Source organism: Aquila chrysaetos, chromosome 5 (assembly GCF_900496995.4).
Source record: "Aquila chrysaetos chrysaetos chromosome 5, bAquChr1.4, whole genome shotgun sequence".
NCBI lineage: Eukaryota > Metazoa > Chordata > Aves > Accipitriformes > Accipitridae > Aquila > Aquila chrysaetos.
Window position 1 is genome coordinate 50,637,941 of NC_044008.1, and position 278,682 is coordinate 50,916,622.

A 278,682-nucleotide genomic window follows, 5' to 3' on the forward strand; every position below is an offset into this window, starting at 1 on the left:
GCTGCTACATCAATTGCAGGAATCACAAGAGGGTTTTTGGTCCTGAGCATTCCCCAAACAGGGTGGCAAAAAGCCTTCTCCTAGTGACAGGCCTGGCTCAGCATGCAGTAAGTCCAAACTTTCACACCAAAATATTTCTAGATACTAGTTTTCCAGTTCAGTTATGTATGTACCCGCCCCAATCCTGCACTCCCCTCCGGATGTACTAACAGTATAAAGTGAAGCAAGACAAACATTTCAAAGCTCCACCTCCTGAAAAAGAGTTGTTAAGATTATCTAATCTAAGGCACTATACCACAGGTATAGATCAAAACCATGTTCTTCTTATCAAAGGACAGCATTACCTTGAGTTCAGATTCGCAGCCACAAGGATGCTCATTTTCCAAAGTCAATGAAGACAGAGAGACAAGAGATTTTACTTAAACTATATATTTTTACATAAAACAACTTTATGTTACAATAAAATCAGATAAAAATCACAAAGTTATATAATAAGTTCATAAAGAAAAAAATCAAATTTTCCTTTTAGATATATAAAACCCAGCATTTACTGCTACTAGGAGTCTAAATGTTAACATTGACTGTCTATGGTCAATTTGAAAAAAAAAAAAAAGAAAAGAAAAGGAGGAAAGTACTTTTTCACAGCAGACAAAATGACGAGGTAAGATGTTTTTACAACGATCCAACTGTAGTAAACACTTCAGTTTTCATTAAACCGTATACTAAATATAATAAACCCAAATAAAAATATACATTTAGAGCACTGCAGTGTTTTCCCACAGTTGTATATCAACAAATTGTCATTCATTCACTAAACTTTACTTGAAACAGTAAAAACAGGGTGTATGTTTATCTTCAGTACTAAAATCCCATAATAATCTAAATATTTTGGTATAGCAGACCACACTAAAACACTCTCAGAACTTTCAACTACAAGGGATATATTCATGTTAAAAATGATGTGCTTTGTTTGTCATTCATGATGAGTTTTATAGACTATTATGTTCATGATCACTATTAGGCAATTAAATGAAAACATCTAAATGCTGCAAAATACTCTTTTATTGAGCATAGCTCCCTCTTCACGTACCCAAGTTGATCAGTGTACTGCAAACTTAGAAGCTTACTTCACAAATCTTACATTATCAGTCTTTTTAGCTAGTATATGGCTAAAATAATTATTGCTGACCAGTGTTAAAAAAAAACCCAAAACCAACCCAAACAAAAATACAACAGCAGACAGATTTTTCTCAAGTGCCTTTCTTGTATGTACCATTATTATTATTAGGTAACTAAATGACCAGAAAGAAAAAAGAAATCTATTTCAAAACGTGCATATAAAATTTTTGGAGGTATAGGCACCTTCATCTGAAGACTGTTATGTTTAGAATATCTGTTTAAAAAAAAAAAAAAAAAAAAGAAGAGCTAAGACAAAACACAGTAGAAAGTCAAACAGGTTAGACATCCAACATCCGCCAGGGATTCAAGCAAAGCCCTCCTGGCCAGGACCAGCTCTGCCTGCAGCCTGCAGGAGAGCCCTCATTTGGGAAGCACCTTCGTCACATTTACCTTTCACCTCCTGACTCTGTATTTCACTTCAGGTACCTTATCGTTTACCACAGAGAATGGTATTTAAGACATGCAAACTTCACGTAACTCTCAAGTTTATATTCTAATACTGAGCCTAAAGCACTGCCGAGCTCCCGGGGGCGAGGGCTCCGGGGGCGGCATCCCCAGCCAGGCTGTGTCAGCCAGCCGGGGCTCTCCGTCTGGAGGTGTGTCTGGATTAAATGTCTTGTGGCTACGTATTGCTTTGCTTGACACACAGGTGCTTGTTCAACATGATCCATGGTAAGAAAAATTACCTTAGGGTAGCTCTGTGTCTTACTGTTGCTAAATCATGCCCACAACCAGACCCCGCCAGCCCAGCCTGGGAGTCCTCGCTGCCTTGCAGCCCCCCAAAAGCCGAACGTGCCCTTCTGCAAGGTCTCTGGTACTGCTGAGCCCACGCAGGATGGCAACAGCTTTTCCTACCTCTGACTGAAAGTGTCTGACCATAAACCAGCACCGTTGCTGCAATGCTCTCGTGCTGCTCAGCTGCGTGTGTGTGGACATTCGCCTTCCAACCCTCACATTGCCACCTTTGTGATATGCCGAGGACTTTTTGATATTTACAGGCTTGACAAGCCCAGAACTGCCCGGACAAAGGCGGGTGAGCTGACGGATCAGTGCAGCCATCCTAGACCTCTGGCACATCCACAGCTTGTGGGCAGAGCACATATTTCACCAAAGCTTCTGCTGAAACAATCGTCAAAATTAGCTGCTGATGATTCCCCCTTACACCCCTTCCCTTCGGATTTAACATCAGTCACACACTAAGCCGAGCGGGGCATTTAATCCTGATAGCAGTTTTATCTTTGTTAATCCATAGGCTCAGGAAGACAGCACTATATGCCTTACAAGCCACTGACGCTTTGAAGGGTTTTGCAGAGATAACTATTCAGAAGAGCCTAATGAAGAGCCCAGTCTTGTAGCTGAGAAACTCCCACCACTATGAGGCGATGGCAGTAATAGGGAATTTTTCTTCAGTCATTTATGAAGTGCCAAAGGTGGCAAGAAATTAGTAAGGGAGAAAATGAACGCTTGGGGGAAAAAAAAAATTAAACAGTGTAAAGAAGAGTGCAGAAGCCTATGGGCAACTTGTGCCCTGCTGAGAGGAGGACATGGTCTCCCCGTGCCTGACGAGCCACCGAGCAAACCCAGGATGAGTACAGGGCGAGCACTCGCCTTAACACCACAAATGCCTTTGCTGATGCTCTTTGAAAGTGATGGCAGCGGTAGGGACAGCAGGAGGAACAGCAGAAACCCTTCCCGCTCTCCTTTATTCATTGAGCAGCTTTAAAAAAGTGTTCACCCTAAATCACTCACATAAAAGTAAAACAAAGTGTTTGTCTCAAAAAAAGGCATTGTCTAAAGAACATTTGTTTTCCGGGCACAGATGTACCCAGTGCAAAAATATTTTTAAAAAGCACATCTTTTGAATGCTAGGATATAGAAAGTGAGAGGTGGCACTGAATTTCTTACAGAAAAAACAGTTTTCTTCCAGTCAGCTCACTTACTTAGTAAATGAGACATCAATTAGATGTAGACAGAAGAACACTGGCAAGTACTAATTTTGCTGAAAATGCACTTTTAGGCCAAACAAAACTACTTGTGAAGTTGAGTCAAAATCAGCAAATAAAGATTCAGTCAAATATAGGAAAAAAGCAAAGGGTTAACCTATTTTATTTTTGGGTGTGAAACAATGTTTCAGTTTTTCATTTTGAAATAATTTATTCCAAAGTTGAGGCTAAGGTCATTTTCCAAAATGTGAAATAACACATCCAATGGAACATTCTTTCCCCTTGAAAATAATTATCTCCGTGTATTTTTATGTCACTGAATATTTTTAGGTTTTGTGCTAATACGAAGTAGACCTGTTTTTTTCTCATTTTGGCTACCCAAAAAAACACCCCACCCCCATTATTCAGCAGCTCTAACACCAGCTCAAAGGAGCATCTCACTAGAAAGCCCAGAAGGCAGTAAGACACTCTCTAACCTGGCGTCACAAGAGGCCAGCACAGATTTTTCCTCCCAGAGCCACCAGCTTGTCAATGTCACCAGGGCCAACGGGCAGGACGGGCAGCGTGGTGGGATCCGCGGCGGTGCGGCTGGCAGGTATCAGCACCCGAAGTGCCAAGCACAAGACCTTCATTAACGAAAGACCATGTAACTGAGGTAGGATAGATCCTGCCGTCAACCACTTAGAGGGAGAAACCTGTGCCCAGAAAGGGAACCCACGGTTGCCCAAGGTGAGGTATACAACCTCATATAAAACACGGCCGCTCAGGCTCGATGGAAATGGAGCGACGACCTACTTCACTGCTGATTGCATGGGGAAACCAGGGTTTGCCCAGGACTGTATTTTAATAACAAATAAAACCAAGCTCTGTAGACCCTCTCTTGGGCAGGGATGAGCATTTTTTGGTCCTGGCAGTGTTTGGGGCCATCCCTAAGCAGGTGGCTGCCAGCTGAGTGCTGCCTCGGGGTGCCCGCAGCAAAGGGCTACATCCCTAACGCACACAAAAGGAGGAACACATCCATCCGTAGGATGGTGTGGGCATTTTGGTGGGGAAGGCTGGCCGCCCTGGTGCTCCTGCCAGGAGGGAGGAGGCATTTCGACGCCAGGACGAGTCCCTGAGGAGCAGCGTGGGGCTCACAGTTTGGCACGCAGGGGTTATTGCTGGGCCACCACAGAGAGTCAAGGAATAAGCAGTGTGTGACACTGACGGTCCCCGCTCAGCAGGCGCGTGGGGATCCAGTCCTGCGGCAGCGATGGGGCCGGGCCGGAGAGGGGAGCTGCAGCTGGTGTCCAAACACTCCTGAGAGCATGCGCCGCCTCTTCTAGCGTGCTTTTGGCTTTTGAAAAGGAAAAATGCAATGAGAGGGAAAGGTTAAAAGAGGTGGAGTTTGTAGGAGGTTTTTAAGTGATTATACATAGAAGCTCTCGACTTACTGTGTCGGGAAGGAAAAAGAGAGAAAGAAAGTAATTATAGCAAGACCTTGGATGCTTGAAGGATGGAGTTTCCCACAGCGTATAGCTGTGTACAGGCATCCCTAACAGCTCAACATCAGAGCAATAGCAGATAAGGAAAGCATACATTTTGGGAAAGACTAGAAGAGACAGGGCAGGGATTTCTCTAAGTACATCCCCATCGTTCCTCTGGTGGGCATGAAGCATGCAGAAATAACCGCTTGTGTCAGAGCTATGCACTGGTTTAATGCGCCAGCATTAAACTCCATCTGTTAAATCGATGCAATCCCATAGAAACACTTTTCTTGCAGTTTAAGAGTGGCTTAGTACATTCGTAATGAACTGGATCTGAGATAGACCTGACTAAAGTGGAAAAAAAGATCTGGATTAGCCCCAATAAAATAACTTGTTCACAGAGTCTTGTGCATCCCTCTACCCAGAATCATGTTAAAAATCATATCTTATATTAAAACCAAGAAGGAAGCCCTGAGACTGCTCTACAGGAAAAAGGAACCAGAAGATGGAGCAGGGTCCTCGGTGTGAAAGCCATAAACCACTGTGATGAGGAGGGCCCTGACTACCTGTATTGCTTGCAGCTCTTAGCTGTTATCTCCTGGTTCCCAGCTGAAGCAGGGACTGGCTGCAATTCGGGAACTCTCAAGCAGCATGGGAGGAGAGGAGAAGGAGGATGAGCTGCCTGTTAAATGATGGTGTCTATCTGACTTGCTATCAAATAGAAAGACTAAAAATGGAGATTACTTGTGCACAACCACACACAGTTTCTGACGTCATTTTCAATTTTGAGAAGTCTGATCTAACCCCACATTATGCAACTGTTGAATCTTCCACGCTGGCAAAGTCTAATTTTCACACGCCTACATGCTATGTACCTGATTTTTATTTTTATTTTTAAATATCAACAGCCTACAGCAATTTTTCTTGAAGAGACTTAAATGGTCGTAATGGTTATGAAAGGTCCCAGCTTCACATCCATTGCTTAAAAGGAGTAAAGCAAAAATACACAAAGTCCAGTCTAAAAAATAGGCAGTGAAGATAACGCAACAGTAACAGATTAAATGAAAATTCAAGGGACAATTGCAGACAGAACCTCTCTCCAGCATGGGGATTATATATCCATGTGCAAAAAGTATTCAATCCATGTTTCATCTATAACCCACCTTTCTTTCAAAGGTCACTTTTATAACTGAGATGTGCCGAGAAAAGAAAAAAGCCCCTAAGTAAAAAAAAAAGCACTACCGTTTTATATCAGTCACTGCTGGAATGCACTAACGTGGTGCTTAACCAAGCTTTCGCCTGAATTAAGCAAATAATAATGTCACATAAACGGAAGTTCTTTCCTGAATTAATTCAGATCCCATGCAAACAGACTCTCAAACCAGGTTATGGAGAAAGAAGAGGAAAGAAGCTGAAAGCAGTCCTGGGGGCAAGAGCAAAACTTGGGCTGAATTCTCCTCTCTGGCCCTTTTTACATCCCTGTCTGTGATGAAGTGAACTTCCTTCTCGCTGGAGCCCAGTGTATGGCCTTGCATTTCTCAAAACATATTTAGAGCTGCTGAATAATCAGTTCAAGAATACAACAGCATTTCTGCCTTTTGGGTTGGGGTTTTTTTTTGGACAGTCTAACTTGGTGACTAATTCCTACCCTACTGTCAAAGATACACGAGGTGAGAATGCAGAAATCATAGGAAAGGATTTTGATTTCATGTGGTCATGACCCTGCCAGTCTCCTGGGCAGAAACTTGCTTCTGAGCAACATCTTCAAGTAACCTTATATTGCTTTTCAGACCAACATCTTCTTCACTACTGCAGAAGTTAATCAACAGCGATCAATCTGCACAGAGGTGCAGGCACCCTGTGTACAAACCAGCAACATATCGCTTTTTAAAATAAATATCTGGTCCCAAGACTCTGGTGGGCATTTTTCAGAGATGCATATAATGACGGAACTATACGGGTTCAAAATTGAAGGTCAAAGAGAGATGATCTTGCCAAGCAAGAGAAGCTGTCCTCACCTACTGGGTAAGATGCATGACTTGAAGAGCTGAAATTCATTTCTACAGCGTTGACTTTGTGCTGTATGGGTCCAGGCAAGCACATGCAACCTGTATTGGAGGTTATCTAAAATCCACCGGATTTTTTTTCAGTGAATCAGGCCTGATTGATTGACATGGTCCCTAAAGATACTGGTATCTGTGTGAACTGATTCACTTGACTGCAGCTCATTACAGGCACATTTTACAAACCGCAGGAACTCCAGCTAATCTTCTCACTGCTCCACCAAGGAATAAAACTGGATGTTGCTAGGAGTGCTGATATAGTCCGGACAAGAAAAAGACTTGTTTTCTGTTTCTATGGTTGCAACAGCCCTTAAGAAAGATATAAATTTCCCTGCAACAACTAACTGCATATTCATTTTAAGGTAGATCTAGTTCCAGATTCCTGAGACAGAGCCCTCTACCTATTCCCAACCGCACGAAGCTGGAGCAGCAATATAGAAAGTTTCTAATCTCAACAGAATTCAGTGAGCAGCACGATTGGTTTGGAAAATAAACAAACAAACAAAAAAACCCGAAAAAAACCCCACAGCAAATTTTCAGCCTCTATGTACAAAAACAATGCAAACAAGTGGAACATTCTAGTATATTTTGTAAAACACATGTTTGGGATCAACAAAACATCAAACATCCAGACCCTAGATTACAAAAAAATCTATTGCCATCTAATTGTCAACCCCAAGTTTAGACAGTCCTTGTCGGAAATCATGTAATTCATCTATTTTCCCATCTAGTACATCTAAAAAATTCTTTAATTCAGTTTTAAGGTTGGTCTGCCTGTGTTTGCTCTCTTCAACTTCTGTCCTTAGTGTTCTGACTTTCTCTTCAAGATCGTTGTTCTTTTTCTCAGCAGCCTTAAAGACAAAAGAGACAATAAGATGAATCATAGAGAAGAAGGATGAACAGCATTTAACAGGGTAAAGCAACAAGTGACAGCTGGGCTGTAAAAGTTTGCTTCAACTTCTGCAAACTGATTAACACAAGCATCTCTGTGAGCAAGCGCCATGTGCTAGTCAGATTAAAAGGAAAGAAAGCCCACGCAGGAAAGGACACAGATTAACTGGAAAAGATGCTTTGCATCAGATTTTGTCATTTGGTTGATATCTTAAAATTCAGCTGGATTTAAATCATGCACTGTGCATATATTTCTGTCATTGCTACAGTTGCAGAATTAGACACTGTGCCACCAATTACATACAGAATTATCTATGGTGGTTTAACCTTGAAAAACAAGCTTAGAAAATACTGCCTGAGGAATAATATTTCTTTATTCAGCAGTTTTGGATTTTTTTTTTTTTTTAAAGTTCCACTTTGTGTGAGCGCTCAGGCAAGGAATGGGGCAACCACGTCACACTACCTTTGCTGCAGTTCATTCTATTATTTTCCCCTCTCGATAGCTCTTCTGCCTATTGTTCTCCATTTCATGTGTGTAAGCACATGCTTATTCTCACCAAAAGCCATAGATGACATACTTTACCATACTGAATGAAAGAAAATTCATATTTTCGCCATTTTCAGCATCTGCACTCCTCAGCAGCCTTCTAAATGATTTTAGATTGTTTAGATTATCAGAGCGATGGCTTATTTGATGGACTGGATTTTATTTCATTGAGGACACTGCTTATATTTGTTCTCCTTTCATGTACTAATTTATTGCATTTACACAAGCCTGGACTTTAACAAGTGATGCCCAAAGCCCAGCTGCTGCCTGGGGCAGGGCTCCATTCTGAGTGAGCACCTCCCAGCAGAGGAGCCACATGTGCAAAACCAAGCCACGGCGAGCCGTGCGTTGCTGGAAAGGAATGATGCAGCATGTCAATGCATCCTCAGGTGAACTTTTTTCCCTGGTGGTGTGCAGCTACACTCGTCTGTAACTTTCCAAAAAGCCTCCTCTGGTGCCACTGCGGCAATTAGCTGCACGTCTTGGAGTGCTGCTTGACACACATGGCTGCGGTGCGGCCCCACAAGCTCAGAGCAGCAGAAACACGGGATACAGGATAGCCTGGAATCTGCAGAAGATAGATGCAACACAATCCCAGGCAAACCAATTTCGGCAAACAGGAAGGCAAAGAACCGGAGCTATTTAAATACTCCTGTGCTGGGAAGAGCATGGTGTATTTTGCATGTAATTAGCATTTTTTGTTTTGACAAACTGGAGCTCTTTTGCATTCAAACACTGAATTTTGAACAGAGGAAGGCATATAGTTATGAGAAAGAAAGTAAATATATCAAATTTTTAAAAATTAAATTCATTGCTAAACTGTACCTGTAATTGTTGAGATACAGATTCACATTCTGACATTAGCTGTGGTATAATTTCACCCTGCTTTCGGAGCTCTTCCAGTTCCTTTGAAAACACAAAAGAAAAAAAAAAAATTAGTGCAAGCTTCAACTTAAAACGTAATTAAAATTTGAGAATATGAAATGGCTTTGCATATTTTATTGTATTCTGCACAGTATTTGGATGTAAAATAATCAAAACAGCATGTCTGTATTCCAAAACACATGCTAATTTTCTACTAGAATACATTTTTTCACTACATTTTTTACTTTGTATTTCTAAACAGACAATGTAATCCAGTCTCTAGCATGAATGCCATTGATTACATTAATGAAATATTAACCTAAAATACATACCTATGCAAAGATATATTCAATAAGAGAGAAATCTGAAGGGCTGTAATGCCACAAGCAATTTATAGATGGTAGCAAAGAGCAAATTAGACATGAATTTTCAGTGATATATGGCAGCAAAAAAAGGCCAATGGCATTATGAGCTGCATATATGGAGGCATCATTACAAAGCACAGCTGTAATGGGCTCTCCTCCACTGTACAGCTCTGAGAACCGCCCCCCCCCCCTCCCCAAAATTTGTATTTGGTTCTGGCATCACTATTCAAATTGAGAGGACTAGCTGAAAGGAGTTCATGAAAACAGCAATGTGACTTGATAGGAGTCCACGTCTCTGATGGAAATTGAGACAACTTGAATATGTTAACACCACAAACGAACACCACCGATGTGGGTAGTAGGGAAAGACTCAAAGAAAGCCTGTACATTTTGCAGAAGGATTGTCAGAGCATCTGAAAAGCACATTTCCAGATCCAAGAGAAACTCTGTGACTTGAAGAGAGTGCAAGATCCTCCTCCAGAAACTGCCCATGTAGGTGACAGTCTCAAGAATAAGCAGGGGTATATCCTCTCTGAGCTGCACTGACACAGGACAGCAAAACCAGTCCTATCTGAAAGGCAGATTTCTTGGCTACGAAAGGTCATTTCTTCCCTAACAGATGAACTTACAGCATAATACAAGTGTAACAGTATCCATGAGTCAAGCTTTTCCACAGAACCAGACAATAATGTTTTTCCTCAAGTCTCCCTGATTCCCTTGTTCTAGGTAAATCAATACTCAGTGCTTCCAGTCTCACCCAAATTTCACAAGAATCCAGTGTATCCTGGAGAGCATGTTCCTGTCTTCCAAGGTTTGCCAAAAGCACTGTTACGTCCATAAATTCTTTTTTTTTTTTTTTTTTTTTTTTTTTTTGAGAAATTCTGTAGTTCCAGGGCAACTCTAACTGCTTTTATCATTTCCTTCCATTTTCAGCATTAGTTTACATTAATATAAGAAGACAAATCATATAATACTACAGATTTTTTGTGAACTGCACTGAAGAATTTAACTAATGTAAGAGTAACTATATCTAGGCAATTTCTCAGCTGCTGATATAGGGAAAAGAAATGGTAACTTACCCTTTGTTTTGAGATATGAGCTCCCATGCATATATATCTGTATATATACAAATAATGCCTGGAAGCTCACATCTCAAAATATAAATATACTATATATACTTACTATATATATAACAACTATACTGTATACTTACTATATATAGTATAATAGAGTGTGTGTATATATAAATACAATATATATAGTACATATCATATGGCATATGATATATATAAATATATATAAATATCTCCCTAGATGATAGCTCTGTCCTGATTTCCGTGTCTTTACATTTCTCTCTCCTCATTTCCTACATGAAGAGGATATCAGCAGCTCCTCTTACACGGCAATGTCCATGAGCAGGCTTCATGCTGGTTTGAATTGCAGACCATGAAAAGGTTACTTATGGGTGGTTTAGACCTAATCAAGAACCTGCTAATGTAAGTATGCAGTTTGAAAACCAGTTAGTGCCAATCAATTTTCTGGCTCATATGGTACCATAAAAATGTGAATCTTGAAGAAAACACTAGCAGAGAATAAGGGTTATTGTATATGCTATTACCATAGAAAAGTTGGGAAGAAAGCATGACATTTTCCTTTGAAATATGGGGCTGAAAAACATATTATATTTATAACAGTGCATCAAAATCCATCTCCCTAAATTATTTCCTTGTGCCATCTTAAAACCCCTTAACAGCACTGCTTTTAAGAGTACCAGCAGAGATGCTGTAATGGCACATGGCAAACTTTACTGCATCTGCTGACAGCTTTTTCTCTTCAGCTAGCACAGAGCATTTGGTCACTGCAATGAAGGAAAAAACCAAGGATCCCATTATTTTCCCCACTGTTCAGGGGCTCCAAGCTGTCAACATCTATCTCCTTAGAAAAATGAACATCCTGTATGTCAAAAATGACAAACTGGGGCACTCTAAATGAATGTGAATTTCTCACTCTTGGCATTAGTCCTGAGATCAGAGGGAGACCGTAAAATGGCAAAACTGAAGACTACAAGCCACCCAGAAAAAGAAACAGGACTTATTACACAAATGCCAAGTTATTTTGTAAATGATGTCTTTTGAATAATGGTCCTGATGTCTATGGAAATTCAGGGCATGGGGACTGGCAAACGAAACTGTTCTCAGCATACATCTGCCTGGCTTTGGGCAACACGTTTCACCACTCCAGCTCTTCTATTAGGAGTAAAGTGTTGTATACAGAAAAGTATCATGTTTGTTAACCACTGCCAAATTAAAGTGTGCTGTCACAGCGCATAACACATCATGAAACTGAGACTGAAGAAATCTATCAAACTGTTGCTAAGGAGCTGTACATGGAAAATCTAGAAACAGGCAACACCCCGAGACATTGGGATGCTTCTTGTTGTAGGTGAGCCAGTCCATAAATCTACACCCCAAGTGAGGAGCAGACAGACCCACTCAAACTCTAAAGCATGTCATTTCTGTGGCCAGGGCACTTACCAGCTCTTTGTCCTGAAGTTCTGTTTCCAGTTCCTGGAGACGTCTACTCAGTTGCGCATTTCTTTCCTTCTCTTTATTTATTTCATTGCACTGTTCCTCCAGTTCTTCAATCTTTAAGAAATGTCAGACATTAGGTGAAATTTTTCAGATTTCTGAAAAGCTGGGGCAGAACACAGCTGATGTAAACGGGCATTGCTCCACTGAGCAGAGGGAAGCACAGACAACTTTAATTTGTCACGGATCTGTTTCCTAGATCATAGCACTTGATTCACTGCAACCAAATTATCACTTCTTTCCTTAAAAAGAGCCAATTTACACATCCACTAGGAAGCCCTGGGACCATATTTATTCTCTCTCACAGAGTATCTCATATAAGTACTCAGGAATACACAAAACACTGAACTGCTAAAATAAGTGGAGCTGGGGATAAAATCTGCACCTCAATTCTGTGAAACCAACACAAGACTACAAGGCATGGGTTTTCTTAGCGCAGCAAGGGGAAGAAATCTCTCCAGCACTCCCAGCTTTGCCTCCTCAGGGGTTGCTATTATTCTAGCTAGAGTACAAAACATCAAAACTTTGGGGGGAGAACCAGTTCAGAGCAACATATGCCGCTTTGTTCTCTCACCCAGGGACGTGCTTTGCTCTCTCCATACCTCCTCCTGCCAGCTCTGGACTCAGCTCCCAGGAGATGTACTTCCCACTGGCCGACGGGCCAGCTCATTGAAGTATGTACTTTAATTCTCAGCTTTGTGTTGCTTTGGGATTATAACTTCCCTCATTTGAAGGTAGAGCAACATGCAAAAAATTCTGACCCAATTAATAAAGGAGAAGGAACTTCCCAGGGCACTGCAGTGGTGCAGCATGAGCGCCGAGCAAGGAACCTACCTGGGGGAAAAGCTCAGAAAACCTCTCTGTATAGAAAAAGGCAGCACATTATAGAGACAGTGTTGCTGCACAGTCTGGCTAGTCACCAGTATGATGACTTTGCAGCTGTAGTAAGGCAGTGTTTTGATAATCTCTTCATATCGAGGCTCAGCTGCTGAGATATTGCATGTTTCATCAGTTAATGAGAACAACTTTTCTCTGCAACAGTACAGAAAAGTAAAAAACTACACTGCAAATTATGATATTTTCTTATAACATACTGTTCCAGTCTCTCACTTCTCCCCTATCCAACAGAGACTGGATATAGGAACCCAAATCATGTAACAACTAATACCAATTTGTTAATGTAACATCAGTTAATACAGCTCTGGTTTGATCTCTGAATTATCATTGTGCACACCTAAAATATATGCGAATAGATAGACAGTATTTGCCTTGGGAAAAAGCTTGCTCCATGTAGATTTTCAGTGCTGACAGACAAGCCAGGCCACCTCCAATGCTGAAATACTATTTGCAGCCTACTGGCATACAAAAAGATACAAAATTCTTTCCCTCTTGAAAGCAAACACTAAACCAAAAAAAAATCCTCACGAGACTGATACAATCTGATCTCTACTCCAAATGTCCCAGTATTCCATCTAAGTGAGCAGGAAAAGGATCCAGCTTTTCCAAAGACATTTAAAATGAATAGAGTGAAATTATCCCTGCAAGCAGTGCTCATGGAAACCAGGCTCCCCGTGCCCAAGTTGGTGCCAACCCCATGTAGGGCTGTTACAGACAGCACAGTATTACTTGAGGGACAGTACGAATGACTACTCTAACCTGAGGCTTTAAAAATTTAAACTTCTGAATTGTTCTCCACCGTAGCCACTGCTCACCCTCAGTCTTGCACTACTGAGAAACGCTGTGCTCAGTAACAGAGGGGAAAAGGCTTTTGACAATGCCTCTTGGCAGGTTTCTGGACGAGATGCACCCGCCGACAGCACCAGAGGACCCCCCACCTCACAGCCCGCAGTGCTGAGGGCATAACTCATGTCCTCATTCCCCTGCCCACCTTTGGGATTTGCTTCTAATACTGAGTGGTTCCCAGCTTGGTTTCCTGTGGATAACCAGGCCATAACTACGCCTTCTGCTCAGTCATCATTTGGCAGTGTTTAAGTGAGCTTTGAAAGAGATATGCAATAGTAATCCCGCTTTTAAAACCTTTCCATTTTATCACTGCAGCCAGCAACCCCTGCTGACACCAAGTCTCCCAAATCAAGAGGCAGGGAGCTTCACGTGATGTGGCAGCACCAGTCCTCCCGCTGATCCGCGGCCCTTTGAACTTCCCTGCCCGCTGTGTGCAGAGGGAAGCAGCTGCCTTAACCCGCTCTCCCCGTCCACCTCCCTTTCAAAGATACAATCTGTCTCCTAACACACACAAAGATAAAGCAGCAGAAATCCAAGAGAAAGAGCAATGGCAGGAGGAGCAGACTGGAAGAGACGGCTCTCCTGTGGGTATGCTCTGCTACCTTGCTCCTGAGCTGGTCGTTTTCCTCCTTGCAGGCTGAGAACTGCTTCTTCCAGTGCTCGATGCTGGCTGCGGACTCCTGCAGCGCCGTGGTCAGCCGGGCGTTGCTCTCTCGCAGCGTCTGCAGCTCCGTCTCCCACTTCTTCACATTGGATGAACTGAGAAAAACAGGGCACCATTAGGTGGCTTCCTCTTATAATCCTGCAGCTCATTATTCTTTCCCTGACTGCAAACTCATGGTGTGTGTTTACCAATCATTTGTTGTTATAAGATCTAGAATACTCAGAGGTATGTAATTGCCTTCAGCTATTGCCTGCCCAAGGAGAACGTAAGCCTTAATTTGACTGTCTCTGCCGAAAAAAAGGGATCTATCAACTCCAGCAATGGTGACCTGTGTGTCTGGAACAAAAGTCCTGCCGTCAAAGCAGGCCGTAGGGTTAAGCTGACAGGTCGGATCCCCACCATCTGCAAACAGGGGTTTTACTCCGGCACTGTGCACGGTGTGCGCTCACCTCCAGAGCTGCGGGGCTGTGCCTCGCTGAGCACCCGCTGCAGTGCAGGCCTGCGGACGTGGGACCCGTGCAGCAAAGCGACTCTACACATTTGCAGATGGTACAATAATTCAGAACAGAAGATGTCAGGGGGTTGACACCATCTATATTCGATTTTTTTTAATGCTCAGCCTTAAATATAGAAGTGTTACATAATGCTGAAGAATGAAACTACTCATTCCCCAAAGCTTCAAGCGGCAGCGTAGAGCACAAGATTAGAGAGTGAATGGAAGGAAGGCTTTGAAAGTCCCTACATGCTAGTTGCTACTTGCCTGTGGAGGTGTCTTCAGCAGGTGGAATGAGCAAACGTTATGATTTGAAATAGGTTACGCTATCGAAATGTCAATAAAGAGAGATGATGTACTTCAAATATAATATATGCAACCTTAGAATTGCTCACTGGGTAATACTGCTTATGGTGCTGCTGCCTTATTTTTTAAATAGCTTTTTAAGAGTAGCTTGATGCTGTTAGATTTTCTTTCCATTCACAGATACATTCACATGCAAGAGGCAGACAAGGCAAGATCCCAGTAGAGAATTATTCTATTTTAATGTTGTAACTTTGCATATTCCAGTGCCTGTATTTTCACTAAGGCTGCAAATTACTCTTCTCAGCATTTTCAAATAATTTATCATAGCAAAAAATGTGACTTCAAGGGGCATTGTCCACAGCTTTAGAAACATCCCCCTAAGACTTCTAAGCAGCCCAGTGAAATTATATTTCTCACTTCAACTTTTCATGGTCGAGTTCATTCCCTTTTATAATTTTAAATATCCATATCTATTTTCATCAAAGTAAATGTAGCAAACTCAAAGAGGAAGAGAGATTGGTTTCACATATTATCAGTAGCAATTGCTCCCCCATGGCTTTAATGTTATTTCTGTAGCTCTAAAACTTCACAAACGAAGGTGGTTATAAGAGTTGGCATCAGCAGAATAAAAGAGATCTTATTTCATCATGAACTACACCAGGAAAAAAACTACATGGTAAATATCTCTCAACTGGATACCAGGAGGTACTTGCTAAAATCTGCTCATTCATCCATTCTGCTGCATCATTTTAAATTAATGCAATTACATTTGAATAATTTCATTAGCCATCAGATAATTACAGCATGCTATTCCAGTGCATTTTAGGTATTAAAGGAACTTCACCTTTGGGCTAGAGCAATTTTTAATTTATCATTCTCAGACTTGAGATGTGCCTCAGCAGGACCACTGTGTGATGCCTTCTCATCATCTGTCCCATTCACACTAGATGCTCGAGTGGAAGATGGTGTTTCACGTCCAGATTCCTGCAGCACAACACAGAAATGAACACTGGATATCTCCTGCAACACCACAACACCAATTTCTTTGTAATCTTGATCCCACACCACCCTGCTGAGACCTAGTCTACGTATGCTGTCCTGGCAGAAGAGTGGTAACAAACACATACTCTTTACATCTTGTCTGCAAAGCTGGTCTGTTTAAAAAGAATGAAAAAATTATAATCATACACAAAATGGAAGTTTAAAGTATCCAAAAAAATTTTTTAAAGTGTTTTAACTGACAAGGCTCTTGTTTTCTAAAGGTTGTTTCTTTTTTTTAAGATAATGAAACAATACAGCGCACCTGGAAGCACACAAAGTCCGAACCAAAAATAAAAAAAAGAAGATACTGCTCCTCCAGAGAGATGCCATTCATACACTGCTTGGTGCTGATCACCAACAAAGTGAACCATAAAGGCCATGACGAAAGTCTTTAAAAAATGAGTATCCGAAGTCAGCCTCTCAGATCGATATTTGTGAACCCCACAAAGGGGGTTAGTTGCAAGACTAAGAGCATTCAGCAGCTTTTTTCTGATCATGCATCTGAATTCCTCTCTGATCAAAATTCATCTAACTGTCCTCCGAACATTAGCCCAGGCCAAGAACACCCACTGAACAGGGTTCATTCTTACCTAATGCAATGCATATGAAATTACAGTCAAACATACAGAGAGATTGGGACAACACTCAATTTCTTCAGTTTGTAAGAAACCCAGATCTCCCTGGACAGAGAGGCACTTGGCTATATCAGGGTGTGCTGTCTAGAAAAGCGTACTGTACAAATATGCAAAACAAGCTTCTTCCAACGACTCACTAAAGCACTGTCTCAGTTCCCACACCACAGCTGTGCATAGTCACACCTAGGCAATGAAACACTACGGCCACAAAGTCACTCTCTCCATTGGCAAACCAAACTCCTACAAAAGTATTTTAGGCAGATGACAAAAAGAAGTACCCTGATGAATCTCATTTACTGTCTGCTGAAGCACTACACCAACTTACTTTCCAGTGACCCAAACAGTAGAAATCAAGGGATGTATAGCTTTCCCTGTTATTATATAACAGCTCAAGAACTGCTGAAAAAAATTAGATTTAAATGAAGGCAAAGAGCATGGATGGATGAAAAATATTCCTCTGACAGTGCTAATGTCCAGCAGCTGACAATTACCTTTGGCAATCTTCATTTTATATAGTTTAAGCTTGCTGCCAGAAGCTGGTACAGTCCATTAGAGAATTTAACTTTAAATTATTTATCCTGTATATGTACAGGTATTAAAGCTAAATTACAAACCTGGGAATGATTGCTTGAGGTCTCAATTTTCTCTTGAGATCTGTCTCTCGCTAGTTTGGCAGCTTCTTTTACTTCTTGGAATTTCTCTGCAAACTGGAAAAAGCATGAAAGATATTTATTAAAATGATTTATCATCTATTAAACTGTTCAGATTACTGTCTTTATATGGTTCATAGGTCTCCAAAACTGAACAACTGATTTTGATAATTTAAAAATTTTGGCAAGAAAAAACATTTACATTCTTTGGCAGGGAGGTTCTTTCAAAAGGAATGGGGGTGTTTCTAAAAGAGGGACATCCCTGTAGTTCTGGCCAATCACAGTAAAAACCCATGGAGAAAAAGGAGCTATTAGTGTCTCCTGGTTTGATTTGGTTTTGTTTATTTCCTCCCCCTCCTCTGTCTCACTTGGTGTTGACAGTCTATTAAAGTTGAAAGCATAAAAGACATATGTTTGGATAAAAAAATTATCAATGGCTTCTATTCCTAAGAGCCAGTCAATTAAATTAAAGAATGCAAATGAGCTCATCTGCAGAATGCAAGCAAGGGATTATCAAGACATAGAAAAAATGAGAAGAAGGTAGCTTGGAATGTACGATGGGGCCATATGAAAAAAGAGCTTTTCTGGTCTAATTTTCTTATTACTGGCAAAAATAAATGTAGAAGACTTCAGGGAAAAGCTGGAATGCTTCCTGTAAGAGGGTGATATCAAACTGAGGGAGGCAGGGGAAAGGAAAGATAAAGATGAAAAGTAATGATCCCAATCTATACAAGTTGCTGTAGGACAGCTGCTCCGAAGCTAGTCTGGCACTTTTGAAATACAAGTATTATCACAGCCAGTCAGGGTTGCAGGGCTTTAAACACTTTAAACAGTGTTTCAAGTTTTAAAAGAAGGATTGCGAAGATGGAAGAAAAGGCATAAAACATAATTTATTTTTTTAATTAAGATGTATCCACTATAAAAATGGGTAACTCTGTCTTTCTGCTAAAGCTCTTGCTTGCCTGCATTTTGAGAAACTTGAAATGCTAGAAAGGAAAGACATATTAAAAGTAAAAATATAAACAGATGTATTTTATTGCACAGTTTGTGAATGAAAGGATTGCCATTATATCCTTGGATAATTCAGAACACTTATGACAAAATTGTAAATAAAACCATGAAAAACCCATCACATTTTATAGTCAAGGAATGGGAAGAATCATTATCCACTTATTAATCTTCTAATTTTTAGATTTACAGCAGGTATTTAGCATGCCCTCTCTCAGTAAAATACTGGGACTGTAAAGACTGATAAATCTTCTCCAACTGGTGTAAGAGAAATCTGGATTTATATGTGGAGGCACCTGTGTTTTGTACAACACACACAAATGGAAATTTCCACCAAACACACATACATAATTCTTAAATCCCATGGATGAGCACATTCTCAAAGCCGAGTGAAATTTCAGGTGTAGACTACGATTTGTGACGATGCTTATGAATGAAGATTGAGCTCTTGAATCCAGCTGTTGTCTATACAACAGCTGAAATTGCGTATGCAAAGTACGTGCTCTCGGATGGCAGTAGTTGCTATCTGATGACATGTGCAGTCACTACACACACAAATTACTTGATTACCTTTGTAGCACTATAAAGATCATTAGGAACAACTACATTACATTTTCGCCTTAAGTGATTTAACTCCAACTTTACACAAAATGTATCTCCTGCTGTGACAAAACAGCTATAAGAAACTGATTATTTCTAAATTATTGTACCAACAGTAAGTTCTACACTTGGGTTTCTTGCAGATAGTAAAGGGCTGTTTTGAGTCTCTCTTTTACAATAAATCTTTATGGGCAAGTATGAAAAATTTATGAGGGTTCTTCATGGACTATATGAAATATGAAAAGACAAAAAGAATTGGAAGTGATCTATCAATTTTTTTTTTTTGCAGCTATCTTCATAAACCACACAGGAGACTGCTGTGAAAAATTGTGAGCTGAGAAGAAAAGGACATTTTTCCACATTTCCATAATAAAAAATTGTATACGACTGAGCAAAGCTAATCTTCTTTATAAAACCAATAATGATCTCATTGCACAATAGATTTCAGTCATGTCTCTAGTTCACCAACATATGTATTTAACACATTTGCTTTTAGAAACAAACACAAATAACTGAATTTTTCACCATCTCAGTGACAGATCTTCTGTTTTAAGAGTCAAAATATTACCCTTCATTCTTGTCGTTGTTACAAACGTTAAGACAGCTGTAATGGTGTAATGGTGGTGAAAGACTGTCTCTGGTTTTTGTTTACGCCATACACTTGGAAACAGTCAGTCCGTAGTGTTCTGCTGCCACTTCTTTTTCATTCTTAGCTAATTAATACCTGCTAGATTTTATTAACAGTCTATTTTTGAAAGCTATGGAGGATCACTTGTCTTGTTATGAAGTTAAAGCCTTTCACTTGATTACTTTTCTGAGTGCAGCAACATGGTGGTGACAGCCCAAACTTGTGTAGCATTACCAACGCTAATTGCTACAGCAGCAGACCAGGCGTTTCTGAAGCTACCCAGCTCCCGAGGCCATTTCTGAGAGCGATGGCATGGCCGCAGTGTCTAATCACTGGCAGAAATTAGAGAGATGCTTTCTCTCCAGTACTTGATTTCTTCTGTCCCAAACATAAATAACTCACAAATAATTGATACTACAAAATCATATGCCGCTTCCAGGATCTAAGTTGACTTGGAGATATCAAAACATTTCAACAATAGGGAGTGCTTTTAAAATGTGAAACTCCTAGTTAAAAGGTGAAATAATCTTCTGTTTAGTAAATGAAAACTTGGTAAATGTGGTCTCGAGGGGCAATGCATGTATAAATACCCAAAACAAACCAAAAAAATCATCATGCTCCTCCTTCCATCTTCACTCCCTTCATCTTCCCTTTCCTCCACCCTCGTCCTCAGGCAGGCAAAGTTCCCCAAAATTAGCAAAAAAAAGACCGGAGTAGGAGAAACGCCAACTAAACACCACTTCAATAGCCCATCACGGTTTATATGACGTGTCTTCCCATGCCCCAGGAAGCTGTGAGACTAGGCTGCAATATGGAAAAGATTTGCTGCTACCAACACTTGTGAAGCCTTTTAGTCTAAGGCTGCTGCAGCCCACGAGCACTGTTTGATTACGAGTCTTGGCCAGTGAAATTTAATGGGGACTCAAGGATGCTACTGTGCATTGCACAAATTATTTAAAGGCTGTTCAAATCTGCAGCCAGCTTGTCACCTGGAGAAATATATATACATTTAAATAGACCTTCTTAACATTTTATACATTAAAAAGCATTATTTTCTATGTGTAAATTTTAAGCTCCTGATCTGACATTATAGTTTACATCTCCTACTGACAAATTGTACCACTGTCAGATGAAACAGCTGCTCCCACCCAAAGCAGTCTCATAAATATTTCATCACCCTCTTGGTTCGCAGAAGGCTGGGTGATGCAACGTTCCCGCTGGGGAGCACCGCCGTGCCGTGACCCACGACGCACATGTTGTTTTGCCCGTGGTTTTCTATGGATAAGCCCTTAGTACTGGGCAGATCAGCAGCAAACAAGACTGTTTACTCCAGAAAGTGGCCGGTAATTTGCTCTAGTACCGCCAGTGCGCTGCCAGCACCGATGCGATGCCGGTTGGACCGGGGGGGCTGCGCTGCGTGCTGGGGGCAGGGGCAGGCTCTGCTTCGAGCTTTCTCCCCTGCAACACAGCACCTGGCAAATATCGCACACATAATGTGCACGCATGCATAGAAATAAAGTCCAGTGCTTCCCAGATGCTGGATGCAGTTGCTTTATGATGTGCAAAGTCTGGGTTTACTGGGTTTCTCACCTGTATAAATCGTTGTCCCTATGCCCTTGACTACCTACAGCTCCTCAGACAGCATGTCTGTGTGGAAGCATCCTGAATGATAGCAGACATTTTATTTAACTGCTTCGTGTGCAAAATACATCACTATCTTTACAGCACCAGCCCTGCCTCTTCATCACACCCAGGCACACCATTAATTCTCCTTTGATTCCTGTTTCGATTTGGCTGTAGCAATGTTTGAATAATGTCTTGAGACCTTTTTGAGGCACAGGGTAGGAAGGGGGGGAAGGAGGGTCATGAGTCCTGCAAGAGGGAAGAAGGACCCTGAGTAGGACATCAACTTTAAGCCCTGGGATTCTCCCAATCAATATGAATGGTAATTAGGTTACTAGGTCACTGAATGCAGTTTTCATTAATGGCTCATGTTTAATTTGAACTGTTTTTCCCTATAGGTATGGATTAATGCTTAAGTATCTCAAGAGAAGCAGGGCATTAGAAGGAGGCAATATCTTTTATTAGGCCAACCGATACACTTAAAAATGCAATGTTTTTAGTCGTGCTAACCTCTTCTCCTGTCTCATTATTATTCATTGTTTTCAGCAGATATTTTTCAGCTTTATTTATTTATTTTAAGTCAGGGCAATTGATCTCTGCTTTAGTGGGTTTTAGTGTGTTCTTCGAATTCCTGACTAAAAGCTTCAATTATTTCCAATAAGACTGGCAAGCTTTAATTTATATCTTTTATAAGAGTATAATGATATCAACATAAAATGAAACTTGATTTTACTGTCCCCAATACACTTACACATCTGTAATTTCTGCACCACCTCTGATCTTTCTTACTAATGGTTCAATAATTAAACTGAGGAGCATGGATGACAAGGGATATCTTCATCCCATTGCTTTGCACCGTGGTAATAAAAGGTTTTCTTACATTTTCCAGCTAGATAACTGTCAGTTGTTTTTTTTTAAGTAGATCATCTCGAACCATTTTCAGAAGTGCTCCCCTTAAGCTCCCCTTCAATATTCTGTCCAGAAAAAAGTCTGCTGATTTGGAAAGCTCTTCCTGCAAGTAGAAGGCTGTATTATCAGCAGTGGGCTCTTCAGCAGATCTTGCAGTGCAAACAGATGTGCAAACTGATCTGGAGAGAAACACAGCTGATGCCGAGGCCCCTGTGCCCACACAATATGTTTTTCACATTGGCTCTAGTCTGGCCACATGAACATTAAAGAGCTGCTTTCTGATACCAGCATTAAATTTATTCAAAGTACGTGTTTGGACAGTTTTGGAGAATATGGTAAAATCTCTCTGATGAGGGTGCAAGGACCTCCAAATGTACCTTGTGCCTTGTTATACCTCTCGTCTCCTGAGCCAGCCTCAGCACCACCTGCTCCACGCGGTGCGTGGCGCATGTTTAACCCCAGTCAGCACTGACGTACCGTGTGGTCACCTGTCATGTTGCAGTGGTGTGACCTCAGTAATCCGGGATTAAAAATTGCTATCCAATGGTGCTAATTATTTTATTTGGTGTCCAAAGGTTGCATTGTATCATGCTTATCTGTTACTCAAAACAAACTATTGCCCTAGGTCCACCTTAATCCTCCCATATTCCCATACTACTTGCTAGCTACTGACCTCTGCCACGGGAGTGGAGAATATGCATAAGTGAAATGAGCAGTCCTCTACACTTGAGTAAGCATCATAAAACATAACCATCACCAGCACCTCATTTTTAAAAAACAGTTTTACATGTGATTGATTGGGTGGCCTTAGCATCCCAGAAGAGCAGATTATTGCCATGGCACCTTTATGGACATCCTAAATCCAAAAATAATTTAACATGAAAAGTAAAATACGCTTTACCTTTAAGAAATACTTGCAAAAAATGCAGTTCTCCTCTGGAAATTGGAAAAACTCGGTAAGGCAAACTTAGTAAAATAAATTCCTGTAACAACCCAGTTGATGGAAAAGTCCTCCTTCTATTGCAATGGTCTGCCATTGCTATTTTAGACACAAGAAACATCTTGTTCTCCTGACTCTTTTCTTATCAAAGCACACAAGAGGACAGCAACACGAGAGACTCTGTGCCATGCCCAAGGACACAATTTTAACTGACAAAACCCAGTGCCAAGTAGCCATGCTTCAGGTGTCAACTATGTGTTAGATAAGTAGGGTTTTTTTACTACATGAACAAACAAACATCTCAGCTGCTTGATGGGCACTTGACAAGACCACTAATCTAATGACAGAGGATGTATTTTAAACTGCTGGTTATTCATTACAAGAGGCAGCTCTAGACTTTACAAGCCTGCTGTTGCAGTCAGTCCCTGGTCCAGGGAAGTGTTGCATTAATACCAAACCCATGGACAAGTTTGCTCTCTGAGAGAGGCAGCTCTGCCAGCAAACGCGGCATCAGACCTCCCTGGCTACTCATCCCCCGTCCCTGCCACCGCTCACTGCCACCTCCTCAGGTCTGTGATAAAGAAGCTTTAGGTCAGCTCTGCAAATCACACCACTGAGCTGAAATGCCAAAAATGCAATATTATCTTAACCCAGATCAGTTTACCGAGCCCCCTGAGAGCACGGCCCCACCAGCAGTGGTATCTGCAAAAAACGAGGGCACCAGCAAGCCCCGGGGGGCTGGCAACTCCTTTACCTTGGTTAGCTACCAGTGGCAGCAAGTCATCAAAACGCACATTTCTGAGGCTGGGACAGCAACTCTCTTCCTTCAGACACATTAGGCAGCCCTAATGCCAACAGTCCTGGCATATCAGTGGTTCCCTTTGCTGTTGGTGCCACTGTCAGCTGAAATGAGCACATAGGCCAGGGAGATGCCAAAAAATACTGCAGAGTTCAGGTTGTTTCTGTAAATATCTGAAAACACAAATGCTTTCAGCCACATTGGGCACGATACCATCGAGATCACCGCACTAGTACCGTCGTCAGCTCTCAGATTTAAGTTGCAGTTTTGACTACCGTTTGCAATACTGCCTGCTTCTGTATATACAGACGTTGGGTAATTACAGGAGATGGGCAGCTTGCATAGGTGAAGAGGACTTGCAGAAGCATGCAGCTCAGAAGTGGTTGGATGGGTATATGCAATTCTAAATCAACAAGAAACAGGACACCCTTTGCAGAAATTCAGTGAGCCCTGTTACCTTTGTCAGCTGCTGCTCGGAGGGAAAGCCCAAACCAAACACAGTATTTGCTCTGCTGTCCGCCCACTGGCCAAACTTCTGCGATGTTTTAGTGAAGGTCATATTAGGTGTGATTGTGCTGTTTATGATCACCTGTTTAAAAACAGATCAAAAAATAATTAAAAAGTAGAAGCCACATTGGAAATGCATATCCTAGCAACAATATCATCCAAAGCAATGAGCAGTCTATTGGGAAATTGCTGTATTCAGAAGATTTTTCCCAATACAAACCAGTTTCTATCTTGTCTTACTTCATGCAGGAATTTTGACGTTTTGTCTTCTTTTTCCAAAGAACTATCATGGTCCTGCATTTAAACACGGCTGCAGGAACATCACTGAACTCAAAGCAACAGCAGGGACAGGAGCTATAAAATTATCCTGGCAGAAATGCAGATGCAAAATCCTTTTTTCAGCATTACAAAGGCACACGGCTACTCCCACCATCCCGCCAGGCACCCGGGATGGCCCGAGGCCGCCACGCAGGGTGTCCACCAGCAACACCTGCCCTCAGACTGGAAGAGCAAAGAGATAGTTCTGCATTTCTCCATTTGGCCTCGGGCCTCCACAAGTAAGATGCCAGAGTCATGTCAGAAATTTAAAAAAACCCCAAACAACACAAAACAAGACAAGGAGAAACTAATAGCTTAATAGTGAGTTTAACTTGGAAGGGTGGTGAAGTGCGTCACCACCACCACCACAAGTGCAGTATCAAATGTGGACCTCAAGACAAATATTCTGCCACTTTACACAAGTTAACTAATACCTGTTTCACCACCAGCAACCTTGAAAGCAACAGTTGTTCTTGTAATTAAAGAAATAGCCAACAAGAGGAAGGCTGTTGTGATGAGGTCTCTAAGGAACTTAGTGGAACAAGCATAAAATGTAATCTTACAAAAGGGAATGAGATATATGTCAACTCGTTATCAAAAATCTTAACTTTATTTTCAAGATACATCATTATATGAGTCTAGAGACTCCTTCCCCTGGAAATTAATTCAAGTACAATGTTCTTTCTGCTAACAGAATAGCTTTCTTTAGTAAGGCGTACCATCATTTCCAATATGCAAATTACGCAGTAATTAAGCCAAATCTGTGGGACAGTTTAATTAACATGATCAGGAATTATCCTGGCAACATCATTTACTATGTATTCCAAGCAGTGTTTTTCCTAAGCTATCGTCTACATCTAGCAAAAAGTATGAATTAAATTTACCAGAGAAAGATCTTTACTTGCCTCTGTCCCCTCCCTAACTTCTGACCTCTCTGCTGATGCTTTTATTTGCTTTCTTAGAAATTGCTCAGCTTCAGTGGTTCCCTCTTTTTGCATCATCACTTTCAAATAGACATACGATTTTCCGCCATTTCCTCCCACTGAAAGTTTCACCAAAAGGATCAAACCAGAGGTAGGCCAGGTGGCTGGTACCCCCAAAATTGTTTTTTGCATGGGAATAAACAGGGCAAGAAAGGGGGAGAGGTGACTCTGCAGCCAGTGCTGGCCAGCACACACCATACAGACATCAGCTTTCAGGGTCAAAACATGTCTTTGAATGGCTGGTTGACAGGCAGAGGTATAAGCAAAGCTGCCCAGGCGTGCCTTCCTCCGGCTAAGTCACACAACAGAAACACAGCCAATATAAAATCTAAGTGTGATTTCAGAGATTTAAATTAAAAGAAAAGCAGAGATTTTATGTAGGGTTTTGACAATGCAAAGGGTCTATGATGATACGAGGATTGCATGACACAAAGAATCACAAGAACAGGAGGAAAAGCTACCACCAACCCAGAAAATCAGGATGCTTTCCAAAAACTTTAAGGAAAGTGCTATATGTATATTTCTTCTTTAAAAATCTTACATCAGACAGATGAACTACTTACAAATGTTTAGCTTCTCAAGTTACAGAATTTATTTTAGAAGCTATGAAATACCCAGAAATTTTGAGTGATAAAAAGTATTATTTCAGTCCTACTGTTCCTATCAAATTATACATCTATGGGGAACAGCTAATAAAATGACCCACTCTATTGAAAGGCAAAAGCTTCACTCACTGGAAACAGACTCTGAGAAGGATAAAATTCTTGCATACCTCCTACAGTAATCATTGAGGAAATACAAATATGTAAAAACCCCCCACCAAACATATCTTTTAGACCACAGTCCAATATTATCAAAGATGTGCAAAAGGAATAATGAAGCCTGCAAACTGTAAACCAAGGAACACCTTATTGAGCGATGAAATGCACTATGTTAGCTTAGCACCTTAGAGGTTAATTTTTTCTACAGCCAGCGCAGAATCTAAGAAAAGGTTGTGGTGATCACACACCTTCAAGAAACTGACAGTTTATCTGTTAAATTTATAATAAGCTGCAATTAGTGAAACTGCCTGGAAGCTGGCTCTGCCTTTTTTTTTTCCTTAAATCCTCCCCTGTCAGTCAGGCACTTCAGAAATGCTGCGTTCCCACAGAGAAGTGAAAACCTAAGTAGAAGCTTAGGAGATTAAATCAGAGCTCATGGAAACAGTTCAGAGGAGCTGGATGCTGCAGGTACATTTCACGTATCCACCCGGTCTTCCTCCCCATCCTCACCCCATCACCTCATCACTCTTGCAGGAAGACGCTGTAACACTAAACTTTGGGAACATCAGCCTGTACATTCTCTTCCCAAGTAAATCTGGTCATCATTTCAGAGCAGAGACAATACATTGGCCAGGGAACAGTCATGTTGGTTGTGTTTAGAAGAAAGAAAGGGTGTTATGATTTCAAAGAACAATGAAAAGTGAGGCTTGCAAGCACCCCTGCCAGGTAACCCAGCCTATCCCGCCTCCCAAAGCTGGCTCACCCGCAGTTATGTGAGACCAGAAGGAAAGTACTCCCCACCACTCCTCCATCTCCCGGGCAGAAGGTCTCTAGCTGGGGCAGAAGACAGGGGAAGCATTTGTGGCCACCACAACAGGAAAGTTTGACCAAACTGGGAAAAATGTCTTCTTTTCATGAAGGGATGAAGCAGAATTTTCAAGTTTCAAAGGAAGAAGGAGCTGAGAGGAAGGGCGCAGAAGGGAAACGGCACTATTTGAAAGCTGCTGCAGGCAGGATGAGCCCACAGGCTCTTTTCTACCCCTACCTGCAATCCAGTATTATAATTCTATAAGAAAAGGCCACTCATCAATTCAGATGGGCTCTTATGAAATAACGTTGCATCCGATCAACATTCATATGATACACACATGGCACAATTTCGGCTGCATCAGAAAACGGAATAAACTTGCAGACTTTCATCCAGGATAATGGATTCAAAAGACAAACTACTCTCTAATCAAATGCAATCAGTCCCTGAAGTGGTTAAAGACTTCTCCCTAAAGACAAAGGCAAAGAGGAGCATAATATAATAAGCACCTTACAGAATAATAAACTCATTCATCATACTGACTGAGTTGTCTACATGCAGTTAAAAAAAAAAAAATCTGCCTGTGCTCTCATCTACATGCAAACGTATCAGATGGTGAACGTTCCTGATACATCCACATAAGCCAAACAAAATCTCATACTAATTTCACTTCCTTTGGGAGAAAAACAATCCTGACAGATCTAAATTTTTATTTGAACATGACACAGAAGAATGTTCACAGTACAAGGTAGCGCTACATCAACCAGAAACAACTCCAGACATTTAGAAACACACCAGGTATATTCATCAGATAAAAGTGAATGCAAATAAGCTGGCGTAGAGCAGAACATTCATAGGCTGTAACACACCCATCCCGTTGCCTTCCCACGGAGAGAAACTGCCAAATAAATCAAGCAGGGAGAGGTCACAAGACAACCTGAGTGCGTAGAAGGAAAAAAAAAAGTATTGGCAGCTCCTGCTGCTCGTAACATATGAGCAGTGCCCATATATACAGCTGCCATTTCTTTTAGGCGATGCTTCGAGTATTTAAAGGGTTCCCCTCCCACACTCCCTGTACCACAACTGCGCACTAAAGGGGAAAAGCCAACGTGGCTCCTGAAAACACATTTTCCCAAGTCACCGTTTCATTAACGTAAGGTGAACACGCATGTCAGCTGGCTGGAGTACAGAGGGAGCGGAGCTGGAACAGCACACGGGGCTTTGTCGGCTCAGCTCACAGCAGACGCCCTGGTCGCATTGGCCCCGGCTTGCCAGATTCGCAAGAGGGAAAAGCAGAGATGAGAGCAAGCTCAGCTCCAAGGGGAGGAGAGCAACGATCACGGTGGGCATCTGGCAGAGCCACCGGCACAGCCCCAAGGAGGAGGGCCAACGCGCCGGCAGGAATCGGCCAGGACACTTCCTCTGATGAGACACCCACCAAGGGGATGATAAGCCAGTTCAGCCAGCCCTGTCATAAGCTTCTCTACGTGGGAAAAGACAAAATAACAGCTATGAAATAGCTAATGAATATATTAGCCAATATATTTTGGAACTGCATTAAATTAAATCAGAAAAGGGCCCCTTATCCTGGGACAAGAGTGCCAGATTAGGAATTACTCTGGAATATCCCCTTTTAATTCATATCACCTGTTACTCTGAAGTAACCTCACCTCCAGAAAAGCCCCAGGGCTGGAAGCCATAGGATCTACTCATTAAGAAGATACTACATTAAAACCTCCCCATTTCATTTTCACACCTCTGAATATGTGCTTTCCAGTTTGCAGCCCTTGTGAAATTTAATTTCCCCAATGCACCAGGCTGCTAATCTTCAGTAAAGATGTATCCCAGTCTAAAAACAGAATTGAAGAGGGAAAGAAGCTGCTAATCCTCTGGCCACAGCTATCACAGGCTCAGCAGGTTCTTCCAGCTCATCAAGTCGACATGAATCACAAGGGCTTGTGACACTGGATGTGAAGATCAGGAGGCAGGGTTGGATTTGTAGAGAAATTCTCCTTCTATCCCAAATGTTCAGCAACTCCCTTGTGGCATTAACCCACCTATGTTTCCATGATTTGCACTATCCTTTGCTACCTACCATCCTTCCTACCTCTGCTGAGAACTTCTAGACTTAGATGTAACAACTTTTCACCAATATGTCGGTGGTGATAAACTGATCATTTCATTTCTAGTCCTACAAAGCCAGCACACATACACACACACGTTGTTAATCAAGACAGTGCTACCAAAGGGGAAAAAAAAAAGAGTCCCCTGCTGAGGCCACCTAACAGAGTAAAGCAGGAGCAGCACAAAGACATGCTCACAGCAGCGTAAGAACTTGGGCATGAAAGAAAGAACAGCCTTTGGCCAAAACAGTGAACCTGTAATGCAGGAGGATTTATTATAGTTGTTTTACAAATCAGGGCCAGCAGATGTGATCAAATCTTTCTCCCCACCCTTCCTGCTAAGTCTTTGCAGAAGGTCTTTAAAAATAAAAAAGCCTGGGAAAACTGAAAGTAGCAACGGCACTTGTTCTAGCTTTGCTTTATCTGCTGCGCCTGACACGTACACGGTGCTTCACCTGGGACAGGCTGAGGGTATGGATTAATCAGACTGGGAGCACTGTAACCCTATGTTAAGAAGAGCATTGGATTTCTCCATTTTGCTGTTCCTCCTGCTCTGCTTCATCGTTTGTGCATGACGGGGCGGGCAGAGCACAGGGTAGGCAACAGTTGGCAGGACCTCTACTACCACACTCTGGCTCTGGTTACCCATGATTTTATCCCTACAGTGCTAGTAAGCCGGGCCAGCCACTGCTTTTCAAGAGTTTCTGTTCTACACAGTTAACCAGGACAGTAGCTATTTCACCCATCAATGGACTCCAAAAGCTTCCATAGCTACCTCATGTATTTCTGTGGGAGGCGGGAGTGGAAGGGGAACTGCAGTGATTCATCCGCACTCTGCAAAGAGGAAGATGCCAGGACACCTTGCAAGCTGCAGAGGACTTGCTGCAGTCCAAAGCATTTACTTCCCAACCTGAGCTCCCTCTGCAGAGAGGAGACTCACCTCTTATGGATAAAGTGCTGCTGCTGCTTGCTTTATGGGGAAAAGGGCCATTTCTACAGTTGCACATAGCTTTTTTTTTAAATCTTGCATCACCTTACGTTCCCACGGTAATTCAATGAATGATGAGGTTCATTTTTAACCCCAAAAGCCAACAAATCAACAAAACCCATACAGTTCTTATCCTCCTTCATGAAAAGAGATGTAAAAATAGCCCCCACTCTCCAATAAAAAGACTAATAACTGGTTTTCCTCTGGTAAAGTATTTCTGTTGTAAAGCCCTCACTGAGAACATGTCTAAATGCAAGGAAAGTGGGTTCATGATTATGTGAATTCTATTAAGTAAATCTCCTGCTACACCTACTCCATTGCACTCTTTCTCTTCCCAAGGTAATTAACATCTCTGCAGAGTTGGCTGCCCACCTCCTCCACCCAGTCTAAATCTCTAAAATCTCCTATTTTTGCTTTGACATCTGACTAGATCTTTTTTTTTCCTTTTAGGCACAGCACACACATCCACCCACCCACACGATTCAAAGCACCAGCAGCTGTTTCATGAAGAAAACCTACAGCAAGGATTTTCAAACCCTCTATGCTGGAACAAATTGTTACCCAGGAATTTCATGCAACATTTTACAAAATATATAAACCAAGATGCTTGTGTGTTGTTTTCACGTGAGAAATAAGATTTCTAACTTATCAGAGACAGGGAGAAGAATACAGTGGAGACTATTTTTTCCTAGTGACTAAATCTGGGGTGAGGGAAAAGGTTGTGTTATCTACAACTAGATACAATGAAAAAAAACCCCCATAGTTATATCACACTCACTCTTTGGAGGATTTAGTAAAAGCATATAATCTTTGTGTACAGTATAAGCAGATCACTATATGAATCATTTAAGCACTGATCATTTTCTGCATCCTTCAAGCTGTATGACAACAGCTTCACTTAAGCCTGAAGGTCCCTTTGCAGAGGTCAGAAATGGCATGGCCATGGGTCATCGTTAACGACTCCTCTACTCTTTAACAACCTACACACCCCAGGGAGCGGTCAGCAATAGGATAGCTTACTGCTTCCTCTCTGAAATCTGGAAAAACTGTTCCTTGGCATGAGGAATGGCCAAGAAGGGCAGGTACATTATTTTTAGGAGATGACAGGATCTATTTGGCATCTTCTAAAGCACCTCGAAGTGGTCACTGTTAGATAACAATCAAAGGCAATCAGGTCTAGCAACACTTAGGAGGAATACACTGACATAACGGAAGATACAAGGTATCTATGAAATAATATAAAATACCAATCCTTCTGCATCCTCAGAAATGCCTCATCCCTTATTTTGCTGTTAGAAAATAAAGCTAGATGGAGGTTAGCTGGGGCTCATGTGATCATCCTGTTCACTCCTCAGGGACAAGTAGCTTTGGGCTTCAGCTAGTATTTAATCGTTGACAGTCATTTGTACTATTCCTCATTTTCCATCTAGCAACCACTGTGCCATTGGATGTGACTTCACAATCCAGAATCAAGAAAGAAGTGATGGTTAGGTTTTCTGGTTTTTGTTTTTTTTGTTTTGTTTTTTTGTTGTTTTTTTTTTTAAACTAGGAAAATATTGCCTTGAATTATGCTTGATGCTCAAATTTTAAGAATACACAATGCAGTGTAGTTTATTTATAAACTCCATCTGGCATGACTTGATTAGCATGTCTGATACATTAACTCTCCAAATAGGGATTTCCAAGTATTAGATACCTCTGGCACTACAGCAGGGGGAGAGAAGGGAACAAATAATTTACATAGCTGTTTCAGTGGACAAGCAATCCTTAGAGTTTCATAAAGCACAGCTTATAGGAATTACTCTTTATTTGTTTCAGTACCTGAACTTCAAAAAAGAGGGAGTAAAAGTGTCAGATTAGGAAACCAACAGCTAACCAATACTGCATTTATTGCAATTCTTGATGGAAGTCCCTAATACCCTGGGAGGAGGCTGTGGAAATCTCGGGGGGATGAAGCATGTGCTCAGCTCACCTTTGGGCACAAGGTTCCTCAGCCCCCTTATAATTTCTTTTGGAAGAAAACGGCAGCACAATGCAAAACCCACAAGCAAGCTGAGCGCCACTGCACTCCCTGGAGTCTGGTGAGCAGGTATGGAAGTTTTTACCATCTATAAATTTGCCTATTTCAGTCTCGTCCTACAGGTTTTGCTTTGACCAGCTAATGAAACCAAAAAGATGAGGGAAAACATCTGTAAACTCTACCATGTTGTGCCTGTGTTGATGATGCTACTAAAAACTTTTAATTTTTTCTTAGTTTTCATCTAACTACAGGCATGGGTTATTTTCACCAAAAATTTGTTCAAGATTCTTCAAAAGCTTTGCTAAGTTCCAGAACCATAACCTAAACCAGCTATCCTTTGCTTGATTCCAGGTTTCTTTACAATAACATTACATGGTTTAATTAACCTCTCTGGCACATTCAGATGCCACATTCATACTCGAGTGTGGTGATCAGAAGCAACTCTGCGTGAGGCAGTTATGTGCTGAAACACTTTCTTTAACAGAGCTTTTCCGAGAAATTTTACGGAGAGGTTTTAAAAAGGAACAATCTACCCAGACCAAAGTTTCCCTACTGGCTGCTGAGCAGTGCAGCAAGAAATCCTCTAGCATGGTTTTTTTTTCTTTTCCTTTTTTCCCCTTCTTTTTAAAGAGTAACAAATTGCGTTTCTGGAAAGGGTTCTGCAATTTCCTGGATTCAGTTGTGTGTGGTCTTTCCAGAGCCAGTGACACACGCACGCACTGTACATACAAGCAGAAAAATGAGCCAGATAGGATCAAACAGTGGCAGATGTGCTTCTGTGCTTCTGTCAAGGATACAGCTGTTGCCAGCACTTTGTTATCTTTTCTCCTAAGCTTACTAACCAGCTTTGGAAGGATTTACTTCCAGAAATAATCCAGACAATGAACAGAGGATTTTTCACATTTCAAAGTTAATAACTTGGAAAGAGATTAATATAGAAATATTTAAGTGATATAAGTTCTACAGCTCTAGACTTCTATTATTTTTTTTAAACCAAAACACATCCTGAGCAGATTGTCATGATTTCTGGTTGATGCAGTCTCAAGGGAACCACCAAATTTCCTGGCATTTACTTTGCTCCATTTCTCAGCTTTCCACAAGCTCTCTTTCACCTGAAGCCCCAGGTCCTGTTTGTGCAAACATTTTTAGTTTTTCCTTCCATTCCCAGCTCATCTCCGCCAGTATTAGCAATTCTGAAATTACCATTGCAGTTAAGTCCTAACAGTACTTTTATCTTATCCTCTGAACACTCAGGGACCTGCCCACACAAGCACACCCAATGTTAGTAGCTCTACCTATCTAAACCAGTCTTGGCAACTGTTGAAAATTCTCCTGCAGACCCAACTCCAGGCAATGTACTATCCTACCAATTATTAAATCCTGCACCTCCCCTCAGCCTGAATTTCTGAATACTTGATATCACCTTAAGCAAATAAAGGATGATGCAAGTGGGTAGTCTCATCCTTGGCTGACAGCTCTGCTACTCCTTTATGCTGCATTTCTTCATCACCAAATTCCAGAGAAAATGTTCTCAAGTTATTTTAACATCTAGAGAGAAACAAAAACTCAAGTAACTTTAGTCAAGCCAAGTACACCACAAACATAGACAACACAAATATTTTAAGATCATCAGGGACTGTTATTTTCCTTAATTTCATTCACTCTTATTTCAAAGATGCCTTTGAGAGGAATGTGAAGTTCTGGTCTATGTAGCAGAAGGATCCGGTGCACACCTCAGTCCGCTCAGCCCACATAGATACCAATCCTCATTTTAAAATGTGCATTTCATTTTCTATTTGCATCTGTCCTGCTTTAACTCCCATTAACACCAACATTCACACTTCCCTTTGATAATCCCCAGGCTGAATGATGTATGACTCCATGGGACCTCTTTGGCGCGTAACACTTTGGGCACACGCTGCACCTTTGAGGTGCCCGACCTGCCAGCCCATGCAGACACCCTCCTGCCACTACACCCACACCCTGCCTGCAGGGCAGCTGCTGTCCTGGCGCCCGCACCCCAGCCTTCACTGGAGCAGCGACCTCTGCCTCAGCATCACCCACTGATGGAAAGTTTTCCTTAAACTGAGAGTTCCCCCCGAATCATTCAAAGTGGTGCTAAAAAACCCCGAAGTTGCATCACCACAACTCTAACGCCTTTAAATGAAATCAGGAAATAGCTATTAAAAATATTGATTATTTACTGCAAGTTGTTTCACTGTCTGAGTGAGAGAGGGGTTCCAGCTTAGGTTAGGCTGGCGTGCTGTGACTCAGGGCAGGACAAATGTTCTCCTGCTCTTAATCTACTCATCATACAAAATGAAAGACAACTTCTCTACGAAAGGAGCAGCTGCCTCTCAGAGAGCAGCCCGATCCAGCTTCATTATTTACAGCAATGACAAGCCCAAAAGGGACTGCAAAAAGCAGCTAGAGACTCTTCAGGCATCTTTTACAAAGTACTTTGTTTAGCACAATTGGTACTAGAACATGTCTGCGGCAGATGAGCATCATTCTCCAGCAGGGACTGGGAAATCTGAACTGGGAAAAGTCCACACTGCAGCCGCCTTACGAAGCAAACTTAGCTGACGAGAGTGACTAAATGGCATCAAATTACTTTAAAGGCTCTAGTATGGATTCACAGTATATACACGCTGATGATATTATAGTTGCTCTGCCTCAACAGTAAAGTACTTGTCTATTATACGATGCATATATATAAAGATCATAAAACCACAACTGATGTTTTTACTTAATAGTCATCTCGCTAGCATAAAGGCAATGAGATGTTTATTACAACATACACACAAACTATGCACACTGGAAGATAGGATTATGCATTAAAATTTTATTTTATACCATGGTTTTGTATTTCAAAAGATATTCTTCCTTTTATGTGGGGGGGGGCTAATTAGTTCAATTTGTTGGAATTACTCTTTTATGGCTCCAGCATCATCTCCAGTGCTAATAATCATGTTGAAATTAGCTCCAATAGTTCATGAAATACTTAACATACTATGGTAAAGAGAAGAAGACGACCATCAAATATGCTCAAATTTCTGTATTACAGTAATCAGTCAAACCAGTATTGGAAATCTTTTCTTACGGCATATGAAGGTGTCTTTTGTGGACAGGTATGGACAAGAATGCAGGAATACTGGATCAGCCAACTCAGACCTCCAGAGGTCAAAACCTGGTCACCTTTCCAGCAGCTTACCCTAATGAGGCATCACCCTTAAGCTGGGATATGTCTTTTGGGGTCTTCAAGCAGTAACAAGTGTCATACACTGCCTTTTTGAGGAAAGGTCCTTTTTGCATTGGTTCTCAGTGTCAGAAGTATAAGTAATATTGAGCTCATGCTCCCCCAACAGCCCTGTTTTATGGTTGGCACTCTTTCTGGGATGACCAGGAAAGACGAGATTTCCCACTCAACCTGGAAGAAAGGGCGTGAAGGGCAAAAAACAGCATGGCAGAAAAAGTTTTGAAAAAAGAAATATCCATCTCAGTTAACCATTGGTGAAAAAAGCTTTGAGAAGCTGGAATAAAAAATATTTTCTGTTAATATAATCAGATTTTACCAGCAGGGGCTCTCTGGAAATCACAGTCCTGCCAGTGCTGCAGTCAGCAAAATAATCTTCAGGGCGAGGAGTCGGCCTCTCAGCATTTCAGCAGGCACAGGGCAGCCAGCTTGGACCCCAGCAGCCCGGTGCTCCTCCGGGACGCACACAGCACTCCCGACAAGCAGTGGCCATAAATAAAACTAGGGCAGGTAAAACTGGAAATAAAAGAATGTCCGTCCTTTTGACAAAACACATATATATGCTCACCCACACCTTTCAAAATCATAGCATTTAAGTCAGGATTTCTCTATACACATTAAAAGAAAAGGCAACACACCACTTCGTAAGGCCACTTTACGTGTACTTTTACATCCCTTTATCTTTGGCTACCCAAGGCTGTAAAACATCCCCTGATCATTTCACTACAAAACTATTAAACCCGAAAAATCTAGGGAGTTAAAAAACGTAGGTATTTAAAAAGATTTTGGTATTTAAAAAATATAAAACACGGTACATCACTCCACCTCATTCATTGAGCACAGCGTCAGGCGAACACACACTGATACTCTGAATGCCAAGAGGGAAGGCGATGCTGTGATCATTTCTGCTACACATTACCACAAATCAGATCCATGAGGTCTTAGACGCACAGTTAAATGCTGCCACACCAACGCAGGCCCCTGGCAAGGTATGTACGCATCACCAGAAGCCTTTTTTAATTCAGTGCCAAAAATTTTGTAATGTCTGAATTACTTGGTAGGTTTTCCGTGAGAAAGAGTTGCTATCGGTTCAATGGCTGAATTTACATCAATGAAAGAAAAAAAAAAGAACATAAAGAACTAGCCAGATGAAGGAATTTCATCCATGTTACCATACCCTGCAATTTTTTTCCTCTGAAAGGAAAGCTTCTTGAATCTAAGAGTCACCTTTTGGCAAAATACTCTACGATATTTTTAACAACTCTGTCCTAAAATAATTCCATTTCCATGGGCAAAGAAAATGATTTGTTTTGAGCCTCTGAACACAGCACTGGAAGAACTCCGAATTTCCTCTCCATGTGCTGAGGACGCCTGGTTCCAGTCGTGAGAACAAAAAAAGCATGGTCATAAAAAGGTGGGCAGCTATTAAATTAGGTAGCAATTAGGACTGGTATAGGAACTGAGATAGCCAGAAATAAATCAAATATTAGCAGATTTACATATCACCCCTTCTTACCTCCCTAAATATCTGCTACCACATGCTGCTGGGGCTCTGTCCCTGCCAGCTGCATTCAGCTCTGGAAATCATACTATCTGTTCTTGCTGTGACACTCACTGATAGATCGCATTATAAGCGCATATATGCTACTTAATCAAACAGCTTCATCATACTATATAACGTACTGTATTCACTTTGGGGAACATTATGTGAATACTGATTGGCAAAATTTGGCCCATATTCTTATTCTTACTAATTACAATTTACTTCAGAAATAGACCCACTGATTTTGCTTTCCCAGCACAGCAATTTTTCTGGTTCTCCCTTCAATACTTTCACACACTTATGCCCAACTTAGCTGCTGACCTTCAATATTCAAGGTAATTGTTAGTTAATAAACTCTTTTAAATGATCTAGCAACTGGGAATGAGTGCCAGCCGACAATTTTTTTTCTCTGAAACACAAAGTCTTTGTATCACGTATTTACCAAAATTACTCTTGCAATCTATTCATCTTTTTAACCTTGATTTTAATTTTTTCTAGTCATCCGTTTAAGCATCTCACAGAGACAACTTAGGACTGGCACCTGAGATGACTCCTGCTGTGTCACTTTTCTTTGCCATCTCAGAATGTCTCACTATACACATTATTGCTGGCTATTAATTTTTAAGATAGCTTTATATTCCTTACTAACAACTTATTTGTCAAAAGATAAAAAAGATGCTGCTGCAATCACAGGTTCTGTGGAAATATAACATCTGAACATTTGAAAATGAGGACAGAAGATTGTTTCTGAGGGATTATATTTCCTTCTCAAATTCTACACAGAAACAAGTTTCTCATCCTTTCCCCATTGTTTATATTGTTTGGATAACACATATTTCTAATTTATAAAAAATAAACAAGCCCAACAACCAGGGCACTACCACGCATTATTCCAGAGGATGACGGAAGATATCGGCCTGAGTAATTTTCATGCTTTCAAACTTTCTTTTCACCTCTAAAAGGCAGAATAATGTAGGTCACTTTTAATGAGGAGCCCTGTGTGTGGCTTTCCCCACACACTACACAGCAACCAGGCATTTACAAGTTCATGTTCTCCCTGCATCATCACCATATTTTGTCATTTTTCTACAGGGTTGACTTTTGCCCATAATGCTGGGCACTTTCATATGGCGAAGTCTCTTGGCTGCCTCATTAACTCTAAATCAGTGTGTGCCCTTGCATTTTACTGTATCATTTCCTCCAGCATTCATTATGCTGCAGTTTAAACAGCCTCTGGCTAGAAACTTCTTAAAACATCATGATGAAATTACTTTCTCGACAACATACAAGTCAATTATAATGTAATTAAAAGATATACTAATCTATTCCCTTGTCTGCTAATGGTATCTTGGTTAAGATCATCCAGTGCATACTTGTATGGTATCCATGAAATCTTTTGCTATAAATTGTAAGCTACTGTCCACAGCACCTGTTTTTCTGTGCAAGACGCAGGAATTATGATACCTGTTCTCTTCTAGCTTTGCAAACATGAGGAATTAAAGCGGTGCAAGCTGGTTTGAATCTAGGGTCTCCACTTTTCAGTGCTTGACTCCCCAGGCATTTCATGAGGGTTTTCTGTCACTGGCTGGAAGGATCTGGAAGAAACCTGGCACCTGGAAGGCGTACGCTCTTGCCTGGCTGCCCTCCACCATATCGGACTCCTGGTTTTCAGCAGAAGCCTCCCTCTGAAAGGGAAGAGCTAGGCTCCCTTGACCTCACTCTGCTCCCTGCCTTTACCCTATTCCCTTTCCATCCCATTTTCCTCTTCGCTGCAATGTCCATCTTCACCACCTCCGCGTGTACCAGCCGGGCCCTTCTGTCCTTGCCCACCACTTGGCAAACAGGTAAGGACCCAAAGGCAGCGTCCTACTGTGCCAGGTAGCAGAGCCAGGCAACTCCCCTGCCCCCCTGCCAGCCGTGCTCACAAAATGAGTTCCCAATATTTATGCATTTAAACACATGGGCTCAGCGGTTCCCTTCACCGCCTCCTTCAGCCCGCTCCTAAATCCTCCCGCTCCCCTCTGCCCTGCGCACCCCTCCCCACCCTCCTGCGCCCCGGGGGTTTGGGGACGAGGGACAGGATCAGGGAAGGAGAAGGGGACAGGCTACGCCTCCTGGGAGAAGAGGGCATGGGGCTGAAGGACAGGGGACTGCAGAGGGTCCGGACCTTCGGGGACAGCAGTAGCAGCCTGAGGAAGCCACTCCTGTGAGAATCACAGCCCATCGGGTTGGTGGTGCATCAGGAGGAAAATAAATACTCATCAGGTTGACATTACGCAGCCCGCCCCATGTTCATTAGCAGCGCTAATGGGTTTCAGCAGCCCTATGCTAGTCTGCATACTTGCAATTCAACACGCTGCCCAGAGCCATACATTGAATGCTAAAAGTAAAATAAAGCTTATGCAACCGAGTAATGAAGAACGGTTAAGTGAAGTGCCCTGTATTCCTGATCACTTTAAAATATTTTTATTGTTACTATGCAATGTCAACATAAGGTTAAAAAAAACCCAGAAGTAATCCAACAGCTGCACAGAGGTTGGATTTAAGTGAGATTTCTCTGCAAGCCAATGTGCATTGTATATGTTTGTCTAAAATAAACTGTTAGAACAGTCCCTTTGCAGCTCAGACAAGGATGGAGAGTTGTGAGATACACATCCTTCGTCACCACTTTCCTTCTAGGGCCAAGTCCCTTAATTTACTTGAGCTTCAGCTTTTTTGTCTTTAAAACAGAGATAACTTCTGCCTGCAGTGATGCCGTGATGCTAATCCATTTGGTATTTGCCAACACACGGAAGACCTTATTCTAATAAGTGAGATGTACAGAAAGCAGGACAACACGAACCAGTGCTGTCTATATTCTTCCTCACAGTCCTGCCCACTTTCATTTTTGGCTATATTCTTCCTCACAGTCCTACCCAGTTTCATTTTTGGCTAGAAAAGTAGGTCAAAACACTAAGCAATAGCTGTTTGAGGGAGAAAAGCAACTTTTAATTTATTTGGGTATAAACACCCTCCTTTTTCCAAATCAGAACTCTGAAAGCAGACAGGCAGGGTAACTGGGGACTCTCCAGAGGTGAGCATGAAGGCAGCACCTCCTCTCAACCTGTTCCTTAATCAGCAAAGGTTCAATACAAGAGGAATAATTCATGTGGCCAGCAATTGATTCTTGCTTGGGAAGCCCCGGGGGAGAATTTTAATCATGGAAAGCTCACCTTCTTCTGGGACATGCTAAACCAGGAGGGTCGTTCCTTCTGAATGTCTTTTGGGCAGATTACAATGCAAAGCTTGGATGCCCATCTTGTTCTCAGCACACACTTTGCAGTTCTGGGCAGGACCTCTGGCTGTGGGCATACGCTGCCCCTGCAGCTTCCCCCTGCCACATACAGTAATTACTTTCTTTTCATTAATTGGTCTTAATGCATGCATGCACATCCACAAATGAAGCGACCCACTGCTGAGAGTACAGCAGTTTTGGCTTGGAAGTCACGCTTGCCTGGATTTGTAAAGCCGACAGCCCACTACCACCAGCACCAGCTTCGCCCGAGGAGGAGCAGGAGTATCCGTGGGGTGTAAGCAAATTTTGGGGGGCTCAGCTTTCCCCAGCAAGTTGCAAGGGTTGTGAGCACCGACTGCAAACCGAGGCAGCCGGGGCAGTTAGCTGGCGTTTCTGGAAATGAACACACCAGCACAAACAGGATAATGATGGTGATATATTAATGCGGTACCAATGTCAATGACACATTACCATCAATTTCAGCAGGCAGTATGGCTGATTTATAAGCCAGTATATAACCAAATATAGAACAGGAGATGTTTGGAAAAACACATATGTGAAATAGGCATGACAAATAGAAAAGCTTTATTAAGGGATGATTTCTGCGATCTCTCTCTCTCAGGACAGTGATATTTTAACATCCTCATCCAAACAGGAACACAGATAAACAGGCTGTAAACTTGTCTCGTTACTCTGTGGTTTGTGGTTTGGCAGAAATGACTGATGATTTTTGTACATGAGTAAAATGTTTTAACTTATACCTCTGACTGGGGTCTGCTAGGGGAAAGTGGTCACCTTACAAGTTACTTTGGAGGGACTAATCAGAGGGATAAATCTAGTATGTAATAAAACCCATTGTCTGAGCAACCCATTCAATCCAACCGATTGGGATTCTTACAGGAAATACTTCAGCACACTATCTGGTAATGCAAAAAAATGCAAAACAAAGTAAGAAAAAAAGAGGGGGGGGGGGAGAAGTCTTCATGCCTAATTTGTCACCTAAGGCTGATGAACTCCAGTGTGAAAGCTGAAGAAAATTAAGTGCTAACCTGTAAATAGTTCAACCAGGCAAAAGTGAATATGCAGTTGGCATTTACATTAAAAGCTCTAGTCTGCACGTATCTGTCTCCTCATTCCCTTTAAAAAGAACATTTTCTTACCAAAAAGGCCTCAGCCTTATCTACCTAATACAGGTGGTGGTTTTAGATACTGTGCTACAGACTCAATTTGGACACTTAAAGCTCTTGGCTCATTAAGATCATGAAGTCAAACTAGTCAGAGATAAAATCAATTAAGTTTGGCAAAATCACTTTTAAGGTGCCCTGTGTTTTTCCAATTATCACTACAAGTGTCCATTATGGATTATATAAAACAAGTGAGTATTTATGACCTTAAGTGCTTAATGTGGCCCATCTATGTCTATCTTCAGCCCAGGCTGACAGTCACGATCCTCTCCGCACAGTAAACACACCAGGGTACCATCAGCCTCCTACCTTAGCTCCATCCACACTGATAATCCGATAGCTGTTTCTCGTGCTGTCATAGAAGTAGGAAACAGTTACAGCCTGCTTGCTTGCGGGAACCCAGTTCTTCTTCGTGCTGGGGTCAATTTGGAAGACATGGGCTCTGGTGGTGAAGATGGGCTGTTCTCTGGAATAGGGAGGGACAGGAGAAATGGATGCATGAGTCTGCGGAAGATGAAATGTCCCAGAAGCCCAGCCTTGACCAGGCATGTTGAAAGCACACGACAGAGAGTGCCTGGCAATCCCCCAAGTGAAAAGGCATAGCAGTGACACTGCCGAGCCACAATCCAGCCTTGGGTACCTCTCCTTGGCATCGCTAAGTGACATTCAGCACCCTAAAGTTACTGCCATAGCCCAGGAAGCATTGGCTTATTTCTCCCCATATACTAACTCGGTACCCACCTTTCCTCAAAATATTTATTTCCAGGAAAGGACACTCACATGCATTCTTCCTTTCCCCATCCACATATTTTGCCAAAAGGAACAACAAGCCCCCCACGGCTGGATTTTCTCCTGCTGCGCATTCCTGTGAACCGCTACCTACAACCAGGGTTCCTCTGCGGATGCACCAAGGACTCCAGCGACCTACAGGCACAGCATAATTACTGAAATATTAATCTCTGTCCTTAGAATCCCACTGTTCTGTGGATGTGTATGAAAATTTCATCAGATGCAAACCCAGTCAATCATCCTGGGGAGTGAGGGGGAAAAGAAGCACAATGAAAACCCTGTGTTGATACATACTGCCTTTCAGTTCAGCTCTCAGCGGATGACGTACTGCCCCTGACACCCCGTTCCTAAACACCAGCCCCCCTCAGATGTTTTTTCTCATCAAGAAAATTGTGCACACAGTGGAGGGGTTTTGTTTAATATTCAACACGTGACAGTGCAAATCACATGTAAAAGCAGAGAAGATGCAGGACCAAAAGAACAAAACATGATACACACAAAGTCATCTAGGTTGAAGATCATAATTAAGACTTTCTTAAAAGCCATAAAACTAAATTCACTTCCAACTATACCTTTAATCCAAATTTAGAAATAGAAGTGAACTGTAAATCAAGCTCTACTGTCCTTTTATATACGTTTTTATGCTTTTAGTTCTTAAATGCTACAGTATGTAACGGTCTATATTTAAGTATACCACTCAATATATTCTTATCACATACAAAATATTATATCATGAATAGTTACACTTGGCAGAATTATGACAGGATTCAAAAGCAATTGTACTACAATAGAGTTACCACCCAAAAATGTTTACCACATGGAAACTGAAAAGACTGCCAGGCTGAATTTTGCACAAAGCAAGTGAAAAGAGGTAGGTGAAAGGCCAAAGAGATCTCTTGCTGTCATATGCTATTCTTTCCTATTCGTATAAATAATTCTATTATTCTCAGTCCCATAGTTTTGGAACTATGTTTTTATTAAGATTTCTATAATCTTCAGCTCCTTGTATATCCACCAGTGCATTTTTAGAACAGAACAACTTCAGGTACTGTATATAGGAACTGTATCAAACATCACACATGATCTTGACTGTTGCAGCTAAATTAAAATCGAGGGAGTAAATTTACAAATATCAAACAGATGAAGTGATTTAAGTGTAGAATTAGCTCAGGAAAGATGGAGTGAGCTTGCAAAGCCCAGCAAGGCCTCAGGAGGGAGAAAATGAAACAATGGTTTTCTCCTTGCAAGACATATGCAAAGTTTTACAGTTTTCCAGGGGCTGCCATGCAGGTTGCTGGATGGACAGCTGCACTGAACCCTGTAAAATACTTATATGAGATAAATTGAAATTACAATGGGACTGTCGTGTTACAGCTGTGAAAGAGTAACATTTGCTTCAGCTCTTCCTTACCAGTAGGTCATGGAACCTGACTCTCATTTCACACGCTAAAATCGATACCATCCTCAGCTGGGAGGAAAGAAGGGGCAGGTCTCTGTAACATTTTTTAAATATTTCCATCATCCATTACGCAGGATTACCAGCATAACACCCACAAAGGTCATGGAGTTTGTTTGCAATAAGGAATGCAGGGAAGGGAAGTTTCCCCCAAGCTGCTTACTCTTTTACTCTAAAAATATATACTTTCCCTGAGTGAAGAATAATTTTGAATCTATTTCACATTTTACTTAGCTCTATATTTTTAGTGGATTCTACTAATAACTGTTCTTGCTAATGGTAATATGACCTATATATTGCAGTCTAAACTTTCAGAAGTTTCCTTCATGCAAACCCATTCCACAAACAACTTTAACTCTGTTAACTCATCTTAACAATACCAGAAAACACTGTTAAAACTATACCTGGCCTCTCTGCAGCAGGAGCAGTAAGCATATAAAGTAAATCTGGAGATAATAAAAGTAGAATGATGGGAAAAACCTATCTATCTCCATTTTTTCAGGAGTCTTGTAGCAGCTACTGTTGTCAACAGGAGCTGTATACATGCAGCCAAGTGGATAAATTAATGGATAATGAAGCTCAGGGCTTGAGATAGCCATCTATCCATTCATGTGGGGCTTTTATTAAAAAGTAAAGACTATGTTTCTAATCCTTATGATTAGTAAACCCCCCAAAAGTGCATTTTCTCTTCCTGGATGCAAAGAGCAGCCCTATCGCTCACAGGGATAGTGTCCTAGTTGATAAATTATTAAAAAAAAAAGGAAATGCAACGTGTAAATTTAAGCATTTTAACTCATCCAAGGTAAGTGAGCTGTTGGAACTTCCACTGAGACTCCAATTTGGAAGGGCCAGTTGGTTGCTCTCCACCTTTGACCTTTCTGCTGTAGGTGCCTCTACAAGGCAGCAAAGCCCCAGGACTGATTTTTGACCACCTGGAGCCGACGAAGCCCTCCAGGACACAACCTCTCACAGGGCCCATGAACCAGCACCGCTGGCACTGGGAGCTGGTGCCACCACGATTTCCCTCACACCACGGCGGGTCGACAAAGCCAACGGCGTTGACAAACTCCAGTGGTGCAGCTTTATAATGGGGGGGGAAATACCCTCCTTCATTGCATCCCAAACTCCTTTGACCAGTGAAGCGCACACAGGCAACTATAAAACTGTGGCACTCACTTTTCAAATGAAAAGCTCAATTAGACACTTTTAAAACACTTACCACGGCCTTACAGACCTCCAAATTGAGAAGGATTATTCTGCATTACTTACTTGCAACTTTTGACTTTCAAGAAAGCACTTTACTGATAGAGGAATGACTTAGTTTTCCACGTTTTGTTTCCTTTTCATTTTATCAGAGATTTATCAAGTTTTATGCTTAAAACAACCGCAATGCTAACTTGGAATTCCCGCAGCGCATCCTGCATCGTTTGAGCCACTGTAAGCTGGTGGTTACATGAAACTGCCAGTTTGCCCGGGGAGGCAGGGAGCAGTGGTGCTGCCAGCCAGGCTGTGGACTCATAAATCAGAAGACAAAGAGAATTTATGAATGTTTAAAATCTCATGAATTTTAACCAAAGTTATTAATGATTGATTAAATACTCTTTAAAAAAAAAAAATCTGTTTAAAAATCAATTTGACAGTAACATCCACTGTTTAGAGTAAAGCTGCTCGAAAAGCAGCAAATGAAGACCTAAATTATACCTAAGTTCTTTGTTTAATAATGCAGATTAAGACAGAAAATGCACTTTGATAAGTTTTTTTTATTATTAAATATGGCCAGCATGTATTATAAATATGATTGCAATTTTCAAGTCATGGTTTTGTGCATTTTAGTTGACTTTTAATTTCCTTCCTTGTGTCATATGAGACAAATGTCAAGTAAAAAACAATCATTCTCCATTAATGTAGAAATATGTCATAAACCTTTTCTGAAGAATTTAAAAAGCAAAAACCAAGACTCTGGAGCTAACTAACTGCACCCACAGCTGTGTGAGATACAGTATCACTTTCTGGTTAATATACAACAATGCTAAATTTTACAAGTGTGTAACTAGCTGCAAGCCCCTGACCCTGGACCCCAACCACGTGCAGGGCCACGTGGAGCCAGCTCTGGCTCCCAACAAGGCACTGATGAGATGAACACTTCTGTATTGGAGCAATCTTTTTGGTAGTAAATACACCACCACAGTGACTCACGTGGGTGCCTGCGGGATCAGCACCCAAGTTTTTGTAAATGTGCAATGTGTCCAGTGCACATCAGGTGGATGCACTGACCGAGCAGTAAATAGAACAAAGCAGCTCCTTTACTTGTTGTAGGATCTGGAACATCAAACCTATTTGTGACAGGAGCTCTGGTACTCCACCAGAGGCAAAACCGCTATTTGCATGTTTTGCTAAAACTTCCATTAACAGATCACATAAAATTTCTGGGATAAGGATTCCTAGTTTACAGGACAGGATTATTTGTTCTTTCCCCACACTAATACTAGACAGCTTTGCATTGAATGCCTAATTTACCAACTGGAAAAAATACATTTTTTAAAAGAGCATGTCCTTATATAGCTGCCATTTGGTGGAGGATGCACATGCCTGCAGACAGCGTGTCAGCATAGAGTTTTTGGCATGTGGTGCTTCCTGCTATAGGCCAGCGTCATGCACACGCTGAGGTTTATACTGCCTGACAGTGCCAGCAGATCTACAGTGATTTGCTATAACAAGTATTAGATAATGAGGATCTTTCAAGAAGGAAGAAGAGTAGGCATGAACACAAAATCCTACATTGTGACATACCCCCCCATCACTGGTCATGATACAAAAAATCTTATTTGCTAAATGCAACATGATAAACTTGGTGTCAATAGTTGTTTGGATTGAGTGTCGCTACTACTGCCTGACAGTGCAACAAAAAGAACTAATCTTTTATGTATATCTTCACATATAATGTAGTTTGGAGTGCCGTTTGTACTTATTTATGATAATTCAAAAATAAGCAACGTTGCTAAAAAGAGGAGTGCTGTTCCCACCCACGCCCCCCCTCCCCAGGCGTGGCCAGCTGTGCACGCACGGCTCTCCCAGCGGGCCACCTGACAGCTGCCTTCACCTCCTGTGCAAAAGCAGGATGGCAACGATGCCAGCTCCCGAAGCCACCAAGCACTACCTGTGTGTGCCTCTGACTTCTCAAAAATGCAAGCGCAGCTCCAAAGGCTAAGAGCACGTTAGCGAGGCAAACTCACGCCTTTGGTCCCAAACAAAACTGAATAAATATATCCTGCCCCTTGAAAGCAGCAAGCTCTCCAGTCACTCCTCCAAGACCCCAGAAGTCACCAAATGTCCCCCTTCAGCTGGCAGCAGTGCCGGCACCGGGGGTCCCATGCCTCGGGGTCTGCAGCTGCCCTGCCAGGCTGCTGCTGCCTTGCCTTTCTAGATTCTACTGTTGCATGATGGCCCCCGAGTTCATGAATGGAGATTTTTCTCCTATTTGAAATACTCATCTCAATGAAAGTCCTGGCAAGTAATGATGCCTAAAAATTACCTGTGAAAATACTGTTTCATTTACCCATAACTCTACTCACTTGTTCACACATGCACATCTCAAACTTTAAAAAAAAACCAAGCCCTCTCCCCGAAACACCAAAATCCAAGTAAAGGCAGACCTCTGATGAAGGACGTAACTGCTGTGGGAAGAAGTTACAGTTCCTCCTGTCGCACATGGTAGTTAGCATACCGGTTGCAGTTCATACACAAAATTAATCTTTGCTCAAAGCAAAAGAGAGGGTCTGCTATCCTCCAGCCTGTTACCTCTACATGTTGAAGGCTTGTACCATCTTGGATCAAATCTTTGGGGGAAGTAGAAAACCACATGAATTAGCTTCTCAGTGATGACCAAGAATGAAGTTGGAGGACCCCTCCTCACCTCACCGCATGCACTCCAGTCAAGACAAGTGCATCCCCCTTACATTTGCCACAAACAAAGCAAATTTGGCTGCCTCAGCCCAGTTCCCTGAGATACTGTAACCTCAATGTCCATCACTGCCCAGTTCACAGCTGGGGTCAGGGAGCAGGATGGCAGGCTGGGCCCAGTTGGCATGGGCAATATGCAGAGCTGGGGAGAGGCGAAAGCTAAACCTGCGCATTTTACAGATGTGGTAGCAGCAAACCGGTGTTACGAAAGCAGGCAGCTTGCTCCCTTCCCAAACTGGCATATGCTAATTAATCCAGATCATTCAGATCTCATCAGCTGCAACAGGCAGGTTCTGGTGTCGGCTGCCAGTGTACACAACCAGCAAAAGTGAAGAGCCTGTTTCAACTTGCAAGGGTGCAAAACTCATAGCGTGAAGCAAGCAGGTGGGTAATGGCTCCATTTTACACCTGAGGAAACAGCCATTGAGGGTGAGATGGCATCGCAGGATAACAGAGCCAGTAGCAAGCCCGGAAATAAAATTAAATCGCCTCATTTCCTCTCTGTAGCTTTGCTATCGCTATCATTGCAGGGCAGTTTTATACCAGATCCTCTACCCAGGGAAGTTTTTGACTGCATGAATTTAAAAGGCTAAATCAACAGCTGAATACTCACCACGCAACAAAAGAGACTACTGTAAAAATTAACAGTCTTTACACACCACAGAGAAGCTATCGGTGGTTTTAACAACTGCTCCTACACAATGTGGAAGAAGGTGGGACAGGATGCCAGCCCTGCAAACCACCCGCCTGTAGCCAAGCACTGGTGGCTAGATGCGGGTCTACCCAGAGCTGCTTGGCTCCACAGGTGTGGGCTGCTCCCCTTTGTGCTGCAGTGCAAACAGTCCTCCTCACGCAGGTACTTCCACAGCAAAAATTACTTGGAAGGATCAAGAAGCAACCCTGAGCAATACAGGGCAGGAAGGGTGAGTGCAGAGAGAAGAGGAAAGCCTTACTATCTGTTGCACACGAGGGATAGGAGAACTGGCCCAGAGCGATAGGCTGGGCTAGCAGGGGACAACTGCAGTCGGTTTTTGCTCTTCTTTTTTCTCTCTGTAAAAAAAATAAATATGCAGGCACCCCTTACACTGCATTTGTCGGTACTCTGCTAGCCAAGCCCTGCACTCCCAGGTGGTGTTCCCTGCTGCAGGGTGGAACTGTGGGCACATAGAAGGGTACAGTGAACAACTTCCGAAAAACCCAGACTAGCAGGACAGAAATTACACCACCCCTAAAAAAAAGAGAAAACAAGAAACAGCTATTTTTTAAATATAATTTACTCAAAGCCCTTCTTTTCAGTCTTTCAGCTGCTGAAACTCCTATTTGGTAGGCAGACCAATCTCCTTGCAATGAGGTTGAAAAGAAGTGCTGAATTTGGCAGCAGTGCTAATCGAGGGCAAGGTCGTGCAACTCGTTCATATAACCACAGTCATGATTCTCTGGTGGCCACTTTATACTAGATTTGATATCAACTCACCTGCAGAAATATATGAAATTCATGCAAAAAATCCACTTTTTAGCTCTCTTCTTTTACAGGCATTATTATTTCAACAGACAGAATATAATTAGCAACAGTACTTCTCGCATGTGTAGGAAACATAATGGTTCCAGTTACTTAGACAGAAAAAATTAAGAAAAAAACCTAGCTAGCTAAAGAGGAATTTTCTGTTAAAAGCACAGACATTAATTAAATTCATTTTTGATTTGCAGCTGAATAAGTCCAAAAGAATAAATCTTGAGGACAAAAGCTCTCAGTATGAAAATCACTGTAACATCTGTGAGGTCTCACAATACCATTATGCCTTTATGAAGTCAATATACAAATTAAAAGGCTTATAACTTGGGCAGTGAAAAACCTCACACTTTATTTTTGGGCTATCTCCAGACGGCTAATAAGCTTTCAAGACACTGTGAACAAACACTCATACGCAAGTGACAGGAACTGAGAGGACCCTGAACTAATCCTCCACAGGTAAGGTTATTTATCAGAAAAAAACAAGTCGAGGCACGTGTGTGTAAAACTGGTTGTGTTACTCTGATAATTTCAGAGATATTTCCTGAGAAGACAGCGAAAGAGGATCCATAAATTTGCACCCTCGGTAATGTTTACAAGGCCTCTCATTTGCATAGGCATAAATTCAAACCCGATTAAACTGAAAAAAATACTTGTACTCTGTTTACCCCCAGCACCTCTCCTACCCTCGTCGACAAATGAGGCCGCATCAGCACATAAACAGACCCCCAAAGCCTTCCTATTTCTTTGAATCGGTTAAAAATTACATCCTCCGGGTTCGCCCCAGCTCCAGTAGAGTTAATGCTTTTAGCGCAGCCTCCTCTGTGGCACAATATTTGCATTGTAATATTTCAGTGAGAGATTGCCCTTGTAAATTGAAAGCATTAAGTCTTGAAGCAGAGAGCACCAGCCTGCCGGAGAGGAGAGCGGCCTCCCTCCGCGCCTCGCCGGCGGCCCGGCGGACGCGGGCCCAGGAAACGCCGCGTTTCTTACAGCTCCCGGGGCTCTGCCCCACGAGCACCAAAACGTACCCCGTGCCGTCAGGAAGGACGAGGCGCCAGCACGCACTACCCTTGCATTTCACACGTCGGGGGCTGCTCTGGAAAGCTCTCGGCAAGACCCTCTGCCGCAGCACAGGGAGGCCTGGGCAGGAGGGACCCCGGAGGAGCTCGTTACGGTGGGCTGTGCAGCTCGTTACGGTGGGCTGTGCGGGGCCGAGCCCGCCCAGGGAAGGCTCAGCTCACCCCCACAGAGCACACACGGGCCTCCGCTGCTGTCAGAGCGGCCCGACCGAACCCAAACGAAACCGCGGCTCTGCAGCTCTGTGCCACCGTGAATTTTCTCACGCGCAGGTAAAACACCACGGGGGCTGGTTGGTTTGTTTTCCAAAGGAGAAATAAGGAGCCAGTATACAGACCTGAACGGCGTCGAGCTCCTCGAGCACCATCCAAAACCAAGAGGCCGTGCTCCTCAGAGCCCTCATCACCCCACAAGCGCTGCCCTTGCTGGGGGAGATGCAGTGCCAGCAGCCCCGGTCTCTCCTGGGCCTCCTCACCCTACCTCAGACACCACAAGCATCTAGAGTTAGCACTGGTAAGAAGCGATCAAAGAAGAGAAAATAACGTAGACAATTTTGGAGGAAGAGAGTAATTTATTTCGCATTTATAAACCAGCAGGAGAATCCTTTAGCATGCTAGTGGAGTCTTTATCTTACTATTAATCCTCATCTTCTGTGTGGCAGAAGGCTGGGGATACTTTGAGGTTGCGTGTGCTATTCGGTGTTTATTTTAAAAATGAAGAGATTAAATGTCAGAGGATATATGATCAAAATACATTGTACCTACAAACAGAAGATGGAAGTGAAAGACCATGTGTGTGTTTGTGCATGTAAAACCCACTGATACCACCAGGGCAGCATCTTTATGTTTAGGACTTTTTCTCCTCCCATGCTATAAGAATTTGCATGGCAGATGGGGTCATCTCTGCACAAAGAAATCTGAAAAGTTGATTTTAATCAGTAGCATAATCAAAGCCTCACTATTGCAAAATAATATGATTAAACACTCCATTATTTCAAATGCCACAGAACTAAGTGGATCCTTGGAGTGGAGTACTTTTGTGCACTAATCCATGCATGTAATTATCGATATGCTTTCCCATGCCCTATTCAAATGCTCTCCCCTGAGGCTTTTCTTCCACTTACACTAGGGGAAAAAAAAGCCAATGAGTTCAATTTAAAGAACAAGTTGTATAACTCTTTTTGATCTACTGCCTAAAGGATCAAATAAGGAATTCTACCAACCATAATGTCAGAAGCAAACGATAGGGCTTTGCTTGTCCCGGTGGCCCCCACCACCTGCAGGCAACACAGGCAGGGCACGGTGCACGCCCTGTGCTGGTACACGCTGTGACCGGAGACGCTGCCAGAGCACCTGGGCTAATAAAACACTCAGGTCTGAGTGCTTTAATAGACTGCAAGGAAAAGGGTGCCAACAGATAGTTTAATACAAGGATGCATGCCTTTAATGAAACTTAAGCATGTAAAAATTAAAAGCAATTAAAGAATAAGCAATTTACTCTGTAAGAGATTAGAAAGATGCAAACCAGTGCCCGCACTGGGGTTTTGGTACATGTATCAACTTGCCCGTGCTGAGAGCAGCACTGGGCTGGCAACAGCACTGCCATGTTTAAATAGATTTGTTGCTACCAGCCTCCTTCTAGAGCAAACCACCTAGAAGACAAGGAAAAAAAAAAAAAAAAAAAAAAAAAAATCACCAAATGTAGTCAAGAGCATCAAAGACAGTGTGTTAAAAACAGCAAAGAGAGGTTCCCACACAAGCACATCCCCCGTGCTCGCAGCCAGGAACCCCACAGCTGCAGCTGGGAAAGGGCAAGGCGTTGGGCACAACTGAGCATGGCTAAAGCCAGTGTCACTCCCCAGTCAACGCAGTTTAAATTAGACTATCTGGAAAAAAGCAGATTTCCATTTTCTGGCTATTTTAATAGACTAATAGAATCAACAGAGTATTCTGGTTGCTGCTAGCACACACGCAGCACCTCTCTAAGGAACTGGGGGACATGGTTCTTGAAACTAATGTATTTACTAGCAGCCAATAAGATCATGGAATGACACATTTCTTCTGCTTCAAGTTAAAAATACAAAGGAAATTTCAAACATTTAGCAGTTAACATTATTCACTTTAATCTTTAAAAATGTAACACCATCTGTTGCCATCAGATTTACAGTACAGATCTCAGATATGTACATTTATTTGTTGGTATAAAAAGCTGTCAGCAACCCCAGTGCAAAAGTGAAGATCCTCTGGTAATCTCCTGAGCTTCAAGAGAGGAAAAACTACTAAATCTGAAAAACTTAAGCAACAGGTTATTCATGAGAAACACAGTATCTACAAAACAAAAAAACCACTACTCCCCTTGCCACAAAAAAACCCATACCAGCAAAAACACAGAACTAAAGCCCTACAACTTGCTAATACCGCAAACTGTGCATATTTGCAGGTAATATTGGGAGAAACTTATCCCAGAAATTCCCGAACCTCAACAGTCACCTATTTCTGATCCCCACAGTTCTGCTCCCTTGGCACGTCTGATTTCTGCACGCCAATGCCTCCAACTTTGTGGGTTATGCGAGGTACAGGTTATACGAGTTGTGGGCTATGGGAAGATTAAATTTCAAGTATCAGCATTTTTCATGCAATGCAGGGTCCATAACTACAGGCTATAATGCAAATATGCAAAAAAAATGACACTCATGTCAGCGTCTGACACTCATGTCAGACTCAGAGTCTTAAAAATTAGTGTGGACTGGCTGTAGAATAAACAAAACAGCACACATTCTTATTATAAACTTATTATGCAAGATGAGTCCAGGTAATATGTAAAACCAAATAAAAAGTTGAAGTTTTTTTCTGGATATGCATTAGCCATTACAAATCTAACCCAAATTTTAAGGCAGTAACGGTCGTGAGCAGTCAGGCTAGGACACCCGCTAGCCAGGGCTAGCTTTGCAGGAGCGGTCAAAAGTCAGACCCCTTACAGTGTCAGAACATTAGTAATTTTAAAATAAAAAGGCCTTGACCTTTTTTCAAAAAAATATTCACTCTGCTGAAAAGCCACCTTATCACTTCTGAAGTCAAACAAGAAACCTTAGAAAAATAAAATCTTACCTGTATGATGCTAATGATCACATTTCTCATGTTTCTAACATTTAGCTTTTTGTGCCTTGGAAGTTAATACAACAGGAAAGGATTTAATAATAATTTTTTTCCCTGTGACATACTCTGTCCTGCTGGTATTTCTTGATCGAAAGACTGCAAGTAAATCTGGCTTTGCCTTATGAAATTAAGGTCTACTAGACATAAAAATCCAATTAGTGCTACAAAAATTAAGGCATAACATTTCCTCAGTCTCATTTACACCAATATAGACTTTTTTTTTTCTTTCTGTCAAGGGTGAAGGACACAGCTGAATGACGGGATTTTTTCCATCTCATTTATATATTGACTGTAATAAGGCCAGACAGGTAGGCCTATACAAGTGCTGATTCTGTCAGCAGCCAAAGTTGCCAGGACTGTGAATATTGTCACTTATAGATTGATAAATGGACTACATGGACTAATCGTATTTCAGCATTTCTGGACAGATGGCAAATCTTACAGCCATATGGTGATTATTTCCACTGCGCTGAAAGTATATTAACACTTAACAAAATGTTTAAAGCGATGAGATGATCTAAAATAATTTTTCCATGAACTGGGATAAAAACGATGGGCTCGGATGGGCCAGCACGCTGGGGCTGGGCTCTCTCCCAGGATTCCCATTTGGTGCAGGCTCGAGGGCCTGCGGGTATCGCACAGTTATTGATAAAACCGGCTGTGTAGTGGGTCCTCAGCTGGAGTACAGCACTGTTGTGGTAGCCAGGGGATAACATGCCTTGTGTTAGCTATTCTACGTTGCCCTTATTTAGTTGCCACTATTTGCTGCTTGATATGCCGGCTACCCTATGAGTTGGCAGCACTGATAGAATCATGGAATGGGTTGGGTTGGAAAGGGCTTTAAAGATCACCTAGTTCCAACCCCCCTGCCACGGGCAGGGACACCTTCCACTAGACCACGTTGCTCAAAGCCCCATCCAACCTGGCCTTGAATGCTTCCAGGGATGGGGCATCCACAACCTCTCTGGGCAACCTGTTCCAGTGCCTCACCACCCCCACAGTGAAGAGCTGCTTCCTTACATCTAATCTAAATCTACACTCTTTCAGTTTAAAGCCATTACCCCTCGTCCTATCACTGCCTGCCCTTGTAAAAAGTCCCTCTCTGGCTTTCCTGCAGGCCCCCTTTAGGTACTGGAAGGCTGCTATAAGGTCTCCCCGGAGCCTTCTCTTCTCCAGGCTGAACAGCCTCAACTCTCTCAGCCTGTCTTCATAGCAGAGGTGCTCCAGCCCTCTGATTATCTTCGTGGCCCTCCTCTGGACTCGCTCCAACAGGTCCATGTCCTTCTTATGTTGGGGGCCCCAGAGCTGAACGCAGTACTCCAGGTGGGGTCTCACAAGAACGGAGTAGAGGGGGAGAATCACCTCCCTCGACCTGCTGGTTATGCTTTTTTTTGATGCAGCCCAGGATACGGTTGGCTTTCTGGGCTGCAAGCACACATTGCTGGGTCATGTTGACCTTTCTTGTCAACCAACACCCCCAAGTCCCTCTCTGCAGGGCTGCTTTCAATCCACTCATCGCCCAGCCTGTATTCGTGCTTGGGATTGCCCTGACCCGTGTGCAGGACCTTGCACTTGGCCTTGTTGAACTTCATGAGGTTCGCACAGGCCCACCTCTCCAGCCTGTCAAGGTCCCTCTGGATGGCATCCCTTCCCTCCAGCGTGTCGACCGCACCACACAGCTTGGTGTTGTCGGCAAACTTGCTGAGGGTGCACTCAATCCTGCTGTCCCTGCTGCCAACAAAGATGTTAAACAGCACTGGTCCCTATACCAACCCCTGAGGAACACCACTCGTCACTGGTCTCTACATACATACACTTTCTTTTTCTGGTATTTTTTTCTAAATCCTTCTCTGCTCTCTGGTTGCAAACACACTGAAGTTATTGTCCTATTTTTAAAGGTAGCCACATACCCAGACCTGGCCCATGCAAATACAGTGGAGGACTGCCCAAACTATGGACAGTAGGGTCTGGAGTAGGACTATACATACACTATATGCATTTAGCTGTCCCTATGTCTGCTCTTGAAAGAGGAATCAACTGAGAGAGGACAGAACTATGCTCCAGCAATCCTGTGAAACAAAACAAACTGGCTGGATGGTGATCAGAGGCTCATCCTGCTCACTGCCGACTGGATAAGTTCTGCAGTGCTACTTCAGCACAAAGCTGGTAGCTCATTGTATTTACCAAACGCAAACAAAGCACTTGATGGATAATATGTCAGGCTGATACACATCCCAGATGACACAACCTGCTTATGGCTGCGTCCTTTACTAATACTTTTGCTGTGGGCTTCGAACCTTTTATGAAATTTATGCAGCAGTGAATTCACCCTTCAAAACAATGGAAGAGCATATGCAGGTGACCTGATCCTCTTCTGCTCTAAGTTACCGCTTATTTATACCAAACAAATGTGAGCAAAATCAGCTTGTACGTTCTATCAGTTTTTTATGCTAGAATAACTTCTATTACACAGTTTAAATGATTTTTTTGATTCATTTTCAGAACAAAATTCTCAAGATTTATTTGTTTTAAAATAGGATTAAAAATCATGCCTTGTATTCCGCAGTAATTTGTTTTGAGTGCACTCTCATTGTAGCAGATTCTTTGCTAGTGGAAGCAGACACCTCCCTTCCTGGGGCAGAAAAAAGTTTGTGCACAGTTTCCCCTATTTGCCATAAGTAAATTATAGCAAGTCCAGAGCTAGAAACTGCACTCTTCCTAGTCCCTGTGATCTAAAATTAGTGCCTGGTGTTAGTATGCAGAATGGATCAAGTACTCAGCCACTGAGGATAAGGTGCCAACTGGTGAGAAATTCTTACTATGCTTTTTGCACATTCACACTTTAGCACCCTAAGAATTAAATCAATTTGACTTGTAAGGCCTCTATTACAGATCTATCTAAACACAGTTTTCTTTTAGGAAGCTTCACTACCCCTGAAAGGCAGCAAAAGAGCATTTCAGTTGCCCATGTCTCCCCAGATAACCCAGACTAGCCCCGTGTTTTTCCATGTGCCTCCCCAGCCAACGCTTTGACCCAGGCTGGGAGCTGCTGCCGCCCCGGGCACCGGCCAGGCTCCCCTCCCCGCAGGGAGCCGCAGCAGCTCCAACGACACCACAAGGGAAGGAGGAGTGCCAAAAGGAGACAGAAAAAGAAAAGAAAGGGAGGAAAAGTAACATAGATCCAAGGTGCAAGGTTTGGAGCACCCTGTTTAACTCATGGAAATCAGCTGTTCTTTTAAGGAATAACAGGCAGCACGGAACCATCCCAAATCGTTCCCAGCGGTCGTGTGTCTATTTTCTCTTCTGGCCAATAATTCAGAGGTCATCCTGTAAAGCAGTTGACAAGCATAAGCTCTTTCCAGTACAACCTCATGTCACTCATGCTAATTTAACAGTTATTGGAAAGTGTGTTGCAAATCAATACAATGTTACTTTGATATTTCACAGGAGAAGCCTCACAGAGTTGCACAATATTGCTCTACCTCCTAAGGACAAGGATGCCAATTCATAAGGCAGGGAGGAAAGACCAAGCAGGGAATGCAAAGTGGATTAGATATTTTGATTCTGTTCCAAACTCTACGCTTAAAATATAAAGACTTTGGCAACTTCTCCCCCATAGAATTTGAAATGCTAATTTCTAACTCAATGGAGAAAAGTTCTTGCAAAGACCTGAACAATACGTATGCAGGATTACTGCTCCAAGACTGAAAAATTCACAACAGGCCCTCCCTGTAGAGGGAAAAGCAGGTAACCACAACCACAGGCGAGCTGTTTACCCTAGGCTTCACAAGGAGCTCGGTCCAGCTGAAGAAGGAAGCCCTCCCTACAGCGCTCTGCAAAACCACAGGCTTTGCAGAGAATTCTGGGGAGGCAAAGCAGGGAGAGAGAGAGATTACTGGGAGCATCAGGCTGCATACGACTAAGTCCTTGAAAGCTGATGCATCTTCCATAATATGCAATTTTGAAGGTCTCAAAAAACAGATGCTCAGAACTTTCTGTCCAGGGAACGTCTTTGAGGATCACACAGAAACTTTAAAGACATTATTTGTCCTTCAGATCTCTCAAAAGATATAGTGGAATTTCACATTATGCACAAACACCCATTCCCCTGCTCCAAAGCACAGAGGAAGGTGGAAGAGGCACAGAGGGGAAAGGAAACTTCCCCAAGGAAGCATGGACTCATGCACACTTCTGGATCTGCCTGGGAGGTGGTGAGCAGCCTCCCCCAAATACCTCCCAAACCAACAGCTCCCTTTCTGGAACATGGGATCCGACCCTGGCTCCGCAGCTATTGTGTTTCATTGTAACTGAGATTAGAGACTCAAGCTTTTAATTGAATTTCATTGAATTTGGGTGGGCGTAGAGAAGTGCCAAATCCCTGTTCTCAGTCAAGCCAGTTTCCGTTCCTCTTGAAAAGGACCATAAACCAAATTAGACTCCTTTTTACGTATTAGCATTTTTAGAAGATACCTTAAATACAAGTTTATAAAGACCACCTCTATAAACAACAGGCAACAGAAAATTAGCTATCTCCTGTAACGGACTAAGTGACAAACAGCTGTCAAACACAAAATAAAATAATCATGAAAAGAGAGATATCTCATTCACCTGTGTGCTATAATGTGTTAGGCAACTAGATCTCCTTTATTGTTTCATGGAAGAAAAAAATTCTACCTATCCCAGCTGGAGGAGAGGGGATTATTATGGCAATCATTGGATTATACATGCACATAAATAGAGTCCAAAGACGCTTTTATGTCCTCCTTGTATACTCAAGGGCAACGGTTGTGCCCTTGGGTGTATGTCATGCCCGTGAGCACCTCGGGGCTGCCCTGTCTGGGCAGAAACCTCCTGGCAGGTCAGGGAAGAGTATTTCGGCTTTGGGGCTACCAGGGGTTTGGACTACGTGAAGGTGTAAGAGGTGGGGGCTCTACCTGGTGGGCCCGTACATAGGTACATCCTGGTTAGAGATGGGGCCATGTCAAGGCAGAGACAGGGGGACAACTACGCTGTTGCCATCTTTGCACCGGCGTCTGAGCTACCTACCAGAAGAGAGCTCCTGCCTTGTCTTTAGACATCACCATCTCTGAAATAAACAATAATAAAAGTGTCAGACTCTCCCCACGTTTCCCACGCATCCTCCAAGCAGCCCGAAGCCCCAGTACAGCCCTGAGTGCTGGTTGGGGACATTTTGCACGTCTCATCTCAGAGAATTTCTCCAGTTTTTTTCAAAGCTCTCATTGACAATTTTCAGTCTCACAAAAAAGATCACATGTTCCCACTTAAACAACTGCAGGGAGACATTTTAGATGTGTGCAACAGATTTATAGCGGGAAGCCGGAATACAAAAGCTTGATAAAACTAGGGAATGAAACAAAGGTAACAACAAAGTGTTGCTGTTACAGATTACAGAGCAACTCACCAAAAGCAAAGAACTTGAGTCAGTCACTGCAACGCAATTAATATGAAGGAGAGACAGTGTGCATCTTGAAGGAAAAGCCTGCTGAATACTCCCAGCTCTGGCTACACTACCTGTCCTTCTTCCGGGGATGAAACAGTAAATAATGAATACTGAAAATAAGATGCTTACACCTCCACATAATAAAATTAACATTTCCCTTCAGAGCTGTGCAAGATTTAATTTTCCCCCCCCCCCGCAAAAAATACAGTGTACCATATCTGAGGAGAATCTACTGCAAAGTGTTAAGCAGAGGCAAACAACAAGTATTTATACAGTAAGTACTCATACACACCATTTCACAGTCCACAAGGAAGGATCCTCAGTACAACTAGAAGCAGCTCTAGGAAAAAATATTGTACAAGCTGGCTACATATTTTTAAACATATTCCATAGAGGCCTTTGCTGTCTTGCTGCATTGATGTACTAAACCTCACCTGATAAGAATGCAGTTGCAGGACTTCTATTACTGTAATGCAAATGCTAACAGGGAACAACACCTAGCAGCTCCAGAGGGCTCTCTGAGGCCCCTTGATGCGTAGGCAGAAAAGTGCAACTTCTACAGAAAATTTCTTTTTGAATTGCAGCAGGGTTTGCATTTCTAAATCCTGTAGGCTGCAGTGAAACTTCCAGACAGAAAGAAAACACGTTGTCACTTCAGAAATTCTTACAATCTTGCATTTTGATAAGCCACGTCAAATAAATAAAATCAGACTAGTGTGTGGGGGAGGCAGGAAAGGAGGATGCGTTGCCACTGAAGTGAACAAGCTTTGCACAGTAACCAGCAGTCACTTCTGCTCACACCTCCATTGCCAGGCCCTCTTTCCCCTGTGTCAAATCTGCTCACTCTTATCCATGATAAAGCCACAGTTGTTGTGCAGCTAAAGCTCCCAGTTTTGCCAGCCTTCAACATGAAGCCCACAAATCCTGAAACACCTACACAGCAGAGCCTCCTGCTCCCCTATGAGTCATTAAGCAGGCTGTCCCGCTTGGTGATGTCATCCAGCAATATCCTTTTTTTTTTTTTTTAAAAAAACAAATCCTAAAATGCCTTGAGCATCAATTATTTAAAATATTATCTTCATTTTAATCCTGACCCCAGTGGCAAAATTACCATTACAAAGCATTTCCAAGTGATGCAAGAGGGTCCAATAGCCTCTAATAGTAGATGCGTCAATGAGGAGTAAGCAGCCAGCTACTCATGTCACACATGAGCTAAGCACAGAACATCCAAGCCAGCAGCAGCGGGCAGATTTCTCTTACAAACAGGCAGAGAGCAGCTAGGATGTGTCATCAAAAATACAATCAAAGATCAACTGCATCATCCAGTCTCATCTTGTACATTTTGCATGAGTATGTATTACACAACCCCTACTCACACCATCTCTAACCTGTGCTGGATGATGTGTGGCTATGGCACAGCAGTAACCTTCCCTGATACTAATGGTCTATTCCCTACCTAATTGCTCTTGCCAATAAAAGTGCTTCTTTAATGCACAAGCTTAAATGCTTTCTGTCTTCGTTTGAAGGCAGTGCCCTTGTCACATTCTCAGATTTAATAACAGGATTTTCAGCTATTTACAGTTTATAGCTTAATTATCAGAGAAACACAGTTGAAATATGTTCCCCTAAGCACATTTACACCCTAAAGAGCCACAACCAAAACACAGTATAAACAAGTCACATGCTGTATTTGCAGTGCACAAAGTGCACAGACATGATGGGCAGCATTCAAGGTGAAAGCAGGCAGAGATTTGACCGTGTAGCAGCCTTCAAGACTGAGGACCTTCCCACTCTGCACATGCCCTATCACAAAGTCAACAGGAAAACCAACAGCTGATTCAAAATGCTTACCCGTCCTTGAATATATGTTCATGGGTGAGGCTATTTATTGTAGGCACTGGATTAATAGAGCCAAATGAATACACAGCACTGCAGAAAATCTAGATGCAAAACCAGGCTGATGCCCTTGCTCTTGAGTTCTCAGCAAACTCAATGCTCCTCTCTGCCTGTTTCAGTCATGCTGGGAATATCCTTGAACAGTTTAAGACACTTTGTCAGATCTTGAACCAGTTAAAACTACTGTCAGTTTAAAGGAACTGAACATCAAATAATTCATTTTAACATTTCAAATGATGCCTTTGTTATCAGGAGACCTACTCACCATCCTCTTTTCAAAAAGGAAGAAGGGCTTGAGGGACGTCCCAACTTTGTGGAGGATATTTTATTTATAAGTTTTTTCTCAAGTGATAGTCAAATTAACAGTGGTAATTAATTAGGTTAGTAGCTGAGAGCAACTAGACTATGATCACTCTCTTAGCATTAAGTTTCCTTTCTGTTCACTCTTTCTACAGCATTGTCTACGTGAGCAAATTTTGGTGAAATTTGCACCAGGGCACTCAAACTAGTTGTGGTATTGGCAGATTTTTCCTATTGTAATTTGCTGAATTTATCTCTAGCAGACCCTCCGATTGTTTTCATAACCCACTGTGTCTTTCATGCCAATCACTCATTTCTTTCTGCTACTCTTTTATTAGCTTGTTTTGTAATTTCTCCCAGTCCCAGGTTTTCCTTGGAGCTTATTCACACAGGATATTTTTGCCCAAATTCAGTTACGTGCATCTATCTGCACTGTTATGATCTCCTCGCATAATTGGGTGAGAGGCAACAAGGTCTCTCACCTGATGACAGACTTGGATGAAACACTCCAACATTACAGGTTTGTTCACTCACTTGAATGCAACCACACCAAAATCCTAAGCATACACAAATCCTTACAACGATCTAGCTATTTGCTTTTTTTTTTTTTTTCCTTCCTCCCACCCCACCAAGCTCCCTGCCTCTCTAACCTTACTTAAATTGTGTTAAATATAAGAAAGGAATTACATATAACAAGTTTTATACATACTGTTGAGGTCAACAGAGTTTTCCCATCCATTTCAGTGAACCCAACATACTACTCCAGAACTCAAAGTTCTCTGGACCTGACTTTTCCACTGGGTTTTGTACAGACACCTGTATCTATCTGTACACAGAGATACCGAATTCTCCAAATCAGAACAGCAGCCGTTTATATCCACTCTGCAAAATGGGAATACCTACATAAGGAACCAAGGCTGTGAAGAATCAAGCATCCCCAGCCAGCTGCTTCAAAAAATCATGAGATTAACAGCCTCAGCATCTATCAAATCTCAGTCCCTTTCTTTGAACACCAACACCAACACCAGTTGGATGATGCCTGATATACTCTGCCCCCCGCCAAGCTGTGCTAGGAACTGAACTGAAGCTGCTAACCTTAAAACCTCAAGAAAGAGTCCCTGAGCTCACAGTACCAACTCAGCTGCGTTTGGGCTTACATTCATCCCAGCCCTGCTTTGAGGGGCAGCGGCTTTGCAGCGAAAGCCGGGTGCTATTATCTGCTCACCACTCCTGGCGTCCCAGGATGTCCCCTTCCCTCATGGACAGATGGCTCGGCCAAACTTTGGAGGGAGCCGGCGCGAGACTCCCATGGATTTCAGCAGGAGCTGGACGACAGCCAAGGTGAATTTCGTCCTCAACACGCAATTCCCCGCTACAGAGCTTCTTAGGCAAAGCTTATCACCATGGTATCTAAAGTACTGCTGGTACTGGGAAAGGCCAGCTTGAACACCATCCAAAATTAATGTCTTCCTATAACACTAGCTTCATCACATCATCAGCTTTCTTCACCTTCTTCTTTCCTCGTGCTCCCATTTGTTTGCCTTCTACTCCCCAAATAAAGCCATATGTTGGCCGATGGATGTTACTATTGCTAACAGCAGAAGGCAAGAGTGCAAGACAGACATTCCTGATTCTCTTAAATGTCACTGCATAATAAAAACATTACGTATGACTGCTCTTAGAAATATAGGCCCTCAACTGCACCTTTTCGTGAAAATATTACAGGAGGGGCAGAGTTTTGTTCATGAGTCCAGTCTCCTTAAGATGATGTTACTTCATTGCTTGATCCAGGCTTGAAAACTCACCTTTTCCCACCTTCCTGGAGGAAGGCGTGGGCCCAGAGCCCACCTGGGGGAGGTATGGATGGATCCCAGCCAGACGGGACTAATATACCACATTAGCCCCTGTGGAAGCAGCACAGAGAAGCCACCTCATATCAGCCAAAAGAAGTGTGTGCTATGAGCTAGTTCATCATTAACCTGTATAGCACACACTTCTACATTGTTGTACAGCTTTCTGCAATAATTTCTAACACTCAGAGGCCTGATTTGCATTTTGATATGATTTATAAAACAGATTTTAAATTCAATTTTATTGCTAGAGGGTATTTAAATTAGTTGAGTTTTAATCCAACAGATAATATAAATAACAGCTTCAGCAGCAGTGAAGTGATTTACAGGTCTAATCCAAACTGGATACTTGTCACATGCCTCATAACAAGAAATATTTTGTAACAGAGATAAGGCAATACTAAAGAAATGAAAATAGTAAAAGAATTTAAGCACAGATGAAGCAGCTATCCAATACCTCCTTAAATCATCCAATAACTTAACCTGAAGCTTCTTTATAACTGGAAAGTTAGCTTAGACTGCTTAAATTGAGGTCAAATTGAATCAGACCACAGCTATTAGATGAGCAGGTACAGCTCACTAAAATCAGAGCCACATACAAGCGAGCCACTTTCTTGGTTGTGCTAGCCCTTGGCTTGCAACACCAAGAGACAAATCAGGTGGTATTTTCAGACTTCTACAGCTGGAAATGTGTTACATTGTGGTTTTCAAATAGCTAAAGTTCAAGCTCTGAGACTATTGAGATAACAACAGTTATCAGATATGCTGGGTGGACGAAAGTGGTGATTTAGGAAAAGATTTGTTCCCTTTAAAGTAAACATTTGTCCAGCAAGATCCTTAACAGCGCGTTGACCCAAAGACAACGGTTTTCAGCCAGCAGGAACCTTCACATTGACTTTAACGGGCACTGAAGCAGATTTTTTTTTTTGCTTGGACACTTTTTTTTTTTACGGCATTGTTTTCACATCCCTTGAATTACAGGCATTAATTTTTATTAAACATGTAAGCTACTTTTGTAAAACTTGACACTACCTTGCTGCCTAGTAAGCTGAACTAAAACAACAGTTTAAATAGCTCAGCTCACAGCTAATAAGCAATTTAAATAGCTTTGCTGAGCTCAAGTAGCTATATCAGGTTTCATAGCACCATCAGTCACTGCCAAATCCATAGGCGGCATTTAAATCAATCATTAGCAATGGTCACCCCCAGGAAAAAAAAAAAAAAAAAAAAGGAAAAAAATATTTTAAGACCTAAGCATCAAGTTATTGTCACAATTTCTGTGAGAAAGTGCCCCATACGTGACACAAAAACGTGCCCAGGAAGCAAATCCCACTGGAAGGCCTGGGACAAAATATATTATTTCAAGGAAGAAAGACTGAGCTCTGTACTCTGACCACAACATGCTTCACAAAGACAGATGAGTATAGAGGTGCCCATTTCACAGAAGGAAAAGCTGGAGCATGCAGAAGTGAAGGATTTGCCAGCAGAGATGGAACAGGGAGGAACCCGGGGGCGTTGCTCCTGTGTCACACGTGCTAAGCCACAGCTGCAACAACATTGTCACAAACATACTTCCAAGTTCTCTGTCAGAAAGGTGAATGGGAAGCGAGACACTGGCAAAACGTATATCCAAAAAACCTTGTCTGCACTCTGTACAGAGTGTACGAGTGTGTACAACCCACGCCGAAACCCTGGGAATGAATGATGCTGGGAGTTTGATCTCACGTGCACTGGCGTAAGACTGAAATAACTTAACTTGAAGTGAAACACATTAAATCAGGATATTGAATGAGACTGGTGAACGTGCCTCATACCCGTACAAGTCTGCATGACCCAACACAGCATACGTAGCAGCACAGACGCGAGCACAACCAGAGCACTCAAAAGCCTTCAAGTGCTTCACAGCTTGAACAGCTCTGGAGGCAGAGCAGGACCACATCAAGCCCAGAGCTACGACTGACTTACAGAAGGGGATGGGGGACCACTGTGACCTTTCTCTCAATTCTCTTCAAGCCACAGCTAAGCTTTTCAGCTAAACTGATCTACCAGTATGGAAACGGTTAAAAATATCACCAAAAATATTTGCCTTTAGAGAAGCCCAGGTAAAATGACAGAGGCAACTTTCCCTTGGATGGATGTTTCTGACCATCCTGGACTCAGCGGGGCAGCGCTGCTCCAGCCAGGTTTTGATGCTTCTTTCTCCAACCCCAAGGACAGTTTCTGTTTTATTTTCCAGTGGAACTTCACATAATTAAGAAGCAGACGAGCCCCTTGTAATCCCGAAGTGAAACACGGGGAGATACTTAGATCTTATTCCTCCCTCTGCCCCTGTACTTCTATTTAGTACTCCTGGGTATCAAATTCGGACACACGCGTGGCATTTTAATTCATTATTTATCCATGTTGCCTCAAATTATGTAACTTCAACAATAATAAACAAATCTATAGTGTGAGTTTGCATAGTTGGAAGCAGCATGAGGAAGCTCAGAAACTGGAGAATGATTCCTTGCCACAGGGGGCTGAGGAGAAGCAAGGAAGAGAAAAGGTGTAAGAGAACATAATAGGATAAAAATAAAGCAAATTAAATGTGTGGGTTTGGAATCCCCCAAGACATTCTGGTCGAGAGGATCTCAAACCTATATATAGTTCAAGACAAAAGCACAACGTTAACCTCTGTTTCCTGATATTTAGTTCACAAACTGCTCTAATGCCAGCATTTGGCTTTTGTCCCTTCATTAAAGTTAGAGGATAGGAAAAATGCAGGACTGATTTTTGGAAAGATCAAGATGAATTCCCCAAGAGGCCATCACATGTTATCAGAGACTTCTGGCATGTTAAAAAAAAACCACCACGGCGGGGGGGGGGGGGGGGGGCGGCGGGGGAAATATTTACACAAATTAGCGAACAACTGGCACAGTTCAGGCAAGTTTATTGTGTGCCTCCAGCAGCCGAGAGCTCTCGCTGAACCAGAGCATGGAACATCTGACAATGAACTCGCGGCTCAGACCGGCGCGCACATCCCGCCGCTTCCCGGCGAGGGACCGGACCCCCCGGCCCCGCATCAGCCTCCCCCGGGCCGCGACGCCCCCAGCTCCTCCCCGCTTATTCCAGCGGGGATTTTGCCACCGATAAGGTGCCCGGGGTGTCTTGCCTCCTCTGCGTGGCCGCTCCGCCGGTGGCTCGGGCGGGAGCCTCCCCGCCGCCGCGCCGAGCGGGCGGTAAATGATTAATTACGTTATAAAACGCCGGGTTTGGGGAGCGCTCGGAGGGCGGCCGGGCTCTCCCAGCGCAGCGCTTCGCGGCGGCCGGGCGCACCTGCGGCGGGGCCGGGGCCGGGGCGGGAGGCGGCAGGCGGCGCCCACGCGTGGGTCGGGGCGCGGGGCCGGGGCGGAGGCGGTGCCCACGCGGGGCCGGGGCGGGACGCGGCGCCCACGCGGGGGTCGGCGCCCACACGTGGCCGGGGCCCGGCGGACTCACCCCATGTCTCGGCACCTTTCGGCGGCGGCGGCACCCCCGGGCGGCTCCCCGCGCTCGGCGGCCAGCGGCGGCCGCGTCCCCACTTCGCACATGCGGCCGCCCCGGCACCGGCCCCGGCCCCGGCCCCGGCTGGCTGCGGCTGCACGGCGGCGGCGGCGAGGCGTCCTGGTCCTGCTCCTCCTCCTCCCGCCGCCTCCCTCCCCCCTTACATAACCTCCCTCCCGGGCGGCGGCGGCACCGAGCAGCCTCCCGCGGCACCCGCCGCCCTGCCAGGCGGCAGCGCGGGGGCGGCGGGGCGGGGCGGGGCGGGGCGCGCCCCCGGGGCCCCTCCGCTCCCCGCCCCGGGCCCCGGCAAGAGGCGGCGGCGAAAGTCGCCCCGCGGCCGTTTGTGCCCCGGGTGGGGAGCGAGAAGCCCCGGCGGAAGGCTTCAGCATCGCGGGGCGGGGCGGGGGGGTCGGCGAGAAAACTTCGGGTGAAGTTGTGGGGGTGCCCCCCGAGCGGCCCCGCCCGCGGCCGTGAAGCCCCGACGGCGCGGCGCGGGGGCGGGGGGCGCAGCCCAGGCCGGTGGCCCCGGACATGCTCCTCCCGAGACCGGATTCCCCGGGAGACCGGGCTGCTTCGCGACCGGCTCTCCCGGGACCGGCTGTCCCCAGCCGGGCTCGTCCCGCAGCGGGAGCGCGCCCCGCCGACAGCCCCGTCTCCGCGGCGCGGGCACGGCTGCGGTCCGAGAGCGGATCCCGGGGACGCCCTTCCGACCCCGAGGCGATGTCACCGCCGAGGGCTGTCTGGTGGAACACAAGCAGGCGACGCTCTCCCGCCGTCAAGCCCTCCCCACCTCTCTCCGCGCTTTGAACCCGTTTTCCCAGGGAAATGAAGACCGTTTGTGGGCGCCCCCCCCCCCCCCCCCCCCACATCCCAAGGAGCTTTAGACGCGCTGGGCAATTTCAGCCCCATTTGGGCAACGGAGCCTGGCAGACTCAGCCCCACAGCCCCCATCTGGGTCTCGCATCCAGCCACCACCCGCCCTGCCGCTCAACCCAGAAGTGCAAATTGCATCAGGAGGACTGACTCTCAGCGCCCCCCCCCCCCCCCCCAGTCTGTGCCAGACGTGGTCCCAAAGCTGGCATTTCCCTATAGGTTTCATGAAAATAAAGAGGGATGATTCCTTTCCATGGAAGGAAAAGTTGCACCCGTGTGGACGAGCTCTATTATGGCTGCCCAACCACGAGGGTGACACTGACCTCTGACAGGCAATCACAGGACACAAATCCATAGAAAAGCCATGGACCTGCTCGTTTGGGTATTCGTAGGACTGTGCTACACAGACACAGTTATTCTTTTGTGGGGAAAAGACGCCTAGTTCACACATAAGAGAGGATTTTAACTTCTCCCACACAAAGTTATAATTAATACCCAGCCATCAAGAGTGATTATTTTAATCTTTTTTTTAATCTCACGTTGATTTATCCTTTCTTTCAAAGAAAGTTTAGAAGTTGTGGGAAAGGCTTTATGTTAGCTTGCTTTACCTTTGTGTGTAATAACTGGAGTTGTCCCCAGTATTACCTGGGGACCTCATGGAAACCCTCAAAGAAAAACTTAACCAGCAACCTAACACCTTCCTGCTATGGACAACGAAAGTGTCTACCACTCTGACAGACAACTATTTCCTGATGTCTGGAACACCAAAAAGGAATTTCAATCCTATACACTCAAATAAAGTCTATGCCATGGAGAAAAAAAAGCAGGGTGAATTACATAGACATTTCAAAAGGCTGTGGGATGACACCACTCCAATGTATCTGCTCTCTTCACCGTGGTCAGATGGTTGCTGTGGTTGTTGAAGGAGACTTAACTCCTTACCTAATCACTGATGTCTACGGAATTCCCATGTCCTGTTCTGCTAGCTGAAGGAGAGGTTCTCTTTCCTCCGGGATAGTCATGGCAAAAGTGACCATCCTTTCCTGTTCACGATGGGCTGCAGCCTTGAATATTGCTTTGATATGACCATTCGTCTCTTCTTGGGGAAACAGCGAGGGGTAGCATTCTCTGAGAGGAAAAAATAGCAGCCTAGCCTATCTTGTGGAAAAAACTCCCACCATAAATCGGATGATTTTATCTCACTGGTTTTACACCATTTACTTCATTTAGTTAAATTACATACTGCATTCATCACAGAGGAGTTGTCTTACTCCTCTCTGATTAATTAGCTCATTTCGGTGAGTATCCGAAAGCTGTGTTTTATGAACCAGTGCTGTATGTGACTTACAAATATCTAATGGAATCGGATCAAAATGGGGTAGTGCACTTACTACATGTGTCATGATAAGATGAAAATTGGAAATTGGAACTGCAGTTGCCTTAGCATTTTCTAATGTTTTAATCTTTTTCAATCTTGCATTCAAGAGTGTATTTTTATCCCCAATTATAAAAAAAGCTTAAGCTTATGGAAGCATAATTGTCTGTGAAATTCGCATGATAAAAAATTCTGTATATTGCTTTTGTTCGTAAGGTCTTCCCATTTGATTTATGCTCTTTTCAGAACTGTCTTCTAGGAGAGACAGAGTTGTGGTCCCATTTCTCAAGGACCCTGAGACATTTGGTCTGGCAGACAGCTAGTTAACCCAGTTTTCTGCTCATATTTGGGTTTCTGTAAGAGTGCTCCCTCTGTCTGAAATTCCCTCTATTCTTCCAAATGGATGTGATATTCCTCTTTCTGAAGTGTGGCACACTGTTGTTGTTCTCTTATCTCTGCAAAAAAGAGGATGAAGTCCTGTCCTCAATCTAAGTCAATGGTAGAAGTCCCATGGATTTGAATGAGGCCCAGATCTCACGGAAACCGTTTAACATTATCAATATTGAATGAAGAGATTGCCCTACAGACAGTTCCATGTTGAACTCCTCCACCACCACAAAGAGTCCTAATTCGTGTATAATTCCCATTGATTTACATTATTTTAGTAAAATTTAGTATTCCATTTTCCTAAAGTATTTTGAGTTCTCTGTAAATGAGAACTATAAATATGCTATCAAAATTAATAGTTCTTAAGCTTTCATACGTGACATGATATTTCACTTCCGATTTGGCTCCGGTGCAGGATGTGTGCATGATGGTAATTCAGTCCTCATTTAGTATTCACAAGTGTGCTCTTATTACTGTGGCACGGTTAGGAAGGCTCAAAATACTGAAGGCACAGGTTCCCTCGGCATGATTCAAGCTGAGCAATCAAAATATCCACATTCTGTAAATGGATGTAACTTCTTTAGATGAGAATTTTCTCCTATTCCCACGGGCCTCCTAAAGATATAATTTTTTGATACCTAGATACAGGGTGAATATCCTTTTCAGAAAACTGATCTAGCAATCAGGAGTATGTACCCAGTCTGCATTCTGAAAAGCAAAGAGCTCACCGGTCTCTTTCTCTCCCTCTGTGTTTCTGTTCTCTCCTTTTGTTTGGCTTTCACTATTGTCATCTTTTGCCACTTTATTTTATTTTAGCTATAATTTTGTTTCAGAAAACCTGCTGTTTAGTCTTTTTCAACTATTATACTTCAAGACAGTCTTCTCCCTATTTCCCATGGCAGATAGTATTAAATAAAATACTCAATACCGTGATTTTCTTTTTTCCAACTAGACTGATGAAATTTGCATTATTTTACTCCAACTGAACTGTGCCATTTCCCTTCTTTTTTTTTTTTTTTCTTTGATAAATAACCAACCTTTTTCAAGCTTTAAATGTTATCCAGGAGTTTAACAAAAAAAACTTTGGGGAATTCTTGATTTTTAAATTTGAAACAGAGAATTAGTTTTCAAAATCCCCTGACAAATGGAGAATTAATGTAATTATAATATCACTGGATATAAAATTTTAAAGATGAGCAACTGAGAAAAGAATAGATTTTAAGTCAGACTGTTGAAAGTGCTGTGATTTACTACTTTCATTGTTAAAACCTACTTAATCCAATGTCTAATAAACAATTTGGACAAAGGATCTATTTGTTTAAAAAAATCAACACTCTTGTCCTTTCAATTAAAATGTCAGAGCTCACAATAAACATCTGAGCCCTTCAACAAGTCCTCCAGCAAGACATGTGATTTCTAAGGTAAAAGCAGTTTCCCCCTCCACTCTCCTCCAGAAATAAACCAAAATAATCCCAGAACAATCATGTAGGACTACTTTCTGTGTCTTTAAAAGTAAAAAAGGAGAAGACCATTTAAAAGCATTTTGTCAATCATCTTTAAAAGAGCAGGTTGAACATTCTTTTACTGTTCTTTGCAGTTTATTCTTACATGTATAATTACTTAGTGCCAGGAAGCTCCTGTCTAAGTGGAGTAATAGAAGGTACACAAGCGGTTTCTACCTCACTTTCAAAAAGTTGTCCTGTGAAATATGCAAATGTCAGTTCAAATCAGATTTTTATGTAAATGCAAAGAGGTGTCGTCATCACACTGTGGTATACGCTGCCTTCTCAATGAAGACAAATACACAGCTAACAAAAAATAATATTAAATAAGATTTTAGAGAGAAAAGACTTAGACATATAAAGGAGGCCAGCAAAACCAGAACAATGCCCTACCAGCCACCACAGGTCTCCTAGCCCTGAATATGCATAGCCAGCACAGTGTTGAAGGCTGCAAAATTGTAAGAGGCTGATGGATTTCTAATAATTCTGACAGAGAGCATCTGTCAGCATTAATAAACAATTTGGGACAGATCCTCTAGGCATCCTCCCTACTTTGGTCTACTAGAAATCCATCCAGCCTGGGACACATCCAGGAGTGCACACTGAACCTGAACATTTGTAAAGGTGGTCCCATACTTGGAGCAAACCTTGTTCCCTTAACAGACCTATTTCTTTGTACTTACAAGGTAAGACAGAGAAAAACAGATACTCCCAGACACTTTGATTATGTCCACTCCACTGTAAAGTAAATAAGGCTGGTCACTCTTCACATGACAGCTTTTTTCTGCACCTAGTGGGTCTTGCTGCTCTTCTCTGAAATCATGCTGGTTTGCACTGGTTTTGCAATGGAAAGACTGGGACTCTGCAGAGCAGATGAGGAGCACTGCATGTAAAAGTCTTACAGCTTGTATTTGAGTCTATGTACTTGTTTCATATACATCCTAATACTGCTTTATTTTGAGCACATATGCATGAGTGGAGATCTTCATAAAGCTACTGACAGCAATGCACAGGTCTCGCAGCTGATGAACTGAATCCTGAATTGCTCCTCAAAACCGTACCAAATGTGTTCAGCTTTTCCCTTCCAATATGCAGCGCTTTGCATTTCATATGTCACTTTAGAAGTTACCAGCTTTTTCATTCAAAGTTTATTTTGGTCATTTTCTTTTTAAATCCCCCAAAGAAGAAGAAAAAATTCCATTTCATCTGCAAGTACAGATGATGACTCTGGTTTCCTTCCAGGTTTACATCACAAAATTCCATTTATTTGTGATTTATAAAATGGAAGTTAGAGCAACCAGGCACCGGTTATGCAGATGGGGTAGATTACTTTTCTTTTAAACTAATCCACATCAAAATTTTTGGTCCTGGCAGGCCAAATTGTACAAGAGATAGGAGAAGGAAAGAACTATATGCCTTGTCTGTTAGAAACAGGACCCTCATATTGCGACTTGGCTGTGATGATGATGGTGACAGCCAAGGCTACTAGTAGAGAAGCAGATAATACAGAAGGGAAAAGATACTCACTTTTTTTGGTGAAAGAAGCTTAATTTTCAAACATGCAGAATGGCACAACCATTCATTTCAGCAAATCATTTTGCTCACATGTAAATTTTCTTGTAGCTCAGGAGTTTTTAATTCTCAGGTCCTTTCTACCATCTGTAACTCAATCTCTATTTTTTAAAGAAATTGCAGACATCTGTTTAAATACCCATCTCTTCCGTCACATGGAATTTTGGATTCAAAAATCTAAGCTCGAAAATAATACCGAAGTTGGATTACATTTCCAAACAACCACGGACTGGCATTTTAAATGCTGCCTTTCTAATTAGCCCATTCCACTATACTGGCTGTGCCGGGCTCTACGGTGCATGAACGATGTCTGGTGTGGGTGTGGGTCGGTGAGCCGGGTGAGGGGGTCATGCTGCCGCAGGGGTGGGGGGATAGGGAAGAGGGGAGGTGGGGAAGACCCCCCCAGGCTCACTGCAGCCGGCTCTCCTGCAGCAGGAAGGGTGTCTGGCCTCCAAGGGGGCCGCGGGACCGTTGCTGAGCCTGGGACTCTGCTGTGGTCCTGCATCACGTGTAAAACTAATCCTGCCCATGAAACCAGAACCAGCTCAAGCGGCATAAGCGAAACTGAATTTTGCTGCCCCACACCTGACTTTCTGCAGCAGGGGGTACATTTTCAGTGTGTGATCAGGGACATGTGGGGACGGGGGACGGGGACGGCAGAAGGAAAGGGAGGGCAGAGCAGTGGGAGCCAGGGGAGGGGATGAGAAGGCAATGTGGGATGTTCCTAGGGGCTGTAGCGAGAAACGTGTTTTCCTCTTTTTGCAGCCTGTCCTGCTCCAAGGCACCCTGCCTCCCCTTTGCCCTTCTCCCAGGGCCCTGGACGTGCCAGCAGGCAGGTCTCCATCCACCAGCTCCCTCCCTGAAGGGTCACTCCCCACTGCATCCCCACCCTTACTCTCCCAGAAAAACACTATTCCCATATAAAATAGGACAGAGGAAGAGAGGCTGCGGCCAGACCTTGCAGAGCATTTTAGTTCTCCAGAACTGCTTGCCTTGGCTGCTCGTAGGAATTCGTACTTCAGACTGGTGCAAAATACCTCATTCTTTGTGTTCCTTTAGCACTTACTCATGGGTGGACTTTGTGCCTTAATCAGGTCCTTGCTTGCCTTACTGGAAAAGGAAGATATTTCCCTGGGTACACCGGAGGTCTGATTCATTTACAGGAATGCCCAATGGCTTGATAAAGGCTTATCTGTTTCCTTGAGGGCAGAGGTATGTGGATCCCTCCCCTGGATGAATTTCTCAAAGGACTGAGCAGTACAGACAGAGTGCCAGGTGGGAATGAAGCCACATGGGATTTCAAGCCTATTTACAAAAACTGATGGTTGAGGTATAGTGGTGAGCACCCCAAAGCTCTCACTAAAGCTCATGAGGGCACGAGTGGCACCACAGCACAAGATTTCTCTCCTCCAGTTGTGGAAAATATCTCGAGTTCAGGAAAGCCAGACCTGGCTCAGAGATATGAAGTCGGAAGTGCCCAGCTATGGGTGTCTTTCACAGACAGGGATAACTTTCATTTGTGACAGAAATTATTTGTCACCACAAAAGCTATATTTTGCACCATTCTCTGAAAAAAGTGATGAGATTTTTACCCTGCAGAATGTCCTATGGAAAGCAATTAAGATGCATGTAAGAAGTGGACTAATATTTTTATGCTTCCAAAATGCATTAGAGAAAAACAAAACCAAAAACCCCTCCTGGACTTAATTTATACCATTTTCAAATAAAGTTAAAGACCTTGACTAATACCAGTCCTTATGTCTAGGTCCTGTTAAACTACAATAATTAATCAATAATAAAACGGAAGCCAGAAAGCCACAAATCATGCAGAAGTTGTTCTCTTTTTACTACACTAATAATTAAAATCTGGAAAAGTAAAAAATAGTTATTTGACAAAAGAACAACAAGAATACAGCTCCCACAAACAAAGATGCCAGGAATGTTTTGATGAGGAAATGTATTTTAAAAGAATATACTGGGTGGCAATTTGGGCCGCATGTCTTCCCTAGACGAAACCAGCTCAAGAGGAGCTTCTGCATTCCTGATTTTACCTAATATAACTTTCTTCCACAACAGTCCTTGGATGACAAAATACATAAACACTACCAATCAGTTAAACAAACACAATCAGATTTTTTCAGCTCCATATTTTGCTTCTCAGAAAGTATTTACTGTCAACACTCTTAAATCCAATCTTGTGTAATTCTAGTTAACAGAAGTTATAAAAGTGCTCATATCTAATGGTAAACACAGATTCCGCTTTTCTGGGGAAGTGTCATTGTCCTTGAGGGGTCTACAAAATCCATATTTTTTTAAAAATCAGAGCAAAATTTTTAATCATTTGCAAATATCAAAAAAAACCCAAAACATTTTAGGGACATGTTTGCAGCTCAAGCACCTGGAGGAGCACTCTCTAGATCCAGAGTGCTTACCCGGGTTTTGACGAAGTACCGAAAGGATGGCAGGCAGCCGCAGCCATGCGTTAATATGATATGAAGTTTTTCAGCCATAGTTCAGTTAGGGCTTTGGAGCCAGGGGAAGGATCACAGTGCACTACCATGGGAGATTACACCAAGCACTCAGTTACAGAATTCAGTTTAACTCCATGGAACTTGGTGGAAGACAGAGCAGAACACTTATTTCCAGAAAAGCTTTGAGCTATGTTTTGCTTTAAATTTATCTTTAACTAATAGAGAAATATTAATATACACACATCAAAACCTTTTCTACATACTTGAGAAAATGAAGTCAACACTATAAAGTATGGATGACATATATCCTCTATTTTTCATTTACTGTTCATTTGCAGAAGAGCACATGATTTATGTTGTTAATGTACCAACATTTTTCTAAGTTTAATTTGATACTTTTCCTGCAGGAATAGGTTAATCTTAATCCATACCTGCCTTTAATAATATTTATTACTGTTCTTCTGCTCCTCAGTGGCTGACTGAATATTCTCTCTCTGTCCATCTGGTGAGTATGCTTTTCCCAAAATAGTCCATGACCACTCTTTACTATATTTGCACGAGAGGTGTACTATTATTATATTTGCATGGAAGAAGTTAGGCAATCCTGCAAAAATGTTTTTCAGTGATATCACTTGTCCAACTTGTAAATTGATTTACAGTTTGAAATGCGACATCGTAAGTGGCATGTGACAGAAGATCTAAGCAGGAAATATTTTGCAGTCTCTTAGAAATCTAGCCAGAGTTGCTCTTTTTTTAGATCCTCTGTTTGTTTGCCCAGAAGAATTAACATTTGGTCAATGAGAATAACCTGCAGCTATTGTCACTCAGTATTCAACTTTCTTCCAATATTTAAAGCTGAATAATTGATGGTTTTAAGAACATGGCTTCTGAGATACAATTCCACACCATCCGCTGCAGTGGGAAAAGAGCAGGAACCAGCCCTGAAAGTGTAACAAAGCATGTTTTGGATGCATAGGACATGCAAAGCCACAAATGCCAGCCGACCAACACCACATGCTTAAAGCCACATTCAACGAACCGGGATTTCCTCATGCACAGTAATGCCTGTTGTGACAAGTAACTAGACTCTTGAGGAAACAGCCTTTAAAATGCATTTTCCTTTTCAGCTAAAGGAATTCTCACTACACAGACACCTTCAACAAGGTAATGCTTTGCATTTTCATTTGTTTTTACGTGCAGGTATCTCAAAACAATAATATCCACACAGAAGCCCACCCTGGCCCCCATGATGCCAATGGAAAAAACCCTTCTTTCGGCTTCAGTGGGATCATGAGTCGGTCATAATTGATTAATCTTCATTCCATTCCTGTGAGACAAGTGAGGGATATATAGAGATCACTTCACACACCACTGCAGCATGGTTGTTTCTGGAAAATATCAGCTGTTCCAAAACAGAGAGGAGCCCAGCACGCAGTTTGGAACAGCATGCAATGGCCAACACTATCTCCATCTGGAACAATACAGGAAACGCTGATAGCCAGAGTGGTATCACTGAAAATAGATTTTGGCCAGCACACTGGGATTAAGAGCCTTACTTTTCAAAAGGTGCGCTGGGACTTTTAATAACCATAAATAGTCAGGACTTTGTGCCACACTGGAAAGATGGCAGCACACGCAGTGTGGTGTTTCCTCATAGCATTCTGACACATCGCTTCATTACTGGATCATCTGCAGCTTTCAACAGGACCGACGTGACTTCCGAGTCAAACGGAGAGCCATAGCGAAGTCCTGACCCCGCTGGAGGCAAAATCACAACAGTACTTGGAACCAGTGGAACAAGGATTTCTCTCCCTGGAAATAGTCTGTGAGATCTGGCAGCAACACTTCCCATCAGATAGCAACCATGAGATCTTTGATATCTTATGTAACTGCCATCCTTAAATAAAACGTATATCTAGTTCATAATTTTTCCCCCCTGATTTAATTAGAATCTTGCTTAGTTTTGCAGGTTGGCGAAGTCTTATCTTGCAATATGCTGCAGATGCTACTGCTTGGAGATTAACGTCTGCTTTTTAATTAAAGTTTTTACTCAGGAAGTTTGTGATACCCCCACACCAGCATTTAAGACCAAGAAAATAACTGTATTATTCTTACAATGAGCAGCCATAGCATAATATGAAACATTGATGTTCAATGTACCACCAAAAATTATTGTGTGGTTTTCATTTACGTGTGAGATTTTCTGAGCTTGTTTTTAATGAGACTCCATCAGAACTTTGCATTTTCCAAGATAACATCTCTCAATTTTTTTAAGTTTAGGCTGTTAAGTAATCAGCATGTTCTTCTGTACTGGTTCCCAACCAACGTCGGAAAGCAGTGTTCAGCTGAGCACTAGCACACTAAGCAGCTGGTTGCCACCACAGCACGGCTTCTGCAGGCTGTGCAGGAATGGGAAAGAAACAGCCACAACTCAAGAAAGCAGTGAAGAGAGACCTGAAACTGGGAGGGTGACCAGGGCCATGGGAACAGCGGTACTGTAGAAATGTGCCGGGAAGGGAAACTGCCACAGGAGTCCTGGGCAAAGATGGAGAAGGAGTTACAGTAGCGCCAGGGCAGGCAAGGACGCTGTGCCTTGACACCCAAGGCAGAGGTCTCGGGGAGGGCAGGAGGGGACACAGAGGGGTGGTAGCCACAGCATAATCTCCTGAAAGGTTAGGAACCCTTGTCTGCTGGAAGAAAAGATCACCAGTCCTAATTTAGTAACAGGAGGGGGAGTTATTACTGCTAGGAGTAGTGGTGACCTAGACCACCAGACAAGGACCAGCCCCAGCACAGCACAAACATAAAAATGAAAAGATAGTCTCTGCCCAGAGAGTTTCCAGATTTTTCACAGGGCAAGGGGCAAGGGTGCACAGGGGAGTGCACACCAGTAGCGAGGCAATGTCAGAGCAAGGAGCAGACTTGTCAGTCCAGCTTTGCAAAATCCTGCAGGCTTCTCTGCAGCTCAGCTAATTCACTTATACCTTACTTCACTTTAGCACTGTGTGGTCTCAGTACAGATTGGTATCTCTGGAAAATTCTGGTTTACAATTTTTAAAAAATTACTTTAGATTAAGATGACACTCCAAACTTGAAGTAGAACAAAGTGGGCCTATACTTCAGCCCTTGCTTTCTCTAATGGCCCTTAAACTTAAGAGGAACAACAGAGAACATTCAAGAACTCTCTTTACCTTCAAAGAGAAGAGAAAGAAGGGAGACAGATTCCTGTGCTAACTAACAGCTTCTTGGTAAAGCCATCTGGGGAGAGCCATGTTTAGTATCTAATGGAGGGAGCGTTACTTAGACCAGTTCCACTGACCTGAGTCTTGAGAAAGGGAACAAAACACTGAAATGCTGTTGTATTTCATTGCCTTTAGAAGAACGTGAGCATGTGCTTACACATCTGCAGTGGCTTTGACACCCAGAAGCAGGAGGACGGGCATGAGCAGGGCTTCTTTGCACATCTATCTGCAGGGCTGGCGGCAAGGGCAGATTTCAAACCTGGGCCTCAGAGAGGACACGGGACTCCCACACAAGGAGCCTCAGGGCGATGCTCCAGTGCCTGGGGAATGTCAGCATCCAGAGAAGAGAGACTCTGGCAGTAAAATGGGAGACCTAGGTATCCTCTTTAGAGGTTGAATATTTGACTTTGTATCCGAGGCAACTGATTGGCGTGCAACATGCAAACTGCATAAACTATCCAGCCCAGGAGAAACTCTAGATGTTTGCTAAAAAGGCATAACCACTTCCTTCTGCTAGATCCTAGGTTTTGCAAGGATCTGAGTTTCTGATTTAAACATAACAGAAATTGTTACCAGATGTGCACGTCAGGGCCCTGAATGCACTGACAGGCCTTAATTGCCAGGACCGGCCCCCCTGGGGCCTCCACCCCACCCCTGCCCCGGGGCACGGGGGCTCATGTAAGCTCAGCCCTGGGCCCTTGGTCCCTGCCCAGTGCTGCTGCGCCTGTGCCGGGCTCCAGATCCAGCTGTGCTGCGGCTGTGCCGTGCCTGGCCATGGACCCTGTCGATCTGGGCAGTGACCCACAGGCTGAAATTCTGACTTGCCTTGGACTTGTCTCGTCCCCACGAACTTGTTTGGCCCTCTGAGCTCTCAGCTGCCGTCCCCGGCCAGCCCCGCTCGGGGGCTGTGGGATGGGCCCCCTACCCCACCGGCCGTGCTGTCGGCTCCCCGTTCCTCCCTGCTCCCTGACAGCAGAGAGGAAATTCTCTAAATTCCCCTTCTAAACTCAGCTGGGTGCTACTAATTTGTATCTAACTTACGAGTTGGTGTTTCCATACTGCAGCCGGTTTGAATGTTTTAGACGGTATGGACACAAGACTAAACTAAAATTAAATATCCAACTATAAAAGAAAATTGAGTATGAATAAAATCTTGTCCTAGAAACTTCTGCAAGTACCTCCTTTATATTTTGCAACTATCTTAACAATAGGCAATCCATGGTAGCACTGATTCATACATCCCCACTTGCAGGATTACTTGACATCTAAAAAGCGTCTGAGTTGGAGTTTAGACAGCCTGATGATTATGATGAGTTTGATATCTTAGCATTTGGCTACTCCATTTTCTGACTTTTAAGCAGTTCCACAGAAGTATACTTTAACTATCTGAATATTCTTCCCACTTTTTTTTCTTCTTTTTTTTCCATTTGTACAGTACCTACGTCTGGGAAAGAACGTAACCTGTGCACCAGATGTGCTCTGTAGAAACTTCTGCCCGCCCTTCAGCCCCAGCATGTGTGCCTCCACGGGGTCCAACCCACCTCCACCCCAAATGAGAAACATATGGAGCACCGTGAATGGCAGAAACAAGACTTTGCTTTGAACTACATTCCTCCTGTCAAAGGGCCCTCTGTCTTGCCTTCTTCTTCTCCGTTCCTCTGGGTAATCACAAGGAAAGAACTGAACATTTGGAAAAGCCTCCTGGGGACAAATTCATTTCTAGTGTAACTCTGCTGAAGTTAATGGTGTTGCACCATGGATTAAAATGGCACCATAATATTAAAAAACAGAGACAGCATACTACTCTGTAATTACTGTCTAAGAGAGCAAAAATAATAAAAATGATTCATTCTTATAGACCCCAAAGGGCACAGCTGGCTTAGTCAGTTTAAAAGGTGAAAATAAAAGAAGGCAGCTAGAATGTAGTGATTTTTAATTTGTATATATGTATATAGATATTTATAAATGACAGCCAGATAACACCACCTCTGCACTAATTTTAAGAACAATACGCTAGAAATATAATTTAATATGACTGTGAGTTTTACAAGACTGATAACAGAAATAGCTCTGAGGAAAATTAAATGCCTTCTTTCATACTGGCATAAATTAGGAATAAATTCCTTGTAATCAAGTGTTACACTGTTGTAAGCTTAATGCAAAGGAATTGGGCCCCACAGCACCAAAACTGTTATTCTGTAACACAATCAAGCACCAGGAATTGCATTTTCCCCTTTTTAAAAAAGGACAATGTTATTTTTTTAGGCAGTTAACATTTAAAGGTCATTGTTACGGGAAGGAAACATTTCTTGTATTAAGTTTAGTGAAGTTGGTAGAAACAGTGCAGTCTGTTCCTTTATGGACTTCACTTTACAATACCATATGGAGGTGTGTGAAAGACACTCTGAAGCTTGGCAATATTGTACAATATAACGGCAAAGGCAAGGCAGAGATCTGACAGAATAACTGCACGGGCTTCAGAGGCATTTGTCAGTAACAGCTGTTACATCTCCGTCTTTCTTGTTATTTAAGTGAGCTTCATCTAGGCAATAATCCTTTCCAGCCAAAGCAATAATAAATACCCTGTGATGAGAGCTGATCTTTGGAGCACAGGAGGTCCTAGAGGAAGAGCACGACTCCCAGTATTTCTGCAGATTGGCTAAAGAGTACCTCTGCTTACCTATCTCTTGGTCCAATGAATGATCTAGCAAATACTTTGCAGTAATTAGTTACTCAGATGCCCCTGGTGGTCTTACAGCTTCTTGTGCCCACAGAAACACAGCTTTCCTTTAGCCTGTAATCAATAACAAGGCTTCCATGCTCACCCTTTGTACCTGCCGTTAGCCAGAACACAAAGTCTTGTTCCTCTAGCAGTGCCAGACATCACCATTTCCTTGAATAAATTATCTGGGGAAATCGGTTTCATTGTACAAACAAACTAGGCTTTCAGTTACACTGTAACTGAGACACTGAAAAAAGAATGAGGGGAGAGGGAAATTGGCTGACAGGAAATCACTGAGCAGGTTCAGCAAGCTAAGAAAAAAAATCAGAGTTTTGAAGATAAATACATTTTCACTAAAATATTATCTGATACATTATTTTGGTATTAAAAAAACCCAGCAGGAGCCATAACAATCTATGGAGGTTTCTCTGCTTATTCGTTTATAGATTAATATTCCCTTGATCAGATAGGCCCCAATTACAAGGGTTGTTAGTTCCTTAGTTGATTTCTCAAGTTAGATATTAACACTGAAGTAAAAGGATCCCTCCTGTTTAAAGGTATAGAAATGCACAAAATATGTAGTTCTCCCTTTCTCCTGCTACCGAGATACATGCTGACTTTTCATTAAAAATGCCACAGCTGTCAACCTCTACTGAGATAAAGCAAAGAAACTAGTCATAAAGAAATGGGAAATTGAAAAAAAAATACAAGATTTTAAACAAATAAAACTTGAACAATGTTTTCCTTTTGCTTCTTGGTACAGGCTGGTTATCATGTACAGTAGACTTACTTCTTTTCCCAAGAAGTGACCATAATAACAAGGGCTAGAAATTCATTTTCAAATGAAAGTTGAGTATAATGAAAACACATGAGTCCAGAAGCTGCAGATTCATGTAAAACATCAAATACAAAGTCTTGTGACAGAACAGTAAGAGTTATGAAGACTAAATAATTATAAAAAGAACCATCATTTTCCATTGTTTCAAGGCAAACAAGATTTTGCTAGTTTTAGTGTATATTCCTTTGTTCAGTCAGGAAGATCCCTCTACAAAAGCTCCATTAATTTCTGATAGGCTAAAAGGAACAACTCTTAGTTTAAAACTTAGAAGATAAGACTTCATCTAACAGTACATTATTTAACATAATGAAATCCCCAGAAAAAAAAAGCAAACCCTTTGAGGCTTTATCACACTACAGTAGACTTCAGAGATGCTGATTACGAGATTGTGTTTGTACAAAACCAACACATTAATTACCCAGAGAGCCTTGAAGTGAGCAGAAAGATTGCAAGAGTGGATTATCAAGTTCTCAGCCTTGACAACACTTGGAGCTAGACCTTTTAAGTACTTGGGCACCTACTATGTAGCTATGTGAGGCATTTAGTGGGTGTTGAAAGTCCTACTCGGTGACAATATTAATTTCTGAGTGCCTTTATTCCTTTAAAAATCACCTGTCACTTTGGTTTTTTTACATGCAGTTTGAACTTCAGTATAACATCTATGAGAAATCTTAAGGTATTGCCACCTGGATCATGATCTCCTTCATGATGTTATAACCCATAGCAGGCATAAAGACATGTCATGAAAAAAGATCCAACGCACAAGCATCACATATAAATATATATGATATATATATAATTATGTACCACTCTGATTTAGCCATTCCCTGCAAGTGTTTTTCTATGCGGAATATGCTGATGAGAGCACCTTAGCAAAACTGTAATTTGTGAAGTACGTGGCTCACAGCATTTACAAGGGGCCCATGCCTTCAACAGAACTGATATATATGCTTAGATTATGTATATGCTTAAATGTATGGATGACTTGAGTCTATAATTAAAAGTTTAATACTAAATTAAGTTCTGTCTTTTAATGAAAAATGTCACCCATGAAACAGCAGACTAGAGCCTCAAAAAACCCAAGTATCTCCCTTTTATTAAGAATCATCTCATTAGTTTTATACATGAAATCCTCTGTAGACACACCTGAAACTGCAATATCCTGTGGTCAAAATGAAACATGCCTGGGGAAGAAATAAAATCCTACTTACTTCTGCCCATTTTAAAAGGGCAGTCAGTAGAACAGGGATTATATGGGGAAAACTTAAGCTAAAATATATTATTTTTCAGCCTCAATGACAATTTGTTTGGCTTAGAACTAGCTATCCAGGCTAAGGTATTTGCATTAGACTGTTTGGATTGAGGTCATAATTTCTATTCTGCAGGTGACAACACACTCCTGCTATAGGTCATGCAGGACAGCAGACTGTAATTATTGCTGTTTATATCAAACAAAGGGCACTTATTCTAGACTAATATTTTTGGAGAAATGGATGCCGCTGTCGCTGGGGTGTTTTGTTTCAAGTGAGGTACTCAATTATCAGTCTCTATGCTTTGCTAGTGCCTGTAAGCAATAGAGTCTCTAGTAGGGCTTATAAAAAAACATTGCTTTCTGAAGGGGTCCTACAAAATTCCGTTTATTATAGACAGCACGAGAGACCATCTAAAAATCATTGGCTTAGGAGCTGTGGAAGATAGTCAGCAACGCAAAGACGTCAGCGGCGTGGAAACAAGGCAAACAGGGAAACAGGGACACCAACACCGTTTCTGCTACAGGGAAGTCTTAATGCCACCAGCCGTTCAGAGGAGAGAGGCAACACCACATCCCCATACTGCAAATCCTTTGGGCAGCGAGCTGTTAATAACTGCTGTGGCACTTCATAAATTCCTAATAACACCCAGGGTCACAGAATTACAGGAGGGGAGGTGCAGTTCCCTGCCTCTAGCTATTGGAAGTGCACAGGACCTCGTTCAGGAAGCTTTGACACTCACACACAACTTCACGTGTTTTAAAGGTGACAGGACTAACCACTATCTACAGCACCAGGTGGGAGCATAAATATGTTGCTGAAGCAGACGCCAAAACAGAATTATTTTGGTTTACGCAGAATTATTTCGCTGCCAAAAAGGCTTCATGTCATCTTACTTTCCTCACGCGGTGGTCAACACATCTCTAAGCTTTTTTTACACCTGAAATACACCGAAATCGCATTATCAACAGCCACAGGGCTACTGCTGTAGGCGCCACGTTGGCTTTGCACTTTTCAGTTGCACCTTCCTGTTAAAATCCAAATATTTCAGGTATCACCTCCTTAGAACCTTCGTAGGAGCCAAGGAAAGCGCCCCGCAAATCTCAATCCTATTTATGTCAACGTGCTTTGTATCAAATCCTCACTCGTGGGAATCAATCCTTCCACCCCGCCGCCCGGGCGGCGCGGCCTCAGGCCGGCGACCCCTCTGGGGGCCCCGGGGCTCGCTATGAGGACGCCGGCCGCAGGCGGCACCGCCCCGGCGGCGGGGGGAAGCGGCGGGGCCCGGCCCGGAAGAGGAGGGCTCTCTGCGGCGGTTCGGCGGCGGCTGGCGGCGCAGGGTGAGGGGGGCGGCGGCGGGCGGCTGTGAGGGAGGAGGGTGGCGGGAAGCCGAGACCCTCAGCTCCCCTCAGCTCTTCCCGCGGCGGGCTCCGGCCAGAGCCGGCAGAGCGGCAGGGGGGGCCCGCCCGCTGTGAGGGGACAGGGCCCCGGCCCGGCCCGGCCCGCCGTGAGGGGAAGAGGGCTCCGGCGCGAGCCCTCCCGAGGCGAGCGAGCCCCGCCCGTTGCCCAGGGCAGTGTTTGGCCTTAGGCGGAAGAAGGTGACGGGTCTTCCCTGTTGCCGGCCCCCGCGGGATGAATACTAATATGAAAATTATGAATCGTGAGGAGAGCTGCTCCCACTGCTCTCTGGAGAAGACTGTGGCGGTATGCGGTGGGTCCCCAGGGCAGTGTTATCCACCCCCTCCCCGACTGAGCGAAGTTCCTTGGAGATAGCTCACAGTAAAAACTAACGAGGTTAGCTCATTGCAAAAAAGGAGGATGAAGTCACTGGACGTCCTGCGGGAATAACTCCTACACCTGCTTCAGAAAGATTTACGCTGTGTCATTAGGTGGAAGGGGGAAGGCTGCAGAAGGGCTCTGGAGATCACCAGACACGGAACTTTCTGAAGCTGGCGAGGGCTCAGTCTACAGAAAGAGTACAGTGCTGTATTCTCCATAAACATCCTACTTACCCTAATCTCAAGCTGCTCATGGGTACAGCGGGGAGAAGAATTGGGCTTGGTCATTGAGGGTATATATTTTAGCTCTCAGGGTGCAGAAGAAACCGGTTTCCTCCTTCCTTCCCTCCAGTTTGCAAGGTGAATATTGGTCCTGCCTGCAAATCTTCAGGAGACGGCAGAAGAGCTTTATCTGGAAGTCTAGAGGCAAAGACCTTTAATGCTCTAAATTACCCAGGGCTTGATAAAACAGTAGGTGTAGAGCCTTTCTCGGCATCTGCTATTAGGGCCAGACTTTTACTGATGGACAGTACTAGATAGCACCAACGTCTGAAGGGCAAATGCATATATAGCCAGGTAAATAAGGAAACTAAGGCCTTAAACACAAATCTCATCAGAGAGGTATATTATGAGGTAATTTAACATCCTCTTAGGTTGCTGTCCTTTCCCTGAATCAAGTTATTAACACATAAATTATTGTGAATAAATGATTATTTTGCTTTGCCGTAGGCTTTGCATGATATTCTACCTTAGCAAACTTTTCAAGTGGATTGTAGTAATGTTTTTCCTGTCAAAAATGGATTAGAAATAGATTGGGATTACATTCTGAAGAAATACTTCGTTCTATTACTAACTCTCAGAAATGTCCCCTATCTTTCTACCACAGCTCATGTAATCTAGGTCTATCAAAATTGATTCAAAGATGCTGCTGTGTAATGGGGGACTATATCAGGTATTAATCGGAGTTGAATTTCTCCTGTGTGGATGGCGTCCCTTAAAACCATTTCCAGTGTTTAGACAGATTTGTGCCTGCATAGCCAGTATAGATGTCCAAAGACTGCACATGGAATCCATCAGGGATAACCTATTCAGGAGAGTTATTTACAGTTTTAGACCGTCAAGACTTACAAGTCAGTCATCCATGCTGTCTGCCTGCCCAAAACTTAACTGCCATGTTAATCTGAGTGTAACTTTTCATTGTCTTTCATTTGCCCTAAGTGGATTTTGGTAGCTATTACAATAAGAGTCTTCATATGTTGCTAAAGCCACTTCTTTTATTGTGTTCATGTTTAAAGTTTTCAGAATGACTTCCTTGGTTGACATGCCCTTGAATTATGAAAAGATGTTTGCTCATCGATTCACATCAGATGATGAAGAATACCAAGAATACCTGAAACGCCCTGCAGATCCCCCTCCTATAGTTGAAGAATGGAGAAACAGATCTGGTGGCAACCAGAGAAACAGAGATCGGTACCCATTTCTTTTTCTTTTTTAATCTTGGTAGTTTCACAAATATATAGTTAAATGATCATTTATTTCAGAAGAAAGATGGAATTTGTTTTGTTAACAGAAGTATCTTCTTGTTACTTCATAGGTAACTGTTTAAGAGAAATAGTCTTCTCTGAAAAGTAATGAGGTTTTATGTTTTCTTTGTATTGGTAGTCAAAGTTTTTGCATTGTATGTAAAAGTACTACGTAATTTGCTTTTTAGTAAGGAGTGAGCTGGAACCACCGAACCCATTGCCCTGGGGTTTGTTACAGCTCAGCCAGGAATGTTTTTCCAGAGGGGAAAGATGAGAGTTCTGCAAAACTAAGCAGCCTATCTTCTCTTGGATAATAACTGGCAGGAAAATGTGCAAAGGAACAGGCTAATAGTGTGATTATCTGTTGCTAGCCGTCCAGAAAAACGTTTCATTTGTAACCTAAATATTTGCTGTACTTTGTTAATTAGCCTGTATTTCTTTTATCTAGTAGAAATGACTGTAAAATCCATCATCCAATCTGTCTAGCAAGAGCAATGTTATCTGCCTACTGCAAAATATTTTGAATTATTTCTTTAGGATGTAATTGCAGCTTTTTACTGAATTCTGGACAGTAACATCTGATTTTTGTGTGACTGAAAAACAATGATTACAGCATGTAGTATGTTTGGTAATACTAACATCAGCCTTTAATATAAAGTTGTTAAACTCCAGTCCAACTAACAGTTGGGGAGACTCCTTAGCTAAATACCTAAGTAGGATTTGTGCCTTATCTGAAGAAAAGGACAACATTCTAACTTTTTCTCACCCTAGAAGCTTGTCACGAAGTTAAACACAGATTCAGTTTCTACAGATTAAAAGAAAAGGTGATCGTTTAAGGAGATATTCTTACAAAACTTGGTGGTTCTTTGAACTAATGATTTCTTCTATCTACAGTCTGGTCACCAAGTGAACCTCATGTAAATGTTGTTTGTCTACACCACACCACTGAGATATCCAAAGAAAATGACTGTGAGGCAGCTCAAATGTTGATAGGAATAGAGATACAGCTGAAAAGCCAAAATTTAGATGGAACAATGGCTAAATAGCACTGATAAGATACACTCTCTTGAGCGTGGGAATCTACAAAAGACCATGAAGCAGTGGTAGTATGTATTTTAGGGAATATGCAAATTCCAGGACTCTATGCTGTTAGGTAGCTAAATTGTACTTAAGCCTGCTTTGCCACAGCTTTCAACCATGAAGCTACTAGATTGAACCTGGCTTCGATACAGCTATAGATGTATCTTCTGGTTGTTTTTCAGATATATGGTCTGTTTGAGTATCTATTCAAAGTTCCAGGAGTTCACCTAATGCCTGTGAATACTTTGTTAGGAAACAGACTATCCTTCCATCGCTTAGCAAATAGAGTGTTGGGTAGTAGTAAGAAATTAATGAATGATCTCAGATGACTGTAGATATGTTTGTTGTCATCAGTTTGTCATAAAAACAGATAAGTAATTGAGTGTATAAACAGTTATATGACAGTTTTAATGAAAACTGTAAAATTCAAGAGTTCATTACCATTCATCTTTTTAAACACTCACAATTTGTGTGAATCTTTGACATTTCTTTTCATTGCAGGTTTCAAGATGGTAGATATTTTAGAGGAGACAGATACAACTGGCAAGGTGACTATAGATCTAATCAGAGGCCAGAAAGAAGTTGGGGTAATAGCTACCAGCAGCACAGACAAGGACAATCGTACTCCTCCCACTACGGACAATATGGCTACAACTCCTACAACCCAGGGCCTCGTTACCATCCCTACTGATGATATTTGTGGTTTGAAAGCCCAGTGATTCTATGTAACAAATTCAGTTAGATTTCAGTTTTCTTATTTTTCCAGTTTTATAGATAACTGAAGAATCAGTATTACAGTCCATTGCTGTTTATCTGTAGTGCGAATTGAAAAAGGGAATACCTTTTATGAATAATAAAAGTGTATTATATGGAGTTTGTTTAGTCTGTAGATCTTAGATTAAATTTCTATCTCATTCTTTTGTCTGAATACATACTAGTAGACTTCTTCCATCACTGAAATTTCTCTGTTACATTTTTGAAAACACAACGGGTCAGGGGGAAAGAGCTGTGGTTTGTGTGCAGCCTGTAGCAGTGGCACATTGCCTTAAGATAGTTCTTTTTGAAAGTGACATATTGTGTCTTTCTCTGGAGAGAATTTCTTAGTTTGGCTTTTGATAGTGAGAAAAGCTCAGTTTGGTTTGAATTTCGAATGCCTTAAAACTGAGACAAGAAATGCTATTACAGAAGTATTTTATGGGGTCGGCATAGTGTCTGTTGACTCAATGACTTCAATTTATTTGCAGTATTCCTCTTAAAACATGGTCTAAAAGTTGGAATAAAAATGAAGTAGTTCAAATATGTATCTTCTTATTGTAGTAGTTCAGTGATATACAAGTTTTACCTTGAGAAGTGATATCAGACTTAGATGAATTTGTATCATCTTAAAATAAATTTGGTACGTGCATAACAAATTTTGGAATTCCCATTTCAGTAAAGCTGTAAAATTTTGATGATAATTATGATTAGTTTGTATGAAATACTTTGTGCATGTTATAGAAGAAAGGAACCATAATCAGTACTGTTCTGTACTTTTTTTGCATGAGAAAGTAGCATAAGCAGTGCAGAGTGTTATTCAGTTCTTAGAATTTAAGTTCTGTGGGGTTTTGAAGTATGCACACAATAAAAGTATAGTTCTCATGTAAGGTTGTTTCTGAATATTTGAACTTTTGAAACAATTGCAACACTGTCACCTAGGCTGACAGCTGCACAAGAAGCAGTACTAACAGATAACTGTTAATACTGGACAGCTGTTGGTTTAAGTTAGAAGAATTGCCTACTTAGCTACAATCAAGAGGATGAGACACATTGTGATTAATTAGAAGTCTGGAGCGTTAATCCACTATCTTACATTCTCCTATAATAGGGTCAAAGTCCTCTATTTCACCATTTACGTGATAAGCTAATTTGTATCAGGAGAGCAGTGCATTTCTTTGTACTTGACATTTTCTTCAGCTGTTGTACAGAAACACAGAACCATCCATGCTGACTGTTGTAAAAGTCATGACATTACATGATAAGGAGCGCAAATTAGTGCATCTTGATTTAAAAACAAAGAATAAATATAGAAGTCAAAAGCACAGTCTCCCAGCTCATAAGATGCTTTTAAGAGCTAAAGGTTATGTTTACTGTTGATCTTAGAAACACAGACTATATGTAGCTTTTACATAGTCTGTGATAGAAAAGCCATGACCCAAGTGTCTCCACCTACCTGCTAAGCATTTCTGTTTTCTGCTTTTTATATAATATTGTTAACTCTGATTGATAGAGTTTCTAATATCCTGCTCCCTGAAGTATTTGCCTTGAATTCAGTTATTTAACTTTAGAAGTCTTTCAGCGAGAGGTTTGTTTTTCCTTAAGGAGTTCTACTGGATGAAACGCACCCTTTTAACCCTCATTAATATGGCAGAGCTGTTACACTGGAGGATATAAGATCATGCAAAGTTCTGATCTGTGCACTATGGAGAGCCTGCAAGTTGGTATGGTGGAATTCCCTTTTAATGCAGAATCACATGCAAAGTACCAGGTATCCCAGACTCCTACCTCCAAGAAGGGAGTGCATCTTTTTCTGCAAAGAGCCTGATACTGCCAGCTATGCCACGGAAGTCAGGCTGTGCCAGGATGTTCTTCTTCCTTACCATCTGGAGTAGCGTTTGAGGCTGAAATAAAACCTGGCAAAAGGAACGGATTCTGTCTCATCTGTTGCTTTTCCTCAAGCCCAATTACTATTTTATTTTTAGTGTCTTTCAGCTAGTGAATAAAGAATCTACAACACTGTGACCAGATAGATTAGGATGGCTTAAGTGGAAGTTGTGACTTAGAATCACACATTTCATGATCTCAGCTCTCTTATTCTGAGTTTCTCGACTGTGAGACCAGGAGAGACGCAGGCCAGTGCAGCTTCCCACTTTCTGTCTTTACATTCTTGACTCCATCTTCCTCACCATTAGAGCTCTCAATTCAACTTTAAGGACCTGTATGATTTACAAAACTTTTCCTTGGACTAATTATGGCAAGAATCTGATTTTTTTGGGGGGGAATACATTTCTAAATAAATGCATGCCTTGCACTGGACAGAAAGGTAAATAGAATTCAAAATATATTGCCTCCAGCAGCTTCCACTTAGATGAATTAGTATCTATGATAAAGTCCAGTTTACTGTTTCCATCAAGCTAAATAAAACCAGTAAGTATTGCCTGCAATTACGGTTTGTGCATTACAGTGTGTTACAGATGATGAAACTGAAGCTCAGTAACTTTAACATTTGCAACTTCAAACACTACAGAAAGTGTTTGCTTTAACTATGCTGGAGATTGCAGGGTGAACATTAAAATTCAGTGTCTCGAATCTGACTAAGAGATCTCTTCCATCTGACATTTGCTCAGACAGCATTATTATCACCATGAATAAAACAAAAGAAAGATAAGTGTTATGTATTAAAAAATGACGCCACATTACCAAGAATTTGAACACTCCAGAAGTTCTGAATACGGCTCTTGTAGCAGTTCTAAATCCGTTCCTGAACACATACAGCAATTTTGTATGGACCGTTAATTGCTACTGAAGAATTATCATGCTAAATTACAGGTGCTGTGGCAAACAACTAAGAAAACTCAGTAGCTTTTATACAATTTCTTAACTAGCATTTTAAAAAATGCTAAAGGCTTTCAAATCACAGCTAAGCCATTAGATACTTGAAGGCAAAAGAAAGTGCACAGTAAAAAAAAAAAAAAATCTTAGTGTGATTTGTGAGATACAATTTTACAAGTGGTCACTGCTATTGAACCTCTATTTTATCCTAGCTTTGCAGCTGGGAATAGAAACATACAGATGGGCTTTGAAAGTTTAGTTAGTTAGAAGCTGAACTACTTTCAAGAGGCTCTAGTAGAGATTTCAGACAGGGAAGACAAGTGTCATTTCTGATACACATATAATCAATGTTTAACTTTTAGAACAAAAAAGATATTTAATCTACTGTTTAAATACATTTTAATATATTGCAGCAGTTATATATTTGAATATATTTAAACTCGTACTATTAATTTGCTAATAAATATTCTGCTTAACCAAGAAACATGTTCACATTTGCTTCTTATACTGAGATGTTGGAAGGAAAATTCTTTTTTGTATCAATTTTAAGCTAAGGTTTTGCCTGCCACCACCCCTATTCCTTAGAAAAAAAAAAATATCTCTGAATTACACAACTCTGGGTGAATTTTGCTAGCTGATCCAACTTGGGCAGTCACACCTCCTCTAACTCTGACAAACAAGAGGGGGTAGGAACATGGAGCAAGAAGGAAGGAAAAACAGGACTGCTCCTTACAGCAGCTACTGACCGCCTTAGGAGCAATTTAATGAAACAGTACCTCCCTTGCCTTTCATTTGCCGATCAGGAAAAATTACTATAGTTTGTCCCCTTGCCCCTGTATGTTAGAAGAGAGCTATATAACCCTGCTTAAATTATGCACAGCGCTGATACTCTAATGACCAGAAGCTAAGCAAGATTATAGGGCAGATCAGGTTTCCCTGAAATTACCTAGGAAATATGCAGCCTGATTTGAGACACACGGAGGTAAATCCTAGAGATCAAAACAAGAGCCCAGCAGCTCCAGCACTGCCAGGAGAGTAGACGGCAACTGTACTGTCATGGTGCACAATGATCTTGCCTCTCAAGAGGATTATTTTTTCATTAGGCCCCACGGGCTGGAATTTATTTTTGTTTACCATGGCCTATATTTTTCTTCAGTAAAGCACAGCTGCACTTAGTGGTTGTCCGTCCTCATTTGCTTATGCGAAACAGTGGTGTCAAAAGTGTTATTTCTATGCAGCTCACCCCCTGACTTTTTAACTACTCTGTCCTGTCAAAATGCAAATTTATTACTAGAGATGGTGAAAGTTGGTAATAACTATGTTTTACTCTAAGTCTAATAAACACACAACAGGATAAATCAAATCATCATCCCCAATGGTTACCTTTTGTGTTATTTGTGACTAGCAGGAATACAAACGAATGTTGTCTTTTTCCTAACACAGAGATGCTTTTTTTTTTTTTTTTTTTTTCCAAATAATACTTCAGCAGCTCAGTAACTTTTTTCCACAAGTATGGGCTGCCTTTTTTTTTTTTTTTTTTTTGCATATTGTGTAATTCAAACTTTGCTTCACTAATAAAAGATATATCAATAACAAGTATCAAAGCTGCTTCTGCTCACTGTTTGAAGAAAAAACTTATCTATTCAAAAGATGAGTTCAAGTTAAGAAAACAACTTAGTTATTTGTTATAGAACTACAAAAATAACCAATGCCCAACCTTATCCATGAAAGAAAGAATCTTCAAGGACTCAAGCAGAATCTTCAAACTGAAACATGTGACGTTAAAAGAATGATTAAGACACTAAGCTTTTTCAAAGCTCTTGTTCAGTGTGAGGAAAGACAATTTGGTATTTATATTCCCACATAAATTAAATACTTAAGATTATAATTAGTACTGTTCAGATAAAAGTTAAAAAACCAAGCATACCATAAGAAGTTTCACATAGCTTTTGGCCACCATGTTCCAAGTTTAGCATGATCAGAGCTGATCAGAAACCAGGTGCTCTTTGTCCAAAGTCATGTCTGAAGTCTGTTTCTGAAGAAATGCTTGAAATGATACATTTTGTATTGAAAATGTGCTCAAGAAAAATAAAGTAACTGTAAGAATTGCCAAGGGCAGCCAGCCCCAAATGATTACATATTCTTTTTACAAAATAAAATTATTTTTTCCAAAGCAAAGGCCTGGTTTTTAAGTTTTACCCTTCTGTAATCATCAAGATTTATGAATGCCACTGAGACCTAAAACAAAGTATGTTTAAGAATACTGCTTCAGTGCTTTTAATGGTATGAACATTTAAATACAGCATACAAAACCTCTGGAGTTTACATCAGTTTAGTGCAAGAGCTCTGTTGGACACATGTTCTTCTCAGATCAAGTTCATGTTACTCATTTAGAAGCCACACGCTTGAAACACCCACTCTGAAGTGAGCTGATGGAACATCAAGCTTGGGGTACAGCTACCCTCCTCTAAACACCAGCTACAGCTAAACTGGTAGAAGAATGTAAAGGAGCTTTACCTTAAATTGCCAACATGGGTAAATCCTATTTCTCCAACCCCGCAGCTCAGAGGATACTTCCATCACCAGAATTAAATTTTTTTGTTGTTCTAAGGTAAGAAGGGAGTGGAAGGGTATATTGTACAGCCCGGGCAAGGACGGGAAGGAGAATGGCTCAGGTAAAGGAACAATTGTTTCGTGGCCATTTCCTTGTGTATCCTGAATCCTGTAGGGGAAAATAAGTTTTGAGATTTGATTATTGGTTATCAGGTGACTTTACTGCCACACCACAGTCTGGGGAGGTGAGGAGCGGGGGCAGAAGAGAAAGTCCTTCCTCCTCCACAGACTCCAGAGACCTCCCCAGCATAAAACAAGCCAGCAGAATATGGACCAAGCAATCTGGAAACAGTTAAGCAGCTGGCTCATTATACTGGCAGAGTTTAAGTCTTAAGTAAGGTGGAGAGATCTAAGGGATGATAAACAAATAGCTATCGATCACATATCCTGCAGTCTGGGTAAATCCAACTGAAGAACCTCTTTACACCTCACCGGCAGGATTTTAGTTTTTAGAGACAAAATGGATTTAGTGCTCGGTAATAAGAGATCAGCCTAATCTTACTTCCCTCCATACCTGCATTAGACATGTTCTTACTACTGGCCTAAAAATGTTTTTTTAAATCCAATACTGTTTTTACTATCTCCTTTCTATCCCCACTCAGGCACCAGGCTATTTATTTCAGATATATCCATTTTCCTAGTTCCTCATATTGTTGAGCACTCCTGAAGACAAAACCATTTAAAGCTACTTCAAAATTCTAAAAGACAACTTTGCCACAATGCCAGTCATTCTACCTGAACTAAAAAGAAAGTTAAAAGGAAAGGATGTTTTCAAAGATAGAACCAGGCACATGTTAATTCCCAGCTTAGCTACAAGCCACTGTTAATGCTATTGTGTCTCAGCTTCCACCCATAAAACTGTGGTTAAGTCTGCCCTGTTTCCCTCTTCCATGCTCTGTATTTTGGCTACAAATCCTCCCAGGCAGGGGCTACTCCATTTAAAGCATAGGTATGGTGTATAACAACCTCAGCTGGGGTCCGTATGTCCCAACACAATGCATTAGAAACATTCTGGTGAGTGAATTAATTTGTTTGCTGATTTTTAAATATTTATTTTTTAAACTAAAACCAAACACATTAGAGATACTATGAAGGCAGTGACTTGATTTAAACACTACCCTTATGTCACTCTATAGTTATACAGCATAGTATTTAGAGGCATATAGCTGGGATTCTGTGGCCTAGCAAGCTCTCAAAGCTAGCCCTGCACTACACAATAAGTGACTTTAATCCTATAGGTGTAGTAGAAAAGCCCTTCAAAAACATAAGTAGCATAAAGACAGCCTCACATAGCTAAGAGGTATAGGTAGTCCAATTTGATAGTTAACATGGAATTAAAGAGAGGTGCATTAAAAATGAGGGGGTAATCTAGGCAAACTAGATTCCACATCAATAAAACTTGTGACGGTTACTGTATTGAAGGTGCTATCAATTTATATTTAATTGATTTTAAAAACATTCATGCACACACTATACAATCATGGCAAGAGTGAGTAAAATTCCAGCCTTATGGAAGTATTACAGTGCTTGCCTTTTTTTAAATCAAGTAGATGCAAAAATTTTAATGCAAACTACTAGAATTACATAGTTAAACATCTGAGTTTCAAAAACGCTAAAGGTAAAGTTGTTCTTTGCACCTACAGCAAAAGACGATGAAAGAAAATACAGTGGTAAGGAGAAGAGCGTATGAGTCAGCTGTGATGAAAGAGGGAAGGTACTGGTGCAGGAAAAGGAAAGAGAAGAGTGACAGAGCAGCCGTTGCAACAAACGTGTCATCAGAAATAAAGTGTTCTTCTAGAAGTCTATTGAAAGGTCAGAGTGTCCTTAGTAGCTAAGAAGACGAAATCATCTGACTGAAGGTAAAATACAAATCTATTTAAAAGCCATTTGTGATTGATAAGAACTGGAAGACAAAGATGGCATCACAGTCCCTTGGCAAGAAAATTCCTCCAGATGGTATCTTTTTCGCATTAATGCTCCGGGGGAGGATCCTAGACATCCCAGCAGGTCCCATCGTGACTTTGGATTCAAAGCTGTCCACAAACTCAGCTGCTCTTTGGCTCAACTCCACTTTTGCTGCACATGCATATGGCACGCAGCAGTGCTACAGGACATTGGCTGACGAATGACTTTTAACTGTTAATTGCTGTCTCTTTAGATCACACCTCCTATACTATGTTTTAAAAGGCAGAAACCTGTCTGTAACCATGCCACCCAAGACATGGCTCTGAAAACCTCTGGCTCTTCATGTTTTCTGCTGCTAGTATAGAAACTTTAAGGATTGCTAGAAATCACTAAGAATTGTAACTCAGAATTAAGAAAGGAAATCTTAACAAGTGAACATCAGCTCATTTTGGTTATTCACACCTCCCAAAGTGAGCATCAAGATGACCAAAACGTCAACCCTGAGTTAAGCCCATATGAAATACCTTGGTTTCATTTGGAAAAATCAGAGCAGGGCTTTAGAATAGTCTCTAAATGGAAAAATCTTTACTCCCTGTCCATCACCAGCCTCTTTCACTCTACCTGTTGTGATGCCACCATGCCATCACCCCATCCCTCCATACATAGCACATTTATAGTGGGGTTTGGGGTTTTTTTTGTCCAGTCTAATTTTAGATTAATTGAGGGACAGATTTTCCACACTTTCCTCTGGAAGCTATTCTCTGAACCTCCTGGAGCTCATGGCCAATTCCTTCTTTCTTAACAATGGCTTAAGTATGGGACCTCTACCTCCTGTACACTGTTTATCATCAACTATTGATTTGTTACTTTGGGACAGCTTCATTGCTGAATAGCGTGTGGCAGTGACCTTATAGTATTTTTGCCTGCACCACTTGGGATAAAAGCAGCCTATTTGGAGATCCCAGCTGAGTTCAGGAGAGCCCAGGATCCTTACAGCACCTACTAAAATCTCTGCGGAGCTCCCCTACTATTGCTTGCAAGAGGGAGGAGTAGAGTTGAATATGGCAATCTCATAGTTAACTACACAAGAGTGCCTCAGTTTCAACAGCTGAGAGGGGGTTATTTAACAAAAGAAAATGACTGTACGTAACAAAAAGTCATTGACACCTCACTAGGATTTGTCTGGGTTAACGCAGACAGGGGTGGAGAACACCACAGACCTGAAAACAAGCACAGAGTCCAAAGAGTAGAATTTATTTGAATTCCTATGGATTAAGCTGCTAAATAAACCACATTCTTTCCTGTGAGCATAACAGATATAAATATATAGGAGCAGTCAGTCCACTGCAGCATGCTGAGAACCTGAGCAAATGTTATAACGCATGAAGGATCTTGTGCATGTAACATCTGCATCGCAACTGGGGTGGGGAAGTGCCACGCTGGGTCTGCGCTGTTTCCGAGGCTGACAATGCCCTGCTTGTCCCTGTGACATTGCCGGCCTGCAGGCAAAACTGGAAAGCGCACAATTTGGTAACAGGGCTAATTATCTGCCGGCAGATGATAAACTGCAGATTCCCATGCAGTAACAGCAAGGCCTTCTATTTTAACTAGCAAAACACTACAGCAGAAACACTGATCTGTAGTTACGATTTTATTTAATTCAATAAATTGTTTACTTTGTGTACACATCTTTCTCCATTTCCAAGTCAAATTAACACATCACTTCAGGTTAAGATAAGCAATACATCCTGAATTCTGATACAGGCCAGCATGTGATTATACTAAGATCAGTTTATAAATCCTCTTCATTGGCCCTTTGTCAGGAAACTTCACTATACACAAGAGGAAGTAAAGGAATAAACGAAAATCAAACATAGTATGCTTAAGGAACAATTAAAATGGGTATTTTAATTCACCTTTGTAACCTTCTAAGAGCTTTCAAATTTAGATGGCTTTAAATTACAACGATTTTGACAAAAAACATTTTTTCCTCTATGAAAGCTATTAGCAGGAAATTGAAAAGCTGAAGGAAAATGAAATTGCATTTTTCACATTTGTTATGAAGCCTATTCTAACTGTGCAGCAGGAGAGGTATTTATCATGCATAGCCTGTCCTTCTCTTTGGATGCGCTCTTCCAATTTGGACTGGAAGCACTATGTGTTAAAGCATCATTAACCAAAGTCACATACATCATCCCTCCCTCACAAATAAACACTGTAAACACTGCAACAACCACAGACAGACACTATAATCAGGGCCCAATGTAGACCTTGCGGCTCACACAAGACAAAGTAGACAGACTAAACTACCCAAAAGAAATCTTTTTTTCCCCTAACACATATCCATCTCAACAAAAGGGCAAGGCAATAGCCTTGCAACTGCTGAAAGGCTCCTTGGAGCTGGTGTATTGGGTTTGTGTGGCAAGGGTTTGGTAGCGGGGGGGGGGGGTTACAGGGGTGGCTTCAGTGAGAAGCTGCTGGAAGCTTCCCCTGTGTCCAACAGAGCCAATACCAGCCGGCTCTAAGATGGACCCACCGCCGGCCAAGGCCGAGCCCATCAGCAATAGCGGTAGCACCTCTGTGATAACATATTTAAGAAGGAAAAAAAAGTTGTGGGATAGGCAGAAATGGCAGCCAGAGAGAGGAGTGAGAACATGTAAGAGAAACAACCCTGCAGACCCCTAGGTCAGTGAAGAAGGAGGGGGAGGAGGTGCTCCAGGCACCAGCGCAGAGATTCTCCTGCAGCCCGTGGAGAAGACCATGGTGAGGCAGGCTGTCCCGCTGCAGCCCGTGGAGGACCCCACACCGGAGCAGGTGGATGCCCAAAGGAGGCTGTGACCCCGCGGGAAGCCCGCGCTGGAGCAGGCTCCTGGCAGGACCTGAGGATCTGTGGAGAGAGGAGCCCACGGAGCAGGTTTTCTGGCAGGACTTGTGGCCCCGTGGGGGACCCACGCTGGAGCAGTTTGTGAAGAACTGCAGCCCGTGGGAAGGACCCACATTGGAGAAGTTCATGGAGGACTGTCTCCTGTGGGAGGGACCCCACGCTGGAGCAGGGGAAGAGTGTGAGGGGTCCTGCCCCTGAGGAGGATGAAGCAGCAGAAATAACGTGTGATGAACTGACCGTAAACCCCATTCCCCATCCCCCTGCGCCGCTGCGGGGGGCAGGTAGAGAATCCGGGAGTGAAGCTGTGTCCAGGAAGAAGGGAGGGGTGGAGGGAAGGTGTTCTGAGATTTGGGTTTATTTCTCATTACCCTACTCTGGTTGGTTGGGAATAAATTGAGTTAATTTTCCCCAAGTTGAGTCTGTTTTGCCCGTGATGGTAATTGGTGAGTGATCTCTTCTGTCCTTATCTCGACCCACAAGCCCTTTGTTATAATTTCTCTCCCCTGTCCAGCTGAGGAGGGGGGGAGCGATAGAACAGCTTTGGTGGGCACCTGGCATCCAGCCAGGGTCAACTCACCACAGCTGGTCTATCTCATGTGCAAAGTACAGAACCTACACACACCCCTCTGGCCCTTGGGACCTTGCCACCTTAAGTCTTAGCACAACCAATTTTATTACCTGGCTTCTAGATGGATAGCGTTCTTATCCCTTGTATTTACACAAAGTTTCAAGCACGTAACAGGAGCTTTACACTGTGAACACATTATGAAAGAAGATGGGAGACAAATACCACCTTACACTGGCATATACAAAACGTAACGTTGGGACTGAGTGTTGTTTCATGAAACAGAGGGCTGGGTCATAGGGCCATATCATATAATATTTTCACAGCAGCATACTCCAAAAAAAATTTGAAATAGAGTCATAACACCGGCTGCATAGATTTATAAAGCAATCAGATCCCATGGTGAGAGGTATATGGAAGGATTGCTTTCTTCATAGTTATATTCCTGTCTCCTGGCACTAAATGCAGTATCTCTGACTACTAAATGCAGTCAGATGCAAAGCACTTCCAAAATTACAGAAAACTAATTTTTGAAACTGAATTCATTCCTGTTTAGTTTCTCCCCCTCCAAACCTGTCTTTTATACAGCACTCTTGGCCCCTAGCCCAGAGGGGTTGATCTATGCTCCAGCATTTTGGAAATCATTTTAGGTTGCTCTTTTTGCCATAAAAGAGAGGAAAGCAATGCCTGGGGTAGTGAAGAAAACGGAGCAAGATTTTCATCTCCTTCCAGGAGTCTCATGATCTACTTTTAAATCTTTTTCCATTACTATTTAATGGTATTATAATTACTGTAAGTCTCTAGCGTTCAGAATAACCACAAAACAAATACAACCCTGATTATGCTCTTATTACTATTTGTATTACAGTGGCAACAAGAGACTTTGTGCTTTACCAAAGGAACAGAGGAGTGTGCATCTCCAAGAACCCACGTCTAATCTAGAATGAGAATTTGTAGGTTATTACAAACATAAAAGACTGGGGAAAGGGGACAAACCACAGAGGTTGCTATACCTAGTTTATATGCTCTTATTTTCTTACTTTAGAAGTCTGACATTCTTCTTTGGAAAAGATTCTGTCCTTCATGAAACTGGACACAAAGATAATCAGCAGTCCTAGTCTCTAGAATTGGCTCAAACCTTATTGTTTAGGACAAGTTCTTCTCTAAAGTCCTTAAATACAGCTATCTCCCCTGCTGCCAATCCAACATTCACAACAGTCTTGATAGCTCTCTGCTGCCAAACCTGCCTCCAGTCACACTTTTTTGTTGCAACTAAGAAGTCACAGATTTATTTATCCTCTAAAACTGTGGGCTGTATTTATCCTCTGGAACTGAACAGGCATGTAGCAGTAGACCAAAAGCTCCTTTGCGGAGAAAGCCCATCATTTTGGAAGAAACAAAGACGGGTGTCTCTTCTGCTCAGTGCTGTTCACAGACAGTAAAGCAAAAGAAAACAAGTGTTTGATTTACCCTGTCACGTACTACGCTATTGAATGAGTCAGTTAATCAGAAGACCTAATTTTACCATTCCCAAGTGATTTCACTTAAACCTTGAAGCGTCATCCCCTTTTTTTTCAACAGTGGAAATACTACAGCAGAGGGGCTAGGTCTAAAATTCAGAGATGAAAGAAAGGTGGCAATGATGGGTATGAATTTCTCCGAGTTCAAATTTCTCTTCTAATTAGAGTCTTAATGCTTTCTTTTCCGACACAGAAATAGAAGAGAGTGTCTCATATTTTGAAAGCATTTTTAACAGTCCACAGTTACCTTCCCCTGCAGAGCAAACTCTCACTGTATCCACTAACCTGAATGAGCATTTCTGGCAGCAGCTCCTCCCATTGCAAAAGGCTGGAGGCTGGGCTCCCAGGGCTGCCAATTTAGCGTAATGGAAACCTGTGGGAGACTTCACAATACTTTGGGCAAAGCTCTGCAGATAAGACAAGACCCTGGGAGTTCCAGTTGGCTGACTCCGGTGTCGAGGGGATGTGCCAGCCTCTCACAGCAATTACAAAGTGTTAGTCCTGACTTGCTGTGAAGGATAATAGTTCGGTCACTAAAATGAAAAAATACTGGCAAACTGTAGCTGCCTTTGTAGAATCAATTTACTTGAAAGAGTTGGGAAGGCAGAATAGATGAACTAGTTATGAGCAGCTCACCAACTTTTCCATCTGAATTGTATTTTAACCCACACAACTCTAAATAACAAAAGCATCAGTAGATGCTCTTTCTATACTACACATCAATGGCCCTTACATGAATCTATCATTTCAGAAGATGAATCTTTCCTTCCTGAAAACTTTCAGATTGGCATTTAAAGGCTCAGGGTTTACATTAAGAGGCGATAGGTAATATCCTTTTCCCACCTAGATTCATAGATTGCAAGTAAAAAATAACTCTGAAAGTTATATTGTAAATTATTAGATTCACAGTCTTTGAAGACCTGACAGGTTTTTTTTCCCCATTCTGACTTGAGTGCTAAACAGCAGAGCAAGTGCTATCAAACATTTAGAGTCTATCACACCTGCTATTCTGTGCATGTTCCTCCCCAGCAGAGCTTAGAAGGACATGCAGCAAATACTTCCAACAAACAAAGCAAAATTGCTCCTAGCCCAATAAGTGACCTTTGAGTACTGTAAATTATTCCTTCCCCCACGCGCCCCCCCCCCCACGCGCCCCCTATTTTATTTTCTTTATTTTTGGATTGGAGAAGTTCACCTAGCATGCAAACCCAGGAATCAAACAAACAAGTTCTCTTTCTTCAGAGAGTCTAATCAAGGTACCTCCCACTGGATAACTGCAGGACAAAGCCTAAAACCCAGCCTGGAAATAATCTAAGATCTGAAAATGAACTAACAGAAATTGCTTATTTAAGTTCATAAGCCCAAGCGTGTAAAACTTGGAGCACTTCACTAAATTCTTCCCTGGGTAAAAGAACCTGAAGTGAGCAGGAATCATATGCAGCTGAGAAACCAAAGCTTTTTTTTAGAAAAGGTTGTTAAACACAATTTGCCATAAAACATGCTTCAGTGGAACTTTTCTTCACAGCCCTGTGACGTGAACAGTGATGCAGAAAATTTTCTGTTTCTTGTGGAGGTCTATCTTACAGCAAGATCAGAGAAAAAAAATATTTTCAAATTCAGATTTGCAATGGCAAGCCCATAAAGCTGGCAGAAAGGCTTATGGCAAGCTCTGGTATTACATGTTCTTTTTGTCTTTGTTTCTTTAAGTGTGTAACACATGTATACCAACACCTCCACTGACAGGCTCACTTTACTTATTTTTGCAGATTTAGGATTTATATACTTTTTGGACTACTGAAAATTGTGTTTAATTAGATCTTACACCTTCTTTACTTCTACACACACAGTCATTTGGCTACTGAAAGACCGGCCTTGCCACGCATCCACAATTTAATGACAGCTATTGTCAAATTAGTGTTTTCAGATGCTCTAATTTCACATTTATCTTTTGCCAGAATTATTGCCTGGCACTGTACTAAATGAAGAAAAAAATTTATTCCAGCTGATATGTGACAGCCATCACAGCAAACAGAAGTCATACAGTTTGAGAACATCATTATAAGCTGATCATCTTTTAAAAATATTTAACAAAAAGCTCCTGGGTCTGCTTTAGTAGCTGAACCTGAACTGAGTGAGGAAGTGACTGAGCAGAATCAGACATTCTCATTAAGTAAAATTAGCCAAGTGCAATTTGCCTGGCTGGTCCCCTCTATGTATTAGCATTTATATTCAGCCAGTGATGAGCTTAATCAGGTTTTTCAAACAAAAAGAAAAAATGCCCCCTGAAAACATAAACCTATCAGGTTTATTAGTAACAGATTGCACTTCCATTATAAAAAGGCAGCTAAGAAACTGAAGAAAATTGTCTGTTCAGAAGTGCATCCTAGTAGCTAATAGCAATCTTTCCTCATAGCAGGAACATGACCTCACATACTTGATAGCTGATTGCTGTCAGATTTACTGAAGACAAAAGGAGACATTTTATTAAAGGGCAAATGCCAGGAGGCTTCCCACAGCTGCTACAGGGCCTCACTGGAAGGGACAGGTTTGCCCTCTGATTGCCAAGATTATATCACAAGGTCTTTTTTCCCCCCTTCCACAATGAATGCATCTCAAAGAGCTGTCGGGCTCAAGAAACAGAAAAAGAAACGCAGCAGCATCTAAGGAGGTAAGCATCAGCAACAATGCCGATGTGACAAATAAAGAGCAGAAACAACCCCAGAGAGCCTGGTCCTGCTGGAGGGCACTTACCTAAAACAGCAGCAGCAAAACTGAGCGTGAGGGGCAGCAAGAGGGCATACGAACCCAGGGCCCAGAGATGGCAGAAAGATGTCTGCTTGAGCTGAGCACGTGTGATGATATCACTATCAAATTTAACCCCGCAGACCTTCCGAACATGAGAAAAGCAGCAGAAAACTTTGTAGATTTTAAGACAAGCTATTGAAAGTACCACCAGTAAAAAAAAGGTTCCACAGAAATAGCTTGTTCTGTAAAATTCAACTTGCTAACGGCCCTTTCAGACAGATGGGCACCAAGTACGTCCAAACACGTACTGAGAGCTTTGAAATTTTTTATAAATTATGCCTCAATGCATCCTGGTTTACAAAACACTATAGCAATGAAAGCTGGCCAAAAGAACAATATGCTGCAGCCCTTCCCATGTGCATTGCACACATACTAGGTAATAGAAAAAAGGCAATTTAATGATAATCACCCCAGAATTACACTTTGTAACCCCAGTTATTCTCTTAAGGCAGACAACTGCTTTATCTGAGCAGCACAAAATGAGCCTTTGACCCTCTGTTGTTCATTCCAACACTCTTCTCTCCTTAAGTCCATGGTTAACTGTTCTCTTTACAGCACGTTTCTATAGTGACCAACTGCTAAATAGATATTCAATATCTTTCCCTTTCCACCTGCCTTACTTCAGACTTGGGAACTTAAAATGTTATTTAAACAACATTCCAAAAACTGAGCCTCAAGCTGTAGTAAGATGGTATGGTAGACTACTTCATTGCTCTAACCTCCCCAGCTCTTGCAACAATGCAAAACCAAATAAATGCAGCATTTACAGACAAAAGCAAAATTCTTCATGGCTCATTAACAATTACTTGAAAAGCTAATATATAAAGAACCAGGAAGAAATGAATTCCCAGTACCTTAGAGAAGTATCAGACTCCTCCTTTCAGGCAAGTATTTAATTTCTTCAGCAGCTTTTTGACTGTTTATTGTGCCTTGGTTACATTAACAGCACGTTGCCCCAAGTGCAGCAGCATTCCTAGAGAATAATAACCAAGATACACTTTACATGTGAGTAAAGCACTGTGTTCCCAGAAGAAGAGAGGGAAGCACATTTTTAAAATAGCTAATATGGCAATGAATCATCCTCCTGACTTAAAGACTAAAAACATTAAGAGGGGAATATAGTAGGTTGAAGTAAAAAATTTTAAAAAGGGACTCAGCTGGTTCAAGTTTTACACATGCAAATAAACAGTATGAGAGAGGAAACACAGAGTGAGACACTTGAAGTAATGAGTGGAATGATCAGGTGTATCTATCTTCCTGGAGACTGAAAGAAGGAAGATATTAAACTGTACTTTCTGGTAAATTGTCACTGCCAGTTATTGACAAAGTTGTCAATTATAAAGGATTATTCAGAATGACGATACCTGAAGAAATGGGTATTTAGAAACACTTGGGACTAAAAGGAGAGAGAGGAATGTGCTGCAGGTGATAAATGGAGTGGATTGAAAGTAAAAGAGCAAAGAGGCCAGCTTCAGTGGGTATAATTAAGTATCCCTAATTAGCATATTAGAGTACTGCAATGAAACCATATACCTACTTTCAAAGCTGGATTTTAGAAAATAAATGTAACCAAGTGGATGAAAGACCAAGAATGTTCTATGCCATAGGACTGCCTGGCATAGAATTTATTCAGGTAACTTCTATTTTGCTAATGTTTAAATAACTTAGTTATATAAAAAATGCACTGACTGCCCAGGTCTGTAAGCAGTAAGATATTAAATCACCATTAGGCAGATTTTACTGAAACTGGTCAGACAACGCATTAGGAAAAGAGGACAGCGCTTAAGTCAATAGTAGGATTTCAAGTAGTTGAGTAATCATGTAGCTTAATGCACATGGATAAAGCAGGGACCAACAAGTAAATGGAGGGTAGCAACTGGCACCACAATGTTTTCAAACTGGTCTAGGAGTAAGAGCTAAGTTTTATTTTGAGACAGGGATGTGAAAAGCATTTTGAAATTCTTGGAAGAAGCCTCCTACAATATCACAAAGCTCTGTTCTATTAAAAACATACTCTGCTGAAGAGTTAGGGATATTTGCTAGCACAATTTTCTCAATAGAATGAAAGGTATTTCACTGTGTTCATGAAAAGATAGTTGATGGGTTAGGATTTTGATGCAATATTTGAAAGAGCTAGGCCTAAATCAGTTTTAGCATTGACTTGTCTGGTCACACAAGCTGTTTAACTCTTCTGTACCTCAATTTTGACACACAATGGTCCAGCAATTCCTACCTCCCGGGCATTTCACTAGGATACATGTACAGAAAACCAAGATATTATGGATATAATTGGAAGACTGCATGAAAAACATTGATACAAGAGGCTCTCAGATATTAGATATGACAACATGCCAGTGTTATACTACCCTTCTAAAATAATTTTGGTTACTCATATTAAATGTATATTCTCTGTTCCCAGCACATAAAGGCTTTATTTGCCACACTACAAGCTAGTGTGCTGTTTCAGCCTCAAGTGAGATGGGGCACTACGACCTGGAGAACTTACTTTCCATCCCTCTGCTTTGATTGCTACTGGGGCTTCCATCTGCCATGGCTTTTTCACACATTCACCAAGGCCTCAACCAAGTAATGCCTTGAGCAGAGAAGCTAGGGCTTTGATACATGCCACCAATAATATTTCTGCTTCCTAAGAAGCAATGCTATAAACCAGCCAACTGCAACAAGCTTTGAAAAAATACCATATGATGACTGAACTGGACAGATTGAAGTGAGTCTTAAATGCCATATTACAATCCAGATGAAAGAAAAAGGACTTGGCTTGGCCAAGCACAAAAATCAGTATTATATAAATGGCTCCCTCTCTCCCCACACACGTACTTGTAAATGCAATAGAAAACAGAAATGCAATAGGGAGGAGGGCACAGTGGTTGTTTTCCCAAGGATTACTAAACTTCCTAGCTGAACAGTACTTGTCTTCTGATTGACAAGTTATGACTATGACAATATGCCTGACTCACATTACATAAAAATGACAGCATAATAACATGAAGGCACCCTATTTGTCTTCAAGTTACTTTCACCGATTAGGAAGAAAAGATGCAGAATGCCAGCTGAAGGTGTTTAGGAAAGGTGAAACCTCCGAAGCAGAAGCTAGCAAAGACGAGGCAGAACATGTTGACAAGACAGAGAGGAAACTAAAAGATTAAATTGGCTACTGTTGTATATAATCATCATTCAAGACCAATGTACTTCAGAGACTGTACCTGCCTATCCAGCTCCTGCCTCAATCTGGGTCTGAAGTCATGGGAAAGTATAATACATTATTTCAATATAGTATATAATACATATAGTGTAACACATGGTATTAGCTTCCAAAGAAATCTTTATAATGGCTGTTGCAGCATCCTGTAAACAGCATCCTGTTGCAGGATTCCTCAATCTTTGGATTGCTGTCTTCAACTCAAGATAAAAAGAAGTTTAGGAAATAATTTAGAAAACCAACCCATGAACACTTAGTTTTGGCTTGCTTTGCCTTAATTTTTCTGTAAGACACGGTACCCCTCTGCTGGGCAAGAAGAGATGAAACAGCAAGGAGCTGTGAACCAAAACTGACTGAACAGTAGAACAAAATCAGCCTGTACAGACTGAAAATGACAAGTAAGGAAAAGCAACTGCGGCAATGTATGGCTGACCAAAAGCCTGGGGAAATAAGGAGCCCAGATACAAACCATTAAGCAAACAGCATTCACTATTTAGACTTAGTTCTCCAAACAAGAAAGTAACATTTTTCATAACATCTTTAAAATGAGTCACCTTGAAGGAACTGTCATCTTGACAAGCACCAGTTCTCTAACTCTAAAAGCAATTGTTGCAATATTTAGGATAACAGGAAGCAGAAAGAATTTCCTAAAGCAAAAGATTTTTGTTCATGAAAGACTAAATTATGAGCTATTAAGTCTGCACTGCATGAAGCTAGTAGAGAAATTTAGCTGTAACTTATGCATTCATAACATTGTTTTCCAGGAGAGGGTACGGCAAACCTTAAGCAAACCTTCAGAGCAGTTTTTTTACTTTAGGCATTACATTTATATGTATTTTTTTTTTAAATATGACAACCATAGTAAATATAGGACAATTTCAGCCATCAGCAGTGATGCAGATGAAAAAACAAACTCCTACCAGAGACATGTGTGATATCACATACATTTTTGGGAAATACTAGTTAAATTTTACTCTGACCTCTGAAGCACGGTAAAGAGAGAGGTTAAGTCTTCTTTTCATTAGCCCTGAGAGTGGAGTGTAGTTGCCTATTTTGTTTCAGACTTCTTGCTCCGTTCTACAAATGACTCTGCTTGGTTCTCTATGGGTTGGAATATTACTCATTTTTAAACCAAGGAAAGATTGCAAAAAAGTTTAAAAATAACATTCTAATAAGTGACTTCTAGGAAACAATTTTTTTGTTAAAAACATAAACACAAAACAAAGTTTGATAATACTTTTTGCCTTTTTTATTAAAAACAGTCATTACACTTGACATACATTTGGCAGAGATACATGACTGTATCTCTACTCTTCAGGAAACTAATTACAGACTATTACGAAGTGACACCGTGTATGCAATTACCAGGTTCTGGGTCAGTTTTTCATACTGCAAACTTCTGGTTTTCTTTCAGTTGTTCAGGTGATTGTGCTTTTAGCTTGCCTGTGTGATCAACAACAGTATATTGGCTTCAAATAAATTTATTTTAGATGTACATATGTGCACATAGTGCAAAACTGCATCCAGTAACTGCCACTAGATATTGAAGAGAACATTATTCTAGGGTCTTTACCATCCTGACAGACTCATCCTTTTGTACCACTTTTCACATTGAAGCCTGTCACTCCAAGCCTTTCACTTTGTTAACCAAAGTTTGTTTCACTAAGAAACAAGTTTTCTAAACCATTTGTTTAGGGACCAGCAAAGAGGACAAATTCACCAACATGAAACTCTCCAGAGGGGGAAAAAAAGTCTGTAGTGACAGAAGCAGGCACAGAGCCTCTGTAAAGACGAGTTTTTCTAACCAAACCTACACAAAAAACTTCAACTATACAGCAGCTATATTAACAAGGAGGGGCAGGGGGAAGAAGTATCTTTCCCTAGTCATTACCCACATTCTCAACAGGACTAGATTTACACAAGAAAGAATATCAGTCCATTTACCAAGATGCATTGTCCCATCTCCCGCTCTTGTTTTACGTCAACTGGAAGCTTCTTTTTTCAGTTTTTCTAAAATCTCATCTGGTGTCATCGATACCAAAATCTTCACCACTTTTTCACGTGATTTACCACCCTGGTTTAGACACACACAAAAAAACATCTTTCAGAGAATCATCACCAAATACACATTCCAAAATAATCTCACTGTAATGCCAACATATCAGATACTTTAAAAATAATTCTTAAAGTGTGGGTATGAAGAATTAACAGCAGTAAGAGATAGCTCATCAATGTCCTTTCCAGTTATTTGAAAGGTGGAAAACAACGTCTTATCTACTCTCGTTTTAAAATTGGATACAGCTCCCAGAGCATGCCCTGAATTTATATTCTTTTTATAGGCTAGAACAAAAAGCAAGGAGTGATAAGTTTCCATAATTGACTTGTGTCATCCAGAAGCAAGACGCCAACTAATTTGCATTTTTGTTTTTAAAAAGTGGGTGTGTATATATGTATGTATATTTGATAACTGTTTACTTTCTGATCTTTCTTCAGAGTTGCCTCCCACAGAGTATTAGTTACTCTTAAGCTGAGTTCTCAGGTTGATAACATCAACTAAATGAAAAGAAATCACATCGTATATAACCTATAAGACATTCAGATTCATACAGCAGTTACTTGAAATATTGACCTGTTTTTGCATTACTGAAAAAAAGCCTATTTTACATAGCAACTGACAAACATGCAACTTCATTTCGTATTGCCTGAAGACACAACTTTGCTAGTAGTCAGTAAACCATGAGAAACAAGTTACTTGTTAATCTGCAGCCTGGCAAAAAGTTTGAAAAGCCCACAAGGGACATCCTCAAGGAGGAAAAAGTCCTTAGCTCTACTACACAGAAATATAGCATGAAATTTAAAATTAAAAACAGATTTTTGAAGCAGTCTAGCCAGCTGATGATGAAAATCAAGGCCCTTGCATAGAAATCTGGTAACATCGGTTTTATACTGGATCATTTCCCACCGATTTCCCAACTTGAATTGGTTTTGTTAATGTTAGCACTTATCATAAAGCAAGTAGCACGTCAGAGAGCAACCAGTACCAAAAAATCACTTGCTGTTCACACCTAGCAGATCAGGATGGAAAAGTCTAAGCCACAGGTAAAATACAGACTTTACCACAATGCTTGACTGAGAACAAACAGTGGCTTATGAAAAACAAACACTAGCATGTAATTATGTGGACACCGTAGCTCAGAACAACTGAGTCAAGGTCAGACAACACTGGCCCCTTTGATGTTCAACTCTGCTTAGCACTTATGAGAATAATATAGTTAAACCTGAACATCCCTTCAAGGTAGGAAAACAGTGTTATCTGTAAAATGTTGATAAACAAATGAAGCAGTTTGCCCATGATTCAGGAAAAACAAAACTCAAACCTTCACATCTCTACCTTTTGGCAACACAGTGCTCAATTCATTGATCATGTTGCCATTTACCACTATCCTTTAACAGACTTCTACAACTACTACTTTAAACCAACAGACAAAAATAAATAGCACAATTTTTCATTAGGCTCTTATGTTCATAAACTATAAATGAACACTGCTGGAAAGACTGACTGTAAGTACAATGAATTAATAAAACAAATTATTTATTCAGCGCAATGAATAAAACAAAGAGTTTCCACTCACCAAAGTCAAGACATGTAAATTCCAATACAAAGAAACTCTTGAGGCCCAGCTATAATCCGAGTGCTTATATATGCTCTTACTTATATGTAACAGTTAATTGTCAGAAAATTTTCACTCAAATACAGAAGTTACTTCAAAAAAATGAATAAAAAGTTATTAATAAAATGCACATTCTCTGCAAAGCACAGATTTTGTGAACTGCATTTGGCATGAAAACAAGAGAATCTTTGAAGAACGCAGAAAACACGAACCACGCAAATTTGGAAAATGCATCATGATGAGAACTATTCTGATTAAAGAGCTCAAGGTCAGCTATGGTTCTTCCTACACTAGGTTTGTTCTCAATGAACCATTCCACTAACTCAGCTAAACACCTTTAAAGTGTCTTTTGGACTGAACTTGGAGAGCAGCTCCCTGTACTCAATGAGTGAGTTTAAAAATCTTGAATTTAAACTGTAGTAGGGCAAGACTGAAAGGAAAAAAAAAAAAAAAAAAGAAGTAGTACCTTCTCTAAAATAACTTCACTCTTCTTCACTTCTAGCACCTTAGAGAGGTAGCGACACAGCTCTGCATTTGCCTCCCCTTCTGATGGAGGTGCAGCAATAGCTACACCTACTGCCTCAGCTGTCACATCTATAACAAATATTTAAGGATTTTATGCTCAAAATATTCAAAACATCTAGTTATTGTCTCCTAAAAATGAATGCTTATGCTTTCAAAAGCATTTTAATTTAAAACCAAGGAAACTTATAGGTTAGCAGGTAACGGCATTTTTACACTTCACTAACTCCCTTAAGTTAAAGCTGTTAGCCACTACAAACAAAGATAACCTTCTGATACAAAGAAGAGCGAAGCCTTCAGACCCGTGTCAGAGGGCAGCTGTGAACGACGGGTTTTCACACAACCAGGGCACTGTTCTAAGCTCCTCTCACTCTGATGCAGGCGTAGCCCAGCTTGGCGTCACGCAGCATTATGCAAATCAGGTGACCCCACCAAAAAAAAGCATGATAAATAAGGCTGCCCAGAGAGCTACGCCATCATCAAAAATTTCATCGCTTTGCCAACTGAGCCTGGATACTCTACCACGGTCCACCACGTTAGTCCCATACACGTATCTGTCGAAAAAACAGTTCTAATTTGTACCTAAGCAAGTCCCGGTCTGTAGAGGGAGAACACGTTTTATTAGCTCGAACTTTCACAGTTCAAATAAACCCGCACAACCTCTCGGGATACAAACGGCGTGCACAAAATGACACGCGTCAAACCGAAGCGCTGAGCGAGCGTGCTCGCCGCAACCCCTTTCAAAAAAAGCGGTTCGGAAGAAGTTACATCGTGCTCACCGCTCCACCTAGCGTTACCTGCAGGGGAACGTCAGAGAAATGCTCCCGGCTGAAGAAAAGCGTGAAACGACTACTCTCGCTAGTTTCCTGGTGCTCTGGGCTTGGGGCTTTTTTAATTATTATTATTTTCTGGTTTTTATTTTACAGCTCAGAGGGCAGAGGTAAGCCGTGGAACTCCCGAGGAAGCCCAGTCAGACACAGCAGCTCTCCCGCCCCGCTCCCCAGAGGCGGCGGCCGCAGCACGCGCGCCCAGCCAGCCCAACGCGCCGCCCTCCCGCCCCGCCCCGCGTCCTCGGCCCGCCACACCGCCGGGCAGCCCCTCCCGAGATCCCGCCTCCCGGCCGGCAGCACCGCGTCCCGGGCGCGGGGAGGGCAGGCCCGCCCGCCCGCCGCGCCGGCGGCCCCACCTGTGACGGCGCTGCACCGGGAGCCGGGCTTGGCGCGAACCGCCACCCTCACGCAGCCCTCACCCGCCGCCACCACCGGTCCCGCGGCGGCGCCCGGTTCCGCGGGCCCCTTCCCGGCCGCTTTTCCCTGAAACAGAGGAAGAGGCGCGGTCACCGCGGGCGCCACCTGCCCGCCATCCCCGCCGCGGACCTCCCCGCCCTGCACCTTTCGGGGCATGGCCCCGCCGCCGCTCCGCGCCGCCGCCGCCAGCGGCCGACGGAAGCCGGCGAGGGCCAGCATAGCGCAGGGCGGCGCGCCGCGGCCCTTCCGGCAACACCGGCTAGCCCCGCCCCCGAGGCGCCAGGCTCCGCCCCGGCCGCGCCTGCGCGCTCCGCCACCGCCGCCCCGGCGGAGCGGCGCGGGGAGGGCGGGGCCCGCCGCGGCGCGGGGAGAGGCGGGGCGGGGCGAGCGGGTCCGCGCCGCCAGGGCGGCGGCCCCCCCCGGGGCACCCTGCGGCCGGGGCTGCTCCTGCCCCGCCTCCGCGGGCTTCTCCGGGCGGAGACCGCGGCGGGACCGGAGCAGCCCCCGCCAGCGCCGCGCGCTCCAATGCCCCCCTCCGCCGCGTCAGAGCAACGCTTTGCGTGTCTCGACCGAATGAAAAACCTCCGCCCGGGGGCGGCGGGGAGAAGAGGGTGCGGGTCAAGACTCCTACGGAGCAGGGGGTTTGAAATACAGGGCTTGGTCTAAAGGCTCTGGTTTGAGACGCAAGACGCGCACGGCCTGCACCGGAGCGGGCATTTAAAGAGAAAAGAGGTTTAGTTTGTTTTTTCCCTCCTGTGTTCTCAAATTATTACTTAGGTACAATTTGGGGGAAGGGTACAGGATTTTGTACATGAAGACATTCTACTACTACTACACAGTACATATTGCAAGACGCTGAATACTATATACATACATCGATTGCATCAAATTAGTGTATGCAAGCTGTAAAAGTAGTTGCACACAAATAATCCTTAGTTCATACTAATTTTGTCCAATGATAAAATAACATCATTACAAGTCTCGTATTCTCATTTTCACATTATACATTTTCTTACAGGCACAGCTGTATATACAGTGGTTATTTCCATAACCAGCTCTATGTTCCAAAACAGCCCTTCTGAATTGAAAGAGATTCTGGAAAAGATCTGCATGTTGCTGAATTTGACTTAGTATTTCTTCGGTGCAGCTGCAGATGCTGTCTGCAGTGCCAAGTCCATTAATTCTCCACAGCTCATCCAAAAAGTCAAGATGATAGCAACATGAATCCAGCTTTGCCAATGTATTTCAAAAAAACATACAGTAGCAACTCATGTCCATAGGGTCATTCCAAGGTCAGTTTGGGAAGAAGTGTAAGCTGGGACCACAGCAGCAGCTTTACTGTCTTTTTAGGACAAGTTGGGGAAAACGTACACAGTAAGTTCATAATGAGTAAGGATTTTCCAGTTCAAAAAATGAATTTTACTACATGAGAAATGAAGGGGTGAAAATACAAAGCAATTAATCACAAGATACTATTTAAAACAATCTTCAGTATAGAGAGTACTTATTCCACTTGACACTTCCTTAAGAGGAAAAGCCAAATTACATTCTGCCAATAACAATGCAGAGAAAATAGCTTTTCTGGTACCTCTCAAACAAGTTACTCCTCACACATTCATGTCATTTCACAGAATTTTTTAACTGCCGCCAATAGTGAGCTGAAGTCCACTGATACACTGACACATTCAAAATGGTCATGTGAAATTATGTATAAAATATTATTTCTGGTATCTGTCCATCTTCTATTGATGTACCATTGTTGTTACCTGGTGAACTATAAAAGACAAAGCATGTTTTGCTAGCAGTAGGAGATTCGTGGATCACTTTCTTCAAACCTTTTGTTCCATAATGGGAATCAGGACCCTGAAAAACGTCGGAAGAGATTAGCAACTGAATGGAAGTGGGCAGCAAGACCCATAAAATGTTGAAGTTCAAACACTACTGACACGTTATTTTAGTAGTACAAAATTTCTGTACCCACATCATAGAAGTTATATACAAAATCACGGACAACAGAAGTGCCCTATGTCTAAACAACATAGAAAAAGTTTCTGACAGCAGACTTAAACCACTTGATTTTATCCAACTAGTAATGAATAAATGTTTTCTAGTACTTCTCCTTCTCCTACCGGTTGTCTATATTTTCACTTAGTTCCCTGCCTCAGCTTCTTTTAACGTGCAACATTTTTTTCCAACCCACTCAACTCTGATTTCTGTGTAGGGGATTGTATTTAAAAGAATATTAAAATATTTTTGAGAAAACATTGAATAAATAAATTCTTCCATAACATTAAGGGGAGACTTTCCCAGAACAAATAATTCTTTCCTGTATTTCAGCACTAGTATATAAAAAGTGATTAAAAAAAAAAAAGCTTTCTGTTTTCTTGGCTCTAGTCAGTGGTTAGAATACCCTTGATAAAAGAAATCAAACTTAAATTTTGATAGAGAGCTGCCAGATTAGATATTCTAGATAGTGCTTTTGCCCACACAGAACCAGTGACTTCCATGAAGACTCATTCTAACTCTTACATCAAGCCAGAAAGTGGGAAGGCACAAAGGATCCAGTTTTGAATTCCGTGCTGTGGCACAGAAGAGAGGTAGCAGTCTTACAAGTTACTGTGCAGTTTAACTACATCCTTCTTTAGTGCTAAACTTAAAACAAATTCAAGATCTAGGAGACACTGTCCCATCAGAAGACAGATAAAAGAACAACACTTGCATCAAAATAACATTTTCTTTTGTACAGTTAGGCATTCTTACTTTCAACGTTGCACAAGCTGTGTAGCAAACTGTTGGCAAAATCTCTATAGGTTCTTTGAACATAACTCTGAATGTACTGGCTGTTCCATCACAACTAAATCCAGTATCATTTTGTCCTAGTGTTTGATTCTTCTCATAATCAATTATCTGTACAAAAACATGAAAACAGTATTTTTAGGTTTACAAGCTTGAGAAAGATTCTTATTGTATGCACGTTAGAAGATTACAAGCAAACACTTGCCTACTCCACCCAGTTTAATTGCAAGGATAGTGCAATCTCAGAACTGGAAAGTAGGTGTAATTTCCTGATACCATTAGGGTTGACCCAGCAGCATGCCGAACGATGGCTTGGGAGTTTCACACAGGCTGTCCAATCTGTGAGCTAGATTCAACACTGCTCCAACCAGGTTATAGTCTTTGCTTGGGAGATGAAGAACAGCTCTTAGACCGTTAGCTTCTGACTTTCATATACTACATATAATCCTGTACTTAGATTTGCTGATCTTCGGACACCTACACAGCCCACGAGGGAAGCACGTTTGCTGGCCATGACTAACTCAGAAAACAAGTTTTTACAGATAATGTAAGCAGTCAATGACACATTCTTAAAAGAAAACAAGAACTTGAGCTGCAATGTTTTATACAATTTATTTCTATTCTAGATTCAGTATAAAAATTACACTCAGACTACATATTATTTCTTTTGCCTTCAATTTTAATGATGAATAGGAATCACTAGCTAAGATGTAGTAATAGCAGATACCTCACTTCTCATTTTGGATAGCAATCCTGATCCATGCTGCCAAACACCTCTTGCAGAAGTTGGATATCAGAGCTTTAGAGTAACATGAACACTTCTCATTATTACTGCGCTAACAAGAATCCTATCAATTTTAATATTTTATTATTAAACTGCCATATAATTTTTAACACTGCATATATGAGATGAAGCCCTATTCTAGGCAAAATGTGCTCCAATTGTTTTTCCCCAGCCACAATCAATAGGAATATTAACAATTATAATGCTGAAGTCCTAAGCCCCTTTCACATAAAAGATGTATTTGCAATATACATTAGTACTATTTTAAGACAAGCATTAAATGTTTTACTCTCTGAAGCTCTGCTAGTACTGATGCAGGTCCAAGAACAATGGTAGAAACACAGGACTTAAATACCTGTCTGGAAACATTGTGACAAGAAAGTTTCAGATTCATGAGGAATTGGGGATAGTTCCAGAATAAAGAGAACCTGTATAAGATGGATGGCCTTCATCTGAACCATAAAGGTACATTAGCCTTTCAGTTTGGATCAGAAGTATGTTTTTCAAGTGAATCTCTTGATCATTCCCATTTAATATGCTTTGGTTTGCCTTGCATGAACTAAACTCTTTTCACATAAAATAAATCCAGCAAACATGCTGAGGGAGCACACTAAACGCTCTCATCTGCTAACAGGAAGATCTCAGCTAACAGCTGAGAGGATCAAACAACAGCTAGTGCAAAGTAAAAATCCCCAAATATGTATAGTATAGCTGCTAGGTCCTCCGTACCAACTCTTTTGTTCTAAAGATCCAGTCTAGTGCACTATGCTACTCATTTACACAGATGTATAGTTTGAGAAAACCAAACTGATGGCACTTCAAATAGAGAAATTTGCAAGAGAGCTTTTAAATTGAGGAATGTGGAAAAGCCACCAAATTCCTTCAAAACCTCATCTGAGATACATTCTGTTTGGAGTATCATAACACAACATTTTCTAATTAAGAGACAGATACAAAATTCCTATCCTTAAGTACAGGATGGTCAAAGAATAGTAATCATCGAATAGGAAACAGAAGACAAATAAACTGTCATTTAAATAGGATGCCCAGAAATTAACCAAAACTGCAGTTCCAGCACATGCTAGAAGTCTATGAAACAAGATAGAGACAATGGAATTTCTGTCCCTAAATGAAGTCACAGATTCTTTCTTTCACGAAATTTGCCACACACCTAATAAATCAATGTGATGCAACAGTACCAGGTTACAAAATACACAGCACAGAGTAAAACTGCCAGTCACAGAATGCTAATACCTTGTTAGAAAGCTTAGAATCAAATCAAAACTAATCTCAATAAGAAAGAGAATTCAAATGGACTGAAATTCCGTACTTAAAAAGGAAAAAATATACTGCTGGATCAGTATTACTAAAAGACAATCCTGACCACAACATGCTAAGAGAGATCAAACAGGTTACAAGAGCAGAAAATACAATTTTAGTGGTGTCTTCAATTACGCGCTCAGACCGGGCAAGTGTCATATCAGGACATGAAGCAGGGGTGACATTTTTAGATGTTGTCACTGACCATTTCATGAGCTTGCTAACCAATTGCTCAGTAGGAAGAAACGCAACCCTTGATTTGGTACTGAGTGATGAGCAGGATCAGATTCAAAATTTCATAATGGAAACACTATGTAACAGTGTTCATAATACACTTAAGAGTCAACACTCCCACGTGAACAACAAAAGCAAATCCACCACAGCTGTGCTAAATTTCAAAAAGAGAAAAATGAGGAACCTTGTTCAAAAGAAGCTAAAAGGAGCAATTAAGAACATCAAATCTTTATAAGAAGCATGCAGACTACTGAAGGACATCACATGCCCAAGTACAGTATCAGTACACATCGCCTATTAGGAAGGGCTTGAGAAAAGGGGAAAAAAGCTGGCATGGCTGATCAGCAAAAGGCTATTACTGGAAATAAACAAACAAAAAAGGGCATCCTGTAGTAATATGAAGTTGTGTCCAGATTAAAATAGAAAGGTTCAAACTGACAGATTAAAATGTAAAAAATACAATTTAGCAGGCCAAAAGGTTTAGGAACAGCTATCTGAAAGCATCAAAACCAATGTTAAATCATTGTTTCAACACAGCAGTAGCAAAAAGCCCTATAGACTCTCTGGTGGGCTAAACAGCATGAAGATATAAAAAGAGTAGCAGCAGGATAAGGCCTTCACGTAGGAGCCTGGAGAACAGCAATACAAATAAATCATTTACCAGCAGAAGAAACTGGGGAGATTCCCATGCTGGCACGAAGTTTACAGCAAACCTAAAATTGAAGCAACTTTACAGAAGAAGTTAATGGTAACAGTAACATACAACCTTCTGCCTAAGACTGAATCAGTAGCAAACAAGATGTCAATCTTTCCAAAAAGCTCTGGGAAAGGACAAGCCTCTATGCCCCAACAGGTATACCAGGCAAGCCAAGAATGTAATAAATACCCAATCGGGTCAGACAAATGGTCCAATATGCTCTGACAGTGGCAAGAGAAGATGTTGCTGAGGGTTATCACACAAGTCTGGGCTCTGCTCTCCACTCCCCCAGCATCCACAACTGTTCTACTGGGGGTGCTACAGTGCACATCCCCCTTCTGTTCCTTCCAGAATCTTCTAGTGGATCTGCTATTGATGAATCAACATGTTCAAACGCCGCCAAATTCAAAACAGGGGATCTGCTTCTTGTGGCAGAATGTTTAGTATCCTCTGCATTAAAAAAACCCACTCTCATATGTTTTGATCTTCTGCTAGTATCAGTAAGAGTCTCCTAGTTCTAATATTCTGGGGCTTAGTGAATAACAGTTCTGCATTTACCTTATCCATTGCCCTCATGATTTTAGAAGCATTGCTTGCACCTCCCCACAGCCTTCTCCCCTACAAACCGAAGAGTCCTAGCCTTTTTAGTCTGTCTTCATAAAGCAGCAGCTCTATCCCCTTAATAATTTTAATTACCCTTTTCTCTACCTTCTAATTCTACTGTGTGAGATTGGGAACCTCACACAATACTGAGGATGTGGGCATACTTGGCTTTCATACAGCAACACAACGTCACCTTTTATCTTGTTTTTGGTATCTTCCCAATGACAGTCACTGCATGTTGTGTCACTGATTTCAGAGAGCTGTTGATGACAAATCCAAGATCTCTTTCCTGAATTACTAGAAACTTTATTAAAGGACAGACTTTGTGCACAACTGAACAGATTACAAAGCTATTAAATTCCTCTGCAGAAAGCTTACAGGGGGAATTCAAGGTTGGACTAGATAAGTATCCTGAAGAAAGATTCACTGGGAGCTACTAAACAGAAAAACCAAACTGGTCTTGGGAAACACCTATACTGAAAATGATTGAAGGACAGGAGAATACAGCAGAAAGGGAGGAAAGTTTCATATTGTTCTTACTCTTCCCTAGTCATCCACTTATGACCACCGCTGGGACAAAACACAGGTTAGATTCCTGGCCTATCAATTGCTCCTACCCAAATATACACCAAACCTCTTGCAAGTACTACAAGTGCAGTTCCTGCATAAGCCTATTTAAACAGAATATACTGTACCTGTATATTAACTTGATAGTCTGTGGGTCCATGAATAGATCCATATAATCCAAATCCCACTATGGAAATTCTTCTATTAACTGTGAATCTAGTAAGACACAAGCCAAGAAAGGAATTTAAACAACTGTGATGGGTGTGTTAGCTTATTCCCAGTCAAGTAGGAAAAAGACTCCCACTGAAGAATAGGGAAGTAAACTGAAAAAGACATATTTTTTTTTAATAACACTTTATATTTAGATTTCTATAGTAAGAAAAATGCTTTGTAAGGTATCAGCTTTATAGGTTAAAGCTTTGCTAATCCCAATATATTCAGTATCACTAAACAAAACAACCAGATTCTTTTGAATATCTCAAAAATAAAAACACATCAAGACTTGGTATTTTAAAAAGAAATATGCAGCTAACACCCAATCACTCTAGAATGCACCCAATCCTCCTGAACTTTGTTCTTTGCTACTTTAAATTTTACGTGTACAACAGGCTAAGTAATTTTAAAAAAAGGAAAAGATCAAACATGCCCCAACAGAACCAGTATGTTTGTTACTGTAACTTATGACAAGAAGACGAAGTTGACTAATATATTCCCTTTCTTCCCACACTTCTCTGTCTCTCCTCCAAATACTTTCAAAAGCCATACCTAATCCGATCACTTGTTCCACTGTAGCCCCAGCGACTCTCCACTTGCTGGAACCTGTTAATGCTGCATTCTTTTCCTCTAAGGCAACATCTTGGTCGGTCAATATAATCTACTTTAGGTTTAGGATTGACAGTAAAATGCAGAAAGAGATTTACTACTTCCCGATCTGACAAGATTCCAGACTGAGCAGGGCCTGTGGAAAGAAAAAACTTCTAAGATGATTTGAAGAATTACTCCAACTGTTGTATTTACACCACACATATTTGCAAACTGAAGATGACAATAATATTTTCCAATGGCCAGAGCATATTCTGCAGCATGTTCTGCTTTCATTTGTACATCACAACTTTTATTAGTATGATATTAATAACAGAATAGAGTGTTAAGCACCTCAACACTCACAGGTGAACAGTGCAGAGATATGGTCTAACAGTAAGACAAAGAACCCCCAAACTCACCTGCTGCAAACTCTTCAATAGTCATTAATGGAAAACGGATTAAGGAAAGAGCTCTGCCAAGGACTTTTTGTTTGTTTCCAAATGTCACAGGCAGTTGCTGTCTTTGACATTCTGCTTCTGCCCAGCGAACAACAGCTCCAAAGAGTCTACTTTCTCTAATACTAAGGGTATCTCTTTCTAGAACTGCACATAATGTGTCTAAAGAAAAAAAGTTAACAGATTAGATCAGTTTTCATCCAAACCAGTAACAGCGCTACACATTCAGTAAGCTTAAAATGTTACGTAAACATGAATAACATTCATCATAAGACATCGAAGACATCTTATGTATAAAGAAATCTCCCAATGTTGTATAGACTCCAAACTAAAAAATCATTTTCCTGCTATGAAGACAGCATATGAACTTTCTTCTTGATTCCTAAGGGTGTGACTATATATAATCTATGTAGTGGCAACCAGTATCCTAAAGAATTTCCATGGCTAGGGCAAGATCAAAACTGGAAGTGACCAAGTGGTGAATGAACACTACTAAAAAAAACACGTTACTCATGATGACATGTCATATTCTCATCTGAGTAGCCACCTGCCAATCTAGATCTACTATAGACACAAGCAGCAGTGGTGCACACAAAACCAGTTTAAAGATACATGAAAGTAATCTTAAACATTGACGTATTTGCCACCCGCAACGCTTGAAGGTGGAACACAGGATGTGAGGCAAGGTACTCTCATGTGTTTTACAACAGCAAGTTTTCCTGTATTTCTGACTTGTTCTGGCATTTTATGAATAACAGGTATGCAAAAATTCTGAGTTTATCACAGAACACAAGCCTGAAAAAAAATGTGTTTTCATATTCTGAATCTTCTGTCTTCTTTGGGAATTTTTAAATGCCCTGAATATAAGCAAGGGATGTTTGCAGTCATAGAAAATATCATATTGGAAAGTCAAACCAGATTGGGACTTATCAAGAGCAGAGATGAACACTCACAGTCTGAACATGAGTTAACAATGACTTTACAATTTCTTTAAGCAGCCGGAATACGTTCCTTCAGTCTGAGTTTTTCACAGACTCCAGCTGAATTTGACTTAGACACATATAGTAACAATGAAATTAAGTAAGCAAATTTACAACAGCTACCTTTCATAAAAGATGAAACATAGAAACCAGCAGTTTAGATATATTCTTTTTTAAACAGATTTCATATATTGTACCTGATCTGTGCAACTCTGAATAGAGAAGTACCATGCAGCAACAAAACAGTATGATTCCTGTTACAGACGAAAAACAGGTGTGGATCCCTCAGGGATGAGGCACAACATTCAGCGAGTGAAAGCTTTGGCTTTCATTAAAGCTTAGTGTTGCCACGGTGGGTGCCCCGGAACACTGACACTAATCAAATGGGGACTCAATGCAGTGGAACCCTGCTTGGAAGTGAAGCTCAAAGGAAAGCACTGCAGGGGTGGATAACAAAACTTGCACTGATTAACATTTCATACATACGCAATATCCTGTTTTGCTCATTAGTAAACTCACTGATGTAATGCAGGTGCTGTTGTCCAAATTCCGAGATCTGCAGCTGGACATCGTGTTGGCGCTTGTGCAAAGGTGGGTGCAGATGAGGGGAAAAGCGAACTACGCCAGGTTACCTTGACAAGGAGGTAACATGTGCTTGGGACTCTGCATGCTCAGATGGGGGAAGCAAACTATCCTGGGTTACTGTAGCAAAGCCTTCTTGTGCCCTACAATTCCCTTCAGAAGTTTAATGCTTAGAACACACAAAGTAACTTACCTATATCAATGTCAGTAAAGCCTTCTGCACTTATTGCATCCATAGTACTTTTGTCTATTGTGTCAAGACAAAGACTAGCAAGCTGAGGTTCATCAAACAAACGAGCCTAAAAAGGTAAAGAAAAACATCTTAAGCATAAAGTTGACAAACCACTAATCTTAAAAAGCAAGTATTTTTACCATAGTATACATCTAAATTAAAATAGGTTTATTTGTCTAAGTACTTTTTGTGTTTATACCTTAAAAAGCACTTAAATTCTCAAAAGAGTACATAATTAAGGAGAATTCACTACATGCAAGTTTTCCTTCATGCTTATGTCTGTAGTTTTGGCAATATAAGTAAAAAGTACATATCAAATCCACTATAGTGAACTGAAGCACAGTCTTAAAAAAAGACAATTAAGAGATCCATGGAAATACACTGTAGAATAAACTGGCTCCATTTGAAATGTCCCAGTCCATTGCATACTAAAAAAGAAAAGGGGGGGGGGGGAGAGGAGGGGGGGAAGAGAAAAAAATAAAAGAAAAGAAAGATGCCTTTCCTCCACATTAATAAGAAGCTAAGTCTGTAAAAATGCTAACAGAGCAACAGATATTTTCATACATAAATTAGACTACATGATAGCAACCCCCCTGTGAAGTAATATTTAGTCATTTCCCTCCAAATACTGATTTTCTTAGTAAATCAAAACTAAGGTTAAATTTACCTACTTGAGTAAGCAGCATAAAGGCATTATCTGCTCGGAGGTGCTTTGTTAGAAAATCTACACAATGTGCTTCCAGGGCTGGGACTGCATACTTTTTAGCAGTGTATAAAGTAGTCATGACTGTTTCTGGACCAATTTGAACTTCATCTGAATAAAGAAACCTAGAAATCAATACACAAATACACATCCATAAAAACATATCTTGAGCAGGGCAGTCAAGCACAACATAACAGTCTCTTTGCATTTAGAAAACAGGTCAAAGATTTGCACTGTGAACATGCGACAGTTGACCATGTAGCATTTTTACAAATTAATAAGCTAGTTAAAGGGTTGAAGAAAGAATATTACGTTAACCTAATGGCATACATTTGTTTTAAATATGTATTACTCCCTAAGACTGATTTGGCTGTACTAGTTATACATAGCTACTGAACTGTAAACAACAGCTGAGCTGCAGAATTACTTAACATATGAATGAATGCATGTGCTTTTGATTCACTAGGAAGAGCTGTATTTCTAAATATCAATACATAGCCTTCTATGGCTATATTACTGAACTTAATTTACTGACAGTGCACACCAGCTTCCCCACCATGAGGAGAATAGTGTCAAGGACTTACACTGTGATAACATCTTATGTCAAAATTACCATTCTGTAGTGTTCAGAGGAGAAGAAAGGGAGTAATATTCTAGCAGATGACCTTGACTCTTCTATTCCTGCCATAGCAAAACACTCTGGCTTGCCTCCACTATTTGAGGCTAGATGATTGGTTGAGATTTTAGCACAAGCTGTGAACCAAAAGATAGAAGCCTCCACCAAAACCAGGAAAAAACCCTGTTTCCTGAGCAGCTGTTATTCGAGACCAGACAAGATAAGATTTAATTTAAGGTTCTGTATGGAAAAGGTGACTTTTTAAAAATAACTTTTCTTAAAGGTGACATTGAAGATAATCTTAGCAATATTTAATCAGTTTTTCAGATAATAATCAAGAATAGCCTGTGATTTACAAAAATACATTTGTCCTCAACACACAGGTGATTAAACATAATAAACCAGGGCACATTAGCAGATGCAGAAATTCCACAATGAAGACCAAGCCTTTCCTTTATATTTTTTAATATTTTTTTCAGAACCTCCTGGAAATGAATGACAAGCAACATGTAGAGATGGAAGGTGTGCTTAGAAGGGTTTTTAAATGTAACAATAAGCAGTTTGTATTTAACAGAAGAAACTTTTGAAAGTAATGGACTCAAACTTGTTTGCAATGTGGGGAGATCTAAGTAATAGAAACCTAAGTAAAGTTTCAACTAAAATTCTTCACTGTTTATATTTCTTATATTCCAAGAGAACTCTCATTCTTGGTGATTGCTAACACACAACTAAACATGGCGTCCAATATTAAATTTGCTGCCACTTAGCAACAGGTACATATTTACCATTACAATACTCCAATCTATTCAAATGGCCAGCTTTCATGTCACTTAGGAAACGTGAATGATGCTCTAGATTAATTCGTTAAACTGGATTTACATCAAACAGCTTTTAGAAAGAATGAGTTTAATTAAATCCTAACTTTTTTTTAGTAAAAGTTTCATACAGTTCATTTAGAACTGATTTATGAAAGCTATAAACTATTATCTGTTGATGAAAATGATGGGGTGACTTGCCAGTCATAATCACTGACAAATTTACTTTTAAGAAACTAAGATCTCATAAGTACAGTTTGGTGTACCAAATTGACAATTAGTTCATTAAAGCACTAGAATAGTGCATCTAGATTTTGGTTCTAAGATTTAAAAAAAAAACTGTTTAAAATGCCCTAACCTTCTTTGTATGACTTTGTAGGAGCTTGGAGTCCAAATCACAAAACAGGTGAACATTAACAGGGTGTAAAAAAAACAGCACTACCGTGCAAACTACATTATAAATTAATTTTACCTAATGCTAAAAAAAAAAAAAAAAAAAAAAAAATCACCAAGTTGTTTTTGGAACATGATTTTGATTTTATTCCTAAAGTGTGTCCAATCTGAAGCCAATGAACTGACACACCAGAGGAGCTTATCTGGCTTGTGGTTCACTTTCTACTGCACCTTCTTAAGAACCAGGGTGCAATCCCAAACTGCAGTTTTCTGACCCCTGCTTTCCCAGAAATTTTGCAGGCTGTTTCCTCATATGATCAAAAACCAATCACATGGCCAAATGACAGGAATTCAAATGTGGCAACAGTGCACATACATGCACATTTTTCATTCATGTGAGTTCTCTGAGCTACAGGATGCATTTTCATCCCACGAAGGACACGCTTGAGGCTCCATGCTCCAATCCCTCCGCTGCTTTATGGCTGGATATACATTAAGAGACACTCCCAACTGAAAGCGGGTCAACGATAAACTAACAGGATTTAATTGATTGAAGTTCTGACAACTACAATTTGCACAGCATCTCAAGCACTAACTAAAACATCAGTGTGCTATGAACACTATTTTCAGCACAAATCCAAAACATAGCCCCATACAAGCTACTATAAAGAATTTAACTCTATCCCAGCAAAATCCAGCACATTCGCCATCCTTTATGGTGTACCATTTATGTCATGCTCAGGTCCCACACTATCGCAACACATCCTCATTAACCACCCCCTTCCCCATAAAATGTCTGTAAAATGTACATAAATACCATAAAATGTTCATTGAGTTCATTTGGTCTACAGCTTTGGGCTCCATCCATTATGGTATTCACTCAGGACAGGAGAGGTGGTGTGTTGCATGGAGTTACTGGGTACTATTGACCTCATTATCTGTTTCTAGACATTGATCACCCCAGGGCCTAACAACTCATAGTTACAGAACACATAGTTACATACTTTGAAACTGAGAAAACTCATGACAAGCATCACAGAATGGTTTGGGTTGGAAGGGACCTTAAAGATCACCTAGTTCCAACCCCCTGCCATGGGCAGGGACACCTTCCACTAGACCAGGTTGCTCAAAGCCCCATCCAACCTGGCCTTGAACACTTCCAGGGATGGGGCATCCAGGAAGTGTCCAAAGTCACACTGTCAGTTTTTTTGTGTTTAATATTTCACATTTTTGACAATGCCAATACTTTTCTGGGATTTTCAAAGCCAAACAGTAGTCTTCTGCAAATACTAAAAAGTGTGAATTTGTGAAGTTAAAAGGTAGCTGTAAAAACTATGAAAATTGGTAATAAAGTACATTGCTCTAGGATGTTGTATAATCCTATTTCCCTCAAGTATATGCATGGATGATCATGATGTATTCATCTACTCATAAAAGAGGAACTCTAGGTGTGTCTTCTCTCTAAAAATCCCTCTGCTCATGTGCCAAGAGCTCTGTCTCTGTGTTAACTCTCCCATTCATGGCATGCCTGAACTAGCACACCTTTATATTTATACCACTGTTCCTCCTCCACTTAACTCAGTGGGGCTCAAGATCACTTATTCTTCCCCCCTGCTGCCTTCCCTCCTCTCCTTCCCTTCGACAGACTTACAGAAACAACCTGCTCTTTAGATATTGACTAATTTTATTGTCATCCAGGATGGCGCGTGTGTGTGCGTGTGTGCGTGTGTGTGCATAGTGGAAGAACACTTTTAGTGACCAGAACAAACAATTTTTCCAAGTGACCACTTACATAAGCCTCTCATACATTTTATGCCACTTTTCTTTCCTCTCAGGTTAGCACTTTTTTCTCCTCTAGTCTTAGCATCTTCCCAACAGCTGAAATATTTTCACCATTATAAAAGCACACAGGAATCTTCTTCCAGTTAGTCATGATTACCCCTTTATTTACTGCTCGCCAAAGTCCTCTGCAAAGACATTTGGAAGATGAACTGCTAAATTTGTACCATGTCGTCACCTTCCTTTATACTATGATCAAAGGACACATTCAATTACTGTAAAATGTGAATGAAATTTTAAAAAATCTTACTAAAAACAACAAAAAATGAAACCTTAAAGCAGAATCCTACTAAGACAACTTTAATTTTCTTGATCACTGCTATTCATTTGTACAGACAGAAACATAGGAAAAAAAAAAGCACTGTTTAACTGGGAAGCAGATTCAAACTTTGTGACTTTGATATTATTTCAGCTCTTAAGGATTTAATCTGTCAAACTACTGAAGTAGTCAGCTGCTTTTAAAAAACTCCTCTGTCTCATGCTCAAAACTCTTCAGGCAAGAGGAATAAGGGATGATAAACCAAAACACACACCACAGCCATTTCTAAGCCTTTGAGCTCAGCCAATTGTCTTCTAAGTTCTCTCCCCTTCCCCAGCCAACTTTAAAAGGCTCTCCTTTTCCCATCTTTACAGTTAAGATTTTAGCCCACAGACAAGGAGGACTACCCAACTTTCTCTAGGGGAAAAAAGAAACCCTAAAATCCATTACTGGAATTGCAGTGGTACTATTAATTAAAGTTTCAGTTCATTATTTTTAAATACTTTAACTCTACAAATTTATCAGTTTAGAGTCCCATCAGAAAAAGGTAGCCGATTTTAAACTGTGTGTGAATATACCCAAAAGAAAAATCAAAAAACAGATGTCACATTAACTTGGTGACTATCAGATGTTTAAATTGTTCAATTTCTAACTAGTTTTTTCTTCACCATAAACATAGTTCTTGAACTACCATCTACTTTGTGATGAAACATTAACACTGATGAAAGTTGACATCATAGGACAGAGAAATGACACTCAGCCTTGCTGCACAGATACAGATGGAATGAATTTTTTTAAGAGAATCGGAAAATTTTTCATCAGAAAATCTTTTCCTTTGGCTTTAATTTACAAGTAGCATTTGTCAGTAGATCTTTATGAAACACATCAACTACAGACAGGACCTAACAAACCACATGAGTAAATAAAATGGAAATGAGCTGTGGAACATTAAATAATTAGTAAATTATCCCTAAAAGTTTTTGCATCACTTAAACATTTCCTTTACCTTGATGTTCATTTGCTATATGCATTCAAAGATCCCAACGTAATTTCTAGCCAATACACCTCAAATTGGCCCTTGCAAAGATTAAAGAAAGGTCCTATAAAAGGTAACCATTATTATCTGACCAATTTACTAATGATAGATAAGAGAGACCAACAGTGCAAGGATAATTCTCGCCTCTTCTGGCCAACACCAGGAAAAAAAAACAGGTTGTCTTATAGTTGGTATACTTAACAAACAGTGTATATGAGCATGGAAGAAGTCCAGTACTGGTCTGTATTATAGAAGTTCTCCTTAGATATGTTTTTAAGAAGGTGTTGCAATGTATATTTATTACAATACAAGATCAAAAAATATATATAATATGGAACAATGTCCTAAAAAGCTGCCATGTATTTCATACCAAAGACAACATCAAACCTGAGATGTTTCAGCAGTTCATCAGTCTGGTGATATTTAGACAAGATACAAGCATAATCAGTTTACTTACGTAAGTCCCCTGGCCATTACGTACTAGCAGCTCTACCAACACAAGATGGCTTTTGTTTGCTTCTAACAACATCTCTTCATTCACTTCTACAGTTTTCAAATACCATCCTTCTCATCTTAGAACTCTCCTGTTTCCGTGTTCATATTTTTACCCAAATTTCTCACTAGATTCACTTTTCATTGTCCAGTGTGTTTTCCACATATATATAGACAAACACACATACGTGCACAGTCATTCACTTTTAACCTTTGAAACCATTTTGCCTGAAAGACACTTCCCTCTATCTCCCACTCTGCTACACAAACTCTTCACTTAGCCACTCTCTCTTTGCCAAGCATCCACAAAATAAATACAGTTCATTTACTAATGGCAACAGAGACACATCACTGCTGCTGCATGGTGGTTTGTTGGTTGTTTTTTTTCAAATCAGTTGCTGCAACTTCTGTGTCCATGATTACTAAAAAGAGTAGGTGACTCTTCTTCTCACTGTTCTTATCTGTTAGGCCTCAAAACACAGAGAAAGTTCCTAAGACTTTGGAGCTTTTCCCATTACAGAAAACCTCAAGACACTACATATTTTTTCCAGGCAATAATATTACTTGTTTCCCAAATGTTCATTACAGAAATCTGTTTCATATATTTTATAAAGGTTTTGCCTAACAGAGGAGTTTCTTTGAGAAAAACCTTAAGGTTAAGCAGTTTAGTCACATTACCACACCACAGCCTGATGCACAAAGAAACGATCAGTAATTGTTTCTATGAACACCATAAATTTTATTTACCACTACAGTGAGTGAAAAGCAATGGTAGATCAACTCATCAGTTTTGTGAGCATGAGAAGTAGCAGATCCTATTCTGCCCAAATTAGAAATCACTAACCTATTTTACATACTTTTTGCCATCACTGCACTCATGGTCTCCCTTGGGTGGTTTGTGTGTAAAAATCAGTTACTACCTTCTGCTGCATGTTCACTCTCCACCCAAAAGTGTCTGAAATAAGTGTGATTACAATGGGTATGCCTCTGCTAAAAAGATACAACAATTTATTACCACTGCTGAAAAAGAAAAGCTAACTGAAATTGTATACATCTTACTAAGTAAGTATCAAATGAAACCCAAAAGCTTGGTACAACAGCCTCTGTCCTTTCTTAGTCATCATTAGAAGGTGGATGGATAGTTGCAACATTCAGAGGAACCACTAATTCCCATCATCTTCCTTAAAAAACCCCACGGAATCAAAAAGCCAAACCAGACGCCCACCACTACCAAAGTACTTTTCTGAATGGACAATCGGCTGCCCTAAAATCAAGGCGCTTCTCTCGGCAAAAAGGATGCAGGAGAAAGAGCAAGAAGGAACCAAAACGTGTTCGCGGGGCGGTTTGACCTTGCGTGCCGGCCCGCAAGGTTGTTACGCGTTTTCTCTGCATCTCCCTCCACGGACAGGCCCACGGCGGCCCGGGGGAAAGGAAGGGCTCCCTGGGGACGGGAGCCAGGAGGGGCCGCGGAGCGAGGAAACGACACCAGCGGCCGAGCGGGGCCCCGCGGCCCGGCCCGGCGGGCGGGCGATGCCGGCGGGAGGGGAGGCCCGTCCCCCCGCCCCGCGGCGCGGTGCCCCCGGCCCAGGAGCCCCCACCGCGCCCGGGACCGCCCGCCCCGGCCTGACCTCAGGAGCGCCAGGAAGGCGGCGGGCTCCACGTCGGGCAGCTCGATCTCGGCCGAGGTGGTGGCCATGCCGCCGTTAAACATCGCGTCGAAGACGGCGCTGCCGGCCGCCAGGACGAAGCGGTGGGCGGGGATGCGCTGCTGGCCAGGCCCGGGGGGCGCCCCCCCGCCCCCGCCGCGGGGGCTGCCCTTGCCCACCACGAAGTGCACGTCGCTGAGGAGCTCGTTGGAGAAGAGGAAGGCGAAGCGCTCCCGCAGCGAGCCCTTGGTGGCCTGCCAGTTGTACAGCGGCTCGCGCTGCAGCACCGCGCCGGCCTCCGCGGCGGCGGTGGCGGCGGCGGCGGCGGTAGCAGCGGCGGTGACGGCGGCGGGCGTCTCCACGGGCGCACCCGAGCCGCCGCCGGCGGCCGCCATCGCCGCCCTGAGGGGGCCGGGCCGCGCCGGGCCGGGCCGCTCCGTCCGCCGGCGGCACGCGAGCCCCCGCCGCGGGCCCCGACGTCAGCCGCTCGCCGCCCCTCCGCCGCGCATGCGCCTCTGCCTCGCGCAGGCTCGCGGCGGAGGCGTCGCTGCCCGTCCGCCCCGCCACAGCGGCCGCGCGGGCGGCTGAGGGGAAGCGCGGGCGCGGTCGGGAGCGCGGTCTTCCAGGCGTCGGCCGGGTCCCCCAGGCCGTGCCCAGAGGCGACCCGTGTCCCTTGTTAGTTTTATAAAGGGGTCCGATACAGGCGTGTGCAGTGGGAATGCGCTTCCAGAGCCGCGAAGAGGGAAAACCCAGGCATGCCAAGCACAGAGCGTTGTGACAGTCAGGCAGCGTTGAAACATTAATGACTTGGCTTACAGTTTTTATACGGTGAAATCCATTTACAGTGTGTCGCGACTTTACGTGTTTTAAACTTCTGAGGAGAAAAAACAAAGCAAAACTGGCACCCGTGAACGTAGCAGAGAGGCAGTGCGGTTTTTGTGCCTAACGCAGTAGCCATCAAATTCAACGTCCTTGGACCAGGGAATATAGGGTGGTGAAGTAATTTGGCAAATTTTGACAAGCAAAATACGATCATGTTTAGTGTACTGTCTTGGTGGCTTTGGGGAAAGAAAGGGGAAAGAAAAAAAAAGGTATGTTTGCCTTTTCACAGTCCTGTCAAACCGGACCCTGTCAGTTGAAAAATAAGGTGGAATTTTGCCATCTACTGGCGTTCTGCTGTAAATACAGCAGCAATTTAAATTACGGAGCTGAAACCTATTTATCACACTTGTCAGCGTTTATGGAAGCGTGTGGCTAAAAGAGGAATAGAATATGTCACCACTCTGCATTTAGGTTTATAATTAGGACAAAACTGAGACCAAGCAAGTGTGGTCCGTTTCGCAGAACAAGTTTTAGAGAACCTTAAGCAAGATGGAAGCAATTTCAGCAGGGTAAACTATAGTGGGAAAGGGCACAAGAAGACATAATATACCAACCAGAAAGCAGCAAGTAGCTTTGCACAGAGGCTATATTTAAAAATAAAATCATACTGCTGACTTAGAAGAATGAAGGTATCACCTTTGTGCTTTTCTTGTCCCAAGGTGGGCAAGGAAGGGAAAGCGGGAGAAGCCCAGATTCCCTACAATAGCTTAGGGACAGAGATGGAAAAAATCGTGAGGGAAACAGTGACACCATGGACACAAATAAATAGTTTTCTGGGGGTATTTTTTTTAGTCATGGGATGATGTGGGTATTAATGAGAGTTTCCGTCATTGCTGTCTTTCTGCTTTTACCTTTCTGTGTTCACTCACGGGTTAGTTTGTCAGCTGAGAACCAACAGCCATGACTGCTCTGCTTACAAAAAGTCAACATATTGTCAGTAACACACTAGAGGAAGTTAACAAGGATGGAAGAGGGTTAAGGAAAAAAGAGGGAAAGGTACGCTGAAGAACTAGAAGGAGGGCGGCTGGGGCAGACAGAATGTGTAGGATGGCTTCAGGGATGAGAAATCAATCATAAGAAGACAAAGCTATGCAAGACAGAAAAAAGGGGAAAGACCTATGAGATGGGCTGAGAAAGCAAGCTGAGAGAGAAAATGAGGGGAAAGAAACAGAAATAAAAACAATATGAAAGAAATCAAAAGTCTAAAAAAAAAAAAAAAAGAAAAACAGGAAAGGAGACAAAGGAAAGGAGACAAAGAAAAGGAGAAATGCCACCTGTATGCCCATCAGATCTGATCAGCTAAAAGCCAAATGCACTAATTTAAACAGTTTTGGAAGTGACAGCTAAGAAAATATTAAGTAACAGATTTCCCTTTGAAACTGGGCTTTTCTGCATGTAGACAATGAGCCTCAGGCAGTTGTTTCACCTTGTAATCTTTGTGCCAGCTTCCTTCTTAAAAAAAATCAGTCAGTTTTTCTTTGGCATTTTCAGTAGGTGGATCATAGCCATTTTTAAATGTGATGTCATGGGATTGTATTCACCAGTCCAGATCAGAAATAATACACAATGCTTTTCCCAAAAAGGGCTACACATGAATGTCACTAAAATGCTGTCCTGTTGTTTGTTTTCTTAGCATGCTCTTTTTTTTCTAGGAAATATAGCAGAAATTAATACAGACAAAAATATTTATATAACATAAGCAGTACAAATTGGCCCAAGAATAACTTTTTGTTTGATCTCATGTAACAGAATGGCTACAAATCAAGGGCTGCAGACAAAAGTTCAACAGTGTTATATTATATAGCTGTGAAGGCTGTCCTGATCACTAGCCAGCAAAACAGAAGGTCAGGGAGTGTCTACAGTTTTGAACAACTCCTTTTCAAGGTCTACATAATGGCCTGAGCAAGCTCGTGCTGACCTGGTGCCTTTTTTCTCTGGAAATTCATGAAGGAAGTACTCCCCAAGTTTTGAGGTTACTCTACCTGTCCGCAGGGAGAGAGAGGACAAAGTGGGTTTACATATACTGAAGAAGAACCAGAGAATGTCCTGATCAAACTGCAGGGATCTCTCAGGTGCTTGTGATGCCAGGGATGTCCCAGACACAGGAATGCCTGCCCAGTGGCCCTGGCCTTCCCTGCCAGAGAAACGGGGCCAGTTCTGTGAGAGCCATCAAAAGGGTTTGGGTTACAAAGTGTATTGTTTTCAATCATTTATTCCTGAAATTATTTAAATTCTCCTCCCTTTCCTTCTTTTCTCCACATGAACACAGCTTTGTGTATGTTCTAAGGAGCTGCTTGTTGTTACGATCATAGTTTCTGAGCTGGCACATATTTTTACAGTGATTAGCAATTGTTCTCATAAGTGGTTAGCATCCTTTCTCTGCTTCAGGAGGGAAGAGAATAATTCAGAGTAAATCACAGATTTGTTTCTGATTAAACTTCCTGGTTGGGGCCATTCGATGATATCTTTTCCTTTCCATGCTCAATTAGATTCTTAAGATCCCCTACCTCTGATCCATACCATTGTTGTGAATGGCAGACACGCATATGACCATTCCCGTGACTGAATTACTAGTAGCTTTATAACAACAACAACCAACAATAATAATAATGATAACAACAACAACAACAACAGTAAAGACGTTATCTCCTTGGGCTTTTTATTGTGATTATTATTGTTACCTTCTCTCTGGTTTGCATTAACCTGTACTGTTGTGATGTGGGGTCTGCAGGTAACGTAACCTTGCACTTTTTGGAGCACTGGATCCATCCATGCACAGAACACAAATTCAGAGTCTTAGATCTGAGGAACACTAAGGGCAGGGATTACATTTTTTTTCTTATGTCTTGTAAAGTCCCTATATAACGTTGATTAAAAAGCCATAATAAGTATGCAACTTTCTCAGAATTTTTAAAATTCATAATTCTTTGCCCTATCGTTTCTAGAAGTAATGCTTGTATGCAAGCACTTCATTGTGCATTTTCAGCTGTGCTGGTTAGTTGTTCTGGAGTATTAAGGTTATTATGTCTCTTGTCCCCTCAATTATATTAGTGTACTTTTCTGATTTTTACTGATAATACTTATAATTTCTACATTAATTTGTCTTAATATATTGTAATTATTGCTTACAGTACACTGTTGCCATAAACATTCCTGCTAATCAAAGTATTTCTGTGAAAATTTTCAGAATCCTGACTCAGAGATGTGCACAACTGATACAAACATCACATGGAAGTTTTTAATCACTCCAGTTGTGGAGGTAGCTCTTTCATTTTTCATTCTGCACATTTATATATTTCAGAAATATAAAAAAAATGGCAATGGCAACATTCTTCACACTTTTCTCTGAAAGTAATTGCAAAACAAACCCAATTAATTAAGACTTAGAAGATTCTACTCACCACATACCTATTTTACTTATAATTTCAAATACTGACATGGCTGGCTCTATGAAAAATCCTATACTTTGACATATTTTTAAAATAATTAAAAATGTTCTGTTACTGCATAGCTGGAGAAGCAAAGGAGAGGAAATTCTTTTACTATTTATTACCAGCATATCTTTATGATTGAGCAGTGACTATTTTGTGAAGCTATTTACTTTTCAATTGCTGCTAAATGTGTTGAGGCACAGCAGCGTTCCAGACAGAGCACAGATTTCCTCCATTTCTACTGGGGTATTTAGCTAGCAGTTCAATTTCCACATGATTAACAAGATTCTTACTGAGAAGCCACACTCTTGCCATTTACAGTTTAAGTCAAATTGACATACTCCCTTTTACTGTAATGCCTATTAATTTTACTCTGACATGTCTCTTTCCCTCTTAAGATTATTTGTTGGTGAATAGACAGGCTGTAGCACAAGAAACAGCTCCGTTTTTGAGGTACTGATATTCAGTTTTCTAAGTGGAATGGACACTAATCACTTATTCCTCTTTGCATGCTTCTTTGGTGCTGTGATTGCTGCTGGAGAATCCCCCCGAATCCCCCCAAATCCTCAGCAGATCATTAGCACGTGGCCTCCTGACCCCCAGTGCATGCCATATGAACTACATTATATTGCCTCTGGTGCACCATGCAGTCTGTGATTCACAATACAGCATCATTTATTAGGTCTTACAGCCTCAACTAACAAGAAATTCAGAAATAGAAGAGTTTGGCTTTAAAGCTGCTAGAGGATTGCAGTTATGTGTGGTCTAAGCTGCTCCCCCAGCAAATTAACAAAAGTCCCAAACATGAAGCTTTCAATTCATCTTTTAATTCCCCTTTTAAACCATCTTTATCTGGACTATTGGTTACTGACTTCTCTTGCCTTAAAAACTCACTTGCAAATACAGGAAGTACAGTCTCAAGAATGTGTCAGCTTAGTTCAATAAAAATTGGATGACACGAGTTGTTTTGTACCAGGACGGTATTTTGTAGCTGGCATCATAATGCAATGAAAGCTTGCTGCTTGGCAGAGCCATATGTGAACACATGAGCAATGCTTCCATGAGCTATAAATAGCACCTCTTAATCCTTGCATTGATCTTCATGTGCTTGCTTAAGGTTCACCTACCTATATTTGTATAGATTAATGTCATTTCTTTGATTTAAAATAAAATCAGCTATGTCTCAAAATAACGTTAAACACTACAATTCGTCATGATGTAACAGGCAGTTATTAAAGATAAGAGCTGTTTCCCAGACTAAAAGTAGACACAAAGACCTAATGGCCAGTTAGTCTCCTAACTTCGAAGCTGACTATTAATAAATAAGCATTTTTATGTCCTCCACAGTATTCTTTTGCTGGCACACTTACAAACGCCTTCTTAGTCCTGACATCAAGACTGATCTGCCACCATTTAACAGCGAGACTGAAGAGAAATATCTTCCATATTATAAGTACTGGTTGTTGATCCAGTAAGGTCTAATTGAGATCAGCCTGAGCGTATTGCTTGTGAGTTGAGTATTACCAGGCAAGGGGCTACACAAGTGAGTCTGGTTTGTTGCTGCCATCAGGATTCCCAGTGAGGAATCTGTCGTGTGGCATAAGGCTGATACTTGTGATTTGAGAGGGAGTTGGGCTACCTAATTAAAAATGACCATTTAAACAGAAATAATGTAGTTTCTGACACAGGAATGTTACAATGTAGTGATGGATCGTCAGTTTTGACACAATGCTGCTGAAGGGACTGTCTTTCAGATGAAACATAAGATCAGAACTCTAGGAATCTCATGTCATCATAAGTATGAACCTCTGACAATTTCTGCATGGGAAGGAGTCTTAATTTTCATGTTTTCATTACTCCATTTTGCTTTCCTAAGTTTCACTGCAGTTTATGTAGGATATACATGTTTTTCAATCTTATTCTGACATCTAACATTGCTAAATAGTTAAATAGTTGTATGATTTTCTACAAGTGATCGCATCCACGTGCCTCATGATGATGTTGCCATTTATAAAATTCAGGAAAAAGAAAGAAAAAATGATTTTGCAACATCAAGAAATGAATATAATTGAGTAAATGACAGGAAGCTGAGAGGTTACACATTCTGGTGACAGCAGCTTATCAACACCGCTTTCATGTAGCAGTTTGATTAGTAATTATATTGTTAAAGACACCCTGTTCCTACCTTCATTTTTATATTGCTGTTCTAGTGCATGTGAATAGAGGGTGGTATTACATACAGTTGAAGTTCTTTCCCCTTCCTCCCCCACAAGAACACTTAAAGCTTTCAAGAAATGCATGTGCTAGTTTTTGAGGACTCCTGCTTTTAAACTGAGGGTGTTGTTTGATCAGTAAGGTAGTTTGCTGTTTGACTCAAATTCTGACTTAAAGCCAAACTTTGAACTGTTTGCCATTGGGGAAGTCAATCAGTGGTTTTGGGCTGTGCTAACTGAGCAAGTTTTCCCTTTTTCTCTAGAATTGGTGTCAACTATACAAATAAAGTCAACAGGAATGCTGGGGATGTTATTTTCTTCATAAAGCCTGAAATAGAAGCCAGGATATTTCAGCACAGAGAAGGCAAGTTGGAATTAGAAGGATCTGTAGCTACTAGAAATGAAGATTTCTGATAAGGAAAGCATGGCATACCAGAATCCACATATTCAACACTGCCATGGGTGGACTGGGGGCCTCCTCTGTGAGGAAGTGGAAAGGAACGATGGAACTGGAAGGCTTACTCACTAGTGCTTCTTTCACAGGGCGAGAGATGAAAACGAAAGGACAAAACAGGTCCTTTTGAACAAACACTTCAAACATCCCATTTCAGGGGTCTTTTATGCTACCAAATGCTCATAATTATTTTTTAAATCAAAAGTTGATAGATCTCAACACAACAGACTCAAACAATGCACCCCATACAGGTGAGCTGCTATGTGCCTACCACGCAACGTGCCTACCACAAAATGTGCCCTGACAGTTTCTACTCAGAAGCTGAAACAGGACTTGATTAACAAGCCCGGTGTAAATCAGTGGCGGAATATGCTGGCAGGGTGGTAAGGAAGAAGTTTCCCATATAGCGTCTGACTTTACGGACACAGGAACTAAGAAGCGAAGCTCGAGACATGAATCTTCAGCCTGCACTGTGGCAGCTGCATACAAATAAGCTGCATGCAAATAATTCAAAAGCTATACATTTGAAAGCTTGAGAAGTAAACTGGCTGTGCATTGAAAGGTAGGCATTTGGAGGTGGCAAATTTAGCCCTGACTCATCCAATGGCAATTTTGACACTTGGGTGGACTAAATTACTTTTAGGAGTTGCATCATGTTTTTACCAGATAGTTTGATTGAGCATGATTTAACCCATTCATATACCTATGGCCAGGTTCTAGACCTTTCTCACTTGAAGAAACTATGCAAGGATTTGTTTGTATATAATGTATAGGACATAGATATGTTCTGGGTCATCAAGTTCCTTTCTGTCAAAGGCAATCATATCAATTAGTCTATTGCTTAAACTTATCAAATACTATCTTAAAACTGAACTCTTCTTTTTTTTATTCATTACTTCTATTGTAAAAGACTTAGAAGACCTTTTACTGCTCATAGCTAAAAATCTGTTTCCAAGAGCTAGTGAAAGTTTCTTCACAGCTTTGTCCTTCACATTAAAGAGTTCTTCCCTCTCCCTGGTGTTAACTCCTCAAGTATTTACAGAGAGCACTCGTATGCCAAGCTCTTCAGCCTCTTCCTGATGGACAGGTGCCCTGTTTCCTCAGCCACCTTAGCAGTCCTCCTTTGTATCATTTCAACACGAGGGAATCGGAATCATGCCCATTATTGCAGACGGGTGCTTCTACAACGGTGTTAATACTTCCTGATGTCTACCAGAAAGAGCTTGCCTGGCACGCTAGAAATGCATTTGTTGTTTTTCCCCAAGCCACACAGGATGATCACTCTCTCTTGCCAATGTCCTGGATTTAAATGCCCAGTAACTTCTAGGAATAATGGCTTTCATTTCTGTTTGCCTTGCACGCAAGACTCATTCCACCTTTGTTTGCACACTGACAGTTTAGTGCTGATACTCATGTATAAACAAAGTTTGGAGACAGAAAAAAATGCAGGTGGATAAATTCAAACATATGCCTGATTTTTGTTATTTTTTTGACATTTAAACAGAAAAGGTGAGTTCGCAATTAAAACACTTTTAAAATGCTAATGTCCTTGTTCTTAATAACCCAGCTAAATTCTGACGCAAAAAGAGATGCATGATTTTTTTTCCACGGGTTTCTTAGAGAGACTCCTGCACTAGTCGGATCAAGGGAACCTCTCTTCCGCCTACCACCTTTCATGAAAATGGATCGCCTCCGAAGAGGCACCGCGCACACGACCGCATCCACCTGCCATTTCTTGCGGTGCCATCAGTCAATAATTAACCCGGGAAGCCTCTTTCACAACGCTTAGTTCAACTGTTACAGCACCCACTTGGCATTTCGCCCCCCGTCGTTCGTTGGCGGTTACCGGAGGAGCCCCCCGTTCCCTGCCGCCGTCGTGCCGCCTCCCCCCGCCCCGCGACGCCCCGCGCCCGCGGTCCCGCGCGGGCGGCAGCACCCCCGGCATCATCGCTCGGCGCCTTCGGGGCAGCCCCCTACCCCGGGGGCGAGCCCCGGGGGCAGGCGGAAAGCTCCACGGCCCTCCCCGAGCCTCCGGAGGAGCGAGCGGGCGGCTCCGGTTTCTGAGGCGGATTTAACCTTTCCCGCGCGGGGCGGGAGGGGGCGGCCCGCCGCGGGGCGCGCGCCGGCGATGGGGCGGGCGGCGGGGCGGCGAGCAGAGGCCGGCGGGGCCGCGGGCGGGCGGGCGCCCCTCCGCGGGGGGGTGAAGGGCTGAGGCGAGGCGGCGCCTCGGGCAAGGCGCGGCGCTCGCCTCGGGGCGCAGAGGGCGGCTGCCGCCTCCCGCCGCGGGGATGAGCGCCTCGGCGGCCACCGGCGTCTTCGTCCTCTCGCTCACCGCCATCCCCGTCACGTACCTCTTCAACTGCTTGGCGGCCGGCGGCAGGTGAGGCGGGCGAGGCCGGGCGGCTCCCGCCCCGCGGGGAGGGCAGCGGAGGGGAGCGGAGCGGAGCGGGGAGGGGGGGCGGCGGGGCCGAGGGAGGTGCGGGCGGCCAGGGGAGCCCGGCGGGTATTTTTAGCGGCGGCGCAGGGAGAGGGCAGCTGCGGCCGCGGGGCTGAGCGGGACGGGGCGGGAGGCGGAGCGGGGCGGGGCAGCGCAGCGGAGGGCGCGGGTCGGGCCTCGCCGCGGGCAGCCGGGCGCCGGCGGGGAGCGGCTCGGGCGGGAGACGGAGACCCGCTCCCGGGTCCTGCCCGCGTCCTCTGTCGGGAGCCGTGCCGGGATGCGACCGGGGAGAGGCGAGCGGGGCTCCTGGCTCGGGAGCCCGGTCTGGCCCCTCACCCCAGGACCCTCAAAACTGCGCGTTTCGCATCACCTGCAGCGTGTCCCGGCCCCCTCGGGGCTCGGGCGACCGCCGCTCCCGCCCGCGGCTCGCCGCCGGGGCCGGCTGGTAACGCCGAAAGGGCGAACCGGCCCGGAAGGTACCGCCTGCCGCCGCGGCAGCCGCGCCCGCACCGCGCCTGAACCCCGGGGGCAGCGGGCGCTGGAGGCTGTGCCGGGGCTCTGCGGCCTCCCGCCGGCTCCCCTGTCAAGGCATTCACAGACAAAATCCAATTCTATTGAAAAACGAACGGAAGGACTCACCGGCCTCGGAAAGCTCCCCAGCCGCACGCCTCCGGCAGCCCGTAGGACGTGCGAGTTTTAACTGAGAATGCCCATATGCCCTCGCTCTGCCAAAAACATAGGATCCCAGGGTAAACCGCAGGTCTAGAAAAGCAAGGTCTTTCCTCATGGAAAAAACAGTGTACTTAAAGGTGCGTGTGGTATTTTGTGATCCCACAGCCTGGGGTGTTTTGCAACTTTACTGCACAAATATTTGCTCTGTGTTTTTAAGGCTTTGCTACATCTGTTCCTTCCTCATTTTCCTCCTTCTGGCCGGTAACTTAATTTTTTGTTTCTCATTGCTAGAGAAATGCCGAATAACACATGCTGACTTACTTGATTCATTGCCAATATTTATTTCAAATTGATAGACTGCAGTGAAAAGTCACTGCGATATTAACAGCTGTAACAGTATGAAGAAATTCATCACTGGGAAAACAGACTAGCAGAAGATTCAAACCGTAAAATAAATCAACAAGCTAGTACTGCTCATCCTGACTCAGAAAGTATGTGTGTATATATTCCGAAATATTTGATCTTACAAGTTTTTTGCAATAATTTTAAGTCAAGTTTTACTAAGGCTGAAATTGTTACAATGTTATTTGTTTGTACACAATTTGTTTTCTTGGCCCGCAGAGTGGTACTATGTATAAAATCATGTACCAAATATTCTTAGCTTATGCTTCTGGACTTTACCTACCTTCCCCCTCCTTTTTTTCCCCATACACAAGCACAAAAATGAAGACTGAGAAGGAGAGTCTGTCTTAAAGAGAACTAAATACGATTGACGCACTTAGAGCTTATAGACCAATTTCAAACTGAGTTTCTTAACTTGCGTTTTCGTGGGGAAGGAGACAAATTTGCTTTGTGCCGAAGATTTTTGTGCTTTCCTCAACTACGACTTTACATGCACTAACATTATAGCCCCATCTTCAGAGAAATGGTCTTTTCTGCCGAGCCCGCCTGCGTTGATTGCTGAACCCCCCCCCGCAAGCGATCCTGCCTTATAGGGCCAGAGAGACCTTTGGTAGCACTTCCAAAACTGGAAATTAAACCTAGATCCATCATAGGCGCTCCACACTGCTATTCCTATTCCATGGGACTGATGTGTTTTATTTGTGAATATGTAGTTCCCTGAGTAGATAATTTATTGCTGAGATTAGACTAAATGTCCCTAACGATCCTTTTTGGCCTTGAAATCTCTCTGTTTGTGACTTTCACCTCTTGTTGGCCTTTAAGTTTTCCATCATTTTTATTTATTTTTGCAGATACCAGTACGAAAACTGATTTTAGTTGGACAAATCTAGACTCCTGGATATGTTGTTTATCTAGCTATTTCCATATTTTCTTTTTTTAGATGATCACGTGTGAAAAGACAGGCACATAAATTCTGCAAAACTATAAAATGGGTACTGTGACAGACTATGAGATGGACTTTAAAAACAGCCTTTTAAAGTATTCAAAGTTACTTTAAAAGTATGTGCATTTGAGGATAGCTAGTAAGAAAAGGTGAAGAAGCAAAATTCTGTCTCTTTCTCTGTCTTTTAAATTTTTTTTCTTTTTAATACTCTTACAGTTCCTGGGTAATTGTTGCAGTTGGATTGCTGGTTCTGGTTTTTATTGCTCTGTTGGCTCGTGTTCTTGTCAAAAGAAAACCACCAAAAGACCCGCTGTTTTATGGTATGTCTTGGTAACAATGAAGCTAAATTCAGAAAGTGTTAATTTATTTAAATGATAATATGCGACAGTTATTTCAGTTTGAACATTTAAGGCATGGCTTCAGAACCCAGTCTGGTGAGGTGCTAAGGAGCCAAGAAAGAAAGAAAGAAAGACTGGAGAAAAAAGAGGAGAAATAATGCTTCTTTTGAACCTTTTTATTCTTCTCAAATAGGAGATCTGGCTTAGGGACAAGCCAGACCTCCTATTTGAAAAGAATGACACTCGAGTTGGGCTGTGAAAGTGTTTAAAATACTGTCATACCTGCTCTGTTAAGATCCTCCTTGTAGCAGTACTTAGGCACCACAGTAGATCTCTTACACCTGTCTCATCCTGAGTGGACTCATTTGGGATTTTTGGATCTATGGCTTGGTTCTTCCTATGACTGAATTCCTTAATTCTGCCATTTTTGTTAGGCTTCTGTGTTAACTCATCTTTGTGATACATAAGAAAGTTCAAAGCACTCCAACTCCTGGCTCAGGCTGTCTGCAGACTTGGGCAAACATTTCTATATTGATACTTTGACATAAAAGCATAAAGGTCTAGATTACCTTTTAAAAGGAAACCTTAGATCTAGATTACCTTATAGCAAAAATCTGGAAGAAAAAACACTGCTGTTTTTTTAAATTTTACAAGATGGGCCCATAGGCAAAGCAGTGTATGGACCACCTGTATTTGCCCTCTGTCTTCCTCCTCATGACAACTCGTAGGCATCTGTCCCCAGTGTTCTGCGCGAGGCCAGGAACTCTCAGTTCACACTGAAGTCAAAGGAAATAAATAACATAAACCTACTGCAAATAAATTTCCTGTCTCAAAGGAGTGACTCGCTAACTAGCCAGACAGATCTCCTATGGACTGCTGTGGCTAATGCAGTTTGCCTTGCTCACCTCCAAAAATGGCAAGTCGCGTTTCCCTCTCCACCTCACTTTTGTTGTCCTTTCTCCTTTCCAAGAGATGAGTACAGTCAAGGTTGTCTACTTTGTGTGACCAAGAGTTTTGAAAGGCTACATAGTCCTTTCTGCAGACACTGACTTTCCACGGAGGCTGTGCCTACAGTTCTACAGGATTTCACATTCCTAAGAAAAGCTTCCTAAGAACTCTTGACTAACCGCTAATTAAAAAATACTAAGCTATGTAGGAAAGTCATATTGTACATTAACTATCTGTGACCTCCAAGCACATGCATCTAGTCCAGTAGATCTCTGCCTGACTGAATTTATCGGACTGTGAAGCAACTGCATGATTCCAAATCTTTGTTAATTTATTAATTTTTTTCCCCTTTTTCTTATTACAGTTTATGCTGTATTTGCCTTTACCAGTGTAGTGAATCTAATAATTGGACTGGAGCAGGATGGAATTATTGATGGATTCATGACTCATTACTTGAGAGAGGTAAACAATTGTTTGCCTTACAAATGTAAATAAAATCTTTACTATAAATAACTTGGTATGGTATTTGTCACAGAAAAATAGCCACTTACATGTTCAAAAGGGTTTTCTCGAATTTGGTCATTGACCTGTTTCATTATTGTTATGGACAAAACCTTCACTGACTTGAAATCACTGACTCATTTGGGAAAAATAGCATACCTTTCAAGCTCCAATGGTATTTCACTTAGTTTAAATAATACCGTTCTGTATTAACTTCTGTGGGAATTGAATAGACTGTACATGTTTGCAGAAAGCCATAGATAGCACTCAGGAGTGGATGAGTACTGCAGTACCTAAATGTGTTACCAAGAAGGAAACAAAATTGCTCCTTTATTTTTGCCTAATCACTTTACTAAAAGGAATTAGAGTTAAAAAATGATGATGCCAGATGCGTACTCAGCAGAATCTGTTGGCTGCTGAACATCAACATCCACCAAAAATAGCTCAGTAAGAGCTTGATATGAAAGTCACTGAAGTCATTGAAAAGATTCCATGAACTGTAGCATGAAATGAGTTGGACCTTACAAGGTTATACATTGTCATCAATATATTCAATACTGTTTTAGATCTCTAGGTTGCTAAATATATCTTTATTTTTTAGCTTTTATCACTAAAATATGCAAAAGTAATATTTCCATAATGTAAGTAGAACAATGCTGACAGTCATACATAGGAGTTTTCCCTTCCATCTTGCACCCTATTTTGCAACTATAGAACTGATTTAATTATACCTAATCCTACCTAAATCAGGTTTGTGCCTGGCAATGTGTATCGTCAGTCAAAAACTGTACCTCTGGATTAAAAGAACATCAGTTACTTTTCTGAAATTGTTTCCTGCTGGTTTTTATTAATTATTTGTTCTTCTTCCTCTAATCAGTGTATCTTTTTTAAAATAAATGTTCCCTAGGGTGAACCATATCTCAACACTGCATATGGCCACGTGATCTGCTATTGGGATGGCTCTGTTCATTATCTGATGTATCTGTTGATGGTGGCAGCTATTGCATGGGAGTAAGTAATTTTGATTTGTGTACTGTTTACTTCGCTTGCATTCTCATATAACCTACAAAGGGCTTTCTTTTCTATGCAGTATTTAGATTTTTCTTTCAGGACCGTTTCATGTCTTAGGCCAAAGCAACGCTTTTAAAATTTCATTACTTTCAGGAATTGTACCCTCACCAAATTACTCTTAGCTGAATAAGCCCAGCAAATACACTGAGTTGTAGTCTGTCTTCACTCTGCAGCAGAGAGCATAGCCCATCTACATGCTTTGTGTTAGTTAAAAGGAAAGCTTAAAGATGATGCACGTTAAAACCTTGTGTGAAAACATTTTTTTTTTTCCTAAATAACATGTTTATGGTAGGAATAATGTATTACTTAGCATGATGATGATCTCTCATCCATGGTAGAGAGTACCATGCAGTTTAAGAGAAAATGGTTATTTCTAGAGATTCTTATGTTTCTTGCTGTTGAATAAAGAGTTTGAGAAAATAAGTATTTAAATTCCAGAGGCTAATGTACCCACTGGTAATAAAAGCATTAACAGAATGAAATGAATTATTAATTCTTTTATAGTCTTGTACAACCTGTGATGTGCAAAATCATGCAGCCTTCAAATGAGTGAAACAGCAAATAACTAAATATGCACAAATCCTTTACTGTTCATGTGATAACCTTCTCACACGTGAATGTAGGATTTCTCCATGTCCCCCTTCTCAGAGGCAAGAATCCACTGTTGACTTGTGGTACAGATTTTAAAACCTTTACTTACTAAGATACAACCATGGCAATTAGTATAATATTTTAGGGTGATTTGGGGTAGGGCATTTTTAGGGACGGTGCAATAATTATGTCTTGTTTTCTTTTTTACACAGACAAAGCTATAGAACCATTGGCCTCTACTGGCTAGGTTCCATTATCATGAGCATCATTGTCTTTATGCCTGGAAACATTGTGGGTAAGGACATAATTTTACGACTAGCTTTTTGCTGTGAAACATTTTCTAAATTCAGCATTAGGCTATCTATATATTACTGCAGTATTGGTTTGTTCTGTAATAATATGAAAGAGGAATTTTAGGAATATCAGTAAAGTGATGCAAGATATTTTGAAATTTAAATATGAGGAAGGGAAGATGGAGACCAGAAAAAAAAACCCTTTCAATTTACATTGCTCTCAAGGAAAAAAAAAAATGTATTGTATTTTGTGAGACCCATAAGGCTTTCATCCAAACTAAGTTTAATTTAAGCAATGAGACAATAACTGGCTCCTAGTATCATAAAAATATAAATCTTATTTTGCATAAAATTTCCAATTTACTTAATATTTCAAGCAGCTTACAAGAGGCATCCAAATCACCTTTAGAATTGAAATCCGGAAGTGATTCTATTTTCAAAATAAATTTAACATTCCTAGATTTCTAACATAAATCAGTGCATAGCTGTGCTGCTAGAGGTTGAGAATTGTAATAAAAATTTTTACATCATTATTACTGGCAGGTGGTCCTTTAAGAGTGCCACCCCCCTCAATTAAAGATTTCCTTTTTAGCAAAGCTTAAATTGATGCAAAGTTGGCAAATGTTCAACTGAGAAAAATGTTGATGTGTCCAAATCCTGTAGTCAGCTTTAGAAAAGCTCACGATGGCCCAGCTTTTTATGACAGAGGAAGAATATTCATGGTGCAGCCTGGGGCCAGTCCAGTTCCCTCCGTTGTAGATACACAGGCACCACAGAGAAAACAGTCAGCAGATTTAATGCTACAATATCTTTTCCTCTTTCCTCTAGTGAAGGCTGAGAAACTTGTTCTCAAGAGCATGCCTTCTGCCTTCCTTTCTGACATAGGGAGTAGCCAGTGTCTTTTAAGACACGGATTTTCCAGATTTACCTGCGCTGAGGATAGCTCTCTGAATTTATGTTTTGTCCTCAAATATTAGTACAGGCCTGTAGGAAAAATCAGGACTTTGGAAAACAAATGCAGTATCAGATCTTCAAAAATGGATGCATTCCTTTTTTCCATTTTTAAAAGAATGATGTCTGTATTTGAAACAGGTTCCATTAAGAGATTTCGAAGCTGTCCCATCCTATAGGATTACCTAGTGCAGAGTGACAGGGGTGGTTTCCTGTCCCCTCAAAACCCCCTTAATTTCTGAAATGGCTTCCTGTCTGATGGCTCGCTGTCACCTGTGACTCTACCACTGTTGAGCACATGATTTTCAACAAGATTTGTGTGTTGCTTTAAGAGCTATTTCTAATATTTTATGTTTACATTACCATAGCTGCTTCAGGTTTGATATTACATAGGACATTTTTTAACTCGTCTGCAACACAGCTTACAAATTCTCATACATCCTATGATTATTTTTTTAACAGGCAAATATGGAACAAAAGTGTGTCCTGCTTTTTTCCTAAGTGTACCATATATTTGCCTTCCCATATGGGCTGGGTTCCGAATTTATAACCAACCTTCAGTGACTCACGATACTCCAGTCAAGGTAATATTATTGTATTTAAGTGTTGGCTACTGTTAGGAAAACTGAAATATGCTTGGCTGTTTCTACTGAGTTTTATAGGTCCCTTGGTGAGCATGGAATGTACTGTAACTGTTCACTGTTACGACAATTCCTGCCAGGCTGCGTAGACACTGTAAAAATATCTATACTGTGGGACCATTTAATTATGGTGGGCTAAAGAAAAAGCAAAAGAATCTCATGTTTAGAGTAAAGAACCCCTTTCTAAGTGTAATTGTGTTACTAACCTCTATCTCTTCAGTTTCTGTTTCAATTTCTTAGCTGATGAAAATATTGACATATACCAGCTTCATAAAGCACCACAAAATCCTTATAGAAGCTCTGCAGGAAAGTATTCTTCTGCAGACAGCTTACAGATTGCATGTAATTTAATAATTTTTTGTATGTGCATTCTGCAATATTAGATTTTACAAGTAAGACACTGTACATTAATTGATATGAAAATTATTTACACACTTATTAAAAAAATCCTTAAAATTAATCTTTGCTTAAAACTCCTTAGACCTTTGCCTTTGAATTTAATAGTTGGGCTGTAATAAGTTTAACTGAGCAATCAAAAAATGCAATAAGAGTTTATGGACTGTTTTATAAAAAAAATAAAATAAAAATCCCTGCAGTACAAAGCACAGAACAGATCTTTAACTCTTTGTTGCTATAAGCAAGCCAGTTTATTGCCACAGCACACCATATCAGTTTTAAGTAATATAATCAATTAATATTTTTGCATCACAAGAGCTCCTGAGTCTCAGCCAGGTTCATTCTGTAACTGAAAACATAGACACAGATGAAGGAATTAGTTCCTATTCCACAGCTAATAGGCAGTCAGTGTGCAAGTGGCATAGCCTAGGGCATAGAATAACAGCAGATGATGCACTGACAGATTTTCCCAGAAATGTATGAAAGGTAACATTCAGCCATCCATCCATGATTCTTCAGTAGGAAAGAGAGGTATAGACAGATATGAATATCTCCTGAAGTTTGAAGAACTGCTACAGAATCACCACCTTTAGGGCAAGTCCCTGTGAAAGGCAAATTGGGAGAGAGACTTCAGGTGCCCAACCCTCTTCTACCCTCCTGCATAGGCTTACAAGAAACTACATGTCCCATCCCAAAGCAATTTGAGATGACTTACTTAAAGGTGTCACTAGTTCTGGCCAGAAACACATTCTTTAGAGTCATCACGGTAGAGAAGTGTAGCTAAAGGTAGTGATGGTGAGTTTTGCCATATATATTAGTGAGAACATCCTTTGCATGGAGGATGGATGAAGGTTTCAGTTCGTTTTCCTAGTACTGAGAACACCACAGAAATTGCTATTATAGAAAATACATGATGGACTGCTTATTTGCTGAAATATAGCTTACCAGCTCCTAAGCTTATCAGGAGCTAAATTGCTTACCTAGGTTTGATATTCTATTTCGGTATATATTGCAGAGAAACTTAGTTTTTTAAATTCTGTTTCAAAAAGAGAGTGCATAAAAAGCTGGTGATCTGAAAATTTAACATTGCACTTCTTAGTGAATCCTTTCTTGTAAACCTACACTTCCTTGCTCAGAAGGTGATAGAAAAAGCTTTGATTCCTTTCCCTGGGGCCTCCTACCCTTCCTACATCATTTCTTTTTTAGAAGTCGTATTTATTTTTATGCTCCATATCCAAGCATAAGTACTGTTCAATAACTGTATACCTTGAAATGCCTTTAAATCTTAACATGACTACTCATCAATTTTTCTTATTTTTTATACAACTTTCTCAGTCCCAAATTAAGTATTGTTTCCAGGAAATAATTGTGTGTAATGCTACTAGTCAGTTAGCTAATCATTGTAAGTCCTGAAAATAGTTCTCTTTCAATAGATCATTTGCAATTAGCTATAAAATTGAACTTTTTTTAGCTATCATTCAGAGTTGGTATTAAAAGATTTAGGAAGAAAATTTAATAATGCTTTTAAACATGATAGTGCAAGTATATAGAAAAATACTTACATGAAAGGAACAGAAGCAAGGTATATTCTGTTGGCCAAGGTATTCATTGCTATAATACTATAAACCAGTTAGTTAAAAAATAAATAAATCACTGTGGGGACAGAGAAGAGGTAATCAAGTTTTGGGTGTTTTCTAGCAGAGGTGGGTGCATGCGAGAGGAGTGGAGTTATGCCCTCATTTAGAATCAAACCAAGCTGTGCTGCAGTATTTACAAAGCCCAGCAGACTTATCTACAAGTATATCAGCTCAGAAAAGTTTAATGTAATTTAAAATTCATTAACAGAATTTATACACATAAATTCAGATTTGCACATGAATTCTGAAGGGACTGACTTCTATGGACAGCACACAAGACTATTCTGATTCCTTAAAACTGATCATGTAAGGAGCCTCTCAGAAGTTATGGAAAATAGCTTTTTCCTGGAAGTGAGAGAAATTGCAAAGCATGCCTACACACTTCCTTGCTACACAAAAGAAACAGCAGGGTTGGCGAGATCTGTGCAGAGTTCAATGTTGTTTGCAATAAATGGGAAACCTGTGGCGGGTCATCTCTACTCGGCCAGCGTATTTAACATGTAATTCATTTTAGCATGTATTGAAGCAACTTTGCTGTATAAAAGAAAGGTAAGGCAAAATTACTACATAGCTGAAGGCTGTCAGCAAAGTGCATACTGTCTTTCAAATTCTTGCTTCTGCTTTTTTTTTACGCTTTGTGTTTTCACTTTGTTTGCATAAATGTATGCATAGAGAAAAAAAGGTGTGAGTTTTCTGTACCATGGCAATTTCACAAACTTGTACTGCGCTAAAAGTCGTCTCCACTAATATTAGCTTTGTCTCCAGAACCTCTAAGTACAAAGTTCTATTGTGGCTTTGTGATCACAGTAAATATGCACATTAATTTAATATACATTTTGAAATGAGGAGTGATACATATATATAAACTTCATATTTAGACAAAAGTGGAAAGAAAATATATCAACCCTCAAACTTTCCATTATCCTTAGGTAGTCTACATCTGAAAATGACTTGCAACTCAGCAGCCATGGGAAGCCTTTGTCTTTCATAGGAATAAATATTAGAATATAGATATTCTTTGCAGGTAATATTATAAACATTCCTACAATAGTACTTTAAATACTGTGAAGTGACACCATACTGCCAAAACAGACCTGTTATTTGTGTTTAAAAAGAAACAAAGGTGTAACTTTTTTTTTTTTTCTGAAAAAGATCCTTTAAAAGAAAAAAATAAATAGTTTTATGAAAGGGACAGCCTATCTGTTTCAAATAGCCTTATTTTTGTTAACCTACAATTCAGATCTTGCAGTTCTTACTCAGGAATTGTGCTTGCAAGATTGGTTCTCCAGTTTCAATAACTTTATTGTGACTACCTTGATCCTGACTGCTTTTAACTGTGCTTCTACATCCTAATTATTGTTTTGTGCTTTGGAGACAATTCCACAAGTGTATAACAGGAAGGAAATCAGGTTTTTCTTTTGCTGTCTGCATGCCAACACATGGCTAATAAAAAGGAAGAGGAAATGAGTAACACATATAAATGGGGAAGTTTTCCCTCTGAACTACATAAAGATACTCTGATGTGCTTATAATTTTGCCTGTGACTACACAGTGCTGAAAGTGTACCTTGAATTATTTCCATGGGTCTTGTAAGTTTTACCGTGTAGGCAAAGAGATGACTTTGGTTCCTCCAAGCCATCTTCCATGTTAGGTATCTATATAGCCTTTTCCACTGTAGAGTGTGAACCCCTCACATCTGCCCATGTGGTGCAGCGGGGGGATTCCTGTTCCGAGGCTGAGGAAGGGAGGTACAGAACAAATCAGATCCAGATGCCGAGAAGCGCTTCAGTGCCCGTCAAAGGAATCCATAGCATACAGTAATAAAAGAATGAAAGGAGGATTTTCCACATGCTCCATATGTGCACACACGCATTTCTCTATTTCTGAAGTACATATTAAGATATATTATTTGCTCACTGAACTGAGCAGAGAATTCAACTGGCCACAGAAAGGCTTTTATTTTATGCCACTGATATTCCATTAATTTCAATAGCGTCACAGGCTGCTGAAAACCAGCATTCACTGTCAATAATGAGATGGACCCTCATTTTGCTGTCCCTCCAAACAGTCCTTTTACAAAATGTGTTAGATTCAACTTCAAATGTTTGAGACAAACCTACGTTTCCAAAGCTTTTCTACCTAGGGACATTCAGGAAAATTAATTCATTCCAATTAACAAAAGACACAACTTCGAAGAAATTAGTTATGCTGCTTTAAAGCCTTATGTGATTGCAGAGTTAGTGTTCATTTGATTTAGGTTGCTTTGAAAGTAAACTAATCTGTATTGAAATGGCTTTAATTGGATTTATCCATTTCTAGAGTTTATTCGGATTAATTTTCCTCACTGCATCCTATAAAGTCTGAAGTCACCTTTTTAGATGTGGAAATCTTTCTGTCTCTGAAATCAGTGGATAAATAGGGTAATGTAACTGAGAACTAACTGCGTCTATCATAATGTTTCACCACTTCACCCTTCTTGTAGTGACTGATCTGGAGTTAAATATACGTCATGTGGAACCTGGATGTACTCACTAAACATGTTCTGTGTTGCAGGTGGTTCAAGAAGTCCAGAAGAAAGGACTCTTAAGACGACCAATAGATTTAATGTTAGCTGCATACCTCATTCTAGCAACGGGGTTTTGCATATTTAGGGGCATGGTAAGTTGAAGATATTTTAATATTCTGGCCTCTAATTTTCAGTCAAACTTTTAAATTTGAAATCGTGTCTGTGTGAAAAAGTATGTACATTTTGGTTAAGGGAAATCTTGTGACTTTCAGAGTTGGAATAGGCCTTAGATATAAAAAGGACAAATTGATTATTTAGGATAATTAGTGGTGCTTTGCTTCTCCATTTTGCCCTGTGTAAAGTATGTTTTTCAAAAGGAGGTGCAGAATCACAAGAGTAAATAGCATCCCAAGTGCAGATGAAAACTCTTTTCATTGGTCTGGTGTTATATTTATGGCCAAGAACATGGAGACAAACCAACTAAATTAAATCTGTATTCATGTTTTTCTAAACAGAGACGCATAGTTAAAATTATATAGGAAACCAAGTTAATTTACACTGCATGAGATAGAGGAGAACATTTCCACCTGAAAAAAAAAATCATCCACATTACCTGAACAACACATGTTGTTTCTACTTACCAAGAGCTAATTTTTTAAAAATGTTTGCTTTTTAAGCATAGCCGATTGAATTAAAATTTCGCAGGGAATGAATCAGTACTGAAAATGCTTGAAGTAGATAAATCCAGTAGTAGGTAAATCTAGTCCTGTCAGGTCTAAAGCATTTTCTGTCTTAAGCAGAAGGGAAGTTGTATATCATTCAGTGAACAGAGCTCAATTGTTTAGGTGTCTTAGACAAATGCCTGCTTGCTTGATTTGTAGATCTGATTCTGTCTAGAATAATTCAAGAGGGGACAATAAGTACCCAAGCAACATTTTATTTACCTAGCACAGATTGTTCTTTTGTAGTTCTGTTGCTCACATTACTCTGTCATCTTCTGCTGTTTCTCTGAAAACTTGCCTCTCAAAAATATTTTTTTTCTTCTAACTTGTCACAGACTGCTTTCTTTCGTATAGATCATGCTATTCAGAGCACCACTGATGCAGGTTAATCAGCTGTTTTACCTGTAATTTCACTGTGGGAAATGTTAATCTCATGCTCTAACATCTAACTTGGTTCTGCAATCCCACTTCTTCATTTCTCAGAGGAATTTTTTTGTTGATTTTGAGAGTGTGGTCATTTCCTTACATATTTCCTTTACCAAACAGGAACTGCTTACTGGCCTTACTTACACATACAGAGATCAATTGAACATCTCTGTGTAAGCTGCAGTAACCATGATTTTGTGAAAAAGGTAATAAAACGTAATCCATTATAGTCTACTCGGACCTGCTTCTTGGATGCTCATGTTGGAAAAGAACAGGGAGGAATATCCACTGTTTGTAAATCTTCGCATTTCTTCTCGAAGTCACACAAAAAAATACACATGAAATTAAGTTGTGCAAAACTTACTGTTCAGTCCTGTAACTTAGGCATTAACGGTGCCTTGCCATAAAACACTTATAGTGACAGCTGTTGACACAGATTGCTAACTCATTTTAGAATAGTATTTTTTGTAGTAGTTTTAAGGGCTACTATGAAGAGGAACTACTTTTGCAACTGGGTCTCTCTTCATGTTTATTGGGGATTTTGTTCTTTCTATAGGAATGTAAAATCCAATAATCTCTCTCTTGCTACTCTCTTAAAAATTATTATTATTATTTTGAGTAACACCTGTCTCTCTGCATTGCTCTCCACTGCTACCTTGCCACAATGCAACACTTTTGTTGGACTACATTCATAGCTTACTATCCTAAAATTGGGTGCTTAGCCTGAAGTTTCCACTGTTTGAGCAATTTTCCATTGGAAAGTTCATTTGCTGGGATCAAAGTCTGTTTATCAGAGCAAATCAATAGCAATTATACTTTTACTACAGCATAGCCAACTGACTGAATTCTTTTCCAGTCAGAATCTTTAAAACAGGCTGTCAGCATTTCCTCGCAAACTTTCTGAGCAGGAGCTGAGAGGAGGCTGCATTTCGGCTTTTTAACCGGTGATCAAATGGATCACTGTTGCAATAGACTTTGAGCAAGCCTCCAGGGTAGCAGTGCTGTAGACCACTAGTGAATCTTTAGGCTGGTAACAGGTGTCAGGTTAGCTCGTTTTAGAACAAATTCTTTGTTCACAGGAAGTTTTAAAAATTCTTCTTAGATTGCTCTGGATTGCCCTGCTGAACTCTGCCGGCTATATATTCAACTTCATGAGCCTTATATAAAAGATCCTGCTGCCTATCCTAAGCTTCAGGTAAAGCACTGACTGTGGAGCATAGAGTGTTAAGAAGTGATTTGTTGACTGGCACAAAGATGAAGCCATGGGTTTCACAGATGGCAAGATCAATAAGGGAAGTATTTGTTCATGGCAAGTTAAACGGTATTTCATATTTTCTACTACAGCCATTACAGGCTACCAAATCTTCACTGTGATAAACTTAACTTAGATTCAAATCAGTTACCTAGAGTTACACATCTTAATTACTCAGGCTTCTTTTAATATAGTCCATGAAACAGATCTGCATGCTTTTTATGATCATTCCCCTTCCTTAGAAGGGCAAAGTAGACTTTCAGTCTGGAATAATGGAGCAAAAAGGGGTATAGTAGGACTAGGTTCCTTAAGCTCATGTTACGCTTCTGTAACTAGTGACACACTCCTTGAAACATGACACTTTTTACAAACCCTATTTACACAAGCATTGCAGAGGAGGGAATGTTGTGCTTTAGTTTTGTATTATTTGCAAGGTTGCCATTCTTTTGCAACCTTGGCTGCTGCATGGGGTCAGGGCCTGAAGCAGTAAGAGGATTCACAGGTGAGGCAATGAGCAGAAAACAAGTATCTCTGCTGGACCTATTCTTTCTGGGAAAGGGGTGGCTTGGGTGTCTCTCATACCTCCCAGCTGAAAGTGCAATGGAGCTTGAGAAATGGACACCCATGTTGTGTTGGACACCAAATTAGGTCAAGCCATGCTTATTGGCATGGTCTCAAGATGGCAAGGGGTAGGAAAACACGTCGTGGGATGAAGTGGATTTGGAGGGGGCAAAGAAACAACAGCCATCAATATTAGTGGAGGCCTTCGGGTAGTTGGATTCAGTCAACAGCATCCGGGTATGAAACTCTTTTCTCAAAGAAGTTATAGCTGCAAAAAGGCCCGGGAATCATTGCTGCCAGGAGTGTAGTTTTGAATAGTCTCAACTCCTCAGTCAGCAGCTGGCTGTTTTTGAAATGCATCTCCCTCACACTGCAAAGCAACTAATATTTCTGTTTAAAATGCAGATGCTGGCATACATGTTCTACTCTGTGCCATACTATGTGATTGCTCTGTATGGCCTACTGGTGCCTGGTTGCTCCTGGATGCCTGATATAACCCTTATACATGCTGGAGGACTAGCTCAGGTATTTCTTTGTAAAATGTTCGCTCTTGAATTACAAGTTCATAAGTAGAGACCTATGGAATAAATAAGGGGCCCAGGGCTTGATCTTCCCATGCAGGTTTTATGCCATTCTAACTCAGATCACCTTTTGTATTTGTAAAAAACTAATTTAAGGAAGTGGAGAATCAAACCTATTACATGTCTCTAATGGCTGCATTCTTGCTTTAGGAGACTTCTCTCCTTCTGCAGAATCTTTTTATTGGGCTCATTTAAACCTTATTAAGCACCATGCACTCTTTAGCTGAGACCGTGAAGGAAGCCTGTCTTAAAGCTGTAACAGTCAACCATGTAAAAAAAACCCCAAACACAACAAAACAGTACAATACATTGTTTCCATAATGTGTGTTGGCCAGCTAGGTAGTTTGAAAAATATAAATGGAAAAAGTATCTACTAGTCACACAAAACGGACAACATCAGTTGATGATGTCGATATAACACTGGGAACCTCTTGGGCCACAAACCACAGTAACACTTAAGACATGCCTGTATTGCCAAAGGCAGACCAATGATCATATTTCTTAACTTACTCTGTTCTGATTCTCTGAAATAAACAACTGTAGTTAATTACTAGATGGTGCTGATGCTTATGAGTAGACAGACCAAAAGAAAAAAATTCAACAGGAGCTAGTAAATGACTTCTCATGACACACAGATGAGCATTAAACAGTTGAGACAGAGCGACAATTGATTTGTACTGCATGTAGGAAACGAAATGTGCTCTGAGCATCCGGACAATGCAAAAAATACGCACATAATCCTGCAACAATAATGAGAACATAGGGATGTCGCAATAAGTGTAATTCAAGTACTACTATTAGACAAACACAGACCAACACTTTGTTCCTCAGGCCTGAGATAACAATCAGGGATACAAACTATGATCCAGCTAAATTGCCCAGTAAGGATGGGGGGAGTGACATTTTATTTTCTGTTTGTGAGCAATTATCACAGAGAATATAACTTTTTTTTCTAAACAGTTTATAGAGAATCTTGAATTACCAAATTATATCAAAACAGAATCTGGCAAGCATATTAATGAGGAGGTTTAGGTGCACAAAAGGTATCATAAATATTATACAACTCTGTGTGGCCCAAATCTAATCTAAAAAAAGCACAAGCTAGCTAAAGTAGGCAAGCCAGTGTCAGGAACCTCTCTCTACTGACAGATTACTCGGGTTTCATGAATTCCCCAGACAGTCAGGAAAGAAACCGCTCCTTCAAAGATTATTTAGCACAAGGAAAAGCAAACCAGAAGTCAGTGTGCTGACTATCACAATCTTGCAAACTTACCAAAAACAACAGCCTCCCAGATTGGAGGCAATTTTTGTTTGGTTGATTTGGTTTGCTGGGGTTTCCTTTGGTTTTGTTGTTTTTGTTTTTCTTTCCCATAACAAACGCTCGCTTTTTTTTTTTTTTTTTGGTAATGGCACTTTGTACCTTTTAGCTGTACAATTAATACAAGCAAGATTTTGTTGCTGAAGTCTAAAACCCCTCTGTTGTCCCTTGTGGTTTGGCTTCAGGATAATGCTGATTTACACATTAGACAAGGAGAAGAAAAGCTACTGGTAACCCAAAGCTAACACTCAAAACTTCCCATTTTACTCTTTAAAGCTTGTCCTAGGCACAAGCAAAAACCGTGGGCTGACAAAAACTGATTAAGAGAACTGTATGTTGCTGCACACTCCCCACATTTTATCCTGATTCAAAAAACATTTCTTTAAGTTTGGGAGGTTTTTTGTTTTGTTTTGTTTTTTTTTGTAGTTTTTAGTTTAATGCACTGCAGAATGAACTTCAGTCATCCCACAGCTGAACATAATTTAATTGATTTGGCTTGGTGAGCAACCTGGGATGAAAAACGTGTGTGACAATGAATTGAGGACTCCTATATTATTTTGGATTTGGGCACAAAACACATTTCTAGGTTTGTCCACTGTTTTCTCAAATTAAAACATTGTAACTGATAATTAAAACATATGTAGTTACTGAACCACATTTTGCTTTCTATTATGCACAAAGGTCCAATAAAGGTAAGTATCTAACGATGGAAACAGTGGGCATTGCTCTCTTGGAATGAACACTGCTCCTACAGATAAGGAATGTGGAGATTTTAATTACTTTTATTTCTATCATTATGAAGTACGTCCTTTTTACAAAAACAAGTCTCAAAATACCATGTGATACATCTAAACTAAGAACCTCTAAAAGTGCCTTGCCTTTCACACACAAAGAGAAATATTTACTGTGTTTCAGAATTACATGTAGCTCTCAGCTTGAATTATTCTGTTACTAACATTCAAACTCCAAAACCAGGTTGTGACCCTTATTGGACTTTCTGAAGCTTCAGGAAGAACTCTTTAAATGTCACACGACTAAAGTACCAGGAGCTTTGATTATACAAAAGGGTTGGAATAGCCTTTGATTTTGATTAAATTGCTATCTCCCTGTGCAAGTGAGCCACATGAGAAGGGATGAAGAGCCATAGCCCTGCTATCCAAAACCATTCTGTCTCACCAACTCTCCATAGCCTACTTTCCTATTCTCTCAGATGTAGAAAGTTTTTCTCTACTCCTTCTTCATCTGTTTTCCTTAATCCTGCAATTTTTGTGGCTACTTTCTGCAGTGTCTCTTGTCTACAAGAGAACTGAAACCCAAGGAACATATTTTTCTAGGTTACTTTCTCCCCACTCATATTTGATAGCTTTCCTTAGGCTCATAAGATCTGGTCCAAATCTCTCCAAAATAAGTTACAGTCTTTGCCTGATTTTAGTCAGTTTTAGAGAGAAGGCACAGAGTGAAGAAGGACTCCTAACCTTTTTCCAGGCCCTTCTCTGTCCCTGGCCGGAGGGCTTTCTTGACTGCAGGGTAAGAAATATTTGAAGTATTGCCTATGATTAGGCTACAGGCAAAAAATATTGTAAAAAAACCCAAACCCAAACTAATTCATAAAGACAAGAAGCTTAATGAGTAGCAGGCATACACAAATTGCAGTTGTCAATTTGAGCAGTGCCATGTCCAGTACCAGGCAGCTTCCAATTGCTGTAGGACAGCCTGATCAGCAGGCTGGCCAAGGCTTCAAGCTTAACAAAGGCTGTATGTTAAACAGATAAGGCTACCTTAGAAGTTCACCTACAGCATCTCATTTGGTTGATTTCTCAGCCAAGGTTTAGGGGTTTGATCCTCAAAATTCTCCACTTAGAGTGGGTTCAATAACAGAAAGCACCAAGAAAGCTTATTCACTGAGAGGACCTGATCCCAGCGAGGTAACAACAGACTCAAGGTTGCTCTCACTCACTGCAATGCCAGCCTATTGCACAACAGGCACAGAGATCTGCAGTAACTAACAGCTCTTACTGCTTAAAATCATTATTTTGGTGCAAGTCTGGCTGGTACTTGAAAGAAGAGCAGGACTGGGCTACTGGTGAGCGAGAGATTTGCTTTTAAGATACACCCCCTGCCCCACAGGAGAGAAAAAAAAAAAAAAAAAAAAGTGTGGGGTGGGGTGGTGGAGGAGAAGCGCAGTACAGTCATGGAAAGGAAACATGAGATTAAAGACATAACACAGTTTCCACAGAGGGAAATCAAATTTAAAAAAAAAAAAGTGACTTTAACAGACCTAGATATCCTCCCTGGTAATGAAAGGAAAGAGCAATGTGTTATATCAAAAAACAAGTCTAATAAACAATAATTTTATTATGTGGTACATCATTAGCTAGTAAAAATCTTCATGGGCTACAAATAGAACAAACTGTTTCTGCTGTTTCATTTTATAACGCTCAAAGCTTACTAATGTGCCACAACTCTTCTAAGAAACGAGACCACATAATAAGGCTTAGATCTTCAAAGGCGTCTAGGAGGCTGTGGGAGTTCTGGGTCTCTCAGAAGCAGCCCCTTACAGCTCTTTCTGACAAGGCTTACCGTGAACTTATTATGAATTTACTATCAACTTACTATGATGCACAGCTGGCCACTCTTGGAGACAGGCAGGCCTTGCAACCCTCCACAGAGAAGTACATAGCTTAGCATCTTGTTCACCCCAGAAGAGGCTCTAAAATGCTAGCAGGAGGCTGTTATTGTGTCCAGGTAAACATCAGACAGACCCAACCCTCCTACCTGAAGCCTGGTGGTGGCTGGCTATCTGCTTGGGAAACAGCTACCTCATATAACAAGAGGACTTTGCTGCTGAGCACTAATGCTCTGGCTGCCTGGGCTGAGATGGCTTCCAAGGCAAGGAAAGGTAGCAGGGTTCTGAGCAAGACCACCCAGGTGCCAAAGGCAGTTCCTGCCTGAGACAGGCGAGAACAAACAGGCTGTAAGAGACAGACTGAATTATGAGGCCGATATAAAAAGGCTGCTGATAGCATGCCCCTGAACATCTGTTTACTGTGTAATAGCTATTTACAGAAACATGCTAAGTGGCACTCTGCTGAAGTGTGTTTGTATTTGATTTGATTACTCCGTTTCCTGACTCAGGTTTGCTAGATCAGCTCTCCCTATTCAGTGGAGGTGGTTAGAATCACCTGAAAACCAATTTCCTTTTCAGTTTTGATGTATGGTCTCAGCCTAACCTTTTGCTAGAGGGGTGTGTATTAGAACACCTGCACTGTATTACACTTTCTACTTTGCTAACTGTGAATGGAACTGTGTTCTTTGTGAGTCCAAAATAACTCCCGCTGAAGCCAGAACAGAGGACGTGATTTGGCCAGAGTGTACTCCTCTGCGTTACTAAAATCCTGGTGTCCCTTTCTCCTGCTCTGCTTAAGATCAAATTGATGTTCTTCTCAGATCTCCTCCACTGCTAAGAATAAAAAAAAAAAATTGGACACACAATAGTTGATGTGAACGAGCTGTGGCTTGAAATAGCAGGTAACAGATGGAGACAAAAGACAGTGACTATCCTGATGCTTCTATCTTTAAATGTTTGTTTATGCTAAAAATATGCTTCAGCTCAGCAAGCTTGTCTTTGCATATAACCTTCACTGTAAACTATATCTATACTTCAGAACTGCCCTGAGACCAAAAGCCAAATATTGCAGACGTTTTCTGAAGTCACCAGGAGTTCTGGGATCAGAATCTGGAAGACTGGGTTTAAGATTAAAAAAAAATCCCAAACCAGAACTAACATAGCTTCCAGAATTTCATTTTCTAACTTTATTCAGAGTGAGTGAGTGTCTGTCTGCTTCCCATTGATGCCAAACACCACATTCCTAGGTAGGTGTGTGCAAGTCCTACCCCCACTACAGGGCTGAGGCTTAGGAGTGCAGATCTCTACAGTGATGGACACTTCAGCAGCCATTTGCCTGGGGAAGGATTGTGGACCCTGTTGCATGAATAATCACCTATAAGCCAAGGCTGAAATCCTATACCTGATATAAAGATGAGTGCCACCATGTGCATAAAATAAACCTCCTACTGTGCCACTGATGGTTCCATTTATGCCTCTTATACCAAGATACTAATGACCTTAGTTTAGACTGTATTTTTATACCACTGTGCAAAAGTATGATGGATAACTCTGGAATAAAAGGGCTGGCTTGGAAAATGTCACTGGAGATGCATACTTGCATGCAGATTATGCTGTCTTTCCAAAATATACATCAACTTTACCTTTTTTTAATATATACGTTATATACACACCACAGGCTCAATTTTCCCATATTGGTGCTTCTCTTCATGCTCGAACTCCTTACATCTACAGAGTCCCTGAAGAAGCAAAACAGTTTTTCCTGATATTGAACGTAATGTATGGGATTCTTCCCCAGCTGTTGGCTTACAGGTGTGTCAACAAGCCAGAGTTTTTTATGAAAACAAAACAAGAAGAAAAAACAGAATAGCACAACTGTTTTCAGCTCCTCTTTTTGGCTACGTATATTATTGGGTTGGGATGTAACTGAACTGCTCAGATAGAACCCAAATGAAGCGTGTAAGATGTGTAAAATTGCACAATTGTGTAAAGTTGCACGGTCTGTTTTGTTTATCCTACTCAAAAAGGGAAAATAAAGATGACTGCCTTCAATACCACTTCTCAACATTTTGACTTTGCGCTGTAGTGGAGTTGCTAGTTCACATAGCTATTTTTAAGTAAGCTGCTTTGACAATTTTAGAAATACTGCATGAAGTTAAATAATAATAATGATGTCAGTGTTCAGCCTCCACACACTGAAGAATATCAGCGCTAGCAATCCCTATACAGAGCTACCATAGAATGTGAAGGTCAACGTTTTAAAGTGTGAAAAATTAACATACATAACTCTGTCACATGCACAGGTTTTATTTGTCAAAAAGTATGTCTCGTGGGTCAGCCTTGTTAAAAATTCCAAGAAATCTTTTCAGAAGCAATCAACTCTTATGGTAAGACTCCATATATGATAAGCGAATCATAGAGTTTTGTTAATTCTTTTAAGGATTCACTTCTGCAAGGACTGCTCACCTGCTTGAAGTTAAGCATGTGCTTACTAGCACTTCTGAACTGGGCACGGAGGGCTCGTTACCTTGAACAATCAGGCCTTACACCATAGCATGCATTTTCAGAGAGGAGGGTTTTTTGGCCGTGTTCTTCTCTGCAGCTAATTTTGCTAATGCTCTTGGGTCATAAACAAGTAGCAGCAAATACAGCGACCTTGGTTTGTGTAGTTTATGTTTCTGTTTGCCATTACAACTTTCTATGCCTTCTATGTGTATTTATACTAAAAGCAGTACACGTAGTGCCCTTCTCACAGATAAAATTAGCTGATACATTTTAACTGGAAACACTTTATTTTGGGATGTTGATGTTTGAGTGTTTTGATTTAGAGAATTTTAAATTTCTTTTTAAACCTAATCAGTAACAAGAAAGCATCAGCTCATGCGCATGCGTCTTGCACCCTGCACAAGGGGACTTTCAGAGCAGCAAGAAATTCATGCTTTAACACTCTCCCGTTGAACACTGAGGTGTAGTTCACAGCAGTGCTCAGAAGAGAGAACCCACCATTTTATACCTCCAGCCAAAGGGGCAGGTCCAAAATAACCACAACACATCTCAGTCAATGCTTCTTGGCAAAAAGGAACTTAGCAATAATTTCCTCCAGCACCCAGCCTCCCTGGTGTGGGATCCTTCCATGTACACTAGAACTGGGGACAGCTCCATCCCAGCGCATCCTCCCAAGAAAACCAACCCAGAGCTGGTGGGCTGTAATAGGACATGCTGGCTCACAAACAGGTATTTGAGCCTCCGATGTTACTTCTAATGTTTTTAAAGAAACTTTGAATACATTCAAGGTGAATTTAATAACCTCCTGTTATCCAGAAAAGGCAAAGTACAGAAAAAATAAAGATCTCACCTGCACTTGTATCTATTATGGTCAACTCATGTTAACAGAATGTTTTGCTTTAATACTTGACTTACATTAATACCTCACATTATTACACGTATGAAGCCAAATATGACGCTAACTTAGTTGCTTACAACCTCAAACCTTACTCCCAATACACATTCCAATAAATTTATTCTGTAAAAACAATACATTTTTTTGTTTTCTTTTTGTTTTGTTTTTTGTTTTTTTGTTGTGGTTTTTTTTAGTTTTTTACAGTAAACTCATCAACTACAAACCTTGAATACGCAAAAGATGTTCCAAGGACAAGCATAACAGGGATTGATAAAACCAGACTAAATATGTTTTCACAATAAAAGCTGGCATAAAAATAAATAAAAATCTCTATTATCACAATAGCAACAATAATGTACACAGAATAATGGATTTGGAATGCTTACTTACTAGTCTAGTTCTATTTCCAAAAGGAAAAAAAAAGCCAGAATGACAGCATCCTTTTTTAAGCCTTTCATTATTTAAAATTGATGTTTTCTTTTGGTTTCCCATAGGGTTCTATATCACAGTAAGCTTAAAAATGGAAAGCATCCAAATGAATGATTTCAAATTGTGTTGGCATTGGAAAAAATCCTTGTATTAATCTAAAGAAACACAAAAAGACTTTCACTAACTCCACATATAGGAACTAAGTCAGATAGTGTACATTACATCATGATTTTGAGAAGTATTAAGAGTATAACTAGCTAGGTACTTCTAATAAGGAAAGGTATTTTATTACATTATTGAACTTGGCGGTGATCTCAACTGAAGAAGAATTTTTCTTTTATGTTGCAAACTGATCACAAATCAAGAAAGTATGGATATAGGGAAATTTAAAATTATGTTTGTATGTGGAAGATATTGTAGTATTGTATGGAGGGGACTCATTTCTAAGATTTACTTGTTTTTAAAAAAATGCTGATTTAGAATGATATAATTTGGAGTTACACCTTTTCTTTCTAGAAAAGGAATCTAAAACATGTTCAAGTATGCGGTATCTTCATAAACCTCAGCCACTGGTAAAGGGCAACTTCATGCAACCAAATAATATGAAAATCAAAAAGTAACCCTTAGAAAAAAGGGTAAAATGTCATTTCTGCAAACACAACAGATAGGAATGTGAATAATGTGCATACAAACTGGGATGCTGTTGATGATACTAATGAACAGATGTGGTGACTCATATCAAATCCAAGAATATTAGACAACCAAACATGTAACCTTCTTGTGTTTTCCCTTAATATTCAGCAGTCATTATGTTGGTTAAGTCTGAAAGAGAGAGAGAAAAAAATATCACATTTAATGTAAGAAAAAGCATGCTATAACAAACCTGATATAATTAATGCCTTATTCCCACACTTCAAAGTCACAGGTACAAGTAACCACCTGGTCTGTTTGAACAGGATTTTTTTTCTAGAGAAAACTGCTTACGTTAAATCAGCTAAACATGCCACTACAAAATATTAAAGAACACAGTTTAAAAGTAAACATTCAGGGGTTTATTCAAATAAGCAGCTCCAGTCATGTATGTGGGTTGTTTTTTGTTTTCCCCAATCACTTAGTTATGAATTTTGTAGTATACTTCATAGACAACCAAATTTTGCATTTTTCCTCTACACTAAATCACCAATACGCTTCATGCAAAAGCTCAGGCACTGCTGTATTCCTGAACGCCTTGCGATGAGAACACCCTTTCATTCAGACAATGAACACTCAGCAGGCATGAAGAAAGATAAACAGTTTTCATAGCTAACGTATCTGAATGTTGCTTCTGAAAAGGAAACAGTTTGGCTTGGAGTTCACTGTAAGGTGATGACAGAAAAGGAAGAAACTCCCACTTCATGACTGAGTCAAGGTCAGCTCTTGCTTCCACCGACATTAGTGGGAACAGGATCAGAGTGTCCTCATGTGATCATGGCAAGTGTCTCCAAGTCTCCGTTTCTTCATATTAAACAGAGATAGCAAAACTCACCTACAGGCACAGGGACACAATACTTTTGTCCAGCGACATGACGACGTGCAATGCTACATGACTACCTAACCCTGAGCCAGGCATCCCTTCTCCTTTGTAAAGAATTCAGAGCGTGAATGCTTGTCCACCCACACCCTGACAGACGGAAAGAAACACAACACACAAGCAGTATGAAGGAATTAGTACTGTATTTGGTGTGATCGTTCATCCAAGAAAAAAAGTCAACATCAGGGAATAAGTGAGGGGGTACAGGTTAAATCCACTGGGGATGATGGAATTTTCATTTTACACAGGATCCGGAGGAAAACATGAAAAGAAGACATTTTAACATCCCTGCACTAGCAGTTTGCTGCCTACGCTCTCTCCCCCCTCTGGCCCATCCTACCTGCTGTGTGTGATGCCACGGCTATAGTGGACTATGCTTCTCTATCCAAGAGGGAAAGAGCGTACGAGTGCCCACACAGCAGTCTGGGATCCCAGTCTGGTTGCTGCACCTCTGAACTAAGGGCCGTGTTTGTTCAGTGCGGTTCTTCTCTCCTACGACAAGGGCTTTGCCAACAGTAAGTAATGGAAACCTGCACTTTCCGTGTGGGAGGTCCTGGTACGTCCTGACTAATGACACATGATAAGGGGTTATTATAAAAACCTCATGCATGTAATGATGGCTTGCAGGAACTGCCTGAGCCCTGCCTCCCCCCAAAAGCTGTAACAATGCACTGCTCATCCAGAGCACCACACTTCCATTGACCTCTCTCCTGTTTAAGAGTCAATGAGATTGTACTTACAGATGCTTTGGAGACGTGGCTTGGAGGGATTCACTGCCGTTTCTTTCCCTTCAGAGGGAAGTGCAGACACCCATTAAAACAACTACAAATGATTAGTCAATCAAACCATGCCTTCTGCTAAAGTTCTTAATGACAGCTGCTACCCAGCACTGATAGGCAGGATGGGTGGTGAAACAGTCGGTCCCTATGGTATGACTCTCAGACCCAGTAAGGAAAGCTGTCCCTTTGGAGTATGAAACCTTTGCACTTATTAACAACAATTCTCCTCTGGGCTAAGGCCAGAAGATTGGGTAGGCACCATTCCTACGTGGGGTGCTGGGAATATTAATACTTCCACTCCCCACTGTCTCACAGATAGGTCCACTGGGCCACAGTGTGGAACAGGAGGGACAACAAAGAGCCAGGTATGCAAATCATCCTCTAGGATTTTCAGTTTCCAGTACCATCTTCCAGTGCGACACACATTTTGTCTCCTAGGCACACTCCTAGGTGCCCCAGCAGCGAGCAGTTCTCTTCTCCCCAGACACAGGCAGCCCCCGGGGTCAGCGGGGCTGCACAGGGACCTCGGCTCCTTCCCCTACCCTGGCAGCACGTGCTGCCAGGCTCCCGCTGCCAGGCTCCCGCGGCAGATGCGGCAGAGCTGAGCAGTTTCCACGGTCTCCATGGTTTCACATCTCTTCAGAAACAGATAAACTCGCATCATCTTTGTTTGAACAAGTCTCTCAGCTTTACTGTAAGATATGGCACAACGTGTGCCGCACTGTCCAATGCTACTGCACACAAAAGAAACAGCAGGGAATCTGACTGATTCAAGTGCACAATTTCAGCCATCACTAAAATTGAAGGACAGAGAACACAGAGCAGGGAAAAAAACTAAATCCACAAATTGCCTTGTTTTTTCTGGCACTGAAAATTCCTCCCTCAACAGTGTCTGGCAACTGACTCAGCCATCCTGTACTTTAAAAGCTCTTGCTGGATGGGCAGAAGGATAATTATTTACTTGCTCTGTACGATCATTGTTATTCCATGTTGGTTTGAGGTCAAAATGGTTTCAGGATTCAATGTACGCAGAGAGGCAAAGAGTGTATTTCATCTATACTGGCTGCTTTAATCTCAACTTGCATTCAGACATTTATGTTTCTCCTGAGTTATGTCCCATTGCCTTACTTAGCGGTGCTGTTATCCTGACTCTAGGAAGGCAGCAGACAACACAACTCTTTACACCAGAGAGTGTGCCACTATTTGATTTTTACATAGAAATTTTTACTGTGCAATAGTTAAACACATTTTTACAAATGTTATCTTTTTTGGAGGAGTAGATTTTAACTTACCTCAAATGGCAGAAAACAAATCAGAGAGAAATACATACCCTGTTTTCATTTTCTGGAAAAATGCCCACATAAATGCTTTTACATTGAATAGAGCCCTAAATACTATGCTTTGAATGTTGATACAACCCCAAACCTGTTGTACAGCCTAACCAATGTTATTGAGAAGTAAAGAAGGAAGAGCAAAGGAACCAAACATCTCAAAACCACATCAGAAGGACACAGTGAACCTGTGTACTCTGGCCGGTTTGGCCATAGCACTTGTCTTTCACAGCAGTAAATGGAATTGTTGCTACCCCACAGGAACATCACAACAAAAAATATGTCCTGGACACAGGCTGTTTTAAATATGTTCTCCCAATTGCAATAGTATCAGATGGCAGTAATTTTGGACCAGATTTTGATCCCCTTATTCATGCTGGCAAGCAGTCACCTCCACAAATAGATCCACTGACTCCCATGTTAGTAACTGATTGTCAGCGTGAGTAAAAAGATCACAGTCCTTTACCCCACTTTAATATTCGGGCTGTACCAGGAACTAAAAAATGTATTTCACTTCCAACAAATGTATTATTTTTCAAAGGCTCAGTAAAATCATTCACCTCCTGAAAGGCAACCACATGCATCTGTACACAAAGAGAATGCCTCATTTACCAACACAATGTCTGGACTGTAACTAAAATAATGAATACCAAAAGAAAAACTTGCCACATACCCTGAGTGCTGACCTTAACATTCAAATACTCTCTACAGGGCAGGGACTACAGCCAGCTTTCAAATGTCATTATATGGGTATCCAGAGAGTAAAAGTAAAAAGCGACTTAGGTGTTCAGTTATAAAGATTCAGAGTTAAACCAGCCAAGAACCAAACACACAAGTCACTGGAGATATAAATGTGGAATGTAAATCTGCTGCCATGAATTCACTGATTTAGGAGCTAATTTTGTACCATAGAAAGTAAACAACACAGAGCCATGAATACCTTTCTGCTAGAATATTCTGTTTATGTGATATTTTGAGAAAGCCAAAACAATTTAGTATTTAACAGCAAAGGACTGTCATGGGGGGGTTCTGTGACTCTTGACTTGAGCAAACTCTGGGATGGGCTGTCTTAGCTAATATGTTATTAGTTAATTAATATTAGATAATAAAACTCTGAAGTTCAGGCTTTGCATCTTTCTGGGGAAGGAATCGGCCAAAGAACAGAAGTGAGGGAAAGAGCTTGAGAAACAGGGAGTGGCAGGATGCAATTATAAACTGTGGCTTGGTCTGAGGAAGTTAATGTCTCTTCTGTTGAGAGTGCCTGTAGTCCTCAAGAATAGTTGAGAAACTAAGGGATGGAGATAAGAAAAGAAGCAGCTTTGTCAACCCCAGGGATAAAAAAAAAAATCACAAGTTGAGCCCTTGAACAGTATGAAATTGGCTGAAAAAATATCATAGCTTTGGAAGTACTTTTATTTGCTCTGGGTTTGAGTCTTTAGGAAGCCATCACTTCTCATTTTTAAGCTTTCCTCTACCACCTGGAGGTTAGAAATTTCATTAAAAAATATAGGTGAAGATGCTCCTGCAATCATTTGATTTCAGCTGTTAACCCTTCGAGAAGATCCCCATAATGCTGAGGGTAAATGTGTGATTAAAAGGCAAGGTTCCCTCTGATCTGAAGAGCGGAGATGAGTCTTCAGCCTGCAGTCCAGGCATTATAAAACACAATCACTACCTCATTATTAGTAGTATTATTAAGAGAAAAGCTGCTTGTGTCCTTTAGGCAACTCTTGCATGGTCAGAGACCTGGGAGGTGCAGAGCACAGGAGCCAAAGGCTCTCCAGGACGCAGCCCGTGAGGAGCACTACAAGCCGGGTAGCTGAGCCCGCAGCCTTCTGCCCACCTGCCTTCCACAGCCCTTCCCAGCCTCCACTACCAGGCATCTTTTAAGCAGCTGGTCACAGTGGGAAAACCAGGGGAATGAAACATGCCTATCCTCGAGATCAGGGCTCTGAACTTTGTTTTTCTTGTCTCCCTGCCTTCACGGTACCTTTCTACAAGTCATTCTGAAACAAACTCTGTCCTGGTGTGAGTCTCACGCAGACCCCAGCACCCTACCTTTTTGGGGAGGGCGCAGGTTTGCACCCCGGTTCATTTTGGTGTGCTCCTGGCGCCATCTCATGGCCAGCTAAACGTCCTGAGCTTGGCTGGCCCCGCAGGAAGGCGAAGCGGCGGGTACGCAGCTCCTGCGCTGCACAGCGGGGAGGATGAAGCCCATCTTCTTCAGACTGCGTGCTGTTGGTCCAATGCTCTTCTCACAAGCTAAATGATTTTAAAGAGACCATAATCTCATCTATGATGGTGCCTTTTAGCAGACCTAGACATTCTTCTGAATTCACGCCTGTGAACAAGAGGACCATATCTCAACTCTGCAGGCACGTGTTGGTCTTTTTCGACCTTCCTTTCTATAGAAGAGAAGTCCAAGTGCGGGTGCTGGAGGAGCTCAATGCCCTCCGGCAGACTCCCAGTCTGGATGTCGGGCAGAACCTGGCTGCAGGACAGCCTGCCCTGTACCCCAGGAGGTCAATCTAGACACACACTGTGTGGCTGGCTGTTTAACACCAGCTGAAAAAAAAAACAATCTGATTACTCTTTCCCTGAGTGCCTTGTGTCTGATGAAGGCATACCTTCTGAAAAGACACCTCGCCTGGCTTTGAGGACATCAGGAGATGGAGTGTCCCCTCCTGGTCCTTACAGAGAATTGCACTACTGACAAAATCTCAAAAAGAAACCCTGAAGAGGATTTACATGTGAGATGCTGATTCCGCGGCAGAAATCCCCAAGGTGAAATATCTGGATCAGGATGTGAATTTCTGCAAACTCATCAGTGCTTTTATCTCAAGCTGCCCTTAAAACCATCTCTTCATCTCTCTTTAGTACATGCTACTAAAACTCCACCTTTCCCATAACGTTAAAAGCACCCAAGACCTAGTTAAAGAATGGCCGCTCAAGTGTGAGGTCAAGCCTGAGTGCTGGGGTTGCAGAAGTCAGAGCAGAGCCAACTCCTCGCATGGGTATGACAATGTTGACTGTGAGTATTTCTGTGGAGTCAGTGCTGGAAGGAAGGACACAGACTGTTGATGATATTTCAGCACAGAGGCTAAAATATCTGCAATCCTGAAAATGCTGAAGAGCACCATGATGTTCTAGCATGCTGGACTCTACCTCCCAGCAGTTACGAGCATGACACGTACGGAAGAAGAGCTATATGAATGTCACCAGCCACAAAGCCAACATCCCATGTGACTTTTTAGCCACTTAGTCTGCAACTCACCTAACTCAGTAAACATTTGGTCCTTGCATGGAGAACATGCCTGAAGTTCACAGGCATATCCCCCGTCACTGCTACAAACACGGGAAACAAAGCAGGCCTTCCTGAACCTCTTGCCACCTTGGGTGAACCTTATGGCCAGTTTTCTCACTCAAATACCTATTTGAAGACATGGAAGTGTCACAGGGTTCACCAGCCAGAACGTGGGCAACTCATCCACTATGCAGTCGCCACACTTGTCACCCCCAGACTCTCAAATTCTGTGGGTGAGGTGCTCTGAAAGCATACCCAGGCATGGTGTCTCCTTGCGTCAGTCTCTGGCTCAAGCCAGCAGCTTGTTCAGAGTGAATGGGAGAGGCTCAGGGCACATTATCTTCCTGACCCCACGAGCCATGTATCAAAGTCTTTAAAAGGTGAAGAGCCACAAAACACAAACACTGTACCATAGAGAGACAAGGGGAAAGGAAGCTCTGGGAGGAGTCTTTAAGCAGGAGGCGACAGCAGCTCCCCAGAGGTTGTGTTTTGTGAGAAAGGGTTGACACTGGGCATGCAGCTGGGTGCTAAGGCACCTTGGCAGTGTCAGATGAGACCCTGTGCTGGCTGGCTTCCTCTCACACCTGGGGATTCGTGTCACTCAGCAGCTCCTGTGACAGCCCAGCCTGGCTGCTGGCCACGTGGCAGAGCCTTGGCATGGGAACTGCACAAGAACTGGTTCTGTGCTGGGGCTGTAACTCCTCGAGCAGGGAGGCTTGTGCTGCTCCAAAGGCTCAGAAATAGTAGTGGTTGTTAAAGGTGGCTGACGATTAACCAATTCCCATGCTAATTCTCCTGCTCAGCAGCCTTCCTTTCTGTTGTTGTGGTCACAACAAAGTAATATTGATACGAACACAGAACTGACACAAACATGTAAGGAGATTGTATGAAGCTGCTCTGGAGCAGACTGTATATCCCCTCCTTGAAGGTCATATCCCGAGGCAGGATCTGCCCTGAAACCCACAGGATGCAGAGTCTGTAATGTGCACATGAACCCTCAGGAACTCCAAAGAAGTCAGTTGGACTGCACAAATTTTAAATAAGTGTGAAAGGATAAGCAGGCTCCCACTGTTTAGTTAGCCAAAATGCATTATGCAAACAGTCTCATTCTGCTCTCACATCAATTCTGCATCATTCCAGTTCATGGTGTTCAGTAGTTCCTGTCAGCTGACATCCATGCAAGTGTTCAAACAAAAATAATGCTTATAGTATCTTCTCTCATTCAGTCATTTCTCTAGAGCAAAATTTGTACTAGTGCAGGGACCAGTCCCACGTTTCTGTTCTAGACACATTCTGAGCACTGAAGTGCAATGTAAAAAGATCGCATGTGGTAGGCACAGGTCACTGCAATGCAATGCCTTTCACCCCTAGCTCCAAAGCCCCCCAGTAGCAAACTGCAAGGGAAGTGAATGATATTAACAGAAGCTTACCCCTTCACTGGTTTTCTGCAAATCTGAAGAAGTGTTTCTTGTGTCATTGCCTGCGTCCCCAGCATCAGAGCTGCTCTTATTTTCCTCCTCTTTGCAGTCCTTATCATCTTCATCTCCAGGAGATTTCCGTGACTGCTTGGAGGATTTCTAAAATGATCAACAACAAAGTTAAAAAGTAAAAACTGAGCTTCAGTCATAGAAAGATGCTTTTGAAGTGATTGTGGAATGGTGTCTGATCATGCAGTTCCCTGTTCAAGGTGAATATTGGGGAGGATATGTGGGGTGAAAAGCGTTTTTCAGGTGAAGGAGTTACTGCCCTCAATGAAGCAAAAGGAGAAATTCTGTGTTCAACACAGGTTGGTAGCACAATTGACTGTGAGACGGACACAGTAATAGGAGATGGGTATTAGTGTTGGGTCACCTGTAGGTTTTGTTAGTTAATGAAACAGATGGTGCCAGCTTGACAGAAGTTTTGATTAAACACAGAGATGTAAAATGAGAATAACATTAGCAGAGCTGCTTTCCATACTTTTTTTAGTGCTGTCAGCTTTAATATATTAACATTAAAACCATGTGGAACCAATACATCTTTTCTGCTCCCTTTATGTTATGCAATTCTACAGTACAAAAGGATAAATTGTGGCATTAAGCCACCATTTTCCTAATCCTCTGTTTGTCCAGAGTCTTCTGGAAAGAAGGTGGTAGACCAGACCTGAATTTCTAATGTAAAACACACAAAGGGGGTGAAATTACTTAATACATTTTGTTCAGTGGATGAACCATGAAAATTCCGACTCTCCCCCAAGTTGAGCCTGGATCAGACTGTTTGCTCGCTTCTTCTCATTTTGTTTAGTTTTCACTTTCAAAGAATAACAGGAATGTGAATGAACATGACTCTGCCACACTTTCCACAATTTTTTAAGCAAAGTACAGATCTGGAGGTACACACAGAACTGGAGGAAGTGACTATAATGTTGCTCCTTTTCACCCAGGTGACAAGTGAGAAGTGTATCTGAACCCAAAGTTGTCACTGCGCAGGTGATTATGTTCACCAGCCATTATGAGGCAGTCTGAGACACATTACTCTTAGCTTCCTCATCTATGCTGTTACTTAGATATTGACAGGGCGGGTAGGTACTACAATGCAGGTCTTTTATCTACAGATTGAGTGCCCTACTCCCTGCTTAACGAATTAGTTCTTCCTCCCTCCCATTCTGTATCCTGTACTGAAGTATTTTACACTCAGCTACAACAGGAGCAGCTGAGCACATCTGACCCTACTGTATCTTTTAGCATGGCAACTGGGGCACTCACACTGGAGACAGGAGAGGGAAGCTTGAATTCTCCTGGACAGGAACCAAACGTGAACTCATGTCTTCCAGGAGGCATGCTCTGAAGGCTTTTTTTTGCTCTTCATGGGGAAATACTAAGATGATCAAACCCATCAATCCATCTTTGCATGGATTTTCTTTCCAGCCCTTCTGAACTCCTTCCCATACTTTCATCTCCTTCTCAAAGTATGGGCACTAGAACAGGGCAGAGTATTTCAACTGCTGTCTCACCAAGGCTGTCTACAAAAGCAAGAGCACTTCTCCTTGCCTGTTTGAACACCATTGTTATGGTACTGGAATCAAAATGCTAAAGGAAGAACAGATTGCCATGAGGTGGAGAGTATTCTAATTATGAATGCACATGGGTAACAATGGAAAAACTCAGAAGATAACCTTTGAAGTGTAGGATTTTTTCCGTTTTGAGCCTGCTTTTTCATTCTTTCTTTTTCCTTTTCCATCCTCTTCTACCCGATCACCTTCCTCCTCACTGCTGGCATCTGCTGTATTTCCTCCTTCTCCTTCAGTTTCTGATGAGCTCTGCTGCTGAATTGCCTTTAAAATAACAATAACAATAACATAAACAAAAAATATCACTAAAATCTATTACTTAATTTTTGTTCTGTATTGAAGAGAGAAGTACTGGTAACAGACAACTTACACTTTAATCGCTATAGTCAGGAAGAGCTCAGGTTATTCTCACAATTATCAAGAAAAAGGGCTGCAAAGGCAATTTTCTCAGTCACCACTTGAAAACAGTTATCAGATGCAGATTCTGGGATTGCATGTTCTGAAGGGTTTACACAGAAACAGAAGATCCGATAACAAAAATGTGTTTGCCGGAGAACTAAGGGTTGCTCAGTGGAGAGACCTGGCATGTTCTACTTTGGGCAAAACTGTGGAAACTTTCAGACTTTGGCTGCAATAGGAGAGACGTATTCAGGAGAGAAGATGGTTGTTACAAAACCCCCTCAAAGGGCAAGATCTCTGTATTAGGAAAAAGCAAACACTGACCAGAAGGCTGAGAGCTCTCTGACAGTCCATCTCCCACAGACTATTCACTAGATTTTTTTAAATCCCCAAGCGTATGCAAAACATCTGTAGGGCTGAAAATATGAAACAGGAACTGAGAGGGGCAGCAGCTTGTCTGCAGGTGGTCCATATCTCTGGTTTGTAAGGTTTTGTGCTAATAATGTAATAGGTGTTCGCCTGCTTTTGGAGGTGATTTCTGCCTTCAAAGGACCACATTTTTTTAATAAGAGAAGTTCTTCGGTGTTATACAGCCCACCAACTACTCTTCTCCCCCTTCACTGACTTTTTGCTCTGGACGTCCAACAGGGAGAGCTGTTGTACAGCAGCTACTATTTCCTAACAGCAGCTTAAACCTCCACCTTCTCACCCCTCACAACTTTGGCAGTGCTGTCCTATGTGTTATACATTACCAATGTAAAAATCAAAAGTGCAGTGACCTTAAGGTCTGTGTAAAATACACTGAACCTGATATAAAAATAAACAACAGGAAGAAGTCAGAAATTATTCATGTTTATATGGGAGTAAATAAAACCTTCCATTTTTAATTCAACTAAATCTGCTGCAGAACTTTCCACTTCACCACCCCAGAATATCACAGAAAGCAAGGGGCTCTGCAGTATGATTAAAGTTCAGTTTGTCACAGAGTGCAAGACCACAGTTGTATTTACATTATGCAATTACAAAAGCTGTGAAACTTTCTAGCTCCACCAAAACCAGGACCTTCCGAATCACTCATACAATGTTTACATTGACAAGAAATCTTCAAAGAAGAAAACAAGAAAGATAAGGAGGAATAGAAGTGAAAGTCATTTACCTGATATCCAGTAAACTTTACTCCAGGGTTGTTTTCTATTTCCCACAGGCCTTCATTAAATCCTTTTCGCTTGTTCGACTTCCCAAACTTATCTTTATATTCTTTATATGGGAAAAGGTCTTTGGGCCCCAGGAATGCACTGCATTTTAACAAAGGTAACATTCAAAAAAGGACTTAAATTCCTCCTCTTAAAAAAAAATAAAAAATTAACAGTGCAAATGTTTTCCCTATTCTTCTGCTCATCCCATCATTTCTTTTTCAGTTTTATTTATTTGTTTATTTATTTATTTATTTAACACACCGGCTTTGAGTTACTGCTCTGAGTCTGATTTAATGGATTGGCTCACCATCCTGATGGTTGATGTTGCAAAATCATGCTGGGTCTCTCTAGAAACAACTAAGACAAGTCTCATTTATTACATTAACTACTGCTGGGAACTGGCACTTGAACAGTTTATGAAAGGGATTATATGACGTAATTGCCTGCAATAGCAAGGGACCAAACTTCCAATCCTATGTGTTACAAATCCAGAAAGGCCTAAAAATACCATATGAAAAGTTAAAGCATGTATGGAGTGCCGAGAACCCATGAGCCAAAACTTACTCCTTGAACTACGGGAGTAAAGAAAAAGCAGTGGCATTTATTATTATCTATACTGCCAGTAAGCCTGGGAGCTTCTTTCTTCGAATAAGCCCCCCACATGCTAGATTCTGTGCAAACACAATAAAAGTGCTCTCTTTCCCAAAAATCTTATAATTTCATATAAGACAAGAAACAATGGGTGAATATAGGCAGATGAGTAATACAAGGAAACAATGAGACACACAGGGTGCTTGTGGCCAAATTGTTTTTTAGACAGCACAGCAAAGGAGGGATTTTGTGCTCTGCTGCTGCATAAGTCAGCTATGGACTGAGCCAACTAATTTCAGGCACAGGCACCACAATGCAGAGGAAAATAATTACAAAAAAAAAGAAGAGTGGTGACTTATCCTGCTTTTTCTACATACTTTACAGTAAAACTCTTAACTTTTTATATAAAACTGAAGAAAGCATAATTTCCTTTTCATTGGGTATCTATATCCAGTGTGTTTACTTTGCTCTGTATCATGGTACTGGGATGGCTAATCATAAGTTAAATTAAAAACAGTGAAGGCAAAAAAACCCCCTTCATTCCCACATGGAAGATTCTATGTTAGCAATGACTGGAGCTGAACAAGTCACAGTGTCCTTCACTATAATCACTGTCCTACTTTCCTGATGATCTTTGCAATTAACGTTAACTCTATGGTCTCCGTTACCACGGGATCGCAGAGCTCCACCATTTACAACACATTTATTCTCGTAAGATCACCACGAGGTTGGGAAGTTGCCCTTTTTTGCAGATGGACTTCTGAGGTACAGAGATTTGCCCAAGGTCAAATTCAAACTGATAGCAGAGTACAGAGGAACACCCAACTCTCTTCAGTCTCAGTCTAATACCTTAATTACAGGATCATATTTCTTCCTTGCTGTAAATGTTATTTCAGATTAATGCCCGATTTATGCTCTGATTCTTCCCAGCATTTATGAATGTGCAAAGTTTCATTCACTTAAATCATCCCACCGGCCAAGAAGTTTGCCAGTACAGAGCCAACTGGTGGCTAAAGGCATCAGATGACAAGTCTCTGGAGAAAGAGCTTCCTTTTAAGTACACAGGAGACAGAATGGTATCCACACTCAGTTGTCTCATTGAGAAATATCTTAATTATATAATTACAAAGCTAAGAATGCATTTCTACCTGAAAGCCAAACAGTGATTTCCAAACTAACAGATGTCTTGTTAATATTAAAGGCTACAACAGAGCAAGGGATCTGAATAAATTATTTTATCTATGCTTTTGCTAATACTAGATGTCTCCTTGTTGCCAAAAATACATACAAACAGTTCTAACACAAATAACAAAGGAAAACTGTATGAAACTTACCATGAGTGACCTTAATTTAGCTCAACAGTAATGTATGGAAATGTTTCTACAGCCTTTTATGTACAGTAAACACTGAAAAATTGTCTACATCTTTGTTTGAAATATGTTCATTGCCACTGGGAGAGTATAACAGTTTCCACTGCTCTGCTATAAAACTAAGGATCTGCAATCTACAGCTCATTTTTAACAGTTATGCTTTTTAAATTATTAAGGTAGCAGCTACAAACTGTTTTCCTGTTTCAGATGTTACAGTCAGATCATGGGCTAACAAAATCTAAAACAAAAGAGATTAGCAGTTTGGGATTCATTCATTTCAGAATAAAAATGTTTCTCAAGAAAAATGTTTCCATTAAAAAAAAAAACAAAACCATTTTGGTTTCTGGTTTTAAAGCATAAATTTATTTCAATGTTATTCATTTGGGATTATTTTGTGACAGTAGTAGTAGATCACAATATATCAAAATATCAGGTTGTTTCATTACAACAGGCAGAAATATTTTAACTAAAGAGAGGCTATTTTGATCTTTATTAAGCAGAAACTGCCTTTAAAGATTTTTAAAATAAAATGTGATGTATGAGCTATGGGGCTTATTATGTTCTGGAATAATGTTAAAATTAAAAAATAAACAATTTTAAATAAAGCTTCAAACCTCTAAAATTTAATTTAAAATGTCATCAGAATTTCATTTTTTCATTTTTTAAGGAATTCTAGAAAACATGTTCCCTGCAAGTAGGGAAGGAAAAGTTTTAAAATGTAAGCATTTCATACAAAATGGAAACTGTGAATTTTTTTTTTTAACTACCTCAGACATAGTTTAAAATAGAGACAAGTACATTATAATTTTGAAACTCTGTACTTTGTAGCAATTACTGTGAGACCTAACTTACCCTTTCTGTTCTGATTCCTTTCTTTCCCTATGAGCTCAGCCAGCTCAGTTTTTCTATCAATTCTGAGAGCTCCATCCTACAATATCCCCAGCACAAATCTCACAGGAACGCATATATGTTAAAACTATGTGAGTACTGTGTGAGACACTGGGGTCTCCTTCCTTTCATTTTACAAACTACCAAGCAAGTTCTCACACAGAACACAAACCTAAACATGTCCGAATACAGCAGCCTGATCTCTGCCATCATGTACATCCAAGTAAAAAATTTTTGCCCCTGCATCTGAGTTCAGATGACCCTTTAATAAATTTATGCCAACACTTTTCTTTATGGGAAACACAGGCACTGGTTATTATTTATGCTCAGATCATGGTATCCCATCCATGCAGCAGTGTTCCCACCTACTTTCAGGTTTCACTTCCATGTCTTAATGCAAATGAGTTGGGCTCTTAGGACCTATCTCTAGCCTCCCAATGGCTTCAGTCAGGATTTGTTCCAATAAAATCAGTGGAGATGACGTTAGCTGCAGTAGAAGAAGACATTTGCAAAGAAAGATCGTGTTCATTCACTTACGTTTCATGAGTCCCAAAAAAGAAGATGGGGTATTTATTTGCTGGAGGCTTCACAGCTCCTTCAGGGAGTTCATCAATCTGTGAGACAGAAATGGAAAAAGGATTATTCCCAAATGTGGTGTCCCTTGTCCAAGAATCCCTACCAAGCCATGGAAGTGTTAGTGCAGGTATCCCGCAGGCCTGGGAGGTCCCACTGTGTGCTGGGGTGGGGAAGGGAAGAAGGCTGCTGATTTTTGAGACAGGCAGGTCGTACAAAGTCAGCATACAACAGAAACACTACAGGGAGACAACAGAATACCAAGGAGCAGACAAAAAGTTTTAATGATTTCATGGGCATTATAATACACAAAGGCAATAAAATCAAGTCTGCTTAATTTAAGTGTTAACTTCAGATGCTGCCTCATCAAAGGCACCGAAGCCCAGAGGGTAATCCTGTCTGTCTCACACAGCCACCTAAATAACTTCTGCAACAAATGGGGAACAGATGGTATCTCTGAGACTCTGCAGCCGGAAAACCGGACAATCTCCCATCGGTGCTTCCGGGTGGCGATGGTGGTACACAGTGTAAAATGCGTAACTTACACCAGGGAGGAGGGCCTGGGACTCTCCTTCCACTGCAGCATCCTAATAACTGGTTTTGGTCACCACTCCCCTCTGTACTCCACCTCTTCTTTCACTTTTTATTCCTGGCTTTGTATTTCTCAAGATATAGCTGCAGAACAGCTAAGGGAGGGATGGTGAGGGTGCTCTCCTGAGATAGAGCTGGGACTGGGACAAACCCCTCATGCTGAGCAGTGCCTAGACCCCATCTTCCCATGTCTGAGTGAGAGCGTTGGTCACAAGGCAGGAGGTTAGGCCCATGACTTAGACTTGTCCATATCTAATTTTTCAGTCCTCTGGAACAGAAACAAGAGAGTCCAGGTGCCTACCCACATAAACCAGAAACACAGCACAGCTTTAAATACTGTCTAAGTGCCTGCCTTCCCAGAAATGGCACTTCTGAGCATATGTGGGCGTCTAAAACTAAGTGTCCAGAGAAGTCTCCGGCTAAGAGGGAGCCTAATGAATCTAGGTATCTATAGGGCAACACCAGAGAGCAGGTGAATGGCTTGCTGCTTGGGTCTTAGGCAACTCAATCTAAACATAAGCATATTGAATCCTGCCAAATGTCACTGGAACGGAGAGCAAAGTGCTGACATACCAACGCTATACAAAATCTGCTCCTCAGCAGAGCCCGGGGATGGAACCTGCATGTTTTCACTCAGGAGGCCAGGCCCACATGTGCTTTCCTTCTCTTTTCGTGCCGAAGGACCCCAAACACTGAATTCTTGTTGATTAATAAACACCAGATTGTTTTCAAAGGATGTTCTCTTTCACTGTAAAGCATCTGCTGGCTACGTAGCTCTCAGAAGAGTACAAACTTTTATAAGGATTCGAGTCCTTTTGGTCTTTCTGCAAGGACACCCGTTGGGGACAGAGAAACCAGAGCCACACGTGGAGCTGTAACATCACAGGACTCCATTCTGCAAAAGAAATGGATGCCTATCTTTTAGGTCTAAGTGAAGCATCCTCTGAAGTGATGCCAAAATCACGGGATATAAGAGCACTTCCAAACTGTTCCCTGTCCCTTTTCTGCAGCACGACTCAGGCATGTGGATGGTGGGGCTCTTGGCACGCCGGGCCCTGTGTCACTGTGCACTCACTGCCCAGCACGCTCTCCAGGAGACAATCTGCGATGGGCAGGTGTCACACACCTTGTGGGCACCGCTGTTACCCAACTTCTCTTACTTAACAAAGCTAATGAATTGATAAATAAAAGGAGAATCTATTATTTAAATGCACATAGAAGGAAGATACACACTAGTGGAAGATGGAAGCGTGCATTCACTTTCAGTTCAGCTGTGTGTAAGAAGGAACTGAAACGACATGACAGGCTGTTTGGTGTCCTCTTCATCATCAGGAATACATAGAGGAAACACTGCCAAAGATATTTTTTTAGAACTCATTATTTTCTGACATTAACTATTTGTTTTTAAGTAAGTGCCCACCCATAATGTGGTTATTTGTTCACTAATTAATGACTTAAATAAAGGTATTAGACTGTAACAGTGATAAAAAGACTGCAGGGGAAAAACACCATAACTTACTTTACACACAGATAGCAAGTCACGGAGATAGTATGTCCCACTGTGCAACACATTTTATGCCTCCTTAAAGATGGAATTATCTACGCGTCAGACCAAAAAAGGCTGTGCTGGCAGTTTACCAAGTACGGAGGCAATACACCTCAACTGTCTGGATGCCATAGCCATCCTCCTCTTTATTATGACAAGGAAGATGTCCAGAGAGATACTAGACCCCAGAAAAATGTGGACTCCCGTGACTGAGACAAACAACGTCTGCTGGGACTTGAGTACGAATCTCATTTGGCTGCTTGAAACACGGCACCAGTTCTGGGCTGCATTACAGAACAGTGCAGTCCAGTTACTGTCTCAGCCCTTTAAGAATTTCTCATGAAATAAAGTGAACAGCTGTAAATGATCAGTAAAGCAGAAGAATGAAGACATGCTTAGAAGGGAATGCTGATCAGAAGGGAATGGGGATATGCTCCAAAGCAACGTGCTATGCTCCAAAACAGTGAGGATCTTCTCCTAAGCAACATCCCAAGGGGAGTTAAGCCTCATGTCATATTCCCAGCACTTTATACCGTTAGCTAAGGAGCAGCACCAAAACAACAAAGGACAGCACACACATCTGTCATGCAGCTCACCTGCTCCCCATTTCGTGGCATATTTCTTTATTCATCCGAGTATCCCCTCTGACTACGTATCATCACAGGAAACCATAAAAAAAGCTTTTCATAGCTTTTGAAAGTTGGCATTCACATACAAACACATGCAGTATAAATCTGCACTAAACAGCTCAAGGATAGACCATTAATGCTTGCACTCTAACATTTCACTGTGCAGCTGAGGTCAAGACTTTTCCTGCCTTCACTGATTTTGCTGTGAGCTCCCAGCTCTCAGGCTTATGTTGCTAGTACTGTAATGAGGTTGAATATGAAATGACAGTGCTATCTTACGGCCATTTAACTCCATGGCAAAAACTCCAGGGAATTTAGTCAAGGATGAGACCCTCTCTGCCACTAGGAAAGATCTCTTCCCTTTTTACCTGTTTCACATGAATCCCTGCATTACAGACCATGAGAGGAGGGCTTTGCAGAGTCCACCCATTTCCAGCAAACCCACCTTAGCCCTCCATGAATTCTGAGCCCCTAAGTGCTTATTTAGCTGCAGAACAAGCCCAGCACTCCTTGGTGATTGCTGCTGTTTTGTAGTACCAGAAAGCAAGCAGTATAAGCAACCATACTGCAGCCTCCTGCTGCTGCACTCAGTTACAATTCATTCCCATCCTACAAGATGTTTTGGTTAAATATGCTGAAGATTTGGATCTGATATTTTTCCCCATATCAGCAAGATCAAAGACAGAGAAAGAGGGAGGGAGAGAAAGAGAGCGAATGCATGAGCACAAGAGCAAGGAAAGCATCACTGCTTCGAACTAGGAACAAAAGAGATAAGTGCACCCATACTAGGACACTGTTGTAGTCACAGAAACCTCACTAATGACTAAAGCATCTATCAGAGAGCCAGACTGCGATTGCATTTTGCTCCTGGAAGGAAACAAACAGATTCTAAAGTACCCGTTATAACCTGCAATCAAACAGGAGATCCATCCCCTCCTGAACCAGAGCAGACAGTGGGCTGGAGCTTGCTGCCACAGAAATCAGTGACAGCAGTGTATGGTGTGCAAATCTGATACGTGCATCAGCAACATCATGGGCAGCCACTTCAATTATGGCTAAAATTAAAGCAGGTGGTTTCAGATTTCGAGTTTTATCCCCCTTGCTCCCGTTGCTGTCATCCGCTTAATGAATAACAATTGCTTTTTTTTTGCACAACCTCAGCAGAGCTGCACTTCCCAGCATTTGTTTGCCAAACAAGCAGCAGAGCTTTAAAGACATAACTGTACTTTTTTTTGGTTTTGGGTTTTTTTTTTTTTTGTAAACAAATGCCAGGCTTCTAGGGTCAGCAACACTGCACAGAAAATTCAGCTTGGACCTCTCAAACCAGAGGAGCAGGGCTTCATCAAATGGTGTTGCTAGGGACTACCAATGTGCAAGCAAGAAATCTGTCTCCTTACATTGTAGTTTACAGGCTAGGATGTACACGCAGCCCAAATATTTTGCTCTCAGTGGTGCTGAGCAATTGCTGACTTCTCAGGTAGTATTTCCAACTGGTTCTCACAGGCTGGGTTTGGCAGTACTCATACCGCACCACTTTCTTCCCAGTTGCCATGAGGTCAGGGACCCTGGGGAGAGAGGCACTGGCTGGGTGGGTTGGGCTGGAGCTGCGGAGCCACAGCCCTGCGAGGAGGACAGCCCAGAGCTGTCCTCCGAGAACAACAGTGGCTCCCACAAACACAAATCATCCCCGTGCCTGCCAGTGGGATAACGCGGCATATTCCAGACAGGCGGAGGAGCTCCCTGGGAGGGCTGGTGCAGAACCAGAGGAAGCTGCACCCCCTCCTGGGTGTTCTGCTCTGCAGAGCTCCACATCCCCTGCAAAATGGGAAACGTGTCTCCCCGAGACACAGAGAAAACGGCAAGCTTTGTCTCTCAGCTTGTCTGTGTAAAGCAGCTTTCTGCGAGGTTTACATTATTGCAGCAGTCAAGAAAGGGGTAGTTCTGCCCATCAAGGCGGAAGGGCATCCCAGATGCGTCTTCTTCCACTTGGAGGGACAGCAGGTGTCATGTTGTATGGCTATCACAAAATCTCTGTGCTGTGGATAAGCTGCTGTTCAGAAGCAGGAATTCCAGGCTGTCAGGGTGGCTTTCAGACCAGACCCTGTTCCATTATGTTCCAACAGAATCTTACACTGCAAATAAAAGGTAGTATGCAAAAATACCCATCCGGTCCATGTGTACAGACAAGAAAGCTTTACTTCAGCATGCAGAGATGCTTAGGTGGGCATTGAAACCACAAGAACAAGTCATTTTATTTTGCAAAAAGAGGGAATTAAAACTGCAGAGCAGTAATTGCTGATTGTTTTGACATACTGTAAATGCCTTTGATTGGCAAAAGCACACAGAAGCATTGCAGAGATCAGTATCTCCCACTGAAATCCCTGGAGTCACTGCACAGCAGTCGAGCAAAGGCCTATAGTATTTTTGCTGGAAAGTGGTTCAAGTTGCTTATTATTGCCCAACACATGCAAGCAGCTTGATATTTTGCAGTTAGCTTATTAGCAAAACTCCAGATGGATAAAAGCAATACTCTTCAAAATCCATTATTAAAATAGGATATTTTGCTTTTCTACAACGTTTTTATTCAGATGGATTTAATATGGTTTTTAATAGCTAATGCTATTGGGAGTCAGCAGTATGGCAGTACCTTTTCTAAACCATTATTTAAAATACTGTTCTGTAAAATGTAAAATATTAATTTTTTTTCCCCCAGAGGATCCTAAAATGTAAAAAAAAAAAAAGAAAAGAAAAAAGAAAAAAAAAAATCCAACCTCCTTCAAGCTAAAAACTGTGACTCAGATTCTGTAGTACTTAAATTGAACAGCAATCCAACTAAAGCTGATTGGAGACTGCAGAATTTTTCTCTCATTTATCAGGACTATAAGACATTTGAAGTAGAGCACAACTCCTTCCCCGATGTACATCACATACTAAAACTTCTAGTGTGGAATGCTGGCATATGCACTTTTTCACCCATTAAAAAAGATAACCCTGTGAAGGGTGAGACTAGAAGCAGAATCCAACTTAATAAGGTGGAATTCCACAGCTACAAAAGTAAAAATTAAAAAACTCTCTGGGCATGGAAGAGTGCCACCAGCAAAAACAAAAAGCAAAAAAAGATTAAAAACAGCAGAGCATACTTTTGAGCACTGCTGAAAATGGCTGAAGGGTATCCTGCAGACAGCCAGAAATGACAATATAAAGACATCAATCCTCCTTTTTTTCTGTGCATGCTCAGGACCTCAACGAGATAGAAGACAATGAAGGGTTAGTTGGAGTCCAAACAATGCTGGCAGGCAGTCTCACTGGGAAAGATCAGCAGTCTTGCAGCTGAGTTCAGCCCCTTTACATCCCTAATTAGCAGCATATTTTTAAGACAGAAAGTTGAAATACACTTTCTGCAGAGCTGCTTTAATCTTCAATATGAAAATGGGGCCAAAGCTTAGTTCTGCGTGACTGGTATCTATATGCATGACTTTGTAGATAACAGATCTATTCATGTGATTCAAGTCCTCTGTGGCTGGTGGACAAGAAGACTGTCAGAAAAGGAGACTCGAGGGATACAAAGAATAGTCCTATCTCTGCCTCTGGCCTCTAGGATGACTTTGGTCACGTCACTGCATCCCCTTCAGTCTCACTTTTACAAATGGGGACTATGATACTGTTCTCCTTACACAGCACTTGAGGTCCACTGCTAAAATGCTAGGTATTACTAATAACAAATACTTCCAGCTCTGTCAGAGGAGGATTTCAGGGTACCAAACTGGTATCAAATCCTCCCAGTGAGCACACCCCAAAGTCAGACTCCTGCAAAAATGCTCCATTTTCTCCAAATGAAGTGTTTCCCTGCCACTGTGAGTGAAGCAATGGTGCCACCACTAGGATTCCCCCCCCCCCAGTCTGTTCCCTAAGGAAAGGAAAGGATGTGATCACATTATTTTCAGTCTGACTCTCACCTGCAATAACTCAGGGACATAATCGGACAATTTTGCCAAACCAGCCAAAAGGAAAAAGGCCAAAGAGATATTAAGCTTCCCCACATTTTGTGATAAATAGGCTGTCCATCAGAAGACGGACAGACAAGTAGTCCATATGCTGAAAGACAGCTTGCAATTGCAGGCTCATCCAAAACACCAGACAACAGGGAATCCACATAAAGGCAAGCCAGAGAAAAATAAGCTTCTTAAGTTTCATGGCTCACAAAATTACTTTTTATTTGTGGATGGGTGGGGAGAGGTTGTTCATTTTCAACAAATATTGCCAGCTCTGAGGCATTTTGTGTGTACTTTTCTTCCCTTTAAGCATAGTGAAGCTTGATTCTCCTTTGTCTTTATCTGAGGAATTATTCCTCAGACATCAAAATGCTGTTTTTAAATGTACATCCACCTGAGCAAACTATAGTGAGCCCACTAACACCAAATGAAAGTTTCTGATGACAAAATCTGGTTATCCTACTTTATTATCTTACTACAAATATACTTGTCTTGAAATATAAGTGTGCAAGAAATGTACATATAAAAATGTGTTTGGAAGACGTACAGCAAATAAAAACTAATTAACCAGTCAAGGCATCAACAAACAAGGAATTTTAGGGACTGCACATTCACAAACACCATATTTTTCTCCTGCCACTCTCTTCTCATAAGCCAAAGGGACATGAAAAGTCATATCATCTTCCTCCCCAAAGTGCTCAGATAAACCCTGCCACCTTCCGTAGCACATCTGCTAGAAAGAGAGGATGAATGGTGTAAGAACTCATTCATCTGAGGAATATTTTTTGGCCTTCCAATATTTACACTAGAATTTTACTACTTCATTGATTTTGTTTGTTTTTAAGGAAAAATGTTATATTTATGAGATAGGTTTTTTTAGCCAGTCAACTTGATCAAAATCTTCTCAATCAGATGCAGCCTGCCTAGAGCATTGACATTTGGTCAAATACACACAACCAAATTTTATACTCGAGGCTCATCTGTTCAACATATCTAAAGCTCCATATTCCACTGTTCAAGCTTTTATTAAAAGAAGTGTTGCTAGTCCTTATACTCATATTGGCACACTTAAAGCCAAAAGGTAAGCAAATTTCTGGAGGATTGCATTCTCCTAGACTTGGCTGGCTTAATTTACTATTTTTTTTCCAATGTAATTTACTTCCCCCAAAAGTCAGTTAAAAAAACTGAATTGGCACAATATTTCCAGGCTGAAGAATATCGAGTGTCCCCGTGCAATATTTGGTCCAGTTTCCCACAAAGTACACAAAACCCTGTTGACACTACAGCTTGCGGCTAAAATTGTTTTGAGTAAGGAAATGTGATCGATGGAGACTGCAGGTCCCAGAACACGAGCCTCCAGTTTGCATCAGGGTGGACACAAACATACTAGAGACAATGAAGGGAACAATCTGCTTCGCTTGCTGGAGACCGCAGGCTCCTGCTAGGGAGAATTCAAGCTTGACACTCTGGAGGTTGCAACTATCATCTGGGCCTCTGGGTACAGAAAACCTTCCTGCTTGTCTCCTCTGTGACCTGCTTTGTTACCGTCAGTTGCAGCTAAGGAGTATAATATCAGGGGACTGAAACACTCCTTGTCACTGAACAAGTGCCTGCATAGGAAAAATGCTTACTGTTACATGGGAAAAGAACACAAAATCTTTGTCCCTTAAAAGCACAGAACATTTTTAGTGTCCTGCAACCTTCTGAGGTTTGGGTGCAGCAGTATTGATGAGACTACATGAGTGTCCTGACCAGTCCTCCAGAGGGAATGGAGACACAGCTCAGCATGTATTTGTCTTCATTATGTTGCTCTCTGTGGACCCATGGACCATAAAGACTCATGATCTTAAATACCTGAGTGTATGTGTTCACACCAGAATCCCTATTTGCAGGATTTAAGCAACTACTTCAAAACATAAACTTCTGTTTCACATTATCATAAACTAATTTACCTATTACCTACCCACCTTTTTGCAGGCACAGGCCGTCTGCACCAGCTGAGCTGCATACACAGCACAGAAGCCACACGAAGAGGTATCTTCTGCAGGCACCGAGTGTGGTGGAGGTCCCTGAACAGACACTACATTCTGGCGCTGAGGACTGCAGAAGCAGAGGCATGCTCAGAGCACCAAATCATGGCACTTAGGGTGCTCATGTGAAGATGGTGGACTAGGACTCTTCGGCTGGGGAGAGGCCTCAGTCTGGATTTTGAGACTATGGGATAAGTATAATCACCAAGCACCACTGGCACACAGGCCAATTATTTTGTTGTGATGCAAGTAACACGTACAACAACAACATGTACACAATCTGAGGGGAATGAGAAGCAATGAAATCTAATTGCAAAGCCAATGAAATGGAGTGATTTGCAATAATTTTTCAAAGGCAGGTTTTCCTGTTTGCTGACAAACAGCAAACTTGTACCTGCAGAAAAGCTTGGCATCTGTAGAAAGCCTAGGGTTGCTATAAACCTAACAACTGTCTGTAAATAATTGTTTCCATTACTCCCGCAGCCTTAGCCACCATCTGTGGTACAAACCAACCAATTAAAACGGCAGACTATTTCGCTAAGATGGAACTTTTGCCTGTGTTGACTGGGTCGCTAAAACCATGGAATGAAAAGAGATTCGTGGAGTCACAGTGGTCTCTGTGCAGCACTTGGACCCAAGTTTGGTATTTTTACAGGGTTTGCTTTCAATCTCTGCTCAAGATTTCCAGGAGCTGTCATTATGGTGTCAAATACCTTCTTTGCAAAGTCCCTCAGTCTAGGTTAAACTCTCAGGAATTTTAATCTGTCTGCCTAAAGAGACTCAGGAACAAGTTTTTCCAAGCCAAGTCATACTCCTCCCCACCTGCCTGTTTTTCTGCTTCCAAAACCTCAGAATGAGAGTTTTCATTTAGTTTTGACCAAAAATATAATGTTGCTGAAATTTACTTAGATAGTCCCTAAAAGATTAACAACCTTATTTATCAAAATGAACATTTTCCTCACCCCCCCCCCCCCCAAACCCTCAAGCAGCAGCTTACAGGAATGAAACTCTTTATATAAAAATGTACAAAGCACTCCATTATGTAAATACAGACCTACAAACTTAAATCCTAATTACTAAATCATGTTAGAGAAAAACTACTCGAAATAATAAAAACATGAAAGACAAAAAGATGTATTTTTAGAGATGTAAGTGGCATTAATGTCAGAGACAAGATAAAAATATCAATATGGTAGTGATCAGACTTGCTAGGGTGGCATGCCCATTATTCTAAAAATTATATTTTACACCACAAACACTAAATATGAGTTTCAAACATGTGAGTACTCTCTTTTAGTTTACATGGATTAACCATGGGCTTGAAGTTGCCTATATGTTTATACACTTGTAGGATTAAGAGTTACTTTATAACATCCTTTCTTTCTATCCAATAAGTTAACATGAATATGTGTATGAGGTATCTGTAAGTATTTTATGTTTCTTTCAAATAACCTCTCAGAATATGGTGTTTCCATGAACACGAGTTATCTACAAAACCTGGTGATTCAGCTGCAGTTATGTTACAGAAGTCACAAAGTTTACTCCAGAATCTGCTTTCTTCCCAAAGTCTCTGATTTTCTCTAATTTTCCTTCTCCAAACAAGACCAAGGGGTTCTGGCCATTGCTCGCTCTCATTTCTATACTGGACTTGGAGGGGTAATGAGAAGATTAATTTTAAAGAAATGATGATCTTAAAAGGATACAGGCTGTCAAGGGACAAATTACACATGTGGAACTGTAATAGCTGTTTTCCCGCATACATTAATATTAAATTTTTAAAACACTCTTTACCTCTGATTCAGGAACGGCATCCATACTAAGCATGGGAGCTTAGCACTCTCCCTTGGCAGCTCAGTAAAAAAACATGTTTTAAATCAGGTTACCATTTTGTTTTAAAAAGCAGCTGTAAAGAAAAAGTGTATTATTCTGACTCATATTGTGCAAATAACTGGGAAAAGGCAATTACACATAAAAGAGATCTTGGTCAGTGAGATACATATCTGGAACTAGGAAGGACATTAGGGAACACTGCACATACAAATTATTCCTAGGATCCAGATACAGTGTTTATATATACCTCATACAAATCAACAAAATCCAACCAAAAGCCTTTCAGTCAGTATTCAAAATTTTAATTCTAAGTGTCACTTGCCTTTACTTTTTAATGCACTGGTGATGACCCATGATGCGTCCAAACCATGCTCCACAACCAACGAGTTTTAGCTCACATTGCTTTTAATTGTCAAGATCCCCAGTTCAGTCTTAGATGTAGCAGTCATGATGGCATCCTTTTTAATAAATCTGCATTGGAGACAACCCTGACACCCCTGTTATTATACCAGGTCAACTGTATTGCTGACATTTGACAAACAAGTAAACTAACACCTTCATCTAGCAGCAAATGTTTCAGAAAAAGTATAAGCTTCTCATTAAAAAATTGTTACCCCTGCTCCCACATCTGCTAAAGAAGGTGGTGTTTCTTCTTAACATATTGCCACTAAAATCTTTATTATTATGGGCTTCTAGAAACTTAACAGCTAGAGGCTTGATCCTGCAAGCACAGCTGGGCATACAGTTTGGCAGCATAAACAAAGCCATTGTCTTTGTATGATCAGATCCCATCCAGCACAATAACATGGCAATTATATACGCAGGTGAACCCATTCATTTGTGAGGCAGGAGATGGCATAAAATATCTTCAAAAGATAAGGAGAAAACATTCACAGAATTTTAATGCTGAAGAGCCCTGTCTGACAAATGTGTCTTCTCTAACCTGTTTTCATCCTTTAACAAGGAATTTTTGTCATTTTACCAGAAGTACCAATTCAAAAAACCTGCTCAGAAAACTGACCCACTCCCTTAACAACAATAAAAAGCTCCAAGCAGAGTCTCTCAAATAAATGCAAAGAAAACAAAATATTAACAGATAGAACAAGCTTATTACTGGTGATGTATCTTCGCAGACATTAAAATTCTAACCACAGGCTTAATAACTTTGTGCTACCTTCTTCTAAAAGCTGTGATAGAAATACTGACTGTGACAAAGTAAAATAAAGTTTGCACAAGAGGAAGATTTTTAAAAAGAACTCTTGATAAAAAGCAGCAAAAGGGGTACCTGAAAATGTGAACATATGTGAGTCACCTGATCCAGACACCATACGAAAAGAATTATCTGTGGAGTTTGCTGCACCACTAATATCTTTCAAAAGCCCTGGTATTTGGAGAGGCACAGCAGTAAGGAATGTCATCTTTTTTTTTTTTTTTTTCTTTTTTAAGATGAACGTCTGCCTTTTCCCTTAGGCTGTGGTCCTACTTTATGTTTCTACAGGCACTGCAGCACACGTGTAAGCAGTTTTATTGAAATCAAGGAATCTTTATGCAGTCGAACTCATTTGCTGCCTTTGGGACACGGGATAGGTATCATCTTCCTTCCGCTATTCCATAACAACCAGAACAGCAAGCCTCCAGCCCTGCAGTGGATCTGCACAGGGCTACTTCTAGAACACATAAAAAGCCCAAGCCCATGCCTGCTGGAGGATAATGAAACACAGTGGTAATAGGACACTGCTAAGAACACAGGAACCTCAATTCTGCAAACACTTCCACATGTGATTAATCCTGAATGAACGCTACCTAATTGGATTCCAGATAATAGCGTCTGAAGAAATCCTTACAGAAATACAAATTTACACTGGCTCAGATGGAAACAGCGACATCTGGGCTGAAAACTGACTAGCGATTAATTAGTTTAAGAAAAAGATGACAAAAGATGCCACTACACTAGGGCACAGCGCCTGGCATGAGATGCCTTGCTTAGGTGTATTCCTTGCCAGGAGCTGCCTCACTTAACACCTTCTTCCATGTTCTGGAAGAGGCATGTGGGACAGCAAGCTGGGAACCTTTGCAAATATTAAGACAAAGATAGTCTCTTATGCTCCTATGTATGTATGTATAAACATGCAGTCACGTCACTACATCCAGTGATGGTAAAACCAATATGACAACTGACTCACAGAGACCTGGGTCTGTGAGAAATACAAGCTGCAAGTAAACCAAAATTTAGTTTGCAAAAGGAAAAAGCTAACACATCTGGGAAAAAGGATTGGCAATGTAAGAGAGAGAAAGCTGGAAGCAGCAACACTACAGGAAGCCAATAGTGGACCACAAGTTACATTTGAACAACCAATGTGCTGCAAAGGTCAAGGCAATATGCAGAAATCCCCATATGCAAACACACATCCTGCCAGAGAGCTGGCAGACAACCCTCACGTGGTGCGACCGCACCCAGGAAAATTATTTTGGCCCTGTGCAGGACATCGCCGTACAGGCTGGTAACAAGTTGAAGGAAGCTAAAGAAAAATACACAGGTATTTATGTCAACACACACACCCCAAAAAGCAATCAATGGGGCCAGAGGGGTTGATTTACATACAGTGATGAATAATAAACTACATCCCAAGGAAGGAAGACAGGCCATGCATGGACGGCCTCACCTCTGCTATGGGATGCAAATCACACCCCTCCATGCCTCCTGGCTCTGGAGCCCCCTCAGCCATTGTGCTTGGGTGGTCTCTCACAAGCAGTAGGAAAGAGAAAGGCAAAACTTGAGAGGAGGAAGGACACAAACCTCCTTTTGTGGCAGAGTGCTCTGCTTTCTGGCATCATCTTATGCTGCTTTGTCAGGATGGCCAACCCACGGCACGTGCTAGTCTAAACGCCACTCCATCAGTGCCTTCCTCCCTTCCCCTCCACCCCACAGCTGCTGAAATGGGAAGATACTAATACGTGCCATACAAAAAGTGAACCATAAGTGCCCTACATCTAAAGTTTTCCCAAAGGATATGTGGAAGAGGAGCTGGAGGAACTGCCTCCTAGTTACCAAACAATAGGTTAAGGACTATGGTAACAACCAGGAACGGAGACCTGCATTCTTGTTGTCTTCATGTGGAGGAGGATACCTCGTCCTCCAGGAATTAAAAGAAGGGGTTCACTGTATCCCTTTCATGGAGGCTTGAACACTGTAAAATGTAAGATTTGTGGAGCTGAAGAAAAACTAGCAAAAAAGAGCTGCTTGTATCCAATGACTTCCTATGCAAAACACACAAACATATCAAGGGAAGGACAGCAACTCCAGAATTGCTCTTTGCACCCATAGCATTTGCTCCTTTATCTGTACTTTCCTGCTGCTTCTCCCACCTGGATTGCACCTCCAGACTGATGTTACGTATCTCTGTAAGGTCACTCCCTATGTTATTATTAAGCTTCAATATGTACTTATATTTAGTACATTTAGTAATCCAGTCTGATATGGGATTGATTCCCAGAAACGGTTTGCATTATTGTGCAATTGTGACTCAAGCTCTCCCAGACTTAAAGTTTCTTCTACTCATTGCCTCAGTGTGGTTTTACTTTCTGAGTGGCTTCACAGGTAGGTGCTTTCCAAGCCCAAGGTGTACAAAGTTGCTGACTTCAAAGGCTGACACACTGTTTCCTAGTTGACATCAGCGACACCACAGTGATACCTGTAAGGTCCCAACAGTCTGGAATTTTTTCCTTCCTCCCTGGCCCTACTTACTCTGCTGTACATAGAATGCTTTGTTAACTGATGGTCTTAAAGAAATTCTCTGGTGTATGATATTCCTTGCCCTGTTTTTCCTCCTTTGTTACATGATGTCTTCTATTCAAGCAGCCAAACCAGAGCTGGCAAACAGCCTCTCTCTAGGTTTTTTACACGTTGCTGCAAGGCAAAATAAACACTTGTTTCCAGTTTGCATTTTTGGGGCTACAGATTTATGCTAATTATCCTTTCAGTCTGCTAATGGAAAACTGAAAGAGATTTAGATGTACTTTTCTAAGGCAGAGACCAAAGCCTATGGACACCTGTCCTTTCTAACTCTGGGCTTTGTCCTACCCAGAGCACAGTACAATGTCGTCTCCTCCCATTGTGATGACTCTGAAGGCATTTTCAGATTTCAGCAGGGCTTTACAAAAGGCCAGGAGACAGAGATTAAATCCTTCTGAAATTCAAGAACATAATGTGTCTTTTTGGAGCAGCAATGATGCCAAGGATAATATTTGGGTTGGCCTGAGACCATGTGAAGGATGGGGAACTTCAGAACAGGGCAATAGGAACTACATCATTACATGGGAAGTTCATTGTTTTGTTAAGATGCTGCAGTATTTACTCAAATTTCTTACCTTCCTTTTGTTTTCTAGAACAAAAAATTAATATAAACAAACAAAAAAACCCCAACCCCAAAGCCAGGTCTCGTATATGCTTCAGGTAAAAGTAAGTATTATCAAGACTGTCACGTCAAATAGTCTGAGTAGAATAAAAGAAAACTGGAAATGAATCTGCAGTTTATTTCCAATTTCTGTATCAGGTTTAGAACTGGCTGTTACACAAATGAATGAAACAATCTCAGATGTGCAAAGCCAGTAATGCAGAGACCTTCCCAAGAGGAGGAAGCAAGGATCTGTTTCCTTCTTTAAGTTTTAGAAGCTTTACCTCATGATACTCTCTTGTTTGCCAAGTATTTCTTGGAATCTTTCAAGTAACTGTTCATTCTAGTTGCTCCTATTGTGCTTCAGCCAAACTACTGGGCCTTCCTCTGTTGATGCTGCCTCTATTGGAGTCCAGAGCCAAGTGATGTGCTACCATGGCAATGTGCTACACCTATGTTTTAAGCATCTATCTTTTCTATGGGAGTCTGTATACCTATGCACAGAATAGGTATGTGTATACACACACATACATATCCATGGTACGTAGAGATCAGAGATACAGATGATACAGGGGCAGACTTGAAAAGTACCAAGGTACCTAAAGACCCAGCGAAGTACTGATGTTCAGCTAATTCCTAACACCTTTAAAAAGCTGGCTGCACAACCTCTTCCTGCCTGCTCCACACAGGCTACTTTCCAGTGTTTGTTGCTATATTTATCACTTGAATTACAGTATTACTGAGAGGCCTCAGGCAGACTCATTCTCCCTTATGCCTCTCGAGCATACAGTGGAAAGGTCTTTACTGCTCAGACAACACCATTTCAAACAGTTATAATGTCCAAGCTCTCTACATTGTCATCACTTTTCCAGCATTATCAGGAAATCCTCTCATCTATCCTCAAATGACAATTGTATATACTTACTGTCAGAATCACTTGCTTACAGGATTTTTATTACCCTAAATGTATGAAGACTCGCTAATGCATTATTGTGATGGGGAAATCAGGAAATGAAAAGTTAAGACTGAAAACTCAGCCCTTGTTTTGCTGTCTATGCTTACAAAAAATTCATTCCAGTTGGGGGTCCTAAAAGGTTCTTTACACGATAATAAAAAGAAGCGATCTGTCAATTAATGTAATGGAAACTAACATTTCTCATATCTTTTTGCAGTAAGAACATACAGATTGACTTGACAGGCTACAGATTTCACTGAAAGGGGCACCCTCCCTTCAGACAAAACATATATCCAATGATTTCCATGAGATCAGCTGATGAAAATTACTCAGTGACTTCAAAATTACAAGGAAAAATAACTAACAAAAAGTCTGTACAGTATGAAAAACTTTAATTGCTTATTGCCTCAAAACTTCTGAGACAACTGTCTTCATTCTGGGTTAGCTTCATTTGGACTTAAAATCTTGACACTGCAGGAGAAAATGTATTCATCTATTGTCATTTACACAGAAAGATCAGACTTGCACATTTGGGGCTAGTTATTTAAACTAATCAAAGAAAAAAAAAAAAAAAACACCCAAACCAGAGAGATTTAAAGAACTGAATTTAAAAGAAGTTTTCCCAAATATCCCTGCTGTGCTAACAACAAACATAGAACATCTTGGCCCCAAAATGATTTGTTTGCCAAACAAGAGCAACTGGAAAGGTTTTACTGTAAGCTATGGTTCAACTTTATGTATAAAAATTACTCCCATTTTATGCTACAATCCTCAGATGAAATCTGTTTTTAAGTCACACTTAAAGCAGAATGCAGGAGCGTGGAGAAAGACCATCAGCTGCTGAGGTTCCCCACCTTCTGAACACTAGGAGAATTCACACTTCACTCCTTGTTATTTTTGTTTTAGGATATGAAGGAAACAGTACTCAATGAGCTGATGAAGTCACTGAAAAGGCACTCACACCTACTCTAAATATGACCAGATATCTGCAAATAAAAGTTTAAATGCTATCTAAGGAACATGTGTCAACCTGGTGCAGAAGGTTTAGAAAGTAAAAAACAATCCCATAAAGGACTCACTGCCTCAAATGTGCTCTTTTCAGATGCACCACAGCAGAAGTCATGAGAGTGCTGCCTGAAGAAGCCATGACTTCACCCTCAGTTCCTAGGTTAAGACAGACCTTTGCAGTGATCAGCAAATCATGTCTAATCTCAGAAAGGAACAGAGACCTGCCATGAAAAATTGCTTGCAGATCTCTGAAGAGTGATGTATGAGTGAGGTACATAATTAAAGAGGGATTGAGATGGAAGAAGCTGAGTTGGTAAAGGAGAAGTCACAGGAGACTCATATTTAGTAACACGGCAAAAGTGAGGTCATAAACCAGAGCAACCAAAAGGGGAAAAAGGAGAAAAGCACATGGCGAAGGACTGGACAGGTCCCAAACGGCCAAGGAGAAAAGCTCAAAAGACTGCAGACTGGGTTTTGGCAGAAAAACACAGAGAAAGATCTGTTGTCTATTTCTGATGGACCCTTTGAAGTTTTCTGGATCTAATCTGATTTTTGTCTGTCATTCTTTGCCAAAAAAGATAAACCCTGCCAGGGAAACCTACCTTCCCTTATCCTTATACTAATAAGAAAACAAATGGTCTGTTTTAAATATCAAACACTTATGTAGAATCTTTCTTCTGTGATATGTTTGATAGTTTGATATTTCCAAGCTGTCATACTTGCAATTATAACTGACCTGGTTAAGTATCTTGTATTTTACCAAACTATGTCATAACACAGGCCTTGGTCCTACACCACGAGATTCACCACAATCAACCCACTAGCTCCATCCATACTTCACTGAACTGGAAAAGAGAGGTTTATTTAGTAAAATGCCTGCGTAGCAGTGTCCAAAATATATTTTTAAAATTTTTTTACTGATACTGAAAGTCTTCTGGAATTCTGTCACTCTGTAGCAGTAATTCCTTTTAACAGTCTATAATATTATATTACACTATAATACTATAGTGTTATTAGCCTTATCTTTTTAGGCTCTAGTCTAACAAAGTCTTTAAGCATAAGCTCACCTTTAAGCCCTTCCCTTGAATTACTTTAAGGTGTCTTACTTTCATGCCCTGCTGGATGGGGGACATAGCCAACAATACTGAAAAAAATGCACTCAGCTAAAAACTATCATTTAATCATCACATTTATGATGCTCAGCCCACCACAGACACTAGTTCCCATTAAAATGACAGCATTTACTATGTATTACTCTAAGCAATATACTGAAAATTTCATACCCATTTGCAACTCTAATACATTAAAGTGCCCCAAATACCATTTTGCCATTGCTATTGGCAGATGCTTAATAGTGACATTTACATATGAGGATTGTCAGCTAACCAGCAAATCCAGAGTTCAAGTAGGTGTTAATTCAGAGTAGCAATAAAGGGACTGCACAAGGCAAACAGGAGTCGAGAAAACAGGATATTCACCTTCACAAGACAGTAAATACACCTTCATAATATTTAGCGTGACACCATCACTTTAAAGGCTGCGTTCTCTTCCCAACACAAAATGTTCTAAACAGCTCTAAACATCCATGTGTTTTACAGTAAAATACATTGTCTTACCTGCTTGGATCTCTTTTGTATTGTCCCAAATCAACTCTATCATCCCTACACAAACTACTTGTGTTTACCCAAATACAGTTCTTGTCTCCCCAGCTGTATGATCCTAGATTTCTGTTCAATCAGAATGGCATCAGCCATTTACTTGGGCACGCTCTTATTTTATTGAGGTCATTCCAGACTTTCTCCTCCACTCTCTACAGTTGCATTAACAGCTTCCTTCCTATTTTTAAATCAGCAGCTAATTTCAGCAACTAAGTGCTTATTGTTTCTTCAGGGTCACTCATAAAACAAACACCATTATTGATCTTTCTGAATCTACCACTACTTTTTCCCTTTTATCTCATCTGAGTGACTATTGAAGGGGCAATTTCTCAATAAACCAGGACATCTATCCTAGATAAACTAGGGTATGCGAAGAAAGAGATTTTTTCTGTCTATGTGTGCTAATACTGCTCCTATCACGGCAGTAGTCAAGCAACTCATAAATGTTAGTGATTTTGTCTCCACAACACCTTTTTAAAGGGAAAAGTGTTGTTAACTGTCTTTTACAAACAGAGAACTAAGACACAGAGGGATTTAGTGCTTCAAAGGCAAAGACAACTCATGAAATGTAGAATTAATTAAATCCTTATTTCCTATATTTTAACCACAACAGCATCTTCCCTTTATTTTTGCATGTACCCTGGATACACAATTACTTACTTGTTGGATTACAGCGACTGATGACCTGGCCAGTTGGTATTTATTCTGCATTTTTGATGAGCATCTGAAGACAACTGACATCACAGGCTGACATGAAAACCGTGTTAAACCAAACTGCTGCCAGTATTTTATCTACTGTTATTATTAAGCTTCAATACAATTCTTGGGGCCTAAACCGTAAACCTATTCACTGTCCTCCAGTTAAGCTAAAGGAAATTTTGGCTTTGCCCAAGAAAATGTGATACCAAAATGCAAAGCAGCCCTTCTAGGTAATAAGACCTAAGTGACATCTTTCAGACACCAAGTATCTAAAAGCATCTTTTGAAGAGAGTGGTTTTATTCACCAATTCTATTTTAACAGGATATGTAAAGATAAGATTTACTGGCCATTACCGTTTTGGCTAAGTGTGGCAAGCTTGGTCCAAATTAATTCTAGACCAATCCACAAAGGAACTTTAAATGCGGCTTGACTGCTATAATGCACCATCAATTATTAGACAAAATTTTTCAATGATCCCTGGGCGTACCATCACTATCTGGCCACTTTCTTCACGGTTTCTCTCTCTTTACTCACAGTGATGAAAGTCAGGCTTGCAGGTCCTGTTCTTGCTGATTGCTGTATCAACATACCTCCAAAGAGAGGTGGGGTGGAAAGCTAACGGTCTAGGACTAGAGATTGCTGCCTACGCTGCATATGTCTGCAATGTTGTGCCCCATGGAGCTGGCTGAGCCCACGAGCATTATACCTAATGAGAGACAAGAGTAACTCAGCTAGATGCAGATCTCCACTACTGCAGCTGGACTGCTTCAGGGATCTGAGTTAGATTTTCTGTATGACACTACGCATGCACACAAAAATACACGGTTGATTCTGAGCCAGGTCAGTTATGTCTGTGTGTTTCTTTAAAGGGTAGGCAGAGTCCTTCTGTCCTGCTTTAACACTTCTCAGGTTTACTAAACACAGTTTAAGAAGTTTGTCCCTAGACAGGAAATTCATGCCAAAGGTCTCAGAGGTTCAAAACACCATTTGGTAGGGGCAATAACACTGCCATTTAAACGTAGTTACTCGTATTATTAAGCTAGTATATTAGCATGAAATAATGTAAGTTTTTACATGACAATACAAAGATCAAACACGCTAATTGCATAATGAATGAAGAAGTAGGTGGCAAACAGTCAAGGATCTGGAAACAAGTGACCCCCCTGGATAAAAGGCATTCAGTTAATCAGAGTATCTGAGTTGCATTCTCAACTCAAATACTTCTTTTCTTCTTATTTATAAATAATAATGTTTTCTGCAAAATGAAATAAAGACTAGTGTCCTCACTAGGTTTTTCCTTCGCTTAAGGAAGTCTGCATCAGGCAAAACTTGGCAACCAAGATGAAGAAAAGGCCTAGTAAAGATGGTATGAACTGTATTTTTCATGAGCAATACGTTAGGTTCAGGCAGACATCAGCCCGATCTAACATGAAGTTGTATGTAACTGCATCACGTCTTACAGCAGCACATTCTGTGCCTCTTGACACTCAGGTGAACTAAAACCCAGTACTAAGGCTCCCCTAGCCTGACTGCTCTCTCCCTACCCGATGGTAGATTCTAGGCTCTCTACAGTTTCTACCTCCGCTTGCTAAGTCATGTTACAACTAGAGACTGCTTTGTCTTCACTTGAACTTTACATCCTGTTAGTTTGCACAAAGGAAGTAACTTATGTTAAGAGCACACCTGTTTTTTCCTAGTGAAGATGTACTCTGTTGGATATTATTGCCATTCAGGTACCTATTTAGACACCCAGTCGAAGGCTATGACCAGCTGCATAGCATATAATGATTTTTTTAAAGGAAAGAAAACGTCATTAAAACAAAAGGCCCTGTTCTGCTTCTGGGTAAACAAATGGGAGTTTTACAAAGGCTCAAAAAGGAAAGGGATTAACATGCTTCAATGTGGTAATGGTCTCAACTGTTCACATTAAAATTTTCACAGTAAATTAAACCATGACAGAGGTAGGAAAGAAGTCAATTTTCAGTGGCTCACGCTGTTCTGCTGACATAAATTGCCATTTTTTAGGCAGTATATCCACCAACCTGTATAATAATAGAATAACAAAACCGCAACCCAGTGTTGATTAAGTTCGGCCTTTTGCATGCTAATTTTAGCCTGCTCTGCCAAAATAATTGAATGCACCACCTTATTTACATGCTTCTAGATATTTAGCACTCTCTCACTACCCTTTCTTCACCAACCTTTGCTTAAGCCTGTGGTGTTGGCCTTCCCTCCTTGTACGGTGTCTGCTCTTCAACACCTCTTCTCCTGCTTCCGCAGTTAGTTATACTAAGGACACCTTTCCACCACTTACACCCACCCTTTTCCAGGATTCTCTTGTCAAGGGCAATGCTAAACGTCAGTCCATCTTTATCCTGCCCATCTCCGTTTTCCTGCGCGTCGCATACAACGCTTCATTATCTTCATGCTCTTTACAAAGACCAGCAACTTTCCTTGACCAGAAAATGATGGCATGAAGCACTACCCAATCGTCTTGGTAAGGTCGCAGAAGACAAGTAAATACAGACTCTCACTGGCTGATGCCTGCCAATGAGTTCGCACGACACATGTTACACAGCGAGTTTACACAACAGTGACCGAAAAGGAGGGAAGGGACAGGCCGTGTAAGTGTGCCACAGTACCAGACCCCCCAGCAGGAGAAGGCTCTGCTCCGAGTTACTGCAGGAGCACCAAAAATGGATGTTTAAATACAACGGGGCGCTTATCTGACTGCCGAATGCCCACGATGCCTTTCCACCTCAGTTACATCACGGCAGCGTAAATCAAAAAATGACAAAGGACTGTGAAAGAAAGTCAACACAGTAAAAGACACAATAAAGCAGGAGGCCCAACACCCCAAAACCCCGCGTACGGAAGGGTGGCCGCTGAGCCGCAGGGAAGCCAGCACCCAGCGCGGACCCCGCCGCGCCTCAGAGCCAGGCCCAGCTTCACCTCACCCAACCTCTCCGCACCGCGCCATGCCTCCCGCTCCCACCGGCGCCCTGGCCGCCGGGGCACAACCGCAGCCCGACTCCAGGCCTCGGCCCCTTCCCCCTTCTGTGCCACCGGGCCTCGGCCCCTTCCCCCTCCGCGCCACCAGGCCTCGCCGCCTCCCCACACGGCCCCTCGAGACCCGGCCCTGCCCCAGGCCGTGCCCCTTCCTCACACAGGTCGCCAAGGCCCGGCCCGAAGCCTTGTCCCTCGGCCCGGGCCCTGGGCCGCGCTGGGCCGGGGGGAGGCGGCCGCCCTGCCCTGCCCTGCCCTGCCCCGGGCGCCGGCCGCGGGGGGGCAGGTGGGGGCCCCTCTGCCCCACGGGGGAGCCGGGGGGAGGGAGGGCGTATAATAAACAGCATCGTTGTCACGCAGGCAGGGCTGCCGGCTCCCCGAGCCTCCTCCCCGCGATAACAACCCAGGTACAGCCCGCGCTCGCTCGCCCCCCTCCCTCCCTCTCCCTCTCCCTCTCCCTCTTCCTCCTCCTCCTCCTCCTCCTCCTCCCGGGGGGCCGGGGAGAAATCTGCAGATCAAAGAAAAGATGCACAATAATAACGGGGTGGGCGCGCGTCGCGGCCCCCCGTCCGGCGGGCCCGGGGCCGGGGCCTCCGGCGGAGGCTCGCCGCGGCCCGGCCGCTGCCCGCCCGGCAGGAGGGCGAGGGGGGCGGCGGCGGCGCGGGGCCGGGGCCGGGCGCCCCCGCCGCGGTACTCACCCGGGCCGGCCAGTGCGGGTACCCCTTCATTTTGGCGAACACCAGGTCTCCAGCCTTGTATTCTCGGGGCCGCGGACGAGCCATCGGGAGCCGCCGCGGGAGCCGCCGTGTGTCCCCCCGCCCTCCCACAGCCCTCGCCCCGCACACGCCGCCCCGGGGGCAGCCGGGCGAGCCCCCGCGGGGTGCGATGCGCCCGGGCACGGGGCGCAGCCGGGAGCAGGGCCGGGCCGCGGGCAATCCCCGATCTCTCCGGCGGCGGCGGCGGCGGCGGCGGCGGCAGGAGGAGATGGGGTGTGTGTGTGTGTGAGTGTGTGTGAGTGTGAGTGTGTGTGTGTGTGTGTGTGAGTGTGTACGCGGGGGAGGGGGAGGCCTTGGACACAACCCCAGCAGCCCCCGGTACCAGGGAGCCGGCTGGCGGCGGGGCGCCTGGCCGGGCGGGGGCGGCCGGGGAGCCCTCACCCCGCGGCGGCGGGCGGGCGCGGCGCTGCCCGCGGCCCCCCCGTGCGAGCTGGCTACGCCGCCCGCGCCGCCCGCTCCATCCCCGCCGCAGCCGCCGCGGCCCCGGGAATATGGAGCCGTCTCCTCCGAATTACTCCTCGGGCAGCGACCGAAAACAGGATCTTCTTATCCCCCCCCCGCCCGCGCCTCCCCCCCGCGCTTTCCCTTCCTGTTATTTTCTAGGTACACAGATCGGTTTCTATGAAAATAGGAGAGCAGAGAGCGGCTCCAGTCCCTCCCGGCCCTTCCTTCCCAGCTGAAGCATGACATGGTTCTTTATGCGCGCCCGACATGGAGGCTGGGCGACGAGGAGAAGCCGGCTGAGCCCGGCTGATTTTTGCAGCAGGGCCGCCGAGCTCCCCTGGCCAGAGGCTCCCGGCCCTGGGGCCCGGGGGGTGCCCTGTCCCCCCTCCTCACGGAGGCCCAGGCCGCAGCACAGATCGGACCCACGGGCTGCCTCGGCCCCCCAGTGCTGCTGGTGCAGACCCTGTCAACAGGCCTCCCCCGCACCCGGGCATCAGGCAAACGCAGCCTGCAGCCAAACACCCGGCCTCGAGCAGGCGCCTGGGCAAAGGCCCGGCTCCGGGGCACAGGGTTTTTCCCAGCTCCCGTACCCGGCCTCTTCCCCGCCGCCAACCTTCCACCTTCCTTCTCGGCCTAAAACTCAAAAAAACCCCACAGCCACAAAGACCCGGACCTGGGATCTGCTTAAATTCACGACGGGGGCTTCCCCTCAGAGCTCTGGCTCTTGCCAGATGATGCCAGTTTTTAGAAACATGCACCTCTGTGGAAGGGAGGCACTGGGAACTCACAAATCCAAACCCCGGGTGTTGCTGTTTTTACCATAATGTTACCAGTTAAGTTGTAATGTTCAGAAATCAGTTATTATTGACATTTATTATACCTAAGTACTGTCTAGAGGAGCAAAACTAGGAAGGCACCTGCAAGCTGGGCCACAGGCAGAAAAGTTTAGGAAAGGTTTTTCTGCAGGTTTGGCTGAGACCGTAGCAGTGGGTTCCCCGACCACTCCCACATGCAAGATGGCAACTATCCCCTTCGGGTTTAGGGAGACAGCTCTGGCTGGGTGCTTCTCTGAGTCCCTAGGAAAGCACCCGGCCACAGGCAGTTCCCGCCGATGAAGAAAGAAATAGGTGGCTGAAGACTGTAGGGTCACATTTTGGGGAGGGAGTAGATGGACCATAGTGAGCACTACCAGTCTATAAAGGGCTGGTAATGGCAGAGAAAGAAGAGAAAGAAACAGTTCTTCCAGCACCTGTTCCTGGGCTGTAACAGGACCAAGAAGACTCTTACTGTTTATGGTGTCCCCAGATGTGGTTCTGGTACCCAAGTGCTGCTGTTGGTAGCACACAAGTCAATAAAATTTGTCACTCTGGGTCATAAAATAGGATAAGCACTTCTCTGTTCAGGGAAGCAGTGCTGTAAAATCATTAACTCAGGTATCAGTAGCAGACTAACAAGGCAAAAAAAAAAATCCAGGAAGCTGGATAAACATTTAGATGATTAGCCTGCACTGTGCTCAATGTTGTTATCTGTTCCTGAAGTACTGAGATCAGTGACAGGGTTGCCAACGCAGCCACCTTCAGTATAGACATGTGGCCAAGCAACGCACTTTCACTTTCACATCAGATAGGATTTTGCCTCCTTTTAAATTGATACTTCGTTTCAGTGTAAATTCCCTTCAGAAAAATGTAATATAAAATCTCTGAGTATAGGAGCTGTGGACTCTGATCCAAGTCTGTCCAGAATAATCCTATGTGCTGTGTCTTACCTCCCATACCTCTACTATGTCCCCAAATGAGCCTTATCTCCAGAATACTTACTAGAGAGCTGGAGCTGCTTTGTTTGTTTGTTTGTTTGTTTTTAAATACATTATTTGCTTTTCATCTCAGATATGAATAGCTCTTTCTAGTAAGTTATTTAGTGACCTTAAGTCAGAAAGGAGCAGGATGTATGCCAATTTCTTCCAAAAGGAAACTGTACACGTTATATACACATCCATGCAACAATGTATTGCTAATGTCAGAATAGCAAAATTCAAAGTGACTAGATACTGAACTGAAACATCTCATTGAAATGTCCACTTTTTAACTTCCTTTTGTCCCAGCATTGGTGTCTGCAGAGAGCGTGGTGAATGAATAATGTTTCTAGTCTGCAGTGAAGATAATCACATACTAGAGCACCAAAGAAAACTCATCCCATGGACATGCAAGGATGCAGCTCTCTTTTTCTCTTTTGTATGGCTGCAAAGGATAAATGAGTTGCCACGGTAAGAACTCTGCTCAGGTTTGGCCAGCTGAAAACTCTTAAACACACTTTGCAGACAGTTCCTCCATCAAGCCATGGTTAAGATGCTGGGAAAGGATGGGGAAGAAAAAGCAAATTTCCCTGCTGATAAATGAAAAACCAAATCAAATGTTCCACACATTAACAGGACAGAAAACCACCTCGGCACAAACAGCAAAGGAGTTTCTTAGTGTGCACAACCCTGTGAGCCACTCGTCAGAGCATACAAAGCCTGAGATCTCCTGCTCTGTTGCCTGTATTCTGTTCCTTTCTCTTCTATTACAAAGGAGAGTTCATCTACCCCTTCTACGCAGAAGTGGGAAAGAGGAGTGGAGAGAGTTTCTTCCAAACACTGCAAGAGCAGTTTCAGATCATAACTGTGAATGGAGCGGTGTGGAGGCTTGCTAGTATATATACGCTACATGTATATAGGCCAGGTCCTAAGTCTACAGAAGTCAACAGCTGAGTCTGCTTTGGGCACAGACAAAGATCAGCAGGTCACAGAGGCAGCAGCACCATGTCCTTACTGAGCAAGGGAGACCTGCAGCAGGGATGTCTCGCTCCTTCCCCCCCAAGCTCCCCCAAACGATAAGACCAAGCTCCCTCTCACTTTTCATCCTGCCAGACAAGTGTTTTACTTCCAGAGCAGGGCAGCATATACAAGTATGAGTAGGGGAAGGGAGTAAAGGCAGAGGCCCAGCAGGACCATGCAGAGAGGTGGCAGGACCAGTAGTGTGGTCAGTAGTGAAACCGTGAGTCACTCAGGACAGACAGTGCCTGAGATAACTGTTTTGAGGCCACTACCACACTCCTGAATTTTGCTTTGCCAGTAGTTCGCAGGAAATAGTGTTCTTAAGCTTTAAGCCAGTCCTGATCATTTCCCCCCTATTCACATGAGGAGAAAAATAACTACATTCCTTGCTGAAAATTTTCATAGAGAATGAATTCCATTGATTCAGAAGTGTGGATCAATCTTTAAGAAAAGAGCATGTGGACATAAAAGGCCTAATTTCAAAAGCACCCTCCAAAGTCATGAATAAATTTTTAAACATATGTAAGTTTTGCATGAAATACTCCATGATCATAGTTTTGCACACATATATTGGACATTTGTATGCAAACGGTCTTGTATGTGGACACTATTCATGCTGCTATCTTGCACTTGCCATTTTGTGAGATGCTACCTATATTGTGTCTGTAGAAGCCACACAGATTATTGCGTTTGCCTCTGAAATTCTGTCCCTGGCCACCTTACAATTTTTGCTTTCCCCACTCAAATCCCTTCTGAGATCAGACTATAAATGCTCTGCAGCATGGCGACTTGCATAATCAACTTTACTGTAAGGTACTGAAATAAAATAATTTCTTTTTACTTATCTATCTATAGGCGATATAATCTTCTTTCCTTCTGCATTTCCTTTTCCTGTATGTAAAAATGTGTCAATGATGATTATGATGATTAGTATTTTGCCTATGTCCGCAGTCAGCTAGTGCTTGTCTGTTAAATATTTTAATAGGAAATTGTTCTGAGTCACAACCGAGCCATTCCCCTGTGCAAGGCATGTCTGAGAGCACTGTCTGAAATCACAGAGCTACTTCATGTCAGGCAGAAAAAGGCCATGATGTTATATGTCCATGCCAACATGCACAGAAAGGCACTTACCATGCCCATTAGGATATTCTTAATTACTGGAGATAAGAAGCTCACCAGGGGATCTGAAGCCTTCTCTGTAATAAGCTTAGAAGGGAGAAGGGTGTGTATCATAGCTGGAGCAAGTTATCTATACTCAGTTTCATGAATCTTCTTATGTTATACACTAGAGCAATCTCCTAATCATATTAAATTAGACAATCTTTAAGGTGATTGCTTTACATGTTGCAGAGGTGTGAACACGTATCCTAGAGGCAGAAAAGATCGGAGCACTTCAGTTAAAATTAACTTCCTCTCTGGTTGGGAGCTTTCCACTATTAGCTGGAAAGGTTTGCATGGGATGGAAATGTTATTAGCAAGTACGCATTGCTGCCATTCCTTATGCTCTACAGGCATTTCAGCTAAAGCTACAGCAGACAAAAGAGGCCTACAGTCAATGCTGCTTAACAATTTCCAATTCAAACCTTTGTTTTCAGTTGCTTGTATATTTTTCATAATTTAACCATTGGAATTGAAATTTTCCATGATGATTGTGTGGCTAGAAATGAAAACTCTTCTGACAATGACAGTAGAAGAAATAATTTTAAAACTACCAAATTGCCAGGTACCGTATAAATGTAGCCAAGTTGCAGGAGTCTGAAAAGCATTCATACATGCTCAATAGGGGTTGATAAACAAGTCTCAGATGTTCTGTCTGGTCGAAACATGCTCTAGCCTAATGTGAATGTGATTCAGCTCATGACTGGAGATGACTGTGGAAGCAAAGCTCATGAGAGGAAAAAATGGCTGTCTCCTTACAAGTACCTAGCCAGTATACCAGAGTGGAGTGACCAGACCTGCATGGAGAGAGAGAACTGGGAAAAGCTGGGAGGGGAGCAGGAGCTAAAGCCTGGGAAGGACGTGAGAAAAGTAGAAGGGGATTAGGAGATGGAGGTAAAAGCAGCCACGAGTGTAAGAAGGCAAAGATTTCAGAATATCTTAGAATACATCAAGAAAACCCACACGCTATCTAACAAAATTCTGTGGCCCAGCACATCTCATTCTCTGCTGGTAACTTCTGCATACAAAGACTAATGATCTGTTACTATGCTGCCAGTTAACTCATCTGCTTATGTGGAAATTTTGACACTGCATTCGAAGGTATTGGACTCTATGACCTACTAGAGTCTCTAAGTGGTAACCAGCCTGAGATTTCCTATGGCGGGGGCGGGGGGGGGGGGAACCAAACCAACCAACCCAGAAGGAGATTATTAAAGATTGTATCACAAACTTCCCAAGAAGACAGCAGAATTAAAGTTGCACCAGCAACCTGAGCCCAAGTATTTCCCAACATTTGACTACCTGACTTTGCAACTTCCCTGTTTTTTGAGTTTTCTCTTGTGGCATGTGAGATGCTTTAGCAGCCATTTGTTGAGAAACACTCATCAAAAGCTAGTATTTCCATTAATATGCAGTAAACATTACACATACTATGAAGATTATCTTGTTGGACAGAAGTTGTACAGTTTACTTTGCTGTTCCCATAATTTTAAGTGTTTGGTAGAGATGTCAGTCATTACAATGAAACTAATGACTTCTCATCCCCATTTGATATACAAATCTATAAAATGTCCCTTCAAATGGCCAGGTGAGAAACTCCATCTCTAAAGCTATAAAGCCATAATACCTAGGAAAGAAAACCTGCAACGGACATTCCTCCTCTGGAGAAATATTTTAAATGTGTCATCTAAAGCCTCAGAGATTTATTGGGTGAGAAATACGTTGAGAGTTGACAGGAACAATAGATTTAGTGCCAGATTCATGACACTTACCCCATCGTAGTTTCCCCTCATAAATACTGGAGAAAAGGATTTCTTTCACATGCCCTCTGGTGCATTCATCAAAGTGCCTTTTGGAATGTGACTTAATGAATAATTACATTGTGACTTAAGGAATAATTACATCCCAACATGGACAACGGAACATATTTATTTAAGGAGCTTTGTAACTTCACTTTTGTGTCAGCTGAATGACAGTGCCAGAAGCCAGGGACCAGAAAGAAATAATGTGGCCAGCATGCAACTTCTTGAGATTGTGGCTGTTTTGTACCATAAAACCCCCTCTCAGGAGCAGCAGTTTGATGTTGGAATGTACCTATTGCTCTAGAATTCACAGCTCCAGAACCCAAGCTCTGAATCTCACCTGTTGTAATGCAGTCTGATGCATAGGTGTTATCACAGGAAAAACAAGGAATTAATTAATAATTCAGTCACAAATTTCTTCCTGGATAGCTTAGCATCAACAAGAGTTTAACAGAATCCAAACTGAATGACTGGAATGTCATCCCAACTCTGCTGAAATCAGTAGAAAAACTCTCAGCATTTTTCTTATGATGTCACCTCTGAAGCTTTCTTCAGATCACCCTTCTCTATTCCCATGGCCGACATCACCAAACTCTCAGTGACTCAAATCTATAAAATGGGTCTTATCATCATCTCTCTCCATCTCTTTTACCTAGGCCACATCCAAATCTTACTATCTTTCTTTCTCCATGAGCATTTTTCTTCCCCATGACAGCACTTTTCTCCAGATATGACCACTACACGTTTCTTGTCCTCTCCCATCCACATACCCCCTTTCTCTAGTCCATGTGAAGCAGTGCCTTTGAGGATATGGCAATTCTTTATAATCACTTTGCTTTGTTCAAGAGTCACTTGGAAACATCTTCTTCCCGCCACACCTGTGTTTTAAACATTGGCTTCACTGGACTGAGCATCTTGCTGCTTCTTTGCTATGGGTTAACCTCAGTAGGCAGCTAAGTCCCACACAGCCACTTGCTCACTCCCCCCCTGCAGTGGGATGGGAAAGAGAATCGTAAGGGTAAAAGTGCAAACTTGTGGGTTGAGATAACAGTTTAATGGGGAAAGCAAAAGCTGCGTGCGCAAGCAGAGCAAAACAAGGAATTCATTCATGACTTCCCATTGGCAGGCAGGTGTTTAGCCATCTCCAGGAAAGCAGGGCTTCATCACCATAGTGGTTACTTGGGAAAACAAATGCCATAACTCCAAACGTCCCCCCATCCTCCTTCTTCCATCAGCTTTTATTGCTCAGCATGAGATCATATGGTATGGGATATCCCTTTGGTCAGTTGAGGTCAGCTGTCCCAGCTGTGTCCCCTCCCAACTTCTTGTGCACCCCCAGCCTAGTCAGTAGCAGGGCAGCGTGAGAAACAGAAAACACCTTGATCCTGCATAAGCACTGTTCAGCAACAACAAACACATCCCTGTATTATCAACACTGTTTTGGTCACAAATCCAAAACACAGCACCATATGAGCTACTGTGAAGAAAATGAACTCTATCCCAGCCAAAACCAGTACATTTTTTCTCACCTTCCCACCCTCATCCTGCCCAGACCTGCTGCCTCACCCCCCTGACTCCTGGATGATACTAGTGCTCAAAGTGACTTTGGCGTAAGGACTGAGATATTACTGGGGTTGAAGGCATTGAGGACAGTCCTCAGGCTGTGTGGCCATGGTGATGCTGAGGGTGATGACCATGATGGGTGCCAGGATGAAAACGGGCATGAGGAAGTGCTCGGGGAAGTGGATTTGGGTGATATTGCACCTGATGGGTTGCAGGGGAAGTAACTCATCACTGGCCAGGCAGAAAATGGGGCAAGCTATTTTCTCTCCCTCCCTCATTCCCAATAAATAAGGACCCAGCTCTCTGGGCAGCTGCTCCTTTCCTCTCCTGGGAGCGAAGGGAAGCTGGAAGGGAGGGACTGAAGCTGCCGAACCCACCACCACCACACTCGGTCTGAAATGCTGTCACTTAAGCCTTCTGGTGTACTCTGAAAGATCAGCACACCACCCTGCGCAATGCAAGAACTGGTTCCAGCTGGCTCCCGTGAGAACTTCTTAAAAGCATATTTCTTCACACATTCCACATACCCACTACCTCCAGATCAAGTTTCTTGTGATGGCCCGCAAGACTGCCCCTTCCTACTTACATCTTGTCATGTGGCAGCCACATGTCGATTGTTTCCCCATTAACCACGCCAAACCTAATATCCTGCTTACCTATTTGTCTCTCAGAGATCTCCAGCCTATACTCCCTGCTAGTGACATGTCCCTCATATCCTGCTTCTCAAGAATCACAACCTCATTTCTTTTGAATTCCTTCCCCAAAACTCCATCCCTCCCAGACACCCAGGACAGCTGATTAGGTCTACCACATCCGTAATGAGCGAGGGTTAGCACAGGAATGTAAAGAGTCTAGAATTAAAGTGGTATATAGGATGAGAAAAAAAGGTCATGAGTAGGATGTGGAGGAGGAAAGGAAGTTAGCATGCTTAATAACAATTAAGATTATAACTTGTAATTAACGTTACCTTGCCCAGTGTTTCAGTGATCCCTTTGTTGCATAATGTATCCCTTTCCCCATAGTCTGACTTTGTTTTCCTCAATGCTGCCCTCTTCAAAGAAGACATGGTTTTCTTCTTCTGAGTTTGGAAAGTTATATGTTTATAAATAATAAATAGAATAATAATAAATCAGGGCTACTGCACTTGCTAGCAAACAGCCAATATGCCCTTGGTCTCTTAGAAGTCAAAGGGTCTGTTTCTGCTACTGTTTATGCCACTTCATCTACTTTGGATACAGTGACGTTGCTCCTGATTCATATCACTGAGAAACTGAGTTGCTAAAATGTAAAATCTCAGTAAGATACAAAGACAATACAAATATTACAAAATAATATACATCCTAAGAGATTTGCAGAGAAAATATTATAAGCCAGGAAACGTACGTACTTCTAGAGAGGTGACAACATTACTATCTAATTAGAACATAGTGACTTGGTAAGGAAATGGCTTGTTTCTGGCCACTTGTTTATTTTTTTCTCTAGCTGTTACTTATGTTTGTTTATTTTTTTCTCTAGCTGTTACTTATGTTTAAGTGGATGCTATCTTCTGGAACATAAACACTAGTTCAAACCTTCCCACTGTAGTTCAGAGAACTACAATGTTTCAGAATAAACAGAAAAACGATACCTATCTTCACTGACTAGCAGCAAGGGGCTTAGTATATTGCTGGAAGACAAGCATAAAATATTTAGGCTGGTTAGTATTAGGAAAGTCAAAGAGAATATTATGATATGAAGCAGCCAAACAGAATTGGCAATGGTAGTCTTATAATGGACAGGTATGTATGACTGTTACTCCCACTGGACACGACGCTCCTGTCTTACTCAGGCAAACCTCCCACTGAAACTTTCAAAGGGCGTATTGCCTGTCTAGAGATGAGCGGAGACTTTGGGACCAAAAGCGATATCCAAGTCTTCTGTCCATTCTGTATTAATTGCTTGTATTGCTTCCTCCCTCTGCAACTTCATGGGGTCTGACAGCTTGCTGTACTGGGCAGGTGCTGGCCCTATGAAGACAAAAATCAGTCTTTGTTGCCATGTGTCCCATGGTGCCCAAAGAGGAGAAGTAGTTTGAACACTCACAGCTGCTTTTTGTCATCCAGTGATCAACAGTGAATTTCTGGAGCATGGCTAGCAGAGAAGTAGTAGAAAGGCAAGAATTGGTACAGCTGTTTAGGCACCACAGACCTTTAGTTAAATTGTGCTGCCCCGCAAGCCTCAGTTTAAGCAGAGTTAAACTGAGGACTAGCTCTGGAGCTGTATGTCGTTTTGGACTCTGCCAACAGGAAGAGATCCACTTTTCCATACGTTGTGTGAAGGACAAGTCTCAGGCAGCAATGGCTTGAAATTGAAATGAGTTGCAGTTTGCTTTCCCATGCAGTGTCCTCCTCTGCCTACTACCAGCCTTCCAGGATGGTTTTTACCTTACTATGGTAGCTTAGGCAACTTGTAGCATGTAGACTTCAGCATCCAATAGAGAAGGATTCGAACCAATATAAACTATTTACCTGGATATCAGTAACGTCTACGTAACATAAAATTAACATTGTTAACAAGGGATATGAACAACTGAGATTCAGGGTAGTAATATAAACCAGTAACAGCGGGCTGTTCTATAACTGAAAACCATAAGCTGTTTTACATCTAGTACTGGCCATTATATAGACTTTGTGCGATTTGTTTGTCTGTTTGTTTCAGCAATGGGACTTTAAATGAACAGGCAAAAGATGTTTCCATTTTGTGTTCATTTCCCAAAGTGAATAAAGTGACAACAGGTATACAAATTCAAGTGAGGAATTAATTTCTCAGCAAATGGGTAGTTTGCAATAATTGTAATTGTAATTTTAACAAAGGTCAATAGGCCAAATGCTTTTGGAGCAACTTTGCTGACACCAATGCAAGGAATAATTTGGCCAGTGTGTGCCTGGTGTACTCAGTCCTCTGCTGCACAAGGCAATGAAAGGAAGCACACTCACACAAGCCTGCTGAGTGTAAAACTCCCATTAATTCTGACCACCCACTTGCACAACCAGCAAGATTCTGCATCTGAGTTTTCCAGACAAAATTTCAGTCTTATAAATACTATGTAGTTCTGCACACTTACAGACTACTAATGAAAAACTGGAAGATTAAAATTATACTAAACATTACTGAAACGATATACATATATCACGTAAAATTGTATTCAGTGAAGTATACGTACACAAAGCTGATGTAAATCTTCATACATCAGGAGTGTTAGACATGCATTCCTTTATTTCATTGAATATGAACTCATTCTGTCTCTCACACACATGTTCTCATACACACACACACACACACACACACACACACACTATAACGAACCTACTGGTTCTTACTGATCCTGAGAATCCCCGAAGGGCTGGGCGGAGGTCCAAATAGCCATCTCCTAGTAGATCACTCTGCCATATGTTTGCCTTTCTACACAAACATTTGCCAGGAAATCTATCACCGTCAATGCAGCACCATCATGTGACATGATAATAAAAATGTTTATGTGCAGTCTCTCTCAGCATTTTGCTGAGAGGGAAGTATCTGTAGGAATGAGGATACTGCTGCACCCTCTCTTTTAACTACCACATTTTTTTTGGCAACAGCTTTGATCCTATCAGTGTCCTTCTTCTGTCAGTAACCACTCTGGTTTGGATTAAGGACAAATGTTCAATTTCTCTCATTTTTCTTAGTGAAGTGCCCCTGCAAGCTCCTTTATTTGAAGCTTGTGCTTCAAACACTTAAAAACTAGGGATTTGAGCACCTAAATGCTTGTCTCTAGATGCATGGCATGTAGTTCATCACAAGACATGTCAAAGGCTGCTGCCCCGCCACACAGCATGCTCAACTCCAGTCTTCCACTTAATGGGCAGTAGCACTCAAAGAGATGCTGGTACAGTAATGAGCAGAAGCCAAGTCAGAACATGTACAGTTGTTATTACTGCAATCGATGGGAATCTGAGTTATGTTGCGATGCTCCTAAGGCCTGGAGCTTTATTTTTACTGTCTATCCATATACTGACTGAATCACTCAGATGTCCTACAAAAAACTTCAAGAATAACAGAGAGAGTAGAATGGATGTTGTAGTAGACACGCCTCCATATGAAAAATCCTACAAACTAAAGGTTTTTACTTGGAAAAGACTGAAGATGTTATCTCTTGATGTTGTGTCACCATGCATCGGAATATGCCTGTGCAATGTCAACAGCTGAGTCTCTACTGGATTCAGTGGAGCCTTCCGTTTCTTGGCTAACAAATCAGCTGGGAATGAATTTGCTTTCAAAATGTTAATTTATTCCATCTTTAAGGCTGATTAGTCCCAATGCTGGGCTTTTGTTTTCTGGTTGGTCTGAATTCTTCATCTAGAAGAAGGTGTCAATATGGTGACAAAACTGGTTTCACTTCTAATCTGTAAAATCTACACGAATAATACAACTCGGTTCTATATTATAGCATATACATATGCACTCTTGACACATGGCTCTTGCTATTTAGAGGGAAAGCTTTTTTTCTACGTTTTGGTGCATTTTGCACTAGAAGTCAGGGAGGCCCAGCTGGGGGCTCCTGCACTATTTAAAAGGATACCGCAGGGCTGTTTTAGTGTAAAAGTAAAAACAGATGACACTGTGAGAAAAGGGCTTCTCGCTTGCCAAAACTTCTACAATTTCAAAATTCATCTATGCATTTTTTCATATTCATTTCTGTGATCATTTATAACATACAAATGCTTTTAAAGTGGCTTCTGAAGCAGAATTTCTAAACACCCTTGCTTTCCGTTGTACTTCTAATCATCTTATGTGTAGCGTAAAAGGAAGATAACGTTGGCTTTCTCTACAATTAGCTGGCTTTCAGAAGTACATGTACTATGACTCTTGCTTTCCTTACAATGCTGATGATGTGCATAACAGGTAAAAATACTGATAAAAACAACAGGCATTTTAAAGGATTTGGTGGGCTACGTGTTCCTTCCAGCTGCAATCTCAATTATTTCATCAGAGTTGAGCACAATAATGTAAGTAAACTTTTGCCTAGTGTTTGATCCTCTGTGAAATAATGGAGTCAATTTGCAGCTTTGTACTTACTATCCTAAGCTGGCCACGTGTTTCTTTATGAACATTGCTTGTACTGCCAATTTCTATCAAAAACTGTTCAAATTATTTTCAGTTTGGATCACTAGACCTTTTAGAATATTTTTGAGGATGACGTGGAAGCCAAGAACTCAGAACTCCTTATTTGTATTCATTTTTCTCCTCCAACACTAAAATGGCAACCAGAGTGCTTAAGTAACCTAAAATGTCCATGCAGATTGGCATGCTCACAGGGACAAGCAGTATAAAACTAAGTTCAGGCACAGTGCTTGGAAATGTTATGGTGGAGTGTATAGAAAAATGAGAAACTTTCTCTTTGCTCTGCACGTCTAGCACCTAGCCCAGTAAAGCCTGTCTGTGACAAATGTTTGTCACAAAACCTAGACACAGACAGTGTTATGAAAACTGCCTACATTTGGAGAAATGAACAACATGCAGGCCCAATATCATAGCAAGGGTTATCACAATATGAATTTTATTATTGATCAGTAGTAAATAATGTAAGATATATTTGAGAGATTTGTTCTGGCATGTCAGGGAAGCTAATCTGTATGAACACAACTGTGTATTTAAGGTAATATATTCTGTATATTTTAAATATTCCAAGGCCACATATTCTATTTACTGCAGAAAAATGGTGGTGTTAGCATAGATCAAAGAAGAGTCAAACAATGCATTAGAAAGGAGGTATCAGAGAATCCTCTGCCTATTAAACGTCACTGAAATGGGTAGGTCAATGGGCTCTTTGTGTAAGGCAAAGGTTGTAAGACACATGGTTTCTTCTAGAAATCAAAAGCCAAGAAGTCCAGGAATTCCTAAGATGTAACTAGGATTGGTGTGAGAAGTGGTTTGTCAAAGGAAAAGAGACAGGGCCAAATAAGAAGAGGCAGAACATGAAAACTCACTGAGAAGGAATTTTGAACAAGCAGTTATGTATAGAGGCTGGACTTTGGGGTGGGGGGCTGGATGAAAGAGTTTTAGGCCAAGGTCATCTGATTTCTTCTTTAATCAGAAAATTGTGACTCTGGATATTCTTTCAAATGAAGAGATGTGTGTGAACTGAACAAGTTCACAAGTATTCAGTATTGAATAGGTCAATAGGAGAAGGAATGCATTTGTGTGAAAATTAACTGAAAGAAACATTAGCAGACAGAACCATAAAATATTGCAAAGCTAGGATTTCTAAACTGGGGTTTAGTCTGAGGATAAACCAAGAAAGTTTTGCCAAATTTTTCTAAGAAAAATGGGAAGTCCACTGGGAAGCTTTAGTTTAAAAATTAATGTCTCAACCCCTCTAAGAAGTCTGTCAGACTGTCACTCACACTGAAAACTTTACTACCATTCCTTGTACACATGGGCACCAGCTACACTCTGCTTAGTTTAAAGCAGAGAAAACTGCAGTTGTAAATGGCTAGGGAAACTGTTAAAATGTGATCTACTATAAATGCATATTATGTAGCTGGTGGAGATGCTCTGTTTGAGCACAATCAAAAACTTGAAGTCAGTAGGAGTCTTTCCATTAGCTAATAAACTTTGCATGAGAGCCATTTTATAGCATAATTTACTCCAAATTGCATTGACTGTACTGTTTGTAACTGTACCATGCTAGACCAATGGACTGACTGATCAACTGCAAAGAATCCAGATGCTTCTAGATATTTTATTGTGACTTTTTATGGATTTGGCGAGAAAATAACAGCACATGCTTATAAGTTGCAATTTCCATGAGAAGTGTTCTTTTATTTTTGAGCTTGAATCCTATCGTTAGGAGACAAACTTGGGACTCTTCAGAATTATGCCTGGTGGACACTCGTTGAATCTCAGGAGCTTCAGCGGTTTGCTGTTTCTGGTGCTGTCCCAGAGCAAAATTGGTTTCCTTTTCAGAAATGGGAAGCCAATGCTTCTGACAGCTACAAAATTTTGCAGCCTACTGGGAAAAACTATTGTGTCAAGTCCTGCTTTAGCTCTATACAACCTTCCCTGAGATGAGAAACTGGCAGCATCCTGCTAGCTGTACCATCGCATCCAAAAGCACTGCAACTATTAATAAAAGAAAATATCAATGAGGAAGCTTCTGCAGGACAGACTAGCACAGGGATCATGGCTTCAACATTTTGCTGATAATTTGTTGATGCAGTTAATGGCTCACTCTGAATCTACTTAGTACATGCTGGTACTACTACCATGGTGTACTTGCCAGAAGGACTTGTCCAGCTGGGCTTTCTCTTCTCCCTGGGGTCCCCCACATTAGCCAAAGGTGCAGCTCCTGCACAGCTGTTGCCAATGCCATGGACATACTGCTGTCTGCCAAGACACTGCTGGGTCAAATGGACTGCTTTTTCCCAGAGGCTGTCCAAAAGTGTTGCCATTGCTGTACTCATGTACAGATCCAAATTAGATCATTTATTTTCTTTAAAGAGAGCCATTCAGCTCTCACAGAAAGGACAGAGAGAAAAGCCACATAAAAAAAATATCTACGCTTCCATTAATGTAGTCCTTCCCAGACCTCCAACCTTTCTCACCAGGAGGGTTTTCCAAGCTTTGTTCTAACTGTTAATAGAAAACTGTATTTCCCTGAAGTACTGAACAATTTCCAGCAGAGGTCTCTGCCTACTAATAATTGAAGTTTGGCTGGACTGCTTATGCACTGCAGGGTTCAAAAATCATTGTTAGGCTTTGTCCTTTTACAGGATTAAGAAACAAAACCAAGACTTCACAAATCTGAGTGCCTGAGAAATCATCATCCACTTCACAGGGCAGTAATGCCAATCTATTATATACACAGAGATTCTCAAGAAATGTTTCCTTATGTAAGATATTTTAAATAACTCTGTTGAGGTTTGCACATGTAGCCTACCTACCAAACCCACCGTGTTTCAAAGAATCTAAGAATGAAGAGCCTCTCATTGTTAAATACATCAGAGAATTATTAAACTGTAAGTATCACACTTCTTCTGGATGCAAAACAGACAAGTTCATTTCAAGTGAAGAAAAGAAACTTCTCCTTTCTTTTCAGAGTGTACTGTGATCCCTAAGTTGAGATCTAACTACGGTCAAGGAGAACTGCTCCAAGAGACATTTAGCTTTCAGGCTACAATCTCTTTGCTTCTCATCTGGCTCTAATACCAGCGTACCATCTGCTTATGAGAAAATTATTTAGTTTTATGCCTACATTTCCCCCCTTTAATTTTATTTACTAATCAACTGAGTGGGATGCACTCGTAAAATGCAAGGTGCTAAAAATAAGGATTAAACATTTCTACCTTTAGGTCTGGTCTCTAATTGCTCTGTGCAGCTTCTCAATTTACCAAGAAACTTTTAAGAAGTCTCAAACGGAGGCTCTTTTGAAGCTCAAACAATATCATCAGGGTGGGGCGTGTTCCCTTCCCTCACGTCAGGAAAGAACTTTACCCTCCTCTGTGCCAAGCCATTTGCCGGTGTGTACACTGTGTTATGGCAGAGAACAGTGTGACGTGAGAGTCTTGCAGCAGAATTGCCATGATTTCCCCAGCTCATAGTACAGTTGCAACACCTTCTTGTGTGCAAACACTACCGTAACTGTGGTACAGCAGCAAAATACTGCTAATGGCTGTTAAATCTGAAAGCTTTTCAAGAAACATATCCTGGCATAGTCTTTCAACTGTGATGTGAAAGGTGCACATTCCCTTCATCTCCAGCTTTCCAAAAATCACAGTTCCCTATTTCAAATTGAAACAAGGCCAGTGACCAGTCCAGCAGATCTGTGTCACCACCACCAGCTTCTGTAAAGAGAAGACCACTGGAAAAATATCACTGGAGCAAATGATCCTACCAATCTCAGGGGGGTGACTCACAGCAGTAGGTTTTGTGGGGAATGCCTGAAGAATCGCAAGCCAATTTCTTAATAGCTCTTACTCACGTCATAAACTCTAGCATTATTAGATGGTAAGTCTACATACATACATGCTCTCACTCACTTCATTTCCACAAAATATTACAAGTTGGGGCATTGAGGCAGTACTGGAAGCTGCATGTATAACACTGAGAACAATACTGAAAACAAATTCAGCCTTAAAACACAACAAACACCAATTGCAAAATGAGAAAAGGTATTATGTTCTTTGCAGCACATAGCACAAGACCTACAACTTACCTTAGCGCAGGAGCACAATTTACTCTGACCTACACCAACGTAATCGTACTGGAGTTAAGGTGGCGTTATATGGATGTGATTGCAGGCCAAATTCCAACAGCACCGTAATTCTCTGTTCAGCTTTGACTCAATCCCTCCTGTTCATACACAGCTAGCAGAAGGTATATGTAGTGAACGAATAGACTGATAATGTGCTCACTTGCTCAGCGTCCCCCGCTATAGCAAGCCCTTTGGGACAAAGTGAAAGAGAGGAACTGCTTGTGGTTTAGCACAAGGAATTTTAATCAAATAGCAAAAAGTTCCACTGTGTCTCAAACTGAATGTTTCAGTCAAATCAATGCCTTTACCTGTGTTCTGCTTATAATTCACCATGAGACAGAAGTCCCTTGGCACTCTGGTAGATATTCTTGCAGTACTTTGAAAAAACTCACTTGCAACTCAGTAGTTCTTTCATTTGCAAACTCTGGGTAGAATTTGATTCAGGTTTCACTCCCTCTTTCACAGCAAATACCTGCATTCCAGCTAAAGCTCATCCTTGTTCTGTTAGTATTGCCTCTGATTTAAGATGGTATGTTGACTTTTTGGGGAACTCACCATAATCCAATCTGTCCTGCTACCTTGCATTTAGCTGAAAAAATGTATTGTGATGATGATAAAGGGGAGATGAGACACAGGCCTGCTTAATCTCTGCATATCAGGGTTCAATTCCAGTTCTAATACTTTGCAGTTAGAGGCTTTCCTCCCACATAGCTGCTGAAAGTCTGGATGACATTGTAGATAAAAGTCCCTCCTGTTTCTACCCTGCCAGATAATCTTATAACTCGAAAGACCCTGGAAGAAGCTACAATGGGAGGCAGGATTGTCTGGGAACAACACAGAGATTTAATTTGGAGTTATTGATGTTCAGAACCTCTGAAAATTACCTAAAAGTCATAACAGTATTGGAGACTACGTTTGAGGAGACTATCCTTCCCTTTCTCTAACGCCAAGGAGAGTAATATTCTCCTTTATCCCAAGAATGACAAACACTGTTTCATTAACACCTCTGAAGCTCTGCAGCTACCACACAAGTATCACTGTGTTCTGGAACAGTAAATACAATATCCCTCCTTCTTATCACTTTTCTTTTAGTTTTCCATAAACATTCTATATTGTCCCAAAATGTTTCCATGAGCCAAGATCTTCAGACCAAGACCATTCAAAAAGCTTACATTAGGAAGAAATCAAATGAATGGCAAGGAAAATTGACTTAGGCTACAAGTTCAAAGACACATTTGTCATGTTTTGCATCTGAAGAAGCTTAAAGTGGGTCTATTTGATTTAAAGCTCACCAGAATATCACAGATTAAAGGTCTGCTTTGAGCTCAACTATTAACTGGATTTTGACTGATAAGAGCGACCAGGATGCAGAAGAAAAGTATCAAGTAAAGAAAAGGTGAGCAATAGAGAAAGAAGAGAAAAGATCCATTAGCCCTCTTTTGTGTCCAAAAGCAGCTTTTATGTTCACTTCATGTGAAAGAAGCAGAGAGACTGAGGAACTTTCTGTCTGTCCTTTTTTAGGTGCCTAAACAAGAGGTAGGTCCCTCCCTTCTTGCTGCTCCAAAATTTAAGGCCTTTCAGTAGGCTATAGCTACCTTCAAGAAAGGAAAATAGGGCAAGAATGGACCATGAGACCAGCAGAAGGCAATGAATAATCCAACCAGTAAAGAGGGTTTGTAGATCTTTTTTCTTGGCATGTGTTCTTTGTAGAAATATTCTAGCAGAGAGGTTCAGAGCCATCTTACCGCACATCTTCCCCCAACATCTATCCTTCTGCTTTATACCTGCTATAGCAAATTTAAAGGTGTCCTTCTATTGAGTAACCTCACCGTTGGCCTGGAAAAAAAATTTTTTTGCCCTACATATTGATTTCAGCAGAGATACACATTTATTATGCAAGAGCAAAATCTCAAAATAACAGAAGACAGAAGCAGAAGTGCACAAATTACACAAGATCCTCATTTTTAAACTTGGAATGTGGTCCAGCTTTTAACACAGCACAAGAAAACAACAGAGAAAGTGCTCAACAACAGAAAAAACGTTTCTGAACAATGTGGAGAAAGGAGCAAGTCATGAGATTACAATTCTTTACTCTCAGTTTTTGGAGCCGTGAACATTAAGATCTCAGCAATATTTCAATACTAGCAGAAGAAGAGAACTCATATGTATTCCACCTGTCAGATATTCGGCATAATACTGCCATTATTTAGCTGTTTTACAAAACTGAGTGCTATTAATTCAGTTACCTGCAGGTGTGAATTCAAGGCTTTCAACAGATTAGATAGTATAATTCCAACAGCCACTGTCAATTTCATGCATGATAAAGTTTCACAGACAGTATTCATTTTTAAAAATTAAAAAATAATATACTTCTGCTGTGTACTGCTACTCAAAGTTAGCACTTCAAAAATGAGAGTCACCTTTTCAGGGCAAAAGGCCTGAGGAAATATGTAGGAAGGCCATGATTTTATCATGTGAATAATCTTTCCTTATATCACAGTCCACATAAGAAAGATCTCGTAACATAGTCTTTGAGTAAGGATGCAACACTGGGCTTGGTTTTCACACTGTAAACAACAGATAAAAACAGAATATTAACAACACTTGGAATTATTATGTATTTTGTTTTGGGCTGGCTGGAGGAATACAATGCTGAATATCTGAGCGTTCCCAAACCACATTTACTGTAACATGCCAATGGCACTAATTTCTCTATGCTTGGGTCCTTTTTCTCACATTTCTAATTCCCACTTAGCTTTAGCATCTGCAAGAATTCTGAAGACTGAGAATAAAAATACATTTGTTTTTTCCCTTCATTTAATCAAATTATATTTCTGAAGTTTTGCATTGGTACAAAGAAACCACATAGCTGCTAAGTAGAGTGTACCAGTTGGTGCCAGGACCCTAGTTTGGAAAAATGGGATGAAAAAGTCAATCATTGTATTCTGCAGAAAAAAACTCAAAGCACACCCTACCCAACTATAGTATTCTGACATTTTAAACCATGCAGATTGCAATGAAAGTAACCCTAGGTGCATGCCCTTGTATGCCTTAGGGCGCTAGTCCTTAAGACACAAGAAGACTCTGAGCTGACTCTTGCACCAGGATGGACACAGTGTCATGCACCCGGATCCAGAAACTTGTGCTATCCTCCAGCTTAGACATAGCTTCTATAAAGCATACAACTGTCTTGAATATCTAACTACCCTTAGCTATTTCTTCCATACACTATCCATCTCCCACTAACATGGCAGCATATAATTATATTAGACAAGAACAACAACAAATAAAGCATTCAAATTCTACTTGTGACTCAGTCTCAGTCCTGGGACTTTAGAAAGGCTGCAAGACTAAAACACTAGGGAGGGAGCTTTCTCTTTCCAATTTATGTTTCATTTGAAAGTATTTTCTGTACACAGAATTAAGCATTTTTATCTTCATTTGAAATGCCCCACGACTCTCCTTTGATGTTAAGTTAGGAAAGGGGCACACTCTTTTCTGTTCACAGAATTTGTGCAATTTGGGAATTTTCCAAGGCACTGTATTAGTTTTCCACTTACATCCATGTTAAAGCACAGGAGAAATACACTTAAGAACGAACCATGTTTTAATATAAAGAGAGAAAATATAAATACAAAAAAAGAGAAATTGGAAATCAGAAAAAATACCTTCTCCCTTTCTAGAAGAGCATCACTGCTTCATGAGGTATTCTAAATTTCATGGCACCAAGTAGGGTGATATTTCTGGTCTGCCCTGCTAAATCATGTTCTGCGGAGATTTCTGGGATAGAGTGTGCTCACTTTAGTTTGCAGGATTCTTTGTGGTATTTATATTAGTGCAAAAGTCGTTGATGTCATATCATGATGGTGGTCTTCTACCCAAATCCAACATGTAATTAATGTGATGAAAACCACAACTTTTCAAAGAAACTCTGGCATGCTTTTATAGAAGGGTATGCAGACTTCTTGAGTTTGCAGTACATATCTGAATGCAAATACGCATGCTTGATTTCCCCTGAGTGTTGTGTGAACAGTTATTATTACTGACCTGGAAATTATTCTACTTTCCCTGTTTGACTATTTTTTTTGTCTGGGTTATATGCATCCCTGAAACCAGATGTGCAACACTTGATGTATTTCCATTACTTAACATGATAGTGTGTATTTATTATCTCGAAGTTTGAAGCAGTAACAGTTGGTTCGTGCTGCACACTTTGTGATCTAGGTCTGTTACAATGACCAACAGGCCTCATAAGACAAAATACAGTGTGTTGTAAGGAATCCATGTCAAGTTAGGCATCGCCTGGGATATTACTGCTATGAACCTCTTGAAACAAGAGGAAAGAAAATTTAGATTTTATTTTTCTAAAGAATGCCTGTGTAGATTTTACACGGGCATCTACCATGTGGCAGAACCAGAATCACCTCCTGCTGTTAGCAATGAAAAGGCTGGTCTGGCCAGTTCTAATTCCATTCAGAAGAGTGCAGCAGTTTATACCCATGCTGAACATGTCCTCACAGGACAGCATCAGAAAACGGCCAAAGAAAAAGAATCACCCACTCCCTGCTATAATAGCCTGACATGTAAAACAAAATAAATGCCAGTTTAACAACAAATTGATTTCTTTCAGTCACACAGAAGGGTAATAGAAAGGGGATGGGAGTTGACATCAAACAGTGGCTATTGCTCTTTAGCTCTGAAAACAGAGTAATTTACAGCAAAATGGCAATAAAAAGTAAACAAAAAGACTGGTGATGGAGGAAGTAATTGCTTATGAATACTGAAGATTTTGTTAAAAATAAGGAATTAAAGGGTGGGGAAGCATAACATCATCCAAAACTACATTTGCAATAATCTTCCATAGGGACACAAAAAAGATTTTATAGAACCAGATTCTTACATGTTCTGCAATATCACAGCATACATCCAAGCCTTTGTTAGCTCAGTTACTCTCACAATTTTCTTATAAGGTCAGAAACTGCTATTCTGACTGAGGCATAAAATGCCTTTGTAGATCTTTGCTTAAAATTAAACAGAAAGTTCGAGTTATGGGTGGAGTTTTCATGCAGGTCTCCTGAGCTCCAAACCAGCTCAGTTACCTTTAGATAGCCCTTCCTCTCCTCCGCATGAAGAATGCATCCTCAGAGCAAGTACCAGACTCACATTACATCTGCTCAAGGGCACCAGTGAGAGAGCAAAGAGTGTGTAATGCAGTGCTGGCAGCTCAATGTGAGAGGAGGCACTGTTTTTTTTCTTACAGCTGAACTGCATGGTCCGAGTGAGGGGAAAACCCCCACCCTTTACCATAAAGAGTGTTGCAAAGATATGGGTGAGAAATTGAGACTGCTTTCTAACTGTCCCCTTACAAGAGTTTTTTCTTCTGTCATGACAGAGTACAGGAATAAGAAGGGAGAGTAGCCTTCTCAAATGCAACAGGAGAAAGATTAGAACAGAGAAAGAATCAGAGAACACAGAAATTTTCCCTTTCATCTTCAACGTGCAAATTTTTCTCTATTCTTGCTTCATCTCCCACAATATCATCACCTGCTCACTGGCAGTGGCCATTCATGCCCACATAGCTTCCAAAATGGGTTCTCCTCCATTCAGTTCCTACTGTTTTCTTCAACAAAGAAAGATCTTCTCCCTTTCTGCCACAAATAATACTCTAGAAAGAACCCCTCATAAAAGATTCTCTCTCTGTGAATGGTGATAACACGCAAAAGCACACAATGTCACCTGCATTAGTAACTGTGTGCTCCATGCACTCCTTCACCCTTTGGAACCACCATGTGGTTGCTCTCCAAATTACAGCCCCCCAGTTTCATTCCCAGCTACCACTCTTCTTCATTCTTGTTTGTGCAAGATAAGGCTGAGAAAAAGCAAAAGGAGCCTGGAGATTTTTGTCAAACTCCACAGCAGTGAGAGAAACCCAGGTGCCCCCCCTGGAAAGGAAGGAGATGGAGAAATAGCTGAAGGGTAAGGATGGGCACAGTAGAAGCTCTAGCTACTCCATCCTTTGTATACAGAGGGTAAAGACATGGGTTTTTTGCTAAAGCAGGGGGAAGCAGAGTGCTGGGAAAGAAAGCTAAGTAGATTATTTAACTCAAATGAATTTTTCCTGCATATGCCTAGGAAGGCAGAGAGGCTCACAGTATAGGACATCAGTGAAGGCTGGAAGCTCTGCACGGTGACTTTCTGAAGAAAGATAAGCCCTCATTTTTGTAGATACTATTAAGCAGCCCAGCATTACTGTGCATATGATAGTATTAGGCAAGTTGTTAGTTTGGAGCACGCTCTATTCAAGCTGTTCGCAGCCTGAGAAGCCTGTGTATACCTCTCACTTGCACATGGCCTCTCTGTGCTCAGGAATCCAACGTAAGGTTTATATCATCCCACACAGAGATGCAGATGTCAGCTTCCCAGAGCAGCAATAATGTGTCTCCTCTCTGGTAAGTTATGTTGTTTTCCTAGCATCTCTTCTGAAGTCACTCTGGCTGCTCCTGGTTCTCCCACATCTCTATATGCCATACACTCACACATTTTGTTGTCTTTGAGAATTTTTGGCTGGAGACTGTCTGAATGTCATAAGGTATATCTGTCCAGATTTTCAACTTGCCTAAACTGGCAGAGCTCACTCAGAGCTAGTGTTTTACATCTACACAGGATCTGTCTCACGCTATCTTACCAGCAAAGATAACACTTTTCATAGTACAGTTGTTACATTGGTCATGTAGAAATATAGCTGCAAACTAGTAATTTATAGTGGGCATTGGGGCATAGAAATTAGTAAAACTTATTTGTTCTTTCAAAGTATTATATTTTGACCTGCTTCAGTAAGCTAGCAATTACAAAGCAGTATAAGCAGCCAACATGAGCCTATGTACTCACACATGTAACTTAGGATCCTTGTTGAGACATGACTCCGGTATTATATGCCCTGTTCTACTGAATTAATTGAAATTACTCCCAACTTATATTACCATAAATGAGAGTGGAATTAGGTTTAACATGAATAAGCAGCCCTATGCATATGCAATTACACTATGTATGGATATATGTGTGCATAAATTACCTATGCATGGAGTGCATATATATATATTGTCATTCTTATAAATCAGCAGATTCAGATAAGATAAATATTTTTCTGGAAAAGGGCTTGTATAATGACTATAATTAAAAATAATAATTTTGGAATTAAAATGAGAACTCGGATTGAAATCTTTTTGTCTGCTCAGTTTTACTGCAGTGTAAATTGCTCAGTACAGACCTTAACAATAATGCGTTAGTTGCAACTCAAGGATCCTCTTTTCTAAAAAATTAGGAAGCCGTTGCAGTTTATTATTGTGACTGAAAAAACATTAGGACTAGTTGTTTCTGAATTTGAATGAATACAAAGAGGAGGTGAAAAAAATCCAGGGTGGTTCAGTTCATCCTTGACAGTTACCTCACTGGTAGCTGGGTTTATGGCTTTAGGCTTCAATGAGAGGGCAGGCTGGGCTGCTGGACTTGAGAAATGCTAGTCTGTGGTAGGAGATGTGCAGACAGGGAATGAGTAGGAAATGTGTTACACATCCTAAGAAACTTACAGTCTGACTCAAAACCTCAAAAAGTCAACAGGGAAGCTTCAAAAGTACTGAATTCTCTCACTCATATCATCATAAGACAGGGAAGGCTTGGGCTTTTTCTAGTACGTGGTGCTTCTAGGACCTCTTTTCAAGCAGCACATCAACATGCTTTCCTAGAAAGTGGTAACTGATTTTCACAGTCTAACCCTGACAGTTTCTCGGACTTGCAACTACCCACTAAGTATACAGTCTTCAATGACTGCCTCTACTTAAATTTGTAAGCTTCAAAAGAGCGGTAGCGGTGGGATCTAACAATAACAGTAATAAGAGGACATGTTATGGAAATCTCTACACTGAACGAGCAGCAACTATAGAACAGGAAGATTAGCGACCAAAGATTTAAAAGATTGAAGCAAAGAACCAGCTCACACTTAAGACATGTTTGGATTGGCCTTAATTTATTGAAAAGAAAAAAAAGTTTCAAAAAATTCTAGAAGGATGCTGATAGATGGTACTCCTTACAATTCAGACTAATTTAGAGTTTTGCTAGAGACTTTGGCAAGCACAAGTTTGACAAACTCTTTTAGTACTGCACTCATGAGTTAAAAGCAACTTCTCTGCTTATGAAACACATGCATCTGCAGGCAATAATGGCAAGTAATTCACAGTCAGTTTTACCAGCTTAGGATAAGAGCTACAGAGACACAATACGAAGGGCTACAAGTGCTTCTGTGAAGTTCTAGACCGCTGCAGAATTAGGTGAAGTGCTCACCAGAGAGGGACTGTCACTTCACGGCATTACCTTTCCTTTACTTGTTTATAGAACACACATGAAAGCTGAAGGGTGTTCACAGGGAACGGAGCTGACAGGGGTAGAGCTCTAACAGGGTGATGTTTCAACAGTACATTTGCAAGTTAGCAACTTCGCGTAATCCAAGGAGTGCCAAAAGGCACGGGGAGCCGGGGGGTGGGGGCTGAAGGCAAGGGGAAATTAAAAGCCAGTCTACTTTCAGAAACATGCTTGCTGAGGTTACGTGGAAATCTCACTAGCCAGCAAACTGTTCAAAAGAGTTTTCCAAAAGTTTTCCAAGTAACTCAAAGCTGACTTGATCATGCTATACATACTTAATCCAACTTCAAACCTTACCTTTTTTATATATTGTCTTACCCTCCCCTCAAATGGGGGGGACTGGCAGTAAATGCTGCTCTGAACAAAACCTGTAGCCTGGCTTTCTCTACAAAACCTCTTTGATCCAACCTTCCTTCTCTTATTGCATTGTTGTCTCCTTCCCAATTCAGAGTCAAACTCTCATTTCAGTTTGGAAATGAACGCTCGCTTGCAGGCTGAATGGAATCCTTATGGGCTCTATCTCAGACTCTAAAGGTGTTTTTAGTTTAGCTGCATTTCTTAAACCTATTCTTGCTGATTAATCAGAAGCTGCTTGTGAACCCTTTTCAAGGAGGACCTGGCACCCTATTTAAAAATCCCTGGACTAAGTCCAAGTAGCTTAGCTGTTTTTTAGGCTTCCCTATTCAATGCAGGGTATCAGGCAGGTATTTTCAGAACTTGTTTCTCCACTTCGCTGGGTTTTACAGTGTATAACTTCACTAAAAATTCATCAGAAACAATAACCTCTAGTTTTGCCACAGTTCTTTTCAAAGTACTTAGAAAACTGGAGCTATAAAAACAGATCCCTTACACTCAGTTCAAAATGGATTTCTGCAAATACTTCTGTAAGCACTAGGATACTCATTGTTCCAGAGAGATATAGGCTCACTACCAAGAATTATTCAAAATACCTGTATTCTGAGAAATCGGATGCTCAAACGTACAGAGTGGCTACCCCGCAGTGTGCATCTGTGCGTTCTCCTTTGGAGTCACAGAAAGATGACAGGATCTAGTTTTTGAGGCTCTTGTTTTCTAAGGAAAAAAAAAAAAAAAAATACCAAGTAAAAAAATGGAGCAACATACGTGGGTAGTAAGGGTTGGCACGTCCAGGCCCAGTTCAAATCTCATGTAAAGATTTGAGCCTCCAACTGTACATACTTGCAGCATCACAGATGTAAACATCTCTGGAACAGAGCCTCAGTCAGTGGAAGCTGCTTCAGCTTTCCAGACTGACTCTGAAAAGCTCAAAAAATAATGGTACTACTATTCTGAAGTGAGGTTACTTCCCTCAACATCTGTGGTGAATATGTGATACAGGCTGCTATAAGCATCACACATATTTAAAACTAACAGGAGATGTTAAGGCTTGGTCCAGCCACATTGTGGTCATTAGGAGGAGGGAGCTACACAAATGCTTCATGAGATACATATGCTGTACTAGGGGTACTAAGGGCTTAGCCTACTCTGATAAATCTCCCATCCTGACCAGATTTTTGAGAAATAACAAAAAACCCTTTCCAAAATACAAAGCATAAATAGGGCCCAAAATATCTATCTTTTAGCACAGTTCTCACTGATGAGATATTTACCTTCTGTTTAGCTGATGGCGTTTAAACTAATCTTTTCCTTTGCCTACTGTGCAAAGAAAAGAAAAAAAAAAAATCTATAAAATATCTGGCAACATTCATTACATTATTTCTAATGGCTCATTAAAATAATGACACTTCCTTATTATGGAATAACTTAGTACCATTGTCAAAACATTTCTACAGATGGAATATATTTTCAGAATTTTTTTTTAATAAAAATTAAGAATAGTAGGGGGTTTTTTTCAATCACAAAAGCCTACTTTTTTGAATCAACCAGAGGCATCAGTATTTGTTTTTATTAACACATACAAAATTATTAGGGTATACAAATGTGTTTCCTTTTTGGACACAGTGAAAGCTAAATTAATGGGCATTACAGCATTAGTTTTACATCACACTGTTTCAAAAAAACACCATTTATGATTAAACAAATAGGTTTATATATATATATATATATATATAAAAGAGCTTGAAATAGCTGGATAACAAATCATTGATTTATACTATCAAAAGGCTGGGAGCAATTGTGTCTCCTATGATTGTGCCCTTACCTTTCAAACCATGATCTCCACTGATATGAGTTCCCATTTAAAACAAACAAACACACACCACCCAACTCCCCCCAAAAACCCCAGAACACCAACCCCCCCCAAAAACACAAAACCCCAAAGCAATGTCACAACTTTCCCCAGGCTAGTAATTTCTCCTGACAGCTTCAAGCACAAATGGATTATTTTAAATATCACATAAACCTACTGTAAATTAAAAAAATAGAAGATTACTTTACACAATGCATGGAAACCATTTCTAGTGAGCACAAACATTTACAACTGTGTCATGTTTTTTCCTTGCATAACCCATACTCACACACAAACCAGTTTTCAAAAGAATTAGTGAAATATTCAGTCCACTTTTGTTTCTTTTATACAATATGAAATGGTTACAATACCATAGTATTTTAGAATAAGTTAAACATCAAGACATATGGCAATAGCATTGTACTATTCTTTCTACATACATATGAAATCCAGAAATTCAGTCTATTTTTGATTGGTCACAAAAATGAATAAAGACTAAGATCCAGTTGTACTGGAAAACTAGCCTAGTTCTAGAAACCACAAATACTGTAAGCGCTTTGGTATATGTACAGATTGTGTTGTCAATATAATGCTTGCATACTAGAATTGATCAACAGATTTCAAGTGGTGAATTAAAGTGGAAAAAAAAAAAGGTACCGTAAGACTTGCTTTCTTATTTCTTTTGCTTTTTGGAAATGATTCAGTGAAAGATGATGCACCGCAAGTACACACACAACATTTGTATGATGTGACTACAAATTAAATATTAAAGTGTTTTTTAAATACAATGCAAGACCAGTCTTCTTAAGTGCATAGAACATAATGCAGAATACTGTTAATTACAGGGACAAGTACAAAGATATTAAACATTTTAACAGATAATGAACAATGTTCTCATAAAAAAACGGTGTGAATGAGAATAAGCATTCTTCTATTGTTACAAAGATCAACGTGTTTTTTCCCCCACCAGTAAGAGAAACAGTAACTGCTGAATCATGAAAGATATCTACTGCATCCATTTTATCTCTGTCTCTCAAAGACTTAGAATTGCATTTTTAAACTCTTAAGCAGTTTGGATATTTGGTTGTGGTTTTTTTTTTTTCCTCTTTTTTTTTTTTTTTTTTTTCTTCCCCACCCCCTATTTTTAACAAAAACTCTTCCCTTCCTGGAAGTGGAACTCAAAAAGTGCATTCTAAATTAAAGGGTTTACTTTTCCCCGCTATTTTATGGATGCATTTGCTGTGGTTTAGAAATTTTAGCTTAACCTATTCATTCTTTCTATCACTACAATTTGTCAGAATGTTTGAGATTTATTCAGGCGACCCTACCAAGTTAGGTAGCCCCTCCTTTTGCAAACCAAAGGGTACTAAATTCCAAGAAAGCCAAAATACTGCAATCTTTATTCAAGTGAAATATCAACTTAAAGAGTAAGAACTGCAGGATTTTCAGAAGATTTGGACTGTACGTAAAGTCTTCCCAAATTTGTATTTTATCTTTTGGATTTTGGGATATAGTAAACTGCAAATACCACGTTCAACTAATACTGCAAGTCAGCTTCAGACTATGGTCTCGGGAACGAAATGGTAGCCCCAAAACTCTCAACCCAACCAGAGGAAACTCACCCCAATCGTTACTCATTTCTTACATGACACAAAAACTCATTTAACATGTAAACACAAGGGATGATGGTTCTCATTTGAAGCTCCTATTGTTGGCAAGTAATACTTCACAGGTATCAGAAATACTTTAGTTAATGTCACCATATTTCCCCCATTTCTAAGATGCTTTCTTTTCCTTACAGAAGCTTTAGCTATTTAACATCAAACCAAACAATTGCACAAAAACTACAGCACCAAGCTTTGCTAAATGAAACTGCTGGAGAGCACACACAGGAGAAAAGAATTTAACCATGGTTGTTGAGTGGGCTAGAAGTCAAATGAGTTTAAATAAAACTAATGTTAACACATTCCTTAATTGAAATGATTAATTTTTAGCAGAAATAAATTAAGATCAGCATGATCTTACTGTAGGCTAGTTGGTGACCCAGCCAGACTTTTGTGCAGATTAGGGTTTTGACTGTGCCTGTTCCGACTGCGAACAGATGAAAACATTGTGTTGCAACCTGGGACTTTACATTTGTGGAGCTGGCGGAGATGCACAGTTTTGTAATGAGCCCTGAAAGTCCCTTTATTACTATATGTTTTTTGACATATATGACAAGTTATTGGCAAACTGGAAGGTAGATTTGTAAAGTTTTGATTAGCTTTCTCAATTAAAGTACAGTCTTGGTAGAGTTCATCATTGGGCATTAGGCTGGGTCCTTCACAGCTTTCATCACTATCATCCAAAGGCATGGTGCATATTTCACTTCCTCCGTCAGAATCCCAAGAAGAATGAGCACTGCTCTCAGATTTAATGCTGGAAGTAGTGCTTAGATCCAGAACAGCTCCATCATTCAATGGATCGTATCCATAACTCTCAGAACAGGGTTCTCTAATTTTGCTCATTGGAAAAACCAAGCTGCCTGTTCTGTTCATTCCTTTGAAGATTACAGAAGTATGTCCAACATGTTGTTTTAAAGAGACATCTTGACAAAACTCCTTAGCCATGTCTTTCAAGAGGTATGTTGCATTGAAATGGTTGTTGAATTCCAGTGTATCTTTAGTCAGAAGCTTATGATGAAGATTTAGGTTTGAACTATGTCTAGAAGAACAAAGACAAGCTTAGCAAGAAAGTGTTTCGCCTCACTTAACAGCTGTTTCATAATGATCATTAACAAAGAAAAAAAAAATCAATATTTAGTAGCATGCATGAACTGTATACTTCTAATTTGACCAACTGCCACGCTGGGAGTGCACATGGGTGATTTACACACGTGACTGGGTATCTGAACTTGCTTGCACTGGCATATATCAGAAATAACTCTACAAAAATCAATGTTTCAGATTCCCTCCTGCATTGTGGGTAGCTGTCTGCTCCACTCGATCTAGTGCTGGGCCTAAAAGAGTTGGAGGACAGACTGAAAAGCTGTATACTGAACTGAGATCAGAGAATGGACTGAGGGGGGGAAGAAACAAGATTCTTTCCCAATGGACAAAGTAGGAAAGGAGTGACACCTGAGTCTGCAAAAAATATTGATGATCTCAAGTACTGTAACCATGTGCCAGGATGCAGCTGTACACATGAGTACAGAGCTTCTCCTTGACAGGAATTTCCTTGAAGAAAGGAATACTGCATTTTATGCAACTTGTAGTTTTCAAATGGGCATCTGCAGATTCAGTTTAAAACCACCAAAACAAACGAAATCACTGCTCCTCATTGAATACTATCAATCAGCTCACTGGGAACTTCCAGGCTCTGGCTAGAAGATTCAGTTTATTGCAAGACAGGGAAAACATTCATTTTTCCCTTTGCCATCATGGTTTAATCCAAACCATGAACTGTTCAAAAGGGCACAGAAATATTTTGCACTTGCAGTCACAGCACTCTATGTTAAAGTGTTGAAACTTCTGCAGAGTTGTTCCAAATAACTACTGTTTTGCACAAAGCTTGTGAACTTTCTTGTGAGTTGGCTTTTTTTTTTTTTTAATAAACCATCTTCCAAAAGCACCTGTGTTAAAACTTAACTGAATATATTGGTGTGGGAAGGAATTCGTGGCATGTGAATGCAAATCTTACTGCTGGCCTACTTTCCTGTGGCCCATATCACAATTACAGTGGAGAGGAATTCACATCTGGGAAGACGCAGGCAGCAGATCAGGGTATGAAGCCCTGCCAGCAGCAGATGAATCTGTGCATCTCAGATGCAGCGGCCAGTCCTCAGAGACTGGCTCATCCTCTCTCTGGACTGCATCAGCTGGCTCCAGTACTCCTAGCAGATTACAGACAATCTAAACCTTGTGTCACTCTGAACTACTATCCAGGCATGCTTCCTGCAGCCAAAAGCTGCTGTAACACTGTTACAGAAGAGTTAGAAATCTTAACAACACTTAGTTGCACTTTAGCGGGTTTGTTATCTACCACTTATCAATTCAGATCCATAACTGATGGTCAACAATAAAGCTTCAGTTCTTTTTTCTCAGTTTATGTGCATAATAGGCTGAAATAAAATTATTTATAGCAACACAATACTGCAGCTAACAGTAAACTGAATCAAGCTCATGATACAGTTTAGGAATTAGTATGTAATCTCACATAAAAGCACTACCAATGTGTATACACACCAGATAGTGTTAGTTCAACTAGCACCGTGTGATGTTAATTTTGTACTGACATAGAGTAACCTTGCTTTTCTTATGGGCTTCTTCCCACCAGTCTGTTCAAAATCCTTGAGTAAAGCAAGGACAAGGGCAAGTGAAGATTCCCTGACTTGATCTCATTGCTTTTTCACTAAAGAACACTGTATACCTTAAAATACACATGAAAGTACATATTAAACATATAAGTCCACACATGCGTCTACTGGAAAATTGCTGAATGCATACCCTTGTGGCTTTCCCTTTATCTTCTAAAGTATTCTTTCAACTATTGCAGTCTTTATCAGTTATGAAATTTTCATGGCTTTATTTAATACCTTGTAGCCTAGTGGAAAGGAAATGTTTCTTTCAATGGATTTTCATTTCATGAATGTTCTGATAAGTTATCGTACCTGTTATACGAGGATACACAGAAAATCTTTGCAGGCTCCATTCCTCAAACACTCATTTTAATTTCAAATTAGGCTCCATTGTGATGGTAAAATAAATACAATTTTGTTTATAATTTTCTTACCTGTCTCGACTTCTACGAGAAGGGAAAGCAGCATTACAGCCCTCAACTGTGCAAATATGCATTTCTTTGAGATGTACATTTTTAAAATGCATTTTTACACTGTAAGGGTTTTTAAAAGTCTTCTTACAGATGTCACAATGAAAGCGGCTTTCTTCCTTCTGAATCCCTAGTGCATGTTGACTGACATGTTCCATATCTTTAGAGTCTTCAAAACAAGGAATGGCAGCACCCCTGTTTGACAAAGTGCTGAAAAAGCCCCCAGTCAGCAAGTGGTGTTGCAATTCAGGGCAGTCACTTTTAGGGATCCTGCGCTTTGACTGCTCTTTAATATACATGGGGGGTTCAGTCATTGGTTTTATAACATCATTGTGGTGGTGTTTTGGATCTTCATATATAATCTCATGGGAAACTATTTTTAATGGTTGGTTTTCTTCTGGTTTAACCTCTTTCTCACAGTGATGCAATTCATTCTCAGAGATATCCTTGATGTATTTGTTATTTGGCGCAAAGACAGATTCAAAATACTTTGGGCCCTCTACCCCAGAGATAGATTTCCATGAATTACCTGAATGGGGGTGCTTTTCCACCCTGTCGGTCACCCGCTTCTCTATCTTATGCTCACAGGTCTCAAGCTCTCCATCGCTTACCACCTGCAGACGTGTATCATCTTCAGAACTGGCAACATCACTACTTTCATTAGGTGTCTCAACAGCTTCTTTCTCTATCTTAATAGGCATACTTGATTTACGGGATTTCTTCTTGGGTAGCATGTCAAATGGCAATTCATTTGAAACAAGCTGCTCTGGTATTGAGGAAGAAACAAGAGGCAGAGAAGGAAGAGTACCTGGAGTATTAGCAAGCTCAGCTGGTGTGACTGGACTACGATAAAAAGGAAGAACAGGCTGTACTGTCTTCAGGTTTGGAAAGAGGACACCATTCTGTCCAATACTGGGAAATCCAGCCTGACCCTTTGAATCTGTACAGGAGCTGGCATAGCTGGTAATAGTTCTGCTATCCGGAGTTAAAATTGTAAATTCTGTCCTTTTACTATCTCCAGGTCCAGCAATGGTCAAACCATTTCTTAGATCTTTATCCCTGTTATTTCTGTTCATTGGCATATGGAGTCTGGGGTTAGGATTTGCACTATGACGATTTCGGCTACGCAAAGAGCTAAATACCATATTGCAGCCCTCAATTGTGCATTTGTGCTTTATCTTCAGATGAACAGCATTGTAATGTATTTTCAAAGTACCTTTGTCATAAAATGTCTTTTCACATGCAGTGCAGAAAACACGCCCTTTCCTTGGCCCAGCGCCATTTTTTTCAACAGATTTCATTTTGTTTTCTGGAGATAGTGCTGTCATTTCAAGCTTTGCTGCTGTATTATGTGAACTGGAATCACTTAAAAGGGCATCATCTTCTGTTTTAGTAGTGACATCTGGACCATTTATGCTGCTCTCATTTTCAACTTGAAATGGTGCAGAACTAGAAGTTAAGAAGCTGCTTTCAGAAAATGGCATCTGAACATCTTGTTTAGTTTCATTGCTATGGTCTTGACCTTGCTCAATCAAATGTCTTTCTGGTGGTGAACCTATCAAAGGTGGAGGCACTGGACTGAAAAACTGAAATGGCAGCATGAAAGCCATGTTATTTACAATATTTTCAAAGGGATGAATGTTGGTGGGACTCATTTTGTCCAAGGAAGCAGAAAAATTAGGACTGTGTTGATTGCAGCTCTCAATGAATGCCCTAATATCCAAATTGGCAGTTGGTGGTGGTATTATAATTGATTGCCCTTCTTTCTCTTGAATTGCCATTAACTCTACAATGGACTTAGTTTCTCCAAAACGAAGAAACTGCTGCAAAGTAGCCAGTTCTTCTTCAGTGGTCATTATGCTCCAGTGATCCAGCACCTTTCCTGAAGCATCCTAAAGCCAAAAATATTCAAATGAGTCAGACATTAGTTAAGGCAAACAAAAAACCCCTCTCCCTGAATCTCTCATTTTTTTCAGGGACTAAAAAGTCTTCTCTAGCAAAATGATAAAGTCATTCTATTTAATGAGAGATTAATGCCAATTCTGCGATACTTTCTTCCAAAATTTACCACATTGGTGATATTATTTCTTTCTGAACTGACAGCAATACTTTCCAATAAACTATTTTTTCCACCAAAATTAAGACACGTCATTTGAACAACAGTTAGTAACGTGTAAGTACAGACAGTGGAGATGGAGCAATCAGACCAAGATTTAGCTCCTCATTTAAGTCAAGTATTTTTTCATTGCAAGTTTAATAACCTTCCAAGCAACTAAGATCAGAGAACAAATGAACCTGTATTGATCTATTGCCAGTGTTCACAGAGCACAGCTGTAATTACACTAGAGTGTTGGAGTTCTTTCAAACTAGCTATGCCTAACTTTTCCCAATAACTACAATAAATATTTTATCACAGAACATGTATTTGATGGCCTACTGAGATTTTTCACAGTGCATGTAAGAGTTTCTAAGATGATGAAGAACGTAACATTATAAATTTTTCATGTGGTAGAGGTTCAAGGTAATTGATTCCATATTTTTAATCCTAACACTAAAAAGCAAGATTATCAAGACCATTAAATATTGATTCATGTCATAATGTAAGATCATAATGTTACTTTACATAAAAGGTAACTTCCACAGTAGCAAGGACTAACATAAGTGTAAGCACATAGGGCCAAATTCATCCTTGATGTAGCTCCAGTAATATCAGTAGCATGACACCAGAGATGAATATTGTCCCTGGTGTTTAAAATGATGGCAAGTTGATTTATCAATGTATTATTCTGCTGTACAAATGTAAACTCACTGTTTAAATAGACACTAGAGCAAATTCTGAAGCCTTTAGTTTGATACATTCCCAGTAACTTCTTATCTGGGCTTACCTTTGGTGATAGATTTGAGCAAAGTAGGAAGATTTCAGTTAAGTCTGACTAAAGAGAGCAATGACCAAAAATCCACCCTTTCTTTTCTGGCACTAAGCTTGTACAAGTCTATTACTGCCTTTCAGATGTACCATACTGCTAACACATTGTGAACCACTTATAAGATTAAGCTAGAAAACATTATGAAATACTACATAGCCATCATATTTATATTTAAAAAGCCCCTTTAAATACCTGTAGCACATATCCACGTATATAATCCTGTAGTGTCCAGTCCAGAGCATGGAGAATTTGTATCACTTCTTCCTGCTTCAGAACACTGAAAAGCCGATCTAGCAGAATTTTAAGGCGCACAGGAATGGCTTGGGTTCCATACAACATGAGGCTACTGATATCAAAGACAACATTGGATTGAACTATTTCTACCTGGCTTGATGGGTAGAGGTTGGGAATCCGTAATTTGCTCAGGGCTGAAAATAAAATCACAAAACGTAAATAAATTTGAGTCACAGGAGGTAGATAAAATTGAATGCAACTAATATTGGGGTGTGTGAGGGGTGACACAAAAAGCATGCTATAGTGAGGAGTATCTTAAAAGGTTTTATATAGATTGTAAGAACAAATATTACCATGTGCTACCCATCCATGCCGGCATTGGTCACATTGTCGCTGATTTATTTTCCCAGGTTTGAAACACTGACAACTACAGTTCACAAGAGTGCATCGAATAGCCTGGAAATCAATAGAAAGCATGACAGGTAATATATAAGCACCACCTAGAGTGTGCAGACTATACATGTACCATACACCCATAAAATCCATATGAAGACAGAGTTAACATACCAGCACATACCTATCAATGTGCAATATAAGTAATGCAGGCAAACCTGAGTTATGCAAGACTACCTCTGCTTTAAAGAGAACTGGTCACCAGTAGAACACTGGAATATTATGGAAGCAAAATATTTAGTGACATATGTAGCAGCACTTTTCTGGATTTATTTAGGCTGAAGAACCTTTATAACAATAATAACGTGTTCTTGTGCATTCATCTAAGCTATGATCTTCATGTAAGATCACTTTTTTCAGGAAGGTTTGAAAACAAAGACATACAAATGAAAGTCCCACTCTCTTGAAATTTTGCTGGAACTCCATACTGCAATATAGGAAGTTCTAATGAGCAATGCATTAGCTCTGCATAGGTGCTATCCCTTACATACAGCAGTATCCACACAGAATATATCTATCCTGTCACAGATATGGGAGTTCACCAACGCTCCTCAGTAACAAAGCTCACCAAAAAGTACTCCAACTCCTCAAAGACTATAGCAGTCACATTTTGTAAGGGAAATGCTTGAAAGGGAATAGGCAAAACAGAGCACACAAACAGACAGCAACCAGTTGCACAGTTCAATTTGTGCATCACTTTATTCTCACCAAGGTCATCTATAATGCAAATCAAATTAGTATTCAGATATTCCTAATCAACAGTGTAATACAAACTTACTTCCTGGAATATATGCTTTCTTCTGTATGTGCCCATCTGCTGCAGAAGGCAGACAGACAACTTTGAGGTCCTAGTTAAAGCTCCATAGGGATTGCCACAGAGCAAAGCATTTGTATGATTCTGTATTGCTTAGATCTGATACTGAGAATAGTTCCTGCATAAATAGAATATTTATTAAGGGAGGGAAAGTGAAGAAATTAATGTGCAGAAAGTCTGCACTGGAATACAAAAAAAAAGTTAGATTATGCAATTGTAGCATGTCTGCATTTTTCTGTTTTTAAAACAAAATGTTTTACATTTTAAAGTACAGAGAGGCAAATATGAAATAAGGCAAAGTTATGCCCACTGCTGGCTGCTACTCCTGCTCCTAGGGTCTTATGCAAAATGGGGACTTCCACCACTTATTAATACCCACAGAAAAGCAAGACAAGACTTGAAGAAAAAAGTAATGTCTTTTCAGTGCAGGCATCCCCACATTGGCACTTTTGGAAAACATACGAAAAAGCAAGTTTTTAGACAATAAGGCTAGGAAAGATGGATGCAGGAAATGTTTAAAATGAAAAGGACAGGAGAGAAAGGTAATTTCACTGGGGTTTGCAAGGGGAATTTCTTTGGGCTTGATGAATTTGACTGACTCAGGGCAGAAGACACGACATACAACAGTTTACTACAAACAAGCATGTGCAGGATATTTGGGTGCCTAGGGCTTTACATGACTGGATTTGGACTGAGATTTTTAAATCTCAGTAGCTGGCTTATCAAGGAGTTAGCTTACATGCACATCTCCAAACTGCAGTGACTTGATGCTGAGATTCATCTTTATTTGAAGGATTGGAACAAGTGGCAACAGGGCTATTGAAATCTCTGAACCACTTTGCCTTTAATCTTTTAAAGGAGCCATTGCAAAATACTGATTCTTGGGAAAAGCTCTGTGCTCCCCATAAAGTCATAAAATACACATCAATACCCTACGCAGTGTGAATTGCTTCAGTTTAATGGAGGTTATATTTTCACTTAGATGCTAAAATACTTTCATATAACAATAAAAAGCCATAAATTTCTTATGGAAAGGTTGGGGGAAAAGGTGTAGTTGTCTGCTGATTCATTTCTATTGCAAGAATTCAAACAATAATGCAGTTCAAGTCTTCTACATACATACATAATATTCTGTGACTTGCACAGACCGAACCCCTTCCATAGGCAACCCTGCTAGGTTCGGTAAGCTACAGTGCATTCCATGAATGCATCTTTTGCAGACCCTCCAGACAAAATTATGAAAGAGTTCTTCCTTTTTTTTCTGCAAGAAGTAACAGAAATATGCACAATGAAAAAAGCTGTCATGATGATAAGTTAATTGAGATTTCAAATTTTTTTTCATTCCTTTTCCTTTGGACATGTTCCACAAGTCACTGACCTTTAAAACTATTTTTTTTTTTCTTAATTTGTGTACTTAGACAAGAAAGATACACCGCACAAAATTTTGCATTCCATAGCTTTGTGTGAGACCTTTCTTCTCTATTGTACATGTATTTATTTTGTCTTCCTGTATATGTGTAGAAGACTGCATGTGCAAAAACCAGAGAAAGCAAAAGGAGGACATTTTGTTTTACATATATGAAAGTGGCTATTAGAAAGGGAGTAGACTTCCCCTTCTATTCTAAATATGGAATTGATCCCCTCTCAAGTCAATACATTACTGCTTCTGGACACCAGACTTAGATGTAGTTAGCTTGCATACTGCTAACATATCAAAGGTATACCCTCAAATCAGGGATCTGTCACTGACTTAAAAAACTCTTGTAAGAATCCCTGAGAAGAAACAAGTGTGATTTTCAGGTTGGTAGCATTTCCTTTCATTTGTGCTTGTCAGAGTCTGCATCTCCTAAAACTTTCCTAGCAACATTTGTGTTAATATAGTCACAGAGAACATATCACATGGCAAAATTAACTTTTAAAATAATCAGGGAGGCACAATTTTAAATCTTCATTCATTGTTCAACTTAAAAAGGCACTTGTAAAAGATGCACTTTGATTATCTCCCAAATTAACTTATATCAGAGTTTAATGAAGAGAAACTTAGCAAAACTTCATGAGATTAATATGCTTGTCTTTTGCCTGTTAATCCTACTATCCTTAATACGCCTATTCTAAGGTACTGTAATTATATCAAGTCTTTTAATGAGCTTTATTTTCCCAACAAGAGGAATGTACACACAATTTCATTCTACAGAACAAAGGAATAACTTTATATATTGCATACACGTAAAGCTTCAAAATCATAATTAAAGGATTGGAAATGTGATGGAAATTAAAGTGGAAATTTTTTAAAGTGCAATCCTTTCATTCATGTTTATTATTTAGTTTCATTTTCCAGAAACATAAGGCAGATGTTGAAAAAAATTCAATCTTTTGCTATCATCAAGGATCTTGTTATTGTTTTCCGGTCACTCTCTCCATCACAAATGGATCTTTCCAAATCCATTATCAGCAACACTTCCTTCATTTTTTTTTAAATAAAGTTGAAAATTCTGATAAAAATTTTCTGTGGTTTACCAGCATGACTGTGGGAATCTGAATGTCAGATTTTTAATACAAATGATTCCTTATTACAAGAGAAACAGATTAACCATTAAACTGGCCACTGAATAACATCTAACTACTAACCACTGAAAAAGAAATCTTAATATCTGTTGCCTGAAAGTCACGACTGCTGTCATCTTTTCTGCCAGATATTGATGTTGCTTCGATTATTCTTCAAAAGTTACCAAATGTTTCTTTGCAATCCACTCGCAGCCTTCACAGCTGAAGAAAAGAACAAGCTAATAGGACAAGTTCATTCTGATTCTCTGTATGTAACCAGGCTTTGTTTCATAAAATAAGTTTGAGATCACCTATGCTCTCCTGAAGCCTTTTGGGACATATGCTCACTTGCAACATACTAACAGCAGGTTTTAAAAAATGCAGCAAGAGAAGAAGGGCAGTATAACTGTATCAAATCTCATTCAGTATTAAGTGGATTCTGGTTTGACAGCACTTTAGCTTGGGAAACAAATTAAGAGATCTCTGCTCACGCTAGAAAGCTGGTCTGGCGCTCTGCACGCAGTGAGACCTGCAAGTGCAGACACCAGTAAAATGGAAGAACAAGTCCCAGATTGCCCTGGTAGTATTTAGTGTCAGTAATGTACAGGTCAGCACCCTCACATGTTTCTGGCATCCAAAAAAACCCCCTGTCTTCTTTGCACAAAGCTACCCCTCACTTTAGAAAGTGCTTTTTTTTAAGCTACTGCCATCACATGAAGAGCATGAGAGCTTTGCTATGAGGATTACTGACAAAATGGTGTCATTGATGCCACGTTACAGGAATATCTTTTGCAAGCAGGGATTAGAAATTCCTGTCAGTTTAAAATGCAAGTTTGAAGAAGAAATAAGAGAGTTACATGAAAGAAATGTGTGAGAGAAACTTTCATTAGATGAGATATAACAGATACCGCTTTTCATGTCCTTTATTGAGAGCTTCTAGCAACAAGCCATATCACTTTCATTTCCCAGAAAAAGTAATCCCACTGAATATATGCCCCACTGAATATATGTAACCCTGCAAAATATGTGCTCCGGTGAGCACGTATCCTACAGGAAAGAACTGGGATGTGTCCCATTTCTGCAGAATAGACTTGCAGTAGCTCCATAGTAAGAACACTTGTGGAGGAAGAGGCAAGATTTATAACAGGGGAAGAAGAAAAATTTGTGAAGTATTAGGAATTTTTTTTGTCTGCCGAACAGCTAAAACATGAAAGCATTTTTCCTTCCTAGAGTACAGGTAAAAATGTTCTCACATATTAAGAATAATTCACAGAAATTAAGCTCTCTTTTTGGTTTGTAGAAATAAATTAAACATGGGACATATGTCTGGTTATTAGGAAATATTTTCTTGCTTGCACGTTGTAAAAGATTTGCAAGGGAAGTAAAGGGATGGATACATTTACTATCTCTTAAATTAAAAGTACATCCCACAGCTAAATCAAAGGCCAAATCCAAATCTGTGTGCATCTTTCAGTAAAGAAAACAGTAACTATACGTGAGTGCGAAGTTGCCTTCCTGTCCAATTTTTCTTTCCTGTTTTTACTGTTACCCACTGGGTTTTTTGCGGTTGCAAAGTTTAAATAAGTCTTCCTTTTTCATCACCCAGTTACATTTGATTACTTCTGCATTTGAATCCTTTGAACAACCACTGAAAGCAGAGACAAATTAAAAACCCCTTATCTTAAGCATCTCTGTCAATGCTGTACTTTTCCACATCGTACAATGAGCAAAGCTTTGCTTTGTCCATTTTTTTGTCAGGCAACTTTTGCCACTTCCCCTAGGGATATATTCCACTGATAAATAATACTGTCTGTCAGTTTTGTCATGATTTAAAACAAGTTCTCAATTTACATTTTGTCCACCTTACTTTCACTGTATCACAACCCAGATGTGCCTCTCTGTATCACACCAATAATGTTTGGGTTTTTTTCATCTATCCCACATGTATTTGTATCCACCCTGTCCAGTCTATAGTACCTATTTAGCCCTTGTGTGTGTTCTTCCTAAACACAGGCTTCAGGTTTTGGTACTCTGTTGAGCTCCCTGCAGTTTATTGGAACTGCAATATATTCTAGTATATTCCAAGTACAATCACAAAAGGTGTTGGGCTGCTCCAGATAATATAAGCACTTATTGAAGACATAGCCCAAGAATTAAGCCTAAACTGCACGTTGATGTTATATCTGTTAGAGTTTAGATTAGGCATCTTATATCTCTATTGTTCCTTGAAAGTTTAGTAAGGCTATGAATCCCATCTGCCTGTAGAGAACATGAGGAGGGCCGCCGCAGCATCTTCAAGGAAAGGACATTTTCTTCTTCCTGGCATGCTCACTTCAATGAGGAAACAGGATGCCTGGAGGATGGACAGAATATGGAAACCCTTTGCTGCCTGTAAGTAGAGCTGGGAGGACACACAGGGAATGGGGAAAAGGGAGACACTCGCCAAGCAATAGTACACTGAAAGGCACTTCCATGTGTACAGGTCCGATGGCAAAGACAATTTGAGTGTTACTCTGCACAAAGTAGACTTGGCCCATGCTACAACTTGCACATGCTCAGCTCAGTATTATGGTGTTTTCTTCTGTCATGTCTTTAAGATTCTCAGTTATGGCTGAGGTCAAAGCTGTACTGGTAAGTTACACACCACCAATAGTATACATACACTGCCTGCCTTTAACAACCTTAGCCCTTGAAACAAAGGGATTTCCATTCATGTACATTTATGCCTACTCAAGTACATTTGGCTGTTGCAAGTTCAGCTGTTTCTATACTAAAGTTTAAAAATCCTTAAGACTAAGATAAATAATTACACAAAATGATTAAAACAAGGGAAAGGTCCTTATAAGATTTCTAATTATATTGGACTGAATGCTGCACTCACCATTTCCACAGTCTTGTCTCACAAAAATATTTCTTACAAAGAACGAGCTGATGTTAATACAGTTCTTTAATAAACATAATAAAGTAACAACAAACATCTTTCATGAGAAGTAAACAAGCCTTACAGTTTGTTGTATACAGAAAACAGTCTGATATCCTCCATATTTTGAGCTTTTAATTAAGTAAAGTTGCACATGGCTGTGACAGAGTAAACAGCACTGACCAAGTAGCTCCAACCTTCTCCATTAACAGACATGTTTAAAATGCTAGCCCTAGATGATTCATTTGGCAAACTGCTTATTAGTAAAATAATTTAGCAAAATTCTTGTCTCCTGCTTAAGAGTCCAACTAGAACAGAGATGGGAAAGATGGAGATGGGTCACAACTTGCCTTTTACAGTGCCACTAAACACAAAGTTACACTCACAACGCAGTTCCTAAATCCATGACGGCTCCTCAATAACTGGGCTGGTTCTCATACACACCAATCATGTGTGCTTCTACCAAGCTCAGGAGGTGCAAGAACCTTTGAAAAACCCAGACAAAAAGCTTTTGTTTCAGAGGCCAAACATGTCTTTAGGAGTTGAACTTAACACCTATTACACTGAAAATTTTGGCTGGTGCTGATACCACTCAACTCCCACTTAGCCCTTCTCTGTGGGGAAATTATGTTATGATTTTTACTCCTATAAGAACACAAAGGCCACAAGTTGAATACATTTTCTAGATAAGACCACAGAATACATCCCATTAATTATCTGGATCCTTATGTATATATTCATATTGTTTATTTGGGGTCAGATACCAAAACCTGACCTCCTTCTAAACAGCCACAGCCTGAGAATACACGTAAACAGAGTATTTACAACCCAGATCCTGCAGCAAGTTGCATTATCCCATTACCCTCTCCCTCAGTGGGGCTGAACAAAGCCAATTTTGGCATAGAATTTGACCAAATCTCTCTTGTGGGTGCAGTCGAGCACCTTGAGCTGAAAATGTTTAATTGTCCTTGTAATAATTAACTAAAACATACTCAAAAACAGCCAAGGGTGGGGGGGGGGAGTGAAAAAGCTCAGTAAGATGGAATTGAAATTAGGTAATACCTTCACACGATGGCACCACCCCATCAAATCAACCATGCTTGTGGATTAAAGAGACAGTTTTAGGTAGCTACTGAATTATGGACCACGAGTCCACATGTCGCCACTTTGTTAAAAAGTTTTTCTAACTCAGAACAGTCCTGAGAGTGGGGAGCCGAGATAAGAGGCTAAACTAAATACAGACTCACAACCCTACAGCCAATTCGGGCTCAGCGGCAGCTTTCGCAGCTAACGGAGAGGAGCTCTGGGCAGTCTCGGGCAATGCAGCTGGGTGAGGAAGCAGAAGGGAGCCGTTTCTGAGAAAGGGAGCATGCTACAAGGCCGAACTTTAATCACGGCATAACTTGTGGGATGAAAATCACTCCTCATGCATGTCACTTACCCTAAAGGGCCCCTTAGGGCAACTCTTGTTAATGACACTGTCAAAATAATTATAAAGAGAAAAGAATGTGTGTGTGTGCGTGCGCGTGTGAGCACACACACTCAGACTGCTACTCTTCAAACAAAAAGCACTGGACAGTAAAACTTAATTTTGCTGTTCAGCAACATGCTTGTAGATACATTGGCTTACGCTGCAATTAATCTCACTTGTTAACAACAGGTGTGTGCTGACAGACAGCTTGGTCAAACTTGGGAATGTATTTAGATCCTCTTTTACCGTTTGGTTTGGAAAAGAAAACAAGAAATACAAATTGCGGGATGAAAAATGTCACATTATCATGATCTTATAGTTGTGATTTACTTTTGATTCCGAAACAGACTACAATACTACAGTTCCCATGGCATACCTGCCCTAGCCTGCATAGGTCAGAAACATTTTGCTGAGTATTAAGCAGTGTCTATCACAAGATATTGAAGTAATTTTGCTTTTTAATAGATTTACAGGAAAAATCATGCTTATTAGTGCTTTTCAAAAATGAGTAACAGATTGCTGCATACTGATGAGAAAAACTGCTCAGGCTTTAGGGGTAAAGATAAGTCACTGGATAGAAATGGTGTGAAATTTCTTATGATAAAGCACTAGATACTATTTAACCTAGCAAATAAATTGCGCACATACTATTTATCTGTATTGGCATGCTATGCATACCATGTTAATGCTGAAACTACAGACCTATCCATGAACTGAAGTTTAATTAAATATTTAACTCCAAGCCCTATGTTAGCAAGAAATAAGTGTTATAAACGCAAATGCACAAGTATCAGAGAAATGAAGAATATTAGTATAAATCAACTGCAAGCCCCTTAAAATATGTCTCTAACTCTTTTCCTAATTTATAAGATGTTGTATATGTGCAATGTGGGTGAGCTAACGTTTCAAAGACAATCCTAACTTTTTCAGCTCCTCACACCGCTGCATAAGTCTCAAAGCCATAAAATATACATGCCTAAATTTTTTCCTTTTTTCCTGTTACAGCACAAAGACATAGATTAAAGAATAAAAGAAAAGTAACAGCGCTCTGAAATATTTAGCGTTACACAATTTCATTTAATGCAAGTTCATAAATTTTAAACCCAAACAATATTTGTACACACACACACAGTACTATCTATGGTGCTACAGTTATGCAATATTTCATGCAACAGTAAAGCTTCATTGGTAAGTTCACAATTTAAAACAGTATTCCTTTTTATTGAACACAGGCGAGGAAACTTTTAACTGGCTTTCAGACATCAGCTGCTTTCAAATGAAGAATAACCATTTCTCACTGATAATCAGCTATATTTGAAATTTGAAGCCAAAAGTTTGCATTTTGCCTTTTTTTTTTGTTTTGTTTTGTTATTTTTTGAAGAAACAATCCTACTATGTTTTTAAACTGTGGAATGAAAATGTCATTGTTCTTTATTCTAAAATGACTGAAGTCTGTTAGAAATTGTGACTCTTCCTTATTCCCCGAATAATATTTTTTTTATTAGTCTGAATATTGAAATTTCAGTCCCTAAGCAGATTTTTTTAGATAGCAATTAGCAACAAAATAATAAGAAATAAAAACAAAAAAGAAGAAAGGTAATGACACTTGCTGTAAAACTTCAACTGTAGCATCTGTTAGGACAAAAACTGCTGGCTGCCCAGCACATAGGGACTGTGAGAGTTCCTGCACCACTGAAGCCAGGAAGGGCAGGAGATGATCCAGAGGGCCAAAACAATAGTTTTTCTTCCCTGTATTTGGTGGATGTTTTGCTGGAATAATGAATTCAAGATCCGTACCTAAGTTTTAGCTCAAATCTGCATGGAAAATGTTTACTAAATGCCAAATCATACAAAAAGTGCTTTTAAAACATATACATAGCAAAAACTGTAATCTAAAATAAAATGAGAACATTTCTGTTCTTATCAGAGGTGTATTTAATATTATCATAATTAAGTCTTTGTTACTGCAAACAAAATAGATCACTGGCTTGTTTGATTGGAAATGGAATGACATGCTCAATGTTGTATGAACAGATTTTTTAACAATATGAACAGGCATGGAAGCTGGAAGTCAAGACATTTGGTATCAAAAGGCCAAACCTTGTTGCAGCCTAAGAAAGAAGAATTTCATCTCGGCTATAGTAAAGCCCATGAAGTGGCCCACCATTTGTAGTCATTTTTCCTGTTTCTGTGAAGATTTAACTTTCATGCATGTGCAGATATGTTTGCAGATACCATTATATTTAGAGTTCTGAATAGGTTGTAGATGGTTTGGTAGTTCAAAGAATAAACAGAACAATTACTTTTTAAAAAAAATTGAGCAAGCAAAAATCTGTATATTAAGTATAACAAAAATGCATTTTTCCATAACAAAAGATTAGTTACTTTTTACATGTTCACCTACTGTTAAAAGAAAAGTCTGACTAAGCTGCAAACTACTAAAAACTCTAGAGTTTAATTCAAACAGAAATACACAATTATATTGATTGTAAGGAATACTTATTAGCATTATACACATAATGGTAAATAGATGTAATGGAATATACATGATATGTTCTTTGAAAGTCTGTATTTTTTCCCTTTTCTGTAAAAGAAGAAATTAGAAGGGTATTCTTTAGTGTATATTGTTCTAATCACTAGAACAAAAGAAAACCAACACGCACTGTTGTTAGTAGTTAAAAATAATGCTAGTCCTACTTTGCACCATGACCTGAAGTGGAGTGAGGCTCCCCACCTCCCACTCCTCCAGCACTGAGAGCTGAGCCACAATTTCAGTATTTTAAAACCAAAGTACAGAAACAGAGACTCTTGTCTAACGTAACACATATTTTCCAGCAAACTGCAGTAAACAGAACTGTATTTTCCAAAAGGATGTTGAAAATAGAAGCATACGATCTTTTCCCACCTAGAATTGTATCCTTACAATTAAAGACTATTAGCTGGCATCCCTTTTAACCGTCAAACTCAGACAGTGGCAGTTCTATAGCCACAAAGAGAAGCAGTAAATGAGAAGAACATGTTACTACACTGCATTTGAGAAAGTTTGGCTCCAAGCTATGCACTGATTAATATCAGATCTCCTTCTTTACTTGCCTCTTGACAATCTTGTCACATCTGGCTGACAAATCCTTACAAGCTTATCCAAACCAAGGCAGCCCAGATCATGCTCCGGGAGTAGCTTGAAGGAAGCGGCAACACCAGCCATGCACTGATGTGCCATCATGAAACTAATGAAGCTGACTTCACTTGCAGACTGCAGGAACACGAAGAAACACAACATGCCTCAAGGTTTTGCAACATAACGCAGAGTTAGCTCACCAAAAGATAAGACAAACAATCAACTCCCGAGGTTCAAGAAGCCAAGTAGTTACATGAATTACAAAAATTTATATAGAAATCGCTTGAACAACAAATCTCAACTAAATGAGCACAATAAACTCCAACTTCAGATCAGATGTGAAAATTGACTGCTAAATGCCTTTCAAACAATGGTTTGTTTTAAATTAAAACTAAACTAGTTTATTTCATTTTCTCTCTCCCACATCTCCAAAATATCAGAATGTTGCCTGGCTCCCAGGTTATTCAAACTGAAAAGCAACGACAACAACAAAAAAAAAAGGGGGGGGGGGGAAATAGTGTCACTTTTTACCCACAGGATTTTACAGAAGGATAAACCACAGCCTGTCTATATCAGTAGTCCTCCCCTGGGTTAGCGATCTGCCCTCTCCTCATTTTTAAACCACGGATTCTTTACACAGAGGACTAGAAGTATTTGGCCACTTAATAAACCAGAAAGTAAAATGCTGTATCTTAAACACATCTAACAAAACCTCATTATGTATGAGCTGACAATTAAACCATGTTTATTTTCCTATGTGATGAAAAAAAAAAAGAAAATAAATTAAATAAATAAATTAAATAAATCTTGTATTCTGATGCATTTAACCTCTTAATTTGCGAAATATATTTATAAAAACAGACCCCCCCCCATATACACACACACAAACACACACTCATTCTCCCCCCCCCCCCCCCCCCCCCGCTCTCCCCCCCCGAAATACAAACAGACTGATCCTAAGAAAAGAATTACTGGCCTTATTTTCTGGATGCTAAATAGTCGACAATAAATTGTATATAAAGGACATACATTAGACTCCACTTTAGTGGTAATTTCTAAAGAACTTCGTAGTGAAATTACATTGTTGTCTGCTCTCCAGTGCATTTATACGTCATGATAATGATAATGTATCTGCTTAAAACACTTGACTCAGAACACATCTGAGTCACAAATCACAGATTTTATTGCTATTAATGTATACTGAGGACTTGTACAATTAAACATTGTCAAGTATTTATGATTTACATTCTACTACTTCAATTGGAAAACAATTACACAAGTGATGGCTCTGCTTATTATAATCAGCCTGCAATTCTACATTACTTACTGTAGAACAGAAAAGTCATCGTTGTTTACAGTGCACAGCAGAAAGAAAACCAGGATTTTTTACATAAACTAGTTTTCTACTTTCACAGTATCTTTTCGTAATTAAGAAATGGAGAGTACAGCTCCCTACAGCTCTCATCTCCATTGTTCATTACCCAAAACAACACCATTGCAAGATTTTTTACATCTCCACAGTGCATAACCACAAGTAAAAGTTGCACAGTAAAAATACACATTCATATAGAACTGCAAAGAACTTTCCTTACCTCAGACATTCTTACTGTGCTTATGTTTCCAGAGCTATAAAACAGTTTCCCATTCCCTCAGTGAGTTGTACAAAGAAGTACTGGAAACACTCCTGCCTGTACAAGTACTAAGGCAGAACCATCACACGCCTCTTTACTCTTGTCTGACTCTGAGCACCTCAAGGTCTGATGTATGCTCAGGCTGTGCACAGGGGAGTGAAATAAGATCCTCCCCCTTGGTGTTCTCCAGACCTACAGTACGAAGTTGTGTCTGCCTCTCACCTCTGCAGCCAGCTCTCACCTCGCTGCCCCGGAGTGGTGTGCTCCAGCGTGCTCCTCCAGTCGCAGGGCAGTCCCCTCACAGCTGGCTTGAAGAGGGCATGACACTCATCTTTCACAGAGATTTGATCAAAAGGAGTCACGGAGGCTTGAGGCGCTCCTAATGCAGTGCGAGGAGATTCTACCTCTGCTCTGGCAGCCTAAGTAATGCATTAAATCAATGCAGCTGACCTAAGGCCTATTACAGGGTTGTTTTTTTTTTCTTCTCAGAGTGTGCAACTATCTGCAAATAAGCTATGAGGTACTTATGATTAAAATTACTTATTTTTAGTGCCAGAGTGTTGTTTTTCAAATTGCAGCTGCTGTGGGTTTTGTTTTTTGGGTTTTGTTTTTTTTTTTTTTTTTTTTTTTTTTTTTCTCTTTTTAAACAGTTGCAGGTCTCAAAGGTTCGCTGAGTGGGGTGTGTATTTTTTAAAGTTAAAACATTTCCCTCTATCAACTTACTTTTGAGCTAGGGCTGAATTCTATTTCTTTTTATGAAGTTGAAGCTTCCTATTAAGAGAAATACAGGTCATAAAGACAGGAGAAGAATTACTTTTCAGTAATTGGGGCAAAATCTGGTTTCAGTTATTCAGGTGTTAGGTTGCATTCATGGGTTAGAGCAGGATTTTTGTCATAGTCGTTTCTCACCTATTTAAAAAAACCAAAACAAACCCCCAAACAAAACACTTCTCCCCTTCTCTCTACTCTACTTTTGCCTCCTGTAGATAATTTCTTGGCACTCTCCTAACCCAGGAATACACTGTACTATGCCCAGAGATAGACATGAGCAAGTCGCATTGAACTCAGTGGGAATCCTTGTAGGAATATACCAGGACATATTTGACCAGATGGATACCTGTAATCCCATAGGAAAGGCAGCAGGAAATAAGATGGCTGTAGGGAGAAGACAGCTAACATATTATTATTGTTGGTTAATTTGTTGTCTTCTTCTAATCCTATTTACTATTTGCTAGATAGGTGCACAATGCTTAAGGAGAGAACTTAATTTACATTTTACTTAATACTGGAGTACAGTTAACGTTAACTCCACAGCAGCAGCTGGAACCAGGCCAGGATAAAGCCAATGTGATACCAGAATCTGGTCCCATAGAGCACGACATGAAGCATACGCTTTCCCTAAATCCCTAGGTTTCTCCACCCTATACCTTATTTCTCTCACCGAGCTATTGAACAACACTGAAAAATAGAGAGGGGGATTTAGTTTCATAGTACCGTTTGCCAGATAGTTCTGCTGAAAAACACTGAAGTGTGAGAAGAGTCAACCACTGATGGTGGCTTGGTCCTTCCCCAGCAGATCTCTACACGGGGACTCCAGTGCCACCTCTGCCCCCTGCAACATGCCGGGACACTTCTCTCTCAGGCACACAGGACAGTTACAGGTTATCAGCAGTCTTGTAAGCTGTAGTAAATAGTGCCTGAGAAGTCATGGCCAACATCATGCTATTTGAGGTGACTGTTAACAGCAGTGTTTTAAAAGCATATGTTCTATGATGAGGACAAAACCTAGCTGCTCTCTCAGGATGATAACTCAAAGCCAAAGGCACACCTTGTTACTAAAATCATATTTTCTTCTTAATGAAATAAGCAGCAATGTAACTAAAAAGGACTCTACATGATTGAGAATTCTGCAACAAAAGTGGGAAGAGTGGCTTCTCTTAAACCAGTTCTGTTTGGTTTGGTTCTTAAACTGTTCTCTGGCAGTTCTACATAAACTGCCAGAAGCTCTGAACTGACTTCAAAATGATAAGTGACTAAAACTTTGTAGATGTGTGGAGAGCTGCTCTCCCCTCTAGCCAGTTCCTAGGAAAAAACTATTTACTAGCTATCTGCCATTTGCCTGGAAGATAATTCTTATTAAATGGGCTAACTATCCATAGCAAACAATTTAAGACCAATTTACTTTTTTTCTTAATTAATTATCTACTAACAGTCTTTTATTTTAAGGATTATTTTCAGTAATTGAGCTTTTTCAATGAATATTTTATGGGGACACATTCATGCCTTGTTCTTTTTAAACTATTCACTGTTACTGATTAACAATTTTTCTGCATTTTACTATCTGTGCACCTTTTCGTAAAATCCAACGATCTCTAGCATAATGTGACATGTGCAAGGCACAGTTTTTATCTACAGGTCAACTTTTAAAGAAATACTGGCACCTTAACAGCGTTTTCAGTAATTTCAGCTGATACATAGTTCAAGCTTGCTTGTACAGAACAGCTATCAAGACATGCCTTGAAGAATGATCAAAATGGAAACCAGAGGGGGACTCCCATAACTCCTCTTCCAGCAGTAATATCTAATGGAAAACCAGCTTCTTGTGGAAAGGAACAGGCATCGGAACAGGGCACCAGGCTTGAGCCAGAGGTCTTGGGCTTCATTTGGGGCTCTGCCACTGAGTTGCTATTTGACCTTGGACAAGTTACTTCAGTTCTGATTTCTATTTCCTTGCTTCAGATTTTTTTTTTTAGCTATTTGAATTGTAAGCTCCTTGAGGAAACCATGTCATCTTACTGTGTTCTAAGGGGCAGTGCTGAGGGCAAAGGAAAGAAGTCCCCAGGTCTGAACTCCACGTAAGTCATAACGTAAATACCTAGAATCATGGCGTAACAACACAGCCCAAGGAAAGCTGCTTTCTCCTCCCACCTGCCCCAGCCTGCTGCTTCTTCTCCGTGCCTCAGCCTGTGTGTTCAGAGCAGCATGACTGTAAGGGGATGTAGGGCAGATTGTGAAGTGCTAAAACAACTTAACCAAATACAAGAGTATTCATAGTTTTAAGAAACTGACTATAAACAAAAAGCTGCTGCTCCTACCTGATTTTATTACCTAGGATGCTTAAAAAGTTAATATTAATCCTAGGGAATCACTGCAACTGAGCCAGTGTGTTACAGCACAAAAGCACAATACAATCCCTAGGAAATGATTTCTCCTAACTTTTAAATTTCAATCATGACCTGAATTTTGGTGTTGGATTCCAAAAAGGAAAAAAAAAAAATCATTCTAAAAAGAAGATCGAGAAATTAATCAAGCACAGACTAAGCATTAGAAGTAGGTTTGGTGTTTGCTGCTGCGTTCTCTAGGCAAACAGGCACGTAACTTCCCTAACCGCATGCTGCCTGCTTCACGCTTCTATCGGAGTTAGCTGCAAAATGGTGTTAACCTCTGTGTCCTGCCTGCTTGGCCTAAATTCCAAACACATAATACACTATGTTCCTCTTACTTAAATCAACTGCTGGCAAAGATCTTAGCGCTAATTTAATGCTCTGCTCACTTATCACCTTGGAAAGATGTGTGGATTAAACATTTCACCTTTCAGAAGACAAGTGAAGTAATGGTCAGCCCCATGATCACACAGATGGGCACTGGGTCACCTTTCAGGGAGAAAAGCCAACAGGAGTGGGAATTGCTGTCCAGGACTGAAGGGACACAAGATTTGGGGGAAATAGGAGGGAAAAGAGGAAACAGACCTTGAAAATGAGGAGAACTGAGGTCCTGTCAGCAAGATAAACAGAGTTGTGGGTTTCAAAGAACTTGCAAGCCCAATGGTTTTTAAAATTTAACAAACTTTTGCACATGAAGATGAAAATAGTTTTAAACTTAGTGTTCTGCAGCATAGGTTTTGAGCACTAGTCTCACTAGAACTACAAACAGGCCTGCTAAAGCCATAAAGTACTTGATAAAGTTTCTTAAGATCCATGGAAGGTCACGTAGGGCACTCCAGTTCTCATCTAAGCAACAGAGAACCCCAAATCTCTGTTCAGTATTTCCAGGTAGGGCTGATTTTTTAAGGTTTGGGGTTTGGTGTTTTTTTTTTTTTTAGTTTTTTTTAAGCAGATAATACTGAGCTATAAAGTGTCCAAAACTGTTTTCCACTAGCAGTTTAACCAGAGTTCAAATGTTGATCCCTGTCTTGTCATTTACATGCCCTTTAGTGCATTTAGACAAGAAGAACCCAGTGAAAATAAGAAGTTTATTTAATAGCTTTGCATTTGCACCCTTGCTTCAGCACTAATTTTCATCTAACTGCTCACTGCATTACTTTTCTTCTGTAGCTCAAAGTAGCAGTGAAGTTAAGTGAGCACTGGCCATTACAAAATGCTAATGTTTGAAGTAGTGCATATGGCAGACCCAGAAAGACATCACCAATACCAGATCATACCACTGATCCATTGCCATGAAACAGTGCCTCTCCACTGAAATAGCCACTAGGATCAAGAAACCCTGCAATTAGTAATCATGAAAAGCCCTGCCTGAAACAGTGTTTCTTTTTAACATTTATTAATTATTGCCTTATGCCACAATGTATTTGTCTGAAAAAAATCTGATTCTATAAAAGTTTGCCATGTAATATAGTTTGGTTTTTTTAAGTTCCATCCTTTTTCAAGGCCAATTTCTCAGCATGAATGGTACCATATTTATACAACATAGCTTAATTATGCATTGTGCAGAAAAAGCTTTTTAATATACTGGTTTTAAAACATTTTTGCTTTAAAACATGAAACAATAAACCAAAGGACTTGGTTTGGCTTCTCTGTGCTAATCACTACATTTGTACATGTCATATCATTAATCTCCTCACTAATTGAGGTGGTCCTGTTGATGATCCTCCTACCAAAGCCTTCCCCTGCTTCCAATGATTTCTATAATTGCATATTTTGATTCTTCAATTTTCATCTTCGTTCTTTGTTTAAATCTTTTGGGGGATGTCTTAGGATTACCAGAAAGGATACAGTGCCCCTCTTGACTTTTTGATAGCATTAACGTACTTTAAATATTACTCTATTCCACTCTTTTGCTTTCTAGCATTTTAGTTTCCACCCTTTAATGCTGTTTTGCACTGAGCAAAAGAGACACACAACTTTTAGCATATACTTGATAACAGATAAATAAAGCATTTTCTCTCTCCTAATAAAAGCAGTAGAGTCAATCCATTGTTCATATATGCCATACTGGTGAGTTCACCCAGTTATGTGATAACTTGCTGTTGAATGTTTACAATTTAATTCCAGGACATTACAGCATTTACAAAAACCCCAAATTACTTCTTTCCAGTATGCTCTACTTTGCATTTTTCAACAGTTTTATCTGCTCTTTAGGTAGGTTTATTAGATCCTTTGGAGAGCCTTACAATTCAGAGTCTTAATAAGTCTAAAGCATGTATCTTCTCTGCAAGCAGCATACCTTCAGTACTCTCTCCACCCTCCCCAGCTTTTAAAAACACTGTCTGACCCAATGTGGAGTCTGGAGCATCCAGCTAAACTATTAGCCGTTTGCAAACTCACTGATTGTTCCTATTGTTTGTTCTCTGTCTTTTTGCCAGTTTATAATGTTAAACTAAATGTATTTCCTTTCACCTTCTTGCTTAGTAGCTTTCTATACTTGGGTTTCAATATGTACAACCAAAGAGTACAAGAAAAGATTATAAAGAGCTTACATAGTGACATTATCTTTAAAATGTTTTGTAAAGCAGATCAACCTCCACAAAATTTAAACTTCAAGGAGGAGAGGGCTTCACAATCCGAATCTGTATTTGTAACTAAAGCTAGCAAATAGGCCAAAAAAGCACCAACTTTGAAGTTGTCTAACCCCTACAAATATATTTATTTAAAAACACAGAAATAGAAACATTTTGTATATATATGCAGTGAATATCAAAGATTGGAAAAGTTGTTAGAAAAATATGAATTGCAACACATTGCTATCCAAAGTAAGCATATTTAGTGACTTGCCTGAATTGGAACAGTTTTAGACAGACACTAAAGGACTTTATTTGCTCCCTCCTCCCAATTTCCGCCCCCCCCCCCCCCCCCCCCCCCCCCCCCCCCGGCTGTGAGAGAGAAAACTGGCTTACCCATATATTCTGTTCTCTACCTTTCTAAATTTTTTTTTTTAACTGCAATGAAGTATGCAGCTTCCATCTAAATGGATGGCAAAAGACTGCATCATTTTGTCGTATATGAATGTCATACATATGAGATACCTACCCAACTAGAGATACCACTCTTTAGAGTGAGATGGGAATGCTGCAGCAAGGACAACATATCCAAGTGTTTCTTGCAGCTCTGCCCATCTTTCTTTGCATGGTCAGTCTAGTTTGGGGTGGGCTCGCACAGAAGTGCTAGCGGAGAATATGAACTTGCAAACCTTTGCGCTAGATGAGAAAGGTGTTATCAAGTGAAATGCAATTTTCAAATATTATCTAATAACCAAACAATAATGGGAGTTGAAGTCTTTTGCTGTCAGGGATTAAGGTGGGAGCTGTATTGGCTACACATTTCCCTTTCTGCACAACTCTACCAACCCCCCTCTCATCTTGCAAGTCCTGTGAGGACTTTAAAACATTTAATTGCTAACTCTATTATTAAAGAATCTACTTTGTCAAACTGCAGCTCCTAACAACATTAAGTCTCTTAGAGCAAATCAGTTTTGATACCGATGTTTCTCAGAGGTGCAGCATTTAATCCTCAAATTACAACACAAGTTTTAACAGGCAGATTTTGTCTGTCACTGAGATTTAGAAATTAACAAAAAATTCAACCCCCTTTCTAACACTAATGGTTTATCAAAAGAATACCAGTAATTTCAGTTAAGATATACAGATGAACCGGGCACAAATACAATGGGGAGACAGATGTGTTTATGCTATCTGACTGAAAGGGCTAAGACAGAATTCCAGAAACTTTGTGTTGTCGTAAGAGGAATAGTCAGGAAACACATTTGTGCCCCTGGGCCAAAGGGTGTGACATCAGTCCAGAGGTGTGTCAAAGTCAGAATAAAATGCCTGCAATAAAACTGGTAGCCACTCATATTTTACATGGTTAAAGTAAAGGAGTCTCGGCAGTATGATACCTGAAACAGTAATGCTGTTGGGGCTTTTTCCAAAGGCAATTGCGTTCTACTGGTACAGGAGACACTTCACCTACAGTGTGGAGCTTCATATTTATTTTCACAGCCTCCAGCATTTTCCTTCCTTTTGGTTGTGGGTTTGGTTTTTTTTTTTTTTTTTTGTTTTGGGTTGGGTTTTTTTGTCCTCCTTGTTCTTTAATACCAGGTAGTGGTTTTCAACCATTTAAACTACGGCATATAATAACCGATGAGTAACATAGCAGTAATACCAGTGGTGGCAATTTTGCTTTGTTTCATGGGAATGTTAGAGTATTAGAGAGATGACTAGGACATGTGTCAGTGGCAGACTGATAAAATGAAAGATGAATTTTCCCCATCTACAAGTGTTGCCAAGTTTTAATCACAAACATCACAGAGGTTACAGGACACTTTTTTTTTTCCAGACAATGAAACAGAAAGCAAATATTTATATTTTTAAATGAATTTTTAGATGAAGAATTATTGAAAAGAAATTACTGCATTTTATCTGCAGAAGATTTTTTTCCAAGCTCATAAGCTACAAATTTCTGAACAAATGGTTGAGTTTAACAACCATACCTAAAGTACTGTTACTACTAGGACAATCAATGTTTATTACAGAGGTATATTTACCAGCTCTCCCACTCTGCTGAAGACTTTTCTTACAACTTTATGCTTTAGCCAAAAGTTTTATTCTCAGTTATCTTGTTCCATATACATTCCCTTCTTATTGATTGGGAGGAAGAAATTTCAGTTCCTATTTTACAGTGACATTCCAAGAAAACTTCCTTGAAAGGGTCACCCATCCTCCACTTAGTAGATTTCTTTAAAACTGCCTCTTTTATTAACTTACTCCAGACATGTACCTGTTCTTTTTACGTCTAAAATACATGTTGAACTTTTGAATTTTACCCAGGAGTGAAAGCAGAAGGTATAGCAATGTCCTGGAGTAGCACCTCACTACCCCCTTCAACCGTCAGCGCACATCGATACCAGGATGGTTTGCAGTGAGCTGTTTTTAATGGACAGCTCCCAGGTGACACCAGACACTGCTGCTGCTGCAGCCGCAATATCATACATCCTTGATTGAACTTTGATTAATTTTCCAGACTTTCAGAGCCTGTGGCAAAAGGATCCACAGCGGTAGCTGCAGCCATTAACTCCATCTTTTGTGATTTCACCTTCTTCATTATGTTTGGGTCTTGATTGAACTTTGTTCCAAGTTAGTAGCTTTTGGCTATGGACAAGGGAGATAAGACTTTAGAAATGGAGTGCAGAAGGATAATATCTGAAAAACTTGCAGTGAAAGCTGCCTGGCTAGTTGGTGGTAGTTTTGGGTATACCTTGATAATGTGAGTGGTGTTAACAAAAATGTTGGAATTCATTCTAAACAACACAAACCATCACTTTATGCAGCCATAGTCCAAACATCTTCCAACATTTGTGCATGGCGGATGCCATTTTATTATGCTGAACAAAGTCAAAGTTGTTGCATTCACATAATGAATAAAATTACCAGTCCTGGGCAAAGCCAGAACTTTACAGAAGCACTTGTTTAAAATACATGAATAGTCTCAGTGGCTTCCAAAGATTATTTGCAGAGAGTGCTGCTAAATGGTGTGAGTAACTATCCCGGTATTTGTCTGCTCAGTAGGACAACTTTACACTGTAGAGTCAACCTAGTGTCTGTTACAGTATCTTATCCAAAAAAATAGTTTATCAGCAGCTAGGACAGACCTTACAGTTCTGGGGAAAAATCTAAACCCAATGATACTTTACTGAAAATGTTACACTGAATTCTTCCAAACGATCCTTCAGTGTTTTCATTACCTTACTCTCTCTCTCACTTTTGGTCACAGAATGTCTAAATACTTTGCTAATAAAGGGACATTTCAATTCCAAGAAGATTACTTTAAAAAAAAAGGTCTGGTTTTCCTAGTCTTTTTTCAGTTAATACTTGAATCTACCACTGTGATACATTCTCAGAATCACTTATATCTAGTTTTATTGCCTGCTGTTGGTATTTGCCAATGGTGGTGTATAGAAATGGTATGCAGAAGTGGCTGTAGTGATCTGTAGAAATTTTTGCCAGAACCTACAAATGCTGTGTAAAAGCCCCTTTCAGAGCCTGAAAGCTGAAATTAACCGATGGGGAAAAAAAATATTAAACTATTAAGGGTGATTCAAAATCCACTATGAATTGAAGATATACATGATGTTTCTGTAACTTCTGACACAATGGGTCTTTGTCCCTACAAGAGGCCTCTAGGCATTCTTGTGATATAAGCAATAATAGATTTGTCTCTGTGAAGCTTTGAGTTACTGTGGCACCTCCAATACAGGCAACCTCTGAAATAATTGAAAACCTGGAAATAAAAACTACCTTTTAAAAATAAGATACATACATACATATACATACACACATATATAAGCAAATATAATGCTTCCTTGCTTTAACCTTTTTATTCATTGCCAAGAATAGCTGGCTGAGGAATCAGCATCTGCTGTGAGCTCTCATTTATTTTCCAATGCTGCCTTGCCCCATTGCCCAGGCGGTCTCTGCAGTTCCCATCCTCTCACCCCCTCACCACTTTGCCTTCCTCTGAACCCAGGATACAGAGCAGCCTTCTAGCACAGAACCCTTCTCCACTTACAGACACCCAGGATTTCCAGCCCCTTTCCTCCTTCTCCCAATCTGTCTCACTGAGCTTTCTGACAAGAGACTGCTTATACAGAAAAAACCAGAATCTCTCTGCTACCTGGTATTTTTTAATAACAGCAGCATTAATAACAGACTTAAACTGGAAATTATTAGCTTAAATGTGTTCAGACTGGAACTAAACTCCTTGTCAGCTCAAGCTGTAGCTATTTGGATGATCTGGACACTAGACTCGGCTGAAGTGGCTGGGAAGCGTATTTAGACAGTTCCTACTTCGGAACTAAGTATCTTGTGGGAATGTTTGAATGTTGCAACAGGTGGAAGCAATTCAAGAAACACAAAGTTGCTATGAATAAGTGTTGTGTTGGCTACCGAGTCCCTTAAATTTTTGCATCCATGCTGCTTGAAATGCACTTGAACAAGCACAAGCCTATTCTAGGGTGAGACCAGAGCTGCCCTGTTAACAACTTTGAAGCACTGGACTGGTTACCACGGCTTTCCCTCTGCTAATACCCTGGTTTAAAATAATAAGGGAGTATGCATAGCATGAAAAGTGGAAAAGAAGAAAAGTGCTTCAAGACCAACCACTTTTTAGTGGACGCTTGGGAATTGCTTGGAGGAGCGCCAGGCCTAGAACAAGGTGCGAAATCATACAATTAAAAGAAGGATGGCAGGTGTAAAACAGAAGCCTCTTATGGAGCAGTGGTTTGGGGGTATAATATCTGCAGGAAGCTGACTGCCAGACCGACACAGAAGTGATTGAAGGAGGCCTGGCAGCATCACCACAAGGAAGTAATGAGCCTTCGGGTATGCTAAACACACACACATTTTGTGTGACTTTTCACAAACCTCCTTTTCTCTTTTATGTTGTCCTAATGTGAAAATAAACCATACAGTAGTAGTAAGAAGCGGCCTGAGGCTCCTACAGAGAAGAGCTGAATGGTCATTGCCCTATAGGATGTAAAGGCGACTATACTGCAACAGACTGTATTGGAGCAGCATGGGGTTAATGGGAGTTCAGGATTACTTTTGATGCCTTTTTCAATGGCTCGGACAGGTGTCCCCTCCTGCTGAGGGTCTCCACAAGCTGAAGGACTTTATCCTGCCTTTGCACGGCTAACATGACTTGTATTGCTTGCTTCAAGGGAAGCAGGATCAAGCCCTCTAGCAGTAACTGTGAGACACTTTTATTAGTCCGGCCACATGCCTTGTTCCAAAGCCCCCGGCTTGTCATAAATTTTTCTGCATTAAACTCTTCACCCAGATATGGCTCTACCATACGCAGCTTGCCCAACAGATTATTAAGAGAATATTCTTTTTGAACTGTTTCTTCTACAAGCAGGCGATGCAGCTGGCATGCAGCCTCTGCGACTCTCTAGTAAAGGAACACTAAACCTCTATGTTGATTAGACAAAAACCTGAATAGGGAAGAAACACTAAACTCAACAAAAGCATTTAGTGCTATCTTCTTTTGAAATCACTCATGCTAAAATGAGGCCATGATATTGTCAGCACAATCTTTATTAAAAACCTGTTGTAATTTTAAATAGAAATTAAACACTTGGTGTGGTCTTTAATTTTCTCTATAGTAAAGAAGGACTACTAAGAAGGAAATACGTTTTTGTACTCTGAATATATTCAAATCCTCATTGGTATAAATCAGTTTAGTTCCAAGAAACGTGATTTATACTGGATCTGTAATAAATTCCATATACCTCTGAGGCCATTCTTTTCAAGTAATTTCAATGCATTTTATTAAAAAAAAAAAACACAACCCAATAAAATATCACAACCCTCACTGTAAGCTTAGCATTATCTCCCTTTTACAAATCAGTAAATTTGTGATTTACCCAAAGTTATATAATAAATCTGTGACAGAGCCGGCCTGTCATTCAGTCAGTTCTGTGGCTTCATCCTCCTCCCAAGAATAGCACTTTCTCCTGACCTCCATTTTAGCAAGTGAGTGACAATTGTTGTTTATAAAAATAGCAGAGTATAGGTACAATCCCTGCCTTTACAAACTCTTCCTCTATAGACTTAGAAAAAGACGTCTTTGTGCAGAACCATAATATTATACCGGCCAGTAAAGAGAAATAGCAGAGCCTTTGCAATAGATGTATTAAAAAAAATTGGCTTCTTTAGAAAGCTCTAAAAACTAATTTCTAGCCATAGAAATTGTGTATTCTGTTTATCAAGATGCTTTCCCCATACTCCAAACTATATTATCTGGATGACATTCATTGTGAAGCATCAGCCTCACAGAATGTGAAACACGTGTTTACAAGGGAGGAGGGATGCAAGCTACTTTTATATACAGATTTTGTGATGTAAATAAGCTGTTGGAAAGCCAGTTTGTGACAATGCCAGTATTTGGTGCTTCTTTAGTCTAATTAGAAACTGCTCTGCACAGCCCAGCCATTAGCAGTGGAACACACCGCTTATTTTACTTACCAATTAAAGTGTTGCATTGCACCTAGCCAGTCATAATTAGAAAAACTGGCACAGTGAGCATAAGTAAACAACAGTTGTGATCAGGAGTCCAGCAGATCCCTACTTTATTATCTGTCTAGTAAATAAGTGCAGTTTGAAACAATGACTGTTTATCAAAGACCTGTAATTTGCAAACCTCAAGTGACTAACAACGGTATCCTGGACTGGAAATTACCAACTGGCCTCTTACCATCTATACCACGCTCTCAACACTCAGCTAACTTTGAAACATGGCTGACAAGTAAATGAGCCTATAAAATAACAGTAACCTTGGGAAAAGACAGACATGCATATTAAAGAGCATTTGCTCCTCCTGTCTGAAATCATACAGTTCTTTACCAGGAAGCACAAGTATCACTCAAGCATACACCTAGGGAACACAGAGGGGATACCAGGCCCAGCATCCTGCTGTGATGCTTTAGGTGAAAATACACCCATTTACCAATGCCAGTACCTCGCACCAAGCAGTTAGGGCTGCATAGCAGGACTGACATTTGCATTGATCTCCTTTTAAATTACCTGTAAGTATTTACGATTTTTTTTTCTTAATTATAATCATTGCATTTTTAAAAACAATTAACTTGAGTTTTTACTTAATAGTAACAGTAAGAAGATTGTCAAGTTATTTTCCAAGTACAATTTGGAAAAAAATGTTTGAGTAGCTCTTCATAATTTTATTTTGGGTCAAACTGCTTTATCTGTGTCAAAAATATTTCATTTCAGATTCAGATGGTTTCTTTAAAGTTAAATTTAAGCATAAGACTGTTAATGTTTTTAGAATACTTAAGTGACTTGTGCATCACTTTTAAACTTTCACCCTACAGATGAAACTGCACAAGAGATGTCACTGAACCTGCAATTAAAACCCAAATGAACAAACATCAACCATGTAAGAGAAAGGTTTTCTCTTCTTCTTGCAGAAAATTCTCTGGCTGCTCAGACAACAAAATCCACGGGCCCCATGATAGTGCAAGCAGATATTTAAAATTTTATCTTATTTTAACTGTTGAGGAAAGGCATCAAACAGACATTTGAGGGGCCTGCAGATAGGGACTAGGTGTATATGCTTTCCCACCCTGTCCCAGCTACCACCCAAACCTAGCTCTGGAGAGACCAACTCTAGAAAAACATGTTCTCTTTTCACAGCTCACTCAAATCCTTGCTTTCCCTGATCCTGCTGAATACGGTCTCATTTACCAAAGAGAAAAAAAAAACAAAACCCAGAACAGAGAAAAAGATGGCAGTTTCAGCAATGTGTACACCTTCTCATGTGAGAACTAAACTGAATCCATATGCGAACTGAACTGAGACCTATCAACTTTCACTTCTACATGGTGGAACAGTTTCCAGTCATCGTTACTGATGTTAAAGCAAGATAGTAATCCATCCTGTTTTAAAATTATCTGTACTATATTTTGTGAAATTCATTCTGCTGTGCAGTGATCTCATGTAGAAGAGCGATGAGCCACAGGTTAAGTTTTAAATGCCAACATTTTATCTCTGTGGAACAATGATGGTTTTTATTTGTAGAAGATATATTGCATCTCTTTATGTACAGCAACACCAATACACTATTGGAACAAATGTCACATGTTTCTTTGTCCACTTACATAGCCATGCAAGTGATTTTAGGCACTTCTTTCAATTACACCTGGATTACCAACGATCTATTAAGAACAGGTGAGAACAACAGGAGGGTGAACTTGAAAGTGAAGCAAGGCAGATTTTGGTGAACTATTAAATACCTTTGTGCTTATGCTCACTTACTTTACCATCTGTAAAAGAAACCAAGGACCTCTATCCACTGTAATCACTGCATTTCACATTTCCATCAGTAATAAGGTGAGGACACCAGCTTTTTCATGTCTGGAGACAATAACTGACACTGACTACGAAAGTACACTGGAAAAGGGACACAAAGCACTGAAGAAAAGGAATTACACCAGTGATGTATTTGACTTGCAGGTTTGCTTTATTTATTTATTAGGGGTTTTTTTGGAAGTTAGCTTCCTGCATGCCTCTCAGCCAAAGTTCTTTTTGGTTTTATTTATGTGCTAACACACACACACACACACACCCCTTTTAAAATAAATGAATGTGCTCCAAAGCACACCCCTGGGAAGCTGTTTGTACCCCAGAAAATTCTGCATTCTTCTGTCCTCACTACTGTGTCTGTAAAGGCTGCTGGAAGGCATGGGCACATATTTTGATCTGCAGTGCCACATTAACAGGCAGATAACATTCAACCACAGATCCATTTCTCAGTGCCTGACAAAGATAGGGGACTTTATGAAACAATCTGCCTGTGACTCATTCAGATTAGCTAGAAGAGAATGGGGGGTTTTGGCTGGAGAAATATTTGGAGGACTGAGTAGGAGCAGTGCCTGCTCTGCATATGCACTCACTATTCTTGGCTTACGAGCTTATGTACAACAGTGCTTGTCTAGAGAGCTGCCTGTTTATGGCTGGGGAAGAGACCATGCAGATTCACCTTGCCTTGGTCACCTCTATACAAGATTAATGCAGTGCATTCTTCTTAGCTGGGCTGAAAGTAGAGCAGGTGCAGAAAAGCATCTGTTTTCCCCCGGAGCAGAGAGAACCTATGTGAGCAGGCAACACCTGTACGCAGGCCGTGTGCTGGGTTCAGTATTCATTGTGCTAGAAAAGTTTCTTCCAAGTCCCGTGTAGTTCTAGACTCAATCGTAAGTGATATCCTCGCAACGAAAAGTACTGTCACAGCTATTAAGATCTGCCAGGAAGCTCTTGCTCTAAGACTGAGGTAAGATCTCCTGGGACTGGCAGGCTCTCAACTAATAGTCTCAGTCTTTGAAATTCATTCCCTTTGGCAGCTTCCCAAAGCCAGATGCTAATGACCTTAGGCATGATGCAAGACCTTTTTATTGGCGTAATTTTTATTTTTTTTAATTCCTGAGGTAGCAGTGAAGCCAGACATTTCTTATCTTTGGAGCAAGTGTCCATTTTAGCATTGCAAGTAACAATGTAACTTTTGCAGAAACACTGTCTGAATCAATCTTACACGTGAAAAGGTCATTCACTCAGTAGCATTCAACAACAAAAGTTTTTGAAGGTTCTTTATATAACAAAGGAAGACCTTATGATTTAAGTTTCAGTTCAAATACCTTTGGACTGACATACATTTATTATACAGTTTTCCAGGGAATTTGGCCTAATGGGCTAAATGCTGACTTTGGACTTGAGAGAGCTGGACTGTATTCCCAACCTTCTGCCAGACAATTGTGCAACTACAGGCCAGTGATTCCATCTCTCTCTCCTCCCTATTGCCTGTGCAATGGGGTTTTCCCTATTTGCAGAAGTAAGAGAGTACTTTGGGCTGCACTGCTAAGGGCTGTTTCAGAGCCAAATAGTCTAGTGCTATTGTTCCATTAGTTAACCTCTTGTAAAGTTTTGAAAATCCTATATTCAAGAGAACGAAACTTGAGTAAACTGATTTTTAGCACCCTGACTTCTGTGATAATTAGTAAGCATCAATAGAGGATATTCCAAAAGATTATTCACTCCAGGCTTCGTCTACCTTCAGTGCAGAGGGAGAGGCTCCTTCTGTGGGTGTTTCAAAACAGGAGCCTAATGGAGATATTCTGCATAGCTCTGCACAGTCCTCTACAGAAATGTTGATACATGGGGCCTAGGAAGATTAGCTTCATTAAGCATCATGTTTCCTCCCTTCCTTCTCTCTTGCCTCCAAACATATTAAAGAAAACACTACCAAATCAAGGTAATGTCACAAAACTACAGATTTCTTAGTTTAAATTCCATTTAAAGCATATTTAAAATTAGATCCCAGTATGTTATCAGTGATAAAAGCAGCAACAGTGACTGTGTTCCTGCACAATGATACAGTAAATAATAACAGGACACTTTGATATTCTGTGGTAAATGAATTTTAGTTTGAGACATTTAAATATCTTGACTATTTTCTTGGATAGGCATTTTATAATAAGTTCACAAATGCTATCTATGAACCCTCTCAAAAATGAGTTCTTGCTCAATATTTCAAACAACTACCATAAATATAAGAAAACCAGCTGCGACTCACTTGCACAAGAAAATAGGCACAATGAACAGGTTTTCATCTTATTGCAGGGAACTTCAGCCTCTAAACAGACGGAACACCAAACTAACAGATAACAGACAATGAAGGACTTGCCTATGTTTAAAACAGCTCTGTAATTCTAATCAGAAACACTGATATTTTGCTGTTCTCCAGTTTTAAAATAAAGGGAAATCATTATTTTTGGGGTACTTTGTTTAGTTTTATCATCTCAGCAGTAGGTCATCAATGCACAAATCCTTAGTGGCAGACTTACAAAGATGCTGCAGCACTAACTAGGTGAGCACAGAACGATGGAGTGCTTCACACCACTCCTACAATCAGGAAAAAGGAAATCACCACTTTCAAGACCAATGGGAGGAAGCAAAATGGATTTTAAAACCCTCATCCCTCGAGATTTTCACCTGCTGACAAAATCCATCTTTTTGAATGGGCAAATAATTCATTCAGCTACCTCTTTCTAAAATTCAGTGGGCTGCATCTATTCATTTGCTCAAGGAACCTACACAGGTATCAACATTGAGCTACAGTCAAAGGTTTGGAAAATATCTGGAAAGGAGGTAAGAGCATGAGCTCTACAACTGGAGCCAAAGGATGGAGACTAATACCGCATTTCAGTGGCAGACTCCTGCTCTCTGTGCATTAAAGAAATGTAACCCCAGCTGAGCAGTGGGGATATACTGGACTTCTGTACTTGACTATGGGAAGTACCCGGCACAGTTTGCCATGCTAATGGTATTTAAGCTCTTTGCAAAGGTTGTCCCCAAAGACATGACTGGGGACTTGTCCTACCCTGCTTTTATGCTGGCTGGAGCAGCTGATGTAGCAGAGGCAGGCAATCACTTGCTGTTAAATATTCTTTCTCTGACAGGCACTGCTGCAGTACTCTGTAGGATTCTGATCAGTCGCACCGCTTTTACAGTTCAATTGTGGATACTTTCAGAGTATTTCTAATGATCTATTATTAATTGCTAAGAAATACATTCCAGTCTTAAATTCAGAAGGGAGAGAAACTGTGCAGCTTTCAGCTGTCAAGGACAGTAATTCAGTACTTAAATCATAAGCGTCAGAAGTTGTAAGTGGACTGATTTATACTAATTTGCACAACCTTGTTCACCTAGGTGAAATCTGTAAATAATGAAAGAAAAACAGGGAAAGGGCATTTGAGTAAGCTGGTATCACTAAACCAGCATACAAGTGATTAAATCAATGAAATAAAGATGTGCTGGTGTTAGTATTTTAGTGAGAAGTGACGACTACAAGTTCACCACAAAGTGTAAAGAAACTGTATTTTGAAAAGGTCAAATAAAGGGAAAAATTCAGATCTGCAAGCCAGATCCTTAATATACCTCAGAGTGGTGTAAGACCACTAAGGTCACTTAAACCATGCCATTTCCCACTGACTCGAGGTTTTGTCCTGTGTTTATGCAAAAGAAAATGACAATGTTAACTAGTTTGTAAAATAAAGACCTGGCAGATCTGCAAAATAGTCTGCTGCTTGACTTTTCAGTTAGAGTATGCATTCCATGGCTGTATAAAGAAAAGGGAGGGGGAAAAAAAAAAAAAAAAAAAAAAAAAAAAAGAGGACTGGAAACTCCACCTGGATGCTATCAGTCTTGCCCAAGTAAACAGTACTGACATTAGTGCTAGCCTGCTGAGTGGTACAGGTTAGGAAGGGTCACAAAGGCAAAATGGTGACCAAACGTGCCTTGAGGTAGAGATGCTCTGGAATCTGTCACAAAAGGAGAGAGCTGAAAGCTCATTTTATCTAGAAGTCATTTCATTTTGGAGTTCAAAACAATTAAAGACATTGAAAGAATTGTACAAACGTGGATTACAGTAAGACAGAAACAATCTCCTTTTTCATATAAACATGCACTCAACTACACACATACAGTGTGACGTGTATTGTTCTTGAGACAACAGTGAAGTACACCCATAAAATGGCAAGAGAATGTATGAGATATAGCAAAAAAAAAAAAACCCAAACCCTACCCCAAAAAACAAACCAACCCCAAAAGACCAAAACCAAGTTTTCCTCATAATACTAAACAAATACTCATACCCGTGTAATACAGCTAAGAATTTTGTTGAGTTTTTTTTTTAATAAAAAAAAGGAAGAAAGCCTTTAAGAGGTAAATGCCATAAAAGAATTTCAATGTCATGTCCCAATAGCTAAATGAAGTTTTTGCTGAAGTCCCTTGAGATAAACTTTCTTTTGACACTCAAGTTGCACCCAAATCTGCAAACCAGAGAAATATCTATTTCTATGCATTAATCACTGTGTTGTAACAACTATTTCATTAGAATTTTTTTCACATGACTTTAAATTAACTTGAAAACCTTACTAAGGGAAACAGCCTACAATAATTATTCACTTGAATTTTCTAGTTTGTTTTCTTTCTCTTCTGTCTACAAAAGCAACCATGAAACTACACCTGGAAACCCTAACTCTTGAAAAATAAATTTTACCAGTAATACTTTTTTTTGTAGTAAAAGCTACATAGATGAACGATTTTTTCTAATACCACTTGCAGTTCCCTCCCAATGCTTTAGTCCATACCAAGGAAACAGAACAAAGCACGAGTGATACTTGCATATGGCGTTAAGCAACAAGACCCAAAGTGTTCACATATTTTGACAATTTTCCAAATCTACAACCATGGTGGGAGGCTATGGCTAACTTGGAAATGAAATGGTTAATAAATCTTAAACACTGATCCTTTTCCAGGCATGTTCAAATAACACGGTAAAAAAAAAAAACCTCAACTGTAAAGTGAAGTTCTGAACTAATTTTACTTCTCCTACAGCATGCCAGGAAGTGTATTACATGCCATTGGCGAGATACCAAACCTGTGACTCTAGGGGGATGACTGAAGGAATCCTCACAATTCTACATCTTGGAAATAAATTCTATGCTAGAAGGAAAAGCTCTGTAACACATGCCATCTGGTACCCTTTGCTTTCTTTTTATGAGACGGGAGAAAAGAGAGAGAGGCTGCTTCCTCGTATATAGACCAAGACACAGTGAACCAAAACCATCTCTTGGTCACAGCATGAGAAACAGCTACTCAGCTGATGCTTTTCTGTCCCAGTTGCATCTCTGTAGAACACGGGCATTTCCATAAGTCTCAGTATCAATCTGTGTTATCTCAGATTTGTATCAGGAAGCCTATTATAATAACTGGGAGTGTCATTTGGCCCATTAATTGCAAGAGAAGAGCATCTAATAGCATTGTAAATGGAAAGGGTTATGCTGAAGCCACTGTACCACATTGAACTCGGCTCTCAGCTATCGTATGATTTTTCCTTTAAAATACAAATTTGTAATGTCTTAAGCAAAAATTGAAACTATAACCAAAATTGAAAATCAAGTGTTTTATTCAACCTTAAAATAAGTAAATAAAAGCTCACCTGAAATCAATATTATATCATATACAGAAAATACAGATGAGAAGCAATTACTGCTTCAGGATTACTGAAAGGATGTTTCAGTAATTCTTTGAGAAACAATTACTTTAAGTAGATGAGAAAAATTAAAATACCAATAAGACTCTTATCCAGACAAGTAAAGAACTGTCTACCATTCATTCCCACTGCCCCAATAAGCTGTCCTACCTATTCTTTATCCTGCTAGGAGTTAAAGTAGAAATGGCTATGAGCCAGTGTGAGTTAGCCCCAAGGAAATTCCTGCAGAGTAGCAGGAGGCATGTTGGGGAGGTGGCTTGAGCATTTCTGCATTCCAGCTCTCTCCAGTGGCTGTAATGACTTAGCAGGGCCATCTGCAGCCACATTTCAGTTTGGGTAACACCCAGGCTGCTCTAACCTAGGGTATGGACAAAAGTACCTCATCTGGCTGAGGATACAGATACTGAAGTGGTATAAAGCTCCCTTCTTTGTATATGAAGTACTGTGCTGATATAGTGATTTATTTGGGTCATTCATTAAACTGTTGAAGGACGTGGCCCATATAAGTTAAAGTTAGTGTTCAAATCTCATGACACAAAGAACACCTCATTTATAATGATAGGAAATCACCAGCATAATAAAAATCAATAATTTAGATCATAAGGCAATAGTATTGTAACAGTTTGTTCCATAATAAGGCAGTAAAAATTATTAAACAAGCAATGTTTATTTATATTATATATTATAACCATAGTTTGTATCATGACTGGGGTCTATTTTCCTCTGAGTGCAAATATTTATCTCCCATTAATGTTAACAAGAGGTTACCTAGCATATACTTTGGCAAGAGAATAAAAACCTGAATTTTAACATTAATCTTAAGCAAGCTTTCAACTTGAAAGAATCTTGAGAGTACCTTCTATTAACACTATCTTAATTGTTTTGAAATCTGGATTTTGTGTGAAGCATATACACAGATAAAACCAACTCATGTTAACTTTAAATTGTGCATTTTAGAATAATGGGAAATAATTGTGTCACCTTTCTGTAAACTGCATAGCTCGCTCTGCGAAGGCACTGTTAGCAGAGACAATGATAAAATCTTTGAAGAATTCTCTCTGTTTCTAAGCACAGTTTTTCCCTAGCCTTGCTTCACAAAATTACCTCACAGTATTTTTCACAGTAAGAATGGTGGAGGAAATTCCTATTATATTTGAAAAAGAAACAACTTTTTGGCATTCTCTGTTTATAGTTTGGAGACTCTCCTTGTTCACATACGCACTCGCACTGAGGACAGTGAGGTAGCATAGATATATAGTGCAAGTAGAATCTGGCCATTTTCATTTTGTGAAACTGCTTTGATCATGACTCTCTCAAGACATTATTTTAAACTAGAATGCAATTGACCGCTATTGCACCATATGTTCCTTATGTGTGAGCTCTGTCTTGTTCATTAATTTTTATGCCACTACTGTTGGAATTCAGCCAATGTAATGTGGAGGCAATTAGCAATGTCAGAGTGTTCATGCCAGCATATAATGAGAGAGAAAGAAAAAGAGAGAGAAAGAGAGAAACGGGGAGATTATACATCCTGCTATAGGCAAGGGTCCTCTTCAGAGGGTTTTCTTTCTTTTTTTTAATGTTATCTGAAAACTGAAAAATCTAATAAAAACAGACAGGTCACAAGAAATAAGAGACTTGTTATAGAAGTCAGGTTTACTTACTTATAAAAACTCTCCCCTTAGCTTTTTAATATGTTCCCCTATTTTCAGAGGATGAAACTGAAGACGCCCTGTGGCCTGATGACCTCGTCTTCTAATTTTACAAACACTGAAGTCTGCTTTATCTCTGTATCAAAATGCTTAATTTTAGCCTACAAAAAAAGGTGCATGCACATACTAGAACAGAAATGTATATCAAATAATACATGTTCCTATGACATAGCATTTACTGACCAAATCTGTGGCTTGTTTTCTTAAAAAAAAGAAATAATACTGCAGATCTGGCCATCTGACGTCTAAGATGTTTGCCGTTCTTGTTGCTATTTGTGTTTTTTAAATTTTCATGATAAAAAAGTAAGATATATGCCAGAAGTTCCAAGGAGAACTGGAGACCTCACTAATGTATCTATCTCTTCCCATTCTAAGCATACACACGCACACAGACACACCCCCTTTCCCTTCCAGTGAAGAAATGGGCCAGTTTCAGAATATAGTTTCTGCCTTATCTCAGGATACAAATGCACCTAACAAATTCTGCAAAAATTCTGCAGTATTAGAAATCTTGTGCCTGTAAAACCAAAAGTAGAACTCTAATAGCATTATATCTCTCACAGTATCTTCCTATTGAACTCCATATTATTATCCCATGAGATAGAAGATAAAAAACCGCTATATACACAGTAACTCCTTCATAATTCAAGACTTCATAGAATTTTGTTGTTCATGAGTAAACATCTACATGTATGTTTACAAAGTAGATAGCAAAACCTGACTAATCAGAAGAATGGCTCAAGCTGCAAAATCTAAATCCATATTCTCCTCTGCTTCTTTCCACTTCACATTATAAGTGATTCAGACCCAGGCTTGGGTTTCACAGTCCATTAAGGAAACAGACAACTCTGAAGTTCACTGGGGACACAATTTTCAGTTCTATAGTGTTTAATGGTTTAATTATCTATTTGTGTGTGAAGTCATTAAGCAACTCTACACTAGTAATATGCTTATTAAGAGATACCTCCCACTGCAGTCATTTAAATACCAGTCACAGTAGCATGGTTCTGCTTGTGGTAAGGGTCTTGTGGCTTAGTGGCAGCCTTTCACTTTTGAAAGCTTGGCAAGTATATAAAGGTAGTTTGACTAATCCACCTTAATTCTTACTGGATATTTACCCTCATCACAAATATCACAGCATCTGGACAGCTTCGTAGTGTACAATCGTCTTTAAAGAATCCCACTCAGAGGTTAGCAAAGGCATTGCTGCACTGAATTAACACACTTAAAGAGCCTGATCCAAAGCCCACTGAGGTCCAAGTCATGGCTTATTGGGCTGAGAAGAAATATATGCAGTTTGGCAGTATGGCCTGCCTACGTTCCAGCTGCTGTCATTTGTTCAAACTTCATGAGCAATAGAATTCAGTCAGAGTTTTTAATAGGTTTCTAAAGCAGCTCAGAGAAGTGTCAAAAACTTTCTAAATTGGAAGAGTTTTAGTGAAACAGTCAAAACCGAATGTTTTGGTAGCACAACACTAGAAAGTTTCATTGAAAAATTGGAACTCATCACTTAGTTTGAATTAAATGATAAAATATTTTGTTTTGAAAGTACATTTCTTTTGTCCTATTCATTTGGACTTTTACGTTACATATGATATTTAATATTGAGGAAAAAAGTGGAAGAAAACTGGGAACGTCCAAAAGGACAGATTTCTGTAGCTTAGCAGCTTCCACATGCCCGTTTGTCTTCTTCCGTGGATGCAGTAAGAGACCTGCACAGCTATTTAAATCAAGAGCAAACCCCACCTTTATATCAAACAAAATCATATCTAGTCATTACTGAACATCTACTTATTCTACTAGTAAGGGGACAAAGTATGTGCTGGCAAAAGTCCAATGAAGTCAACTAAATATCAGAGCAATACAGTTTAACTGATAGGAGTCAGAAAGCATTGACATCTGAAAAGTATGTGCTTTGCTTACTTTCATGTTGTTTGCAATAATAATACAGGGGAGTTTCACTTTAATTGCATGTTAAGAATAAAAAAGAAAGGAGAAGACTTAGAGAGCAGTCATGAGGTGATTGGATTAAGAAACAAGACCCAGCACTACTGCGTAGCAGCGTAATTCTTCAGTCAAATGTTATTAGAACAATTAGTATAGTCCCTCCACTGCAAACTAATCTAGTGATTTCAGTTTCCTGTTAGTTAAGTCTGATTTGTTTTTTTGGTTGGTTTTTTTTGTTTTTTTTTTTGTTTGTTTGTTTGTTTGTTTGTTTTTAGAGTTGGTACATTTGCATGTAGCATGCAAGTCAAATTTAGGAAAAAAAAATCTTTTATAGCTTTACAGAAATCTCACATTAGTAGCTAGATTTTATTCATGGATCATATTAGCAAACGGTGTCTCTCAGACATTTGCATGGCAGTTTCAATAGGCTGTCCTCCACCTTTTCTGATCACCCGAGAAGAGCGACAGCGAACTCTGCTCACTGAGTCTGTGCAGTCGTCTGCCCTGTGGCTCTCCTCCTCTGGCATTCACTTCCGAGGCCCTCCTCCCCGCAATGTTCCTAATGTGTTCAGACACCCGGGACGCAGGGAGAGGCTGTGCATTCAGCATGAGGCATGACAGAAATGCCAGCTACAATCACAAACTTGCCCCAACCAATTCTGCTTCCGATATAAATTGTGCATCAGACACAGAGTTGGCAGGAAGCAGTTTCATGGGCAAATGGCAGCGAGGACAGCGGAATTTTATTTCTGAAGCAAATCTCTACTTTGTTTCCTTCTCTCCTTCTCTAGAGCTCTCTCCAAGGCCAAAGTATTCACACAGTATGAAAGACAAACTCCATTTTTTTTTTCTTCAAAATCTAAGGAATGTGCTGCTAGCTGCAAAACTGCAAGTGAGCAGAAACAGCGCAAGGAGTCTCAGCCTCTATGAAGACCTAGGCACAAATAGTGTTTGATTGCTGAAAAGATACTTCCTAACACATAATGTGTAAGCTTCCCAAATGCCATAACATGCATACAATGTGACCCTGTCACCTACCTGGGACAGCACAAGTCTCCCCCAGCTTAAACTCATGGGTATTTGATACTTAACTGAAGATTCCCTTCTAGTGGTAGGTTTGCCACCAGGGGTTCCTTTCTCCTTCTTGAGACTCCCAACCAACACATACTCTGTATCTGTGCAGACAGGTTGGCTGAACTCCCGTCACTTCATCCCACTGTGAGATATTGTGTATCAGGCCCCCAGCAGCACTGGACACTAGCAGTAGCTTGCCAAGCAGTGTAGGTATGTTCCCAGAGCTACTGCCTAGGTATCGCTGCTACAGAGGCTACTATACCTTCCAAAGCTATACTCTGGTCTCATTCCCCCCTCAAAGCGAAGACCAGAAGGATGCTCAATTCAAAATATGAGCTGAGATTCTGAGGTAATCAATCAATTTCAAAAGATGTCCAAGACACAAACTGACGTAGTTACGCCTTAATGTGATCCACAGCAGTTGCTGGCAGAAGAAAAGAAATCCTGGTTCCAGAGATCATCCTTTTGTCCAGTTTTCAGAGGAAGGAACTCTAATATTTACCTTCTCTCCTAGTTCTGAAATGGATCTGCCATGCACTTTTGAGCACATCACCTGAAATTTCCATACCTTCCTTTTCTCATATACAAGGTAAACAACATTACCAATCAGCTGGCCCACTGATCAGGCTGAATTTATCTTTTGTGAGGGACCTGAGATCCTTTGGGATAAGATGCTGTATATGTGAAAACTGTTATTACTCCCTTCTTGTAATAACTCCAGAACATCCCAGGGAGTCCAACAGCAAAGCTCTTCCACTGAACACAAGAATAGTTTTACAAAAAGTAAAAATTAAAATAGTAAAAAAAAATAAAATACGGAACATTCAGGAGAATTAAATAAGAGACTGGCTTGTAGTTTTCATGTGCAGTCATCTGAGTCAGCTCTCCAAGGAGTGCCAAGGGCTAAATTCAGCCTTGAGCTATGCTGGCTTCTGCCAATGTAAACCAGGACACGCGGCCTCTGCCAGCAAAGCAGGGAGAGGCTGCAGCAGTGGAAAGCACCCACAGCCTTCCTCTTTGTTGGGGGTCTAAATGCAGCCACAGCAACACTAAGAGAGAGCAGCCTGGCCAGGGCAGGTTCATAGCTATGGCAACCCAAGGTGTCATGGTGTCAGCATCTTTTATGGTGGGCTCTATTACAGAGATTCAAGCAGATTTTAAAGCAGTCTTTGGCAGAGCCTACTGCAACAAGGATTAATGGTGACCCAACCTCTTAGCAAACCAAGGCAGGGTGAGCTTATAATGGAAGTGTCACTGGCACAAGGAGAAGTAAACCCGCCTCTAGGGATTTTGTCCATCTTCATATTTTTCCATGCAGTTTGTATCACTGGTCAATTTTGCCAGGCTGTGTTGCATAACACAAATTAATGTACAGTCAGATTGAGCCTGCGATTTAACTGGGAAACAGCTGTGTGACTCAGATGTTTTAAGGGGAGGGCAGAATACTGTGTACAGAAAACTGTCCTCATTCCACCATGAACAAAGAGTGGCAAAAACACAGGCACCTCTCCTATGCCAGCTATGTTGCTGCAGCATAGCAGTCCTCACTTGGCAAGATATAAAAAAAGAGATTAGCAAGTATAATAGTGTTTTACTGTGCTCTTTAGAGTGAAAAATCATTTGTATGTTACCACTACTGATGATCCAAAACCACAATGCTGAAACTAAACAGGGAATCCAGATCTGAACCTTCATCCAAACCCCACCCTCTGGGTTCAGTTCTTTGTTAGATCCAAGACTGGAAGGTACCTATTTTCTGTCTTCTGGGAGGTTGGCGTTTTGTGAGGCCTCATCAAATTCATACACTTCACAGCTGAAAATCTTGGGAGGAGAATCTCAATTTTGGTTGCCACAAACCAGACTTGCCAACTTAATCGGCAACCCCCAAAGTAAGTCTCAACCAGAAGCATGCACCACTCACTGCCCAGTCTCTCCCAGGGTGGAGCTCTGCCAGCAGAAGAGGCCAGCAGCCGCCCAGGTATAGCTCCATAACATTATGAGGATGGCTCCAAGTTTAATCCAGAGGAATACACAAAGATTTGGCTTTATGTAAAGACTAAGTTGTGACTGAGTGTCTCATCTTGGTCCCTGCTGGAGTGGAGCCCAAAACCACCACACGCTTTGGCACTGTTTGTTGTACTTGGCAATCTTTGCTCAAGCTAGGTGGGTGCATTGGCAGGACTTGTGAGGAACCCCTCCTCTTTAATTGGTGGGAATGTACCTGTAAGGCTGAGCTGTGTTTGGTAAGGCTAAGTGTTCCCGCAAGGGAAAACGACTTGAGACAATGCAGTTGGTGTTTAGAGTAACAAGACAGAGGATGACTGAGGCACTCTTTCATGTTACCTGGAGGGCCCTGTTAAGCTCTCTTACTGCTTTCTGTTGTTTCACCATGAAACTGTGTCCCTTGCTTTAGTTAAAGGGAAAGCTGATGAAATAGTGAGACAGCCCAAAAGAGTTTTTTCCCCCAGTAATTGAGAGAAACCTAGACCATATCTAGCTTCAGTCACTATTTTGTTCTATGTCAGGGGTTAAAAAAGACAGCACAAGTACAATTTTTGCCATGAATTGTCTAAATTGAAGAAATGGAAAGCTACAACTGCTGCTCTTTTTAATTTATTAAAATAGTTTCTTACGGACAGGAAGATTACATGAAAATTAAACTTTGTTCTACTTACAGGCTGCCTAGGCTTTTTTTTTTTTTTTGTATGTGACAAGAGTTGGTGATGTTTATACATTTCCTGAAGCTAAGTATACATTTCATGCATTGACTTGAGAGCTATTAATTCTACAGACAAGGAATATAAGGGGTTTAAGCTGTGTTGCAATTTTAACGTTAGTAGGAGTGTTTTCTCCAAGCCCCATGCCTTTGCATTAGATGACAGAAGGCTGTATATCAATTCCCGCACAAAATTAAAGATATTCAGAAGTATGTGACTTCTACTGTCTGAGCTAATGGAGTCTCAGATACCTCAAGACTGAAATTATTACAAACAGATAGCTGAAATATCATATCTTATATTCTGTTCAGTAGAGGGCAGTGGTAGATAAAAGCCATGCACACCTATTAACCTATCTCCAAACTGGTTGGCTGTCACGAATCTAATGGCAGCAAACACACTGGATGGACAGAAACAAGAATGGTGGATTTAGTGCTTTTGGCCATGTTCCTCTGCTCACTCTCTCCCATCTCCCCCCCTACCTCCCCTTTTTCTTTTCTGCAATGGATGGTATCATCAAGGCCAAATGCCTTCTACAAGGTGTTCCCCCTGAAAAGCCGTCAGGAAATGAAAATGCTCAGAACCTTGTGGGATCAAGTTCTTAATGGTTCTAAACGAGAGTAAAGTAAACACATGCACATGTGCATGCATGCACATACACACCCAGCATCTATTTGTCAGACCTTTTTACCAGACAAGAACACAAGCTGGAAAAAGACTGTTGCCTAGTGGCAAGGGCACCCAGAGGCATGGGGGGAGTAGTAAGTTTTAGTGCAGTCCCTGCACTTAGCAAATTAAATTAATCAATTCATTATACAATGTCATGGTTACAATTAAATATAAGTGCCAAGAAATACAGCAAGAATGTTACATTTTGCTACATTAGCTCACAACTACCCATGCAGTGTCATTTCACAAACACTGATTTCTCAACCTGTGCAACTGAGTAGGAAAAAAGATAGATACATACTTTATTAGAGTATGTAGCATTGTACATTTAAAATTATGTACAGAAATATCTATATGAACAACTGTACACATTCTAACTCTTCCTGATCTAAAATATCTTATCTTGGCAATTTTAAAGCATACAAGAGAAGGAAAACCCTACCGAACAATGGAGAGATTCCAAGTGGGAACATAAGACCAAAGAAATGGGGGCCAGGTCAGGAATACTGGAAACAGGAATTCTGAAACAAATCTTACTGTTCTTGTTTTCAGGGAAAAAAACACTTGCAGGCCCACTTCTTTTATTAGAGGTAAAGGATAATTGTGCCACAATAGAGTATATCTTTATGCCTTATTACAATTATCTTCAAAGAGAATTACTGTTGAATGTAAGAAGCATGGTGCATGTACGTCTTTACACACTTATACAAGCTGCTGAATGGTGAATGGCAAGAAATACTGATTCATTAAAAAAAAAGCCCCTGCACCTTAACTGGGGGGGGGGGGGGGGGGGGGGGAAGGCAATGACTACTACATGCACAGTTTGCCATAAATGCAAGTTACTGCAACATTTCTAAAGATCAGACAGTTTTACCTGCCTGGCTGCAGAGTGGACAAGACATGCAAGTGGCACACCAGTCTGACTGACGAGTACTGTCCTGTAAGGCTTTTCCTCAGCATGCCTACACCTGCATCCCCTTGTTGGTTCTGTAGGCTTCAGGTTCAGTTTGGTCTACAGCCTTTCAAGAGACCTATCTGCAAGTGTCAGACTTTATAGCTGTTGAACGACACTTCCTATCAGCAGCTACTTAATGAAAGAGGCTTTCCAAGAGAAGGATCAAATGTCAGTCTACTTTGCCCTTCTCCTTCTCTTCTGGAAAAACATGCAGGTCGAAATGAGAAAGAGTATTTAGCTGCCATCTCACAGGATTCCACTGCAGCACTTTAAACACGGCCCAGTTTCATCACTGGGCTGTTTTCTCTTCAGCTGGAATGGATTCACTGGGGGAAATTGTGATAGCCTTTCCACCCACCCCACAGCTCTGCTGAAGGCACTGCTTGTGTCTTGGGTGATGTGGAAAAGTTGCAGCTGAGTAGCTCTGCCAGCTCACATCTAAATGATGGCTGCATCTAGCCCTGCTCTTCCGAGCCCCATTCTACTGCCTTTACCAGCTGATTTCTTGAATCAAGAAATATGGCTGGGAAAGATTCCAAGTGTGTAATGACTTTTTTTTTTAAAAAAAAAAAAAAGGCAGATTATGCTTCAGTATCTTAACAGTGATGTACAGCTTTATTCTGCTCTCATTTCAAGTATTCAATGTTTTGAGCTAAATTTTGCTGAAGAACTTTATTTGCATTA

At 41.0% G+C, this 278,682-nt stretch overlaps 7 protein-coding genes and 1 long non-coding RNA gene across 24 annotated transcripts; 2 read left to right on the forward strand and 6 right to left on the reverse strand.

The window, feature by feature from the left end:
• Positions 1 to 413: 413 nt before the first annotated feature.
• Positions 414 to 66,892, reverse strand: HOMER2 (homer scaffold protein 2). Of its 3 annotated transcripts, XM_030014388.2 has the most exons (9): positions 66,645 to 66,892; positions 42,020 to 42,176; positions 24,403 to 24,534; positions 17,403 to 17,495; positions 15,957 to 16,096; positions 14,252 to 14,408; positions 11,853 to 11,963; positions 8,915 to 8,995; positions 414 to 7,502 (listed from the first exon to the last, which is right to left on the reverse strand). In XM_030014388.2, exons 1-9 carry the CDS (start codon positions 66,734 to 66,736, stop codon positions 7,314 to 7,316), a joined length of 1,152 nt encoding a protein of 383 aa, XP_029870248.1. In that variant the 5' UTR covers positions 66,737 to 66,892; the 3' UTR covers positions 414 to 7,313. The 3 variants fall into 3 exon arrangements, with proteins under 3 accessions (XP_029870248.1, XP_029870250.1, XP_029870249.1); XM_030014390.1 differs by lacking the exon at positions 42,020 to 42,176 and having other exon boundaries at positions 66,645 to 66,739; XM_030014389.2 differs by lacking the exons at positions 42,020 to 42,176; positions 66,645 to 66,892 and adding an exon at positions 40,465 to 40,559.
• Positions 66,893 to 84,180: 17,288 nt separating this feature from the next.
• On the forward strand, positions 84,181 to 88,945 carry RAMAC (RNA guanine-7 methyltransferase activating subunit). 6 transcript variants are annotated; one of them, XM_030014391.1, is made up of 3 exons: positions 84,181 to 84,261; positions 85,995 to 86,169; positions 87,804 to 88,945. In XM_030014391.1, exons 2-3 carry the CDS (start codon positions 86,003 to 86,005, stop codon positions 87,991 to 87,993), a joined length of 357 nt encoding a protein of 118 aa, XP_029870251.1. In that variant the 5' UTR covers positions 84,181 to 84,261; positions 85,995 to 86,002; the 3' UTR covers positions 87,994 to 88,945. The 6 variants fall into 6 exon arrangements, with proteins under 6 accessions (XP_029870251.1, XP_029870255.1, XP_029870254.1 ...); XM_030014395.1 differs by having other exon boundaries at positions 84,215 to 84,261; positions 85,988 to 86,169; XM_030014394.1 differs by lacking the exon at positions 84,181 to 84,261 and adding an exon at positions 85,062 to 85,170.
• Positions 88,946 to 93,139: 4,194 nt separating this feature from the next.
• On the reverse strand, positions 93,140 to 106,637 carry LOC115342280. The gene is made up of 2 exons (XR_003923701.2): positions 104,037 to 106,637; positions 93,140 to 93,612 (listed from the first exon to the last, which is right to left on the reverse strand). It is a non-coding gene; the product is annotated as an uncharacterized LOC115342280 (long non-coding RNA).
• Positions 106,638 to 107,636: 999 nt separating this feature from the next.
• Positions 107,637 to 112,123, reverse strand: C5H15orf40 (chromosome 5 C15orf40 homolog). Its single transcript, XM_030015312.2, has 5 exons — positions 111,987 to 112,123; positions 111,782 to 111,908; positions 110,540 to 110,667; positions 108,347 to 108,476; positions 107,637 to 107,845 (listed from the first exon to the last, which is right to left on the reverse strand). The coding sequence occupies exons 1-4, from the start codon at positions 112,059 to 112,061 to the stop codon at positions 108,384 to 108,386; spliced, it is 423 nt and encodes a 140-aa protein (XP_029871172.1). The 5' UTR covers positions 112,062 to 112,123; the 3' UTR covers positions 107,637 to 107,845; positions 108,347 to 108,383.
• A 457-nt stretch (positions 112,124 to 112,580) lies between these two features.
• On the reverse strand, positions 112,581 to 130,243 carry BTBD1 (BTB domain containing 1). The gene is made up of 8 exons (XM_030015301.1): positions 129,678 to 130,243; positions 122,568 to 122,724; positions 121,858 to 121,963; positions 120,067 to 120,264; positions 119,609 to 119,801; positions 118,972 to 119,059; positions 114,603 to 114,749; positions 112,581 to 113,705 (listed from the first exon to the last, which is right to left on the reverse strand). The coding sequence occupies exons 1-8, from the start codon at positions 130,088 to 130,090 to the stop codon at positions 113,547 to 113,549; spliced, it is 1,461 nt and encodes a 486-aa protein (XP_029871161.1). The 5' UTR covers positions 130,091 to 130,243; the 3' UTR covers positions 112,581 to 113,546.
• An 8,616-nt stretch (positions 130,244 to 138,859) lies between these two features.
• TM6SF1 (transmembrane 6 superfamily member 1) lies at positions 138,860 to 164,732 on the forward strand. 7 transcript variants are annotated; one of them, XM_030015303.2, is made up of 10 exons: positions 138,864 to 139,055; positions 141,346 to 141,449; positions 142,780 to 142,877; positions 143,824 to 143,927; positions 144,791 to 144,873; positions 146,285 to 146,406; positions 151,050 to 151,154; positions 153,253 to 153,345; positions 154,369 to 154,488; positions 164,136 to 164,732. In XM_030015303.2, the coding sequence occupies exons 1-10, from the start codon at positions 138,964 to 138,966 to the stop codon at positions 164,238 to 164,240; spliced, it is 1,026 nt and encodes a 341-aa protein (XP_029871163.1). In that variant the 5' UTR covers positions 138,864 to 138,963; the 3' UTR covers positions 164,241 to 164,732. The 7 variants fall into 7 exon arrangements, with proteins under 7 accessions (XP_029871169.1, XP_029871163.1, XP_029871166.1 ...); XM_030015306.2 differs by lacking the exon at positions 164,136 to 164,732 and adding an exon at positions 159,736 to 160,066 and having other exon boundaries at positions 138,865 to 139,055; XM_030015302.2 differs by lacking the exon at positions 164,136 to 164,732 and adding an exon at positions 160,167 to 160,540 and having other exon boundaries at positions 138,869 to 139,055.
• Positions 160,780 to 200,921, reverse strand: HDGFL3 (HDGF like 3). Of its 3 annotated transcripts, none has more exons than XM_030015311.2 (6): positions 200,405 to 200,918; positions 177,332 to 177,408; positions 173,906 to 174,044; positions 172,456 to 172,614; positions 170,732 to 170,878; positions 160,780 to 163,139 (listed from the first exon to the last, which is right to left on the reverse strand). In XM_030015311.2, exons 1-6 carry the CDS (start codon positions 200,486 to 200,488, stop codon positions 163,134 to 163,136), a joined length of 612 nt encoding a protein of 203 aa, XP_029871171.1. In that variant the 5' UTR covers positions 200,489 to 200,918; the 3' UTR covers positions 160,780 to 163,133. The 3 variants fall into 3 exon arrangements, with proteins under 3 accessions (XP_029871171.1, XP_029871170.1, XP_040979536.1); XM_030015310.2 differs by having other exon boundaries at positions 163,106 to 168,259; positions 200,405 to 200,921; XM_041123602.1 differs by lacking the exon at positions 160,780 to 163,139 and adding an exon at positions 168,327 to 168,562 and having other exon boundaries at positions 200,405 to 200,921.
• A 27,891-nt stretch (positions 200,922 to 228,812) lies between these two features.
• BNC1 (basonuclin 1) lies at positions 228,813 to 249,199 on the reverse strand. Of its 2 annotated transcripts, XM_030015300.2 has the most exons (5): positions 249,033 to 249,199; positions 236,474 to 236,576; positions 236,079 to 236,314; positions 232,924 to 234,851; positions 228,814 to 230,856 (listed from the first exon to the last, which is right to left on the reverse strand). In XM_030015300.2, exons 1-5 carry the CDS (start codon positions 249,039 to 249,041, stop codon positions 230,175 to 230,177), a joined length of 2,958 nt encoding a protein of 985 aa, XP_029871160.1. In that variant the 5' UTR covers positions 249,042 to 249,199; the 3' UTR covers positions 228,814 to 230,174. The 2 variants fall into 2 exon arrangements, with proteins under 2 accessions (XP_040979535.1, XP_029871160.1); XM_041123601.1 differs by lacking the exon at positions 249,033 to 249,199 and having other exon boundaries at positions 228,813 to 230,856; positions 236,474 to 236,642.
• Between the last annotated feature and the right edge of the window lie 29,483 nt (positions 249,200 to 278,682).

Excerpts from the sequence above, each read along its gene's own strand:
- BTBD1 (XM_030015301.1), bottom strand. The coding sequence starts at position 130,090 with ATGGCGGCCGCCGGCGGCGGCTCGGGTGCGCCCGTGGAGACGCCCGCC. Across the intron at positions 121,964-122,567 it reads CCTTTATGCTGCTTACTCAA|GCTCGTTTGTTTGATGAACC; the intron begins GTAGGTAAATTT and ends TTACCTTTTTAG. Across the intron at positions 120,265-121,857 it reads CTTTACTGACATTGATATAG|ACACATTATGTGCAGTTCTA; the intron begins GTAAGTTACTTT and ends TTTTTTCTTTAG.
- HOMER2 (XM_030014388.2), bottom strand. The coding sequence starts at position 66,736 with ATGTGCGAAGTGGGGACGCGGCCGCCGCTGGCCGCCGAGCGCGGGGAG. Across the intron at positions 16,097-17,402 it reads CCTCAAGCAATCATTCCCAG|GAATCTGGACGTGAAACACC; the intron begins GTTTGTAATTTA and ends GTTGTGCTGCAG. Across the intron at positions 11,964-14,251 it reads ACGACCAGCTCAGGAGCAAG|ATTGAAGAACTGGAGGAACA; the intron begins GTAGCAGAGCAT and ends CATTTCTTAAAG.
- BNC1 (XM_041123601.1), bottom strand. The coding sequence starts at position 236,642 with ATGTATAGTCTGCACACTCTAGGTGGTGCTTATATATTACCTGTCATG. Across the intron at positions 236,315-236,473 it reads GCATGGATGGGTAGCACATG|CCCTGAGCAAATTACGGATT; the intron begins GTAATATTTGTT and ends TTTTATTTTCAG. Across the intron at positions 234,852-236,078 it reads TACGTGGATATGTGCTACAG|GATGCTTCAGGAAAGGTGCT; the intron begins GTATTTAAAGGG and ends TTTTGGCTTTAG.
- C5H15orf40 (XM_030015312.2), bottom strand. The coding sequence starts at position 112,061 with ATGCTGGCCCTCGCCGGCTTCCGTCGGCCGCTGGCGGCGGCGGCGCGG. Across the intron at positions 111,909-111,986 it reads GCGGGGCCATGCCCCGAAAG|GGAAAAGCGGCCGGGAAGGG; the intron begins GTGCAGGGCGGG and ends CCTCTGTTTCAG. Across the intron at positions 110,668-111,781 it reads CCGGTGCAGCGCCGTCACAG|ATGTGACAGCTGAGGCAGTA; the intron begins GTGGGGCCGCCG and ends TATTTGTTATAG.
- RAMAC (XM_030014392.2), top strand. The coding sequence starts at position 85,985 with ATGTTTAAAGTTTTCAGAATGACTTCCTTGGTTGACATGCCCTTGAAT. Across the intron at positions 86,170-87,803 it reads AACCAGAGAAACAGAGATCG|GTTTCAAGATGGTAGATATT; the intron begins GTACCCATTTCT and ends TTTTCATTGCAG.
- TM6SF1 (XM_030015302.2), top strand. The coding sequence starts at position 138,964 with ATGAGCGCCTCGGCGGCCACCGGCGTCTTCGTCCTCTCGCTCACCGCC. Across the intron at positions 144,874-146,284 it reads TATGCCTGGAAACATTGTGG|GCAAATATGGAACAAAAGTG; the intron begins GTAAGGACATAA and ends TTTTTTTAACAG. Across the intron at positions 154,489-160,166 it reads ATGCTGGAGGACTAGCTCAG|GCTCAATTTTCCCATATTGG; the intron begins GTATTTCTTTGT and ends TACACACCACAG.
- HDGFL3 (XM_041123602.1), bottom strand. The coding sequence starts at position 200,488 with ATGGCTCGTCCGCGGCCCCGAGAATACAAGGCTGGAGACCTGGTGTTC. Across the intron at positions 177,409-200,404 it reads ACCCGCACTGGCCGGCCCGG|ATTGATGAACTCCCTGAAGG; the intron begins GTGAGTACCGCG and ends TCTGTCTCACAG. Across the intron at positions 172,615-173,905 it reads TAAAGTTTACTGGATATCAG|GCAATTCAGCAGCAGAGCTC; the intron begins GTAAATGACTTT and ends GTTATTTTAAAG.